The sequence below is a fragment of the Genypterus blacodes genome, unplaced genomic scaffold (assembly GCF_046128005.1).
Source record: "Genypterus blacodes isolate CSIRO-AG114 ecotype Tasmania unplaced genomic scaffold, CSIRO-AGI_Gbla_v1 ptg000057l_1, whole genome shotgun sequence".
In the NCBI taxonomy this organism is placed as follows: Eukaryota; Metazoa; Chordata; class Actinopteri; order Ophidiiformes; family Ophidiidae; genus Genypterus; species Genypterus blacodes.
The window spans coordinates 2,804,824-3,061,040 of NW_027466869.1; the positions used below are offsets into that span (position 1 = coordinate 2,804,824).

The 256,217-nt window shown below is 45.0% G+C and overlaps 26 protein-coding genes and 1 pseudogene across 43 annotated transcripts in view; 14 read left to right on the forward strand and 13 right to left on the reverse strand.

Moving 5' to 3' along the window:
* The window catches only part of LOC143002479 (uncharacterized), a 6,162-nt gene extending 4,204 nt beyond the window's left edge, over positions 1-1,958 (reverse strand). Inside the window, exons 1-3 of the mRNA XM_076152597.1 lie at positions 1,907-1,958; positions 1,639-1,789; positions 930-1,503 (exon numbers count right to left, since the gene is read on the reverse strand). Coding sequence (XP_076008712.1) covers positions 930-1,503; positions 1,639-1,789; positions 1,907-1,946 — 765 coding nt within the window. The 5' untranslated portion in view covers positions 1,947-1,958. The remainder of the gene's footprint in view (positions 1-929; positions 1,504-1,638; positions 1,790-1,906) is intronic.
* A 1,836-nt stretch (positions 1,959-3,794) lies between these two features.
* Positions 3,795-5,541, forward strand: LOC143002591 (uncharacterized). Of its 2 annotated transcripts, none has more exons than XM_076152760.1 (4): positions 3,795-3,899; positions 4,002-4,053; positions 4,172-4,325; positions 4,685-5,541. In XM_076152760.1, the coding sequence occupies exons 2-4, from the start codon at positions 4,014-4,016 to the stop codon at positions 5,259-5,261; spliced, it is 771 nt and encodes a 256-aa protein (XP_076008875.1). In that variant the 5' UTR covers positions 3,795-3,899; positions 4,002-4,013; the 3' UTR covers positions 5,262-5,541. The 2 variants fall into 2 exon arrangements, with proteins under 2 accessions (XP_076008875.1, XP_076008877.1); XM_076152762.1 differs by having other exon boundaries at positions 4,175-4,325.
* Positions 5,542-12,090: 6,549 nt separating this feature from the next.
* On the forward strand, positions 12,091-17,901 carry LOC143002543 (meprin A subunit beta-like). Its single transcript, XM_076152697.1, has 16 exons — positions 12,091-12,271; positions 12,358-12,421; positions 12,532-12,553; positions 13,115-13,153; positions 13,353-13,384; positions 13,469-13,565; positions 13,655-13,772; positions 13,877-14,055; positions 14,189-14,404; positions 14,500-14,655; positions 14,776-14,994; positions 15,504-15,944; positions 16,093-16,257; positions 16,411-16,516; positions 16,633-16,695; positions 16,791-17,901. The coding sequence occupies exons 2-15, from the start codon at positions 12,374-12,376 to the stop codon at positions 16,658-16,660; spliced, it is 1,866 nt and encodes a 621-aa protein (XP_076008812.1). The 5' UTR covers positions 12,091-12,271; positions 12,358-12,373; the 3' UTR covers positions 16,661-16,695; positions 16,791-17,901.
* Positions 17,902-18,006: 105 nt separating this feature from the next.
* tomm40 (translocase of outer mitochondrial membrane 40 homolog (yeast)) lies at positions 18,007-21,466 on the reverse strand. 2 transcript variants are annotated; one of them, XM_076152536.1, is made up of 10 exons: positions 21,357-21,466; positions 20,590-20,809; positions 20,424-20,491; positions 20,240-20,332; positions 19,659-19,760; positions 19,468-19,573; positions 19,176-19,298; positions 18,901-18,977; positions 18,622-18,724; positions 18,007-18,515 (listed from the first exon to the last, which is right to left on the reverse strand). In XM_076152536.1, the coding sequence occupies exons 2-10, from the start codon at positions 20,804-20,806 to the stop codon at positions 18,376-18,378; spliced, it is 1,029 nt and encodes a 342-aa protein (XP_076008651.1). In that variant the 5' UTR covers positions 20,807-20,809; positions 21,357-21,466; the 3' UTR covers positions 18,007-18,375. The 2 variants fall into 2 exon arrangements, with proteins under 2 accessions (XP_076008651.1, XP_076008652.1); XM_076152537.1 differs by lacking the exon at positions 21,357-21,466 and adding an exon at positions 21,180-21,310.
* Positions 21,467-21,952: 486 nt separating this feature from the next.
* On the reverse strand, positions 21,953-28,009 carry ddx61 (DEAD (Asp-Glu-Ala-Asp) box helicase 61). The gene is made up of 12 exons (XM_076152758.1): positions 27,841-28,009; positions 27,324-27,387; positions 27,136-27,240; positions 26,751-26,880; positions 25,952-26,098; positions 25,373-25,467; positions 25,154-25,276; positions 24,749-24,877; positions 24,444-24,624; positions 24,245-24,346; positions 23,896-24,114; positions 21,953-23,571 (listed from the first exon to the last, which is right to left on the reverse strand). Exons 1-11 carry the CDS (start codon positions 28,005-28,007, stop codon positions 23,924-23,926), a joined length of 1,434 nt encoding a protein of 477 aa, XP_076008873.1. The 5' UTR covers positions 28,008-28,009; the 3' UTR covers positions 21,953-23,571; positions 23,896-23,923.
* An 80-nt stretch (positions 28,010-28,089) lies between these two features.
* On the reverse strand, positions 28,090-44,423 carry bcl3 (BCL3 transcription coactivator). The gene is made up of 10 exons (XM_076152757.1): positions 43,490-44,423; positions 42,767-42,887; positions 37,684-37,792; positions 33,061-33,262; positions 32,616-32,704; positions 32,412-32,489; positions 31,883-32,050; positions 31,357-31,456; positions 30,250-31,271; positions 28,090-28,609 (listed from the first exon to the last, which is right to left on the reverse strand). The coding sequence occupies exons 1-9, from the start codon at positions 44,016-44,018 to the stop codon at positions 31,153-31,155; spliced, it is 1,515 nt and encodes a 504-aa protein (XP_076008872.1). The 5' UTR covers positions 44,019-44,423; the 3' UTR covers positions 28,090-28,609; positions 30,250-31,152.
* A 3,126-nt stretch (positions 44,424-47,549) lies between these two features.
* cblc (Cbl proto-oncogene C, E3 ubiquitin protein ligase) lies at positions 47,550-58,625 on the forward strand. Of its 3 annotated transcripts, none has more exons than XM_076152543.1 (13): positions 47,550-47,784; positions 48,051-48,843; positions 52,033-52,179; positions 52,297-52,453; positions 52,552-52,673; positions 53,556-53,693; positions 53,919-54,006; positions 54,133-54,264; positions 56,865-57,041; positions 57,135-57,287; positions 57,418-57,473; positions 57,859-57,911; positions 58,040-58,625. In XM_076152543.1, exons 2-13 carry the CDS (start codon positions 48,470-48,472, stop codon positions 58,165-58,167), a joined length of 1,725 nt encoding a protein of 574 aa, XP_076008658.1. In that variant the 5' UTR covers positions 47,550-47,784; positions 48,051-48,469; the 3' UTR covers positions 58,168-58,625. The 3 variants fall into 3 exon arrangements, with proteins under 3 accessions (XP_076008658.1, XP_076008660.1, XP_076008659.1); XM_076152545.1 differs by having other exon boundaries at positions 47,551-47,784; positions 56,868-57,041; XM_076152544.1 differs by lacking the exon at positions 47,550-47,784 and having other exon boundaries at positions 47,829-48,843.
* An 88-nt stretch (positions 58,626-58,713) lies between these two features.
* On the reverse strand, positions 58,714-60,072 carry LOC143002519 (trypsin-like). Its single transcript, XM_076152660.1, has 6 exons — positions 60,030-60,072; positions 59,709-59,865; positions 59,529-59,627; positions 59,272-59,435; positions 58,981-59,117; positions 58,714-58,866 (listed from the first exon to the last, which is right to left on the reverse strand). Exons 1-6 carry the CDS (start codon positions 60,070-60,072, stop codon positions 58,714-58,716), a joined length of 753 nt encoding a protein of 250 aa, XP_076008775.1.
* A 1,325-nt stretch (positions 60,073-61,397) lies between these two features.
* LOC143002518 (trypsin-2-like) lies at positions 61,398-63,039 on the forward strand. 2 transcript variants are annotated; one of them, XM_076152659.1, is made up of 5 exons: positions 61,398-61,437; positions 61,533-61,690; positions 61,784-62,027; positions 62,427-62,563; positions 62,702-63,039. In XM_076152659.1, the coding sequence occupies exons 1-5, from the start codon at positions 61,398-61,400 to the stop codon at positions 62,852-62,854; spliced, it is 732 nt and encodes a 243-aa protein (XP_076008774.1). In that variant the 3' UTR covers positions 62,855-63,039. The 2 variants fall into 2 exon arrangements, with proteins under 2 accessions (XP_076008774.1, XP_076008773.1); XM_076152658.1 differs by having other exon boundaries at positions 61,533-61,686; positions 61,771-62,030.
* Positions 63,040-63,839: 800 nt separating this feature from the next.
* On the reverse strand, positions 63,840-65,668 carry LOC143002516 (interferon-gamma-inducible GTPase 10-like). Its single transcript, XM_076152656.1, has 2 exons — positions 65,580-65,668; positions 63,840-65,458 (listed from the first exon to the last, which is right to left on the reverse strand). Exon 2 carries the CDS (start codon positions 65,449-65,451, stop codon positions 64,177-64,179), a length of 1,275 nt encoding a protein of 424 aa, XP_076008771.1. The 5' UTR covers positions 65,452-65,458; positions 65,580-65,668; the 3' UTR covers positions 63,840-64,176.
* Positions 65,669-66,691: 1,023 nt separating this feature from the next.
* On the reverse strand, positions 66,692-67,485 carry LOC143002480 (interferon-gamma-inducible GTPase 10-like; annotated as a pseudogene).
* A 1,559-nt stretch (positions 67,486-69,044) lies between these two features.
* LOC143002517 (interferon-gamma-inducible GTPase 10-like) lies at positions 69,045-70,902 on the forward strand. Its single transcript, XM_076152657.1, has 2 exons — positions 69,045-69,189; positions 69,355-70,902. The coding sequence occupies exon 2, from the start codon at positions 69,362-69,364 to the stop codon at positions 70,544-70,546; it is 1,185 nt and encodes a 394-aa protein (XP_076008772.1). The 5' UTR covers positions 69,045-69,189; positions 69,355-69,361; the 3' UTR covers positions 70,547-70,902.
* A 154-nt stretch (positions 70,903-71,056) lies between these two features.
* Positions 71,057-72,078, reverse strand: LOC143002522 (trypsin-1-like). Its single transcript, XM_076152662.1, has 4 exons — positions 71,886-72,078; positions 71,660-71,796; positions 71,459-71,560; positions 71,057-71,197 (listed from the first exon to the last, which is right to left on the reverse strand). Exons 1-4 carry the CDS (start codon positions 72,010-72,012, stop codon positions 71,150-71,152), a joined length of 414 nt encoding a protein of 137 aa, XP_076008777.1. The 5' UTR covers positions 72,013-72,078; the 3' UTR covers positions 71,057-71,149.
* A 1,755-nt stretch (positions 72,079-73,833) lies between these two features.
* LOC143002481 (trypsin-2-like) lies at positions 73,834-75,064 on the forward strand. The gene is made up of 6 exons (XM_076152599.1): positions 73,834-73,873; positions 73,927-74,077; positions 74,158-74,408; positions 74,498-74,634; positions 74,829-74,930; positions 75,017-75,064. The coding sequence occupies exons 1-6, from the start codon at positions 73,834-73,836 to the stop codon at positions 75,062-75,064; spliced, it is 729 nt and encodes a 242-aa protein (XP_076008714.1).
* Positions 75,065-77,363: 2,299 nt separating this feature from the next.
* Positions 77,364-78,915, forward strand: LOC143002482 (trypsin-1-like). The gene is made up of 6 exons (XM_076152600.1): positions 77,364-77,403; positions 77,651-77,801; positions 77,929-78,179; positions 78,269-78,405; positions 78,505-78,606; positions 78,868-78,915. The coding sequence occupies exons 1-6, from the start codon at positions 77,364-77,366 to the stop codon at positions 78,913-78,915; spliced, it is 729 nt and encodes a 242-aa protein (XP_076008715.1).
* Positions 78,916-80,773: 1,858 nt separating this feature from the next.
* On the forward strand, positions 80,774-82,046 carry LOC143002521 (trypsin-1-like). The gene is made up of 6 exons (XM_076152661.1): positions 80,774-80,813; positions 80,910-81,060; positions 81,159-81,409; positions 81,496-81,632; positions 81,786-81,887; positions 81,999-82,046. Exons 1-6 carry the CDS (start codon positions 80,774-80,776, stop codon positions 82,044-82,046), a joined length of 729 nt encoding a protein of 242 aa, XP_076008776.1.
* Positions 82,047-84,321: 2,275 nt separating this feature from the next.
* On the forward strand, positions 84,322-85,582 carry LOC143002590 (trypsin-1-like). Its single transcript, XM_076152759.1, has 6 exons — positions 84,322-84,361; positions 84,458-84,608; positions 84,707-84,957; positions 85,044-85,180; positions 85,322-85,423; positions 85,535-85,582. The coding sequence occupies exons 1-6, from the start codon at positions 84,322-84,324 to the stop codon at positions 85,580-85,582; spliced, it is 729 nt and encodes a 242-aa protein (XP_076008874.1).
* Positions 85,583-87,856: 2,274 nt separating this feature from the next.
* On the forward strand, positions 87,857-89,117 carry LOC143002531 (trypsin-1). The gene is made up of 6 exons (XM_076152681.1): positions 87,857-87,896; positions 87,993-88,143; positions 88,242-88,492; positions 88,579-88,715; positions 88,857-88,958; positions 89,070-89,117. Exons 1-6 carry the CDS (start codon positions 87,857-87,859, stop codon positions 89,115-89,117), a joined length of 729 nt encoding a protein of 242 aa, XP_076008796.1.
* Positions 89,118-92,125: 3,008 nt separating this feature from the next.
* Positions 92,126-93,394, forward strand: LOC143002530 (trypsin-2-like). Its single transcript, XM_076152680.1, has 6 exons — positions 92,126-92,165; positions 92,269-92,419; positions 92,509-92,759; positions 92,847-92,983; positions 93,133-93,234; positions 93,347-93,394. The coding sequence occupies exons 1-6, from the start codon at positions 92,126-92,128 to the stop codon at positions 93,392-93,394; spliced, it is 729 nt and encodes a 242-aa protein (XP_076008795.1).
* A 5,286-nt stretch (positions 93,395-98,680) lies between these two features.
* Positions 98,681-99,937, forward strand: LOC143002529 (trypsin-1-like). Its single transcript, XM_076152679.1, has 6 exons — positions 98,681-98,720; positions 98,818-98,968; positions 99,056-99,306; positions 99,412-99,548; positions 99,683-99,784; positions 99,890-99,937. Exons 1-6 carry the CDS (start codon positions 98,681-98,683, stop codon positions 99,935-99,937), a joined length of 729 nt encoding a protein of 242 aa, XP_076008794.1.
* A 1,610-nt stretch (positions 99,938-101,547) lies between these two features.
* On the forward strand, positions 101,548-102,842 carry LOC143002528 (trypsin-1-like). The gene is made up of 6 exons (XM_076152678.1): positions 101,548-101,587; positions 101,811-101,961; positions 102,046-102,296; positions 102,376-102,512; positions 102,602-102,703; positions 102,792-102,842. The coding sequence occupies exons 1-6, from the start codon at positions 101,548-101,550 to the stop codon at positions 102,840-102,842; spliced, it is 732 nt and encodes a 243-aa protein (XP_076008793.1).
* Positions 102,843-103,602: 760 nt separating this feature from the next.
* mrpl17 (mitochondrial ribosomal protein L17) lies at positions 103,603-105,076 on the forward strand. Its single transcript, XM_076152683.1, has 3 exons — positions 103,603-103,932; positions 104,414-104,482; positions 104,674-105,076. The coding sequence occupies exons 1-3, from the start codon at positions 103,759-103,761 to the stop codon at positions 104,926-104,928; spliced, it is 498 nt and encodes a 165-aa protein (XP_076008798.1). The 5' UTR covers positions 103,603-103,758; the 3' UTR covers positions 104,929-105,076.
* Positions 105,077-107,707: 2,631 nt separating this feature from the next.
* tmem145 (transmembrane protein 145) lies at positions 107,708-132,579 on the reverse strand. Its single transcript, XM_076152694.1, has 15 exons — positions 132,443-132,579; positions 127,062-127,136; positions 126,373-126,450; positions 124,974-125,060; positions 124,068-124,169; positions 118,134-118,218; positions 117,498-117,569; positions 116,021-116,089; positions 115,236-115,316; positions 114,850-114,928; positions 112,952-113,045; positions 111,011-111,183; positions 110,258-110,378; positions 109,974-110,162; positions 107,708-108,658 (listed from the first exon to the last, which is right to left on the reverse strand). The coding sequence occupies exons 1-15, from the start codon at positions 132,551-132,553 to the stop codon at positions 108,398-108,400; spliced, it is 1,677 nt and encodes a 558-aa protein (XP_076008809.1). The 5' UTR covers positions 132,554-132,579; the 3' UTR covers positions 107,708-108,397.
* Positions 132,580-134,564: 1,985 nt separating this feature from the next.
* On the reverse strand, positions 134,565-158,261 carry lipeb (lipase, hormone-sensitive b). Of its 3 annotated transcripts, XM_076152542.1 has the most exons (15): positions 158,128-158,261; positions 157,685-157,724; positions 155,067-155,107; positions 151,648-151,889; positions 150,440-150,724; positions 149,437-149,527; positions 148,498-148,643; positions 147,835-148,020; positions 146,316-146,468; positions 142,569-142,713; positions 141,620-141,847; positions 140,694-140,879; positions 139,583-139,761; positions 138,776-139,021; positions 134,565-138,184 (listed from the first exon to the last, which is right to left on the reverse strand). In XM_076152542.1, exons 1-15 carry the CDS (start codon positions 158,213-158,215, stop codon positions 137,780-137,782), a joined length of 2,661 nt encoding a protein of 886 aa, XP_076008657.1. In that variant the 5' UTR covers positions 158,216-158,261; the 3' UTR covers positions 134,565-137,779. The 3 variants fall into 3 exon arrangements, with proteins under 3 accessions (XP_076008657.1, XP_076008655.1, XP_076008656.1); XM_076152540.1 differs by lacking the exons at positions 155,067-155,107; positions 157,685-157,724 and having other exon boundaries at positions 158,125-158,261; XM_076152541.1 differs by lacking the exons at positions 157,685-157,724; positions 158,128-158,261 and having other exon boundaries at positions 155,067-155,348.
* A 273-nt stretch (positions 158,262-158,534) lies between these two features.
* cd79a (CD79a molecule, immunoglobulin-associated alpha) lies at positions 158,535-160,902 on the reverse strand. 2 transcript variants are annotated; one of them, XM_076152546.1, is made up of 5 exons: positions 160,740-160,902; positions 159,958-160,308; positions 159,444-159,559; positions 159,113-159,175; positions 158,535-158,918 (listed from the first exon to the last, which is right to left on the reverse strand). In XM_076152546.1, exons 1-5 carry the CDS (start codon positions 160,780-160,782, stop codon positions 158,796-158,798), a joined length of 696 nt encoding a protein of 231 aa, XP_076008661.1. In that variant the 5' UTR covers positions 160,783-160,902; the 3' UTR covers positions 158,535-158,795. The 2 variants fall into 2 exon arrangements, with proteins under 2 accessions (XP_076008661.1, XP_076008662.1); XM_076152547.1 differs by having other exon boundaries at positions 159,970-160,308; positions 160,740-160,899.
* A 2,444-nt stretch (positions 160,903-163,346) lies between these two features.
* arhgef1 (Rho guanine nucleotide exchange factor (GEF) 1) lies at positions 163,347-193,091 on the reverse strand. 10 transcript variants are annotated; one of them, XM_076152553.1, is made up of 34 exons: positions 192,816-193,091; positions 184,008-184,072; positions 181,967-181,978; positions 181,021-181,107; positions 180,675-180,788; positions 179,760-179,858; positions 178,301-178,343; positions 177,981-178,086; positions 176,944-177,084; positions 175,277-175,306; positions 174,425-174,533; positions 174,039-174,114; positions 173,827-173,856; positions 173,179-173,385; positions 172,897-173,038; positions 171,917-171,928; positions 170,852-171,016; positions 169,620-169,801; positions 169,393-169,539; positions 169,127-169,209; positions 168,906-169,031; positions 168,592-168,706; positions 167,395-167,495; positions 167,186-167,260; positions 166,925-167,000; positions 166,447-166,614; positions 166,264-166,351; positions 166,070-166,174; positions 165,915-165,967; positions 165,660-165,803; positions 165,432-165,551; positions 165,154-165,335; positions 164,540-164,644; positions 163,347-164,421 (listed from the first exon to the last, which is right to left on the reverse strand). In XM_076152553.1, the coding sequence occupies exons 2-33, from the start codon at positions 184,032-184,034 to the stop codon at positions 164,570-164,572; spliced, it is 3,240 nt and encodes a 1,079-aa protein (XP_076008668.1). In that variant the 5' UTR covers positions 184,035-184,072; positions 192,816-193,091; the 3' UTR covers positions 163,347-164,421; positions 164,540-164,569. The 10 variants fall into 10 exon arrangements, with proteins under 10 accessions (XP_076008668.1, XP_076008665.1, XP_076008666.1 ...); XM_076152550.1 differs by having other exon boundaries at positions 165,154-165,350; positions 192,816-193,089; XM_076152551.1 differs by lacking the exon at positions 181,967-181,978 and having other exon boundaries at positions 165,154-165,350; positions 192,816-193,089.
* Positions 193,092-196,589: 3,498 nt separating this feature from the next.
* Positions 196,590-203,464, reverse strand: erfl1 (Ets2 repressor factor like 1). The gene is made up of 5 exons (XM_076152768.1): positions 203,404-203,464; positions 202,673-202,907; positions 200,448-200,625; positions 199,000-199,129; positions 196,590-197,386 (listed from the first exon to the last, which is right to left on the reverse strand). The coding sequence occupies exons 1-5, from the start codon at positions 203,462-203,464 to the stop codon at positions 196,590-196,592; spliced, it is 1,401 nt and encodes a 466-aa protein (XP_076008883.1).
* Positions 203,465-256,217: the final 52,753 nt, after the last annotated feature.

Sequence of the window (256,217 nt, forward strand, 5' to 3'; positions counted from 1 at the left end):
TCTTTTTTTCTGTCTGATTCAGAAAATCAAATCCATTCTCTGTCTATACTCCTGATGTAAGTGTTTGAACGGTTTAGCGTGTGTGTCTGTGACAGTTGGGGGGCAGAGCTGAGGAATGTTGTTTGCCACTGGGAAAGAAAGCGTGGGAGCGATCCACCGGGAGGGACAGAAGGTGCCAGAGCACAAATAAAAACGCTGGAAGAAGGAGGTGTGTGTGTGAACTCCCAGACTTGCACAGACAAACCCGAACATGCCCCCCCAACCCCCGTCCATGCTCACAACTGAATCTTGAAGGGGAGCGGCAAGGGATGAGGTTTTGCAACCAAGCGGCAAATAAACAAGGCCATCTGTGTTCAGCTGTTGTTTTTGTGTTTTTGAGTTCTTATGGAATATGCTGGTGATTTTTGTGAAAGTTGCAGAAAAAGCTGTTTTGAAGTCATGCAGGGAAAAGGGTTGCCATGGCGCCCATATCTGTACTGCAGTTTATGCAGGGCCAGTATAGGGTCACTAGATGGCACTCATTCTTTGCTTGGCCTCGGAGATAAATGTATGGGTTCATTTAAGGCTGAGTTTGGAAATGTTGTGAAACTGGACTGTATCCATATTGTTATGGGTTGAGAATTGGAAGTCACAGCTTTTAAGGGAGATCACAGACATGATAGCTGCTCATTTTGAAACGATTTTTGCGAATAAAAGCAGACTCACAAGTTTTGATTTTGTGTTTACTTTATTCGATATAAAATATAGGGAGACAGCCCAGTAAATTACAAGGTCAACACTGAAAAAAGCAGGTGTACTCTGTATATGAATATATAAATACTCTATGGACAAAAGCTTTAAAGCTGGTGAACTTCATTCAGTTAAAACAATCACATGTTCTTGTTTTCATGTTATACTGTTTCCTTCTGTATTAACATGAGTTCGACTTAGTTGGCATTGACAAAAGACTGGTAGAGGGTGGTGAGACGGGTCTGGAGGTCCTGGGCATATGGGTCCAGCTTTCCCCTCAGGTCCTCAGCATAGGGGGCCACCAGGTCTCTCACCTGCTGGGCTCTCTGGGTTAGCTCAGCCTGGAGCTTCTCAGTCATGGGGGTGATGTTCTGCTTGAAGTCCTGCAGGTGCTGGTCCATTTTCGTCTTCAGGTCGTCTGTGTAGGGAACCAGCTGGGATTGCAGGTCCTTGATGCTCTGATCCAGGTTGACCTTCAGCTCGTCGCTCTTCTGGATCAGGGTGGTTTTCAGGGCCTCAGGTTCCATGGAGTCTGTATACTGGCTCAGCTCCTGTTTCATTTGCTCCACACTCTGCTGGATCTTGGCCTTCATATCCTCAGTGTAGGGCTCCAGCTGGCCTCTGACAGTGGTCAATTCCAGACTCAGACGCTCTCTCAGCATCTCAGCCTCTGAAGTGACCTTGGTTATGATGTCCTGGGCACCAGTGGGAAGCTGCTCCTGCAGGGTGACTGCATACGTGCTGGCCAGATCAGCGCTGTCAGTCAGGCGGGCACTGGGCGAGCATGAAGAGACAGAAATTAAAGGAAGACATAACGTAAGGGTTTAAGTTAGGAGGATTCATGTGTTTGATAGCACATTACAGTGTGTGTGGAATGTCACCAGTGGCCTCAGATCACCTATGACCTACCTGACATCCTGCCCAAACTGAGATTTCCTGATCATCTGGAGAGTGTCATCAGCTGTCTGGGTTGCTTTGGCAACATAGTCCCAGAAAGCGTCAGTCAGCACTTCCAGCTGTGGCTTTGGTGCATCAGCGTAGAAGAAGTTGGCATGACAGCCTGTTGGAAAATGTGTTGAGATTAGAAGACGTTTGCACTTGTATAAAAAATGATCCGTCTGCGAGGCTTGCAGCTCTCAGTTTTAATATTCTTTGATGTTATAAATGTCAAACTCACCAGTGAACACGGCTAAAACGAGCACAGCGAGGACCTTCATGGCTCTCTGAACCTATTAGATGATCACAAGAGAGGAGGTTAGTTAGCACAGCAGCCCCACTGAGCACACAGCCCAGGATTTCTCAAGGGATAGTTTGGCATTTCCTCTTATTTCCTCATCTTACCTGAGTTTGCAAGTGTATCAGCAGGAGCACTCAGCAGTGTGAGGCCCGGAGCGCTGGACTGTCCTATATAGTGACCCGCCATGTAATGATGTCAAAGTCCAGTCGCGAGTGCCTTGCTGTCACCCTGCCTCACCCTGCCACCGTCACAGAAACAATCATCAGAGAATCATCACATCCACACACCCACAGCCCTCAACTCTTATACTCACACACTCTCAAACTATCATAAATCATTTTTTGGACAGCATTAAAGCTCAATAGTGGACTGTTTAATAAGGCAATGTCGTGTTTTCCTTCATAGTTTGTGTGTATTCCCCCCTAATGATCCTGACTAAATCAAGATAAAAGAGTGTGAGAGCTGCTTGTGATAACAGAGCTGTGAGGACAAGGGTTCATTCCAGGTTAGGTTTATGATTTTGTGTGTATGACCTCAAGCAGCCGCTGGCTTCTGATCCTAACATGTAACGCTGACTGAACCTTCTTCTCCATGTCTACAATATCAAGCTGATGTACAGCGATGCTTTATCTCTGTCGGCTTGACATTCTGCCCGCTGACATCACAGTCACTGTCATTAATGGTGAAGTTCCTGTTTCTGTGTCAAGTCCATCAGTACTTGATGTGTCAGTCTGGTGGTACGTCAGCAGCTCCATGCAGCCCTAAAGGACAAAGAGAGAGAAATCTGAGATGCTGATGGTGATGAAGAGTCCACAGGGAGGAAACTGATTAGCCTGATACAAAGAGTTATGGAATGAGTGAATGAGTGGAAACTGTGATAATATTCATCAAAGCTTTGTGTGATTCAAGAGGGACGATGAGGATGAGAAGCCTAATTTTAAGGGATTAACTATTAATTATTTTTGTTAAGAAACTTTCAGAAAACATCCATCACAAAGAAATGTAATAATTTAAATGAAATAGTTTTTTTTATAGTTTTATAATTCAAGCAAACCTGAACAGCATTACTATTTGATTTTAACTTATTGGACATAAAAAGGCTTCATACTTTTCCTGATCGACATAATATTACCACAGCTGCCACAGAGACTCACAAAATAAATATTAATGTCAAATCTTCCATTAAAGGTCTGAAATCTGCATGCCATGTTCTTGTCAGTGAAATATTTCCACGTTGGGCACATTCTTCTTCTTTGTGCGTCTTTTGGCAGATCAACAATCAAAGAGAATCAGAGGATTATATGGGACAAGTGTCGTTATTATGACATATTTTGTGGTGAAATGACACATAAATATAAACAGTATATTAGAAATGACTCTGTTACTTTGACAGGCAGTCAAAAGCTTTGTACTTTATCCCTTTATTTTATTCTCCTTCATTAATTTTATTATCCTTTAGTGCTCTTTTATTCATTCTGTCTGACCCCAATACTCCAAAGTCCAGAGTGTGTCAGCATACCAAGGTTATCTGGAATTATCTACAGGCGGAACTACGTGGATGTAGTTCATAACTTACACTTACTAAAATGCAGAGTACTCAGAAGTAGCAGTAGAACATATATGGAGTAGGGTTGATTTAATTGTCATATATTCCTAAAAGCAACGTAACAGTTCACTTATATATTCTCTTTCTCCCTCTCTCTGTTTGTAAATGTGTTTGTGGCCTCAAGTAGCCTCTGCCGTCATGTGATCGCAGTGAGGAGAAGCAATAGAAACAAGAGGAAAGCGGTTGTGACAACATGGCAGGGACTCCTGGACTTTGGGCTTTATATTACACCTGTCATCTGGCTAAGCTATATATGCACACAGGCCAGCGCTCTCCTGACACACTCACAACACACTCTACGCCGAGACACACACAAGCAACAATCAGGTGAGAGTCATGAAATATTTTAAGACACACTGTGGGGAAGTCGAATCCTGTTTGGGCATTTCCACTTCAGCTTGATGTTAACTATACATTGTTGTTTTTCAGTAAGACGCAGATATGAAGGTGTTTCTGGTTCTCGCCATCGCAGTGCTGTCTGGTAAGACCCTTTGTCATCTTCCATATAGCTTAACACAACCAAGAGAAGTTAAAGACAAAAAGAAGCTTGAATGGCTGAAAATCAACTCAGCTCAGGTAACACTTTTGTCTCCATCCAGCAGGCTGTAATGCCAACCTCTTCTATGGTGACGCTCCCAAGCCACAGCTGGAAGTGTTGACTGATGCTTTCTGGGACTACATCGCCAAGGCAACGCAGACCGCTGATGACACCCTCCAGATGATCAGGAAGTCTGAACTTGGGCAGGAAGTCAAGTAAGTTATGATATAGTAAGATATAAGCACACATTTGGTACATGTCAATATACTGAGTGTTAGCAGAGAGACTGACTGTCAAAGGAGACCAATACCAAACTGAGATTCTCAGCTATTAATTCTATGTAATGGTTTCAAACTGGCCAACCAGAATGCCCAATCCTGAGCTCAAACGTTCAAATGCTCAAATGTTATATTGGTGAAAACAAACATGGCAACCATGGCAGGTGGGAGATTTGAGGAGCCCCTTTGGAGCTGTGCTTGCTGGGGAAGCTGCTGTCTTGTTAGCCAGGGGGGTCAGTTTTTCTCAGTATAGGTCTGACCTAACGTTCTTTTATTGTACTTGGTATGTCACCCAGCACCCGTCTGGCTGAGAGCACAGATCTGGCCAGCAAGTATGCAGTCACCCTGCAGGAGCAGCTTCCCCCTGCAGCCCAGGACATCATAATCCAGATGACCACAGAGGCTGAGATACTGAGAGAGCGCCTGACCCAAGAAATGACCTCTGTCAGAGGCAAGCTGGAGCCCTACACTGAGGATATGAAGGCCAAGATCCAGCAGAGTGTGGAGCAGCTCAAACAGGAGCTGGCACCCTATGCAGAGTCCCTGGACTCTGAGGCCCTGAGGACCAGCCTGATGCAGAAGAGCGAGGAGCTGAAAAGGAACCTGGAGCAGAGCGTCAAGGACCTGCAGTCCCAGCTGGGCCCATACACAGACGACCTGAAGACAAAAGTGGACCAGCATCTGCAGGACTTCCAGCTGAGCCTGGCCCCTATGAGTGAGAAGGTCCAGATCGAGCTGGCGCACAGAGCCAAGCTGGTGAGACAGATGGTAGCCCCCTATGCCGAGGACCTGAGGGAAAAACTGGACCCCTACGCTCAGGACCTGCAGGCCCAGCTCAGCGCCCTCTACCAGTCCTTTGTCAACAGCAACTAAGTCAAGCTTCAGCTGCTCCATCATTCACAGAGACACAGGCCTTTGTTGGTCCACCTCTGTCTGTTCTCCAGTCCAACATGCACAGCAGTAACTGTTCTTTGTGAATTGTACTGTTATTAACCCGGGTACACACCCACAGTATTTATTGCCACACTTGCTCAGCAAACCTCTGCACTTACTAATTGTGTAAATACTTTGTTTTTATCTTGTGAACTGCGGTTGAAAACAACATTTTGGTCAAATGTTTAAGTTATACAAAATAAATGAAAATAATAATAAATGTCTTTTCTCTAGTTTTTACAATTTCAAACCTTGTAGACAAGAGATAAGCTGACATTATCTCAGGGTCTCGACCCTAATGAAGCCGGAATTCCACTGAAATGACACAAATGTCCTGAAGTCATGAATCCAGCATAAAGACATGGAATGACTTTCATGTCCACCAGTCACAGTGTGAGTCAGAGGACACGTGCTGCCGTTTTCCCAGAAGGCGCTTCACTTCTCAAGTCCCTACATGTCCCGTCAATGCTCCTGTCTCTGCTTTCTCAAAAAGCAGACTGTTGTTTTCCTCTCCTGCTTGTCAATGCTTGTCATAAAGTTCAGCTTTTGTAGAGGCGCCAACAGTTAAACTGACAGAGTGCCTCAAGAATTGTTGACCACTGTAATGCGAGAAACACCGACACACATCACTCGTTCTATCCTCGTAAAGTGCAGAGAATTCACACAGCACAAAAATGTACTGTTAAAAAACGCCAAATGCACTCTTGGCTTTTTTTTTTGGGGAAAATTTGATTTAACACCATAAATATTTTCACCAACTTCCTTAATAATACTGCAAAGTGATGCCGCCTGGAATATACAACATATACACATGTCAGACCTCCACTGCCCCTGTTTACAACGCCAGCATCCAACGTGGAGGGTCAGAGTCCAATGACGACAACACACACACACACACCCACACCCGCACACGCACACACATACACACACACACACACACACACACACACACACACACACACACACACACACACACACACACACACACACACACACACACACACACACACACACATACACACACGCACACACACACACACACACACACACACACACTTCTGCACTGCATTTCTAAGCATTTCTAAACACTCTTAAACCTTGAAAGCTAACAGGACAATGTCTCCTATTGATTGGTTTGGTATCATAGAAATGCATTGTTTTAATAAATGCTTGATTATAGCATTTGGTGCCTGATATGCAGTTTGGATGCGTTAGAATGGATTTTGGTAGGGAGTTCCTGTTGTTCTGGCTGATTTAGGAGGCTGCCACAAAGGGAATCATTTTTGAATATCTGCAGTAGTTTCATTGAGGGGTTTGTAAGGATATGTGTGAAGGTTCTTGAGAACTTAACAAATGCTAAATCTGTTCACACATCCTCCAGCCTATTTTATGTCTGTTTAACACTTATGTGGCACCCAGGAGGAGCATTCACACGACATTATCAGGCAAAAAAGTCTAAAAGCCTCATCACACCTTGATCCAAAGTCAGCGTGATGCCCATACAGAGAGCCCAAACAAAATACTTGAACACAAGGGCTTCTTTGAACAAGACGTCTCTTGCCTTTTTCACTGCAGCCGCAGTCTTGTTTAGGTGCAGATAAGAGGTTGTTGCCAGATGATTGCTTCCTGGTTTGATATGCAGATCAGTCTGTGGAGAGAGAGAAGATTGTTGTCTCATGTTAATGCACGACTGAAAGTCCTCTTTTGTTTGATCCACCCTGTTCTGCCCTGTGGACGTGGCTGGAGCAATAAGAGCTTAAACACAGGGTGAGCTCAGTAGAGGTGATACCTCCACCAAAGCCAAACGACCCCAGTCACAATTTGTCTTCTTCTAATAAATCACTTTCCTGTCTTGCCCTCAGTCAGACCAAACTGCACATTTTATTACATGACAAACATGCCTAAGAAATATAGTGTTGCAAATCCCAGGATCCAACCACAATGTTATAGGTTCACTCACAGAGATGGTGTACAAGCATAGGCTTCACAAAGGTAATATCTATGGCATCTATACGACTGTTGTTGTTGTATTGTATTGTTGTGAAGTCTTCCTATGACTATTTTACTTCATTTTTAAGTAAAGTACACAGTAGAGGCCAGTATGACAATACATTGTTTAGGCACCAGTAGCAAGATGATATTAGTGATTAAAGAAGAGCTACACTGCCATCCAGTGGTCAAACTGTATCACAGCAGCATGAGGGACTGTGTAAATGTAAGTATTTTATGGCGGTGTTGCATCACATAATACACACTTGGCATTATCTGATTGTTGTACTCTTACCTTGTATTAGTGTTTATAATTTGTTCTTTATACTGGGTGTGAACTGTGTTACCATTTTGACTCTCCTTTATCCTTAATTCTTCTTAGGTGAAATAAAAAAGTAGTGCTCAACGGTCATTGTAACAAGTGGAGGATTACATGAAAAAAAGAAATCAAACTGCTACTGAACTGTTCACAGTTTGATCTGTCGCTTATAAAAGCCACTCGACTTAACTCACACACCACATCACGTACACACACATGCAGCAGCCAACCCTCTCATCTCTATAAATCCAGTGTAAGTAGGTCAGGTCTATCTATTAATATGTAACTTAAAATCAGACTTGTGTTAGAATCCCACTGTTGCACCTATGAAAACCTGCTCCACTCTCCTTTTGTACACTGATAAGAAAAAGATAATACAATGGAAGGCCGATTTTGTAGCCCTAAAATGTGTATAGATTAATTTATAAATTCTGTTTAGATTGTAAAAAATGAATGAGTTGATCATCTTCCCAGATTTTATACTGGATAATGAAGCATGTACGGATTTCCCAGAATCAGAGGTAATCTACTTGATCAGCTATGATACAAATAATCAGAGAAAGGCACACAATCACACACTTACTGCTACTGTGTTTAGGATGTAATGAGAACCATGTGCGTACAGATTGTCTCCTTTTTTAATGGACAATGCAGCTGATTACACAACTGAAAATTTTGATTTTCAGGGCCATTAAATGTACGTGGAGCACAAAGGAAGGGAAAGCGCAGTGCAGGGTGAGACACATTCAGCCTCATTGGCATTCAAAGCAAGTCTGACATTGATGAGAGATGCCTGTCACCATGGCGCCTGTGCACAAGAGAATGAAAATGTCAAGTGCTGATGGTATTATATTGATGGATGGAGGACATAAGAGTGGAGAGCACATGCACGGAATTGTGTATATGTTACAGGATCCTATTCACTTGAATCAGGCTAAGGTTTATAAATGAATTTAGAACAGTAGCAGTAGAGTGATCTGGACAACCAGAGGTACACATGATGAAATTTACAATATCTGGGCAGTTAAAAAGTTGAATTTGTCATTTGATTTTTAATAAATGTGACTGTACTGTCAATCAGAGAGGTTGGATGTTGTGAAAACTATTTTCGGTCTCTGCCGATCAATATAGTCTGTTGGAAGTCCAATGTCCACTAGAGCATCTTCCAGGTCATCCATGTTTTCACTCAGGACAACCATGAGGTTTTAACTGTATCTGCACAGATGTGCATGTATCTGTCCATGTGTCTGTCCATGTGTATGTCTCTGTTCATGCGTCTGTCCATGCGTCTATCCATGTGTCTGTCCATGTGTATGTCCATGTGTCTGTCCATGTGCCGGTCCATGTGTATGTCTCTGTCCATGCGTCTGTCCACGTGTCTATCCATGTGTCTGTCCATGTGTATGTCCATGTGTCTGTCCATGTGTCTGTCTCTGTCCATGCGTCTGTCCATGTGTCTATCCATGTGCATGTCTCCGTCCATGTGTTTCCGTTTCCCTGATGCCTTTATGTTTCATCGTTGAAATGACAGATCACAAAGATTCGCCCTTTGCAAAATTGTCATGCTCTTTTTTAAAGACTGCTCGGCCCTTTGTCAGATACCCTGGTGTGCCCGTCGACAGTTGAAATTCTATGGCTGCATAACCTTTTGTGGAGAAATTGCTGAAGTGTAATGGCCACTTAAAAAGAAGAAGAACCTGATCCCAGCTGTGACAGGTCGATACACACCACAGGTTTGTTGGGTTTATTGTGGTGTGATAAGTGTTTCTGCTGGAGCAAAGGAACAGATGTACAAGGGGCAAGTCTGGGTGCCCCCCGCCCACAAGAAACCTTGCACATACACACTCACACACGTACACACACGCACGTGCACACACGCACACGCACACACACACGCACGTGCACGCACACACACACGCACACGCACACGCACTCGCACTCGCACACGCACACCACCTTCAGACATTTGAACAGTTGTAGTTGTGTTGTACAAACTGTAGAGATGCAGCTTTGATTGTACAATGTAAGATTCAGTAGTTACTGAACTTAGAGATGCCAACCTTTCCTCTCCTATTTCACAGATCTACAGGCTATGCCAGACCAGTGACTGAATACCAGAACACAGATCAGTTCCTTTTTATTTTATTTTATCATTTTATTTTGCATTTCAGGCAGTCCAGGACGGGGTTGTGTGAATGCGGGGTTGGGTGGGGTTTCGGGGTGGGATGTCCTCTCTCTGGTTCTTTTCTTTCCTTTTTTTTCTCTCTCTCTGTTTCTCCCCTATCTGTCTCTCTCTCTCTCTCTATCACAACCTATGATGCGATTTGTACTAGCCTACATTGCTGTTTGACATAATCCTGTAAGTTCTGTATGTACCCTATGACATCATTGCAATTCCAGTCCACTTGTACTCTACCTCAGGGTCTATGTATAGTTCAACAACAATAGTAGGGATAACACAATCTTCCTCCCTTCTCTCTTTCTCTCTTTATCTCTCTCTCCTCTTTCCCCTCTTTCTATATAGAAAAATGATCTCCAAGATTCAGTAGTTACAGACCAAACAATCACTTTTTTGCTTGAATGCCAAAAAAGTTTTTTTTGCATAAGAAGTGGGTGCAAATGTGCACAAAATGTATTATGATTTATTGATGGATTTTGGCACATAGCATGATAGATTTTGGCAACAAAGCAGCAAATTAAGTAAAAAACAACAATGTAACTTTTAGGCAGCTATAGCTGAGATATACTAGATGTAGAATTGTGACTTATGTTCTCTAATATTATAAGGGTTAAACATCAAAGTGTTATTACAACGAAGGTCCTGACGCTCAGAGTTGTCAGACACACATTATGATGTGTATCCTTTCTAAATAATATAATATATTATTATTACATTATATAAGACACAGCATTTGCCTTGAAAGAGCGGGGACAGGACGATAAGTTCATGTGTGTTCATTCAGATGTGAAGGAAAGCATGGAGGACACAATGTGCTGAAGTGTTTGTTTACTTATTAACATAGTGTCTTTGCATGTTTGCTCTTTGTTGAACTGAGATGCTGAAGGCATTTTCCCACAGGCTTTCAAACAAATACTACTGCAAACCTGCACTGACTACAATCCCTGAATCTACATTGTAGTCCTCAAGGAAAAAGACAGGCTGGTTCAGTGTTCCTATGGTAATACAAGCTATAATTACTTGACATTTCCTCGATCATAATCTCATTCACAATCTGAAGAAGGCCAAAGGACGTGAAAAGACCAGAAGTTTCAAAAAAAGGCCAAGTGCTCTGACAGGATGAACAGCATCTACAACAGCCACATTCTCTTCAGTCAGGTGATGTTTATTTTTTATGCACTGCGGGCTACATGAACTTTTGCAGCCTTATCGACAAACATTCTCACAGGTGAGACAACATTTTGCACAGTGGCTGTGAGTGACAGCGTGGAGCGATGCTTTGCTCTTTAGCACCACAGGCAACATAGTGTTCCGTTCAAATCCTGCCCAAAAATATCATCTTACCTAGAATATTGGCACTGACACTGATTCTTCACAAGTTTATATTTCAAAGGAATATTTTCCTCAGTTTGAAGTGAATCACTCTCCCCATCTTACTCTTATAGTTTTTAAGCCATTCTGTTCCTTGAAAGCACCATTACTAATGATCAGCCACCACAGTAATCTCTACTATTACCACCATTATAATAACTACCAGTTGATGTGCAGGAGCCATTTGCTCAGGATGAGTGACAGCTTCGCCAATACTTCATACTCAATGCATTTGAATAATCCCATCAATAAATCTTGCGCCCAGAGGATTTACTACTTAAGCACTTGGCGAAGTTAGTGATTAGTCGCATATTAACCATGATTTTCACACATACAGTAATGGATAAAAGTGTGTGTTAGTGTGTACTGCTTAGTAAGTACAGGTCATCCAAAAAGCTGTGTTATTGCAATGATCTCCTTAAAATGACTAGTCTTACATGTTTCTCACAAGTGGGCTATTGCAAATATTATCTTGTCAAACAAATTACTTCCCAGCTGATTTCTCAAGTCAGAGTGTTTAAAGGTCCTGAATTCTTGATAAATGATTTCAGACAATGGGAAAGCTCCTAACATCCAAACGGCTCCCACAGGATTCTCTGAAAGTTGCAAACAGCACTATGAAACATTGCTTATTGTGTATTTTGTTATGCCAGGAGTTGGTCTAAGCTTAAAGATGGGCAGCGTGTTGTTGTGTTTAATGCAGTATTTAAATGAATGAATCCACACGACAGAGCACTTATAGCACTATCAAATCCATTCTTTTGTGACATCACCGTATTTGCAAATAGCTCTAAAATTGTCTCAAGGCAGTAAAGTGTAATGTTTGTTCAGTCAATGGCTTGGCAGGCCCACAGGAGGGGGTGTGATTGAAATGTTTAATTTTAGAGTTTTCCTTTTCTTTGTTTGTGGAGCAACCTGTTTCCTTTTTCCTGACATATGCTGGATTAACTCTTCTTAAAGACGCGAGATTAGTTTGCAGTAGTTTCAGACGCATAGTTCGTAATTTGGACTTTTTTTTTATGCTGATGATTCTGGGCTGTTAAGCGACGCAAAGATCGAAGACTGTATTCAAGAGTAGAAGATATTTAAACAGTAGGAATTGTAGATGTCAGAATGTGAACAATGTATTTTTAGTACCTTGTTGTATTTCTATTTATTCCATGTCTTTTTTTTTGTAGATATTGAATCTCCATCATGTATATGGGTGTTGTTGTGTTGGTGAGCATACTGCACTTCACCAAGGTAAGTGTTTTTGTAAAGTTGTTTTTATGTGACACATGTTTCAGTTCTCATCTTTAAAATGACTCAAATTCAGTTTGTTCTCATGAGCTCTTTCATATATTCCTTTCCAGTCTTTCACGCCAATACTACGAGGTGAGACTTTTTTAGCTTTTTTCCAACTAGAAGACAAACATTGTCATTATAAATGATGTTAGCCGATGATGATGTGTCCAGTTATAGCAGAAGCATAGATGGAACCGGCGGTTTGTCACATAGTGGTATGGAGGACAAGAACCTTTTCTACGAAAGGTCAAATGACTCACTAAATGACTTGGAGTGTCAGAGCAGCACCAGTGTGAAGCTTTGTATAATACTGTGCTAAACGCTAATGCTAAATTGTGTTTTCACTGAGCACACACACAAACAGTGACAGCGAGAGAAAGAGAGAGAGCGAGAGAGACGAGGGAGAGTTCATCCATTGCAACTACTGCTTCTAAATATACAACAGAAACGATAAAAGATCAATTTGTAATTTCTAATCACTTTTCCACTAAACATACAAACACAAGCTGCTATCGTTGTTTGCGAGAACAATTTGTTGTGTTTGTGTTCAACAATGCTGACGTTTCTTTTGCGTTACACACAGTGTTTACAGTAGATTCCTGTTTCTGTAAAGGCATCATGTAATGTCACAATCTGCTTTTATTTCTTAAGAGATTGAAGAAGAGAACGACATACATGATATAAACAAAGGTAAGTTTAAACAGAGATTTTACTTTTTTATTATCATTATCTAAATGAGCTGTTATTCACTGCCTCCTCTATAATAGCAGTGTATAGATCTATACATTCAACAGGCTGCTTCTGAATGGAAGCTAAATATCCTGCAATATCCTTATTTTATGTTTAGCTTACAATGACAATAGTAAATATATTTCTCTTCACCTTCCAGACCTGCATTTATTTGAGGGTGACATTATGCAAGTAAGCAATGTGTATTACCTGGTGTAATATTATTACAGCTATCAGATTGTCTTTGTATCCATTAACACCTTTCCTTCACACAAGGACATTCATACACGGAGAAGGTTTGCCAGGAGTGCCACGTTGGGCCGAAAGCACTTATGGGACATCCCTGTTCCTTATAAATTAGAGGAGAACCTGGGTAAGTGTTGGTCAATTCCCGGCATCATTAATGAGGCTTCAATCAAACAGGCAGGAAAACTAATGATGGCTGTGTGCCTGCATGTGCAGGTTTAAGAGCTAAAGGAGTCATGATGCAGGCCTTTGAACAATTCCGTCTGAAATCATGCATTGATTTCAAACCCAGAAAGTCTGAGGAATATTACATTTCAGCCAGAAAGAACAGAGGGTAATTCTCATCTATTTACTTCTTCAAACAGAAATGAGCCTTATTCCCCTCGTGGCCACACATTGTGATTTATTTTGTCTCTCCCTGCTCTCTCCTCTTTACAGGTGTTACTCTTTCGTTTCAAAGATGGTGAAAGGTGGTCAAGTTCTTTCCATCGGTAGAGGATGTGATCATCTTGGCACAATAGAGCACGAGCTACTTCATCTTTTGGGCTTCCATCATGAACAATCAAGATATGACAGAGATAAATATATAGCCATCATCTGGGACAGCATTTCACAAAGTAACGTCCTTTTCTTTTCTCACCTCATCACTTTCCGTTACCATTGTAAAAGTGTTTCTACCCTAGATTCAATGTATCAGTATATCAACGCAACAAATTAAATGTCATATGTGTGTGTTTATCTGATCCACAGAACACAAGGGAAATTTTGAGAAAATACCCCCAGATTCAATATCATCTAATTCTCCGTATGACTATACATCAATAATGCACTACAGCAAATTTGCCTTCTCTAAACATTCATCTTTAACCATTTACACCAAACAGCAACAATACCAGAACAAAATCGGCCAACGCATGGGCATGAGCCCCATTAATGTCCACAGGCTGAATTACCTTTATAATTGTGGTATGTTGTAAATGACATTAATTAATTCCATATCCTAAACTTTGTCAACAAACACTTGGTTTAATTGTACTTCTTTTTTAATTGTGTGACCACAGGTGCATCGATATCTTTTCTGGAGCATTGTGATTTCGCTCAAGACTCCATGTGTGGAATGAGCTACTGTGCCAAAGGTTTCCTCGGTGGTTGGAAGAGAGTGACTGCTGTTGCTGGAGGGCCTTCGACTGACCACACCAGCCTGGGAAAAGCGGGAGGTAGAGCCTGATCATGTGTTTCCATATTTAAACCACTTTGGTCACTTTCACCTCTGTTCTCTGCAAACAATGAGCTCTTGTTGTTATTGAGCAACATGGTCAAAGTGAAATGTTCCCTAGGTTACTTCATGCACGCCAGTACAGCGTCGGGTGAGAAAGGACACTCAGCCTGGCTGGAGACTAAGAGGATGACCCCCAGTAGAAAGTGCCACGTCCAGTGTATGCAGTTCTACTACTACCACAGCGGGAGCAAGACAGACCGGCTCAACATCTGGATTCGAGAGTATCAGGATGAGAAGGACACTAAAGGAAAGCTCCGCCTCATGGGACAGATCACAGGTGAGGAAAACAAAGATAAACAAATACGACAAAGTGGAGAAAACATTTCTTTTCATTTTCATTTCCCAAGCAGCAAGTAGCAAATTACATCTGAATCCAGATCAGCATCACTGTATTGAGCCACTATAATGCCACCTTCAGGCCAAATGACATCACATTTGTCAGAAAACTCTCTCTGAGTTGATGCATCTTTAAAATTGAATTTTGAACAGTTGTGGCAGATTTAGCACAAGGTCATTCCTAGAGGAATGTATTCAGAAGGTATGGCAAAACGGTATTTAAAAAGAAAGAGTTATATTCATTTATTATATGATCTACCAAATGTCAAGCTAGAATTGAATTTGAAGGATGGAAAATATGTTTCAGCAAGTGAGAATTGCCATAGCCAATGCAAACAGATAAAATGTGAATGTCTCGCTGTCACGCTTCAATAGAGTTATCAGAGTTGGAACAAGCTGTACCAAAAGCTAATCAACTCTTACAAATCTTAAATATCAATCTCCTTTTAGGTTCCCCAACATCTCACTGGCAGTTCCACCAGGTGTCCCTCAATGCTGCCAAGCCCTTCCAGGTTGTGTTTGAGGTACGGAAAGGAAGTGATAAATCTTCAGGAGGCTTTTCCATTGATGACATCAACCTGTCCCAGACGGAATGTCCACATCACGTCTGGCAAATTAAGGACTTTGAGAAGCTTTTGACTACTACAGACTTCGAAACCTATATGTTCGGCCCCGTGATGTATTCTCACAAGGGTTATGCTTTTCAGTTGGTGATTGCTCTTCGAGAAACTTTCTTTGGAGTTTATGTGCATTTAATATCAGGTGATCATGATTCAACCCTGGAATGGCCTTGCCCATGGAGGCTTGTGACCATCAGCATTCTTGACCAGAATCCTCATGGTCAGAAACAGATGTCCAAGCAAACCACTATACTGACAGATCCAACACGCGGTAAGCCCTTTTTATATATAGACATATTCAGTGTCCCGTTTTTGAGAAAGTAGTCACCGAGACATACAATCCTTATGTAATAATACTTAAGTTGAGCAGAAGTAGTAACACCACAGTCAATGGAATCTTGTTTTCTGTTTTGCTGAAGATGACTTTGACAACCCTCGTGTCGTGGGAAGACGCAAGACTATAAATGGAAAATCTGTACATGTTAATTCTTCCATTGGAATGAAATCTTTACTCACCCTCGCACAAATTAAGGATCGAGATTTTCTGAAGGGGGGAACTGCCATCTTCCTTGTTTCAATAAAAGGTGAGCTGTTATGTCTCCTAATCAGATTTGTTACCAGCACAAACATTGCAGTACATTGGTGAATATTATCTACAAGTACTAATATTAGTTTTTTATTGTATTCCTGTGTCTTTTGTAAACTCTTGTCTTTAAATGCATACATATTATCTCTAGACATCTCCAGTTTACAGACTGAAAGCACTCTACCTTGCCCAAAAAGTCCTTCAGCAATCTCAGACACACACTCAACCGGCTATGACCAGGGTCCGTGTCAAAAGGGGTAAGTATTTAAACTGGTAAGAAATAATTCTTCCATTTCCATAATGATGGTGATTTCATCATGAAAATACTTTAAATACACTTAAATCCCTATTCACTAAGTCTATGATTATTTAGGTTGAAGACAAAAGCTGCATCCAGTTAAATCAACTCTTAATAACCCTGACTAAACCTGTAATGGTAAGTTTATATTATCTTATCCTTAACCTCCCTCTTGTTGTGAAACTGATCTGAATGTAATTTGTCCATACAATGTCTGTGTTACTTTGTCGTAGGGAATCCAGATCACATTTTGGACATTTACTTCCTTTCATCGTGCCTCAGGATTTCAGTTCTGACCATGCTGCTAGTGAATCAACCAAATTTCAAACTATAATTGGATCTTGCTTCTTTGTGTGTTTGTGTAAAGTATGTCTTCAGTATGTAAAATTATCATAAAAGTACACTCTGTTATTTCGTCACATAATCACAAGTCTGTAAAGATCCAATTATTGCTATTAATAAATGCAACCTGCCCCAGCATTAGTTGAGTAACATCCTCATTGCTTCTGTTGCTTGAATACTATTAATCCAGTCCTTAAGTGTGTGTAACTTGGGTAGACGGATCACAACGAAAATAGAAGATTAAAGAGAATTATATTATAATAAAAAACAATTATTTCATATTTTGTGTTTGACTTTACTTCTACACATATCTCTGCCCATGGTCCATCAGATGACCAAATATGGTCAGCCCCTCAAGAGTGTGGGTTAGTGTGCTTGGCGTTAGAACAGCTATGCATGATGTTTGTATCCTGCTTCTCTGAGAAATCTCATTAAATTTGAGTGAATCATCACATTTCAACCTGGACAAATGTTATTCCTTCTCTCCCAAAGAAAACCCACACTCCTCCTCTCTCACTCTTACAGGGGTCCCTCTTGTCTCTTACCGCCTATTATTAAGAATTACTTTACTATACCTCTATACAAGGGCGGCACAGTGCCTTGTGCCTCACAGCAAGAAGGTTGTGAGTACAAGACCAGGGCCTTTCTGTGTGGAGTTTGCATGTTCGCCCCGTGTCCCTGGTTCTCTCCGGGTACTCAGGCTTCCTACCACAGTCCAAAGACATGCAGGTTAATTTGGTGACTCTTAACTGTCCGTTGGTGTGAATGTGAGAGTGAGGGATTGTTTGTGTCTATGTGTGCCCTGTGATGGACTGGCGACCTGTCCAGGGTTTATCCTGCCCTCGCCCGTTCACAGCAGGGATTGGCTCCAGTAGCAAGAGGAAACCTGGAGCATAAAGTTTGCTGCAGGCTTTACATAGGTTGAGGCCAAGATTCCAACCCATAACTCCAGTTTAGACAGTTGTGCTCCAGCTGAGCCACAAATGTTATTTGTGCACATATGTTACAACTAAACAGGGATGTTGATCATTGTAGTAAAGCCTTTGTTCTGTCCACTGGCTGTAAAATTAAATATTAATAATGATAACAGTGGTGACAACATCAATCTTCCAGTGTTACAAAAAGAAGTCACATTTATTTCAATCCATCATATGTAATCAACATATATTATGTCTAATCATTTACTTTGATTTTAACATGTGTACTCATGCATCATCTGATGCCCGGTCATATCTCTAGCGTCCTGTATATCCAATGCACCATGAAGGAAAGACATTAGTGTTACAGTATATAGGCATGGCTTGGCCAGTCCTGGCTCCTTGGTATTTATCTCTCTCTGTTCCAGAAATCACAGTTGTAAGAGAGTCTCTGAATCCCATGTCTAAAAGTTAGTCCAGGTCCCTGTGTGTCTCCATGCTTTGGACCCTTTGGGTCCATGCAGAGGCCTGCGAGTGGGCTCGGTAAGCAAGTGGCTGTCTAGCCAATGGTGACGCCAAAGCCACACTGAAACTTGTGCTTGCGGTGATTGAGGAAGGCCCCCAAGGCCAGCGTGAGAGGAAGGGGCAACAGCTTCTTCTCCAGGGTCGCCCCAACCATCCAGTTACTGTCAACTGTTCCTGTAACCCAGGAGGAAAAAGGGGGGCATCGTTTAAAAAAAATGTTATTTCTGCTCAAATCAAATCAATTCCCTGGTGTTGTCATTGTGAGGTCACATTCATTTACCTTTAAAGAGTAAGTTAGCTTTGGGAAGATCCAACTGGTAACCAAAAGATGTTGTGGTGTCTTGCATCCTTGTGCTGGCTTCAAACTCAACTCCTACCTGCAACTACAATACCAGACAGACAACGATGTCATCAAAGGACTTGAGTTTAACAACTAAAATATTGGTTGAGCCATTTCAAAGACATCTAGTCCATTAAACAAAACACTATAAACATCCATGCTAACCATATCATTTCAAAGAATGATGAGAAGAATGTGCACTTATGTTTAGTTACGTACCTGATCGTTGGCTTTATGATAGTAGGTAGCGTGAGCTCCTGCCCCTCCCACAGTCAGAGTAGCTACATAGTTGTCACCTGATGGGAAGTGACAACAAACATGTATGAACTGATAAACGCTGAAACCAAGTATCACTATACTGAACTCAATCCTGGACATGCTGACAGAAATGGAAAGTGACTGAAATCAACTTTCATGTTAATAACTAAATTCAATGGAAAATGAAACGTGATGCACTTAAGAGTGCAGTTCAACACAGACCCAGTGTAGTTTACCTGTGTACCTGCCCAGGAAGGAGGAGACCATTCCTTCCTCCCCTGGTCTCTGGTGGTACACAAGTTCACCACCCAGAGCCAGAGCAGGCGTGATGGACTGGAGATAGTGGGTCACCAGAATGCCTGAAAGAAAAGAGTAGAACTGAATCAATGATCATCTTCAGCCTTGCAGTGTGAAATCTTTTGATATTTCAGCTCATAGAAATGCACTTTGGTTCTCAGATTGGTTCTTGTTTAATGAACAATCACCAACACATGCTTCCACTGTCACGTTTAAACATAATACTCGTACCAGATCCAACGACGACGTCTGGGTTTCCGAGTGTCACAGCGGAAGTGAAGTCTTGCCCGCGGTACTCCAAGTCACACTGCCAGTTCACAAACTTATGCTGTTGAGTCTGCAATATCAAAATAACAAGGATGAAAATGTTGTGACGGAACAGAGGAGTGAACATCGGACTCTAAACCTCAACATCTGCGTACCTGGATGGCTATTTTGGAGCGCACAGCACTTGTGAGCTGGTGGATGACCTGCGCATTCAGACTGCCCGTGTTGTCCATGTCTCCCACCATGACCGGGAAGGACTAAAGAAATCAAAACACACATTTGTTTAAGAAAAAAGACCTGCAAACTCACGAGCAGTGGGAAAAGGCCGCGAGAAAGGAAGACAAACTGTAGGAGGCTATAATACAACGGAAGGCTTTAATATGAAAATGCTGTGTTCTGGTGCAATCACAGAGGAAATACAAGGAAAACACATTTTGAACTATTTAACTAACACCTACATATTCTTTAAACCCATGGAAATACATGGGGTTATAGACAACAGACTACAAAATCACAGGAACAAACATGCTGCAAACAAGATGGGTGGCTGTGCTCGATGATAAGATGTTAATCTTCGATAAGATTCAATTTACTTCACCCTAACACATATAACAGGACTCCGTCATGATGATGAGACAACAGATAACATTTTGACCTCAAACAAGACAAGACATAGATACACATCAAGGTTCTACCAAATGTTAGACTAATTGAGAGAATAGAAAACAGTGGTTACCTCTGCTGGTCCCGTCTGTTTACTCCCAACATAAGTGGAACCAAAGCGATAGCCAGAGTCCCCCAGTGTGCTCAGTGTGACAGTGTGGCTGACCTGTAAACACACAGGAACGTTTGGTCACACTACCAAAGCACTTTATCGTCAGCTGTGTGAAGTAAAGGTAAGAGGAGTGTGCATTAATAACCTGGAAGTGGTTACTCAGACCCTTGTTGACCACTAACCGCACTCCTTCCATTTGTAGAGGGAACATCTCTGCAACAGAAACAACAGACAGAGCGATGTAATGCAACACATCTAACTCAAGTCACGATGCATGTCTCTCACAAGCGGAGCACAAGTGACTTATGGACCTTTACACTTGCGGTGGCACTCTTCGTACGCGCCAGGGTTGGGGAGGGCAGAGTCGGCATCTGCAGGTGTATCTGTTGGAGGGATGGTAGACACCGGGGGCATGGTGAAGCCTGGAGGGACGGACACCAAGCCTGGGACCCCTGGACTGCCTCCAGCTGCTGGGGCTGGGGCTGCTGGGGCCGGACTGGGGGAGGAGGCAGCCAACACACTGCCCATACTCTGATACAACACACAGACACAAGGGGACTCTTGAAAATGAATTGAATGAATGAATGAAGAAATGCCTTAAGAGGAAACGTAAAAATTAAAGGTCAACGCGTTTGAGGATACTGTTGCATTCTTCTTAGCAACAAAAAGAAATGTATTCCGTGTGTATATTGCTGTTTGTTGCCTTTCCTTCCCTCCCACCTTTAGCTTCGTCTTTCCCCCTGCCCGGGTTAACGATGGCTAAGGCCCAACTTTGTCAAACTGTCAACACACAGCTCACACCACACACACACACAGTAAGCTGATGCCGTGTAGCTGCAGTGATATCAGAGGTCACACTGGCCGACACAACCGGCAACGCGAACCGCTAGCAGTAATTAACCTGTGATTAGCACGGCTGGTTAGCCAGCTAGCTAGCTAGCCATGTGGAGACGAGCACGAGTTATGTCCGTCAGCAGGTCATAAGCACAGTTATTACGCAATGCAGATGCGGAAACGGTGCATTTATCGGTTTCGCCTTATTTACGTGAAGTAGTGTAGGTTTAGGTTAATTACTCACGTCGCTGGTTTGGCTGAAGGGATACTTCAACACCGGCAAAGTTCACGACAACGTCCGTGACCGTAGTTGACGTCTACCCGCCCATTTCCAATGACGGATCCTCTGATTGGCTAGTGTGTAATTTCACTCCCTCGCCATTGGTTAACGATATCTGATCACGTGTCTCCGGCTTCATTCGCCTACAACTTCGTTCACTCCATCGGTTTGAATGACATTCCAAGGGTACACGCCTTGATGGGCAACTTTGATTTATTGAATTTGTTTTCAGATCCACGTTGTTTGCTAAATAATGACAGACAGACATAAGGGTATGAATGTCAAGATGTTGAGTAATACTTTCTTCAATTACATCAGGCTGTGGTGATTTCTTCACACATTAGTAATATTGAGTTGACTGCCTAAGTAAATGGAGCCGTCGCTGGTTCAGTTCCAGGTTGCATTACGGTCATTTGTTGCATTGGTTGCACTGTAGTTGGCTGGTTTACGCATTTTTCCAACCGAATAACTGCTGCAAACAGACCCCTCACTGCAATATTCAGATTCAACCACAGCAACATTTACAGTAGGCAAAGGAATAAACAGCTTGGACAAAAAGAGAAGACTCCATTGGACTTTATTTTGTTTGGAGGTGCTGGCATTGACACACTTTAACAGAAAATAATCTCACCATCTATCATACAAAATATCTGGTGCCTTGACAAAAGGTCACATTTAATTCTCCACAAATGAGATGTCTTCAGGTTGAAACCCCGCTCTCAACATGTCATGGCTATGGAATACTGCTGATGGTGGTGGTCCACAATTCTTAAACAAACACATCACATTCAAGTGACAAGTCCTATTCAAAACAACTTTCACTGATGCCAGCTGGGGAACAAAAAATCCATCATCAACAGGATCACTCCAGAGCCAGAACACAAAGTTATAGACAATCTGCTCAGAAGAAGAAGAGGGGACAGATTTATGGACAGACACAAATGTGGCCTCTCTGCTGGTGTTTGACACTAAAGCTAATGCAATCAAAACAGAAAATCATTCAGCCTGCAAGAAAAAGTATCACTGGTAACAGTAATGCTTTCAATTTGAAATGCATCTTGTAATTGTTGTGTTGTGTCTCCGTCCAGATCAAAGCAGTGGTTGATTCTGGTAACATTTAGCCTTCGGTACAAAGCCGGAAGTTAAATCAGACCGTAACTGCAGTTTAAATTTTATAGACGCACTGCAAATGTGCCGTTTCCACCCACAAAACACGCAATGAGTGTTGAGGCAAAAAAAAGGTAACGTAGATGGATGTTAGATTAAGGCACTTTTGGAGTGTAGTAAGGACAGACCCCATAAGGTAATATTGGACAAATTGATCACTTTTGTTTTGGGAGCAAAAAGTTTACACTTGCGTCATTTAAGGCCCTTCAATCCGTCAGGTTCACATAAAAAATATCAATACCTGAGTGCATGCTTACTAGTGGTGAAAGGGATGGGTGGAACTGAACAATAAAATAGTCCCTCAAACAAAATCAACTGGAGTCAGACACGTCACTGCCATCTTTAAGTCCAAGCATGTCTGCGGTCAACACTTCCAAATTACTTAATTTAGATAACTGGTTTAAACTAAGGAGCTGTTCCTAAACATCTGACAGCTTTTGTTGCTTGCAATGTCGCCAGATCTATGCAAAGAAGTTGCTAAAATGTTATCAATGATAGGAATGATGAACAGGAGAAAATCATATATAGGTTGGACAAAGTTGGAAATACTTCCTTTTTTAAACCATCCACTCAAGCATATCAGCAGGATGGGAACTGACCCATGTACAGGGCTTTGTCTGCACAGCAGTGGACATGACGATCAGTGATTGGCTCAATGACTGAAGTCTGCTCTGGTTTCACATTTTCTTCCCTTCCCATCCAACCATAATAAAAAGTTAAGAAGGACTTCCCACTTTACCCGTGTATCAGGGATCACTGGCTGTGTCAAAAAGTAAGAAAATGAAAATGTACAGCACATGCAGGTCAACGGGCAATTGCTACAACTTCTCGACTGCGTTTCAACTATGCAGTGATAGATTTGACCAACGCTACAAATTTGAAAAAAATGGAAAGGAAATTAATTTGAAACCAGAATATTTTGACGATAAAGTGGAGAGCAGATATCTTCACTTGCATTCAGGCGTGATGTGAAGCCAACAAAGTGTGATGAATGCCAGGCACCTCGTTTCTCCTGGAAAATAAAACAAGACCCAAGTTAGGACTATTGATTTGAACCATGTGAAATGAACTGCTTGAGCAATCGTGCAGAATAAACAGCCGGCAGTGTGCGCTGACCAACTTCTTCCAAATCTGAGGATTAACCATCCCAAAAAACCTCTACTAATCTTACAGCATCTACAAGCAAGTGGAAGGAAAAACACGCTGAACCATTTAAAATTAGCTGCATTTCTGTACTGGAGGGAAGGAAGCGCCCGTAAATGGTACGCCCCTGCAAAGCCAGCAACAGATAAGAGTGACATTGTCTTAAACGCAGTTATCCAAGAAGACCCCTCACCATTCGTTTAAGCTGCTCCCCGTTCCTTTCATTTGGCTTCGATCTCGTTGCCATCATCATCTGGGTCAACGCAGTGAAACTCTGCCACATACAGGCTCTTGTCGATGCTGCCGGGGATGGGCTTAATGTCGGTAACTAGCTGATCTTCGATGCCTTTCAGGTTGTAGCGGTCCTCTGAAGTGATCAGGTTGATGGCCAGACCGAGATGCCCAAAACGCCCTTTGGACAACAAAATCGGTATTGTAGGACGTGGTGATAAGTGGAAAGGAATACATGTGAAACAGGGACAGTTGTGATGCAAACAGAAGGTGCTGCGGTGGTGAAAATGTTACACAGGTTCCATATTCACCTGATCTGCCAATGCGATGCAGGTACGTTTCTGCACTTTTGGGGAAGTCAAAATTGATGACCACATTCACTGCCTGGATGTCAATTCCCCGAGTGAACAGGTCTAAAAGAGGGGAAAACACCAGTCAACAAAGTTCCCACAAAATACAACAGTCATCATATCCATATCATAGCTTGAAGCATTTAGCTTCTCCACCCACCTGTGCACACCAGGTTTCTGCACAGACCGTTTCTGAAGTCATGGAACACACGATTCCTGTACTCCTGCATCATCTTTGCATGGATATAGAAACAGGAATATCCCAACTGGGTGATCTTCTTCGCTAAAAGCTCAACCCTCTGGGTGGAGTTACAAAAGATGATGGACTGATTGATCTGAAGCTGCAAGAAAAGAAATGAACACATTTACAATCACTGAAGGACTTGACCCATCACATGCTTTATGCCGACTTTGGTATCCTGCAAGAATCTTGTTATTGCTGTAGCATCCGTGCATTGAACTCACCCTTGAGAAGAGTGTGTTGAGACAGTGGACCTTCTGTCTTTCAGTCACATAGGCATAATACTGAGTGATGCCCTTCAGCGTCAGCTCCTCCATCAAGTTGATCTCATAAGGCTTCTTCAGATGCTTGTTCTGGATGGACATTAGGTATAATTTAAGGGTTGGGATAGATTTGGATTTAGGCCTATTCAAGTCTCATGAACTCAAACATCTCTGAACAATGAGTCAGAACCACATTCATTAGTTTTCACTTTGTACAACACAAATGTTGTACTTTCAGGTTCCATGCTAAGGTGGTTACACTGAATAAAGTCACCTATCAAATTGCCATTATTTCAAACTGGAAGTATGAAGCACACAGAGGCTCACCGCTAAATGAGTGTTAGTATAGTTGCTGTATGTTCTCACCATGAATTTCTGCACACTGATTGGGAAAGTGGCAGAGTAAAGCAGGATCTGACGCTCCTTTGGCAAGAAGCTGATAATATCTTCAATCAGGATCACAAAGTCCTGGGACAGCAGCTTATCTGCCTGAATACAGGAATAAGTAGACATATGGGTGTCAAGATTGGCAGACTAAAGGTCAACGTAAATGTTTGGGTAGGTGGTGACCAGAATGCATCTCACCTCATCCATCACCATGATTTGAGTTCTATCCACTTTGGCCACACCTTTCTTGATCAGGTCGAGTATTCTGCCTGGGGTGGCTATTATCACATGCACTAGAGAGAGGAACACAGAGGACATCTCAAGATTGACACATTTATGGGCAAAACTAAAGCATCACCTGCTGGATGATCCATCCTCAGAGGGGTTTCTCATAAAGTGGGATTATTAAATAAGCAGCGCAACTGCTCTCAGTTAAGTCCTCTTACACCTCTTTATATTTCAGTCCATGTTCAAGATCGGATTCTAGTTCAATTCTGCTTCTATCATGAAAAGATAGCAGATAAGTATTCCTGCTTTGTGAGAGAGAGTACCCTGTACATACAAACCTGCTTTATACTGAGAAAAAACAGTACCATAACAGTTACAACTCTCAACTATTCAAAATTGCCAGATGTATGATTATGTACAATAGATACGTAAATTGTTTTCAACCAATTGTGACAAGTTCAAGAAAAAAAACACAACATGAAAAACCTGGCTGTAGTTTGTCCATCTTGCAAATGGAAACACCACTTTATTTATCTGCATGATAAGTACCTGTCTCATCCAGGCGCATGATGTCGTCCCTCAAATTGGTGCCACCAGTGGTAGCCATGACCTTGACTCCTCCCAGGTGCTTGCTGAGCTGAATGCTGATCTGGCTCATCTGCAAGGCCAACTCTCTTGTTGGCACCATTACTATAGCTGGATTTGAGAGACAGAAATGGGAAGGACTGATGAAATGCAAGGGTTGATGGAATGCATGGTGGCGGTTGAAAAAATGATCATTTCAATCCCTGTAGGAACTGAAAAATGTCTTTTAAAGATCATTTAAAAACATAATCTCATAGTAATCTATATTTCACACTCGCCAACTGAAATTATGCCCAGTGCTTAAACATTATAGTGAATGAACATATTATCTACCATTATTGTATTTTCCTCATGTGATATAAGTGTATTAATGGAGTGACTGGTGTGTATGGTTGTCAGTGTTCCTGGCTTTAATGCATTTTATATTGATAACAGTCTGTACACTAAATTAAGAGGTTCTTTGAATAAAGGGATATATTTTGACCCACTGTCACAGTAGCGAGTACTGCCTCAGTCAAACTTAGCCACCATCGTTGCAACGTCCATCACACACCCTCATTCAGAACACCACCTGCTTTTTCATTAACGTTGTCTTTAATGCACACTTTGTCACTTTATCCTACACCGTCTAGGTCTTGTAACACACCAAGTATCACTAGTGATGTCTAAAAATCAGTACGCGAATTTCTGTTAACAATACCACCACTGAAATCATGAGATCACATGTAAATCACAGTGAAAGAGTTCCCAAATGATTCCTCACCCTGAATGTAATCCTTCTTCAGGTCTATCCTCTCCAGGAGAGGGATGAGGTAGGCTCCACTTTTCCCTGTGCCATTTTTGGCCCGAGCCAATATGTCTCTTCCAGACAAGGCAATGGGGATGCTTTCCTCCTTTTGGCATAAAGAAAAAAACTCAATCAACACAATGTGCAGGTTTCACTGGAAAAGACTAGAACATCCAAAAACCAGCATTCATTCCAAGTGCCATGTGTATAACACATTTCATGCACCTGATGTGTAAAGCAACTACTGCACAATCATAACATAGTATTAAAAGACCAACTTGTCCAATTTTTTATTTTCTTATACCCCCATTGATGGTATTCGGGTAGCTTAAGTCTGAGGCCATGAACTCTGATGGCATACCTGGATTGGTGAGGGTTTCTCCCATCCCATTTCAAAAATTCCCATCAGCAGTTCCCGCTTCAGGCAGTAGTCCTCAAATTCATTCCCCTTGGTCGATGTTACATCCTGGGAAAAACAAGACTTATTTAATCTCACTCCAGTAAATATGTAGACTATAGCATGTTTGTTTTTCCTTTGAGTTAACTTACCGAAGTTCTAACTCTGTGGTCTTTTGGAGGAAGCTCCAGGCACTTCTTCCAGTCTTCACCAAATCTGATTATACAAGAGATGGAACTAAATTAACAAAATGCTTCTACCAAAAACAAAATCTTAATTCCTTAATCAATTGCTCAAAGTCAAAAGACTACAATGACATGGCCTTTAAAAATGCCAAGGTTGTCCCACAGCCACTTCTTGAGCATTTCTTGAGTTGACTGATGATAAATCAACAACACCAAAACACATATGGCTAAACTGACTCTGGTTAGTTATGATTATGTAGTGCTTAAGTATAAAAGGCTGAAACATTAACAAATGTGGCATGGTTAGTTATCTAGGATTTTTGTTGATCTGGAGCTTCATTACTGTGAACTCTATAGAGTCAAACGAGGCCTTAGATGTAATAGTTCCTATAGGAAGCTCTCTAAGGGATTTTCAGATCATTTCAGATAACACGAAATCCAAAAAAGTCAAATGATTGGAGTACATTTTGTAACATTATCTTACTTGATGCCCCCACTGCTCAGGGGAATGCTGCTCCTTTTCTGGGGGATACCTGGCGGTTGCGAAAATGACTGCTGGGCCGCTGTCTTGGGCGGTCCTTTGAGCTGCCCATTTGCTGCTTTGTTCAATCCGATCATGGATGCTGGGTTTGCGGTCCGTGCAGTAGCCATGGCTTCAATAGCTTAACTGAGCGTTCAAAGCAAACGTATCCAACTCTGTGTACAGGTGTTTGTTTCCTTTTTGACAATCTGCTTTGTGCTTAATGCCTTGTGTAAAAAAATGTCTAAAACCTGAAAACTAAAAACTTTTGGCTCATGTTTTTCCCTCTTAATGGATGTATTGTGTACACAACACTGTCATACCTCTTGAAAAGAAGAGGCCAAGTTATTAATTCTGTTTGTGTCTATATACAAGACTCTCTCCTAAAAGGGAGAAATTAACATTCATATGAATAAATAATCTGTCCAACACAAACTTCTCTAGTTTTCTTTCAAAATATGTCTCCAAGTAGACTTATCATTGCTCTAAGTATCAAACATCTTGGCTTTCCAGTCCAAGTGCCATTTCTTCACATTCAATCCCACTAGTATCAAAATATTTGCTGGCTCAGATCACAAACGACTCTTCTTATTCGTTCAGACATCAAGCATCAAAGTGTTCCTAATTGGTTTTGTTGTGCTCAAAAAGTCTGTTTCAAATGTCTTTAGTTGTATTGTTCCAGGTCCTGGGCAACAAAGGTTGAGAGGGCGGCCTCCAAGTGCTTTGAGAGAATCTGCATTCAAAGGAAAATCCAGTTACCTGTCAAACAATACATAAACATGGATGTTTAATCACTTTAGACTTTAATATAGACCAGGTAAAACGATATAACACAACACAGCTAGTAACCCGAGATCAACGCCATTTATAAGGACGGGCACTTTACCTAGTTTTCTTTGCTATTCTGGCAGGGTTTACACACACCCACTGTATGTTGCATACCGGTGTGCTGTACATGTACTTTTCCACAGTCACGTCACCCAGCTGCATTGGCAAAACCACACTTACACTGAATCCATTACACTATGTGATAACAAGGAATTGTACAATATTGCATTAAATACTAAAAAAAACAGTAACTTTAACAACACATTTCCTTGTGATAAATGATGGTTTAAATGTGACAGCCATCTTGTGAGCACTTCACCTTCCTGCTCTTGTTGTGACTGTTGTAAAACCGTTTGACAGAATGTTGGGCCACTATAACCAGATCGAGCACCACACATGTCGGATGACCACGAAACTGCCAGGACAGGCACTGATCTCAGATGACAACCTTCCTGTAAAAGGGGCGTGTCTTTAAAGGGTGACGTGCACACCACGACTTCTATGACGTCAGATATCTTTAATACGACGGCGCTATTGTCTTATGAGCGCGGGGTCGTAAATTGACAGAATATATATACATGGTTACACACACACACACACATATATATATATATATATATATATATATATATGTGTGTAACCGAACAAATCGAATAAAGTTAAAGGCGTAAAAACGGGAACCTGACGCCAGATCCTGACGCCACGGAAGAGGCACTCTAGTTTTGCGGGGATGCCTGCAGCTGGTGCGCCGGTTCTTCTCCCGCACAGTGGGCTCCGAGAACACCTAACAGAGTGCTTAAAACTTTTCATTTCCCGCTGCGCTTTTTGTTGTTGTTTTGTCTTATAAATGGCAGCGAAAACCCGGTCTGGGGATGCAAAGGAACTGGGACGCCACGTTGAGAAAGTTGTCCTGACATTCGCCACAAACACTTAAGACGGCGGACGCTTACCACTTCCTAGAGCCGAAAAACGTTTCTAATCAAGTGTCGTTCGCCGCACTTTAACAGGAAATACAACGGAATAGATTGAGGGTTTACTGTAATCAGCAACCAACTGTGGCTGTGACGCTTTGTGGTAAACACGCCGCTCGCTCGGTTTGGGGTTTTGACTGCTAATGTTGTAACAGCGACGCAAATCAAAGACGCTGCCAGCTCAACTTGGTGTTTTTTTTAAATCTGGGAACTTGTTTCCCTGAACGCTGCTCCGACCGCCGACGTGCTCTCGTCTTGTCTCGCCATTCTTCAGAAGGGTTAGCGCGACACGTTAGCATGCCCCAGAAGTACCGTGGATAAATTCATTTCCAGAAACGTGCGCGTCAACCGTCCGGTTTAGTTAACCAACGTATCTAAATACGCGGCGTTAACACATTTGGCGCAAAAACAAGTGCGTGGCTTCTCTTTAAATCGTGTCCGACGTATCGTTTGTGTTGTCGACTAAACAACGACTGGTGTAGCATGCTAAGCGTTAGCCTAGCTCGTGTGTATTAAGTGATATGCTTCAGATGCGGATTAACCGTGTTATGATTCAAGAGAGAAAAAGCGCTACCTTCACTTTGTTACATCCATCCGCAGTCTTCCACTTTTGACGTTACTTGTATATTATCGCCGCTGTCTAATTAAGTTAAGTTGAAACTCGCTCTTGGGAGAAATCCGCCGAGTTGTCGGGTCTTTGTCTCTTCTTTCGGAATATTGACAATTCAACATGGCCGCGCACTCTTTTTTGGGCCGGAGGAGTGTGAATTGACCAATGACAGCGCTGCTTTCAAATTTACGACAGTTGTTGCTGGATACGTTTGACAAATGTACAGCTTTCGTAGCAAACATTTAATACTTTAAAACACACACACACACAATGAACTGCTCGTAACTTTTACAGTCTTGAAAATGTTTGATAGTGCAAAGACGTCAGTTTCCCCAAAAGTCTTTATAACTAAATTATTAGTTTGAGGATTATAAAAGTGTCCAAGATCACTTAGTTTAAGTCGATGTCCACTATCCAGGGTTGATTCCACACAACTCAGCACAAATTCAGCTCTCATTGTTCTGTCCTGATCACATGCCGTAACATTTAATCGTTGCTTCTTACCCAGACAGTGAGTTAGTCTGGGACATATTTGGACAACAGATTCTGGTGTCTTCTGATCTCAGTCCCCAGCCTGAGTCTGGTGTATGCTCCTTCCAAATCTGGGCCACACACACACACACACACACACATATATATAATTAGCTGCCACTTGTGTGTAGACTCCAGGCCACAACTGAGAAACATCTGTGTAGATCTGATCACACAGCTGATCACTGCAGCGGCTGGCAGGCTATCGGTCCGTCAGTACATCCAACAGCAGCTGGGCGTGGGCTCTCTGTAAAAGGAGTCTGACACAGCCCAAGTTGAGCCTTCGTGTGGCCGTGTGGAGTGTACTTGTATCTCACACTGGGCATTACGTCTGATCTAATAAAGTGGAGAGGCAAGCGTAGATGGGGTCTTTGGACTCTGGGAGGCGCTATGGTGAGGGGTATGTGGCGTGGTTGAAGGCGAATATCCAAGACTGTGATTAGATGACGGGGATCCTAAAAGAAAGGCCGAGAGAACAAATGAAATGCCTGCAGTTTACTACCTTTAAGTGTGAAGATGGATGTGACTGTGCATATTTACCATTTACCGCTAAGACGCTCCCACGTGGGGACACTGAAGCGTAGGGTTGATCTTGAACTTTTATCTGCTTGGAGCCCCTCCCTCGTAGCACATCAGCTATCTGAAAAAGATTGCAAAATGTTACAATCTCTTGTTTACATGAGCTAAAACACATGACACTGTTTTGCAATCATCCATCATTCAATCATTTGTGGAAAATACACTGCACCATTCCAGTCTGGCCTCTAGATGGAAGGAGAAACTGCTTTATTTTCCATTCTTAACAAGCCAGCATTTCTTCCATGTATCTTTACTGGAGCTGCATCTGATTTTTTTTCTGATTAAATGGGTGAGATTTGCCATCAGAGCAATACAAGTTGAAACAGTTGAGAGACAATGACAAGGAAGAAGCTTTGAGATTCACAGCTTTCCTATCACTAAACCGCAACTCCCAACTATAAATAAACGACACACTAAGCATGGAATTTGGGCATGTTTTGTATGCAAATTATTTGCGTCATCATTCCATTCTATTTCTGTCACTCACTTTTTTATTTTTGGCCACCATCACGGGCGTGTCATTGTGGTAGTTCTTAAGGCTGCAATCGGCTCCACTCTTAAGGAGCAGACGCACAGTGTCCACCTGTCCTCTGCCACAAGCACTGTGCAGGGCCGTGTTCCCACTGTACGACTGGCTGTTGACATCACAGCTATTCTGTGACAAAAGGACATAAAACGTCATCATGAAAGCCAGGAAGCAAAACAAAAGACAGGTGGAAATTGATTAATTTAATTGTAAATTTGATCACATAGGAGAGAAGAGAAGAAAAGTCTGGGCAAAGTAACATTGTGATTTGTGAGATCTGATAATAAATCACAAAGTATAAAAGTGCTGGTTCATTCCTTTGTAAAGGTTATCTGTAATCTAAAAAGGAAAGGGAAACTGTGGGAGATCAGCGTGATTGTAAAGTAGAGTCATGCAACTGATGAGCTGGAAAGACCAAAACAGACCTAACAAAACGACCTGAGTCATAACCCCTCAACCTCCTTCCTCCCTTGCTACACACCCTCATTACCTCAATGAGGAAGTGGACCATGTCTGAGTTATTGCTCTCCACCGCGTGCATGAGAGGACTCTGGCCACTCTTGATGTCCTGATCAGAAAATAGCACCATGAGAAAAAAAAGTCAATGCAGACAGTTTGGTGCAATACATCTCTTAATGTGACCTCGTGAAACGTAATCACTGAGGAGTACAGTTAACACAGTGCAAGAACTTACCAGAGCATTGATGTCCGCTCCCGCATCCAGGAGTATTCTGGCCAAATCCTTACAGCCACGTTGCACTGTCAGATGTAGAGGGGTCAACCCTAAGAATGGGATGTATTATTATGAGTTGAATAATAATGATAAAATGAATGTCTTACAATAAAAAATACATAATGCCCCTCGGTACCACTAACATAATACCGTTTAGGGTTGCTGTTGGGTCATTTCAAGTATTCCCCAACAAACACACATGCACAAATTCAACTGACGTCATTATCAATCTTATTGTGTTGTTAGACTACAGATTTGAGCAACATTGTTATTTGATCATTGGTATGCCAAGAACACGGGCCCAAAATACCTAATTTATGCCATAATATTTGAGTTGATTGATGCTTATTAGTCGTTGTATGTCTTTTCTTCTTTTAGGAAGAGAATCTTCTGGACCGTAATGTACCTTCATAGTTTCTGAGCTCCAGGCATGTGGCAGGCGAGGACAGAGAAAGCACTACAGCGAGACAGTCACGCTGGTCATATTCACAGCAGAGGTGGAGCGCTGATTGGCCGTTACGGTCCAAGGCCGTAGGGTCGGCCCCTGCTCCCAACAAAGCCTCCACCATGCCTGCCTGCTGGGTTATCACAGCCAGATGAAGAGGAGTCTGCGGAGAGGAGGGGACCAGAGACAGTTTAGACCAGTCAATGTATTCAACTTCTTAGTCACAAAACACTGTTTCTCAAAAGGGGTTCACTGGTCACACTGCAGTACACACTAGGCAGCAATCTGAGAGCATATAGTTCCATATTCATATCCATGGTTGCAAATAGTTGACACTGTGCAGGCTATTTTTATGAACTTAGTTTCATTGTTGTGACTAATAAATGCTGATCTAATGGTGGAAATCACAGATCTGGATAACCATCAGGAAGTTGATCAAGTCTACCAAAAATCATGGAAAGACGAGAATATGTGTTGTGATATTCTCGTAACAAAGACAAGCAACTCCAAAAACACAAATTGTTAAGATACGTGATGAACAGACAATTATGGATTAAACACAATAAAATCAATGGTACCCATATTCTTTGGCATGTGAGGTTAAAGGAAGATATGGTACTGTTTCCGGTAAAGCTATCGTTTCATCAACAGATATCAACAGGAAAATAGAGTCAGGCCAGCATCTACAAAATGCTGGGACACTGTGTCTGATTTCATTATCGTTACCACACATCATGAAGATCACAAGATAGAGCAGCCACGTGCAATACCCAGCACCAAAGCACGTACACCACAAACAACTGCCCTAACACACAATATGAATGATTTAAATGAGGATGAGCCGGTTCTGAGAGACAAACAGTCTGCAGCAACAGGAAATACTTAGCTGTTCTCAAGGTGGTTCAAATGATTTGGTGCTAAGTGAAATCCATTGAGCAATCCAGGATATTCCTATGAATGAGCTTTGTACATTATCAAATTGCGCTATTCTGTCATCTAGGTCAACCCTGTTCACTGACAGCTTGTTTAGATTAAGAAACATAATCGTTTTGTTCAGAAACTATTAAGTCATAAAGGGAACTCCTTTAACCTGGGATTTTTTTTAGCAGCTATTAATGTTACACAATCAGCACACCAATCAGGAACACACAGTGTGCCAAGTTTCACATTTACAGCAAATGGTAATAAATCAACCATTAAAATGTTTTTGTGTGTGTGTGTGTGTGTGTGTGTGTGTGTGTGTGTGTGTGTGTGTGTGTGTGTGTGTGTGTGTGTGTGCTTGTGTGTGTGTACGTGTGTCTGCGCACGTGTGATGGTGAAGGTTTGTTTAAGCAAAGAGTATTTAAAAAAACAGAAAGAGCATTAGAGGGATTCCAATGATCCTCCTTTCCACTCCCGTTTCCCTGAAATCTGTGAGTCACACACACACACACACACACACACACACACACACACACACACACACACACACACACACACACTCATATGTCCATGTAAAATGTATGTTCAATGAACCTGCTATATTCAACAGTCACTGATGTAAAATGCAGTCGAACTGCTACTTTAACTCACACACTGCTCATGAAGCACGCCACAGACCTCCTCTGGCCTTCTAAAAGGACTTCACAGAGTTGACAAAGCAGAGTGACTAACACAAAAATCATGCAAAGATAAGAGGGGAGATGGGAAGGGAGCGAGGGGGAGCTGAGAGAGGGAGGAATGAGGAACAGACGGAAGTAGTGGAGGGGAGCCCAGGGGAAAGACAGGATAAGAGAGGGAAAACCCCTTGCTTCTCCCATGAGTCTGTCCTCACATACTCACATTCCTGTAAAACAAGCAGATCAACATGAAGGAGGAGAAAAGATGAGAAGAAAGAGGAGGTTTCTGGGCATGAGGAAAAGCCCCGGGCTGTAGGCTGTGCCAAACACAGATAAGTGCACATAGATGGGTGGAGGGCAACATGCAGGGAGAGACCCAGCTTTTGCAATGAACACTTGAGAATAAAGCAGGAATAACAACAACACTGCCTCTCATGTCAGCTGTTTGACAGTTACACTGATAGCATCAGTCAGTTCAGTTAAGGTTAGAAATTCAAAATAATTTTAAAGCTACAGGTACAAAACATAAATATGGTGAAGCACAAGCACAAAAGGGAGAGAGACAGAGACAAGAGTGACTAGCACGCGAGTGTGAGCGAGCGAGCGAGAGAGAGAGAGAGAGAAAAGGGAAAGTCCCTGTGAAACTACCCTCTGAACCTCGCAGCACAGAGCAAGGGGGGTCATGTGACTTCTCGGAACACGGATACTAAAGAACACACACACACACACACACTCACACACACACACACACACACACACACACACAGAAAAAACAGCATGCACAAATCAAACCCAAGTGCATTAACATGTCTGAATATATTTGTTTAGCAATTTAAACAAAGGCTACAACAGCATAATGGCTGTGATCATTTGAGGAAGTATCTTCCGAATCATCTGGTTTGAAATAATGCAAAGTTACTACATAACTACAGTGATATATAAATTCATCTTATCAGCAGCTTAGCAAAATGTCAAAGGCTACAAATCAAAGTGTGTCTGATCATTTACATCCTTCATTGTGGCAAGAACATATCACATGCACTTATGCTGGTGCAAAGCACATGACCATCAGCCCTGTTCTTCTCGTGGGTGGCCCCTGGGGAGGATCAGTCCCCAAACGTGCAGTCGCCAGGGCCGCATGCTGCACGACCTGAGCACAGGGCCATCAGCTGTGGTGAGGGCCGCCAAAGCTGGGCTAGAATCATCTGTTTGTTTAGCCACAGTGACAGCATGGACAGTGTGGGTGTATCAAACAGCTGTCTCCAGCATAGTACTGGGAGAGCACGTCAAGTCAAACACTGACATTTACAGTACTGTTGACATGCCTTACTGATAGTAACACTCCATGAGCAAAACCACCGAAACAGGATTTGTCATCAATATGAGGAAAAGCAATGTTTTCTTTCTTTGTCTTTGTGGGAGTTGGTCTGCGCAAGTGTTCAGTGCTGCTGTGAGAAAAAAATTCCTGAACTTGAGTTTGACATGATTTGCGCAATCCAGCTAAGCCACACAATCTGGTAGGCAAATGACTGTGGCGGGTCCTGTGCTTAAAAATCTCCCCTCTTGGTTAGAACTACGTATGCAAGTGTGATGGTGCGACAAAGAGAGAGAGAGAGTATGTGTGCATGCGCGTAGTTATCGCGTGCTTGCATTTTCATACAGAGGACAGCCACAGGATATCACAGAACACATGCAGTCAAGCCTCAGCAATAAGGAAAGACAACAAGCAATGATCGGCGTTATTTCTGGTAAGCGAGCCTGTGGTGTCCCGCCTGGTGTGAAACCCCGGCCCTGAGAACTGTAAAGCTCTGCACAGCTCAGGTGCTTTCTCTGGTGAAGGATGAGAGATAGAATCGTTGGCAGGCCACAATGCAGGCGAGGAGGGAGGAGGAGGAAGAGAGAAGAGGGGGACAGAATGTGGAAGTGTTGGCTTGAGGCCAGTGGTTAGGACGGCCCTGGATTGGGAAACACCCAGAGTCGATATCATCAACACGTTCCAGTAAAACACGTAGGAACTAATCCCCTGGAAAGTTATGTTGAGGTAATTAGGTAACAGCTGAAAGTCTCAGTGGCCTTATTGTTTTCGAGACTGCTACCTATTTTAAACTTCACTGGATCCACCTGTCCGAATGCCAGAATCCATGCAAGCCAAAGTCCTTTTGCCCAAACCCCGAATCGCTCATTTCTATGCTTTCCCTTAGATGTGTTGCCAGTTTCAGGGCCCAGGCAGAACACAAACTTCCAGCGAGAACAGGGAGTGAAAATACAGCACAAACCAACCACAGAAGATAAAACAAACAAACAACAACATTGAGCTTCAAAGCATTCAATGAAAAATTGAATTGAGAAATTGAATTCTGCAAAACCGGGAAAGTGTGCGATTGTGAGTGGCTTTGCTTTTGTCTACAGGTGAAGCAAGCAGGAAGGTGAATTCCAGTGCCAAACAATCAGCTGTAAGACTGACTGTAAGAGAACGTGTGGCAAGGCACAGAGGAAACCGAGGAACTTCCTCTTTCATTCTTTTCCTTGTAACTCTGAACTGCAGGCTGAGGCCAGGAAATATGTAGCTTACGGGACAGGAGTCTCCCCATCACACACCTACGCTGTATGGATCGTTCATCGTGTTGCACTGATTTCTTTCAAACATATTACACATGAGTTGTAAAAGTTGAGGAAATGAGCAAGGGCACTAATGTTTTTTCTGGAATTCATATAATTCTTTTGGGCTTCTTGAATAACCTTTCAACCAAGTCAAGCTCCAGAGGTGCTCGAGTGTCACATGATCCTCATATCCATTGGGAATCTTTGGGCAGTCAAAAATCAAATCAAAAAGTGTGTTGTACTGCACAAGGAAACATTTGATTAGATCAGTAATGTCTGTATTTGCGCGGGCGATGAGAGCAGGTGTGTGTGCACTCGTGCAGCCCTTCATGTGTGTATTCATGCGGTGGCAGCAGTGTGGTGTCAATCGTGCGAATGTGTTCACCTGACGGAGGTTGTTGTAGATATCGAGACCTCTTCGGGCTTGTTGCAGGAGGTAGATCAGCCTGTGGACAATAGCCACTTCCCCCTTCACCACCGCTATGTGCAGAGCTCTGGAATGGACACAAACATTGACACGAGGATTGTTACTACACGAGCAGAAAGAGCAGCCGTGTGCAGAAAACTTTCATTGTGACATGGTGACCCACTAACATGCTACATCCTGGAAATACCTTTTTGGTCAAAGTAGAGACACAAAGATCTGAGAAATCATCTTTATGTGTAATGTGCGTTCTGGGACTGATCAGCAGTTGTAAGTTGTGTAACTAAATGATCCTACTGACAGTTATGCTGATCTGCTCCAAAGACGTACATGCATGACTCACTCCACTTATCGCACCCTTATCAAGAGTAAAGGGGAAACCACTATTTGAGGTCTATACACGAAGCGAAAGAACAAACGCAGGCCAAAGTTTAGGACAGGGAAGAGGACTAGACACGCTGAGGAGGGAGGGGGGAGGGAGGGATGGGTTGATGCAAAACAGATTATTATACCCTTTTTTTTTTGCATTTTTCTGTCTTTTGCTGTCAGAAGAAGCAACTTCCAGTAAGAGGCAGACGGGTTTTATGTCACTTCCTGTTGTCAGTGACAATAGTAGCAGTTTTATCTATCCATCTATCCATCTATCTATCTATCTATCTATCTATCTATCTATCTATCTATCTACCTATCTATCTATCTATCTATCTATCTATCTATCTGAATAATCTAATAGCTCACATAATGTCATTTTTTGGCAGTAGTTACCTGCATAATGCTTGCATATGCATTGACGGATTTTCTCTTGACATCACTGTGAAAAACAGAAGTTCTTTATGCGTAAATGAGACTGCAGCGGTTCTTTCCTTGGTTGGTCCCTGTTCCTCTAACTGAGCTCAACAAAGTGAACAAATAAGTGTAAACAAAGATCTTCTCTGTCTTAGTAACTAATGCCATCAGTTACCCTCCAGTTACCTTAATGAGCCACACAGCCTCAAAAGCCCTACAGTGATTAAAATCCACAGTCAACAAAAGTTACAGGATTTTCAGGTATGACATGAAATGGGGTTGCCATTGTTTCCCAATTGGCACCATCATGCTTTGATCACTCTCTCCCCTTCTCTCTCTCTCTCTCCCTCTCTGTCTCTGCTGCTCTCTCTCATTATACTCTACATTATATTCTATCTCTATCTATGCTATCTCTATCCATCTCTTTCTTTTTCACTTGAGATGAAACTGTGCTGTCTCTAGTTCCTGGAAGTGGGGCAGACCACAGGCCCAGATAACCCCAGGCACTGCAACACTGACGCAAACGGAGTCCCATGCTACCCACATTAATGCTGATAGTCCCAGTGTGTGTGTGTGTGTGTGTGTGTGTGTGTGTGTGTGTGTGTGTGTGTGTGTGTGTGTGTGTGTGTGTTTGTGTGAAAGAGAGAGAAAGCAAGGCCGTGAGAGATTGAGAAGGTTCAGAAGAACGAATAAGATGTCACAAACTCGAGCCGTAAGTTGCATGTGGTATCCTGTTTGGTATAGAGCATGAGGGCACAGCCAAAGCTCAAAATACAAGTCAAGTCAAACATATCCTGTTGTGTGTGAACCAGCTGGGCTATGAGGTGATGTCTGAGTGTGTGTGTGTGTCAACACGGCACCGAGCAGTGGACTGGAACTTACACCTAGGCCCTGTATGCCTTGAGTCGAGAGGTGCTACTTCCTAGCTTTGGGAAGGCTTGCAAGGGTTAAGTATTTGTGAGTGAAACCTATGCATCACTGCTTGCTTCAATGCCTCAAGTACCTCAGTCGCATCCATGAAAGAGTGAGTGGGTTAGTGGGATGTTGCCCCTTTCACAGATGGTTTCAGTCCACGAACAGGGTGGCCTCCATCAAACACACACACACACACACACACACACACACACACACACACACCACCCTGAACCTGTGTTCACCCCGTACCACCCTTTCATTGCAAAGCCCTTCCATGGAGCCTGGCCATATAACCACAGACACTCCTTCACACCAACAGCAGGACATGTAAGAGAGAGAGTCAGTGAGTAAGTATTCTCTGTACTGTGTAAACTGCAGAAAGCTGTTTAAATGGATGGAATTAACAGGATTTCATTGTTTGTTTTCGTTTGCTCAACATGCTTACACAAGGTGATTACATGCTTTAGTAAGAGTATATTGTTCATCTAATCTAGTTCTGTCTATAAATTTGATTACGATGTCGATTAATTGACATCGGATTAGAATCAAAGATCTAACATGCACATATAAATGTACTGACTCCTGACTCCGAGTAATAACTTGGTTACATGTAAGGTCAGGTTTCTTGCCACTGAAGTCAAACTAATGTCTACATACATTAAAGTCTTTTGATTGTGTTATGATTACTATGATTACAACGAGTTAAAAGCAAAATAGGCCAAGTTGAAGTGGTTTCAATGACTGAGAGAATGCATGAATGCAGAAAGCAGTAAGAAAATGTGTGTGTGTGTGTGTGTGTGTGTGTGTGTGTGTGTGTGTGTGTGTGTGTGTGTGTGTGTGTGTGAGAGAGAGAGAGAGAGAGACAGAGGCAATAGAGAGAAAGCGGTAAATGAGGAAGTCACAAGTGAGGAGCGGATGTTTGGGTTTTTGAGCCCATTCATTTAAAAACACTGAGAAAGAAAAGAAGAAAAGAGAGACAGAGAGAGAGAGAAACACCTGAGAAAACCACAAGCATGTTTGAGCTGAGTACTCACAGGTTTTCCCGAAACTAAGAGGCTCAGAGGTGCTGAGAATAAAAGACGAACAGCCAGTTTGACGTAAGAGCAGACACACACACGCACACGCACAGATAGATAAGGATGGGGGGCTGAGAAAATGTATTTCTGCGGAATTCACACCAGTTTCATACAGCTTCAAAGCAGACAGGAGGTAAAAGATCAAGCACCATATCCACCACCTGTCATTTCATTTCTGATAACATAACAATGTACGGGGGGATATTCAGTTTACTTTTGGGTGCAAAAATTGCAAATATTGATAAAGCAATGACATTCTAGCGAGATCCATTTGATAGGAACGCCAATTAATTACATGATGTGGTGTAAACATTCATAATGATATTGCAAGTGGAGACAGATGCATGTGACAAATGTGTATGAAGAGATGGAGATGTAACTTAATGGAGCTTTACCAGAAAGAGTTGAGCATTTCAATGTTCAAAAATGAAAAAGCTCTGCACACACATTGAGCTGAAATTGTCGTCCAGGATCATAATAAAGTACATGCATATGAATACTTTGTCTCGTGTATTAGTTTTGCGTGTAGTCCTGGCATGTCACATGACTTATGGCTCTGCTAAATGTTGGCCATGACAAATTTGTTTTGATGGATGCAAATGATACTGATACGTTTTTGAAACCACAGCATGAAAGTGTCTCAACTTTTGGCCATTCTATGATTTCAGTCACATGACTGTGTGTGTGTGGGTTTGTGTATCAGCCTGTCAAGTCAGTTGATTTGTGGGTGGGTGTTAAACTTTGAAACAGATTACCCATGTGTTAAAGTTTAATATTTGCATTCATGTGCTCTTGCGACTTCCTCCAGTGATCTTTATGCAGTATTGTAAAGATACACGTCGACTCAAAATTATAACTTTGTGGAGACTGTTTCTGTGACACACAAACGCATGCACGCACACACACACACACACACACACACACACACACACACACACACACACAACACACACACAACACACCCTACAAGGAGTTCAGGGAAATGTGTTAGACCAAAGTCCCAGGAACCACAGAGTGAATCATTCCTGGTCAAAACTGCTCTCCTTTACACAGGAAGTGAATACACTGTGATAACTCTGGCGTGGATAAGGAGGAGTACACACACGCACACACACATACAATTTGCACACATACCTTTCGCCCCTAACATCAACAGCTACCTGTACTTTAGATTCTTTGCTAACATGCCCGATTGGTGACTCACAGAAATCACAACAAATACACTGAGGTGATGCTGCAGCCACTAACATCCAGCTCACATCCAGATCACGGTTGTGTAACGTCAAAGGTTTTACTTATGAAGTCAGTCAGTCTGTCACTTGCTAAGACTTGTGTAGTCAGGATTCAGCCCAATGAATCACTCGTTCTTACTTTTACTTATTATACTGTTACACCATTCTCACTAGAATCATATACAAGCCCTGGAAGAATCATGTAAGTACAAGTGAGATGAGTAAAAGCAGGAAGGATCTCAAATACGAAGAAGTGAAATATGGTATTGCGCAAAAAATAAATGAAACATGTGATTTTTGAAGTATGCAAATTAGTACACATACAAGGTAAACTATGACCCAACAGTATGGACCCTACATACTGACACACACTTAGAACAAACAATGGGCACAACAGGGTGTGTGGTGCCAGGTTAGAGTTGCAAGTTATTGCAAGTATAGGATATTTCAGATATTAACATGTATTATAGAAAGTATTAATGTTGTTCATACTTTCATCCTCCTATGTATGATGGCTTGAGGAAGGGAGGACAAAGGATCTCCTGTGTCTGCTGATTTGAAGCATTAAATCTCTTTGGTGCTCTATGTGCTATGTAGGCTGTGGTAGGTCAGAGGTCATGTTCTGTAGATCTTCTGCAAAATGACAATCAATTCTCCAAAGTCTTGTGGTAATCTCATAAATATTTGTGTGTGATGCGATTTTAGCTCTGTGTCCTCCAAGACATATTCACTGGAACATGAGGATTATGTAAATGCATGATGTGGATGAATCATGTTTCAATTTATGGTCATAGGCTTGTATATGGAATGACTTTCATTCAAGGCAGTGAAATTCAGATTTATGGCAATAAATAGTTAAGATCTCTACCATCAACTATCTCTCACCCGCTGCTCTTACTGATTATAAGAACATTTGCAGGATGTATGCACGGTATATTGTGTGGTCTAGGTGACCGAGGATTTGCCTGAACGAACTGCACACCACAGAGAACAATCCTAACTCACAATTTCAACCATTTAAAAACCTCAACATACGTGTCTCCGTCTTCATCTTGACGTGTTGCCAGGGCGACACCACCCAGCAGGTTGTCACTTTGGTAGGTCAGATAGTGGTTTGGCTCAGGGATCGGGGTCAAACAGTAGGCTGGGAACTGACCTGAGGGGGGGAGGGGGAGGGAGGGGGGTGCACACACAGAGAAGTGGGAAATAAAGCATTAGAGGATTAACAGGATTACCTGCCAAACAAACAAGGAATAAGGAAGTATGGAGGTATGCAATTGTTTGCTTGTGTGTGTGTGTGCAAGAGAAAGAGAGAGAGAGAGAGAGAGAGAGAGAGAGAGAGAGGGAGAGAGAGAGAGAGAGAGAGAGAGAGAGAGAGAGAGAGAGAGAGAGTACAGTAGTTGTGGTAGTTGTGAGGTGACCCAGTTCATCCTTTCAGAAGTAGCAGAATAGCTGACTGGACAGTTTCTCAATGATACACAAGCTTCTGCATCAACAGTGACTCTGCACTTCACTCTGCAACCTGCTAACACACTCATGAGCCAGAATGATGGAAGAGCTGCTGCCTGCTCCTTTCACTTGTACAATCAAACAGAACTTCTTATTGGACCGTGACCCACACTGATATTCAGGGTAAACGCAGATGTCCAATACATCCCCATAGACCGCCTGGCTCAGGATACTGAACACATAAAGACTGAAACCGCTGACACATAATATGAGTGAGATCTGGGCTGATGAGTTTTCTGAAACACTTACTGTAGAAGTGAGACGAATGAATGAAGCGTAAGACATCCAGACTCTGTCCTGACACTTCAGGGCGCCTCGGTGTCATTGCTGGCACCCAAACATTGTTTTCGCGTGTGGGTCTTCCGAAGTACTTGACCGGCCTCCCACGTAGTGTCGAGTCCGCGTCTTCCGCCGGAGATAAGCGGTCTCCTCTCTCTGAACGAGTCGGCGACGGTCTCTGGGGCTCCGGCTCGGCAGGAATCGGGCGTTTCCGAAAAGGAAGCCTGGAGGAAGAATTGTCCGCTGTCCTGTTGAGCACAGTGCCGGTGTCCGAGCCCGGTGCGCCTCTCGCCGTAGGACAGTTTAGTCCAGCAGCGTTCGTCCCTGTGCGCCCCGGGGCTGCAGGTGAGCCGCCTGCCGCACGACAGTCCCGGGCGCGACCTTTACAGTCCGGAGAGCGACACCCGGTGCTCCCACGCTCCCGGTCAGTGGTGCGCAGGTCCAGCGGCGCCGAGGCAGCCGACTGGTTGTCACCGTTCATGGTCATGATCCTCGGCATCAACCGGCGTCAAGTCGTAGATGTCCGAAGATAAAGCGCGATATTACGTGACAGTTTAAGTTAGGAAGAGTTTAGCCAAAGTGGCGAAACTGTCTTTGCGCAACTCCCATCTCCACGAAATCAGATGGACATCGATCAAAGCGTCACCTTTTATCCTCTTGGCGTGTCTGTCTATGCCATCTGATCAATTGGCTCTTGTAGTATTGGATCAGGCAGAGCCAATAGCTTCGGTATTGATTATAGGAAGCTCGGTGTACCTATGACACCAGCTGCAGGTACAGTGCACTGCACCAGCGCTCATCTGCTTTTAATGAAAGTAATGAGAGCGACAGCCCTGATACGCTCACAACAACGCTGCGCCTGCATGTGTTTTCCCTCCGCTGCTTATTATATGAAAGGAAGAAAGAGTCCGTGAAACTGGCAACCCCTTATGGTTCACTGTAGAAAACATTCATTCATCAGCATTACTTATTACTTCCCCCCCCCCCCCCCCCCCCTTTTTTTTTGATGTATTGATTGATTGGTCGACTTGTGCAGAGTAAAGTGGGACAGTGGGTCCACAATTTGGGACTGGTTGAAGGAAATACTTGGATAATGGGAAAGGTTACAGGTTGAATGCAGTCTTTTTAGATAAAAACAATTGATTTATCACGTTTTTTGTTTTTGTTTTTTACCAGTGACTGCACAGATCTCACCTCAATCTCAACTCATATTTCAACTTTTTTTGGACGTGCAACTAATAATGATACCTAATAATAAAGTCTTGTGTTGATGCATCCTGTTGTGTCAGTTATATTAGATACGTTTATACAGGATGGACTACATAATTAAATCTATCCTTATGTTGTAACTTGCACGTCAGAGGAGAATAAAAACAGAAACAGAAAAAGGAAATAGATTAAAGCATGAATCTCTTTTCCATATTTCTTTCACTTGTATTTATGTCACACAGTGGGTTTCTGATGTTGATATCAGGCTACAAACGTACAGTATGTATCAATCTCTATTAATCTGTATGTTCAAAGTTGGCTGATCTCATTAAAGCAAAACGTGCTATTGTCTTTTATCCCATGTGTTTAACAATTGAGAGAGTTCTGTCAATAATTCAAAGTCAAACATTATTTTTTTTATATCTGCAATATGTAAACTCCTTTTGTTGTTCTTGTGCCTTTGACTGATGATGTGTCTGCAAAAAGCTGAACCAGCCGATATCCCTGTTAAGATCGTTTATTTGGGGAACTTACCCTGTTCAACCTGCCTGACTGATTGATACCATGCACGGGACCCTTTTAAAGTTTTAATATCTGTGCTATGTTCCAAACACTTACAGCAGGGGTATAAATGTGAATATGTAGAAGATTGCTCACACTGAGAGACACTGTATATTGTATTTCCTTGCCTTCATGCTTACGCAACTCCGCCCTCAGTCTAGGCTCTTGTTACCAAGGTCAATTTGGGACTTTCCTATTTCACATGAAGTGTAGAATTGGCAACGGAAAGTAAAGATTGGTGCTTAAAGTCCCTAAAACACCCTGACACTGCACAAACATGACCTGCAGCTGTCAGGGCGCTCAACCATTATCTTTGGTCTCCTCTGGTAATATGTACCTGCATTTTCAAAAAGGAGGGGGGGGGGGGGGGGGTTTAGTTGTGATACTTTGAGGCAATGCTACATAATGAATACAGAGTGAACACTTAACTGACTAATACTCCAAGTTGAGACAATGAAATGAGGCCCTCGTGTGCCAGGACAGCAGAAGTACAACCAGGGAACCATAAGCGCAGTCAAGGAAAATTATTCAAACTCTTCAATTGTTTCATTTGACACATCGTAATTATTGTTTGTCAGTTGACCATGTGGCTTTAACTTCAGTCCTCTGTAGGTAGACACAGTAATGGGTTCACAGACATATAAACTGGAATTTCAATGCGAAACAATAATGAAGATTGATCCGATATTGTATAAGTGTTGCTAACCTTTAAATGAACACAAATCCAACATAGGTTTCTTTGAAATAAGTTGAAACTGACTAAAGTAATTGGAATCCACTACTTTTGTATCCCATATTTAATAGAACATACACTTGCTTTTGATTTCAGGTGTAACAGATCATTTAAATGATAAAACAAACAAAAATGGCCTGGACAAAATTATTCATACCCCTCACAAGTGATAATTAATTGGATTGTAGTTATATTTCAAGCAGAAAATTTCTTTAAATGGTGTCACAGATTCATACTGCTGTTGTCTACCTCCCTCATGGCCCTTACACAAAATTGTTAAATGAGTTCTCCAACTTAATTGCAGACAAGCACCATAATCTTAAGAGACTAACATTGACTTGAAGATTTGAAACAGTACAGTTTGCTAAAGCGTCTTCTACCCTTATCCACGCAAGTTATTCAGTATAAGTCCATAACACTTTTGACCATGTGCTCAATCCTGGCACATGGTCTAGGTGTAACCAGTCTGAAAATATTCCTGTATTTTGCCCACATTATCCTTGTCTTTCAAATCAATGTAATCACTTCTGCCATAAGACAGAGATTTTCCTCAGCTGTACTATAAGTTCTGACACAGTTGGTCAAACTACCTCAAGCTTTATTAGGCTCTCTTAACTCTATGCCGTACTGAGTCCAGAGGATGAGGCACAGCCACACTGTGAGTGTTGAGGCCCTTGGATCGGCTGCTTTTCAGTTCTCCTGTCTGCTTTGCTGTTTTCACCCCAGATGGTCGTTGGGAATTTGATCCACATGGTCCCAGGATTCCCCTGCCCGCCATCCCTGACTACCTGGACTCACTCTCAACCCTGGCAAGTGTCCCTTGACATCGACTACTTCTGCAGAGGTTCCCTCATAAACGACCAGTGGATTATCTCTGCTGCCCACTGCTGGCGGCAGTCTGTACTTACATGCGAAGTGTGGCAAAATGATCTTTACTTTGCGGCCCCTTTTTAAATGTGTCCTTCACCAAATGCACACACGGCTGTTCGAGGAGAGGGAATCTCTCTTCGAACTGCCTCTCCTAAGATTTCTCCTTTGAAAATATGACCGAACAAGTTATGTCGCTACAAAACCAAAAATGTAGATTGCCTTACTAACTAGCTTCACTGTGAACACTTTAATAACACATATTCAATAAATACAATTATATCAGAAAAATGGATCACAACAGCCACATTCAAATAAGGTAATAAATAGAGAGACAACAACAGAGGGACAACAAAAGGATATACAGGAAATGCATTCAAAATTCAGGTTACTCCAAAAGTAGACACTACAACTAGGTTGATCCCTAAAACTGTATGCAACACCCAGTTCATTTCCAAGGAAACAGCAGATCTGATGTGTTTAACATAGGATCCACCATTACTTCACTTTCACTTCAATTATAAATTGTTTGTTATATACTGTGGATGTGGTTCAACCTTATGGTGCTGCAGCACTGTGATGTCACAGGCCTTGGAGTGAGAGGGTTGGAACCTCTCTTTCTCTCTCTCTCTCTCTCTCTCTCTCTCTCTCTCTCTCTCTCTCGCGCTCTCTCTCTCTGAGCTTTTGAACAAAGAAAACAAACCTGTTTGTCAGGCTGCAACCAGGAAACAATCAAAGGTTGCACAAAGGAAGGAGTGTGACTTCAAGAAAGAGAGACAAAGATTAGAAAAAAAACATGTCAGGCATGTTTCCGCTGTGGCGTGAGTCGTTGTCTCCCCTCTCTTGACACTGAACCTGAAAGTCTGGTATGCTGCTGAGACAAACATGAATGCTGGTAAGTAGAAAATGGGTCTACATCGCAGACAAGACTTTCCCAAAGATGGTAACAAAAGACTGAATGTGTATGGGTGGAGAAGAAGGGAGTTGGGTGTTAGGAGTTGAAACTGTTTAGAGAGGGTTGAGCTACACTGTGGGGCCCTCCCCTCCTCTCTTTTCACTTCACTCTCCTGCTTTGACTGTCATACCGTACTGCTTCTGTTCTGGGAAATCTTAAAAACAGCTTTCATCTAATTGTTTTTGTGTCTGTGGATTCTTCTGAAGACGCGATTGAAGAGTGAGAAAACACAAACGGACAGCTGTGACCATTTTGGCTGGATTTCATCAACGTGAGGATGCTGAGGTTTGCCAGGATGCTGTAATTTGACGTGACACGATCCCCCATTCCTGGATTATGTAATCGTATTGGATTTTTACATGGATGAAGCACGGATGCCTTTAGAGGAGAATAGGATGTGTCATTTCCAAAAACAGCTGGTAACTCACAAACACATTTGCAAAGACAACACATGTCATCTTGAACACTCAAAAACTTCAGCTGTGGCCACTGCAGAGCCGCTTCATTTCTGCTCGTAAACATTTACCCACACATACACCACTAAAGACTGAGCGATTGCTATCGCGGACACAGTGGGATCGTTGTTTTTTACTGTCACTGGACTTTGAACTGAACAATTTGACCAATGGCAACAGCAGGCCCAGGGGCCACCAAGAGCCTGAAACCCAGCTGCCAACCTCCAACTAATGGGGATCGGAGGCTGGTGGACAAGGCTTTCAAACGTCTGGACAAGCTCCATCAGCTGTGTTCCAGCCCCAGGCTGGCTCTGAGGAACAGCCCACCATATCTGCCCGAGCTGTTATCTGAGACAGCCACGCTCCTCACTCAGATTTGGGAGCCGTATCATGGCCCCGGGGATTCAGGCCACCAGGTTCCCCGGGAAGACGAGGCTGAATACCTGAGAGTTCATATCCGTAACCTGGTGGATAAGGCGGACAGGGCAATGCTGCTCTTTAAAGAGGGACGGGACAAGATATTTGAGGAGATGTCCAGCTGCAGGTAGGAAATTCCTATGGGTCAGTCTGGCCTCACACAGTTTCATAGAGAAAATCCTTTCATTTTATATTGTCCATTCATCAATAATCCATAAGGTGTACTTTCACAGAATCAACGTTAGTCTTCTAGACAAATTCCTCTCCCTAGCCTGACCTTTCCTTAAACAAATAAACCAGCAGTGGGGTCAGTGAGAGGTCACACATCCCTCATATGTGGGAATGAGGCTTAGCTTGAGGCTACGAAAAGAGCATGAGAACCCCAAAATAGCCTTTTCATATGAGCAGCCATGAGTAAAAACAATCATCACTTGATTTAAGCTCTGACCTGTCAGTGAGCACTAAAGTGTATTAAGTGAAATAAAAATAACCTCCCCTGTTCCCACAAGTCAAGTATAGATTTTACTGTACGTACTGTTTGGCTGATGTGTATATTTTTGGACAGCGGCATGGAGTGATTTTTATATACTGTAAGCAGTTTGAGCCCACTCCCCTGCTCCTGTTTAGACTGCTAATGATGAAGATGGGGAAAATAGCCAAACCTGCATCTTTGTGATGCTAATTTGGTCAAAGTAAGCAAACGCAATGACAAACTCAGTATGTGACCAGCCTTGGGATAGAGAACGTGTGAGGAAAACACACACACATTGCCTTATTCTTATGTCTTTACAGTGGCAAGTCAGCAGGTCTCAGCTTCAGGAGGCATTGGGCATGATGTGTGTGCGTGTGTGCAGGGGAGATATTAAAACTATTACTATAACAGAATGATACTTTACCACATATTTTACAATTTTGTATCTGCAGCAGGATGATTATCAAGAAAGATAATTCATTAGCAACATTGCAGGAATGGTGAAGTATAACGACGACAAAGTATAAACTAAGACGTTCAAGTTCCTAAAAATCTCATGCCGGCTTGAAATATATTTGAACATTTATGGTATTTCACAAAATCGATCTTACAATGTACAACACACAAAGAATGGAGACCACAGAATGAAGACACACAAGGACTCTTATTGTATGTAATATATAATACGTGACTATTTTGTTGCATAATCTTCAAGTGTCTATTTTGAATACAGAGGAAAACAGATGGCCGACTCACCTCAACCGAGCTTGCATGGGCAGTCATGTAATACATTTACAGGCATAATAGGTAATGAAGCGTAAACGCGGACGTGAGCTCAGCAAGATGGTTCGTGTTTTACAATGTTAGGACACAACGACCAGACGTTGCCGTAAGATATTCCACAGACACACATCCCTTTAAAGTGTTTAATGTTCAGTCCCTGTCTGTGTGGTCAGGAGACGGGGCTCTCTGTAAATGTTTCCACGTATAGCCTGGTGTTTGATTATGATGGAAACAAGTGGTTGACAGTAAAATAAAACAGTTGTGCCATGCAGCCATATTTCAGCCTGAAGCTTAAATAGAACTGAGCGCACACAGATCAAATAGACAATGGAAGGTTTACTGGCTGGTGAAACAGTTATGATGTTGTAACACTCACACACACACATACACCGCTGTGGTAGCACAGAAAAACATTTAATTATATTTTCTTACTTGTATGTTAAAATATATGAAATCAAGCAATACATTACATCACACCGGGTAATAAGATGTGGAGATAATATTTCTTTACTTATGTGCTGTTTGGAAATGTTTCAAAAAGTAACAAGTAGTCTTAATTCAATCTGTTACAATCCACCTCTAATAACGCAATTTTTCATAAATATTGTAATGGGGAATTTGACCATTGGTGTGTTGAATGTAAATCTCATTGCATCAAGGATCGTTGTATTGCAGCCAGAGAGAAAGAGAGAGAGATGTAGCTCACACCTACTGGCACGTCACTTAGTTTTCCAACCCTTCATAGGAATGTTTTTATAGGTGAAGGTGGGAACTTGATGATCATTGTCCACGGGATCTGATTCATTTGTCTGGATGTATTTAAGGCTGCACGTCTTTGCACAGCACGTTCTTCTGCGCGTAGTTCAGGATTACTCAGACTATCAGGGATGGACCTCAGAATCAAAGTGACTCTTTACAAAAAATACTCCAGCCGACTATAAACAGTGTCAGAATTACCCAGAGCCATCCAAGAGCAGAATATTCCACATTGTTTAATCTAAAACCTCAAATAAAGGGAGCAGAAAATGCCCCCTGTGTATAATAAACAGTTATGAGTTAAGTTCATTTCATTTTAATGATTCAATGTGGATCACAGCTGAAATGTTGCTCGCTGAAGCATTTTCTGGCCCCAAATACGACCACGAATTTGCTGATTCCAGAGAAAAAAATGGTCCAGTGCATTGTTAGGCAGACAGGCAATATGATCAACTAATCATATTGATCCATATGCCTTCCACTGGAGCTATTTTCTTCTGATACAATTTGTCTTTTTTCAGCTGTTTAGATCGATTAGTTATTATTCTGATCAGTTAAGATATTAATTTGGTTTTTAGTTGCCCATGAAAAATTGCGCCATAAAATAGGTTGTTTTCGACTGTGAGTGTTTTATTGCAGAGGAACGATAATTGCCTTTGTTGCATTACAGGATTTACTATGATCTCAATTTTCTGTTTTGCAATTCCTCCACAGCAAAACGTGCAGTATGTTGAAGCAGAATTAAAAAAATTGCTCAACTCCTGTAACAAAGTAAAATAAAACATTATAATCTGAACACTGGCATTGTCTTTAAAAGTGTTCGGGCAGTTTAACCACATCTTGCAGGTAATGTAGAACAGGCTCACATGAAAAGCTGAGTAAGAGCCTTGAGACTGGCAAAGGCCTCGACTGACTTACTGGCCAATGGAACATTTTGTGGTTTTGAGAGCCAAGCAAAGAGAAGTGAGCATCCTGTGAGTGCATGAATGAGTGGAAAGTACTTTTCAGTTGAAACAATGCCGCACAGTATCAGTGTCTTGTGTTGTCATTGAACAGGGGGGTGATTCAATGTAATATCATTCTATTTCACGCAATTTGTCTCATATCTTCCCATTTAGTTTGTAGATGTATTTGTTTAACATTTCATTTACAGCAATAAGGCCAAAATACTGAGGGTGATAAGTTTTTATTTGGCAAGTTGTTGTTCTTTCTATCCTGGTTTTCAGATGACAAACGTCAACAGGCTTTGTGTATTTGTGTGCAGTTTGTGCAGCTGAGCATCTGCTTCTGTCTTTTTGTCCCCAGGAGGAACTTGACTAAACTGTCTCTGCTGTTCAGTCACATGCTCTGGGAGCTGAAGGCCATGTTTCCCGGGGGACATTTTCAAGGCGACGCTTACAGAGTGACCAAGATGGAGGCTGAAGAGTTTTGGAGGAGGTCGTTTGGCACCAAGTGAGAAGTTCGTGGGGGGGCGGAGGACAGCGACAGGGAACTGAAACAAAAAGTGGTGGTTGTGCTGTATTTGCATGATGACAAATTCTAATGTGATGTTTCTCTGTTGTGTGACAGGTGTATAGTGCAGTGGTCGAGTTTTAAACAGCAGTTATGTGATGTCCATGGGTTTGAGGAAGGGATGGAGTCCATGGCTCTAAAGTCAACCATTGACCTCACCTGTAACGACTACATCTCTGTGTTTGAGTTTGACATATTCACACGACTGTTTCAGGTGCACCAACAACGATGAATCAGCATTACTCAGACTTGGCATCTTATGGACTCAGATGTGTTTAATCAATATATGAACATTCTCCTCTGGCCTCACAGCCCTGGAAGTCCCTGATAAGGAACTGGAACCACCTAGCAGTGACACATCCAGGCTACATGGCCTTCCTCACATACGATCAGGTTAAAAGTCGACTGGAACACTACTTACACAAACCTGGGAGGTGAGAACACAAAAAAAACACACACTCTGCAAATAACTGAACTTTAAAGAAAAACATGACCAATCTTTTTCATACACACACCTCAAAACTATAAACAGAGCTGTTTGTATGTGTTGAGTTTCACTCACATTGCAAGTGATCTAAACTAATCTGGCACAGTACTTCTGCCCTCTTTTAGTCAGACCTGTGAATGTGACTCAGATGTGCATTAGACAGTTTGGGGATGTGCAAAATGGTTTGTGGTCAACAGATCAACAGGAGCCAGACAGACAAATACAAATAAATAAACAAACAAATACAGGCTAACAGGCCATAATCTAGTCAGAGATCAAGGGTGAGGAGTCCAACAGAACAAGACAGCTCAGGAATCAGACAGAGTTACAAAAGAACACGACTGTGTTTTGGTCACCATGACCCACAGGAACAGCTTCACTTCACCCTGACCTCCATTACACAAGTCTCTGGAGCTCTAATGGGGGGACGGAAAAACATTCTTCAACATCAAATCCCTTAATTTGATGTTTTCTCTGTGTTTGGATGAGATCTAGTCGTTACCTTGAAGGCCGCAGCAGATAAATGACATCAGTTTGAAGCTGATCAAAGCATTCAGTGACCCATAATTGCACAAGTGTATCACCTTAACATCCATAACTCTGTAACGCCAAGCTGCTCACTCCACACTGACCTGATACTGTGTGTAAGAGGAACATCATGTTGCCTACCTGAGTTGAGGTTCTATCTTCTTCATGCTGGTGCTTTGATCCTTAGTGGGCTGATTGCTGCCTCTTGTGTCCATGGGGGGAATAACACCCTGTTAAATGTGCTGTAGAGAGAGAATGGATGAAGGGAAAAAGTAAATAACGAGCTTCTTTTCTTTTCCAGCTATATCTTCCGTCTGAGCTGTACACGAATGGGCCAGTGGGCTATCGGTCACGTCACAACTGAGGGTCAAATCGTCCAGACCATCCCCCAGAATACACCTCTCTACCAGGCACTCATCCAGGGCCTCAGGGAGGGCTGGTGAGGACAAACACACCAAGTTTCTGATTCATGTCATCTTTGTGTGTGTGTGTGTGTGTGTGTGTGTGTGTGTGTGTGTGTGTGTGTGTGTGTGTGTGTGTGTTTGTGTGTGTGTGTGTGTGTGTGTGTGTGTGTGTGTATGTGTGTGTGTGTGTGTGTGTGTGAGTGTGAGTGTGTGGGTGTGTGTGTGTGTTCTCTGAGTATTGTGTGTTTCTGCACCTGCAGCTACCTGTTCCCAGACGGTCGTGATGTGAACCCTGATCTCATGAGTCTGTGTGAACCAGTCCAGAGGGGTAAAGTCAAAGTCACAGAGGTAAGCGCTCTCACATTCCTCATCTTGTTTTTTTGAGACACTAACAGCAGACAAAATCACATCCTGACACGTTCTCCTCTCCTCTTCTCTTCTTTCTCTCTCTCTCTGTCTCGACCCCCCTGACAGGAGCAGTACGAGCTGTACTGTGAGATCGGCAGCACCTTCCAGCTGTGTAAGATCTGTGCAGAGAGGGATAAGGATACTCGTATTCAGCCCTGCGGACATCTGCTGTGCCAACCCTGCCTCATAGGCTGGCAGGTATGAAGCTCACATCCACATCCACAGATATGACTTCATTAGAAATCACACCAGCAGCTGTCTGACAATTCAATACCCGTCATTGACACAATAAACCACAAGAGCCGACTGTAACTGGAATGAACGCTGTGTTCAGTGGAGTGAAGCAGTCATGCAAAGTTGGTTTTCAGGTTGATTAGACATGTGAACATTCTGTAGGTCAGCTCAGCATCCGGTTTGCTGCAAAGTCGCTTCAGTTGGCCTATACTGTATGTTTACCACAGAAAACACATTGACAAGCAACTACCAACAACCTTTTTCATCTCTTCTGTCTGGATGTCTGTGATGTCGCAGGAAGTAGGCCTTAGCAACATACTCATTTTGTTAACCCTCATAATGTCCTCGCGGTCAAATTGACCCCAAGGACCATACAATACTAAAAAGTTTGAAAAAATGTGTTTTCTTTCATCAAATGGTCTAATTTAGACAATAATTTATGGGGGTTGTTTGATACTATGCTCTTCATGATTAGAAGAAATTTGAAGTCATTTGATTGAATTTTGGGTGTTTTATTGAATTTTTAACTCCATTGCTCCTGGGGTCAAAATGGTGCCGAAGCACAAAGTGATGTAATGGGGCAAAAAGTCAAAACCCTGCTGCTCTCCAACACATTTTTTATCTTGTATGTAGCAATGGTTATTTAATAATGGCACAACAACAGGAGGCATGGACAGCATGCAATGCCAGGTCCAAAAACGTACATTTTTTGGGTGCGGCAGAAGCCCAAATCCCTGCCTTAATTTACCTACTTTTATGTAAACAAGCGCTATTGGCCCTAAATTCTAAAATTAAGGGACATTTTTGTGGTAATGGGTTGGACTGGAGTTAGACTAAAGGTGTAACACAAAATTTATTGAAAATTTATACTTAATGCTTCAAATAACAGTCAAACCATTTTGGGGTCAATTTGACCCCAGAGGACAATAGGTGTTTGTATTTGCTCTCATTCAAAAAATTCAAAAAATTCAAAAACGGCACCCTCACTAAACTTTGACAAATTCCACTCCAGTTCATGTCAAATAGTCAAGATCATATCAAATATTAAAAAAAAAATGTTCCCATTTTTTAAACTCAAAAATGGGGTATATCTAATGTAAACAAGGCCTTTTGGCCCTAAATTCCAAAATAAATGGAAAAATTTGTGGTGATGCGTTGGACTGGAGTCAGACTAAAGCTGTGACACAAAAATAATTTAAAATTTACACTTTATGGTTTAGATAACAGTCAAACAATTTGGGGTCAATTTGACCCCAGAGGGCCTTAGGTGTATGTAACACGGGAGGACATTACGAGGGTTAAATAGTGTCACAGACAGGGTACAAATATGCTACTGCAGTGGGACTTCCCCTATTTCCTCTTATTATCTCAATTGTCGTTAGGGTATCAAATCAGAACTACAACTTCTCTCTGGTCAAGTTTTCTTTCTGCTTGTGACTCATTTGAGTGCCAGTCCATCAAATCAGGAGATGTTTGCATGTGCAGCGATGCAGAGGTACTGAAAACACCTCCTGACACTTGGCTTGGGACTTCCTGTGTGAACTCGTGCTCACATCCTCAACTCTAACTCGTCACAATGGATTACGGAGAGAGAGGGGGGATGGCATGATGTGGTTATGCTTTGTAGATCTAACAAACCACGTGGAAAAGCTGGTAGTTGTGAGTTAAGTATGCGGTCAAGTAAACTTCCTCGTCACACTACAGTGACCTGCATGCGAGTAAAGGAAATTCAGACACTTTGAAGTAACTACTCTGCAATTTCACTAAACACTTATGCACATATTATAGCAGCATGTGTCCGCTTACATAACATTCTGTTTCTGTTCTGTTTCCAAAGGTACATAGGAACAAAAGCAAATCAGGTGGGAGGGAATCCATGGTGACAAACTGAAGCTTGGGCGTTTGAGTGCTGCAAGCTTCATTAAAGTGATATTTATAGCAGCAGTGCCGCCCGTCAGAAAATGTATATATCTAAAGACATTACCTGGTCCAAGAAACACAAATCCCAGACACGAAAGCAATGGAAGAAAAATGGCACGATGAGTCACCTTCCTCCAGGTTTATATCTGCGGAGAACCTCAACTCTGCCATCTGTTAAACACAGGAGTGGACCAGTGATGTACAGGAGGACATGCTGGGTGCATTGATTGTTCTTTAGCCAAGAAACGTCAGGCTCAGTTTACGGTTTGGGACACATCTCCTTCGTGATGCTGCTTTATTCTAATAAATATCACACACTGCTGAAGCAACTGGTTTATTTAACACCAGAATGTAGTGTAATGCTTGTCATGGTCATAGTCATTAGAGCCAAACATCAGCGAAGGTTTATGGAAAGTTCTGCTGTGCCAAATACAAAGTGAATTCTGAGGATGATGGCGCTACTGTGTGAAATCCAGGATATATTCACATTTGTTTTGTCCTCTTAATAGGAATGAAGAAAAGTGAGGAAGCTTTATCTTTTGGTTTTGCATACTGATGGTTTCTAAGTTGTCAAAAGAAGTGCAACCTTGACTCCTTAAAAGATCCTCCACACTCATCCACACTTATCCACACTCCCTATCCAGCAGAAGTCAGCTGGCCATTCCTGCCCATACTGCCGCTGTGACATCCGAGGAACGGAGTCCGTCCTCATCGAGCCCTACATGCCAGGCAGCAGTCACGATGAGGGTGAAGAGGAGTTTGAAGATGAGGACCATGAGGATATTCAGCTGGTGATACAGAAAATGGCTGCTGTGAAGAAGGTGCATGGATGAGTCTGTCAGCATTTCACTCACTCACTCCTTACTTACTCCCACTGGCCTCTTACTGACATTTTCTCTCCATCACTTCAACAGTTGTCAAGTTTGGAAGAACAGTTTCCCAGCTCCCAGCTCAGCGCTCCTCCCCTGCCCCCTAAATGCCCCATGGCCCCAAACTCTCCGTCTCCACCGAGGCAATCCATGGCATCAGCATCCAAAATGCTGGCCAAACACTCCTACACCCATTCGGTGAATTCCTGCACACTCCTCGTTGTTGCATTACTTCCTGCTGTCACTTTAACTCTTACATGGTATTAAGAGCTGCATCCGTTTTATGATGTCTGATGTCTGTTAATCTGTTAAACTCTATTTTCTGCAGGATCACGGTGACAACCAAGATCATAGGCAACATGACCAGGAAAAAAATTATAAAAGGTGAGACGGACTGTACAGAGATCTTGACCTGGTCAGGTTCATGCATGCAGCTGATAAGAGCTCACCAAGCTGCTTGAAGAAAGCCCGACAGCATTGGATCTCAAACTTTGTGACCCATGTCTGAGGAAACCAAACTTAATAGTTAATAATAATTTACCATGTTAACATAATTTTCAGTGTTTTGATTCTTTGTGAGAATTACTTACTTATTATATTAATCATTTTGTTATTTTGATCAGATTTTGAAAGGTGCTAAACAAATGAAATTATCATTATTTTGACATCACACCTATGGCTGTTATCATCTATCCCATCCTCTCTGAATGTAAGACATAAGGTGATTGCTCCTGACTATTGATTATCTAATTTATATTCTTTGATAAAGGCACCAGGGGGAGGCGTCAGACAGCAGCGAGCTGGAGACCTCTGTTGTAGAAGGTATAATGTCAGGCATTACAGCACGTCCACATGACAGAAACACACACATGCTCACTCCCCATTTTCTCTCTCTTTCTCTCTCTCTCTCTCTCTCTCTCTCTCTCTCTCTCTCTCTCTCTCTCTCTCAGCTCTCTCTCTCAGCTCCTCCAACCCAATTAAACAGAGAAGGAGACAAAGGCAGAGGGAGGAGAGGAGAGCCGCTCACAGACAAGACAAGCACGGCCAGATGGAGATGGCGAAGACAACGTTATCCTGACAGCAAACAAGCTGAAGAATCTAAAGATGGCAGGAGTGATGATGATCCAAGGACACAAAGTGAATGTAGAAGCAGAGCCTGCATGTGTAATTTTTAAGTGTAATAGTTAAAAATGAGCCGCCCCTCTCAGCTCCTCTCACACTGCCTTTATCTCCACAGAAGGTGCAGTAATATAACAAGCTACACATAGTCTCACACACTGTGCCAATGTGAAAGAATAGACAATAGGGAGGAGCTTGATGTTTGTTAGCCAGAAGGAATAAATGAAAAAGTAGAAAGATGCTACCTCATCATTTAACCCATGTCTCACACGACAAATAACAAAATAACAAATAAAATATTGCTTATACGCTACTAAAATGAAATAAGACAAGTGCTGGTTCTGTTTCCCCATTAAATACAGATTTGAACATGAAAGTATGAAGACGAAATAGATAAATATATGATTACTGGCTTTATTTTTGTTGTCTGCTTTCCGGTGCTTACTCTCTTTTTTGCGTAAAAGAGAGAAAGGAAAAAGAGAGAAAAGAGAACACTTGTCTTTCCTCAAGGATTGGCCTCCATAACATCATTGATCCAGTAGAGGAATTCACACACTTTGACATAGACGCCAGGGTAGGTGGGTTGGGCACAGCCTTGACCCCATGACACCAGGCCGTGGACCTCCCCGGCACACACCAGAGGGCTGCCAGAGTCACCCTGACACACACAGAGCGGGTGTAAGAGGGAGTGCGGTGGCAGTGGTGTTATACTATAAGTGTGCAATTAATGTGAGCAAATTGAGTTTAGTTTGAATGAGGGTTGAAAACTCACATTGCATACATCTTTGCCTCCCTCCATGTAGCCAGCACACATCATCCTGCTGGTGATCATGCCAGGGTAGGCGGTCTCACACACGCTGTCGTCCAATACGGGCACATCCAGACACTGGAGCAGGGTGGGCATTACCGCTGTAACGGGCAGGACAGAACACAGACATCTCAACACAGAAAGCTCCAGCAGACAAAGACAACCGTGCACAAACATCCACCCAGGCACGTGTTCATTCCTTTTGAGTTCCGTGTGCTCCACTGGCAGAATCACACATTGACGTTGTCAACCCACCGTCGCCTTCCAAAGCGGTGTTGCCCCAGCCAGACACAAAGCAGGGCATGCCAGCGTACGGGCACCCTGTAGGCAAGGAGACGGGCGCCACTGCGTCAGTCACCTCCACGGGGTGAAAAAGTTTGATGAGCATCATGTCATAATCCAGAGTCTGATAGTCATAACTGCACACAGAGAAACATGTCATCATGGATTAAACAATTGTAACATCACACAGACACTGTAAATTCAAATTCTAAATAATTTTCCTCACTCACCTGGGGTGCCAGATGATGTTTTCTGTTTTCAAGATCTGCTCAGTGCCCTCGAACACTCGCAGGTTATGCTCTCCCAGCACGATCTGCATGGCAAAGGGACTGAGAATATGATACGTTGAATATATGTGATATAAAACAGAATCATTTGAGGTAAGAGAGTAAATCTCCCTCCATACGTACTTGTACCAACAGTGGGCGACAGACAGCACCCACTGGTTGTTGATGAGCACCCCGCCACAGAAATGGTAGCCATAGTTGAGGGAGGCCATGTATGGGCGAGCGTGAGGGGAACACTCGTAGCCACCAATGACCCGTCCATCCTCACGGGGAACTGCCACTGAGACATAGAGAGACAGACAGAGGGAGGGAGAGAGAGAGAGAGAGAGAGAGAGAGAGAGAGAGAGAGAGAGAGAGAGAGAGAGAGAGAGAGAGAGTTGTGTCTGTGTGTGTCTCTCACGTGTGTCGATGCATTCAGGTATATGTGTTTATTTGTCTATTTACCAGCAGCTCCGACCATCAGCAGCAGGGTCACCAGCAGTATCATGGTGTCGGGTAAAAGGCGAATGATCAGAAGACACCTGAACACACCTCAGATCATATTTATACCCTACCAGCATGCTGTGCTTGGACCGTTCCAGCCTCCACCCCCGCACACCCCCACCCCCCTACACCGCCCATCTCTGATGTCACCCCTGGGTGCCAAATGCAATCGCGTATCTGCCCGCTTATCGTGTCCCAATTTTCACATTTGCTTCTCGCCCATTAATTTCCCCATGTGGATCAAGGTCTCCACACATTCAACACCTGTCCAGAGTTCACACATTGTTGGCAACAAAGTTTCCTGGAATATATAACTTATTTTTCTGATTAACGTCACTAAGATGCAGAGAGGTGAGAAAAAAGACACCTGTATGAAGCACTGTGATGAAGAAACAACCATGACTGTGTTTTCCAATTTCAGTCAAACAACAATCAGTAATCAGGCGCTGAACACATCTCTAATACTTTCCTTTCAAGATATACACATATAAAGAGTGTCAATTCTTGGCTTTTGGCCAAGCTTGGTGTCGAGCCTGGAGGGAACTATGGTACTGAATGCAGAACTACATTCTACAAAACAGCATTCTCACGTAAGAATTCCTCTTCTCCAGGTATGTGATGGCAGTAAGAGGTGTTGTGGTCATGGCTTTGTCCTTGGATCTGATTTGTCTGTATGTGAATTGGTGAGGGTCCAGCATGGGCCGAAACATGCTACAGTTGACATATTTCTATGCTTATATTAAAGCATTTGCTCATTATGAGATTGAGGAGTACAGGGCGCTGGTCATTTATGCATGTTACCTACTTTTTCTCAGTATGGGAACAGTGCTGGGTGAGTTGAGGGGACAGGAGAGGACCTTTCATTTGGAGAGGAAGAGGATGCAAATGTCCATAAACACACCAGCCAGCTGTTCTGAACATCCGGCCCAGGACCATTCTGAAACAATAGAGACTAATATGCCTGATCAAGGCTGCATAGCTCTGAGCTACGGCCCTGATCCTTGTTGTGTCAATTCATCGCGAAACATCAGTCAACAGATCCAAAGTGTTTATTCAGGTGACAGGTGGAGAAAAGTGCAGAAGCTCTCGCTCTCACAGATTTGGCTCACTTACCAACTGATGTGAGAGGAGCATAAGGCTCGCAAACAACAAACAGATAAGGGCAGAATGTTTTACAGGGTGGGAATTTGGGCAGGAGGAGCAGGCAGAGACTTCAGGGTGGGTGGAGGGGGGGGTGCATGGAAAAGAGAGAGCTGGAGGTATAAATGTGGTCAATGACAACTTGTTCACATCCAGTCTGATCACAATTGGGCTCAAGTGGACCGCAGGATGATTTGCCTAATCGTGTTGACACTCCTGGGCGTTGCAGGTAAAGGACACATGTTGTCCACTCTTTGACCTGAGATTTGATTTTGTCACTGATGTAAAAGTTTGATCACCTCGTCTCTACCTTTCACACCTCAGCTGCAGCCCCTACGGATGACAGGATCGTGGGAGGCTACCAGTGTGAGGCTCACTCCAAACCCTGGCAAGTGTCCCTCAACATCGGCTACCACTTCTGCGGAGGCTCCCTCATTAATGACCAGTGGATCGTCTCTGCTGCCCACTGTTGGCAAAAGTATGTATTACACACGGCTTTTGATTATATACAAACTGTGGCACAAATGACGTTCACTTTCTCGTCCCTCCTTTCTCTCTGCAGCCCCTATTCACAGATTGCCGTGTTGGGCAACTACCACATCTGGGAGAACGAGGGCACAGAGCAGTACATGTCAGTGGACGCCATCTACTGGCACCCCAGCTATGACTACAAAACCCTGGACTATGACATCATGTTGATGAAGATGGCACACCCTGTCACCGTCAACCAGTACGTCAAGCCTATTGCACTGCCCAAGGCCTGTCCCACAGCTGGGGACATGTGCGTGGTGTCAGGATGGGGCAACATCATCACTGACGGTGGTAAGGAAGAAGACTACTTAGCTGGTGTTCTATGCATAGACCCAGTCTGAGGTCAAAAGGTCATCACTCATGTCATAACTATCTAACCTAGACAACACATTGGATTTGGAATTTCCCCACCATGACGTTGATCTGGTCTTCTTAAGTTCGTAAAATGACATAATGTAATATACATACGTATGATATTAAAATTAAAACCAGTTTGTCTTTTTGGTTTTTAGATATTTTTAAGATTTATGGATTCATTGGTGAAGATAACAAGTCATCAAAACAATATTCTGAGGAAATGGCTAAAAAAAAAATTCAGTTTATTCTATCCTGTGCTGATGTTGCTCAGCACCGTTTAAGATAATGATTACCTCTTTGTTCTCTCTCACACTCTGTCTCTCTCCGCAGTGTTTAACCCCTTTTACCTGCAGTGTGTAGATGTCCCCATCCTGTCTGATAAGGACTGTGAAAGCTCCTACCCGGGCCAGATCACAGAACGCATGGTGTGCGCTGGATTCCTAGAGGGAGGCAAGGACGCGTGTCAGGTACTTCCACACAAAGCAAATGGAATAAAGCTACAGCAACTACAAATGTGTTTAGAATAACGAACATAAACTATGATAGACAGCAGTTACCCAAACAATGTGTAAAAATGTACCTCTCCAACCTCTTTCCCCACTCAGGGAGACTCCGGTGGTCCTCTGGCATGTAATGGGGAGCTGCAGGGTATTGTGTCTTGGGGCTATGGATGTGCTCAGCCTAACTACCCAGGAGTTTACACCAAAGTTTGCTCCCTGATGCCCTGGATCAACGAGATTCTCACCCAATACAGCTAGACTGTGATCTTCCAACACACATCAACATGAGAGGAGGAACCAGAGGCCAGAGAGACCAAAAGACCAGCAGAGAGAGAGAGAGAGAGAGAGAGAGAGAGAGAGAGAGAGAGAGAGAGAGAGAGAGAGAGAGAGAGAGAAACACAGAGATGGATTCAAATCAGGGCAAAAATTAATAAAATGATGGCACTAACCCCAGATGATTGTTTGTGATTTATGGTTTGTTTGTGTTTTAGTAAAAATGACTTATGAATGTGGAATGCCTTGACATTTATCTACCGAACACGACTTAATTTACTGACTGCAGATGTAGCATTATTGCCTGGCAAATAATCACAAAGCACGTTGTTGATACATCACAAATGGCTGATGTTACTGAAAAAATGCATAAAAGACATCAAAGTAAATTCAACATTAAATGTGTAAAATGACAAATTCCATTTGCCTTTAACCTCTAATACTGCACAATCACTCCAAAGGATTCCAATCAATCACAAGATAGAGTGCAAAATAATACGACTGGTACTCCTATTCAACAAGGAAATTCCTAAACGTTTTCACCAAAAGATAAAAATCTCATTATTCATCATCAATCATTACTTCCATTGTTGACTTTGTATTTTATAGAACAAATATGACTGATATCAAAAAATACAAAGGAAGTCAGTAACTGCTTTGCTGCTAAAGGACTTTTGCTGTGAACTTTTAGGAGAGGCTGAAGTAAAAACAACAGTGTGGGAAGGAGAGTGTGTGTGTGGGGATGAAGCCTTCGGCAGCCAGGTCCAGGTGACAGATATGAGCTTGATTGGACGCAGGCGACTGATTGGGCGGCAGCTTCCTGAAAGGAAGGAGCACATGACAAACAAACAAAGCTCACAACGCAACATGCCAACAATGAAAAAGTAGAATTTTATTTTATTCAAGTTTATTTTCATTGATAAATAAGTGTAAGCACAACCACAATAAACAATCCAAAAAAGCCAGTTACTGTATTGTTTATTTTGAATGCTGATACACACATTTTTACTTCATACCATGAGCAGAGTGTAAAACAAACAAATATAGACACATTTGGTAAAACCACCACCCAAATAAAGGATTCTTCAACCAAATAAAATGAAGAAAAAAAATTGGAAAATGTTGAGTTGCATCTTGTTGATTTTAAGGCATTAATTTGGTCAATATGTGTCATAGTTCTTATACTTCTTATATACAGTGTACATTGGAAACTGAGAGGCTGCAGTTTTCACTACAGCTGGTGATGGGTGTGGTTAGACTTATAACCTGCAGCCTCTCAGTCATTGTAGAACTGGTTTACTACAGTTTCATGTCAATCCTGTCACATCCATCAAGGCTTTGGCATCCTTGGCCATTTCATCCACTCCAAAGTGAAGAAGTTTTAAGTTAGAGACAAATGCCAACCCGACTGCGCCAGGAGGTAATGTGAGTGATAATACAGCCTGAACAATCTTGTTAGTGCGAGCTTTTGAGTAAATCATACTTCCCACTGTTGACTTATTGACTCCATCCATAAAGCAAGATGTCATCATTGATTTGAGCTCTTCCTCTGTTTTGTTGACCCTCTTTGCCAGCCTTTCAATGGATTTGTCATCCAGTCCAAAGGACACGGAGACAGACTGGAGAAACCTTTTCATGATAAGGTTCTCACAGGTCAGTAGTATCGGTAAGCCTGCTGTGCTAGCTGCACCTGCAGCGACAGCAATAGCCTTTTTTTTTAGCTGTTTTGCTTTCTCATTAAGCATACTCACAGAGCTCACAGGCACAGACTGGACCAAGGCTGCCCACTTGTGGTCGGAAAGGTTATCTTTCAACGTGTCGAGCAGCTTCTGGAAATCATACTTCCCCAAGTCAAACGTGGAGAGGATGAAAACTTCAGGATTTCCAATTTCAATCAGATTTTCTCGGCAGCTGAGCCTTATTTCTGACAGCATAGCTTCTTCATTAAAGTTCTTTTTCCGGCATTCAGCATGGACGTCTTGGTCAATCTTGGATCGAATAAAGTAAAAGTTTTTTCCCATTTTCTTGATTTCTTTGGCCAACAGGATATCGTTCTCTTTAAACCTGTTGGAGCCCATGATGATGAAGAAGTCAAAGTTGGCAAACTGGAACTGTTTGAGATATTTCTTGGCTTTGAATTTTGGTGTCCCGATTCCTGGCAGGTCCCAGAAATAAACACCGGGCAGGGTGGGGTGGCTGTACTGAATGGCCGACATGGTGGTCTCAGTTACCCCAGTCTCAGCTGCTCCTTCGTCTCCTTCTGCAAGTCCCCTTACGGCATTAATAAAGGAGGACTTTCCCACTCCACTCTCCCCGGTAATAGCGATGTTCAGTACCACATTTTCCATGTCAGCCAGTCGTTTCCTTGCGGCGTTGATTGACTCCTCAGGCTTAATTTTGACATATTGCTCAATTTCACTGAGAATTTCAGGATCGTGGTCAATCATTATTTCATATTTCTCATCAATGGTGGATTCGGATTCAGGCTCTGATTCAGATCCAGGGTTTGATATGGATTCAGGGTTTGCTTCGGATTCAGGGTTTGAGTCGGATTGAGGGTTGTCATGGAGCGCCTCAGCCATCCTGATTCTGACAGGACACACAGAAAAAAGTGCTGAATTGCTGATGTCATTTGGAAAGTCAAAAAATATATATAATAAAGTTAAAGCTCAAAAGCTGCAAAGAGAGAGAGAGACAGAAAGTGTCTTACCGTCAGCGATTCCCCTTTGTGCATCAACGTCTTTATTGGTTCCTCGTTCTCTACAGGTGCTCTGCATGTAGCACACTGATACAAAGCAGCATTACTGGAATAACATTCCAGTAATCAAGTTCTGTCACTCTTCTGGAATGCAGTTGCGGTTGCTAAACCCTTTTTGCTCCAAGTACATGTGATGTGTCCTATGTGATATTTCTGCTCTAAAATAAAACTACTTATATTAGTCTTGTATTAGTCTAAGAGGATGTGATATTAAATTGCACTTACTTTCTTGGGATGTTCCATGTCAGGTTTTTGTTTGTTTTATTTAAGTCAGCATGTGATATTGATGCAGAGTGTGGATCATTCGTGCACAGAGCTATTGTGTTTGTCACTGTAATGGCAATTTTATATTCTCACTGTGTATTAGTATGTATTAGTATGCGTATATACTGTAATGTGGATCTTATGCTCGCTTTTGTTCAGGGTTTCTCCTGTCTAGCAGAAAACTGGTTGTATCTGGTTTTGGTGTCTGGTCTTGGCCTTAAGGTCATAAAGTCACAATTTGCCCAGTAACAGGGTTCTTCTCACCTTATATGGACATATAGGTTGCGAGCCTAACTGATAGGTTCTGATATACGACAGTGTTTTTCCCTTTGTGGGCCAGAGAGAGCTAGGTGAGCATCCTGTGCACACGTATCTCTCCTCCATTTGCAAATGTAAATAAACTTTGTTAACTCCGACAAACTCTGACTGGTCTCTGCTGAACACCGTGCTACTCCAGAAATTGCCACAACAGTCACCTTCTCTGTTATTTGACTGAGTGCTGCAGAACATTCTGTATAATGGGACAACTCCCATCACTTGTGCATATCTAAGTGCCAAAGGCAACAAACAGTTTAAACCCACTTTTTACAATCAAATAAAGGAGGCGTTGTTTAGAAAGACTTTGTGTTAAGAGGTTAAAGTGATCACGTTGGACTGAAACCAGCCTGGCAGCATTTCTGACAGCTCATTTCCAGAGGATCTGAGACGTACTGCCAATTGTGTGCCGGTTTCCCGCAACCTTAAAAATTCAAGTATTTCCTTGAAGAATTCAAAAAAGAAATTAATGATGGGTGTGGTTAGACTTATAACCTGCAGCCTTTCAGTCATTGTAGAACTGGTTTACTACAGTTTCATCTCAATCCTGTCACATCCATCAACGCTTTGGCATCCTTGGCCATTTCATCCACTCCAAAGTGAAGAAGTTTTAAGTTAGAGATAAATGCCAACCCGACTGCGCCAGGAGGTAATGTGAGCGATAATACAGCCTGAACAATCTTGTTAGTGCGAGCTTTTGAGTAAATCATACTTCCCACTGTTGACTTATTGACTCCATCCATAAAGCAAGATGTCATCATTGATTTGAGCTCTTCCTCTGTTTTGTTGACCCTCTTTGCCAGCCTTTCAATGGATTTGTCATCCAGTCCAAAGGACACGGAGACAGACTGGAGAAACCTTTTCATGATAAGGTTCTCACAGGTCAGTAGTATCGGTAAGCCTGCTGTGCTAGCTGCACCTGCAGCGACAGCAATAGCCTTTTTTTTTTAGCTGTTTTGCTTTCTCATTAAGCATACTCACAGAGCTCACAGGCACAGACTGGACCAAGGCTGCCCACTTGTGGTCGGAAAGGTTATCTTTCAACGTGTCGAGCAGCTTCTGGAAATCATACTTCCCCAAGTCAAACGTGGAGAGGATGAAAACTTCAGGATTTCCAATTTCAATCAGATTTTCTCGGCAGCCGAGCCTGATTTCAGATTTCAGGTCTCTGCTGAACACCGTGGGACTCCAGAAATTGCCACAACAGTCACCTTCTCTGTTATTTGACTGAGAAGGTGACGGAACATTCTGTATAATGGGACTCCCATCACTTGTGCATATCTAAGTGCCAAAGGCAACAAACAGTTTAAACCCACTTTTTACAATCAAATAAAGGAGGCGTTGTTTAGAAAGACTTTGTGTTAAGAGGTTAAAGTGATCACGTTGGACTGAAACCAGCCTGGCAGCATTTCTGACAGCTCATTTCCAGAGGATCTGAGACGTACTGCCAATTGTGTGCCGGTTTCCCGCAACCTTAAAAATTCAAGTATTTCCTTGAAGAAATCAAAAAACAAATTAAACATTGACACACAACCGTCTAACATCATAATCTGTGTTCAGAGTATTCCTCTGTTTGTCTGTTTGTGTCTGTAACTGAAGTTCCTACTGTGTTAGAGGAGATGATGAATGAGCTATTCATAATCCCACATTTGATTGTTTTGTGAATATGTTGTTAATCTCCAGATGATGATGACAGTAATTGTGATAAAGAACATATCTTGTACAAAGCTACAAACAACATTTCTGACAAAACTCTGGTGGCACAAATGTTCATTGTTACTGTCATTATCATCTGGAGGTTAACTAAATATGTTACCCTACAACTTACACATAACTTTAACTGTGGCTTATATGTAACCTGTACAACCCACTGTGCAGGTAACTGGCTGTGCTATGTCACCATGGCTATGTTTCCCTTTCCACCCAATTCACACATGTATGACATATCCTGGCTCTCATTGTTAATTTTCTCTTTTTTCTTTCCCTCTCCTCTCTGTCTACAAAAACAATCTCCAAAATGTTTAATAGCTGCATGCTCATTGTCATATAAAATGCTTTCTTCAACAAAAACAACAAACCAACAAAGAAAAGTGAACTGCATGACTAAATTATGATGTTAGAGGAGTTCACTGAGTGTCTTGTTTAATGTGATTTAATGATAGTAAGGAAGAAAATCAATTTTCATCAAGGAAATAAGTGTCAAGGTTACGGGAAACAAGTGCCGGTAACTCTCTTTAGTCATCAGTTGTCAGAAAAGACCTCCAGAAATGCAGTCAGGCTGGTATCAGTCCAACGTGATGTTCGCAACATTCAAACACACGTTAGTTTAACCTTCTCAAGTCTTTCCCCCAAACAACGACTTATTTTCTTGTTTGTGAAAAGTGGGTCAGCACTCAGATATGCCCAAGTGATGTAAGTTGTCTCATTTACATTACGATCATTTGGCAGACGCTTTTATCCAAAGCGACTTACATTACAGTTACCACCCTTCGCAGGTTCGGTGCCTTGCTCAGGGCTCGAACCTCAGCAGGGGCTCGAACCGGCAACCCTCCGGTTCCCAAGCGGAAGCTCTACCCACTGAGCCACTGCCTCCCTGCCTCCCTCTCATTATATGTTGTAAATGAAATTGACCAGTGGACAGCTGCACAGTAACATCTCCCATTAGTCCTGCACAGACAGAGAAGGTGACAAGCACAATAGCTCTGTGCACGAATGAGGATTCACCATTTAACCAGATTTATCAATATTTCATGCATGTGTGATTTGATCCAATTTAGTTTCTAACTACCTATCTACACGCGATACATCACATGTGCTTGGGGCAAAAAGAATTTAGCCCCACCAACTGCATTCCAGAAGAGTGACAACTTGACTGACAAAAGTTATTCCAGTAATGCTGCTTCGTATCAGTGTGCTACATGCAGAGCACCTGGAGAGAACGAGGAACCTAAAGAAGTTAATACACAAAGGAGAATCACTGACGGTAAGACACGTTTCCTTCTCTCTCTTTGCAGCTTTTGTGCTTGAAGTTTTATTTAGTGAATTGTAAAATCTGCTGCTAGATGGATGTATCCTCATTATAAGCAATATAATAGATAGGTACCAACTTGTCAATTCATTTACCACAGTTTTGTTTGTGTCTTGTCAGAATCAGGATGGCTGAAGATATCTATGAAAACCCTAGATCCATCAGTGAAGAACGCATTGAGGATGATCCTGAAATTGTTAGTGAAATTGAACGACATGTCAGAATGAATCCTGAGGAGTCAGGCACCGATGCAACAAAACAACTAGATGCCCTGGACCATGTGGTACTGAACATCGCTATTACTGGGGAGAGTGGAGTGGGAAAGTCCACCTTTATTAATGCCATAAGGGGACTTATAGATGGAGACAGTGGATCAGCCAAGACTGGAGTAACTGAGACCACCATGTCGGCCGTTCAGTACATCCACCCCAGCCTGCCCGGTGTTTATTTCTGGGACCTACCAGGAATCGGGACACCAAGATTCAAAGCCAAGAAGTATCTGAAAGATGTGCAGCTGGCCAACTTTGACTTCTTCATCATCATGGGCTCCAACAGGTTCAAAGAGAACGATATCCTGTTGGCCAAAGAAATCAAGAAAATGAGAAAAAACTTTTACTTTGTACGATCCAAGATTGACCAAGACATCCATGCTGAATGCCGGAAAAAGAACTTTAATGAAGACAAGATGCTGTCAAAAATCAGGGTCAACTGCAGAGAAAATCTGAGAGACATTGGAAATCCTGAAGTTTTCCTCATCTCCACACACGATTTGGGGAAGTATGATTTCCAGAAGCTGCTCGACACGTTGAAAGATAACCTTTCCGACCACAAGTGGGCAGCCTTGATCCAGTCTGTGCCTGTGAGCTCTGTGAGTATGCTTAATGAGAAAGCAATACAGCTGAAAAAAAGGGCTATTGCTGTCGCTGCAGGTGCAGCTAGCACAGCGGTAACCCCTATATTGCTGACTTGTGAGACCCCAATAATGCAAAGCTTCCTCAAGTCTGTCTCTGTGTCCTTTGGACTGGATCAGCCATCCATTGAAAGGCTGGCAAAGAGGCTCAACAAAACAGAGGGAGAGCTCAAATCATTGATGACGTCTTGCTTTTCAACTGGAGTCAGTAGGGCATCGGTAGATACTATGATTTACTCAAAAGCACGTGTCACAAAGATTATTCAGAGTATCTTAACAGCTACTATCCCTGTTGGCGCAGTTGGTGTGGCATTTGTCTCCAACATACAACTTCTCCGACACGGAGTGGATGAAATGGCCAAGGATGCCAGAGCACTGATGGAGGTGACGGGATTGGCATAAAAATGTAGTTACATGGATTTCAAACCAGTTTTACAAGGACTGAGAGACTGCAGGTTGTCAGTCCAACCACACCCTTCACCAGCTGTATATATCGTCTCATGTCTCTGACTGACTGTGTACTGATCGTTGAACATATGTGGTGTGATGATTTAGCCTGAAAACTGCAGCCTCTCAATGCCCACTTGCTGTAAGGAAAGGTAACATTAATGAAATAAATGAGGGATTTGTGTGAAAGTATTTTGTGTGTAGGTGATGGTTATTACCCCATTTGTCTGTAATTGTCTCTTTTATACTCTACTGTCATGGAAGGAGTCAAACTGCATGTATCACCATTCAAAATAAACTATACAGAAACTGATTGACTGGTTTTTGTATAAATTGATCAATAAATCTGTCCAAGAGGTGACAACAAAGGTCAGAGGTCAGCAGGAGTTGATGTGCTTTGACCAATCCATTGTGATTGATGGATTTCATTTCACAAAACATAGACAAAAATAATATGCTTTATATGATTTATTCCTCACATTTTCCCAGTACAAAAGATGGAACATGAGCAGCAAATAATGTGGAGCTGCTTCACTGCACTGGGTGTGTTGGGATCACTTAGTTGTTAGCCATGGCGCTCTTCAGCCAATCAACAAGCACGCAGACCTGAAAATCAAAATGGACAGAGTTAGGATTAAGATCAGATCAGAGAGGGTTTAAGCCCCAGTTGGTAATATTTTTACTTGCACATTTCACCTAATTCCAGAAACACAACTGGAAACTTTTTTGTCTGCTCCATTTGGTTTATATGAAAAGATATGTCAATCCAGTGGGGTGATCCAATGCTTTTGTTCGCATTCGGATAACAGATTGTGCCTTTAAATTAAGCAAGCCACAGTGTTTGAAATATCCTCATCTGGAAGTTACCTTGGCGTAGACACCAGGGTGGTCCCTCTCAGCACATCCATAGCCCCAAGAGACGACACCCTGCAGCACACCATTGCACACGACGGGGCCACCGGAGTCACCCTGAGAGTAGAGAGTGTGAAATTAATTTTCAATTTCAATAAAACATCACACACAGCATGACCCTTGCTGTATCCCTGCATTGACATTGGTATCACATACCTGGCAGGAGTCCTTGCCGCCCGCCAGGTATCCAGCACAGAACATGGAGTTGGTGATCATGCCAGGGTAGGAGCTCTTGCAGTCGGAGTCAGAAAGGATGGGGATGTTCAGGCACTGCAGCTTGTTACCGTTAGCAGCTGGAGAACGAAAATAGAATGTGACAAATCTACCAAACTACAGTGTATTATGTGTGTGCACACGGTCCAATGTGACTGTTGGAACTCACTGGAGCTCTGGGTGTTTCCCCAGCCGGAGACTTTGCACATGGTGCCAGCAGGGGCACAGCTGGTGGGCAGAGCCACGGGCTTCACGAAGTTATTGATGGTGGCGGGTTTGCTCAGCTTGATCAACATGACGTCATTGTTGATGTTGTAGGAGCTGTAGTTGGGGTGGCGGATGACGCGGGAAGAGCTGATGAACTGCTCGTTACCCTCAGTGACCTTGATGTGGTGCTCGCCGAGACGCACCTCCACACGGCTGCAAAAAGACAATGCAGAGGCGGTGATGTTTTCTATCTGCTGCAGTTGCTGATTGGTGGATTTTGTGTCATTCATGATTTCATTCATTATTTTCTGATTCTGAGAAACATGACAAACGTGCTTACGACTTGTAGCAGTGAGCAGCAGACACAACCCAGTTCGCACTGACCAAGGAGCCACCACAGAAGTGGTAGCCAGAGTTCAGAGAGACAATATGGGGCTGAGAGTGGGGCGTGCACTCATACCCTCCGACAATCTTGTCCTCCTCCAAGGCAACTGAAACACACATACAATATATGAACAAGAAGTTTCACACCAAAGGCACAACCCAAAGCTCTGCTGGGTACATTTCTCCTAGGATGGTCAGTGATCAAACAGATGGTTAAATTCAAAGCCTTCCTTTTAACACATTATGATGGATAAAACAGTCAAGGGACCAAAGAAACCAAACAATTTTCAAATGAATGTTGTTTTAGTTCAGTGATTTGGAATGATGGATATATTAAGAAGAATTTGTTCTTACAAGCAGCTCCAATGAGCAGAACGAAGACCAGAGACATCATGGTTGCTGTGGGATCTTGATGATGAGAAAACAAAGACTGGCTCCTTCTTTTATGTGGAAATGAGCCCTTCTGAACACACCTCCTAAGGCTCTGCAACCAATCAGGAGCTTGGGAATTTATATTTTGCCAAACGTAAAACTTGTTTTTATTCTATGTTCTACATTCTATTAACTCCAGTTTCTCTTGTAATCTTTTTGAGCTGCATTATATGAAGCTCTGATAATATCACAAACTAAAGCCACTATGTAGCATTTTAGTTCACATCTCTGCTTGGTACACTATTATGTAGATTTCATCTGTATTAAGCACAGTGTTTATTTTGTAATGATTAACCATGCCATAGATGGATGGGGACACCTCTGCAGCTCTGCAGATGGTTTGATTCACAGCTTAACAAGCCCACATGTCCTAATACTACACAGTGATGTGGAAAAAATACAAACAACACTACATGCATGTATTTGAAATCATAGTTCAGCTAACAAGGTTGATGTTTCATCCTTGGTTCCATAACTTTGACTCATCCAGTGTGCATGTTGTGCAGATGTTTATTTGATGTCTCCACAGTTGTCCATTTGTCTCTTCAAAATATCACAAATGGAGGTAATGACATTTTCACATGAGTTAGTCTGATCAAAATGAACAGGGCAAATAAAGAGATTTGATAAATGAATACACAAAAGGTAGTGACAGATGTTTGACCAATGTTTTCCATGTATCCTCAAGAATCACAAACTGTTGATTCTCCACCTCAGCATTTTTAATTAACTAAACTGGATGTCTTTATTTTTAATTTTGTGGAAAGTACATGAATTGTATTCCTTTTTGATATACCTCTAAAGTAGGCCTTTTATGCTGCCACCTCTTTTGGCTCACATCCGACTCGCCTTCAGTAAAGGTGTGAATAATCCAGCTGTTCCAGCCTTATTGGGTTATATTGGGATATCTTTTCTTCACAAACCAATGACCTTTGGGTTGATCACCTTACATGAACCACTTCACTATGACTCACTCTCAAGTTCTCTTTCTTGTATTTTACATTATGATTGGCAGTTATTGGGCCAATCAGACAGCAAGGATTTGTAGCAAACGTAAATGGATCCCGCCTCTTCAATAGGATCACACTGCAATCATGAGGGCTGTGGTTTTCATTCTGCTCATTGGAGCTGCTTGTGAGTATTTGTAGAGCAGCTTGACTTTCATGCCCTGTGCCTCCTGATTTCAGTTGCAATTGAGGAGGACAAGATCGTCGGAGGGTATGAGTGCACGCCCCACTCTCAGCCCCATGCTGTCTCTCTGAATGTGGGTTACCATTTCTGTGGTGGCTCCCTGGTTAGTGAGGAATGGGTTGTGTCTGCTGCTCACTGCTACAAGTCGTAAGGAGGTTTCTGATGAATTCTAAGATGCAAACACAAAAAAGCGCAGTTTTTAACCATCCATATTTTATCTCCTTCAGTCGTATTGAAGTGCGTATGGGTGAGCACAACATCCAAGTCACTGAGGGTACTGAGCAGTACGTCCACTCCTCACACGTCATCCGCCACAGCGGCTACAACCCCAACACGCTTGAGAATGATGTGATGTTGATCAAGCTCAGCGAGCCCGCCATCCTTAACTCGTACCTGCAGCCCGTGGCTCTGCCCACCAGCTGTGCTCCCGCTGGCACCATGTGCAAAGTCTCCGGCTGGGGAAACACCATGAGCGCCAGTGAGTGACGGCTGTTTTCAAACGAACCTAAGATTTCAGAAAACATGTCCAAGTCCACTTTGAGAGTTGAGGTTGTTCTTTTGCTGTAGCTGCTGACGAGAACAAGCTGCAGTGCCTGAACATCCCTATCCGGTCTGATGAGGACGGTCACAACTCCTACCCCGGCATGATCGACAACACTATGTTCTGTGCTGGATACCTGGAGGGAGGCAAGGACTCCTATCAGGTTCGTAGGCCATACATTTTTGATGTACTAAATACGTTACTCTCTATTCACTTGTTTTCTCATGCTCATCCATCCATCCATCCATCCATCCATCCATCTCTCTCTCTCTCTCTCTCTCTCTCTCTCTCTCTCTCTCTCTCTCTCTCTCTCTCTCTCTCTCTCTCTCTCTCTCTCTCTCTCTCTCTCTCTCTCAGGGTGACTCTGGTGGTCCAGTTGTGTGTGATGGTCAGCTGCAGGGTGTTGTGTCCTGGGGTTATGGATGTGCTGAGAAGGACCACCCTGGTGTCTACGCCAAGGTAATACGAGTACTGAAAATATAACTGTATAACACACTACTGACTGTAACACTGTGACTAACTGACTAAAATCACTCCCTTTTCAGGTGTGTGCTGTCGTTGACTGGCTGCACAGTACCATGACCAGCATCTAACTCTGAAGAATAAGAAAAATGCAGTACCATGACCAGCATCTAACTCTGAAGAATAAGAAAAATGCAGTACCATGACCAGCATCTAACTCTGAAGAATAAGAAAAATGCAGTACCATGACCAGCATCTAACTCTGAAGAATAAGAAAAATGCAGTACCATGACCAGCATCTAACTCTGAAGAATAAGAAAAATGCAGTACCATGACCAGCATCTAACTCTGAAGAATAAGAAAAATGCTAAATAAAGTGTTTGAAATGAATCTGCTGTGTATCTATTCTATCTCTCACAGAATTGTGAGAATCAATCAACCAATCAAGACACACAAGTTTATCAATGACATATAATATTTCATCATAATACACAAAATAAAAGCCATTTCTGTATGAACCATCTAAATTACCAAACCACTCTCCCCCCCCCCCCCCCCCCACACTCATTCTTCTCTATCTTCTGGCCTTTTTGAACCGAAATACATTCCCATGCTTCTCCGGCGTCTCACAGTTCAATTTTAGTTAGGACTTATGGTTTTTGCGTGAGAGCCTGTTAGTCAACATGTGGTTTTCAGGCATTCTCTGCCTTCAGACTGACTCGCCTCTGTGTCTTTGCTCAATTGGCTGCACCTGTTGATTATAAACACTCGGTAGCTTCAAAGGATTTGAGCTTCAGCTGGTACTCAAACTTCTTGGCACAGACCATTCAGACATTTTCAGGCCTTCAGGCTTCAATCTTTCAGGTACTTGTTGCCAAACTTTTCAGCATTTGCAATCACAGCGCATTTTCTTCAGGAAATCCATCTCTAGTTTACATTTAGGATTTTATTCTAAAAATAAGTGCCTCACTGCCTCCACTCTGAAAATTAATAAAAGTGTAAAAGATTAAAGATAAAAGCAGAAACATTTCAAACATGGCGTTCTCATTACTGTCTTACTGTTTGAGACTTCCATTACATTATTACCCTGGCCCAATTAATTATACTATTATTGTCCTCTCTCTGCTGAGTCAGTATAACTCTAAATTATGTGTGTTTTGGTCAAAAGCATTCCCTGTGTATTCAACACAATCGATAGGATTTTTAAATTTCCTTCTTGATTCCCACTTCTATTGTTATGGTTTTCTGTAATCTTTATAAAACAAAATCTTTTCTCATTTTGTCCTTGTAGCCTTGTCTGTTTGTCACAAAATGTATTAATTTTGTTGAACGTGGCACATAACTGCTTAACTGCTTCTAGTTCTCTTTTAGTTTTTCTATTATTTCTTATTTGTCTAGTGTCCATATTCTCTCTGCTTGTGAAGTTCTTTTTTAACCCTGTGAAAAAAATGCAGTTTCTCAAGGCAACGCCGACCTTCACCTAATTGTGTTTTTTTATGCAGCAGGTGCTGAGAAGTGCACAGCTGTCAGATACTGTGTTCACACGTGTCTAAATATAGAGGTGACTTGAGTACCTGTGTAACCAGACGAGAGGAAAGTGGCTCAACTTTGACAAAATGTTTTTGTGCTTTAAAAAGTAATAAACTCCTTTGAAGTATGAGGAGCAGGAATGCATATAACACTTAAGGATTTCACTCCTTTGAGTTGTCACTTGTAAAAAAGGTCATCAGTATGAGGTCAAACTCTTTATATGCTGATGAAGCACAATGCATCCATTTTAGGATCTTATTTGTTATTTAATATGTAAAAAATCACAATGGAGCGTGTATTTGTAAAATATGACCCTTAACCACAAAACTCTTAAACACATGCGATACCTGAGTAAATGTATTCAATTGCTTTTCACCTCTGGGTGTACTGAACCAGGAGTTTGTGCATCTTGAAAAGGTCAATGTGTTTGTCATATTTCTTGTCCTGATTCACCATGAACAAGAGAAGAATAATGAATTTAGCTGAGTGTCAGCTGAGAAGAAACGTGAGAGAACAATAAAATCATTTAGACAGGACACTTTTCAGAGACAATAAATACATATGTAACGTTACCATGGAAATGCAATGTGACAATCAGCACAAGTCCAGTTTCATCCTATTATATTGTTTATGTTAAACATCATACTCAGATTCTTCCACACTCACTTTCTTTTACGATATCACAAAATTGATGATGAAAAGCCAGCTGTTGGTTTTTAGTTTTTTCCACGACATGTTTTATTTTTTCGATAATTCTTGTAATGAATCACCTAATCTTAATATCCACTGGAACAGATTGGCTCTTCATTGACCAATGAGCATGGCTGAATAGCAGGGCAGCTCTCAGAGGTTTGCATATAAAAAAAGCTTTTGGATGATCAACGGTATCACACAACAACCATGAGGTCTCTGCTCTTCGTTTTGCTCATCGGAGCTGCTTGTAAGTGTGAAGCTCTCTCTCTCTCTCTCTCTCTCTCTCGCTCTCTCTCTCTCTCTCTCTCTCTCTCTGCTGTATCAGTGTCTTGACTGTTATAGAGGTTTTATCCATCATAATGTGTTAAAAGGAAGGCTTTGAATTTAACCATCTGTTTGATCACTGACCATCCTAGGAGAAATGTACCCAGCAGAGCTTTGGGTTGTGCCTTTGGTGTGAAACTTCTTGTTCATATATTGTATGTGTGTTTCAGTTGCCTTGGAGGAGGACAAGATTGTCGGAGGGTATGAGTGCACGCCCCACTCTCAGCCCCATATTGTCTCTCTGAACTCTGGCTACCACTTCTGTGGTGGCTCCTTGGTCAGTGCGAACTGGGTTGTGTCTGCTGCTCACTGCTACAAGTCGTAAGCACGTTTGTCATGTTTCTCAGAATCAGAAAATAATGAATGAAATCATGAATGACACAAAATCCACCAATCAGCAACTGCAGCAGATAGAAAACATCACCGCCTCTGCATTGTCTTTTTGCAGCCGTGTGGAGGTGCGTCTCGGCGAGCACCACATCAGGGTCACTGAGGGTAACGAGCAGTTCATCAGCTCTTCCCGCGTCATCCGCCACCCCAACTACAGCTCCTACAACATCAACAATGACGTCATGTTGATCAAGCTGAGCAAACCCGCCACCATCAATAACTTTGTGAAGCCCGTGGCTCTGCCCACCAGCTGTGCCCCTGCTGGCACCATGTGCAAAGTCTCTGGCTGGGGAACCACCATGAGCTCCTGTGAGTTCCAACAGTCACATTGGACCGTGTACACACACATAATACACTGTAGTTTGGTAGATTTGTCACATTCTATTTTCGTTCTCCAGCTGCTAACGGTAACAAGCTGCAGTGCCTGAACATCCCCATCCTTTCTGACTCCGACTGCAAGAGCTCCTACCCTGGCATGATCACCAACTCCATGTTCTGTGCTGGGTATCTTGCGGGCGGCAAGGACTCCTGCCAGGTATGTGATACCAATGTCAATGCAGGGATACAGCAAGGGTCATGCTGAGTGTGATGTTTTGTTGAAATTGAAAATTGATTTGACACTCTCTACTCTCAGGGTGACTCCGGTGGCCCCGTCGTGTGCAATGGTGTGCTGCAGGGCGTAGTCTCTTGGGGCTATGGATGTGCTGAGAGGGACCACCCTGGTGTCTATGCCAAGGTAACTTCCAGATGAGGATATTTCAAACACTGTGGCTTGCTTAATTTAAAGGCACAATCTGTTATCCGAATGCGAACAAAAGCATTGGATCACCCCACTGGATTGACATATCTTTTCATATAAACCAAATGGAGCAGACAAAAAAGTTTCCAGTTGTGTTTCTGGAATTAGGTGAAATGTGCAAGTAAAAATATTACCAACTGGGGCTTAAACCCTCTCTGATCTGATCTTAATCCTAACTCTGTCCATTTTGATTTTCAGGTCTGCGTGCTTGTTGATTGGCTGAAGAGCGCCATGGCTAACAACTAAGTGATCCCAACACACCCAGTGCAGTGAAGCAGCTCCACATTATTTGCTGCTCATGTTCCATCTTTTGTACTGGAAAAATGTGAGGAATAAATCATATAAAGCATATTATTTTTGTCTATTTTTTGTGAAATGAAATCCATCAATCACAATGGATTGGTCAAAGCAAATCAACCCCTACTGACCTCGGACCTTTGTTGTCACCTCTTGGACATAGGTAAATCAATTTACTAAACAATTTACACAAAAACCAGCCAACCAGTTTTTGTTTCTTCAGTTGCCTTGGAGGAGGACAAGATCGTCGGAGGGTATGAGTGCACGCCCCACTCTTAGCCCAATATTGTTTCTCTAAACTCTGGCTACCACTTCTGTGGTGGCTCCTTGGTCAATGCAAATTGGGTTGTGTCTGCTGCTCACTGCTACAAGTCGTACGTGATTCTTTAATATTATCGAGAAAACCTTGTGCATTCTGGTCTCAGGCAGTGAAGCCATGAGGTGTAAGTATTAACGTCTCGTCCCTGTGCAGCCGTGTGGAGGTGCGTTTGGATTGGAGTATAACAGTAACAACAGTGTTTGTATGAGAGCTATTGTAGCCTAAATGCGACAAAATAGTTCAGTGGCCGACCTTTTCCCTGGAGGATAATAAACACCTGACATCCGGCGGACTTCAAGGAACAGTGTTATCCAATCAGTGACCAGTATTTACACCTGACATAACGCTCACAAATCTAAGTTGAAATATTATTTTTTTTCCTGTTGAAGTAACAGGCGACGAGGAAAATAACACAAGATGCTTATTACTCAAGCAGACCAGTAAGGAGAGTTATGAATAACATTGAAGATACTTACTTTCCTCTGGTTGAGGATGTAGAGCTGCTTGCACTTTCCAAAGCAGCATCGCCTGATTTCATTTTCAATTTATGGTATTCCAGGTATTCGAGATGGTGTCCATTAGTTAACGAACTACACGGGCAGTGGATCCTTGTGATTGTATTTCAGAGATGAATCAGCCGAAATGTCAACTTGATCCGCTCATGTGCATTGTGCCAGATTATTCTAGATTTCCATGCCAAGATACAGGTTTGTTCAACGATTTAGACAAAAGTTCAATAAGTCAAACACATCTTTGCACTGTTCAATTCTATCAGACTAAAGCATGTAAAAATGTTTTTCCTCCATTTGTGATATTTTAAAGGGTCAAATGGACAATTGTGGAGAAATTGGGGGGACATCTGGACAACATGCACACTGGTCTTGCTAAGTGATGTTTGTATTTTTCCCAGATCAATGTATTGTATGAGGACACGTGGGCTTGTTTAGCTGTGAATCAAACCATCTGCAGAGCTGCAGAGGTGTTCCCATACATCCATGCAAAAGTTAATCATTACAAAATATACACTGTGCTAAATACAGCCTGAATCTATATGATAGGGTACCAAGCAGAAATGTTAACTAAAATGTTATAGTGGCTTTAGTTTGTAATATATGCAATGCAGCTCATTCCAAAAAGATTACAAGAGAAACTATAGTTAATGGGAGAATATAAAGGCAGTTTGGCCTGATATGAATAATCAATTATACTCAAAAAATTGAAATTGTTCATTGAATTTTGAAAGCATTATCTCCCTGTATGTTTATGTTTTATGTTTTACTCTAATCTGTGAAAAGTGTTTTTGGGTCATATGTCAACGCAGACCACCCCCCAAGTTTGCACAATATTTACTTTTCTAAAACACAAAATCATTTCTCCTAAGCTCCTGATTGGTCACAGAGCCTTAGGAGGTGTGTTCAGAGGGGCTCATTTCCACATAAAAGAAGGAGCCAGTCTTTGTTTTCTCATCATCAAGATCCCACAGCAACCATGAGGTCTCTGGTATTCGTTCTGCTCATCGGAGCTGCTTGTAAGGACAAATTCTTCTTCATATATTCATCATTCCAAATCTCTGAACTATAACAACATTCATTTGAAAATTGTTTGATCTCTTGTTCCCTTTCAGTTGCTACGGAGGACGACAAGATCGTCGGAGGGTATGAGTGCACACCCCACTCTCAGCCCCATCAGGTCTCTCTGAACTCTGGCTACCACTTCTGTGGTGGTTCCTTGGTCAATGAGAATTGGGTTGTGTCTGCTGCTCACTGCTACAAGTCGTACGTAATTCCTTGATATTATCAAGAGAACCTTCTGCATTTTGCTCTCAGGCAGTGAAGCCATGAGGTGTAACCATTAACGTCTTGCCCCTGTGCAGCCGTGTGGAGGTGCGTCTTGGCGAGCACAACATCAGGGTCACTGAGGGTAAGGAGCAGTTCATCCGTTCCTCTCGCGTCATCCGTCACCCCAACTACAACTCCTACAACATCAACAATGACATCATGTTGATCAAGCTGAGCGAGCCCGCCACCCTCAATGACTACGTGAAGCCCGTGGCTCTGCCCACCAGCTGTGCCCCTGCTGGCACCATGTGCAAAGTCTCTGGCTGGGGAAGTACCCAGAGCTCCAGTAAGTAACTTTGGTGTCTTATGGCTTGAAAAATGTTTGAGGCAACATTTGTCCTCACAACTCCTCTAACACTTTCATTCATTCAGTGGTTGATGGAAACAAGCTGCAGTGCCTGGACATCCCCATCCTGTCTGAGAAGGACTGTGACAACTCCTACCCTGGCATGATCACCAATGCCATGTTCTGTGCTGGATACCTGGAGGGAGGCAAAGACTCCTGCCAGGTAGTCAGAAAAACCAACTGGAAACACTGCAGATGCAGAATATCCAGAATTCCTCCTTGAAGATCATATTCATTGGTCTATGTACCACTTCTTCTCATTACCTTGTCTCTCCGTCTTTCTCTCTCCCTCTCTCTCTCCCTCTCTCTCTGTCAGGGTGACTCTGGTGGTCCCGTTGTGTGCAATGGTGAGCTGCAGGGTGTTGTGTCCTGGGGCTTTGGATGTGCTGAGAAGAACCGCCCTGGTGTCTACGCCAAGGTAGATGTTCAAGTTTAAATGTCCCTCTGCATATAAAGACATGTGTGTCCAGGTCCTACACACTGTATGTCCTGCAGGTTGTCCATGCTAACCTCCCGTCTACATTTGCAGGTGTGTCTTTTCAACAACTGGCTGGAGAGCACCATGGCCAACTATTAAGTCTGATGCTACCTCCACCATCTCAACTACTGACAGTTCTTCTACTACTCTACCTCCAGTACTACCAAGGAACCTCAACCAGAATGCAGCCATGTTTCACCATGACTTAATAAAGTCTTATGCATTGATAAACGTGTGTGGATTTTATTTTATTTTATCAAATAAATATACTGTGGTACTTTTGTGCCGTAATGAAAATGATCATTCGATTTTCAAATTTCAGTCAAATATAGAATACATACACAGCAAAATCATTTTAAACATAAATAATGTAGTTGCAATTCATCATGTATTCTAAAATATTATAGTCATTAAGGGTCCAAGCACCAACCAGGACTTTAACGCCCAAAATGGCATTTTCACCTGTAGCATACTGGGGATCTACTACTGTACTTTGCTTACCACGTCCACTACAAAGGAGGAAATGTGTGTGTCTGGCACCGATGAATAACAATGAGCCAGTGATGTACACGTTTGGTGAATGCATGAAGGGCTCGTGGACCAGGACCCTGTGTACCTGCAGCAGTAGTCTGACTTAATGTCCACTCTACTTTCTCAGGATATTTATTGTACCCCATGTAAAAAATCCAGCCACACCCACAGACAGGACCCGAATAGAAAGTAGAGATGCAGGCAGGGGGAAACCCAGTTCATACCCTCTGACATCAAAGCACTTAACAAAATCAACATAGGCTTTATTAAAAGAATCAAACCTAAAACGTAAAAAAGAACTTCTGTTACTTACAGTTTTAGAAACACTCCCAGGTGATAAATGCAAATCACTGACTGAAAGAATAAGATCAACATATACATCAGCTCGTACAGTATATATGATTCACAAAACAGCAACTACAGGAGATCAATCAATAAATTGTTTATAATGAGGACAGGCTGAGGTTAGAGCCTGAAATAACATTTTTTACAACAAATAACAAATCATTTTGCAGTTACTTTTACAGTATAACAGTAACAACAGTTTCTTTATAAGAGCTTTTGTAGCTTCAACACAACAGAAAAGTTCAGTGGCTGAATTTTTCCCTGGAGGATAATAGGAAAATAAACACCTGACATCCGGCTTACTTCAAGGAACAGTATTATCCAATCAGTGACCAGTATTTACACCTGACAAAACGCTCACAAATCAAAGTTGAAATATTTCTTTATTTCCTGTTGAAGTAACAGGCGATGAGGAAAATAACACAAGATGCTTATTTATCAAGCAGACCAGTAAGGAGAGTTATGATTACATTAAATATACTTACTTTCCTCTGGTTGAGGATGTAGAGCTGCTTGCCCTTTCCAAAGCAGCAACGCCTGATTTCATTTTCAATTTATGGTATTCCAGGTATTTCAGATGGTGTCCATTAGTTAACGAACTACACGGGCAGTGGATCCTTGTGATTGTATTTCAGAAATGAATCAGCCGAAATGTCAACTTGATCCGCTCATGTGCATTGTGCCAGATTATTCTAGATTTCCATGCCAAGATACAGGTTTGTTCAACGATTTAAACAAAAGTTCAATATGTCAAACATATCTTTGCACTGTTCAATTCTATCAGACTAATTCATGTGAAAATGTTTTTCCTCCATTTGTGATATTTTAAAGGGACAAATGGACAACTTTGGAGCAATTGGGGGGACATCTGGACAACATGCACACTGGTCTTGTTAAGTGATGTTTGTATTTTTCCCAGATCAATGTGTTGTATGAGGACACGTGGGCTTGTTTAGCTGTGAATCAAACCATCTGCAGAGCTGCAGAGGTGTTCCCATACATCCATGCAAAGGTTAATCATTACAAAATATACACTGTGCTAAATACAGCCTGAATCTACAGTATATGAAAGTGTACTAAGCAGAAATGTTAACTAAAATGTTATAGTGGCTTTAGTTTGTGATATATGTGATGCAGCTCATCCCATAAAGATTACAAGAGAAACTATAGTTAATGGGAGAATATAAAGGCAGTTTAGCCTGATATGAATAATCAATCATACTCAAAAAATTGAAACAATTGTTATTAAATTTTGAAAGCATTATCTCCTTGTATGTTTTATGTTTTACTCTAATCTGTGAAAAGTGTTTTTGGGTCATATGTCAACGCAGACCACCCCCCAAGTTTGCACAATATTTACTTTTCTTAAACACAAAATCATTTTTCCAAAGCTCCTGATTGGTTACAGAGCCTTAGGAGGTGTGTTCAGAGGGGCTCCTTTCCACATAAAAGAAGGAGCCAGTCTTTGTTTTCTCATCATCAAGATCCCACAGCAACCATGAGGTCTCTGGTATTCGTTCTGCTCATCGGAGCTGCTTGTAAGGACAAATTCTTCTTCATATATTCATCATTCCAAATCTCTGAACTATAACAACATTCATTTGAAAATTGTTTGATCTCTTGTTCCCTTTTAGTTGCTACGGAGGACGACAAGATCGTCGGAGGGTATGAGTGCACACCCCACTCTCAGCCCCATCAGGTCTCTCTGAACTCTGGCTACCACTTCTGTGGTGGTTCCTTGGTCAATGAGAATTGGGTTGTGTCTGCTGCTCACTGCTACAAGTCGTACGTAATTCCTTGATATTATCAAGAGAACCTTCTGCATTTTGCTCTCAGGCAGTGAAGCCATGAGGTGTAACCATTAACGTCTTGCCCCTGTGCAGCCGCGTGGAGGTGCGTCTTGGCGAGCACAACATCAGGGTCACTGAGGGTAAGGAGCAGTTCATCCGTTCCTCTCGCGTCATCCGTCACCCCAACTACAACTCCTACAACATCAACAATGACATCATGTTGATCAAGCTGAGCGAGCCCGCCACCCTCAATGACTACGTGAAGCCCGTGGCTCTGCCCACCAGCTGTGCCCCTGCTGGCACCATGTGCAAAGTCTCTGGCTGGGGAAGCACCCAGAGCTCCAGTAAGTAACTTTGGTGTCTTATGGCTTGAAAAATGTTTGAGGCAACATTTGTCCTCACAACTCCTCTAACACTTTCATTCATTCAGTGGTTGATGGAAACAAGCTGCAGTGCCTGGACATTCCCATCCTGTCTGAGAAGGACTGTGACAACTCCTACCCTGGCATGATCACCAATGCCATGTTCTGTGCTGGATACCTGGAGGGAGGCAAAGACTCCTGCCAGGTAGTCAGAAAAACCAACTGGAAACACTGCAGATGCAGAATATCCAGAATTCCTCCTTGAAGATCATATTCATTGGTCTATGTACCACTTCTTCTCATTACCTTGTCTCTCCGTCTTTCTCTCTCCCTCTCTCTCTGTCAGGGTGACTCTGGTGGTCCCGTTGTGTGCAATGGTGAGCTGCAGGGTGTTGTGTCCTGGGGCTTTGGATGTGCTGAGAAGAACCGCCCTGGTGTCTACGCCAAGGTAGATGTTCAAGTTTAAATGTCACTCTGCATATAAAGACATGTGTGTCCAGGTCCTACACACTGTATGTCCTGCAGGTTGTCCATGCTAACCTCCCGTCTACATTTGCAGGTGTGTCTTTTCAACAACTGGCTGGAGAGCACCATGGCCAACTATTAAGTCTGATGCTACCTCCACCATCTCAACTACTGACAGTTCTTCTACTACTCTACCTCCAGTACTACCAAGGAACCTCAACCAGAATGCAGCCATGTTTCACCATGACTTAATAAAGTCTTATGCATTGATAAACGTGTGTGGATTTTATTTTATTTTATCAAATAAATATACTGTGGTACTTTTGTGCCGTAATGAAAATGATCATTCGATTTTCAAATTTCAGTCAAATATGGAATACATACACAGCAAAATAATTTTAAACATAAATAATGTAGTTGCAATTCATCATGTATTCTAAAATATTATAGTCATTAAGGGTCCAAGCACCAACCAGGACTTTAACGCCCAAAATGGCATTTTCACCTGTAGCATACTGGGGATCTACTACTGTACTTTGCTTACCACGTCCACTACAAAGGAGGAAATGTGTGTGTCTGGCACCGATGAATAACAATGAGCCAGTGATGTACACGTTTGGTGAATGCATGAAGGGCTCGTGGACCAGGACCCTGTGTACCTGCAGCAGTAGTCTGACTTAATGTCCACTCTACTTTCTCAGGATATTTATTGTACCCCATGTAAAAAATCCAGCCACACCCACAGACAGGACCCGAATAGAAAGTAGAGATGCAGGCAGGGGGAAACCCAGTTCATACCCTCTGACATCAAAGCACTTAACAAAATCAACATAGGCTTTATTAAAAGAATCAAACCTAAAACGTAAAAAAGAACTTCTGTTACTTACAGTTTTAGAAACACTCCCAGGTGATAAATGCAAATCACTGACTGAAAGAATAAGATCAACATATACATCAGCTCGTACAGTATATATGATTCACAAAACAGCAACTACAGGAGATCAATCAATAAATTGTTTATAATGAGGACAGGCTGAGGTTAGAGCCTGAAATAACATTTTTTACAACAAATAACAAATCATTTTGCAGTTACTTTAACAGTATAACAGTAACAACAGTTTCTTTATAAGAGCTTTTGTAGCTTCAACACAACAGAAAAGTTCAGTGGCTGAATTTTTCCCTGGAGGATAATAGGAAAATAAACACCTGACATCCGGCTTACTTCAAGGAACAGTATTATCCAATCAGTGACCAGTATTTACACCTGACAAACGCTCACAAATCAAAGTTGAAATATTTCTTTATTTCCTGTTGAAGTAACAGGCGATGAGGAACATAACACAAGATGCTTATTTATCAAGCAGACCAGTAAGGAGAGTTATGATTACATTAAATATACTTACTTTCCTCTGGTTGAGGATGTAGAGCTGCTTGCCCTTTCCAAAGCAGCAACGCCTGATTTCATTTTCAATTTATGGTATTCCAGGTATTTCAGATGGTGTCCATTAGTTAACGAACTACACGGGCAGTGGATCCTTGTGATTGTATTTCAGAAATGAATCAGCCGAAATGTCTACTTGATCCGCTCATGTGCATTGTGCCAGATTATTCTAGATTTCCATGCCAAGATACAGGTTTGTTCAACGATTTAAACAAAAGTTCAATATGTCAAACATATCTTTGCACTGTTCAATTCTATCAGACTAATTCATGTGAAAATGTTTTTCCTCCATTTGTGATATTTTAAAGGGACAAATGGACAACTTTGGAGCAATTGGGGGGACATCTGGACAACATGCACACTGGTCTTGTTAAGTGATGTTTGTATTTTTCCCAGATCAATGTGTTGTATGAGGACACGTGGGCTTGTTTAGCTGTGAATCAAACCATCTGCAGAGCTGCAGAGGTGTTCCCATACATCCATGCAAAGGTTAATCATTACAAAATATACACTGTGCTAAATACAGCCTGAATCTACAGTATATGAAAGTGTACTAAGCAGAAATGTTAACTAAAATGTTGTAGTGGCTTTAGTTTGTGATATATGTGATGCAGCTCATTCCATAAAGATTACAAGAGAAACTATAGTTAATGGGAGAATATAAAGGCAGTTTAGCCTGATATGAATAATCAATCATACTCAAAAAATTGAAACAATTGTTATTAAATTTTGAAAGCATTATCTCCTTGTATGTTTTATGTTTTACTCTAATCTGTGAAAAGTGTTTTTGGGTCATATGTCAACACAGACCACCCCCCAAGTTTGCACAATATTTACTTTTCTTAAACACAAAATCATTTTTCCTAAGCTCCTGATTGGTTACAGAGCCTTAGGAGGTGTGTTCAGAGGGGCTCCTTTCCACATAAAAGAAGGAGCCAGTCTTTGTTTTCTCATCATCAAGATCCCACAGCAACCATGAGGTCTCTGGTATTCGTTCTGCTCATCGGAGCTGCTTGTAAGGACAAATTCTTCTTCATATATTCATCATTCCAAATCTCTGAACTATAACAACATTCATTTGAAAATTGTTTGATCTCTTGTTCCCTTTTAGTTGCTACGGAGGACGACAAGATCGTCGGAGGGTATGAGTGCACACCCCACTCTCAGCCCCATCAGGTCTCTCTGAACTCTGGCTACCACTTCTGTGGTGGTTCCTTGGTCAACGAGAACTGGGTTGTGTCTGCTGCTCACTGCTACAAGTCGTACGTAATTCCTTGATATTATCAAGAGAACCTTCTGCATTTTGCTCTCAGGCAGTGAAGCCATGAGGTGTAACCATTAACGTCTTGCCCCTGTGCAGCCGCGTGGAGGTGCGTCTTGGCGAGCACAACATCAGGGTCACTGAGGGTAAGGAGCAGTTCATCCGTTCCTCTCGCGTCATCCGTCACCCCAACTACAACTCCTACAACATCAACAATGACATCATGTTGATCAAGCTGAGCGAGCCCGCCACCCTCAATGACTACGTGAAGCCCGTGGCTCTGCCCACCAGCTGTGCCCCTGCTGGCACCATGTGCAAAGTCTCTGGCTGGGGAAGCACCCAGAGCTCCAGTAAGTAACGTTGGTGTCTCATGGCTTGAAAAATGTTTGAGGTAACATTTGTCCTCACAACTCCTCTAACACTTTCATTCATTCAGTGGTTGATGGAAACAAGCTGCAGTGCCTGGACATCCCCATCCTGTCTGAGAAGGACTGTGACAACTCCTACCCTGGCATGATCACCGATGCCATGTTCTGTGCTGGATACCTGGAGGGAGGCAAGGACTCCTGCCAGGTAGTCAGAAAAACCAACTGGAAACACTGCAGATGCAGAATATCCAGAATTCCTCCTTGAAGATCATATTCATTGGTCTATGTACCACTTCTTCTCATTACCTTGTCTCTCCGTCTTTCTCTCTCCCTCTCTCTCTGTCAGGGTGACTCTGGTGGTCCCGTTGTGTGCAATGGTGAGCTGCAGGGTGTTGTGTCCTGGGGCTTTGGATGTGCTGAGAAGAACCGCCCTGGTGTCTACGCCAAGGTAGATGTTCAAGTTTAAATGTCAGTCATATAAAGACGTGTGTGTCCAGGACTCACACACTGTATTTCCGGAAGGTTGTCCATGCTAACCTCCTTCTGTCTACATTTGCAGGTGTGTCTTTTCAACGACTGGCTGGAGAGCACCATGGCCAGCTACTAAGTCTGATGCTACCTCCACCATCTCACCTACTAACAGTTCTTCTACTACTCTACATTTCATTGCTACCAAAGAACCTCAACCAGAATGCAGCCATGTTTCACCATGACTTAATAAAGTCTTGTGCATTGATAAACGTGTGTGGATTTTATGTGACACAGGGGAACACAGCACATACCCTCTGACTTCAAACTACTTAACAAAATCAACATAGGCTTCATTAAACAGCAAACCTAAATGTAAGCAAAACTAATATTACTTAGTTTTAGAAACACTTTCAGGTAGTACATGCAAAGCACATCCAGAAATCTGATGTTTAAATTTTTAACACAGCACACAACAATACTTAAAGAACTGTGTGAAAGAATGAGACTTAGCACACCACATATATGATTCACAAGACAGACACTACAGTATATCAATCAATCAACTGTATATAACGAGGACAGCTTGAGGTTAGAGCCAGCAGCAGCGGGTGGTATCATGATACAAGCTGTTCAAAATTCCAAAGATGTCTTTGGTCAGTGGTTACACCACCGGTAACAACAGAATTGGACCAAAATATACATTTAGTCAAAACAAGGATCATCACCAGCACCACACGGGTGTTGCTCTGGAAATTCTACCTTTCCAGTCTAATAACGATGACGATTAATAAAGTATCTTAAATCTTAAAGGAAACGTTTTGGTCCTCTGCATTATAAAACCTCACAAACACCAAAAGCGGTTCGTAATCATTTCTATCTGTTGATTCATCCACTGCTAAGCCTTATGCATGATGAACTCTAAATGGCGGAAAACTGTTTCTGCCAGTGGTCAACCAAGAGGCAAGTTGAAAGGTGCACCAACACAGAATTGACTGGTACGGCAACGACTTATGAGCAAAGGATCCTCAGCAGATGTGGCTGAAGATGGGCCAAAGTGACGACTCATCGGGGTCTCCGAATCCACCAATGCAGACTGATTAGGTCCACATATGACACCCTCTCAAGTCCAACAAATGTGCATCTGTGATTTGGCACGAAACAAATTTGATGCCCAGAACCCCAGCTTGCAGCAGGATGCCGGCCAACTTTGACCCAGGGACAGTATCGATGGTACTATGACTGGTCCTGCGGAAACTGGTTGAGGTTTTGGAGACACTCAGAGTGGAAGTGAACAGAACCAGCCCCTCAACATCCAAAAAGCAGAGACACTTCATCAGGCAAGGAGCTGGAGTTCAGAACCTCAGCCAAACAAAGTGGTCTATCCTAAGACATGGATGTGAATGGAGCACAAGAGTTGACCTGAACCAACAGCTGAAGATGCCCTATGAGATCACCATAACCTCTCTATGGCCAGACATTGCCTTGTGGTTCAACTCCACTGGGAAGGTGGTCATGGTTGAGCGCACTGTCCTGTGGGAGCAAGGCGTGGAGGCAGCCTTTGAGAGGAATGCAGCATGATCTGAAGCAGAATGGAAGTAATCCATCTAGTCAGCAGTAGTGGGCTGCAGAGGCTCCCTTAGAAAATCCACACATCGATACCTGAAAGCCTTCTGAATTACCATGTCCAGACAGAGGAAGACAGTTAAGGAACTGGCTGAGGAGGAAGAGCAAGAGGGTTTCTGGCTCTGTCTCAGAAGGAATGAGACAGTGGGGAAAAGGAGGTTAGGGCCAGCTACAGGGAGAAGTAGGGAGACATCCCCACCACTGCCCTGCACCTTAAGGTGTTCTGAGATTAAAGAGCCAAATCATCTGCCAAGAGTGGCCCCCAGCTGACAACCCTGCAGCTGAACCAGCAACACTGGCCAATGTGCAACAGGCAGCAATACCCAGCGCAGTGCAGTGCTTTATCGATACTTAAGATCTTCTACAAGCTGTTGTAGCTGACAGAAGTCTCAGGATACTGTAAGGCCATACATCATGCTAATCATTGACAAGGCAAGGCTCGGCGGGTGTTTTACCTCATTCTAGTGTTTCATTTTGACCGTTTGTTTTATGTCATATTGCCTACTTGCGTTATTTTGTTTATGAATTGTTTTTCTCAATGATAGTAAAGATATATTCTGTCCTATACTCTATTCTGTTCTTATTAATTCGTCATTATATTTGTGTAATTAATAGTTTTATTTATCAAGTAAAACAAAGTGTGCCTCAGACTAACTAAAATGAATAAATAACAGATCTTTGCACTGCTGATATGAAGTTTATTTTAATGGACAACTGAGGACGCATGGAAGGGACATCTGCAGCACATTTGATGAGTCAAAGTTATGGAGGCAAAATAATATGCGTGTGACATTTAGTCAAATTGTGAGCCCCCCCCCAAGAGCTTGGTGTGTATCTCCATGCCTTGATCTGTCCTGAGAGTCTTAACAATATAAATGAATTGAGTCGAAGTGTCGTTAGTATTTACCCTAAATCAGCATGGTTTTCCTGTGAATTACATCATCTGCAGAGTTGTAGATCTGTCCACACAGCATAACTCCATACATGTAAAGGTTAATCATTACAATATAGGCCCTGTGTTGTATACAGATGATTTACTGTACATAATGTGCACAAAGCAGAAATGTGAAATAAAACGGCATGTAGTGGCTTTAGTTTAGAAATTGAGAGAGCTTCATATAATGCTGCTAATGCCAAAAAGATTACAAGAGTAAGTGGAGTTAATGAGCGAATATAAAGGCAGCTTTACACTGTCTGAATAGTTGTATTGATATTTACTTATTAATACTTATTTATACGTAAAAATACTTATCTATTTTTAAAGGCAAGGGCTAAAATTATTTCATTTGTTCTACAGCACCTTTTTAAGTTTTGAACATAATAATTTTTCATTTTTTGTCATATGTCGATGCAGACCACCCCCCAAGTTTGCACAATATTTGCTTTTCCAAAACACAAAATCATTTTTCCTAAGCTCCTGATTGGTCACAGAGCCTTAGGAGGTGTGTCCAGAGGAGCTCATTTCCACATAAAAGAAGGATCCACTCTTTGTTTTCCCATCATCAAGATCCCACAGCAACCATGAGGTCTCTGGTCTTCGTTCTGCTCATCGGAGCTGCTTGTAAGGATTATTTCAAAAAAATTATTCTTCATATATTCATCATTCCAAATCACTGAACTATAACATTCATTTGAAAATTATTTGATCTCTTGTTCCCTTTCAGTTGCTACGGAGGACGACAAGATCGTCGGAGGGTATGAGTGCACGCCCCACTCTCAGCCCCATCAGGTCTCTCTGAACTCTGGCTACCATTTCTGTGGTGGCTCCTTGGTCAATGAGAACTGGGTTGTGTCTGCTGCTCACTGCTACAAGTCGTACGTAATTCCTTCCTAAAACCTTCCGCATTCTGGTCTCAGGCAGTGAAGCCATGAGGTGTAACCATTAACGTCTTGTCCTTGTGCAGCCGTGTGGAGGTGCGTCTTGGCGAGCACAACATAAGGGTCACTGAGGGTAAGGAGCAGTTCATCAGCTCTTCCCGCGTCATCCGTCACCCCAACTACAGCTCCTACAACATCAACAATGACATCATGTTGATCAAGCTGAGCAAGCCCGCCACCCTCAATGACTACGTGAAGCCAGTGGCTCTGCCCACCAGCTGTGCCTCCGCTGGCACCGTGTGCAAAGTCTCCGGTTGGGGAAGCACCCAGAGCTCCAGTGAGTAACTTTGGTGTCTCAATAACAGACAAGGGAGTTTGAGGTAACATTTGTCCTCACTTGTGTTATTAAACTACATTCATTCAGTGGCCGACAAGAACAAGCTGCAGTGCCTGAACATCCCCATCCTGTCTGAGAGGGATTGTGACAGAGCCTACCCTGGCCAGATCACTGATGCCATGTTCTGTGCTGGATACATGGCCGGAGGCAAGGACTCCTGCCAGGTAGTTAGAACAACCAACTGGAAACACTGCAGATGCAGAATATCCACAATTCCTCCTTGTAGATATTTATTAGTTTAAGTACCACTTCTTCTTCTCATTATCTTGTCTCTCTCTCTCGCTCTCCCTCTCTCTATCCCTCTCTCTCTCAGGGTGACTCTGGTGGTCCCGTTGTGTGCAATGGTGAGCTGCAGGGTGTTGTGTCCTGGGGCTACGGATGTGCTGAGAGGAACCGTCCTGGTGTCTACGCCAAGGTAGATATTCAAGCTCAAATGTCACTCTGCATATAAAAACGTGTGTGTGTCCAGGTCTGACACACTGCACATCCTGCAGGTTGTCCATGCTAACCTCTTTCAACATTTGCAGGTGTGTATTTTCAACGACTGGCTGGAGAGCACCATGGCCTTTTTCTAAGTCTGATGCTGCCTCCACCATCTCACCTGTTGACAGTTCTTCTACTACTCTACCTTTAGTACTACCAAAGAACCTGCAACATGCAGCCATGTTTCACCATGACTTAATAAAGTCTTGTACTTTGATAAACTTGTGTGGATTTCATGTGACACAGGGGAACACAGCACATACCCTCTGACTTCAAACAGCTTTACAAAATCAACATAGGCTTCATTAAAAATCAAACCAAACATTTTCAAATGGTACACGCAAAACACATCCAGAAATCCAATGTTTAAACGTTTAATACAACACACAACAATACTTAGCACTGTGTGAAAGAATGAGACCAACATAGCGCAGCACGTAAATGATTCACAAGATAGACGCTACAGTATATCAATCAATCAATCAAATGTGTATCATGAGAACAGGCTGAGGTTAGAGCTGGCAACAGCAGGTAATATGACGATACAGGCTGTGCAAAAACATTTTTAAAATGCTGATGTTTTATCAAATATTTAAACAAAATTTCAATGTTGTCAGAAAAAAATGTATTTGTTCCATGGTTAGAATACTGATAACAGAATTAGACTAACAATTACATTTTGTCAAAATGTAAACCAATCATTACCAGCACCACATGGGTATTGCCCTGGAAATTTTACCTTTCCAGTCCAATCAAGGAACATTTTTGGTCCTCTGCATTGAAAAACCTCAAACAACAAAAGCGGTTCATTACTACATTACATTACATTACGTCATTTAGCAGACGCTTTTATCCAAAGCAACTTCCAATAAGTAAGTTCAACAAAGGTAGATAAAAGAACTTCAGGTCACAAGAAATCGTAAGCACATTTCCTTCCTAAAACCAACAGCTAAGAGCATAACTAGAGCTAGAGTAGAAGTGCAATAAGTAAGGTACTATGATGAATGAGAAAAAAGGACATATTAGAAAGGACAGATTAGAAAACAAGTGCATCAGAAGAGCTAGGACAGAGTAGGTGATGTCCTAAGAGGGCGGATCCAGGTAGTCTTTCTTGAAGAGGTGGGTTTTCAGCCTGCGGCGAAAGATGGGCAGCGACTCCACTGTTCTGACATCAGTCGGGAGATCATTCCACCACTGAGGTGCCAGAACAGTGAAAAGCCGTGACCGCGTCGATCGCAAGCAAGGGCCGCTGAGCGCCGGGGCGGCCAGCCGCCTGGAGGCAGCAGAGCGAAGTGGTCGGCCGGGGGTGTAGGACTTGACCATAGCCTGGAGGTATGAAGGAGCTGTTCCTTTCACTGCCCTGTAGGCTAGCACCGGAGTCTTAAACTGGATGCGAGCAGCTACAGGGAGCCAGTGTAGAGAACGGAGAAGGCAAGTTGTGTGGGAGAACTTGGGGAGGTTGAACACCAGACGAGCAGCAGCTTTCTGGACAAGCTCCAGAGGTCTGATGGCGGAAGCCGGGGCGCCAGCAAGGAGGGAGTTGCAGTAGTCCAGGCGGGAGATGACAAAAGCCTGGATCAGCACCTGCGCTGCCTTGTCGGTGATGAAGGGACGAATACTCTGGATATTGTAGAGGAGGAATCTGCAGGAACGCGTAACCGAAGCGATGTTTGTCGAGAATGACAGTTGGTCGTCCAGGGTCACACCCAGATTCCTCGCAGTCCGAGTAGACGTCACCACGGAGTCATCTATGGTGATGGCCAGGTCTCGGTGCGGGCAGCCCTTCCCCGGGAGAAACACCATCTCAGTCTTGTCCAGGTTGAGCTTCAGGTTGAGCTCCAGGTTGAGCTTTATCATTTCTATCTGTTGATTCATCCACTGCTAAGTCTCATGCATGATGCATTACATTACATTACATTACATTACGGTCATTTAGCAGACGCTTTTATCCAAAGCGACTTACAATAAGTGTGTTCAACAAAGGTAGATAAAAGAACTTCAGGTCACAAGAAATCGTAAGCGCATTTCCTTCCTAAACCAACAGCTAAGAGCATAACTAGAGCTAGAGTAGAAGTGCAATAAGTTAGGTACTATGATGAATGAGAAAACAAAAGGACAGATTAGAAATGAAAGATTAGAAAACAAGAGCATCAAAAGAGCTAGGACAGAGTAGGTGATGTCCTAAGAGGGAGGATCCGGGTAGTGTTTCTTGAAGAGATGGGTCTTCAGCCTGCGGCGAAAGATGGGCAGCGACTCCGCTGTCCTGACATCAGTCGGGAGAGCATTCCACCACTGAGGTGCCAGAACAGAGAAAAGCCGTGACCGCATCGATCGCAAGCAGGGGCCGCTGAGCGCCGGGGCAGCCAGTCGCCTGGAGGCAGCAGAGCGAAGTGGTCGGCCGGGGGTGTAGGGCTTGACCATAGCCTGGAGGTATGAAGGAGCTGTTCCTTTCACTGCCCTGTAGGCTAGCACCAGAGTTTTAAACTGGATGCGAGCAGCTACGGGGAGCCAGTGTAGAGAACGGAGAAGGCAAGTTGTGTGGGAGAACTTGGGAAGGTTGAACACCAGATGAGCAGCAGCTTTCTGGACGAGCTCCAGAGGTCTGATGGCGGAAGCCGGGGCGCCAGCAAGGAGGGAGTTGCAGTAGTCCAGGCGGGAGATGACAAGAGCCTGGATCAGCACCTGCGCTGCCTTGTCGGTGAGGAAGGGACGAATCCTCCGGATGTTGTAGAGGAGGAATCTGCAGGAACGCGCCACCGAAGCGATGTTTGCCGAGAACGACAGTTGGTCGTCCAGGGTCACACCCAGATTCCTCGTGGTCCGAGTAGACGTCACCACGGAGTCATCTATGGTGATGGCCAGGTCTCGGTGCGGGCAGCCCTTCCCCGGGAGAAACACCATCTCAGTCTTGTCCAGGTTGAGCTTCAGGTGGTGCTTCGACATCCACCCCGAGATGTCTGCCAGGCAATGCGATGCGCGTCTCCACTTGGGCGTCAGAAGGAGGAAACGACAGAATCAGCTGGGTGTCATCAGCATAGCAGTGGTAGGAGAAGTTATGGGAGTGGATAACCGAACCAAGAGATGTTGTGTAGAGGGAGAAAAGAAGAGGGCCCAAGACCGAACCTTGCGGAACCCCAGTGGTGAGCCTACGTGGCTTCGAAACAGAACCTCTCAGTGTTACCTGGTAGGAGCGACCTGTCAGGTAGGACGCGAACATGGAGAGCGCAGAGCCAGAGACACCCATTCCCTCAAGGGAATGCACTCTAAATGGCAGCACCAAGCTGTTTCAGTACATCCTCTGCCAGTGGTCAACCAAGAGGCAATATGAAAGATGCACCAACACAGAATTGACTGGTACGGCAACAACATGAGCAAAGGATCCTGAGGAAATGTGGCTGCTGATGGGCCAAAGTGACGACTCATCAGGGTCTGTGAATCCACCATGACAGACCAAGCTTCCTTATTATAGTCCACATATGACACCCTCTCAAGTCCCATAAATGTGCATCTGTGGTTTGGCACAGAACTAAATGTGATGCCCAGAACCCCAGCTTTGACCCAAGGACGGTATCGATGGTACTATGACCGATCCTACAGAAACTGGCTGAGGTTTTGAAGACACTCAGAGTGGAAGTGAACAGAATCATCCCCTCAACATCCAAAAAGCAGACACACTTCATCAGGCTAGAAGCTGGAGTCCAGAACCTCAGCCAGACAAAGTGGTCTATCCTTAGACATGGATGTGAATGGAGCACGAGAGTTGACCTGAACCAACAGCTGAAGTTGCCCTGTGATATCACCACAACATCTTTATGGCCGGAAATTGTGTTATGGACCACCTCTACTAGGAAGGTGGTCATGGTTGAGCGCACTGTCCTGTGGGAGCAAGGCGTGGAGGCAGCCTTTGAGAGGAATGCAGCATGCACTGAAGCAGGATAGAAGGAATCCATCTAGTCGGCAGAAGTTGGCTGCAGAGGCTCCCTTAGAAAATCCACACGCCGATACCTGAAAGCCTTTTGAATTACCAGGTCCAGACAGAGGAAGACACTTAAGGAACTGGCTGACAAGGAAGAGCAAGAGGGTTTCTGGCTCTGTCTCAGAAGGAATGAGACAGTGGGGATAAGGATCTTAGGGCCAGCTACAGGGAGCGGTAGGGAGACATCCCCACCACTGCCCTGCACCTTGAGGTGTTCTGAGATGAAAGGTCCATACATCATGCTTATCATTGACAAGACACGGCTGAGGTGTTCTACCTATTTCTAGTGTTTCATTTAAACCATTTGTTTTATGTTATATTGCCTACTTGCTTTATTTTGTTTATGATGTAATGTTTTTCTCACCGTTGCTTTTTTATGGATGCTGTCACACAGAATGTTGTTGTATGACCTACAATGATAATAAAGATATATTCTGTCCTATACTCTATTCTGTTCTTAATAATTTGCATCATATTTGTGGAATTAATGGTTTTATTTATCAAGTTAAACAAAGTGTGCCTCACACTAACTAAAATGAATAAATAACAGATCTTTGCACTGCTGATGTGAAGTTTGTATTTCCCTATTCCTGATATTTTAATGGACAAATGGACTACTCAGGACGCATGGAAGGGACATCTGCAGCACATTTGATGAGTCAGAGTTAATATGTGTGTGAAATATCAACTTTCTTTAGTAAAATTTAGTTTCAAACTGTGAGTCCCCCCCGCCCCCCAACAGCTAGTGTGTATCTCCATGCCTTGATCTGTCCTGAGAGTCATACCGATATAAAAGAATTGAGTGTCATTAGTATTTTCCCCAAATCAGCATGGTTTTCTTGTGAATTAGACCATCTGCAGAGCTGTAGATCTGTCCACACAGCATAAATCCATACATGAAAAGGTTAATCATTACAATATAGGCCCTGTGCTGTATACAGATGATTTACTGTACATAATGTGCATAAAGCAGAGATGTGAAATAAAACGTCATATAGTGGCTTTAGTTAAGAAATGAACAGAGCTTCATATAAAGCTGCTAATGCCAAAAAGATTACAAGAGTAAGTGGAGTTAATGAGAGAATATAAAAGCAGCTTTACACCGTCTGAATAGCTGTATTGATATTTACTTATTAATACTTATTATACTTTGTGTCTATAGATATAGTTCTACAACACCTCTAAAAGTGTTGAACATAATCGTTTTTGGGTCATATGTCGATGCAGACCACCCCCCAAGTTTGCACAATATTTACTTTTCTAAAACACAAAATCATTTTTCCTAAGCTCCTGATTGGTCACTTTGGATTGGAGACTTAGGAGGTGTGTTCAGAGGGGCTCATTTCCACATAAAAGATGGATCCAGTCTTCTTTTTCTCATCATCAAGATCCCACAGCAACCATGAGGTCTCTGGTCTTCGTTCTGCTCATCGGAGCTGCTTGTAAGGGAATTTTTTTTTTTCATATATTCATCATTCCAAATCACTTAACTATAACAACATTCATTCGAAAATTGTTTGATCTCTTGTTCCCTTTCAGTTGCTACGGAGGACGACAAGATCGTCGGAGGGTATGAGTGCAGGCCCCACTCTCAGCCCCATCAGGTCTCTCTGAACATTGGCTACCACTTCTGTGGTGGTTCCTTGGTCAACGAGAACTGGATTGTGTCTGCTGCTCACTGCTACAAGTCGTACGTAATTCCTTCCTAAAACCTTCCGCATTCTGGTCTCAAGCAATGAAGCCATGAGGTGTAACATAACATCTTGTCCCTGTCCAGCCGTGTGGAGGTGCGTCTTGGCGAGCACAACATCAAGATCACTGAGGGTAAGGAGCAGTTCATCAGCTCTTCCCGCGTCATCCGTCACCCCAACTACAGCTCCTACGACATCAACAATGACATCATGCTGATCAAGCTCAGCAAGCCCGCCACCCTCAATGACTATGTGAAGCCCGTGGCTCTGCCCTCCAGCTGTGCATCTGCTGGCACCATGTGCAAAGTCTCTGGCTGGGGAAGCACCCAGAGCTCCAGTGAGTAACTTTGGTGTCTCAATAACAGACAAGGGAGTTTGAGGTAACATTTGTCCTCACTTGTGTTATTAAACTCTCGTTCCTCTCACATTCTCATTGATTCAGTGGCTGACAAGAACAAGCTGCAGTGCCTGGACCTCCCCATCCTGTCTCAGAAGGATTGTAACAGATCCTACCCTGGCCAGATCACCGATGCCATGTTCTGTGCTGGATACCTGGCGGGAGGCAAGGACTCTTGCCAGGTAGTTAGAACAACCAACTGGAAACACTTACAGATGCAGAATATCCAGAATTTCTCCTTGAAGATCATATGTATTTGTTTAAGTACCACTTCTTCTCATTACCCCCCCCCCCCCCCCCCTCCTCTCTCTCTCAGGGTGACTCTGGTGGTCCCTTTGTGTGCAATGGTGAGCTGCAGGGTGTTGTGTCCTGGGGCTACGGATGTGCTGAGAAGAACCGTCCTGGTGTCTACGCCAAGGTAGATGTTCAAGCTCAAATAATATAAAGACGTGTGTGTCCAGGTCTCACACACTGTATTTCCTGCAGGTTGTCCATACTAACCTCCTTCTGTCTACATTTGCAGGTTTGTCTTTTCAACAGCTGGCTGGAGAGCACCATGGCCAGCAACTAAGTCTGATGCTACCTCCACCATCTCACCTGCTTACAGTTCTTCTACTACTCTACCTCCAGTACTACCAAAGAACCTCAACCAACAAGCAGCCATGTTTCACCATGACTTAATAAAGTCTTAAGCAATGACTCTGTTGTGCTTCCATGTTTTTTTAACCTCAACTGTTGTATCTGCATTCAACATATTATGGTAGATTCATCAACGTTGATACGTGTCATCATTTCAGCTAAAACAGAGTTCTTTGTCGAATGAGCAGCAATCTTTTTGCAAAAAAGTATTATAAATATAACAATCTTTAAAGGCTGTAAATCAAGACAAGTCGATATAAACTCATTTTAGATGACATAATTTCTAATATTTGGTCCATACATGTGGGTGGCAGAATATTGGCAGAATATAATACAAAACCGTTTTATGCAACAACTCACAAAAACCGAAAGAATCAATGTCAACTAAATAATATAATTCACATCATCTACTTCATAAAGGTAGAACTGTGTGTTCTACCTTACATATGTGTCATATTGTACATTAGATTGTATGTATGTCATCAATTGACAGCTGAGTGTGTGCTCTTGCTCTATTTCCACTATACTGTAGGCCACACTGACATCATGTAAATAACTGTGACTTAAGTACATTTAATATCATTGAAAACGTGACATTTTCCATGGTGAAGAAAATTCCAATTTAATTAAACAGTTGTTACATTCATGCTGCAGGAGGTTTTGGCTCACAGTGAGCGTGATCCAAATAATTTTAGGGTTTCTGCTCCCCTTCCATAGACCATGAAATTCAGCACATGAGGAATCAGTTGCCATGCCGATGCAATATGCAAAGTTGCCTAAATGATGGCCATTACCAGTCAAGATAGTGGAAAGCCAATTTAGTTCAGAGTTTGGCTTTGTTTCTGATCAGTTTCTCATCTGATGAAACCTACCTCAAGCTTCATTCAAGCACCAAATCACAGGCCTCATCTGTCCCTTCGTCTAAAGCCATTTTAATCTCTTAGTGTCTTTTATTACAGTATGCCTTATGCATCTGAAATGACAAGATCAGCTCTTAGGAAGTCACTTTCTATCAATTTTGGCAACAGTAAGCGAGAGAGAAAGAGAGAGCATGAAATTAGTTTCATCAAAGCTCTGCTGGAGTGACAACAAGCCCTGATTTAATTGATTTACTTTACTACTGCAAATACAGCACGTACATATGTGATGCGACGGTGAGGAAGAGTTCACTATTCTGTAATAGTTTTTATCTGTCAAGGTCAGACGAGTCTGTGAGAGAGGCTCCACCTGGCACAGCGGTTGGGTACCGAGTCAAGGTCAGGATGCAGATTACACCCTGTACCTCACATGCTGTACTGTACTGAACCCATGCCAGAAAAATATGGCATGTAGTACATTCTGTCAAGTGTCTGCTTTTAAGACAATGAAAGTCCCATTTATGGACAACACGCGATAAGCATGACAAATTTTCCGACTCTCTAAGCAAATTTTGATTGGCACCTAGAATCGGGGGTGTGTCCTGATGATTGGATGGTGTTAAAGGAGTCGATAAAAAGCCCGAAACGCTCCAGGAAAAACCAGCACCTGCATCAATCACCAAACATGAGGTCTCTGGTCTTCATTCTGCTCCTGGGAGCTGCATGTAAGTATGAACCACAACTCTGAAGCATCAAGGCTGGCATTTGATGATGATAATGTGGGATAAATTACGCCTTTCATAGGAATCTAACATGTCTGACTCAGAATGACACCAAGAAAGCAACTAAGACGATGTTGAATAATGAGTTACTAGTCTGCAGCTCAAACTGTGGCTGTGCCAGCTGGCATCTGGGTTATTGATTTGTAAAGAATATCTACTGTTTTAGTTGCCACGGAGGATGACAAGATTGTTGGAGGTAAGGAGTGCGTCCCTCACTCTCAGCCCCATCAGGTCTCTCTGAACTCCGGCTACCACTTCTGCGGCGGCACCCTGGTCAGCGAGAGCTGGGTGGTTTCTGCTGCTCACTGCTACAAATCGTGAGTGTCGCTCAAATGTCACCGACAAAACACCTGAAGAGCAACTGAGCCTCGCTCTCCTCTCATCTTGTGCCTGTCTTTCAGCTACATGGACGTTGTTCTCGGTGACCACAACCGTTGGTTTACGGATGGCAAAGAGCAGATCATTTCAGCCATTCATGTGATCCCTCACCCCAACTACGAGTCCTGGCTCGTGAACAATGACATCATGCTCATCAAGCTAAGCAAACCCGCAACTATAAACGACTACGTGAAGCCCGCGTCCCTGCCCACTAGCTGCGCCCCTGCTGGAACCATGTGCACCGTCTCTGGATGGGGTGTGACGATGAGCTCGGGTGAGTATTGAATACCGTCTCAGGTCTGTTCTTCACTCTTACTCCTCTTATTTCTTCTCATGCTCCTCTTCATTCATAGCTTCCGATAGTAACAGGCTGCAGTGTCTGAACCTCCCCATCCTGTCCGAGGAGGTCTGTGACAACTCCTACCCTGGTATGATCACCGAGGCCATGTTCTGTGCTGGATACGTGGAGGGAGGGAAGGACTCCTGCCAGGTATGTGTGTTTGTTTGGTTAGCAGTAAGTTAAGAGTGACGCTGATATATTCAGCTGTTTCTCTCTCTCTCTCCCTCTCTGTCTGTCAGGGTGACTCTGGCGGTCCTCTTGTGTGTAATGGTGAGCTGCAGGGTGTTGTGTCCTGGGGCTTTGGGTGTGCTGAGAGGAACCACCCTGGTGTTTACGCAAAGGTAAAATAAAAATACATTTCTAACTGAATGCGCAAAAAAACTTGCTGTTCTTGTGATCTGATCTGTGTTTCCCTTTGTCCTGCATCAGACCTGCATTTTCAGTGACTGGATCCAGAGCACCATGGACTATTATCACTGAGTGGGCTGCAATCCTGCCTCCACTACAGCTGTTTGTTGACCAAAGACCACAATGCAATGAACCTCAGTCTGTTGTGATGAACATTAAAATAAAAGCATAAAATATATTTGTGTTTTTGATTTGCATTGTGTTTCACTCTTTCTCTCCGTCTGATCTGGCTGACAAGCACACATTTCTTGTAAGTAAAGGAATAGACTTAGATCTACTAAGAACACACTGTAAAAGCAGACATGATGGAATTCCTTCAAATAAGATAAGATAGATAGGATGGTAATCATTTACATATGGTTAAAACACCACAGTGAGTTTGATATGTGACATGTTGTTTCTCAATATCAATTTCATTTTGGATTTAACTCCATCTACATCTGTGTTAGTCCACAGGGATAAGAAGAGGCCCAAGTATCCAGGTGGTAGAGTTGTTAACAACATATAACATGTATTTCCGACTTTGAAGATGAATTAAACTGAAATAAATCAACATTTTGAGCGTCTTTTAAATGTATCTTAAGCAGCTATTTGTGACTTTTGTCGGATTTAATACGTCTGCACTTATATTTTTATTGGAAATTTTAGATCTTTCTGATTAAATTGATGAAATGTTGAATAGTGGGAGGACTGAATCATTAAATTTCAAGTAATAGACTTAAGGTGAATAATGTTATAATTATTATTATCACTGTTGTTTCTATTTTAATGCTTTATGGCCGCTGTTACTAAGCGGAACCTTTTCTCCACACTTCCGCGATCAGGTCGGACAGAATTGACGACGCACCACCAATGTCAAAGTAGACTCCGTGTTGACAGACTGACCCGAGATTTGATTTTACTCCGATCTCAGTTCTCCGCTGCAGACAGACTTCATATTTGGAAACATTACTGTCGGGACTCTTTCTGGAGAATCTAACTGGTCAAGATGCGCGTCACGCTGCAGCTGTTGATCTCTCACGGCCGGATGGCCCGGAAGATGGGACTGGGCCCGGAGTCCAGGATCAACATGCTTCGGAACCTGCTGACGGGTCTGGTCCGACACGAGAGGATCGAGACCACGTATGGCCGGGCGGATGAAGTCCGCTTCTACGCTGAGAAGGTGACACACACGCCGCGTTTCTGGCTGCTAACGCTAAGCTAACGTGACTGAATAACTCTACTGTGACTTATGACACAAACAGAAACAACATGGACTTAAGAAGGTGTTTATCTGTAAAGTATCGCTCTGTGTATATTGGCTGATGTGTTTAGTACCTCTGGGCTTTCGGGCTCTCGCAGCTTGTCGATCCTCTGGGCCGCTAATATCCAATATAGTTCAGTTTAACAACTTCTATGGAGTTATTGAACTTGTAGTGGGTTAATAAGCAACGTTGCACATCTAAACCCAGAGCTGATGTGTTCACCAGCATGTGCTCACACACGTGTTAGCAGGTGATGATCACACTCACACACCTGCACTGAGGAGGATTGAAGCTCTCTTCCCTTCTGAGGATCACGTAGTGACGTCACTGCTGTAGTTTGGTCTTTGTTAACTGTTGAGTTTCCACCTAAATGTTTGTAATTGTGTTTTTGTTTCTCAGCTGATCGATTATGCCAAGAAGGGCGACACCAATGAGAAGGCGATGAAGATGGCGAGCTTCTGGCTGACGGTACGTGTCTGAGACAGGAAGTGGACCCAAACAAGAACATGATTCTTTAACTTTATATAAATAAATTGAAGTCCTTGTCGCATTCCTCAGCGATGTGATTGACATATTTGTGAGCCATGTAGGTAAGTTCTTCTTATTCTTCTTCTTCTTCTTCATGTTGACTGGTTTGTGGTTCTGCTTGGTCTCTCCAGGAGAAGGATCTGGTCCCAAAGCTCTTCAAGGTCCTGGCCCCTCGCTTTGAGACTCACACAGACGGCTTCACACGGATGGCGCGCATCCCCAACACAGACAACCTGGACAAGGCTAAGATGGCCGTCCTGGAGTACAAAGGCAACCCGTTCCCTCCTCTGTATCCTGTGAGGCCGCGCAACGAACTGACGCTCATCAACCAGCTGCTCAAAGGCTACAGGGAAGAACAAGCGCAGCAGGCAGCGGCCAAAGCTTAAGAGCAAGACGAGGCATCGACATTTCAATCAGCAAAGCAGCAGTTTAGAAGAGGAAGACGAGAACATTTCTGCTGAGGACACTTCTTATGTATGCGCGTGTGTGCGTGCGTGTGTATGTGAGAATAAATGGCATTGTTTTGGACAAATACATGTTTTTCACCTTATTTCTGTAAATTCAAATCTATGAGGTTCAACCGAGGAGGCAGACTTGATGAATTCTGATCCCAACATGTGTTTGGAAGTGTTTGTAAAATGATTTCCTGACCTTTGGGATGTTAGTTGCCGTCTTATTCCACGGCTCTTCCTTCTACCTTCACATGGACTTGGCAGGGAAAACCTCAGCAGCATTCACACTAATCTGCCCCCTGACTTTAACCTCTTCCCAGCTGGAACCTATTTGGCAGCAGAATAATTTTAAACTCCTCAAGCACTAAATGACTGCACGGAGTGGCGCTGGCAAGAGAGTTGATTCTTTTCTCTGCCACACACACACACACGCACACAAACACACACACATAGGAGTCAACTGTACACCATCCAGCTGATTGTGACAGATTAGGAAGATTTATGAGATTTTCGATAGGAGAGGAAACTGTCGCAGCTTTCAGATAGTGGGAGAAAATCTAAGGAAGGAAAACACATAAAGTCTCACACTCAGAAAGGTCAATCTGCAGTGTTGTGGTAGTTAAGAACCAGGATGAAGAACTGCTGATCTGAAATGTGAGAATCATATTGGTTGAATTATAAATCTGTGTCTCTCAATCGTGATCATTTTGCATCACAACACTTCAAAATAATAAAAACTGTCTTAAAGTCAACTGTTGGTGAATGATATACTCCTCTCTTCTTACAATCAAATGCAAATTCAGGCTGATTTCCTCCAGCAGATGGCAGCGTTACACACAGGCAGAGATGGAAAGAACTATGGAGAGAGATGAAGGAATATTCACTGGAGCCCAGAAAGCTTCAATCTAAAATGAGACCAACCAATTGAGTTATGCTGTAAACACCTGGGTGAGGCAGAGACAGAAGACAAGATGGAAGAAATCAAACAACAACAGTGAAGGAGTCTGGATGCAGAAAGACTTTAAGGCAATCAGATCAGCCATTTCTGAGTAATGACACACTGACACACTCTGACACACACACACACACACACACACAGTGTCTCGGAGGCCATCACAGTACCCCGGGCCCCGCAGGAGGAGAGGGCACAAAGTGTTTTCCCGAAAAGAAAATTCCTCCTTCCTTCCTGATGAATGAGACTGGCAGCGGTTCAGCTTATTTGCCGAGCGAGACTCTCACTGGACAGGAACAGCTTGCTGGGACTCAGCAGTCACTTAGGCTGGGATACTGGCAGGCAGCGACCGTGGAATAATTACGGCCGGCTACATCAGACGGTGCCTGGCCTGGACTCTGTCCCTGTGCTGTTTCACTTTAATGGAGCCTTGTAATAAGAAGAGATTCCAAATATGATTCAGAGACGTTAGATTTACTGCTTTGGAGAGGAAAACTCCCTCAGCCTGAAGATCTCTAAACTCTTCTACATTAACACAGCGGCACAATAAATCAATCCAGACTCGGGCCTGTAATAAAACAAATTTTTTTATTATTTCGGCAAAAAGTGTGTATATATATATACAGCATATTTAGAATTGTCATTTGACAACATTAAAATGTATCTGAACAGTGCTTCAGTGATGTGCTCTTAACCAGATCGCCTAAAAGCTGTGCTGTTTTCTGTCATGCATAATCTCTCTTTTGCCCCTCAGTGTGTGTGTGTAAGTGTGTGTGTGTGTACAGTCCAGTCTTTTATGTTTCTGTCACAATATCAATAAGCCCCGTCTGTCAGTCTACTCAGTCGAGTCGTGGCAACCGTTACAATAGGCAACAGCAGACAAATGGCAGTCACGCCAAATACAAACCACACACATAACCAGAAATTACAACTAGTACTCTTATTCAAGTCTCATTCCGTTTCACAGACTAAGTTATACCTCCGACTACTCTTACAAATGACACACCACAGTGCTAACATCCGAAAAGGACTCCGTTACGATACTGCCACTGATGAGTGTGTGACTATTTAGTCGATGAGCACGTTTTCTATGAGTCAGAGAAATGCACCATGAATGAGCCAACTTCCTGTCAACAACCATGACAATCTGAACGACAAAGAGGCTGGTGCTCAACTGGTTTATACACACGTTTACATCGCTGTTGTCATTTGTAATTAAATATAAAATTACCTTGACGAAGCATATTGCGTTCTCTAAAACATCTGGATGATTAAAGATGTTTTCAGAGTGTATCTACAAGTACTGTGTGTGCGTGTGTGCGGGTGCGTGTGTGTGCGAATTCAGATTCAAAGCAGCCTTATAAGATGACATCATCACAAATAAACAGACTAAGACCAGGAACATTAAAGTGCTCCATGCAGGACAGACAGAAATGTACAATTGTGTTGCTATCTTCACAGCCGTTTTGTTTTTTCATCATTGCTCAATGTCGAATGAATACAAAACTACTGGTCGTATTTGTTCGACCCTTTTCACGCACGGAAAGCCAACGCATACGGTTGACATGTTTCAGGTACGGGACAGGGGTGAGGGGAAGTTACTCGTCCTGTTTGTGTTGTGGGTGGAAACTGAGAAAGGAACAGAAGAAACAAAGTACTGCAGTAACTCTCAGTCCACCCTCTTCTTTGTGCTGTATTGCATCAGTACACTCTCCAACGTCTACACACACGCGGAAATGGTGACGTATTTGAGCGGGTGAGACTCCGACTGAAACTGAGGTATCATAAATACGACGTTCATCGTGTTTCAGATGCCGATTGGACTTAATTGGTCTTATGCGGTCAAAAATATACTGAAGGCTATCGTACGTATTTACAAAAGTACACTTCTCAAGACGCACAGTAAGCAAATATTGTATGGACAGGAAATACAATACGAACATGCGTGTTTCACGTGTACTTCAAAGTGCCCCACTGTAACCGTGACGCTGTACATTTACATCAGAGCAACCCAGGATGAAGCGGCTGCAACCGAGGAGTGAGCAGGGAATCAAGCGATGACGTGAGGTGACGTGTTGAAAACGTTCATCTTATAAAAAAGAAAATAAAAGGCTTCAAAGTGAGATGAGGGGAGAGGTTCGTGGTCACGGCACCATGTGAAATGACGTCATCAAAAAAATTAACAAAAAACATATTTTTCAGCCATAAAAACCTAAAACCCTTTAAATGGAGGCTCCCACCCGGTTTAACTATTTACAAACTCTTCCGGGCCACCATGAATGCCTCATGAATGTTTCAATGGGAGTCTTTCGGTATTTTGTTCATTCCCTCTCCGTCCTCTTCTTGCGTCCTCTTCCTCCCCCGTGTTGCCTCTTACCGGTTCAACATCAAATATTTATTGCTTCTTCATTCTTCTTAGACGCGCCCGGTGCCGCCATCACCCGGGGCCGTTCACGCCTTGGTTCCCATCCCTCCGCCGCCGCCCTGCATGCTGAAGTACTCGGTGAAGGACGGGAGCCGGGGCGGCACCGCGGACGAGCGGCTGGCCGGGCGAGGGGGGATCGGCGGCGGCAGAGGTGGCGGCGGCGGAGGGGGAGGGAATATGGACGTGGTCAGGTCAGCGGCGGCGGTGGTGATGATCTTCTGCTCGTTGTTCCTCGCCACCTCGGGGCCTTTCTGGGGCACCGTCCCGTCCACAGTCTTGATCGGGTCCTGGGAGGAGGAAGAGGATGAGGAGGGAGGGAGGGAGGGAGGGGGGGTTATACTGTTGACCTTTGTGACCTTTTCAGAGCCTCAGACACTCACAGGTAGGCGTGTGTTTACCACCTGTGAGGACTAAAACTATTATTATTCATATTATTCTTTAAATATTATATTATTATAAAGTAATTTTTTAAGATAATTTCTTTTTAGCCGAGGAAATTAAGAGCAACAATTTGAGAAGAGGCAGGAAATTAAACATTATTTTTGATCATACAATGGCTTTTTGTCCCGTTTTAATAAAAACAGCTATGGCTCAATATTGTGCAGATCATCACTGAAAAATATTAAAATATCATTAGGAGGAACACTCGGATCTTTATCTGCACCACTCATTAGCAGATACTAAGGAAGATTACCAGTGACTGTGTGTGTGTGTGTGTGTGTAGGTGTGTGTGTGTGTGTGTGTGTGTGTGTGTGTGCAGCTGACCACCGGTTGACCTAACACACACCAGAGCAGCGACGTCACACAAGCTCCGTTTCAAGCCCACGGATGCTGCGGTGTGAAAGGGATCGGGCTCGGGTTCACGTCGCCCTGCTATGGTTCAGTTACTGAGCTCCAGATACTAAAACAAGCGGACCGTGATGTGTTGAAATACTTACTAAGGGATTAGATTGCAGACAATAAACGCTTTATTGTGCGTTTTTTGGCAGCTGCTGGTTTTACAATTCCTGCTGGTGTCTGTGATTAAAATCGGGGCTCGTTTCATTTACGTGAAGGGAAAATTCCAGAGCGAGATCGTTCATCACGGGAAACATGACGACTTAATTTTCTCCCGTCAAACTTCCCTGTTTAAGCGTTTGTCTCACTGTCCGGGGTGTCGGTAGCAGCAGCAGCAGCGTGTGTGTGTCTGTGCCGTACTGTGCCGACTGTCACTCTGCAGACGGCCGCAGGAACAGATCAGAGTCTCCGCCAAGAAATACACCCTGGAGGCGTGTAAGTGTCAGAGCTACGTCGGCACCTCTTTGTTATAAGAGACCGCCGTTTTGATTTCTTTGGAGGTTTGCAACAAAAAAGCGACAAAAATGAGCACCGCGCGGAAAATGGGGGAAGGTTTTTACCTCCATGTAGGTGAGGGGATTCTAAACCATGCTGATCTTCTCCTCTAACCTGGCTATGAAGGTTGATTTGATACACAGAATCAATAAGCAATCTGTTTTCACGCTGGGTGGTCAATGATGTAATATCTGGACTCTAATATTTCGCACACTTGTTCCTCCCAACACTGTGAACACACACACACACGCCCGTTAACGCCGCGCTCACCGACTGGATGGAGAAGAGTTCGGTGAAGTTGGGCTGCGAGTCTCCCAGGAAGGAGCTGTTCCCGTAGGCGTGATGGGGGAAGCTCTCCGCCCCCTCGCCCCCTTTAGGACTGGACAGCAGGATTCCGATCTGGGATGTCCGAACGTGATACGGGAAGTTCTTATTGGCTGCTGAAGGTCGTGTGATGACCTGAGAAACAGAAGGCTTAGTGAGTATGCGACTACTTATACAATATATGCCAGGCGTGTGTGTGTGTGTGTGTGTGTGAAGTGAGTGGTACACACGAGGAACACGATGTGAGCGTAGAGGTAAATGCCGAGCTGTATGCCGTTGACGATCTTCTCCCGAGCCCAACGGGGAATCCCAAAGTTGGCGATCAGAGCCATGACCGGCACCGCAAAGAACCTTGAAGAGAACAGAGAAGAAGAAGAAGAAGAAGAAGAAGAAGAAGGAGCAAGTGAGTGGGGGGGGGGAAATGAGATGAAAACTTTGATAGTGAGAAAAGATAAATGAACGATGGAAGGAGAGGAGCCGGAGACAGAGCTGGTAATGAGGGGAAGGTCACACTCGCCCTTGTCGTGTCGCTTTCATTCCCGGCCTGTGCGCTCACATGTAAACACAGTGGAGGCGGGGTGCGTGCGTGCGTGCGTGCGTGCGTGCGTGCGTGCGTGCGTGCGTGCGTGCGTGCGTGCGTGCGTGCGTGCGTGCGTGCGTGCGTGCGTGCGTGGACAGATTCCTCTTCGCCTCGTGAACTATTTACAAGTACAGAGCTAGCGAGCGTCAGTTATCTCGCCCGGGTAAATGGGGGCATAAATTATTCCAGAAGTATAGACCTCAAACAGCTGAATAAAAGGCGGCCTGATAGCCCCCGTAAAAATAAACAACTTTTCAATTCACAACCCTTAAAGTATCAGCTGCTATCCTCTGCACCTTCCTACAGGCCGCCATCAATTATTCAGACGCGCAGGAACCTCGAGCAACGGAGTTCTCCACGTTGCGATGTGGGGCTGCGTAGGGGCGGCGTCACGTGCGCTCACCACAGTGTGTAGGTGGTGAAGAAGGGGATGTAGAAGGGCTGCTTCTCCGGGTAGTGTTTCAGCGAGATCAGCACGGCGTAGCAGAACCACACGTAGGCCAGCAGCTGCAGGCCCATCAGGCCGTAACCCGCCGGGCTGTCGTAGGCGTACAGCACTTCACCTGGGTCGAAGAACTGAAACACAAACACACACACACACACACACACACACACACACACAATGTCAGGATCACATCTGTTTTGAGTCAATAGTTTTTGTTTTTAAAAGCACTAACCCATTTTCTAATCCCTTTTCAATAAGGCTTTATGGAGCGTAATCGTGCCGCGGCCATTTGGGTCGAGACTAAAGTGAGTGTTCAATCTCAAGAGCCCATTCTGGATAAAATAAGCCTCAAATAAAACAACGAAAACACACACAAATGTCACAATAACTACACATATGTGCTAGAATTAAACAAGTTGAGTTCTTAGTCCAGTGAGGATGCATCGATTGTCTTTGTCTTGTCGTCTCCGCTCCAATTACGAAGACGGATTGCGGCCGGGTTCAGCCGATACACCGCCGTGACCCAGTGACGGCTCGGCTCCTGACATCCTGCGCGGGCCTTTGACATTGACACGTCTCTTAGAGTGGGATGTGTGTGTGTGTGTGTGTGTGTGTGTGTGTGTGTGTGTGTGTGTGTGTGTGTGTGTGTGTTTGCAGCCGTGCGTGTGGGCTCACATCTGCGGTGGCTGGATTGCATTTCACAGTCCGGTGGCTGGATAGTGGCGGTCCTACAGGGTTACCCCCCCTGCTACATAATGCATGGATCTAACTGCTCCGAGCGGAACCTTTTTCTTTTTTCCGGGGGATCCTGCAGGGCCGGAGAGCCAGGAACACTCCAGTCATAATCCAGCCGCTCCACTTGGTTGCCAAATGTAACCTAGTTTGACGTATTTTTAGCAGGAGCTCCCCTGGGTCCGGAGCTCTTTAATAGTGAGGAGCATGTAAGAGGGCAGCTGGCAGATAAATTACACACTTTCTGTTCCACATATCGCAGTAAGAGAGAGATGGCTATAGGCTCCACTGTTAAATATAGCATAGATAGATCCCCTGCACCGTCCCACTGGGTCATTATCACCATGCGGTATTCAAAGAGTGTAATTCAGGGCCTCTGAATGCAGCATCATTACATCTCAGTGCTGAAGCTACTGTGATAAATAGGCAGAAACATATGCATGCATCACACTCCCGCCTGGGTTATTAATTCATGCGGCTCACATGCTGAATATCATCACATTTACATTTATTCATTTGGCTTTAATCCAAAAGCAATCTACACCGCCGCTGAAACCCATGTTCACACACATGGAACGCTGTATTTTTAATGAGCAGAGGCCCCACGGGAAGCAGAGCAGGAGCGTCCCTCTTTAACTTTGATTGTCGCAGGTGGAATAAGGGAATAAGGGACAAACTTCCCGGTGGCGCTCCCAGTCAGGATGGACCCCGTTCTTGTCCTGGCACATTTTTTTTACGATCAACTTGATGAATATTCATGATTAAAAATGTATCGGGGTGATGAGTGATGGAAGAAGCCGTTACAGCCAAACATGATCTGTGAGCTCCACATGCTCATGAATATGCATGGGGAGACTTTCCAAACGCTGTAGAAGCCAATAATTTGGGTGTGGACGCCATGTCAGACAGTGTCAAGTCAGAAATCAGACATCTGGGACGTTAATCTCATGTGGCGTTCAAGTCACGAGTGAAGACGGAGTGTGTGTCGGGGAAAGAGGTCTCACTTTGTCTCTGCGACGCATGTGCGGCTGGAAACTACCCAGAGAGCCACAATCTGAGGAGCAGAGTGTGTGTGTGCGGACAAGGGAGGGGATGATGAGTGTTGAAGGTGATGGGGGTGGTGATGCATTGTGGGTACTTTGTGGTGTACGTGCACTGCTACAGTACCTCCGCCTCGTAGATGAAGAGGATGACGTAGGTGATGGTGTAGACCGTCATGTAGATGCTCAGCTTGATCGACCCGCTGTGGCTGATCCTGGCCCTGACACACACACACACACACACACACACACACATAGTTTAGAGGAAGAAACGAGGAGCCAACACACAGATGGAGGGACACACACAAATAAGCTGGGTGTCTCGGTATAAAGGCGGTTTCCTCTAAAAGCAGCGAAAATAACTTAATGATATAAAATGGACATGAAACTCTGTGGGTTTTGCAAATGTGTGTGCGCAACAAAGCAAATGAATGTGCCGTCATTTGCCCAAGCGGATGCATTTTAGCGTTAAGCCTTTATCAGCGTTTCAAACTGCCTTTAGCGCAGACTAATTTAACGCCACATGCCAGCAAACGAACATCATCAGTGGGAAACCTCTCCAAACTAACATCGGTTCATTATCCAATACAACCAGCGTCGTTTTTTTAGCCATCTTAGCACTTTAATTTCTCAAAGCAGTACTATATCCACTTTTGAAAGCCAATAAGAAAGAGACAGATGTAACACCGGCCCTGCAAAGCCAGCCTGAGTACGCATCTGGTGGTCCCGTCGTCAAACTCGGAGGAGAAGTTTTGATTATACGACTCCACGCCTCGCTAACTCCCAAACTTTTGCGGGGGGAACGACAACAATCACGGATCTAAAGCGGCGCGTGCCTCTGAGACTGGCCTACTTCTGACATCGCATTTTTATTCCCGACTCCACGTCTCAGGATAGTTTAGGCGAAATGAACGGAGGGCTGAAAACAGCTGTCACCGTGCTTCCGGTTTGAAAATCAGAGCCAAAGACAAACGACAGCCCGGCGAGGAGCGGATCTGTCTAATTAGACGACAGTGGGGTTCGTGTTGATGTCTCAGTGAAAGGCGCCATTGTCAATCATCCGTATTTAGGGCTCATTATCTTTTTGGGGGGAGAGAGGGGCGGGGGAGAACAGAAATGGTAATATTCAACCGATATTCTGGTTTCTAATACAGCATTTACAGCAGTTGTTTATCTACAGTTTTCTCTTCAGTTCAGATTAATGGAAGCTTTTCTGTGTGTGTGTCTGTGTGTGTGTGTGTGTGTGTGTGTGTGTGTGTGTGTGTGTGTGTGTGTGTGTGTGTGTGTCTGGTTGTCTGTGTGTCTTCTCCAAGCAGGAAACACGACTTTTGTACATGATTTGGGATTTGGAACAAAGCCCTGGTGGAGCTTGGTTATTAGAGCTTGGAATGGGCCTGACATTTTGAAGAACCTGTAACCCGAGAGCCCTGTCACGACACATTCCAGAATAGTTTGAGTCCAAACCTGATGTCAGTGCCGAGTTGCAGAGGCCCGGCCAGGCACAGAGCGGAGAGGTTTGATGCTGAGCTACACTGTAAACCCACAGAATTCCAATGTTTCAATGTTGACGTTGTTGGTAAACGTTAGGACAGAGTAAGTTTATCACGGAACCTGTGTGTGACATTTTGGACCCTACCTGCGTGTATCTGACTGATGTGTGTATCTGACTGATGTGAAAATGCAGAAGGTCAAATTTGTTGCCATCAGGCTTTGCAGGACCAATATTTCTCTGGACTGTGGTGAAAGCAGAACCTTCACCCAACAAAGTAAGCTTCAATGATGCAGCATTTCTGTCAAGAGCAACCAAAGTCACTGACTGGCTTATTCTTTCATTTCGGGTGGCAGTATTACGACATTGACACCTGATGTAAATATACTGAAGTGGCACAAACGCGCCCACACACACACACACACACACACACACACACACACACACACGGCAACAGGCCCGTGTAAAACAAAAGACACGCAGGCTTGTAGCAACAAATTCACACACACAAACACAAAAAACTGCAAAGCCCCCACCTGGTGACAGTGAAACCTTTCCCCAACAATATGAGCATCAGAAGGAACACCAAGAAACTGACGGAGAACAGTAATTTCCCTGGAGAGGGACAGAGAGGAGACAGAAAGCGAGAGAGGGAGACAGAAGGGGTAATTAGGTTGCAGTTTCCGAATCTGTTATATCAGAAGGGAAACTAAAATCAGGTCACACACACACGCGCGCGCGAGCACAATCAAGCGTGATGCCGCCCGTGTCTGTCAAAGCAGCTGTTACACTTCTGCCGCCCACACACATCCATCATCGTCCACTCATTCATTGTGCCGTGGCAGTGAGTGATTTTCCAGTGCAGGCACACTGTCAGTCTGTCAGTCTGTCAGTATGCAGCTGATGCAGAAGAGAAACTCACCCAGTATTTTCAGACTGCCGTTGCCAACTCCGTCTTGTGCATACAGGCCCCAGTAGACACAATGGAACAAGAGGCTGAGCACTGCCAAACGGAGAGGATGTGGGGAGGAGAGAAACAGAGGGGGGAAAGGGAGAGATAGAAGACAAAGGTGAGAGGAGGAGAAAGCAAAACAGGGAGGTGGTGGCAAAATGAGAGAGAGGAGGAGGAGAAGGAGATGAACAGAGGTTTTGGAGAAGGGGCACGAGAATAGAGGCGATAAGAGGGAAAGGGGGAAGCGAGAGGGAACAGAGAGAGAGAGAGAGAGAGAGAAAAGGAACGGAGAGGACAAGAGGAGAGAGTGAGATAAGGAGGGAGGAGAGGAAGAAAGAGAATCCAGAGGGGATTTGGAGAGGGGACAAGCAAGCGAGAAGAGATCGAGATAAAGGGGAGAGAAGAGAGTTGTGGGTAGGTTGCAATGAGAGTGTGTGTGTGTGTGTGTGTGTGTGTGTGGGTGTCATCGTTAACAGCACGCTCCACTATACGCTGTACTGCAGCGTGGCTGGCTGCGATAGTTTCTATTCAGAGGCTAATAAGGCTGATAATATCTGTGCTCCTGAAGAAGACATTAAGGTGAGAGATGCTCCAGCCTGCCAACGGCTCCTGGTCCTCATCCACCGGGAGGGAGTGTGTGTGTGTGTGTGTGTGTGTGTGTGTGTGTGTGTGTGTGTGTGTGTGTGTGTGTGTGTGTGTGTGTGTGTGTGTTTGTGTTTGTGTGTGTGAAGAACAGAAGCAGCCTTGGCTCTCACCCTCCACACCTGCCGCCGTCATAAACATTTTGTAGGTTGTGTGAAGAAGCTGTCGTCCCTTCAGATTGTCTGCAGGGGGAGAAAAACACAAATGAGATGAAGAGGTGATAGAGTGTGTCTGTGTGTTGATGGGGTTAGAGATAAAAAGGATGGAGATATGCCAACAGATGGTGAGAGCAAGAGAGCTACACAGGAAAAGCCAGAAGAGATAAAAGAAAAGGAAAAATGGAGCAGCCCAGATGAAGGGATGAGCGGCCATTAGTGTGTGTTCATCTGGAGATGCACGACCCTATTGTACATACGAGCACACCGACTGCTCCAAAACACCTCTGCAATCCCTGAGTAAAGAACATTAATGCATATTTCAGCAGAGGGGGTTATTAAGAAAACAATGTGATGTGACCTGAGGGAATGTTCAGCAGGCGTGGCGGGGTCATAAACCTGGACTCACTGCTGCCCCCTGTGGACACTCACACTCCCCATCCTCCAGTTATAATCATGTGCGGCTGCAGTAACTTCACATACATAAACAAATCGGTTTATCACAATCAGCATAACGTAAGACGCTCTGCCTGTTTCCCCGCTGTGTTTACAAGTAAACAGCCTGACCATGTGAGACGGTGTTGTTGACCTGACTTCCTGTTTCCCCCGACGGCTCCCTTCTGCAACTCCTTGAAAAGACTCTCAAAGGATCATTTCACAGCAAAATGGCAATTCTGTCATACTCGGCTCGCCCTTGTTTTGGAGGAAAATACCCGCTTAAGTTAACACGAGCGACGTCTCGACTCCCGCAGCGAAATCTGTCTTACAGAGCCGAACGGCTGCCGCGTCCAGTAGATGATGATGTGCCTCATTACACAGCGTTGTGATTCTGCAGGGCGACAACCGCAACAGGGCCTGCACTGCCTCTAATCTCTCTACTCTCACCAGTGTACAGAAGCTGTGCAGACGATGTTTGGTTTACACTGTAGGAGGCCGTTTGAGAACATTTGTCTTAACACCCCCAAACCTTTAAAACTTTTATAGTTTAGGGGGAAATAAGAATTAAGCTGCAGGGGATCCTTGATTTAGGTGCAAATTAAGATGTTTCAGTTCGTAATGTTCGTTCTCCCTTATGTTCTTCTTCTCTGCTCCTTGGCTATGAAGAGACGTGACCTTCCAGCAGCGAACTCACTAACACCGAGTGCCACCTTCTCCACTCAAGCGTTCACCTACTCAGGAAACTAAGCCTCGCTCTCCCCGTCCTCTCATCTCCGCGCTTGTGTCGCTCACGCTGTGTTCTCTCGGTCCCAGGCAAAGAAAAAATAGGCGCATGTTCCACCTTTACTTATCTGAGGGAGAACATGAGATCTCACTCCTCTTCCATCAAGGATGCATGTCGATTTTATAATTCATCTAACAAAAGAGGCCCATAATGCCTGCCTGAGGATAAATTGGTCCGCTTATAGAAAAGTCAGGAGGAAGACGGAATACTTACAGGCAAAGTAGCACGAGAGGACGAACACCATGGAGAAGATAATCAGGAATGTGATGTCCGTCTCCAAGATTCCTGGGGGGAACGGATAGAGAAAGAGAGATGAATGGGTAGAGGAATTGGAAGGAGCAGGACAGACGAGGAAAAAGCAGAGGAAGATGGGAAAAGGAGCGGCGCGGGAATAGAGGGGGTGGAATTAAATAAGTCGAGGAGTCAATGCGGTAAAGAGAATATTGGGGTGAAGAGGAGAGAGCAAGGGATAGCAATATAGTGAAAAATGGGTGAGAGAGGAATGAAGAACGGAGAGGGGGAGGTAAGTGATGAGGATATTGGATGAGTTAAGTAGGGGGGAAGAGAGAGCGCAAGAGAGAGAGAGAGGGAGCAAGGGAGAGAGGGAGAGAGGACATTGTTGGAGATGCAGGAATAATTCATTTTGAAGCACAGGCTCCTCTGGTCTCTTCTTCTTCTTCTCATCCCTCTCAATCAGATCATCCATCATCATTAATTCGCACAGCTGTCCCGACATTATTGTAATTTGTCCAGTTCAGTGTGCTTTATTGGCCACGCTAAGTGGTGTCTGCCTGTGCCATCAGCAATCCTTCCTATAATACCTCTCGTTTTCCGGCCAATCGTTCTTACCAAACTCATCCGCGGACAAGTGCTGCGTCCAGAATGACTGGCCGTTGGTCAGCTTCATCTCGTACTCCAGCTGCAAGCCATCGCCCTGTGAGAGAGGGAGAGAGAGAGAGAGAGAGGGAGGGAGAGAGAGAGAGAGAGAGACCTCAGGAGGGTGAGATGGAACCTGTGACAGACTTTGTGATCCGTGCAAAATGTACCTTTTACATTATTATTATTATTTACTGCTTTGGATTTTTTAACCACAAAATGAATTTCTCATAACAAAACAGTCATTTATCAATACGCTATCATACAAACACACACACTACAAACCAGGACAGCATCTAAAGAGAGGTTTGATGCTCGCCTAATCGTCTCTAATTAAAAACACGTCAGTTATTATTTCAGAAGGGGAGGAGGAGGGAGTCTGAGTTTATCAGCACCCTTTGTCTCGTCCACACAATGACAAAAGCTTTGTTTTGAACAGATTTGGTGCACGTTCCTCCAATATCCATTATGGCTTCATAAATCTACAACCACATCAGCCCGTATGTGTGCATAAGGCTTGCAGAGGAGAGCCGCTTTTCCCCTCATATCGCAGGTCTAGGTAATGTAGCCTTAGGGACGATGAACGACTCTGCATTGCGTAGGAAAAAAAAAAAAGGGCCTTGACAAATAGAAAAATTGTGCTGCAGCGGTAAAATATCCATCCACCGCTCACGTGGCGTCACCTCGCCCAAACCCTCCTCCCCCGGGGCCTTGATGGAGGCGAAAGGTTGTGGATGTAGAAGGTGATTTTTATTACAGAGATGTGACATTAAGCCTTTCACACAACGCGCTGGTACATTATTGCCAAAACCATAATGGGCAATTCCGCCTCCTGACAGGCTGTTTTTGTAACATTTTCATTCTTTATTACGCAGCTGACAGTGGAGTTATGCAGTAACTACGGGGAAGAGAGAGAGGGGGAGAGAGGAGAAGGCACAACGAAAAGAGGAGTCAAAAACGAGAATGGCAGAAATCACACGCCAGCTGAGAAGCGGCGGGTCACCAGGACGTAAACAGGAGTAAACACTTCTTTATTTAGTGACTTTAACTGCAGCGGGGGCAATACTAACAACAATAAAAACTCCATTACTTTTTTTCCGTGACCCCCTACCGATTTTTGACGATGTTACTTGCCATTACGAATGCGATCAATCAAGGAAATATATTCTGTTAAGTGCATTTCACACTCCTCTACAGCTCCAAACTACAGGCCCACTCCATTCTCCTGCTTCTGACTGCTTGACTTGCGGCTGGTGTGCTCGCATGTACCATAACAGGTGTGTAGATCACGCTCACTGCCTGACTGAACTTCTATTATTTCTATTTCTGTCCTGTGACATAGATTGCATTTCCATATTTATATCCACTGCTCAGGGTGAAGTCACCAGCAACCTACAATCCCTAATTAAACACCCAGTAAAGTGATTCTGATGGTTTGATGGATTCATGATACATTAGCATCTAGAATGTTTGTGCCTTACACCTGAATTTCATGATGTTGGTTAATAAAATGAATTCTTTGGATGAATTCTCTGTTGCACACATGCCTTTATGATTCAGTTTGACTGGCAGCTACTGTAACTTTAAATAACACAACTCAAATCACTTCTCATCATTTTAAAACAGGAGGAAAACATTCAAAACACTCTCTGGGGAGGAATACACTGATGGTAGAGTTGCACTGTGTTGCCAGCTGGTGTGGAAGCGTCCCTGAACACACACACACACCTCTCTCTGCCGTGTGTGTGTGTGTGTGTGTGTGTGTGTGTGTGTGTGTGTGTGTGTGTGTGTGTGTGTGTGTGTGTGTGTGTGTGTGTGTGTGTGTGTGTGTGTGTGAAACCAGTGCAGAAAAATCTAAATCTAGGCTTATTTGCTGCTGCATTATCAATGTGAAGATGAGTCAGATAGAAGCAGAACAAATGGATGGATGGTTCAGGGTTGGAAATAATCCACTCTTTATGGGGCTCTTGTTGCTCTCACGGACCGAAACTTTGGGGGCATAATTGAAGCACTTGAGGGCTCTTTGTGAAATACAGAAACTAACATGTGAACATCTCAACCAGTGGAGGAGCTGCTGCAGGTCTTGATGTGTGGTTTGCTCTTCCTTACAGCTGAATCCACACTTTACTGCTGCATCTTTCCTCATTGGTCCAGGAATTCTATTTAAAACCAGTAGACTACTCCAGTTTTCTGATTGTTTGAATAACTCACTGGTTTAAACACTTAGAGCAGCTTGAATGTTTCTGCCACCACTTGTGTGTTGTGAAGGACTTTTTTCTCATTTCACCGCCCCACTCTCACACCTATTATTCCATTTTTCTCATGTTCCCAGGTCATGGTCACCATAACTAGTGAACGAGTGAACCAAGCTGTTTAATGGCCGCCTGTTTTTGAGTTAATTCATAAATGTATTCTGTTATACAGGAGGTATTTCTTTAGTTTTTATGGGCAACAATGTAGAATCTAGGGTTGATTTTACTCTTTGTACACTGGGATGGATAGATTTATTGCCAAAGTAAGTTTTGTCTAATTCAATGCAGTAAAGTTTAGTTATCAGTTATGCGTTCGGGTCATTATAGAAGTATTTTTCACATTGTTCCAACAAGAGACAACTTAAGCGGGTAATGTAGCGTGAAAGGACAACCACCGCGGAGAAAGTGAGCAGTGCTTATAGAGGAAAGTGCTTCTGCAATGTTGCAAACTTTTTGGCAAACATGTAAATTTATGTTGCTGAACTGAATCGCTTGAAGAGCATAAGAGAGAGGAGACGGAGACGGGCAGACAATCAGAGCACAAAGAGCTCATTTCACAGACACAAGTTCAAAGCCGATGGAGTTTTCAGGGTTGGTTGCGGCGTAGCTGGGGAAAAGAGAGAGCGAGAGAGAGAGAGAGAGAGAGAGAAAAAAAGGACTTTGATTTCATTTGGCAGCCCGAGACTCCATCTCACTCCCTCTATCACAAAGGGGCGAGAAGCGTAGAGCGTGCACTGCCACAAAATCAATACAGACACAAAGAGCACAGAGACAGAGATAAAGAGAGTGATAGCTGTACGGCGGGAGAACTTTCAGACAACCGGTAGAGAGAGCCGGCCCCAGTGAAGGAAGAGTAGTAAATGCAAAGAGGGAGAAAGGATGGATGAGGGTTGGAGTCACACGGCGCAGCAGGACGCTCCATCTCTTTGACAGACAGGGGGGTCATGATACGGTTTTGGGTTTTTGCTTGCTGGTTTAAGAAGAAGTGTGAAAACCACCCACTCCTGATATAGCTGTCTGAAGCAACACACACACACACACACACACACACACACACACACACACACACACACACACACACACACACACACACACACACACACACACACACACACACACACACACACACACACACACACACACACACACACACACACACACACACACACACACACACACACACACACACACACACACACACACACACACGCCGGGGTCAAAGGCAGGCGATGAAGGAATGTTACGGAGTTGTTTTTTCGGAGGATTTTCAATAAACGTTATGCAATTACTGCTTCCTCTCAAGCTATGTTTACTCATTAAAAACAATTTTGCGGAAAGCAATACTGCGGGTGTGTATTATTTACCACTTTGTAAATAAGCTCAATCAGAAACCCATCAACCACAGGCAAACACGTTGAATAATTAAGCAAATACGTAGTTACTATAAGACTATTTATGCATAGAGATACCCAGCAGAAGCATTCAATCCTGCTAATTTAGCTCCTCTGCTATGTTATTTCTAATGACCTGAGTTTAATTTAAAATGACTGGTTTTCTCCTGATGAAATAATGTTTCTAACCTTGAGGTTTCCTGCTGTATCCAATCAAATTAAATACCCTGGTAGAGTTAAAATAACAATAATTTGCACAGTTTACTGCATGAAAGTCGACATGCTGTGACTGAAAGTGGATCTCTTTTGGTGGTAAGGGCTTAGGAGCTGATAAGGACCCAGAGATTCACTTCTGCTCAGTTGAAGACTCAGATAGAGAGCAACATGAAAGGGGCTGAATAATTGAGGAGGAGGCTCAAAGAGGGGAAATGTAGCAGCAGATAAAACTGAGGAAGACAGGAGCAAAGCGTGAAATGTGCAGGGAGACAAAGGCGAAATGAGCCCGGCGGGATGGCGAGACGGAGCGACAGGATGCCAAGAGGGAGGAAATAGACAATTAAGAGACGGACGGACACAGAGGAGCAGGAGGAGGAAGAACAGCCGAGATATGAAATAGCGCTGACAGACAGTGCAACAGCTTGGCGGCGGAGCTAAAAGAGAACGGGATGCGGCAGACCATTGTGAACGACAGAGGTTTGGAGCGAGGGAGGCAGAGGTGTGAAAGAGGAAGGGAAGTGAGAAGGCGAGCGGCAAGAGACGAAGGGTGGAAATTGGCTGCGGGCTGCGCAATGCATATGTCCCTGAGAATAGAGACAGGCTTTTATACTCCGCTCCAACAGCATTAGGCAGAGTGTCTATCACTGGACACTGGCATGACATTAAACCACAGTCTGCAGGAAGCGTCCACTCTAATCACATCCCTCTTCAGTCAGGGGTTTACACCAGCAGCTCCAAAACAAACCCAGAAAAACAAATCCACACACAAGAGAACGCCACTGAAAGGCAGGCAGGAGCACAGTGACACACTCAGCTCAGACACAGTTCATTAGGACACACACACACACGCACACAGGGGGGGGCAACATCACAGAGCAGAGGCGTCATTACACAGCACTCCACTGTCCAGACCGTCATCAGCCGACAACAGAGCCCTGCAGGCACTTTGCTCTTCATCTATCCGTCACGCCTCCCATCAAACCATGGACGATTAAAGCCTACAACGTCCTGAAGCTGACCGATCGGTGGACAGCAGCCGAGCCACTGACGAGCTGTGTGACGACTCGTATTAACACATGGTGCACTTTAAAGTTCAATTCTAACTTAACAGCAACGCATACCAATCTTACAAGTCTAAATCTCCAAATAAAGTTTATCTCCTCTCTTCTCCAGGTAGAGTTTGTTAGGTCCAAGTAAGTCCAGACAATACCATGCCTGAGAGACGCTAACCAGTCTCCATCATCACGGTCTGCTACTCCATCCCAGATGGCTGACTGATCGCCTCTGTTCTCGCCGTATACAACTTCACCACCATCAAACATTTCATAAGGAGTGGTTGTGGAGCTGTCTCTGCCACTGAGCCGCGCATCAATCAGTAACATAAATGCTGCTGAATAAAAAGATGCAATCATTCAGAGTTCTGTTTTTGCGTTCGTTTGAAGGGCCGGTAAAACGCTTGCAAAGTGAGCCACATTACCCAGCTGTCTGTCTTTTGCATATTTAGATTAAACATTTAAAATATAGTCGAGGGCAACGGCGTCTAGATGAGAAAGCACATACAAGGGACAAACCTTATGCTCAAGTTGATTTAAAAATTTATAGAGCCGGCACAAAAGGCAGCCACAAAACAGCCAGGATTTCACAGAGCTTTCTTCAGTGTGTGTGTGTGTGTGTGTGTGTGTGTGTGTGTTTTCAGCTGTGCTTTTCAGTTCCAGTGTTATTCCGCTGATTGAACTCGAAACTTGCTCAATCCAGACTTGAACTATAAAGTAGAACGATGGCAATAGTAATTTAGTTCTTCTTCTTCATGCAAAGGAGAAGGTTCATCTGTTTATGATGTACAATGTCTCACACAGAGCCAACACATAATATGATACATGATATGATAATATATAATATATATAACAAAACATAGTCATCATGCCCAACAAAAGGAATTGGCAAATGATTTTAGTTTGTGTTGCTGAGTCTTTCTTGTGGCAGTGGGCAGTGCACTCTTAGAGAGAGAAAGGAGAGTGAGGTCAGGGGTCAAGTGACCGGTGCCTTACCCCACACTTGCTGAGGGCGATGTACCACCACCTCTCCCTCACTGAGCGGAAACTGCGACCGCCCACACAGCTCAGGACCTCCTCGTCGCCATCGCCCTCCACCTGAGAGCGCAAGAGAGAGAGTGAAAGAGAGAAAGCGATTAAAAGGAAAGCGCGCGCGCGCACACACACACACACACACACACACACACACACACACACACACACACACACACACACACACACACACACACACACACACACACACACACACACACACACACACACACACACACACACACACACACACACACACACACACACACACACACACACACACACACACACACAGCTATCACAATAGGCTGGGAGCTCAAGATATCAAGGAATAAACATATTTCACAGCCTGTAGCCTCTATGTGACAACACAGTTGTGAAGGCAATCCCACTTCAACTGTGATAAACAAACACATTTCGTTCGCTTATTGAAAAGAGCCACTGGGAATTTTTGTGTCACAGGGAGAAAACAAACAGCAAGGTTTAAATCCAGATGTGCACCTTCAAAAGTGAACGTGTCTGAATCTGCAAGATGTTAGAATAACAGCTCACAGGCCATTCATCCCCCCCACCCCCTCCCTCTCTCTATACGTGTCTTTGCATAACAAAGCATATGCAGCAGGTAAGGTGAAACTCTGCTTTAATGTCCAAAATAACTTTGAATAATGTGATATTCTGTGAACCCAACACGCACGCACGCACGCACACGCGCGACAGGGAGGCCAGAGTTTACCTTCAATTACAGGAAAGCGTCCCTGATAATGATGCAGTGTTTTGCTTGAGGACAGGCATAATGGATGCTTGCTGCAGCATATGCTGTGTGTCTGTGTCAGTGTGTGTCTGCGCGTGTGTTTGTGTGTGCATTCTTACCTCACAGCCTGACCAGGTGTAGCGCGTGGTGAGGTTGATGACCTGGTTGTTGGGAGGCCTCAGCACTGCCTCCTTCTGGTAGCAGTTCTGAGTGGGAGCAAATGACAAAGACAATGAATAATGGCACAGGTTTAACTCCGTCCCACTTTGTTGTACCGCCTGCATGGTTGATATCCGCTTATCACCGCTTTGCCTCCTTTGCTATTTCACATCTTTTTCCATAGGCGTACCCAAACTTTGCTGCATTCAGCTGTAGCTCGCATGTGCAGGTGTGCAGCCTTACGTTGCGCAATAACAAAAGCAACAGTGAGGGCGAGCTTTCCAGTGCAGAAAAGGCAAAGTGTGCATAATCAAAACGTAATTGAAAATGTGATGGCATTGCATTCTGCTTTATTGAGGGTAGCGTCACCAGAAATTGATATCTGGGCCTCCTCTCTGATGGATTTCGCCCTGAGAGATTGCTGAACATGAATGAAAAATAGCAACCCCAGAATTTGATTCTGATGAGAGCTGAGAAACGCTGCACTGCAAATATTGACATGTTGTCACACCTACATCCAGGCAGTTGTCAGCAAAAAGAAGAATAATACCACTCCGAATGAGTAAACGGGCGGGGAAATGCAGGTTGTGTGACCAAGGGTTGTTTTTATTTGCAGCACTGAGGCGTTTCAAGCTGAATTTAGCTTTTCAGCAGCATTTTACACTACATAACACTTGATAACGCCAATTACTGCTTTAACACGCCTCCTCTTTCCTCGTACATCTGAAAATGTTTTCTTGGAAGGCGCTAAAGATAGTTTAACACAGATTCTGAGTGTTGATAAAATAACAGGGGGTATGTTATGAGCTGACTGCAAGGGTCTGTTTACTGGGAAGGGTCACATTATACATTATTTATTGTTTGTGAAAGCACTTTAATGTTGATTTACTCGCCGGATCACACTTTATAGTTGGGCTGTACGGGGCCAATTGTGTCACGGTTTAATAATTCATGTTCCTCCTATAGTGGTATTCAGCCATTAAATGTTTATACAAGTCTCTCTCAAAGTCAAAACCAGCACACCTAAAATTGTGGAATCAGCTGGACGGGGTTGAGATTCTAAATTGGTTTTGCAGTGATTGACTTTTCCTCTCCTTTGCTTTTGCTGAAATGTATTGATTGTACCTTAAGTTATGCATGCATCATCGATAACACATAATCCTGTCTCCAAAATGTCAACTTTTCAGACTTTGTGGAACGCAGCTCTGTGTTATCCTCCAGTATTTTGGAATTCTGTATGGGATTTGCGATGCGTGACCAATAACAAGAAGATAAGGACCTTGGCATAACAGTGCCGCTTCTTAATCGGAGTGTCATTCCCCCTTAAATTGTGACATGATGCGGGTGTCACTATCTCACCTTTTCAGGCCTCTTGTACACAGCTGGCCACTGAGAGCTGTCATCAAAGTACAGCAAAATGTTTTGACAGCACCGAGACTACGAAAGAAAGAGAGAGGGGTGGGGGAGAGAGAGAGAGGGAGTGAGAGTTTTTAATGCTCCTTACGTCAAAAACTGCTTCCAAAATCCTAAATCAGGCAAAGAGATTAAAAGGGAAACGTGGGCACAACACGACGAGGGGGGAATAACGACACGCAGGTTAAGAAGAATGGCATAGAAAATGTGGTGGATACAGCAAGGGAGGGAGGAAGGGAGGGAGGGAGGGGGGAGAGGGAATGAGAGGGAAGGAGACACAATTGATGAGTAAGAGAGGAAGAAAGGGGAATGACAGAAATACATCAATGGTGCCAGCAATAGACACAAGTGTATTAGAGTGTTTAATATGAGCGGAACAATGTGGAGATATCAGGCCACAAAAAAGGCAACAAGAGCAGCAACAAGAAAGACTGATTGAGGAAATACACACATAAATGCACCCTGCACCTGCACACACACACACACACACACACACACACACACACACACACACACACACACACACACACACACACACACACACACACACACACACACACACACACACACACACACACACACACACACACACACACACACACACACACACACACACACACACACACTAAATGTACCTTTGGATATCGGAACCGGAAGTCCAGTCTCCCGAAATCGGTGAGAAAGCAGAATCGAGTGAGAAAAACCCAGTCCTGCAATAAAGAGGGGGAGAGGTCATTAAATGGAAGAGAAGAAGAGGATGTGGATAAAGAGAGGCATTAAGGAGAGAGCAACACGAGGGAGAGAAGGGGGGTGAGACCACAAGTACAAAAGGAGCATAAATAGGGGCAATAAAGACGGCAGAGGGAGAAAGGGCAGGCGCTCTGGAAAATGGAGAGAGGGTGATAAAACAAGAGGGGAGAAAAAGGAGGGTGGGGATTGTTTTCAAAATTTCGGTTTGGCTTTCCAAATCAAGATACACTCATTTGGCCGCCGGGGGCACACACACACACACACACACACTGCAGTAACACAGTAAAACTACATAATACAATATATGTAGAGGGTAGACATAAAAACATGCAGAGGGTAAAATCAGATACAAGATGAAAGGCAGAGACACGAGCATGATTAATCCATTACATCAACTACTAAATCATGATTATAATGATGTGATTAATAAGCCCTGGATTAAAAGTGACCTGTCTTAATAAAAACACTGAATGACGAGAGGAATAAAGTACATTTTTCAGTCTCCATTTGCCACACACACTCACACACACACATAGAGTCCTTATTCACATTCATACATAAGAAGTTGTTGCTGGTTAGGGTTTGTTCAGCTCTGGTTCCCTGAACAAAGCGGGCCGGAGGGCTGAACTCCTGATCCTCCACCAACCAACAAAACTCCCCACGCTCCATTATACTGTAATTACCACTGCCTTGTGTTCTGTCTACATAAACAAGCACCGTAATTTCTGTGCTGAGGAATAAAGTGCAACCGGAGCACTGTAGCGTGCCCGCCACTGCCACCGCCGCCACCGCCGCCGCCATATATCACAGCAAACAAAACCGCAGCCATATTTCAGCCGCTGCCAGCCAGCTTCAGCCCTGAAGCCTCTGGGCTATAATTCATGAAAAACTCCAAAAGTCACCGAAGCCCAGCCTGCTTCCCTGTGCTGCAACGTTGTCCTGGGTGATGCTTAAGGCTGTAACCATGACAACCAGGACATCAGAGGAAAGCAGTGACCGAGAGCCGGGTCGCGGGGGAGCAGAGAGACGGGTGGTCTGGTTGGCGTGGAGGGATGAGGGCTGAGTGTATATCATTTAACTGACCAGAGGCTGGGGCAGTGAAAGAGCCCCCCACCCACACACACACACACACACACACACACACACACGCCCATGAACATGGCTGCCTCACACACTCATTGCTGGTCTGAAACAAAAGTCACACTCCACTACACATCCACATATCACACCAATAGTCAGTCCCCCATTATTGTCATAGCAACAACAGCATGCCTTACTTTGCAGCTGCCATAGAAACATGAAAAGGCCAAGGCATTCATTCACAATGCACACACACACAGAGTTTTAGTCTGTCTCGATCCCTGTCTGTCCTTCAAATTACCTCCTCAATAATCCAGCAGTGATGCAGCTCAGGCTAAACAATTGTATTCAGAAATGACAAGGAGTTAGACTTCCTTGGTACGAGCTCCTCTGTACTTCAAACTACCTTACATCCCTCTCATCGTAAATACAAGCCAAAAACCCAAATACGGGGTCAAATTTCTGACCACATGTACACACACACCACAAATTCATGGGCCTGACACCACACACACACACAGGTTCCTGGTGTAGTTTAAACCAACAGAGACAACTGAGACCAGCGAGGTCAAGACGGCGCCGACAGGTCACTCACGCTTTGATAGCTGCCAGTACCATTCATCAGCGGGCTCGAGCTATACCACCAACAACAACAACAAAGCCAGGGGGGCGCTACTTAGTTTGTGCACCTCAGCGTGTGTGTGTGTGTGTGTGTGTGTGTGTAAGGGTAGACAGACAGAGCCCTTGAGAACAGGAGCAGTGGACGAGGTGTCTACCTTAATCCCCCTTTAGTCTCCTTATTTCCCCATGGCCACTGCATTGTGATGCAGAGTCACTCAGCCACCGCTCATGAAAGTGTGTGTATGTGTGCGCGTGTGTGCGCACGAGTGCGTGTGTGCGCGCGAGTGCGTACACCCCATTAATCAAGTGCTGTGCCTTGATGCAGTATCCGGTCACTTCAGCCTCTCTCTCTCCCCCTCCCCTCTTCTCTCTCCCCCCCTCATTGTTTTGTTCCTCTTTGTAGTTTTCTGTCTTTTTCTCTCACTCTCCAGATCCCTGTTTGCTTGCTAAGCCTCATTAACAATTAATTACCAATCAGCTAGTCAAGTCACCCCTGGACCGCTGGGCTTCTCAATGATTCATTAGTCAGGGTTACACAACGCTGCAACACGTACACACTCGCACACTAACACTCATCAAGCTCTGCACCCCCCCCCCCCTCCCGTCTGTCCTGGCAGGTGCGCACACATGTAGATATCCCGTAAAAATTTACAGACACACTACACTCATCTCAATGTTCTCATTAATAAGAGATGCAGGAAAAGTGATTGAGTTGTGTGAAAGGGTAATTCTGCATTCGCACACATCTGAAAGTTCAATTCAAGGACTTGTTGCGGTGACGTATTTGTCGACATTGGAGAACACAATATTGCCGCTGTAAATCACGACATGGATTCAAATAGGCTATGACAGAGATCTTTATACCTCATGAACCCTTCCAACGATGAAATCCTGATGAAATCCCTCATTTCAAAACTGCTGCTATCCAAACAGACGGGCTGTTTCAGGATGGGAAATGTTGATCTTAGGATGGAGCACGTTCTCAAGGCCGTCCATTACACAGACACAGATCTTTTTTGGTTAAATTTGAAGTCTTGTAATATTCCAGCTCCGGACAAAGACATTGTATCCCATGTAGGAATGCAGCCAAATGTTGAAGGCAACATAAAGGCAGGCGCACACACACACACACCAATGTAAACAGGCCGAACTCCTTAGTGACACCCTGAACCCTAATCTAAGGTCAGACAAGAATGCTCCCCGTTTCAAACATTGTACGGCTGAAGTGCCTCGCCCATGGGAGAAGACTTCCATGGCTGAGCTCAGAACTGTGACCTTCCCCTGACCTCGTAGCGGGGGCGGCCCAGCGAATGAACAGTTTATCAGTCCTCCGCCATGAGCCAACTGTATGCCATCTCCCAGCCAAATAAAAGTCCACCACACCAGGGCTTTGCTCCGTCCCGCCATTCAACCAGTAATCCCGCTCTTTCAAGATTGTGCTTATCCCTTTGAGTGTAGATAACACAACAAAATGTACTGCTCTGTCCACCGATACATATCAGAGGGGGAGAGAGAGGGAGAAGGGGAGAGAGAGAGAGAGAGAGAGAGAGATTGTTGACCTTGTGGCAGGAACGAACAAGCAAAACTGATGATGTGTTTCACTGTGCACACAAACAAACACACAAACACACGCACACACACACACACACATATATATACTGTATATATCAGCCTGGTGCTGCCTTGTGCCATTCAAAGAGCTCTGCTGTTTCTGTTGTTTTCTTCGCCTTAGGTGGGCCAATAATCCCTGACTTGTTCATTACACAAGAGAAAGAAAAACCGGCCAAAAGAATATCCTGAAGCACCACAGGGAAATTAGTGAAAAGCATTAAAGAGCAATGCCAAATTTATCCACATTCACTTACTCCCAATTAATTTCTTTACTCTTTATTTCCCTAATTATAACCCAAAAATGGCACAGTGTGTCCTTACTTTGAAGTCTTACAAAGAAAACAGGCAGACTGAAACCGTTTTGCCAATTCCTGCCTAAGGATGGAGACCACACACACACACACACACGTTGTGTTTGGCCTGTGCTGCCAACGATGTTTAGCCTATTGCTGGCCACTGAGCAGCTCCAGTGGAGCAGGTGGGGATTCGGTGCTGTGTTCAAGGGCATTTCACCCTCCTGCTCACTTTATTCATCAGCCTGAGGATTCCAGCTGGTGATTTCAATATCTCAGTTCATGACACATTGTCCCAGTCACTGCAGACAGAGTTCAGGGCGGCACAAACACCAGAGGGTTGTTTCTTCCCCCATATACAGGACGTAGTGGAGTTACAAGGAAACTTTGCAGGCTCAAACGAGGAGATTTTATGCTCCGGGTTATTGGAAGAGTCTGGTAAGGCGATCTACAAGTAAGGCGATATGTTAGAACACAGTAGGAAACCATTTCAGCTGTTTTGGTGCCAAATTGGATTTTGACAAGATCTGAGAATCCATCACACGAAACAACCAAGTGCACATCACTGAATTGTTAAGGAATTCAACTGGGTTTCATCTACTGTCTGAACTGTCATCTATGATGGGTCTTCCTCTGATAAACACTGATTTTGTTCACGCTTGAGCAAATACTCCTGGCTCACCTGAGCTCTTTCTGCAGCCCAGCAGGGTGCAGTGGACAGGGTCAAATGTCTCTTATGCTGTGACACAGAAATAAACAGTAGCAGATATCCCTCTTGGATCACAACATGCTGTTTTAAACTATAAAATGACTTCTAAGAGTCATTTCTGTTGATTTTCCTTTTATCTGACATTGTTACCCTGCAGGCTAGTTTAGCTACACGGCGTGCCGTTGAAACAAAATGGTAGACCAGCCCATCCAACGTGTTTGCACTGTGAAGCATTGTGCTCCCTCTGTTAAACTTAATCCATAAAGTGTTGAAAATACAAAGCACAGCGGGGGGCCACCAGGTGGTGGAGGATTAAACAGCTCATATCTGCCGTCTACACGCTCATATTTTAACTCTCTCCAGCAGCTTGTCAGAGCAGCAATGTTTGTCGACGCTGATGTGACTGAAAACTGTAAAAATCCTGAGCAGACCGGATGAGCGAAGCACCGCTGAGCGTTACAATCCATCTGACGCACACCTGTAACGGGTCCCCTCATCATAAACAGGAATAAATTCCGCCAATTCACATTCTGGAAAACAAAACCAGACACAACAGGCTGCCCGGATCTGCATTATTGATTACCGGAGGCTCGATCGGTGACCACAGACTAGCCCAATAATGTCAAACAGAGTCTAAACACTCTCCAGGATAATGAGGGTGAAATATACGCCGCATATGACACAAACGCAGCCAGCGCGCAACTGCGAGGCACAACGGAGGTGAGTGTGTTTCAATAAATAACCAAAGAATGAATGTGCCGTGCAACTTAACAACGCCGAACCGAGGAAACATCGTGGAACGGCAGCGGAACAGTCCAGCACAGAGACACCTGCGTGCGGATACGCAGTCCGGGGCTCTTTCGCAGTCTGTCCCGGTCTGTGGCGGAGTCGTTTTCACAGGTGATACATTCAAAATAGAAGGAATGAAGGAAATAAGAAAACAAGCGCCCACCTCTTTGGTGTTAACGACGCCTTTGACGTATTTTCCCAGGACGGAGCAGACGCAGAGGACGCTGGACAGCACGGCCAGGCACAGAAGTCTCTCTCCGAGCCTCACCTCCATCTTTCTCCCGCCGCCGCTGAGGCTCGTCTGTTCCTCCTCGGGCTCCCTTCAGCCTGGAACCGAGCGGGAGCGCGCGCGGATCAAGCGACACGGCTCGGGTACAGCGCGCGCCACAGAGAGAAAGAGAGAGAGAGCGAGAGAGGGAGAGGAAGGGGAGAGGAGTGGGAACTGTGCGCGTTCACGTTGGTCCCTCTGATGCTTGTGTGGCCCCCTCCAGCAGAAGCGTGTGCGTGTGTGTGTGTGAGAAAGGGGGGAGACGGGTGCGCGCTCCATCCTCGCATGGCGCGTGCTTGTTTTGATATTGCGACATGTCCACATAAAATATGCCAGTCCTCTGATCGCAATGAGGATTTCACAACACACACACACACACACACACACACACACACACACACACCTGTAATAAAGCCCATACACATACACTACTATCACTAACAAATGGTGACAAATGAACAGATAACCAGCTAAGTGTGTGAGGTGAGTGAGGTTCACCAGAACAGCTTGAAGAATCCAGGTAGAGGGAAGAGAAGCTCTCTCCTCAGGGAGGGACAAGGCCATCGGGATCAATATGGGAATGATTCATCATGTAGATTGACTGGATGGATTCCCAGTGACCCAAACCCTGCAACAAAATGTCCCCCACAGTGCCGGACCCCCCTCCTCCCCGCTCCATAGTATTCAAGCTCAGCTGCCACACACACACACACTCTCTTGATGAGACTCTGGTGAAGGATGACTCATCGGACAGATCACTTCTTCCCACTTCTCTGGTGACCACTGCCAGAGTTCAGTTGTGCCATGAGCTCAGTTGTTGTTGCTGTTGGAGCGTAGTAGGGATAATTGATTTTATGTACTGTAAATGTATCCGAGTAGGGACAATGCAACAAAACTAAGATAGAAACATTACTCATCTATACCAGGATATACAGTACACAGCTGCCTACCTACGCATCAGAATTCACCTTACATGTAGAACATTTCTGCGTTTGTGTCCATGCAGAGAAGAAACCACAAACTAAGTTGCAAAGTCCTCTCCGGATTGACGATTTCCAAATTTGACCGACACTTAATACATTTAACCAAAGGGAAACATTTCTATTGACCTTTCCTTGAGACCTAACTGAATCAAGATATTGCTGAAATCCAATTACGTGTTGTGCTGTTCACTCATGCCACGATAAGTCATAGCAGAATCAAATCCAAACACAATACGTGGTTTGGCAAGACTGAATAATAATCTATTTTCAGTACATTTTTAATTAACCTTTAGTCTAATCCAGGCAAAGAAAGACTAAATCACAGAGTCATGGGAACATATAGAATATTTATTAAATGAAAATCAACTGGGAAAAGAAACCAGCTGCCTTGGTAAAACACTCATTCTATAAAACCTCCAAAACGCAGTTCAAACAATCTACAATCAATCTGATAAACAAATTTGAAAGTAAATCTATCGACACAAATCATGCTTTATTGTACAATCATTCTTATTTTTTTTAAAAGTCACAGGCTTGCACTTGTGGTGTTGTCCATTCAAATAAAAATTCAAAAAAATTCCAAAATAAAAAGAGTAAACTCAAAAAACAGCTTTGCTTCCAGTCTATGGCTCACATGTTCGTTTGTTCACCATCATTGGGTTTTAGAGAGCTGTGCGATCTGCATGTAGAGTCGGCAGAGGCTATCACAAAATCTAGCACCTGATTTGTCAGTGGCAACATCAAACACTAGAATGGCAAAGACAGCACATCCATTGTGACGACTCGAGCTTGCAAGTCTTTGGTTCTGATTGATCTGATAAACGTACACGCAGAAAATCTCACAGAACAATAAAGCAAGTGTGGTTCTCTGCACCTGATGTCACTCTGATGACAACGTGGTGAAACATTGTGAAAGGATCAAGCTGACAGACCTTGTGTGTTTTAAACACTTGCTGTGAACTATAAGTTGTCAACGTTAAACCAACCTGACTGCTGGTGTGTGATGAATAATGTGAGAATTTTTCCTGGAAAAAGAGGCAAAATCCTGTCACGTGAAATGGGAATAAAGTGATGCTGGTGTGTAACTGCATAGCTGGACTGTATATCAGTGAAGCAGCTTGCTTCTGCTTGCAGCAGGATTGCACTTCGCTTTGCATTGCAGCCCGGGACAAAGAGAGAAAAGCCTCAAAGTGAGAAAGGGAAGAGGTATACTGTACAGCCTGATTCACACACACACACACAAAATATTATACTGAACTACTACGTAAGTGTTGTACTTATAAGGATGATCTGGGATGATCCAATGGCTCTGTGCATCATCAATGCAGACATACTGCGAAACAATACTAATTAAAACACTGAATAAAACATTGCAGCTAGAGGAAACAGGCAGCGGAAGCACGAACACACCTCCACAAAATGAAAACACTGATTAACTCTGGGAAACAATGACAAAAGAGATGCACGTAGGGCAACTCAAGACACCAGATGGGGCTCCCTGCTGCATCTCCTGCACTTGAATTAGCCTAATGCATGAGTGGTCATCACGGGCAAGAGGAGTATGAAGGTCAATAATCAGCAAGGGGAATGTATTTGACACATATTTTCCTCGCAGCATCCACCATCGGTGACGTATGAAACAACGGGGAAGTTGGCTACAGACAAGACAATACACAAACGAGAGAGAAAAAGGGAAAAGTGCAAAAGAGAAAAAGAACACGCACATTTTGTTGATCAGCTCCATCAGCTTGTTCTATATCAGATTCCTCCTTCAACATGTGTGCGTTTCCTTGAGGTTTGTTTTGTTCGGCATCCTCACCTCCTCATTACAGTGCGTGGACAACCCTTCTAAAACACAAGAGTTGTTTTATTCTATACAAGCCATGACCCCACGAATGTGCCAATGATCTATAAACCCTGCAAGGCTTTCCAAGGGGGGGCCTCTGGGTGCTTGTGCAAAAGTTGGCGTATGAAGCGCAACAACACACGACTGCCACTTACAGGCTTTGAAGAGTGAGACTTAATGAGACTGCGCCTTATGTTCAAAGACGGGCACGACGTATGAGGTCATGTTTCGCACCTGCGCCGGTGGTTTCACACATACACTGCAGACACTAGAGCGCCGTCATGTGAGTGTGTGTGAGATTCTAATTGAGCCACATATTCAGGCACGGAGCTAAGAAAGAGAAAGTGCACGCCTGAGATATACTTGCACAAATCAACAAACCGCCTACCGCAAAAGTGCAGTGTGAGCATAAACACCAGCCGGTAATGCAAAACTTCATCCCGTCATCGGCGAGAGGATGAGTGCAATACTTCTTACTCCACCCTGGCTAGAGTGCAGTAAGTACTTCGGACTGACAGAAGTGAGCATGGTCTAATCCTGTAGCATGCTGAAAATCCTGCTCTTCTACAAGGGGAGGGGGGTGAAGTTGAGATTTTGCACTTCAGCTAAATCCTATTCATCACGCAGCATCCTTTCCCTACAAACCTGGCAACCCAGCCCTGCTTCCGGCCAAGGGCAGGGCAGTGCCAGCATTGTTGGCTTCTATATTTAGTTGGACTTGATAGAGAGCCTGGACCTCCCAAGGACATTTTTGTGTTACTTCAAAGGGATTCTGTGGCAAACAAGCTCAGAGGAGAGTCCTCGGGCCATCGAAGACAAAGTCAAGGCAAAAGCACCACCAGCTGCTTTTAGGTGACCAAATCAGCTTCAGCGGCTTTTACACAGTGCTTACAATTTCCTTCTCTTCTTTCAGACCTCTAGGTTTGCCTAAAAGCCCCTGATTTGTAAAAGCAGGTAGAGACGGACAGGAGATCCCTAGGCTCCGGTGAAGTGGTACTTTGACACACTGGATGCCGAGTAGGGAGGGAGTGAGCGATAATGCTTGGTGAGGAAGAAGGGGGAGGAGGAGGGGCAACTGATGGATATCAGCCCAGTGAAGTTTCAAAGCATATTGATAGTTGTGAGCTGTACCTCGTGTCGCATCTCTCTCTCTCCCTCTCTCTCATTCCAAGCAAACACCCATTTCCCCTCAGTTGGGTCCGACTATTTAAGTTCCCACACAGCTCCTCAAGCCGGCACATCAGGAAGCGGTGCCTCTACAACCAAGTTTCACTGTGGCAATCATAAAACGCATTTAGCATTTCTATAATAACACTACAAAAAGCACTAGACAGCATCTAGATAGGGCTCTATGTCACTGGGTAATACTCTGCATCAGTGTGTGTTACTGATATCTGTGCTGAACTGTGAGAGCAAGGGACCTCAGAGCAGCAGCAGCTGTAAATATGAAGCACATTCAGACACACAACATTTAACACACATCATGTACAAATCATCAAACGCACTTCAAATGATTCAGAGAGTATAATACAGCAATAGAAAAGGATATAAATTACAAAAGTAATACTACTGAGTAGGATTAATAATGTGATTAAAAACTGCAACAGAATCGCAATAAACAAGTTCATCAATTCATCCAGTTTAGACCCTTTCAGACTGGTGTGTGTGTGTGTGTGTTTAGCTTTGTAAATCTATTTAGGACAGAGTCAACAGTCACTATTCACAAAGTGAGCTGTATAGACTGCCAAACTAGTGTAATAGAGCGCACAATGTGGAGTTATTAAGTGTGATTTAGAGTGGCTCCCTAAAGGACAAGTGGTCATTTAGAAGGGGATGGCTCTATAGAGAAGCATATAGTGTGCCTACCACTATCTGATTAGGGCCTCCAATGGATGCCGGAGCCTGGATGAATCACCTATTCAGCCCTCGTCTTAAGACTCGTCTGTGCTGCATTATATCCGAAGCTCCGCCGCCCAAAGGCGAAAGTTCTTAAGTATGTTTGCTGCGTGTGTGTGTGTGTGTGTGTGTGGGGGGGGAGTTCTGGTTTGTTTGATCGGAATAGCTGCTAAACTACCATTCTTATTTCTCAACATCGCCATCTTTTGTGGGTGCGTTTGTTTTGTCTGCCAGGCAGTATTGCGTCTGTGCACGGTCGTGCAATGTCAAGTAGCAAGAGGATTGTAAAGCGGAGGAAGTTGTACTTCACAGCTCCTCTTCTGTTTTGTTCTGTTGGTTAAAAGCCGCTCAGTCTCCTACACGGCTCCCTCCCTTCTCCTGCTTGTATCAAAGCTCCTTCTCTCTCTCTCTCCCTCTCTTCAATTTAGGCAGTGCATTGCCTAAGTCTGTCTGACTTTCATTTACTTTTCCCCCGTTCAGTCCTTGGAACAGCAACCCTAACCTTATTTAAGCCCCAATACCCCCAGCATCAGAGTTATTCTGGGCAGCGACAGCAGCTAAGCCCTCCCCATCAGCAGTTTTAGCTCCCATCCCAGCAGTTAGCTCCTCTCCCTCAATAGATCCAGCAAAGAGAGAACCCATTTCCCCAGCAGAGACTGTGACGCCCCTATCGGTGCGTTCCAGCTTGCGGTGTTTGCGTGGCTCTGGTGGGGTGTCGTTCTGGGTAAACACAGCACGAATCCGCTGCACACACACATCGGCGGCCTCCTTGGTCTCCCTGGAGAGCTGCGATAGGCTGAGGAAGCCGTGGGGGAGGTCGTCCACCACACACAGAGTGACAGGTTGCTCTACGTTCCTCAAACGCTTGGCAAACATCACAGAGTCATCCAGCATGGGGTCTAACGCACAAGCCTGAGGAAGGAGGGAGAAGAGGAGAGAGGGGAGAGAAGGGGTGCACATTTAAATTCCCTCCACACATGTTGAGAATCTTAATTAAGTTGGAGAAAGAGGAAGCCGAGCCTCCAGGTCTCCTTTGTGGCGGCTTTCTATACGTTCTCACTGACTCACCGTAGCCAATTTAAAACCGGCACCAATTTCTTCCTTTTCTTATTCGCACCTTTCTCACTAGAGAGAGCGGGCTTGGACCTCAGCCCACCTCTCACGCTCCTGTTTTGATGCTAGACTAGGTTCAGACCACGGAGCTCTCTGTCTCTCTCATTAAGACGCTGCTTTGTTCTCCATCACCAGCATCCTTCTGCTCCTGCTTTCTCTCAACATTAAACAATCTCAATCCTGATCTCCTCCCTCTGTCAGCACGGAGTCTTTATAACTGCAAATTATTCTTGTTTGTTTGGAACTTATTTACCCTAATTCTTCTCAGGAGGGCAGGAAGTTCTAACTAGTATAAAGTGATTGACAGGTTACTTGACACCAACTTTTCCTCAATGCCTCTTTCCTCAATCTCTACTCCCCTCACTCATTCCATCTGTTGCCTGATCTTACCACTATATGTATAGGTGGCAGCCCCTTCAGCATGTTGTCAGGAGCCAGCAGGGGGGAGCAGAAGGGATCCCTGACCACGGCAGAAGTCTGCACTCTCATATCAGCCAGCTGCTCCGAGCGCAGAGGTTCAAATCCCAGAGGAAACTCGCTGGGGAGCTCCAGCTCCGACACCTCCTCATCACTAGGCGGTGGCGACGGCGGCGTGGCGTCCGCTTCGTTTGAGAGGAAGACGTTGATATCTTCGGGCTGCGTAATGCAAGAAAGGATTCAGGTGAGGTTGGATGAAACATGGACTGGTCAAGGGAAAAGGCAATGTCAGAGAAAATTAGAATCCAGTCATAAAATATCTGTCAGGTGACCTTGATTATATACACACACACACACACACACACACACACACACACACACACACACACACACGCGCGCGCGCGCACGCACGCAAGACACTTTGTCCTTGTGAAAATCTCAGGGAATCTTGGCGCGGGGCCTGAGAATCTTAGCTGAACAATCCTCATTTCATGGAAGCATATTTTCAATCTGACGTCATCCTGATTGCTACATTTCCCCCTCGTCAGCCTCTAATCCAGTCTGGCTGTGTGAAGAAACACACAGGGATAATCTCCATCCCCTCGCCCAGACTGCCACAAATTCAATTTTATCCAAATCTGGTTCTCAGGCATGGGCAGTGTCATCTCAAGCACAAAATCACATCTTAAGTCGCTCATTAAGCTCCTACCTGTTCACATCATACTATAAACTCCTGTGAACGACAGCATCAAATCTAAATATAGACGCGTTTTGACGTACGGTGCGATCGGAGAGCTGCGGCGCAATGTGGGAGTTGCCGTGGTTGTGGGCTACCAAATCCAGGCAAGTCTGGCTCTTCACCGACAGCCTCTTGTTTAACTCAAGGGGCTCCAAGGGTACAGGGGGGTCGGCGTGAGGAGAGGAGATGGACGCCTCGGACACACTCTTCCTCATTGTATCTGAGAAAGAGGAGAGAAAGAGAGAGAGAAAGAAAGAAAGAAAGAGAGAGAGACAGAGGATTTGGGTTTAAACGGACAGAAAAGAGGTGAATTAAAAACAACGCAAATGTTATGAACATGAAGTGTGTGAAGGTTGATGACGTCGTTCAAATCCACCTGCAGCTGAAGGACAAAACCTCCAACACAATCACTTTCACTTGTTCCACTGTTCCCATTCATCATTTGTCCTCTGGTTGACAGCCAACCGTTAAAAGCCCAGAAATGCAAGTTGGGATAAAACAGGAAGGGGAGACGGAGAAGGGGGGGTGGCAGAATATTAAATGCTGTTGTCATGGTGATATCATTCGTCCCACCCCCGGCTGTCACACAGCTGTAAGAGTGGTCACGGCTGGTTTCTTTACCGAGCACTGCCGTTCTCCCATGTCTTTAATAATGAACCATCCCGGCACCGCGATGGCCTTTTAATAATGTACACCCACCGACGACGTTCTCATCAGTTTGTGCTTTCAGCTGTGGGGGTGTCACCTAGCTAAGGGGACGCCGGGGAAATTACGATTCGCCGCCAGATTTATGGTGGCTACAGTTAACAATTACTGTCAAAGCTGCGCTGCACCAAAGAGATGAATGGACGGGGATGAGCCTACCGGAGTTACGCAACAGGGTGGGACGCAGTCGGCCAGTTAAATGAATAAAGGGGATCCATGGCAATAAGCTGCTCCATATGGGGTGGAAATTAAGTTTTAGGAAATTGGTGTTCTGGCATTTGAAATTCAAATGGACTGGCTTAACACACACTCCATCAGGGGGAAGGAAGGATCTGAACAGCTTGTGGCATGTAGACACGACCAAAGGTACAAGCTGAACGCAATTACTGCCAGACAAGGTTCCCACCTGACTACATGCGGACATACGCTCGTGCAGTTGTAACATACCGGAAGCTTCCGGGGGCGCCTCCACGGCCGTGCTGGCGGGGGCTGCGGATCTGTTGGAGTCCAGCAGCGAGTGGATCCAGTTGGTGGCTCCCTGTCGGAAATCCCGTAGCATCAGCGCCGTGTCCCTCTTCACCATGCTGAGCGTGCTCACTTTCTCTACCTGCTTCTCCGTCTGTGGCCCGTTGCCTGGAGAAGGAGACACCGGGGAATAGGAAGATAGATGGAGTAGCGGTGAGGAGACAGTAGAGAAGGCGCTGCAGTACATTGCAATGACTATCAGTGCAACTATTTCATTTCGGTGGCAAGAATAAGTAACATTTGATTTCAAATGACAAACATCCCCAAACCACACTATGTCACACTCCTGCCCACCTCTGTAGCACTCCTGCTGTTTTATAAAGCAGTTTGTTCTGTGTTTCCCTTGAAAGAAGCCATGTAGTGACACAATGATTTGGCGTTTGTGAAATGATAATACAGACTTGAAGTGAAACATCAAAGATCACTTTGGGCTAAATAAAGCTTCAACAGTTAATTGCTCATCCAAGGAATGTTAGTTAATGATGCACTAACTGATAATGACATAAGTTGGAGCTCTAAGAAGATAAGCTACAGCATGTTATCATCTTCGCAATCAAATATGCTACAACGAGCTATCACCATCATCAACCTACACTTATAAATGATCATGCTTATGCTTTATGTATAAATGACGCGTAAGCAACAGAACTGGAAGAAGCAAACTGAGATAATCCATTTAAAAGCAAACACTGGAGAGAAAAAGGTACCGTGCAACAAGGAGAGAGATGAAAGGCTAAAAACTCCATCAGCTCTCTCCTCACTCTTATTATAGTGCCCATCTCAGCGACCTCCACAAACTTAACCAGATAAAAAAAGCCCCCTGCATGCACACAGAGACACATTCCTACCCGCGTAGGCGCTGAGGCACCTGGAGAGCACGCTGAGCGGCAGCAGGGGATCCATAAGCGTAAGCAGACGGGAGGGCGAGGCGTAGGCGGTGAGCAGGGTGGCCGGGTAGACCGCCACGATGCCATCTGGCATTCGCACACCATAAGCAGCGGCGCGCATCGATGTCGTCACACATAAGTTGCCTCCTGCACTGTCGCCAACCAGACACACTTTCTCCCCTGTCCAACCTGGAGAGACAGAGAGAGAAATGGGTCGGTGAGCCAACAGGTGACATGACGACAGAGGAGAAAGAGGGCAGAGACAAAACGGGGAGACTTGAACCGGTAAAAATAACAGAACCTGGATAACAATGAAGTGAAATGGGAGGAGAGGAGTGGTTTATTTCTCTGCATCTAAAAATACTTAAGTGTTATGAAGCAGCCTGACACTGATATCATCCAACACTTGGTGCTGTATTCTGCTCAGTGTGAGGCTGCACTGAGGGGGCGTGGTGTCACAGGCCACCTCAGAGCCATGATATCATCTTCTCATAAGCATATTGAAACTGCTAAGGTGACAAAATGTTCTTCAGCAGTCAGGTGTATCCAAAGTGAGCAGATGCTGTTTGTTTATAGCTTGAATATTAAACACCATATATATAATGATGCAGAAAATACAGTGCTTTAAAATAATGCTGCTGTGGGATTACTTTGAAATTAATGAGTGAGTCCTCTTGAGAGGTAGGGCTTTAACGAAACCCACAGGAGACAGCTTAGCACTGAGTTTGAGGGAGTTTTACCAATTCTGTTATGATACTCAGTGAGTCTAATAAATCACTTTCTCTTCTCTTACCTACCAAATGAAAATACATTCTCTACAGCTCGTACTGTTCCCATGACCCTGGGAAGTGAAAGGGAAGTTGGTGCCTAGATGCAGACAGCATTGTGTGGTGTGTGTGTGTGTGTGTACCTAGCAGGTGGTGGTTCCTCAGAGCCCAACAGTAGGCATAGAAACATTCTTCCAGGGCCCTGGGAAAAGGGGCTTCAGGGGCCAAGGAGTAATCCACTGATAGAATGGGGACATCAAGGTCCTGGGACCAACTCTTCAGATATGGCTGCAACGAGACAGAAAGAAAAGAAAACAGAGACGGAGTGAGTTTACCAGGGAAGGAATGACCAGCTCACATAGGAATTAACTGTAAATGCCACACACACACACACACACACACACACACACACACACACACACACACACACACACACACACACACACACACACACACACACACACACACACACACACACACACACACACACACACACACACACACACACACACACACACACACACACACACACACACACACACACACACACACACACAGCAAGACAGCTTTGCTAAGATAAGAAGTGGGTGAGAGACAGAGAGATGTGTTTGCTGTTAGAATACATTAAGAAGAAAGGAACAAAGTTAGATAGATGATGTGTTCCTCTGATGTCATCTGTCTGGTTTCTGACTTACTGTCTAGACTAAATGAGAGCTGCTCTCAGAGTCACCTCAATTTGCTTTCTTATAATAACCGAAGGTGGCCACATATCCTAGTTTACATACACATACTGTATATGTTAATTTGCAGCTAATGAAGGAAGAAGACGAATGCAAGGAGAGGATTGTGTGGATTTACAGAGATGGTCCAAAAACAAGGTCTCGCCAGCTATGAGGTCACAGAGGTCCAGACCTAGTGACAAATAAGAATCGGCTATGTAGAGTAACTGTGTAAATAGTCAGGGGTCGTCTCCTTTGAGTGTGTGTCTGGCAGCTGTGTGTGTGTGTTTGTCTGTGTGTGTGTGAGAGCGGTGATTGATATGACAATATGGCCTTCGCCAGCCGAGAAGCGGCACCGGCACAGAGTCCCAGCAGCAGCAGCTGACGTGCTCTGCAGAGCAAACAAGTTTCATTAAAATAGCAGTTATACGGGGACATTCCACCTCTACTGACACACCGCAGTAAAGAAAGAGTCGCCACACACCTGCAGTGTGTGGCTAATCTGAGATCACCAACCTCCTGGCATAACTCCAGGTTCATCTGCCCGCTGTGACCAGCACAGATAATGAAGCAACCATGATCCTGGTGATCACAACTTATTTGTGTCTTTCTCTTGGGAATGTTCAATCAATACAGGTTCAAGTGTACACGCATACACACACATGCAGAGTAATGGGTTGTAATAGTTAATGGGTGTATGTGTAGTGTCATTTCCGCTCATTTTTGTCTTCAAATGGTTCTTCATAGACATTAAATCATCCAGACATGCAGTGAATAACCTGCGTTAATTCCATAATTTCAAAGCCCTGGGTACGCCTCTGTTCACAGACACAAAAACACCTCAAGAACAAAAGGTTTTTGCCCTTTTGTTGTTACTCTCCTGTCAGGGTAAGTGCTTCCTATTCTTATGCCAACCTCAGGCAGGTACTTTACTTCACACGCTGCAAAGCGTTGCCCTTGACATTTGAGGGAGACTTGACTAAATATTCTCTCTACAAAGAATTCCTCTTTAGTACCTCCGTCTCTATCTTCTGCTAACAGATTGTTGACCAGGTATGACAGGGCTGGCAGAGAAAGAGAAGAACTCTTTCCCTTCAATACCGGCTAAAGCACATTGTGTGTGTGTGTGTGTGTGTGTGTGTGTGTGTGTGTGTGTGTGTGTGTGTGTGTGTGTGTGTGTGTGTGTGTGTGTGTGTGTGTGTGTGTGTGTGTGTGCGCGAACATCACCTCAGCGACCAGTGCTTCAGTATGGAAAACACATCAACAAAGGCACGGCTCAAAGGGTGCTCACTTAAAACCCACCCTGTGACTACATATCTTGGAGTGAGACGGCAGACAAGCGAGGGTGTTTGAGGTTCAAGTACTGGTCAGGTCAGGCCGAGTGGGTTTGTGCAAATCAAATTCAGCAGAGGCGCTCCCATAGGTATACGTGTGTATGCATGTGTCCAACTGTGCAGCCATTTCTGACAGCCAACAATGATTGTAAACATGTGCCAGTGTCTGCCAAGGTCAACCGGTCAGACACTTCATCAGCTGCCAGCATAGAAATGAAGCAGCAGGCGTAGAGGAGGTCTAATATGCTCTATACACAGAGACACACACACATAAAGAACATCAAAAAGGTACCCAGATCGCTTCCATCAGAGGAAATTCATGCGTTTCAGACAGTCACAGTAGGAAATGTATCTTTACAAGCTTCTATCTCTGCTGCCTGAACACTTGCTTACTTGTGTGCATGTGTGTCTGTGCATGAACCTCAAAGTGTTCGGATCCCAGTAAATGAATGTCTGTGATCACAAGCCAGCAGATCCAAAAAAAACACACAGAGCCCTGGAAACCTCGACAGGCGGATAGACCGGAGCCTAACACACTTTAAGAGCGTTCAGACAGTCACAGGGAGGGATAGAGCAGTGAAGCAGAGATGCACGATGTGTTCAGGGCCACGGGTCTTCACCTCAGAGAAACTCGCTCTCTACTCGCTCTCTACACTCTGCTTAGGCTTAATGCAATGATTCACGGATTAAGAGGGCAAAAAGACATCCAGCCAAATTAAGAGGGAAAAGAGTAAGTGTGTGTGTGAGGCCAAAATAAGACAGGAAGGAGATGGTGGAAAGGACACAAAGTGAACAAAAAGATCTGGTGAGATTTTAGAGAGATTTAGGGGGAGGATGTAATAAAAAGAGGAGAGCAGAGAAAAAGGGAGAGAGAGGGATAGTCAAGTGACAAGTCCTCCATTAGTGCCTGGGGTAATCTCTCTCTGCAGGACGACACAGTTCACTGTTAATTCCACATGACAGCACCGTTCGCCCGCTTCTCTGATCCCTCCCTCACATCCTCTGGTTGCCACGCCAGCTGCAGATCAAGGCGGCCCGTGTCCTTGACGGTTTCACACAAACTTGTCTAACAATGGCTCCAAGTCGCCCTTTGGCACTTAAAGGCTGCACACTGGCGCACAGATGACAGCGGGGGAGAGCAAAGAGGAAATCCAAACAAATCACAAGAGGTCTAACATCACAGATTTTATGACATGAAGTGTTGTTCTATTACAATTACTCAAAGTGAATTACATACTTTGATGGAAATTGCTTTGACTCTATAAGAAGAGATGTGGGTATGGATGAAGTGTGTGACAAGTGATTTACAGATCTACACTGGCTTTGCCTCTTAATCCCAGGAGATGCAGAAGGTAAGGAGGCAGAGCAAAGTCTCTCAATCAGGTTTTCACAGATTAATTAGACTATAATTAGCTTAACGCCTCATTATGAGCCACACTATTGACTGAGGAAGAGAGTCAGACTTTGAGGCGACTGGTGACCTCTCTGCTCCTCTGCTGTCAACCGGTGTCCGTCTCTGCAACACTTTAATTAGCTGGGGTTCATTTACAATTATGTTGAGAAAATATAGCCAGATGTTGACGTAGTGAGGAGAAAGAGAGCGTCGCCGGGTTATCAGTGTGAGATACGACTCTTTGGAATGGAGCTGGGGATCTCAGGATGGTCAAGCAGCGAGGTTCTATCAATCTATCTTTGAACATTTGGATGGCGTCCTGCATTTAACAAGCTCTGCTGTTATGTGTTGAACCAATGGCAAATCCTCACCTATTTTGCTTTCCCAGGAGGATTAGGGAGAAACGCTAAGAGAAACTGAACGAGGCTGGGCGGAGAGTCTCACCTCATGGGACTTGGAAGTCTGGGCCACAAAGCCTCCCCCGTGGAAGTGGATCAGCAGGCAGGGAGACGAGGGGCAGCGTTTAGTCTTCAGGCCCAGTGAGAGAGAGATAGGTCCGCCCTCAGAGCGGGAGATCGATAAGAGAGTCTCACTGTCCTGTAGGGAGCGAGACAAAGGGATGCATGAAAAGAAGGTGATAAACACAAAGTTTCAAGAGAGGACTTGACACAAAAATAAGGCAAACAAATTGTTTTGTACTTCAAAACATCACATATTAGATTGTGATGTTTGCATCCCGCCGCTTGTCTGTCCACAGTCTGTGTACAACGCAAACAAAGCCCTGTTTTCATTGCTAATATATTTTTCCAACTATTCACAGGCCCCAGGATGTTTTTATGTGATTTTTGCAATCACAATCATAAACACGAACACATTTTCTTCCCCCATTAATCACAACCTTTACACTTTTTTATCTATATTCACAAAGTTAAAATAGCTTTACATTTCTTCACTTCTGTTTTAAGTTGCAATCAACTTTTAAGAAACACGTCATCACTTCCATGTTACTTTGATTTGGATGCCAACAGTGTGTGTAGGTGACTTGAATGCGCTACAGGAGAAGCTGTGAACATGCAAGCCTTCTGTGACGAATGAGTTTCTCCACTTCTTCACACATGATTTTGTTAATCTTTGTATGATTTGTGAAATTTGGATGATAAATGGAAAATCGTGCAGTAATTAAGCAGTAAAATGGAAAATTATGCAGCATTGTGGGAGAAAACGCAGAGTTCTGTTGAATTTGCAGATCGCAGAATTGTAAAAAGCTGGAGGGACTGACTGGTGTGAACAACAGACCTCCATTCAAAGGGATTAACTTGCTATTCTGCAGCAGCTTGCCGGCAGCTCCTCCTGCACCTCCACGAACACACTAATTCCCATTCATTAGCACAGACAAGTTGGGAGGGAAGCGGCGGGTAAAAGAATCCGTTTACGGGGACTTATGTTTTTCAACATTAAATAGGAGACTCTTGTTTTGTGGCTGCATGATCAATGGCAGAAGAAGCTGGCTGATGGCATGTCTTGTCAGGCTACAAAGAAAGGAACAGAGCGAGAGATAGTCTAGTACAGAGAGGGAGTCTGTCCTGATAATTAGGGAAGGAGGAGAAAAAATGAGTGAAACCTACTGAAAAAGCGAGACCAAGAATTGGAGAGCGAGAGAGCAAGAGCGAGACAGAGAGAGTGAGAGAGACTGAAGAGGATTCAACACCACTGATGTGCAGTATTGATAGATTAAGTTTGCATGTTAAAGCTGACCCGCCATTTCCTCTGAGTTAGGAACAAAACTGCATTTACAGACAGAACGACAGCTATACTGTATGTATGATGGACTAAAGGGAACCAACAGAGGAAAATCTTCCAGTAGGTCACACGCAAATACTTACAAAGGGGACTGGAGACATTTTGCAAGTTGTTTTTTTTTCCTCCAATAAGAAAGAAGTGAATGATGACTTTGCCCATGTACCTGTCCTTCACGTAGGTCATAAGAGATGAGCCTCATCTGGATGGGAGCGGTACCAATGTGCGCTGATGGTGGAGCTATGGTTACAGATGCTTGATGGTTGGCCACCAGGGGGAGGTCAAAGGGCACAGGGGGCACGGAGAGAGCACGGTTCACCTTGACCGGAGTGGACGTCATACTGGCCAGGCTCTGAGAAAAGAGAGAGAGAGAGAGAGAGAGAGAGAGAGAGAGAGAGAGAGAGAGAGAGAGAGAGAGAGAGAGAGAGAGAGAGAGAGAGAGAGAGAGAGAGAGAGACACACAAGTTGGAGAGTGAGTCAGGTCATCGTAGAGAAAGGGAAGCTGGATGAATAAATCATGAAGCCCATTGAATAAATTCAATTTCACTCTATTATTACTAACTGCCTGTAGGCTAAAATACATAATGACAGAACGGCACTTTTACCAGAAGAATGTAAAATGTCTCTGATACCATTTCATAATTTAAAAACTCTGCAGTGCACTTTTCTGTATGCTTGGGTCACACATGTCAGTGTGGATGTGGATATATATGTGTGTGTGTGTGTGTGTGTGTGTGTGTGTGTGTGTGTGTGTGTGTGTGTGTGTGTGTGTGTGTGTGTGTGTGTGTGTGTGTGTGTGTGTGAGTAAGTAAAGAAGCACTCCACTCACCGAGAGGACCTCAGTCTCGGTGATGTTCCAGAAGGCCTTCCAGAAATGCACATCCAGGTTCTGGGTGATGCGTTCAAATTCTGCCCCTCTCAACTCTGGGTCGATGGCGTATTTCCCCGAAGTAAAGAAAGAGCTGGCTGCTACGCCTGGGAGAGAGAGAGAGAGAGAGGAGGGGGGGAAGACGGGGTGAGGTGGACGAATTAATGATGGGAAAAGAGCAAGAAAAGCAGCGAGGTAAGAAAGGGTTGAAAGTGCAGACGAAAAGAATAATATGTGCGAAAGACACGGCCAGAGAGGGGAGCAAAGAATGATGGAGTTAAGAGCAATTACATTAAAAGGATGGGAAGAATATGAATGAAGGGAATGAAAGAGTGGACATTAGGCAAGCAGAACATCAGAACACATCAACTCCTAAGCTCACAGTGCTGCGTGCAGATCTATTTAGCACTACCAGAGAGAAGCAACTAGTCCATTCAGTCACAGTGTCTCTCAGTTCACTGAAGAGGACACAGGTTTGGGTGGGGGAGGGTCACAGTAGACTCACCATAGTGTGCAATACCTCCTGCCTCCACTGTGACGCAGCAGAGAGCACAGAAACAATAAGTCCAACGATTCTTTGGTTTTGAATGTTAGATGATTCGGCACGTGTGTGTTTGTGTGTGTGTGTGTGTTTATATACACGTGTGCATAAAATAGTGTAACATCTACGTCGACCTCTGCACTCATGACTCAAAACATTCTGGAATACCCAAAAGGCACACCAGCAGATTCTAAATGAAGAAAGAGCATCTACAATCCAGGCACATAACATCAAAAGGTATGTGGTCAAAGGTCAAGGAGCGATGTAGCAGCGGCATGGGGGGGAAAACCATCTATGAATGTGAATGAAGTGGTCGAATGATGGTAGCTGGAGTGCTGGAGGGAGAGGCTCACGCTGACCTATTCCTGACTGATGGCGTCTGTAGTTCTCTCCAAAGGCCACAAGGCCGATAGCAATGGTCTGGAGACAGGGCCGGATCGCTGGAGTGAACTGGAGGGGAGAGAGAGAGAGAGAGAGAGGGATGGAGGGAGGGAGGAAGAGAGGAAGAGAGAGAGACTGGCTTCAGATTCTAATCCAGTTTGTTTTGTAAATATCAGATGCATACGCCAACATCGGAAGTTGTCGCTTCAGCCTTTTCCCCTTTACTCCTCTAACGGAGTCTTACAAAAGACTTCTTGACATTTATAAACTATTCTTTTATGTCCTAGTCAGCACAGAGTGAGTTGTTCGAGTTCGGCTTTTTTTCTTCCCACTATCTCGGCTGCGTACCCTTTTTAATAACATCCGCTCCATTTTTCTAGCCCAGAAAAGACAGACAGACCTCTCCTAACTCCAGGCTCCCATGAATCACCTACTGTGGGTCACGTTTGACTGGGAAAGTTGGGCCGCTTAACAGTGCCTTCACATTTCTGATGTCACTCTTCCTCTGCATTTGTGAACCTCTGACCCTGCCTAACAGTTTGATCAACGCAAGACAAGTTTCTAATCTCAACGTGTCACTAAGGCAATTTTGTGCTGAAATCCTGCATAGATCTTAGAATCTTCCCCGGACGCCCTGGGTCCAGAGTGAGTTACCGCTGGATAACAGCTGTACCTGTTCCAGCCTTCCAGCACCTTCCATATGACTACATTCATTTACTTGTGTGATACATGTTTGTTATTACTTTCACTCAATAATTGTCCTGTATTGTTGTGAGAGTTTCCTACAAGAAATCAATGTCCCTACAGTCCTCGTCGCCCTCAGCAGCTGCCCTTTATGAAGTTTATTACTTCCTGCTCTCCGAGTTCGCTCTCACCTCAAATCCCAGAACTGGGCGATCGAACAAGACGGAGTGCTACTCTGGAACCTCATCTACCTCCACTGCTTTGCTCCGCGACTGATCCGTGCGCTCCCGGGCTCACCTGAAAGCCCAGACAGCGGCCGTAGAAGCACCCCTTGTGCATGGAGGAGTATTCGCGGACGAAGATCTCGCTGAGGCCGCTTTCGTCTTGGAAGAACAGGTTGCCGTCCTTGTTGTCCTGTAGCATGCGCTGGGCCAGGTAGAGGAGGGCGCGGAGCTGGCACAGGGCGCTGCAGTAGGCCTCCATCTCGCTGGCGTTGTGTGCCGCGCGGAAGAAAATGCTGCGGCGGTTGGCGGTGATGTATCGCCCCTTGTGGATGATGTGGAGGAGGCAGCAGCGCAGTACCTGAAACAGTGAGGGGTCATATTTTAGGGAGATTGGTGGCATGATCAGAAATGTTACTGTTTCTTTAAAAGTACTCATGGACTCATACGCTCCTCAGCACATTAAAATGATGTAGTACTTTATTTTTGTAATTAAATTCACAGCAAAGTAGACATTAATTAATTGGTTTACATAATGATGACTGTTACTAAATGGATCCTCTGTATAGGAGAGATAACCAGGTCTATTTAGTCCCAAATGGATTGAAAAAAAAGAAGCTATTTGTACAACAGATTCACATCTCATGACAAAATTAGCCATAGGTCCTTAATTGCGTAATTATTAAGAGAGAACCTTCACAGACGTAATTATTAAAGAAACGTATCTTCAGATTGGTTAATTAGGATTAGTCGGGTAAGCCTGGAGGGAAAACATGGATGTGTGATAGCATGGCTGAATACAAACATGTGAGAAGCTTGCTGCCTCACCAGAGTGTTACAGATTAGTACCACTGTGGGAACGAGGGGGGATTAAAAACCAGGAAATGGAGAGGCTGGAACACAGAGATGCATTCATCTGCCGGTCCGCGAGATCAATTCAATAATGGTGGGCTGCAGCCACTGAAGGTCATGATGGTTCATCAATAACGGCAAAAGAGACAGAGTACAGTGGGGTACAGTGGGGGTGAGAGATTCTACAGAGGGAGGAATTTATCTGTCCTGATTTGCAACATAAAATCAATCCGTGAAACAAATGGGCTAACCTTGAAACAAAGAGACGTTAAGGCAAAGAGCTGCTGCACGGGTTTCTAACTGTGTGTGTGGAGAATAATGATAAGACTGTGTGGAAAACCTGTGTAGGATTGAGCTGAACATACCCACACAGGTTGGAGAAGTAAGTCTAACAAAAGAGAGCGACCCTCCTGTGACCCTCCAGCCACCTACCTTCACAAGGGAGCGATAGCCGTTGGCGGGTATGTGCGGGTCAAAGTCAAAGAGGTGGTAGACAGAGGCGAAGCTGGAGATAACGGGCTCCAGGCTGCGAGCGTGCTCCTGGATCAGCTTCATGGCGTCCACCAGCCGCCGCGCCGCCTCGCCCTGTGACCCCTTGGCTCCTCCTGAGAAGAATGCGGCGTTCTCCTCGCACACGCCGTACAGGGCATCAAACACCGCTTTGGAGTCCATCACTGGGAGGGGAGAGAAAGAGAAGCCAGGCAAAGCGTTTAATGGCACGCTTTAATTCAATTTGTTCATTCAGATTACCTATTAACGTTGATCCAACAGCAGAGAGGAAACCTGCTCTCTATTCAGCGCCATGCTCCGAGTTACGTAGATTGAATTAGCATGCAGACACTGTACCAAGTGGGCCATCACTGAATATATCCAATATAATGTTCTCATACTGCGATTAAGTAACCCCCCCCTCCTCCTCCATAGCCGGGCTCTTGGAGGCACATTGTGTGAAACGTGTTCACCAAGCCCTGAAATTAAACGATGGAAATCCAACCTAAGCAGCCAGAATCCACTGAGATCAAGACAGACAAGTACGGAGCAGGCGGAGAAAAGTACAGGGCCTTCACTGATACCACGCTGCTGGAAACACACAGATTAACCAGGCACACACACACACACACACACACACACACACACACACACACACACACACACACACACACACACACACACACACACACACACACTTGAGAGTCCCAAAGGGAGAAACGCAACTGACAACACACAGAGTTTGTGTGTCAACTTCACCCTCGCCTGTGCCCCCGTAAAGCAAAACAAACAAGCGCTACCACGTCCCTCTTGGCTTCACCGCTGCATCTGCTGCGTCACCTGAGACCCGAGTTTCCATGACGCTGAGCCCCCGAGCGCTACCTGTTATGACATGAGCAACTGGCACACTGAGAGAGATAGAGGATAGGGGACGAGGAACCGAGGGAACTGGGACAGCGGCGTCCCATTCATAGAGGACGCTGAATAAAGGGAAGGCAGAAGGAAAATAAGGTCTTTGTAACAGATCAGTGTTCCACTAATTAGCCCGTCGTCCTGTATAACTGCCTTTAATTTAAAAGCTAAACCCGCTGCGGTAGTCGCCCCAAAGTCACAAGCACGGCGCAGAGGGAACCTATACATTGATTATTAAAACTTTATAAAATATTCTAAGTGAAATACTGCAATGTGGGTCAAAAACTAATGAAGCCCTACATGCACATTATTCTGCTAGTCTGAGTGCCGCAGCCTGAGTAATGGGGAGAGGCCCCTTCAGTTCGCTGGAAGGGAGTCGCCACCTCCCGACACCTGGGAAAAGACATTCATCAGCCCGACGACAGACCACCTGAAGCGCACACAAGCCGCGTGAAAAATGATCCATTCAGCCGCCGCTCGTCTCTTCACCTCCGACTGATTCCTTTTACAAATGGAATATTCTAACGTGCCCTGCAGGTGAGACACCATTCTGCCAGCGTGTTGTCTTTTACCGCGTTTGTAACAGTCGAGACATTTGCAAAGAATTACCAAACGCCAAGTAGATGATGTCTCCTCTGCTTAAGCGTTTAGCTCTTCTGGGTTACAAAAATGGATGTCAACAGCAAATAAACGTGTCAAGCGTTGTGTGTTCCATAACGGCCCTACTGTTGTGTAAACGGCCTGACAAATAAAGGGGTTTCCGTGTGTGTTAACATGTTGTGATGCTCCCGTCGAGCCCAGGGCAAATGTCTAAATTTGGGAGACGTTTATTAGCCGTGACGTTCAAAACAGCCAAATAAGTCGCTGACGTAAACAGTGCTGCACTTTGGATGTTTTTCATATTAAAGTGTGAAGCCCGGGGCACGGCTTCTCATTGATTCACCAATGTAAAACGGAGAGACGATTAGACAAAAGCTAATCCCATGACTATGAGGGGGAAATCCATTCAAAAACAGAATAGGCATTGTGCTTTGCCAATGGTTTGAGGCAGAGCAACAAATATTGTCTCCCTAACAAAGAGCTCAGAGCAGCAATCATGTGTGCAGAGATATGCGTTTTGAAATTGATCCATTGACAAAGAATACTCCCAAACACTCTGCACTTCGTCGAAATACCCGTTTGAACTACGACAGCGAATTTACTCTTATTTGAAAGCCGGGTTTACCGCTGTGAATCAGCAAACGTTCCCATAACCCGGTTGAACCTCCAGAGACTCTGTATTCAAGCTGCTGCTCTATTATTCACCGTCTATGAAGTCGCTATGGGTTTATCTCCTGATGACAGTTTAATAGCCAATATCTCTGCAGTTCATATCAAGAGAGGAATACGTGCAAAAAGTTCCTTTCCTTTGCCGTGTCACCTTGACAACACCTCAAAGAGTGACGACGCTCGGCCCTGGTGAAGGATCACGGGACAGAGTCGGGAGGATGAATAATGGAGTCGGACGATGTCTCACTGAAACACACACTCCCATATGTTGAGTCCAAAGTTCGTCACAGGAATGATGACAGTGACAGTAATGGGTGTATGTTTTGTGTGAGCGCTCACACACACACACAACCACACACACACACGTGTTTTGTGTTCTCGTTCCAGCCCGTTCTTGCTTCATCTCAGCTCTTGGCCATGTGCCAGTGGATTACACAGAGATGGTGAATGTGCTCAACATGGGAACACTTGCTGAATGTTCAGTGAGTCAACTCATTATTTCAAACTGGAAATGAACCAATCAACCTGTGTAAGCACACACACACACACACACACATTCATCTGCATACACAAACACAATCACAGTTAGTTAATGCTTTCAACAAGTAGTTACACAAATTGTATGTTGCTCTACCTGCCGCATTAAAAGTGTCTTGAGGCAGAGCAGCCCACAAACAGCTCACCGAGCGCTCCAGCCTGCCAGAGGCCAGAGAGCGACCTCACCTCTGTGTGACACGGCTGTGACTCAACAAAGCTTTACAACACCAGAAGCAGGATACGTCCCGACAGGCAAGTCTGTGGGAACCAAGGGAAGAGGAACATCACTCACCTGCTGGCCTTATCACCAATCTACCTGAGTGTGTTTCTTTTGGCCCCGCCCTGATAGCGCAGCCTTGTAGGTGTATCAGTAAGGAACAACGTGTCTCAGCCTCATCCCTTACCACAGTTCAGTTATGACACCAGTGAGCCCAGCGTAACGGTTGAAGATGAACTTTCTGTACACATTATCGATGAATGATAGCGACGGGCAGCAATAAGTCATGAACGACCCAGAGCAGCAGTGCTACAGACACAGGTATGATGACTCCTACAGGACCCCACAGTGTGCAGGGAGCGCATAAAGGGTGCAGAGGGTATGAAGTCAATATTGTAAGACTAAGATTAAAGAGTAAAGTGTTTACCAGCGTCTGAATTCAAGGCTCTGTCCTTGTCTGTATTCTCTCTTCAACGACAGCAGCGAGAGCATGGAGGAAAACGGAGAGACAGAGAGAGAGAAGGAGAGAGAGAGTGTTGCCGCTACAAGGTTTTAGTGCCCTCGTTTATTCCGTGTCTCTTCCTCTGTCTTGTGCGCGTCTCAAGGGATCCCGCCTCAGACCAAAACGTGCTGCTCTTTACTTTCCTCTCCGCTCGTCCCTCTTTTGATTCCTCCGAGTGGGTGTGGAAGCTCTGGGCAACCTCCACCCAGAGAGACAGTGACCTGTTTCGTCATTGGCTGTTCAACTTCCAACTCCCCACAACCTTCAGTCTAACTGGCAGACCGCACGTGCAACACGGACAGAGGCAGAGGCTCCACCGGCAAAAGACTTATTGTGATTACATCAAACATAGAACTCAGCAAAGTATGAGAGCTGCTCTGGTTTCAGTAACTGCAGCTGTTGTGAATACCATACATCACTGCAACGGTTTGCATCTGCTTTGCATGTCAGTTACACGCCAACATTTCCTTTGCAAAACAGATCTTTCTCCGGGAACAAATTTTGTATAAATCATGTAAAAAATGGAAACCAATGAGCCCCTGCCATGCAACCCTCGGTACAGAGTGTGTGTGTGTGTGTGTTTGTGTGTGTGTGTGTGTGTGTGTGTGTGTGTGTGTGTGTGTGTGTGTGTGTGTGTGTGGCTGCTGGCAACTTGCACAGGCACTACTTCTGTTCAGTGGAGATCTTTCCCTTTAAAAGCAGCCAGATTTGGAATGCTGAAAACATAATTTACAAGTATAGACTCTAAGTACTAATTAGACTTCTGTCTTGTATAATATTAATGTCGAGCGTTGTTCAGATGAACTATGGTGGACGTGCCAAGTGCTGACAAAAAGCTGTTTGTAGAACAGAGGGATCTGTACAAAGTGGGTGGAAATGTATCTTTGGCAGAGAGAAAGTGTGACCTTAACTTTGACTCACTGGTGAATAACACAGATCACACTCGGAGTCCTGCAGCTAAAGGAGACGTGACCCCTCACCCATTTAAATAAACACACAGAGACACACAGTATCGCACCGTTACACACTAGCAGACACCCGCTCGGGAGCTGATGAATATGTTGCGTTTCCAACTGTTGTTTTGGTTGTTGGAGGCCCGTACCTGCAGCACGGGGACTTTATCAGCTGCCACTTTCCACTGGATTTGTTTTTGGAGTGCAGTGCTTTATTGCTTAGTGCCCCAAAGACTTTTAGCAACTCCTGAATATCAACATGATTAGATTGTACTGATCTTGTCTGATCTTGTTAGACACTGATGTCTCTTGTCGTGTTCCTGTCCCGAGCCTAAACACATCCATTCTTGGGACATGTTAAAGTCCAAGGACAAGAAAACAGTGTCTGTTCAATTCAAGTGGCGCTCGCTGTCAGACACAACGCAGCCTTTGTCTGAGCTGGAGTTCAATCTGAACATCCACTTTATGCTGACACTACACACACTATTCAAGAAAGCTTCTGTTAGGACTTCTTAGCCATGAATGTAAGGCTGTACAAATGTCACATGTTTTGGGAAGTGTGTGTGGCAAACTATGAGCAGGGGGAAGTGGAAGTGTGAGCAGCGGGAGTTCTGTGTGCTGTGACCCCTACCTCAGAGAACTCACGCAAGACCGACCTGAACAACAGGAAACGAGCAACAATGAGCTTCCACGCCCCGTACAGACGACACGGAATGGTTTCCCTTCAGGTTTACTTTACACGCGTCCTGTAAATCAAATCTGTAAATGTCAAATCGGATTAAAACACATTTATTAGGTTAGGGTTAGAATGGGAAATCAAGGGAATGAGAAATCAAATAACTCAATTTTGATAATGATCTCATTCAGCGATGATTTCAGCAGAGGTCTACTATAAAAAGGATCAATTCACAAATGGGCAGCAATCACAATTGTAATGTAATAGAGGGACAATGGATGGCACAGTGCCAGGCTCACGATGAGTCGCAGAGACTTTGGAAACTAATGGCTCCTTGGCTATTATTTTCCAATTTCATTTTCCATAAACATATTAACTCAATGGCTCAGTCCTGTTTCCATCAGCTCAGACACATTTTGGGGGATTTCAATCAGGCCAAAACCCGGAAACTTAATTTTTAATCATTATTACTCACAGGTCCGAGTGGCTGTAATGTTTTGTTTTTGACTCTGCATCTTGTTCAAAATCTAGCTGAGTGAATTTTAATTGTAACTAAAAAACGCGGTGACTTCTCTTTTTAGAGACTTTGCTATTTGAACACACGAGTTTGAAATAAGAAACAAGAGGAGATCAGGGGAGAAAAGGTACGCGTTTCTAAGCTAAATGTTTTACCGATTATATTACACTTGTTCAAGTGATTTCTGACAGTGTGTTGACTGAAGAGGATGAAGCAGCAGCAGCTTATCCTCCACAGATCTGTGTGAGTCACATGTATCAGTTTGCTCTCACGTCCTTAACACTGACATCATGACGCTATGACTTTGCCTTCAATGCTCGTAAATGATGTAAGCTTAACACCGCCGCATTCGTCATCAATGAAATCACAGCTGACCCTCTGCTCCCTGCTGTAGTACCTGTTCAGGTGGCTCCTTTCAGCGTCAGCGGCTGAGAGTAAGGAACACAGAGCGTAACAGGTGAATAATGAAGCAGGGAGTAGTAACCGTGCACTCACACACACCTACACTTCACTACAGGGAACTCCACTTCAATAGCAAACACGTTACAATCACGACTACTATACTGATCTGGTGCTGCTGGGTGGAAAGCAGAGGGACATGAACGTGACAGCAGAGCTTTGAAACGGTGAAGGCGCAGATTCGGTCAATGTCCCTTTGCTTTGACTGTCATGTAAGGAAAATAAAGACCGAAGCAGCCGAGAGACACCCAGCGGCTTAAATCTGAGTTCGTCCACTGAGGCCAGCTAGCTACAAGCTAACGGGAGGTGACCGCTCAGGGGCATCAACAAGGGGAAGTTAACAGCCGTGACGCGGTTCGCGGGACACGAAGGACTCACCCTCTGGGCCCTCCTTGTGTTTCGTCGACCGTCTTCCATTAACACTTTTGTCGGCTCTACTACTCCCACCGCTCTTCTTACTCGACGCCATCTTCGCCGCTCTGTTTACGCACGGCCTTTCACGTCTCCGCTACATACCTGCCTGAAGAGCTACGAGGCCCCGCCCACAAAGGGATGCAACCAATACATGACGCCGCCGGAGACACGTAGCCAATTACGAATCTCTATGATCAATAAATACCCGCCCCGTTGCTATTGGTTTCACGTCGACGCGTCCTTATATTTAGGTGTCACAGAAATATGTAACCGACTAAATACAGGCGACACATTAAGTTGACGTTTGTTTTGGCAAATATTGAATATTGTACAGGGGTTTTTGTTACAAAGAGAATTGTCACATATTAAGAAGATTTCTTGTATGTGTCTTTTCACATTTTGCCTTTATTGCACACAGGATAGAAAGCATTAATTCACTAAATTGCAAGAAATATCTGCAGTGGTGTCTTGAACAATAAAAATCTGAATTAATTGATGTCACCCTAAGCTAAAGCCAGTCACTCATATATCAGGTTTAGACACACAGCCATAGTTTCTCTCAAACTTCAGCTCAAAACATGCAAAACATTCTCTGCACTTTTTCCATCCTTTCTCTCAGCCTCTTCCCTTTTCCTTCAAGGTTTCTCCAGCTCAATATCCTCTTCTTCCCCCATCTTTTCCACATCTTCATAAGGGCTCTGACCCTGCGTGCGCTCAATCTGATCATATGTGTTGCAACACTCATCCAGATTTAGCCCCTGAGAAAAGGGAGAAGGAAATCAATCAAACACGCTTAAACAAATTAACAATACAGATATAAGCAGAGGTGGAAGATCACATTCCCATTCATTTCTCTCTTCCTGTTTTAAGATTAATGACACAATGCTCAATATTCCCACTGTTCAAATGGTAGTTCAACGTCCTCTGCTTCAGTGACTCATTTCATGCTCACCTGATATATATTTTCCTCTTCCCGCTTCATCTTTGTCTTCTTCAGTTCATGCAGTTTCTTTGTCTGGAAGAGGAAGAACAGAAGTCAGTTGAGCTGCGAAATGATACAACTTCCAGAGCGGGAAAGGCGAGAACATTGTGTGAAAATAAATCTGATTGTGAAATTCTGTATAATAAGACTATAGAGATTTCTGATGTGTTGACAGGATTGACAAGATGTTACCACTATTGTGAAATTGTGGAAACCAGCTATCGCTTGTTTAACAAAGATATGAGTCAGGGTATCGGTGTTAAAAAAACAAATAAACGTGGTAATAATGGGACCCCCTGACCTTGAACAGAAGGGAAGTAGATGGTAAGAGCACAACCAGCAACAGTAAGACTCCCTCAGCTGTCAGGATCTTGTTTTTGGTGCCTTCTGCCAGATTTATTGACTTCTTGATGGGTGCTAGAATTACAGAAAGGGCGCAGTCAGAATGTGTACATAAGAAAGGGGAAGCTGGAGACTAATTCACTTACAACAGCAGGCTTAGCAGGTGATTGTTCTCCATGTTACGTAACTGTAGTATTTAGTGCAAAGACGAGTCCAAAGGGTTTAACATGTGAAATAAGTGAGTTAACAACTAATTCTATTGTTGAGTAAGTTAATGGAGCTATTGCAAATGAATGCAGGTTATCCGACACACACACACACACACACACACACACACACACACACACACACACACACACACACACACACACACACACACACACACACACACACACACACACACACACACACACACACACACACACACACACACACACACACACACACACACACACACACACACACACACACACACACAAACTCACTGTAGACCTGCAGGTATGTGCCAGCGGTGAAGTGCATAGTGGAACCATGATTGAAGGTGCACAGGTACAGCGCGGAGTCGTTCATTTGAACTGATGTGAAGGTTAGGATCCCACATAGAAAAGGCGCCTTTTCGACTTCTTCCATAGTCACAATTTCTGAAGCATTCACCAACTGCAGACTAGAGGAATCATTTTTGTTGGGGGTGGCTTTCTTCCACTTCAAGGCTGCTGTGTCCCTGTCGACGGAGATGCAGCACTCCAGGACCGCATAGTGAGAGACTGCGACCCTGCTAGAGGGCCGGGCTGGTTTAAAGGTCACATCGTCCGCGGCGACGACCACTGCGGGATAAGCACCATGTGTTGTAGCTCAACAAGTTTTGGTCAAATTATTAGGGCTTTCTTAATGACTGCAGATTGTACAAAAACACAAAAGACATTGTATTAGTGTGCACAGTATGGTGTCTTAAAAGCTGAGCAATGAGTATGAGGAACCACAGTTAATAGAGCAAAACGTGTAGCATGATAGCACAGCCATCTGACAGGATACATGCTTCAGTGGAGCTCAACTCAAGAGCAAAAACCCCATAGTTACAGTAAATATGTATTTTTTTGGGTAGGTGTTATGAACAGACATGCGCCATTGCTTCAAATACATAAAACCCAGAATACAGCTGCGACTACACAAATCTTGTATAAGAAACAGATGAATTTAAATGATCTGAACTATAATTGTTCCGTAAAAGATTATAAAAGATATTAGACCAACTCACCAAGGACACAGAAGACAAGGAAAGCAATCCATCCTCTCCCCATCCTCTTCACAAATGTGGAAAGCAGAAATAATAATACAAACCAAATTTCCCAGACTGGCAGCGCTCCTCACACAGCACTGAGGCGTCTTCACTGCTGCTGTAGAGACACACTGCCGTCTTGTTTTTGTCTCTCAGGATATATGCTTGAATGAATTTCATCAGTCTCACATTTGCTTAAAAGGAAATTTGCTAGTGTATCTACTGCATTTAGAAAAATGCAAAATGTATGTATAATGTAGAATTTTAGACATATTAAGTCTTTTCATTTAATTGCAATAGTCAATGTCCATTTCTTATAATTCAAAATTTATGACAGTGAAACCTTGAGTGTATTAAAAGACACAACGGGAATTTATTCACCCCATTTATTAAAAAACGGAATTAAAAAAAGAACGTACCACATTTTTTTTCTGAAGTATACATCATTAAAAAGCCTCTTACACATTAAAATCAAAACCCAAATACACAGTATAGTTCTTGCATATTCATCGTTTATAGATAGACACGGTGACAGATGCCTGCATAACAAGGATCGGCGCCTTTTCTATACAGGGCTTTGACCAGCAGAGCAAAACATGACCGAGGGTGTGCAGGTTACGCCTGAGAGCGGGTCAGCGAGGGCCGAGTCAAATCACCAGAGAAAATGCATCCCTACCCTGAAACCGACTGAAAACAAACCTGGGGTGACCTTGCAATGCTCACCGGTCAATTGGTCATTGTCTCTCTCTCTCTCTCTCCAGCATCAATGTCATGGTCCTCTGTGAAAGTGGAGCCCGACACAACTGATTGAATTTGTAGACTTGAGCCCTCTATGCAGAAAACAGCTTGATCATCAGAACAAGACATCACTCTATAAATACATTTTCTATACATCTAAGTATTTGAATATATGATACTTGAGGAAATGCGTCTGGGGGAGAGAGTGAGACATGCCTGTAGACATATAGGTGTACTGTATGTGGCACAGGAAGTGCTGACTGAGTGAAAAATACTTTTTTGTTCTTTAAATACAGCAAGTGAGATTTTGTTTCAACTTTAAAGAATGTGCCATTGTTACAATATTTCCAATTCATTCATGCATAGACGAGTTACAGACAAGTCTCATCTCTCTCTCTCTATCTCTCTCCCCCCGTTACTGCATAGTCAATAATTACAAAAGCAATAAAGAATAACAACAAAAACCTCCCAGCCCATTGAAGTAAATCAAATGAAATACACAACATATAGTAAACGAGTGCCAAAGGAAATGTGATCATGCTAACATAAGAAGTGAGGTTTATGTGGCCTATTAAAGAAGGTAAGAGAAGGTGAGAGGGGTCGACCTCATCAGCCACTAGATACTAACCTGTTCGCAACAGCTCCCTAAATGGTAACATTTATATACACACAAGGTAGATACAACGAAAGCTGCAAACGAGTGAGAGACAAGAATAAATAAGAGGAGAGGTGAGCGATGGCATTTGACACAAACTTGTATCATGGGTAATTTGTGGCACTCAGGTGAAGAATAATAAGCTGTAGGATCTGCAGGGTCAAAGAGGACTTGAGTTTGTGAACGCAGACAAGGAAGCGATCGCCACTACGGTCTAGTGGGAGTGATGTGTGAATGCGTCTGTCCTCTAAACCTTCAGTGTGTTCTACGTGTCCTCATTAGGCCCATCATGTTCAGTTCAGTCCAGTATCAGGTGTGTCTATGTCTCCGGTCCTCAGTCCAGGTCAATTACACGCCGTCTCACACGGACCCAAACAACTTTTGCTTTCCTGTAATAATTAACCTTTGCACTTAATAAAGACTCTTCCTCTTTCTATGCCAGGGAACACAGGGTCTACAGCTTCTGTTTGGCTTAGAAGGTTCAGGCTTTTGCAATACCTAAAGTTCTTCATCTTCATTTCTATATACATATTACCTTTTGCTTTGAGTATTAAAAGTACTGAAATGTGCCATGTTACAGAGAAAATAGGAGCTGGTTGAGGTTGTTGACTGCTGACTGTGCTACTGAGCCAGGCACTGTTGCCTCCACATGAGGTGATGTGCTGCGTGTCATTCAGGATATACAGTAACGGCTCACGTGTGTGTGTGTGCTCGTCTTTGGTTTTGTGTGCACGGCTACAGTTCAACAGCCTCACTCAGAAACTACTGGATATTACCTCCAGTCAACAGCGCAATGAAGTACAATGTCGATTTCCAATACAAATACTGCTGCCAGCGAAGAATATAATCTTTGACTAACAAAGCATGTAAAATCTTTTATACTATTTATAACCCCGCGTTTATCTCCATGTATTAGATGAAAAGCTGTGAGCACTATGAGGGGAAGTTGACACTGCAGAGATCACAATAAAACCTGCTGGCAGAAAAGCCTGGGTCCTGTCTGTGTGTGTGTGTGTGTGTGTGTGTGTTTGTGTGTGTGAGTGAGTGAATGAATAATGAGTGCACATCCTGTTGTCATTTCCAAACCGTTTTCAAACGGCTGTCTAGTTCTACACCTTTAAAGCTGGCTTCAGAAAAACAAAACACATTACTCCAACACTTACTCCTTGCACCACTCAGTGTGTCACTGTTAACCTCACCAGCACTTACACATCCTAAGTTTACCTTCTTTCCCCCCACCTCTCTCTCTCTCTCTCTCTTTCTCTCACTCACTAATGATCTTTCCCGGCCCAGCGCTCTTATACTTTCTCTCAGCCGAGGCAGCTCCATGGACCAAACCAGACTAGGAGGAATAAATAAAAGCAGTACATACAAACAAGTCTCCGTTAGCAACTACATGTTATAAGCTATAGTGCCACTATTTGTCAATGTGACCTAATGACAGTAAGATTCCTCCACGACCTCCTTAGTTAAAAATTTTGTAACACACGTACACACACACACTCTGGCGCGAGTGTCTTTTCACTTCTTTTGTGAAGTAAAGCTGTGCTAAATGGAGAGAAGTAACACACGTCGCAACAACAGCACTGAGAATCTCTGAGTTCAATTGGCTTTGACAAGGAAAAAGTGCATTTCTGTTGTACTTTGGCATCGAGGACAAGTAACACTACACTATATATCAGCAGTAGTATTCCAATCTGAAAACGCTACATTGGCCTTTAAAGGTTCACAACTGCTCTAGCCTTGTGGGCATCTAAGTATAGGATTCTTTCTTTATTGTACACCTGTGCTTGGCAGTGAAGTAAAAAGTGTTCATGTCGTGCACGTCTCCGGTGTGCGTATGTGTGTTACAGTAGATCACAATCACTACATTTTCTTAGGCAGCATCTCTGTTACAGCAAAGTATTGCTCGGTTTGTTTTTTTGGCACATCTCAGCATAAACACCCCCAACCCCCAACTCTAAAGTAGGACGTCTACTTTTTTTTTTGCGTATGTTTTTTATCTCTCTACTAAGCATGCACGCAAACAGACACACGTACACATGCACACGACTCCCACGCTCCATCACTCAACCACTGCACCGTGCACGAAGCACCCCCTCCTCCACCCAACCACCCACCCCGTGTGACAGAAATCACTCCGCCTGGCTGGATCCAGCTGTGACGCGTGTGTGCAGCGAAGGGTCCAGGCATGACTTATGAGGGTTAAAGGAATTTCCAGCAAAGCCTTGGAAAGTCACTCCTGCACTCCAATCAAGCAACTAAAATCTGAAAAAGAAGAAAAGGAAAGGAGGAGCAATGAAAACACTTGACTGGAAATACTTAAAATATGGCAGATTGTTCCCAGCGTGCCGGTGCTTTCAACGGCTGGTTTCCGTCATCTCACCTCATGGCCAGCAGGTGGCAGGGTGGCGTCTTACTGGAAGTTCCTCCCCTCCAGTGAGTACTTGGAGAGGGCCTCCTGCAGCTTGTGGTGCTCCTCCTCCACAGCCTGTGACAAAATCAATATCTCTTTAGGAACCAGAGAAGACAGACACATGCACCCAAACACCACCTGCCTTAACCTCCCCGCCTCACCCCGACACACACACACATACACACACACACACACACAGACGTCAACCTCCTCTAAACATCCTCTCGTCGTCTCCCTCACTGCCTCTCTGACACGTCCCATCGCAAGTGCTGGACATAATAGCCATTTTCAGAGAAGTCCAATTTCACGAGGCAATTTTCAGCCAGGCAATAACAGTGGTGGATAAATTGTTTTCTATTCTCTAGATTCTGTTTTGTGCCATTTTGGCCCCATCTGCCCAAAGTATACCGCAGCTCTCGCCTTACTTAAGTTATCCTGGGCGAAATCCCGGGCGCTCAGCTCTGCAGTCAGCTCTGGTTTTTCTCGTCTTTCATCTTTATCTGCTGCAGTCGTGGCTGCTACCTCGCCGTTTCTTGTCGATACTCTCATCAACCACCCTCTCCCTCTCTGTTCCCCCCTCTCACCTGTAGTCTCTTTATGTGCTCCTCCAGACTGTGGAGCCTCCTGCACACTTCCTCCCTCCTCTCCCGGGACAACACCAGGGGAGCGCTGATGTTTCTCTCCTCCTCTCCCGCTTTCCCAGCGTCCTCTCCCCCACCTCTGCTCTCGTCATCCTCGTCCACTCCGTCTGTGCTCTGGCTTTCCTCTGTGAGTGGAAAGCCTTTTGGGGTGTCAGCTGCATTTTCAATTACAGTAATGTCTAAACAGCTACAGTGATTTTCTCACACACACACGAGCCTACCTGTTGACCGACAGTTATTCGTTTCATGCTTCTCCGATTGCTCGCCTCCATTTTCTTCATCCAGCTGTGAGTCCTCTGACAGACTAATGCTGCCCACCAGGAGCCTTTTCAGGGACATGACTACAAAAAGAGACACATTTAGCACATTCATCGGAAAAACTGGTAATTCAAAGGATGGGGAGAAATAAAGGAGGACAGACAAAAACAAACAAAAGTGTCCCTGTTCACCTTCATCCAGTGCATCGTTGGCCACCTTCTGCTGATCGCTGTTTGAGTGGCCTATCAAGTCAAAGCCATTGTCTGACAGATAATCAATCAGCGAGTGTCGGGGGTCCGAAGACTTCTCATCTGTCAAGCTGTCCTTATCTCGATCTACAGAGAGACAAAGCCCTTAACTTTCACTCAAGCTTTTATAAATGCATTAACAGAGCAAGTTCGTCGCTATTTATACTCTGATAGTCCGATAAAGCGCTGAGGTCTCACCGCTGCCACTTTTCAAACCCCCGTTCTCAGTCGGGCTCAAAGGGACGACCAGTCTAACAGAGGGAAAATGGGAAAAGCTTTCAGATATTTAACAAGCGGATCTCGAAAAGCAAATAGTGTCTCACGCTCTTTCCGCAGACGCCACACACACTTACGTTGGACTGAGGGGCCCACCTCCCCCTCCAGGTGGCAGCGTCAGCCTCATGGGTGTCCCACTCTTCTTCAGATCATCTACTGCTGTCTTAATGACCTTTGTCCAGCTGTAAACACAAACGTGGAGGTCTCATTACAATTTTTCCAATTAAAACAAAAACACGATTGCGTCTTTTTCCCCTTCTCACACACTCACGTTGTTCTCTCTCCAACAGACTGGGCCACCAACTCGTAGATCTGAGCGCCGCTGTCCCACGTAAAGATCACATAAAAGGCTTTGCGATCTGCCAAATGTGGGAGAACAGAAGGATGGTTGAGCCACACCGGTTCACAAAATCAGTGTATTACCATTGGTCATCAGCAGCTGCGTGCGGCTCACCTGTGGCCACTTCACGGAGGAAGACCGAGTCCAGCTTGATGATGGGGCTCAGCATCTGCTTCCCTTCCTGCACTGCAATGGTGCTCTTGCTCTGACACTTGAGAACCATCTTGTCATCCTGCTTCTGTAGGAGCACCAGCAGGTCTCCCAGCAGCACACACTGCACCTCTGCAATGGGCAAAAGAGAACAGAGGTCAGTAACGGAGAGAAAAGAGAGAAACGGTTATAAGAAGTTATGTTCTGGATATTCAAACTGAGAGATAAATACATCTGTGGGATTAGAGAGGTTTTACAAACATGTACACTCGCTGTGTGTAATCAAATCAGTGTAATCAAAAGTTAATTTAGAATATATAAAAAAATATATGCTGATTAACTAAATTTGCCTCATGAGTTGTTGAGTTTCATTTCATTTTCTTGGCTCATCCAAAGTGCCATTTTTTTTCAGTGTGTTTTAGATGGACAAGTGTGTAATTACCAATCGTCTTCTCCTTGGTGACTCTCCAAATCAGAGGGCCTTCATAAATCATCTTCTTCTGCGTCAGGTCAATGTTCTGAGAAACAGAGGCAGACTGATGAAATGGCTCCAACAAGAAAAATGAGAAAATGAAAATATGGGTAGAATCTGTACGGTGCAGTGTGTGTGTGTGTGTGTGTGTGTGTGTGTGTGTGTGTGTGTGTGTGTGTGTGTGTGTGTGTGTGTGTGTGTGTGTGTGATGGATAAACAACAGAACCTCACCCTGTATTCAGTGTACAGCTCATTACTGGGTTTCAGCCCTGATGTGTCCAGTTTGCGCTGGTAGTCCTTCACAGTCTGTGGACAGACAGGGGGACGCTGGTCAGCTCCACAACCACAAACCCTCACAAAACGAATGGACCAAACTCCACTTGGCACTCAATCACCACATCGGCACAGTGTGTTGGAGTGATGGATTGTGTGTTTCTCACCAATAGGTTCTCCATCCCTTTGACCTCCTCGTTGACATGGTGGAGGATTTTCCTGCAGCAGTCTGCGCTCTGCTGGATGCTCTCCTTCTCTGCCAGGTCCTCTGCAGTGAGAAAGAAAGAAAACAACTGAGCCCAGCAAAACAAAAAGAAAAAAAAAGACATAAATCATGATTGTAAACAAGAATCTGGGAGGGACACTTGTTCATTGTTCAAATGTTTGGCTTGTGTGATACAATTCGTTGTGGAAATACTGGCCAAATTTTCTTTTTGGACGGATCTGAACATTTCCTAATTTCATCAGCATTGTAGATTTAATTATCTGTGTTTTGACCCCAAACTGTGTAATGAAATATGACAAATGTTCCTATTCTGGTTTACAGGACCCAAGTCTAAACTTCTTTTGCTGTCTCTTTGCTCTCCCTTCCTGTGCAGTTTCCCAGGATGTGCTCTCTGGCCTGTTCTTTAGGTTCCTCTTATGTCTTTTGAAGTCTGCTGGGGCCTCAACAGGCACTTGATAGAACTTGAGGTTGCTTCTCCTGTTACCCCCATTTCTCTGATGACATGAGAGAGGCGTGACACACTCCCCCAGTGTATCCTCAGAAGCCTCTGTATCATTACTCCAGGCAGAATTGGCTGGCAGCTGCAACACTTGCATCAAGGTGGAGCCACTCCATTTGCCCTTAAAAGGCAATGACTCATCAACATCACTCAAGATACGCATCTCTTCCTGGTAAAGAGGTCGATCTGGTTAAACACTTAAACACTTTAACACAGGGATGTGTGTGTGTGTGTGTGTGTGTGTGTGTGTGTGTGTGTGTGGAGAGTAAACTAACATAAACCAGCATCTCAGTGTAGCTGTTTGGGTTTGTTGTTTGTCATGGACTCTAGACTCTTAGACTGCAGACAGTCTAGCCAGGAAAGAGCGAATGTTATGTTGTTGAGTAATGTGAGCAGAGGAAGTTGACAGAGAGGTGATGCTGCATCTTCTTCTTCCATTTGAAGTGCAGCAAGTGGCCTCGCCTTGAAGCAAGGTTAAGAACAGCAGGCAATTTTGGCTGGAGTCATAATATAGAGGCGTCCGACCATAACCCTGAGAGAAGCAGGCGTTCCCCACAGTGAGATGCTGCTTTATGTTAGACACACACACACACGCACACGCACACGCACACGCACACGCACACACACACACACACACACCTGTGCTCTTGGCAATATTCTCCAGAAGCAATGGGTACTTGGTCAGCCTCTGCATCTCTGTAGGAATGATGTCTTTCAGCTGCAGTCTGCGGCACTGGGGCTTACTCTCTGCCTCCTACACACAGACACACAGACACACACACAGGCAGAATGAATGTGTAAATATGGGATCAGTTTGCTGCTAAGCATTAATGTGTCATTCATTTGACTGCATAGCATCTGTGAGTGCATCCATGTGCATCTTTCTGTTCAACCATTTTTTCCCCAAGCATTTTTGTGCGTGTATCTGTACGTGTGTGTGTGTGTGTGTGTACCTGTATAAATGAGTTAAATCTTGGGTCTTTCCGCTGTCTACTTTTGATCTGGTCCAAAGCCCAAGACTGGTGACTGCAAAACCGTGCTGTCAATTTCTGGAACCACTCCCCCTCCGGACCACCAAACTGGAACACAGCACGGACACACAACGTCAAACATAAAGGATGGAAAGCAGGAGGATGAAATTAAGGAAGAGATGAAGAGAAAGATCAGGACTCACCCTGTTGAGCAGTGTTTTGCTGATTGATTTGACGATGAAGTTGTCTTCCAAACGCAGTTTCTTTAGGTTCTCATAGAAGCAATCTGCATTCAGACGACACAGCTCAGTTTTAACATCACTGTGACACACTCCTCTCTTAACACAGTGCAGATACATAGTGTTCATACACAATATATTGCCATCACAGTGATATCTGGATACTGAGCTTAGGTGGGAGCAGAGCACAAGCTTCCCATTTCAGATGTCTTAGTACAAGCAATGCTTACAGTGCATTTCAATGATCTCATCCAGGTTGGGGAAGATGGTGGCCAGCTCAGTGGTGGTCAGCAGCTCCTCCCTCTCCAAAGGTTTGGAGAAGACTGTCTGAAGAACACTTAGCATTCGCACATGGGCATGCTCTGTCGCAAACAACTCTGAGAGAGGAGAAGGAGCAGAAAGGGTGTAAGTGTGAGCGTCCATCTCTGTCTCATTGTGTGGCCTCTCCTCTGCTTACCGTTGATGACCTCCTGCCTCTTGGTCTCCTTCTTGTTGAGGCCGTCAGCGGAGGCCAGCTCCCTCCAGTTGGGCGGGTCCTGCTCCAACTCCAGGAGGCGTGGCTCCATCTCCTCCAGCTGTGGGGAGGGGCTAGTGGGGGAGGAGCCAGGGCCCTCAATAACTAACAGTGGTCCTTCAGCACTGAGGAAAGGGGGACGTGTGAGAAGAATTAGTTTACATTGACAATGGGTACAACTTAATCCAAGAGCATGTATGAACCAGGGGGTTTAACAGCGATCAATGTCCCGTCCTAGCATACCACGACCAATAACTATTGACAGCTCATTCGTTCTGAGCTGCATCACAACAGATGTAGTAACTTAGACACTAGAACACAACAAGTTTAGATCTAAAACACTGGCATTTGAAGTGCACAGCTGTTTTTCTACCTCTCACCTGATTATTATACCACACATGGCACATTATTTTCACAGTTGCAGCTCTGCCTGACTGAAGCTCACTGATGACAGTAGCAGCTGTTGTAACGCACACAGCCTTTATACAGCCACACAATCAAATGTGCCCTCGGGATGCTGCAGTTTGTCTTGGCAGGAAATGTTGTGAGCGTTTCTGACCTCTGCTAGCTTACCCAGGTTCATATGTTGTTCCCACATTCCCTCCGAGTCCTGAGACGACACATCCTACAGGTCTGACTGTATTCACACTCCTCTAGACTAACAGTAAGTAACCTATAATGGGCTGTAATGATTACCTAATGGTAAATATTGACCCGCCTTAGTAATCGCTCCCCTGTAGACCCTAGTGTCTGACCTCTCGCTGCAATGAGTGTGTTACTGGACCGTTACTCACTCCCATCTGTCACAACATGTCAACTATTAGACACAAATCCATCTTAAAGTCAATAACGAGTCAGTTAAACTGTCAGCCGCACTGTGGAGTGATCAAACAGCCAGGCGTCTTCCAAAGGAGACATTGGACGTTTCCTTTAACACATAATGTTAAGAACAAATGAATATCTAGACTTTCCAACATAATCTTCACTCTTCCACAAAAAGACTAATTTCTAAATGATTTCAATGTAACATGGACATATCAAGCAGTTTTGATTTATGGATATTCTTCCTAAACCTTTGCAGGCTAATCCTGTCTTATTGTTTCAGTGTTGGCGTGTCTGTCTGTCCCTGCTGTGCTCCTCTCCAGGCAGAGAGGGGGGGCTTTTGTCCATCTTACGGATGGGGGTGCAGGGGGGTGAGTGGGGCAGGGGTGGTTGTCATGGTGCACGGTGGCTGGAGGTCCACATCGCTACGGGAACGAGACTGTTTGGTCCGGGAAGAAGTGCGGCGCCGAGAGGGGTGCCGGTCCACACGGGCACTCTCGCTACGCGCCACTTTCCTACTGTAGGGAGGGAGGGAGGGAGGGAGGGAGGAAGGAAGGGAGGGAGGGAGAGGATTGGGGGAGGAGGGTGACATGACGGCAAGATAGAGACATGATGGAGGAACAGAAAGTAACAGTTTGGAAGAGGAGGGAGGGAAAAGACAGAAGAAGGGGCAGGTGGTTCAGGAAAAATGAACAAAATGGACAAAGTAGAGAGAAGAAAGAAACGTGGAAGGAGAAAAAGAGAGGTGAAGTAAAGAAAAGGAAGAGGCCAAGAGGCAGTGACAAAACACGTCATGGTGTCAGGATAATAATAATAATTAAAAAAAAAGGAAACGTCAGATCATTGACAAAGAAAAGGGTTGAAGAAAGAGACAGACAATTGAAAAAAGTGTCAAGAAAATACGCATGACATATGACATGCATAATACTGATTAGGTCATGGAACACACACACACACACACGTTCCACACAGCTTCTCTTTTTACGAGAAACCAGTATATAACATTATGTTCATAAAGTAGCCATCGCATTGCCTCTATTTAAAACAAATGATTCAATGAATTAAGCAGCTTTAACCTTACGCTTTAAAGGCCATCGTCTCTCATTTCACACACTGAACAAACAGATGCAGATTAATAAACCTACTGATCAATAAAATCAAGCTGAAGCTAAATCCTTTACAACCAAACAAATAATACTTAGCCATGCAGTGTATTGGTGTATTGGTGTCGTGTATTTGAGAGGTATGAGTCAATGTGTGTGTGTGTGTGTGTATGTCTCTGAGTGTGTGTGTGTGTGTGTGTGTGTGTGTGTGTGTGTGTGTGTGTGTGTGTGTGTGTGTGTGTGTGTGTGTGTGTGTGAAATCAGTATGTAAGGCCTGAAGCATGTCCATGCCTCTGTCAAGGCGCGGAGACCCACCTTGTCTTCCGTCTGTAAAAACACGGGACATCACAATGATTACACACCCGATCACTGGTCTCACCCCGTCTTCACACAAGTAACAACCGCACCATGCAGGCACCACACCTCAGTACAACGCACTGAACACATGTTGAGTCTACAGTCAGAACCGCATGCCAAATGCACTGCTAAAGCCCCTGGCGGAACACAGAACCGCAGACACACACTCTGGAGGAAAGCAAGACAAAGGACTGGCTCTGGCCGCGAGACGGACACACACCTTTGTTTAGACAAAGAAAAGCACAACAGCAAACAGCAAACACACAATGAATAAATATGATATATGACAACACAATCTGGTCACTCTGTATTCAACTTGGACTTTCCATTTCTGTATCTCGTTGCTTCTATATGTAGAGTTTTTTAAATGTAGCCACTGACCTATAATCACAACAAATACTAAATGCAAATGCGAAAGGCTGCAAGACGACGCCAGCACGTTGACCAATGTTTCCACAGCAACGACAACACCAAGACGGTCGGAACAGCACAAACTATATGCAACAGAAACAACGCAACAAAGCTTTGTTGTCAGCGTTAGGAGATGAGCAGAGTTGGACACACGTGAAGGAACACAAATGTTATGTAGGAAAGTGGACAGACATGCTGTTATGGAGAGAGAATGGAGAAAAGGAACGGGGGAGTGGGAAGGCAAAGGGCGGGAAGGGAAGACTGGATCCACGGTCACCTGACGACGGTCGTTGTCAAAACTCCAGGCTGTTAGCTAGCGGGCGACATGACAGAAGCTGGCACACAGCAGGGACACACTGCTGGGGGAGATTTACCAAGGCTCCCTCAGCCAAAAGCTGGTCGAAGGATGCGGCCTTTATACAGAACACACTTTAATTCATTCATCCTATTACAATCCTTCATTACAATCCTATTACAATCTCTGTTTCTAATGGTCTGAGTCTGGATTCTAGCTCCGTCCTCCTCACCTGTCTTTCTCCAGAGTCTCTTCTGTGGGAGTGTCGATGGGCGAGGCGGGCTCGCCAATGGTCAGCCCGACGCCCAGCCCAGAGGGGGACATGTCGCCCGCTTCTGACACGGATGGAGGGTCTGAACGACAGCTTGGGAGGCCTGGAAGGTGGAGGGGAAAAAAAGGGCCGAGAGCAAACGAGAGGTTACATGTTGCACAAAGTTGATGGTGTTTGAAGTGACCTGCCACTGAAATCCACTACTGATTCTTTCTTTAAGTTTATTTTTGCTGGAAGCCGTACCATCATTGTGTGAAGGCTCTGGGCTGTTGACTATGCTGATGGTGACTACTGCACCATCGCTGCAGTCTGAAACCGGCTGAGAAGTAGATCCTCCACTAGAACCGGACTTCCTGCTGGGGAAGGAAGGGGCTGTGGCTTCAATCAAGGAGCTTCTGGAGGGAGCCAGGGCACTGCCTTTACGCTCCTGGCTCGCTTTCTCCTTATCCGCTAAAGAGGAGGGGGACAGTGTGTTGAGAAGAAGTTCAACAAAGCACAACTTTGGAGGAAAGAGCTTCTGTAGAATGAATGAATGACTCAGGTAGTAGTAGAGTGTGAGCGAGACAAACAGGTAGTGTGGAGAGAGTGCAATCAGGGCAAAGTGCTGTGATGGCCTCTGTGGTGAATGCCAGGGTTAGTATGGTACGAGGTGACATCCACAGCACTGCACGTCAGACAATAGTGCAGACTAAAGATGCTTGGTGATTACAAACAATGCAGTGCACCTGAACCTAGAAACCACATCTGTGAAACACAGAATCAACTACATACTGACTCTCCCGCATCCCCTCCCAGTTTGATTTTGATCATGCAGACATGCTTATGGGTTGATTAGTAAGGGTAGTGAACCATTCTACAGATAGAGGGGTGCGAGCTGTGGACGACTGGTACCTTCAACTTCCGTTTTAGGTTTGACCTCAGCTGCAGGAGGGGAAAAAAGGGCAGGACAACAGGTTCTCATATGCTGATGTTTCATAGGTGTACACTACAGATGGAAAACAGTACTACACTACACTACGACAGCAAACATGTCAAATATTACACTGGTATCTTATACAATGAAAACTAAAAACAGGATTCATGTGTGACGCTGAGATACATACTGTTGCCTGCAATCCAGCTGGGGATGCCAGGAAAACCTCCTCTGGGTTTGGTCTTTGATGAGTCCTCCTTTTTTGGCTGGGAATGTGACAAAGAGAGAGTTTTCAAGAAAGGCTTTGGTGCGCTGCGGGGTGTGGGTGTGTGTGTGTGTGTGTGTGTGTGTGTGTGTGTGTGTGTGTGTGTGTGTGAGAGAGACACGCAGAGAGGCAAAGGCCCCATGAATGACATCAGATACACATAAAGTGATTAATCAACTGAATGGCTTGGATGTCATTTTTAATAGTGTGTCGTTTAATATATCATTTAAAATATCATTGGTCATTTTAATTAGTTATCCCTTCTTAACAGGCTGAGGAAGTGAACCTGCAACCTCATGAATGTGATTTACCTTCAGTGGTCTCCTGAAGAAGCCTCCTCTGGACTTCTTGCTGTCGACTGCCCTGGTCTTCACTCCCATGTGCTTCATGTAGAAGGCCACAGCTGAAAAGATAGATTGACTACAGCGGACGGGAGAGAGAGAAAGAGAGAGAGAGAGAGGGAGAGAGAGAGATAGAAAAGCATTTTAGAAACCTAATAATCCTGCTTTGTTGAGGTGTTGATTTAATTGCTTCAGGATGATTTTTTATTCAAACTCCTGTTAAGAAAACCTGCTGGCAGTAGTTCAAGGAGGAGGCAATCAGAAATGATGGATGGAGACGTACACAGAAGGAGGAGTTAAGAAAAGTGGGGCGGAGTGGTAAAGACTACAGTCAAAAGGAGGAGTGGAGGAGGAGGAGGAGGAGAGAGGAGAGATTGAGGGAGGAGGAGGAAGTCCCTGGGGAACTGCACAGACGGCACAGGTTCAGGTTACAGACAATGGAGTCCAACTACACAGACTGCAACACTGAGAGCACCAATCACACTGGACAAAGTACTGACAGCAGAGCAGAACACAACACAACACACTGTAAATATCAAGGACAACAATGCTCAGGTGCATCTCAGTCACTTCATAATATCATAATACAGATGACTGAATAATACTACAGATTGTATATTTTGATGAGCAGCATTACAAATTACAAATGTTTAAAAGTTTGTCACATTTTGCCATTTTGACTTGGAGCCCGTATGCAGACACTCTTGGTTTGACCACACCCAGATTTCAAAAACACACAAAGAAAACATCACAATCTGTTCCATCTGTACACACCCTCACTTACACAGAACCCTCATGCATATCAGCTCAAACCTGACTCACCATTTTTCCTCGTCCGAGACGATGCTTGGTCTGAAAGAAAAGGAAGGGAGAGTCAAACGTCAGGCATGTCGCCGCGAGGAGAAGAAAACAGGTTCATGCGACAAACTCACCTCTTCTTCCTAAGTAGCATTCTTCCTCTCTCTTGCTCGACTGATTATTAACTGTGTTTTAGGTCTGTGGAATCTGAAGCAGCTAATCTTTGCCTGATCCAACTCAATGCTGACTGCAGTGTTGTGATATTCAGAGCAGAAGCTACTGAGCATATTCTAATATTTGCAAAGAAAGAAAAAGAAACGAAAAATCAAAAAACCGAGAGATGCATGAAAAGATGCAGCCCGGTCGGCACTAAAACGTCAAAACTCAACTTTCTCTGTTCAAGATCTGAAAATCCCACTTCTCTTCCGAGCGCAGTCTAAAGGAACCCTCTCAAACTTTAATCGGCTCTGGTTTATCTCTCCAGAAGCTGCATGCGAGTTGAATCCAAAGTCAAACAACGGTCCAGCAGAGCGGAAATGTCTATTTAACCATGTTTTTGTCTGATGCAACAGGCAGGCAAGACTGTGGAAAAAAAGGATCCTGGTGTTTTGCTGTGAACATAAAGGGTGGGAGGGGTTTCCCCAGGATTCCCCTGCATAATCCAATCACATGGTCTGGATTCCCATTCTCCCTTCACTGAGACCAATTAGAACACGATGGGCAGGTCACTGTGTTGAGCAGACAACGCGGGAGGAGTGTGTGTGGGTGACCGGGTGCACGAGTGTGAGAGAGAGAGAATGAAAAAAAGAACGATGGGAAGAGGGAGATGATTGTTCTGCGTTGTGAATGGAGTCAAAGTGAATGCTCCATTGTACACTGAAGACTGAGATCCGGCTGTGTGATAGTGAGCGAGCCCAGTCAGAAGCTGAATTTGCATGTGTTTGATGAAGACGACTCTGCGGGGAACTCCAGTCTTCCGGTCTGTTGGCATCCCTATCCAAGAAACTAGAGCGGCTGAGCACAGTGGATCTCCTTTCATTTCTGTTGTTACGGGTTTTTCTCTCTCTACTGACAAGATGAAGACAGACACTCCTCTGCCCTCTCTCTGGCCTCCTCTCCCTCTCTGTCTGACTCACTCGATGCAGAGGATAACACACGTTTGGCCTCAGGGTCAAGGATAGATTAACACTTTTCCTAGATCTCCTGTTCTCTTTCTTTAACACTGTGTATGGCAGCAGGGAGCTGGCATGGACCACACCGGCCCTTCCTCCCCTCTTCTTCACCCTCCACTGTCAAAACCCCAACACCAACACACCCTCTCGCTGGCAAGGTGCCAGGGGAGAGCCTTCCTGCCAACGTGGCATTGCTGACTCCATCTTTTTCTCCCCGCTGCCTCACTTCCTACTCGCTCTCGTGTGCTCTCTTCCAATCACAGTTGCCTCTCTTACTCGCAACTCCGGACAGTTGCTATTTCTCCATTTCTCCTTAATGGCTTTATGCTCTCCGCTATACTGGTTATGGCAGTGGCAGAAGAAGCTGTAGTCCAAACTTTAGAAGGGACGGAATCCTTTTTTTTCGGACAGAAGCACATTTCCTCTGACAAAACAATAATACCGCTCAACACCTGGTCCTGTTGTACACACACATTTAGGCTTGTATCAGTGTAAGAAGAAGCAGAGTAATGTCCTCACTGTGTCTCGGACATCTTATCAAGCAGATTCTCAGCCACGGACTTCTCCTTCATCTCTATTGGGATGCGGTCGGTGGGGTAGTGGTTCTCCACGTCGATCAGCTCCGCCTCGTTGGGCGTCATACCCATCATCCTCTTCTGCCTGAGAGAGAAAAAGCCCAGGGGTGGAGGGAATTGGCAAGATTAATACAAAAGTAAATCTCTAGCTTTTGGTTTTTAAGTCAAAGTTGTCTTGACAGTTTGCAGCTGAACAGAAGCCTTTTGTTGTTCTTGATTAGCCAATCTGAAAACCCACACACACACAACACAAGTCACCGTTTTGTGGTAACTACCTGTGCTTCTGCAGCATCACTTCATCTAAAGTAGCGTGTCTGACTGTTTTTGTCGACCTTAAAAGCAACAGCTGGACATTTCAACAAGTGTGCTGGAGTGTGAGAGAGCGAGGTTGTGTCTGCGGTGGCGGTGTACTGCAGCAGTCTGGTGCACTGGGGGAAAACCCTGCAGATGTCCTTGAGCACACCACAGGGAACGGTTTTCAAAACAGTCCGTGCTCCAGAGCGTATTGGAACATGACGATAAGAGCATTCTGGCTAAATAAATAACCAAGCTAAATGTTAACGTTGATTCTCAGTGCAATGGCGTGAGGTGAACCTTTATAACTACTGTAAAAAGAATGTAGAATGCTCAAAAATTGTCAGCATGCCTTCCTATTAGCAGGCTAAGCATACAAAAACCAATGTGATGTCTAAGCTGTTAATCCTGTGTGTCCAGCACAGTGATTTCTCTTTTGCTCCAAGTGAAAAAGCTCAACTCGACATCTTTCCACTGCTTAAACTCAAACTTCATTCTAAGTGGTGCTGAGCAGCAGTATAGATATATACGCTCCAGCCTTATTATCCTGTGCCATGAACCAAGCTGACAGCATAATGGTATATCTCTGGGTCCAATCTGATAGCATTGTGATCATGACAGGTAAGACACAACATGGCTTCATAAATGATCAGTGAAGCGTCAGACGTCACACAGGAGGATTATCACCTGAAGTCTTCCAGCTGCTTGGCCACTTCGGCAGCCTGCAGGCTCTGGACCTCATGAGCGTATCGCTTTTGGGTGTCCTCAGGGAGCAGATCTGGACGGGTCCGGTCTATCAGAGGGAGGGGTGAGGGTGAGAGAGCAGGGAGTGAGAGAGCAGTAACAGAAAAGGGGAGAGGCAACACACAGAGCAGCAGATGTACGTGATGTAGATGACGGATGTAGTTGTTGGAGGAAGTTAAGCAAGAGTTTAGAGGAAGTAAACTAATGGATCTTGCCTACACCTGTCAAACAATATCACAATTTACCACAGTACATTAACTTACCACACTCAATGGATATATGCATTGGCACTGCCACTCGGAGAACCTATTGTGGAACAAAAGATAAACATGTTTAAAAGAGGAACTAGGAATATTACACACACTCAGAATTGAGGGCATCCTATCTAAAGTGATCTAACAGTTTCCTGTTTTGTCTAAGCTCAAAAGAAGAAGAAGAAGGTAATGATGGCAAAGCTGTATTAAACCAATATCAGCCAATGCAATGGCGATCTGTGACCACAGGAGGGCACTAGAACACTAGGAACCAAAGACTTGCAAGTGGAAAAAAATGCATATTTTAAACCAGAGATACATAATTCAGTCACTGACATGAAAATAATGGCCACAGGGATCAAATTTCACAAGGGTGACAAAACAGAACTGGTTAAAAAAAAAAAAAAAAGTGTCTGAGAGAGGAAGATTCCTCCTCAAGGACTTTCCCACGATCCTGACAGGAAGCTGTGGGGTTGGACAGACTGGGAGATGAGAAAACAGCACGAGCCAGCTGAGCAGACAGACGTGCAGCTCATGAGCTTTAAGAAGGAAATATAGCAGAGGAATGACAGAGGCCAGGTGTGCAGGGCAGAGGGATGGAGAAACACAGACAGACAGACATGCAGACAGACAGTAAAGTGGACTGCACACAGAGAAAACAGAGGCAACACAGTCCGGTCCAAGCATTGGTAAACAAACATCCAAACACAATGTTCCCCTCTCTCCCAGGTCCAACTTATGAGCAATATATGAGCAATATATCAAATTCCTATTGATAAAACACTATGAGAAAAAATATCTCTATCTATATTGCAAAAGCTGCTCTGTGGGTATTTTCTAAATTGATTTCATAATACACACCACCAATGACGGAAATAGCAACAAAAACAAGAGACTCGCTGACAAAATCCTCTAAAGCCAAGAATCCCAGAAATATAATAGTGAGAATGATGGAGCAGCAGCGGTAGGAAGATTTCTTTAAGTGGATTATCACAGAGCTATTGGAAGCAGGACAGACCACAGTAAGAGCTCATGCAAATATGGATTTATTGGAAGTCATATAATCATAACCACACAGAGGAACATTTCAGGAGCATTGATTCCTATTGTATTGAATCTCCTAGGGTCGACTTTGTTTAGGTTAAGGTTAGGTTAAGATTGCTCTCATCACAGCCACAGCGTTAAGAGAAGTTATGCTTGATAATATCCAATTACCCGACTGCTCTCAGGTGCTGTTGTGTCCACTCAAAAAGTTAGAGACTCGTGGCGGTAAAATCAATGCAGACTCACAACTGAAGCGGCCTAGAGAGTCCGGTGGGGGCAGCTCCGGTGAGGGGTCGAGCGCTATGAGGTCAGCCTGGGAACTCCTGCCATACAGAGCCCTACTCTAAATTCATCCTAAGTCTGAGGAAAGGTTGCATACACGCGCTACCTGCAAATGAAGTGCTCTCTGTAGCGTGCTACTTACTGCGCCCTTCTCCAGGAAGTTGTTGTAGAACTCCACAAAGTGCTTCTTGGTTTCTTTGGCACTGAGGTTCCTGAAGAGGTCGGCGTGGAGGTAACACAGCTGAGGGAGAGATGCAAAGAGAGAAACGAGTGACGGTGATGATCTGCACTGACAATCTTCAAGGTGAGATAATGGGAAAACCCTGCAGACTGGCAGAAAGATCAACCGCCGATCCAGAAGCTGATACACCTTACGGATAAGATCTTACGGATATATCTATTTTGTAAACACTGTGTGGTAGAATCAAGGCTCTACAAGAATAAACATGAGGAAACTAGAGTAACGCGGGGGGGGGGCAGAACTAAAATGGAAAGCGTGCGCCACATTCAACCCTAATTCACATGTACACACACGCACAAAAGCGCAAGTCTCAAAATGTGTACACTTATCTTATCAACCCTAATTCACACGTACGCACACACACACCCCCACACAACAGTGCAAGTCTCCAAATGTGTGCACACAAACGTTCAGACCAGCAAAGGCTGTCCAATAAATCATACGATACTAATCTGGCTTCTATGATTAATTAACTCGATCAGGTGCAACACCAGCCCTTTATGTTCACTCTGCCTGGTCTACGGCATTAAATCAACTGCTCTCTACTCCGCAGGTCAGCTGGCTGCCCAACATCCACACACTGGTCTGGGTAAACTTTGATTAAAGCCCTGTGTGTCTGCTCTCCAAACTCGGCTGTGGTTCTACGCTCTACATTCTTCTGATCTCTTCCAAATAAAGGGCTTTAGCCAGGAAAGAGGAAAAGGCAGGAGAGGGGTAAACATACACAGTGACTTGTGTTTGCCTGTGGAAAGTGGAAACATGCTCACACACACACACACACAGCAGCTCTGGCATTGCAGTCTTTCCAGTTCTCACCAGGGGAGCACAGTCAAACTGTAGAATGACATGTTGCATAAAGACCAGCAGGTGGGTGGGCCGGTCCTTCAGCAGCTCTATGTTGTTGAAGTGGGAGCATTGGTCCTCCACCACCTGAGAGAGAGAGAGAGAGAGAGAGAGAGAGAGAGAGAGAGAGAGAGAGAGAGAGAGAGAGAGAGAGAGAGAGAGAGAGAGAGAGCGAGAGCGAGAGCGAGAGCGAGAGCGAGAGCGAGAGCGAGAGAGAGAGAGAGAGAGAGAGAGAGAGAGAGACGAGGAGGAGATGAGAGGCGACAAAATCACATTCCGCAGCCATTTCTGTGATCAAAAAACTCTTTGCTTCACTTACATCTTGTAGATCGTTCTCGAAATCCTCATCCTCAGCCCCGATGATGCTCATGGCTGGGTTAGAGCACGGAGCACCAGACACACCCCGCTAGGAGGAGAGACGGAGAGAGAAAACAGCACAATTAGGAATCATTACGCGAGTGCGCTTTGAGCCGATACGCCGGCTCTCCTCGGTCCTGAAACCCCACTGTGCAGAACAAGAGATAAAGCCAGATTAAGGGTTTGGACATGCTGAACTTTCCCAGTGCAAAATAACATCAAGCGGAAAGAGGGGAAGCTTCCCATCACCCCATTCCTGCCACCGAGGGGAAGACAGAACAGGCCCGATGTGGCACGCGGCTAACACAGGCCCTTGAGTTAGAGCCACCTACCTGCAGCCCAAAGAGACGGTGACGTGCGATCCGTCTGAGGAGAGAATCAGCCCGGCGTCACGGCTCTTTCTCTGACCGCTACGACCTTCACATGTATCAGTAAGACGGGGCTGTTCTGTGAAACCGTGGCTTTCACCTTCCTCCGGACTGGGCTGGAACATTTCACAGATGAATTCTGCCAAAGCTTTTTTAGAAATTGGCAGTATTCACCCGCTTGGATAGTTTTCCAGAGCCTACATTTGCGCTCAGTAATAATAATGACATTCAGACTCTTCTCTAAAATGCCATATTGTAAACCTTCCAAACCTACTATGTAGCGGGACTGTTCGAAACCAAAGGGCCCCGTGCAAAATCTTGCCCTTTTGAAAGCCGTGAACAGGAAGCGGTGTGTAGGAAAAGCAGAGGTTGGGTGCCTGCTGGAAGAAGCTTACCTCCACCCTTCAAACACCACACCACCTCCCCCGGACTCACACACACACAAATAACACACAGCCCCTGAATTCTGCCTTCTAGATGCTGCAGACCGGGCAACACCCAAACACACAAAAACCCTCCAACACAACACTGTAGAGTTACCGTTGTCCGGAGCTAGATTAAGACACGGGGAGCACAGAGCTGTGTGAGTCAAAAGTAATGAGAGGAAAAAGTGTGTCCCTGAAATACAACAGAGTTAGTAAAGGCCTGAGACTTCAACAGAACCAGTGTGATGTTAAAGCTTTCATTTAAATTTAATAAATATACTTCCTTTTACTTCTAATGTCAACGTAAATAACGGATTTGAAAGAATTGGATCAGATGGGATATCCAGTCATCCATTCCGATTGGATAAGATACTAAACCACAGGCTGGTGGCGATATGTGTGCGTTTTTACTTTTTGTGTACACAGCATGTCGAATGCAGGTTTAACATAAGCAAGGAAGTGAGAATTCACTTTGTGGTTAGAGGTTATAGGGAAGTGTAAATATGTGCATGACAACAAATCACAGCCTGACTACAGAGGAAGAAGTACAGCAGTGAGCGAGGGAACTACATGTTTATGGGAAAGTTGCTTGGGTGGGAGAGAGGGAGAGGGAAAGGGAGAGAGCGAGAGTGTGTAATACAGTAGAGCGACAGAGACAGAAGGAGTATGTGTTCATTCATGGCCGTATTCAGTGGGATGCGGTTTAAGAAAACAGCAACATGTGTAGGAGGGGTTAGCAAAACAGAGCCACAGGCCGGACAGAACCATGAAGGCACATCTGCATGGACACACACACACACACACACACACACCAATAACCACACACAAACACACACACACACACACTTTTCCATCTTCTCACCCTGCCACTCGGCGCGTTACCGAGCTGAAACCGCCAAAGCCACCTTACAAGGGCAAACAGCCACCCGCTCGCCAACGTGTTATCAATGTTAGTTTCTGTCCCCTTGACGACCACAGCGGTGACAGACATTGGCTGCAAATACCTCTTGGCATTTCCTGGTGGAAAGATAAAATGCTTTCACTGTTCACCACTGACCAGATCCATCAGAACGCTCAGCAGTAGAGGACGCTGGTGAACTCGTCGTCGTAGAAGCATTTTGGCCTCTTCGTTACAGGAGAGTCAATCCCTCATTATCGTTATGTCTGGTTAAGGCAAATAGAGTATTGAAAGGGGGGGGGGGGGGGGGGGGCTAATGGTTACAGAGAGTGGAGAAAAGACGGCCAGCTGAGTTTTGAATTCAGAGGGCACGGGCCTGGAGCAGGGAGGGCCTGGGAGCCTCCTATACACTGAGGGAGGGAGCATTCCAGCATATGGCACGGTTCAGACCAGAGACGCAGACACTCAGCACAGAGTGCTTCAACGGCAACCGGGCGCTTCCCTCTGCGATCGCTGACAGCTGGGCGTAATGTGTGTGTGTGTGGGGGGGGGGGGGGGGGGGGGGGGGGGGGGGGGCTGAGTGGTGAGAGAGAGAGAGAGGAGGACGCCTGCTTTGCAGTGAGTCGCAGGAGTGCGGCGAGGAGCAGCAGCCCCGGAACTCCTGAGAGTCAGCAGCTGCATCTGCCCCCCCCCCCTCATACCTCCCTCTCTTCCCCCCTCCCCTCCCATCACATTCCAGCACTAACTAAGTGTCAGGTGGCATCAATCTAATGATAGCTATCAAGCGTACGAGCCATTGTGTGTATGTGTGTGTGTGTGTGTGTGTGTGTTGAGAATGAGCGCGGATGTGGGAGGGGGGCCGTGCCTACACAGTATGCGACTGTGGGGAGCTACCGGGCGTGTGTGTGTGTGTGTGTGTGTGTGTGTGTGTTCCTATGACAGCTGGTCTTTACAACAGCATTCCTCTCCATCCTGACTAAGCTGGGCTCCAGTACTGTACATGGCCGTCACGCATTGCAGCACCTGTTGGGTCGGGCCTCTTCAGCTGAGGCCTTCAGACAAAGTGGAGGAGCAGTGGAACATTTCATACCATCCACCAGGTCAGTAAGAGGTGACAGTGCAGCGCTAATGATAACAGGGTCAGCGTTACATCAGCTCTGATGTGAACCCCAACTCTGCTGAGAAACCATGAGAGTAAGAGAGAGAGAGAGAGAAACCCCTCCGGCGGCCAAGAGGAGCAGTGGAGCTGTGACCTCACCCCGTAGTGGGCATCGTCAGGGTCCATACCGCCACAGGAGAGGCCCGCACCTGTCAATCAAGCTCCTGCAATGACATCACGGCGACTGTCAGAGGAGAGGGGGTTCATTCCAGAGGACCAGGACCAGGACTATGTTCATTTTATTGATTCAACTCTTGATTACTTCTTCTTATTCTCTTTAGTTTTTTAGTTGTGCTTTCATTTAAATTCCACCAACACTTGGTGGCCACTTTATTAGATCCGCAGCAACAACTGAGTCTACTACACACCTCACATGGAGAGTATCTACACCTGGTATATACATCTGTCCTCACTATGCAGATACATCATTTAGATAATGAGCTGACATCTTAATGCACGGTGAAATTGTGAGATCAGAAGTCTGGCAGCAGTCTGTGCTCAGGCTCGCATTGTGATCCCATCTCTGTCACTGTCTCTGCCAGGTGTGTGTGTGTGTGTGTGTGTGTGTGTGTGTGTGTGTGTGTGTGTGTGTGTGTGAACGTAATGTGTGCAGCAGCGACACGCTCATTCATGAAATGCGCTCGCGAGTTGTAAACATGAGCCCGGCCTCGGCCCCACTGGGAGCAACAGTGGCAGCAGAAGCATGAAGGCTGATTAGTTATGTTATGTTATGTTATGAATGATGAGGAATCCACAGAGCAGGAAGGAAGGAGGGACTTAAAGAGCATGACCATATCATAATGCGTACGGCGTAGATAACCAGGATGCAACGTCCCCTGATTGCCTCTCAGTAACTTGATAATGTATCTGGATAATGAGAATGGATGTAAACATGACCAGTGTCACCAGAGAGGGAACATTACCAGCTTCAGACAGGCGGGGTGTATGTAGAGCAACGGAGGGACAGCAGTTGACGCAAGCGTATCTAATAAAGTGGCCACTGAGGGGACATTCACATTTTCCTCCTCAGCATATGTCAAAGTGCTGATACACAGGTTTACATGCACACTGTATCAGATGTCTATACTGTGTAGGATGCAGGGCAAAGCGTTGACCTAGTCCATCATGAGGACGAGGTGTGTGAGGATATGCATGCACAGAATGCTTTCACCAATTCGCCAACGGCTTATTTACATGTTTAAGTGACTCACTTAGGACTGAATAGTTTCGGCACGTCACAGGGAGTATGCCGACTTCAAATGATGCTGATTTCAATCTTATTCTGGTGCTTACATGAAGTTTGGAACAAAATGGCAAATCGGGACAAACAATCAGCGCAGGTATGAAGAGATGAAGGAGCGCCCGGCACGCACTTCCTCTACTGGAAAACAAAATAAGACCTTCCCTTCTCCCCAATGTGTCGGCGCACCTGGCCTCAAACTTCACTGTGTGTGTGAATAGGTCAGTGTTCTCTCATTACACACACTCACAATAGGCTGCGTCCTGTTCTCTATATGCTCTGAGCACATTGGTCCAAAATAGCTCGGGCAGCTAATGGCTGTAGCTGGCCGTGTTTGTGCTGAGGTTTTATCTGGCGCTCTCATCAGGCCAGAGCCTCATTAGCAGCCACTGAGGGATCCTCTGGGGTCCTACAAGCACTACTGCTGCTGCTGCTGCTGCTGCTGCTCCTACAAAAGCTGCCCCCGAAGGCGCCTGAGCACAAGAACAACAACAACAGCAAAGACCAAAAAAAAAAAAAACACTTGGGGAGAGGGAGGCGGGCAAAATGGAGAGGCACACAGACAGGAAGTGGGTGTAATTTCCTCAGGAAGCTATCAGAGCCATTTCCTGTTTGACCTATCCGCAAGAGTCAGATCGAGAGAGAGAGAGAGAGAGAGAGAGAGAGAGAGAGAGAGAGAGAGAGAGAGAGAGAGAGGTTGCAAAAGAGAGGTTGCTTCTAGGAAACAAATCTACATCAAACACACTCTACATGCCACTGTTGCCTGAACTCACATCAACCTAGAGGAGGAAGTGAACACCACAGAGTGAGAGGGAGTGTGTGTGCATGCGTGTGAACAGCACAGGGTTGTCTGTTTCAAACTGCAGGTTCCCCCTCACATTTTCCATCTGATGTCATCTGGTTTCATAGGTTTCTCAGCTGTTATAGTGTTTGCAGGCTGGGATGTAAAGGCAGCGTGCATGAAGACGTCCCCACACATGAAGGATGGTGGCTTTCTCAACTTCATCTAATACAGGGGTTTATACACACACACACACACACACCTAAATCATTTTTCTATCTATCTATCTATTTCTATCTGAAAAAAACTCCCAAATGTTTGATGACCTGTAAAATTTCTCATTTCTTTTCTCTGCTCTTACAGGCTTCACAGGCCCGCGCCGCCACAATCATAAACCTCTGTTACTTGGACTGTAAACACGAGCGGGGCTGCAAACGCTAGACTATATGAGCCTCGCAGACTAAACAAAAAGAGAAAAGCAAGGAGCCGAGGAGGAGGAGGAGCAGGAGAAGAGGGGGGACACCCAGCAGCAGCAAACGGTGGAAAGAAATGAAAAAGAGGCGATGGAAACACAACTGTGAGGAGAAGAAGAAGTGTGAGAAACTGTGGAAAGGCTAACAAGCGCACAAGAGCGTCCAGAAAGTTATTGTGTACACATCTACATCTGAAGGCTTGTAACCTCTGCGTCTGGATCCGCAACACAAAACACATAAGGACCCTCCCCTAACACAAACACACACAAACAAACACACACACACACAGCCTGCAATCTTAAACTAGTTGTTCTCTCAGTCTTGACCAAATGGGTTTGGCAGCAGCTAGCAAGGTTGACAGCGTGCTAGCACCTTTGTGAAAACAGAGCCAGAGGCAGCTCTGTATACACAATGTGTGTGTGTGTGTGTGTGTGTGAGAGAGCTTTTATGTTCAACATGTAGCATGCCATCCCATAGAAATGGCTTATATAACTGCAAGGCGTGGGGTGAGCGGTGGTGGTGGTGTGTGTGTGGGGGGGTTGGGGGGGGTCTGTGTGTGTGTGTGTGTGTGTGTGTGTGTGTGTGTGTGTGTGTGTGTGTGTGTGTCAGCGGGGTTAGAGCAGAGCCTGAGGTGTAAAATGCCACAATGAACCCAGTTTAATAAAGAGGAGCTGTGGGCCGGAGCCACGTGTTTGCACAGCAGAGGGGACGAGCCCAGCACACACACACACACACACACACACACACACACACACACACACACACACACACACACACACACACACACACACACACACACACACACACACACACACACACACACACACACACACACACACACACACACAACAAGGAGCAGCCTCATGCTAGAGCAGCCTCATCCTAGAGCAGGAGGGATTGGTGTTTGATGATATTGATGCAATACTTCTTAATAAAATGGTTCCATTAGTAATTAAGAAAAGGATGAAATGCTTAAAAATGATTACCATGGGAACAAAGAAGTTTATGTTAAATACTGTAACATAAAACATCAATCTGTTCTTTCACACACACACACACAATTACTACAAGCTTCCAAAGTCAGGGATCAAAGAATAGAGTCATGCGAGAAAAGGTCAAGTGCAATAACAACACACACACACACACACACACACACACACACACACACACACACACACACACACACACACACACACACACACACACACACACACACACACACACACACACACACACACACACACACACACACACACACACACACACACACACACACACACACACACACACACACACACACACACACACACACACACACGTCAAGGTGAGTGCAGATAAGACCAGTCACTGTGTGGAGACGTGAGTAGATAAGGAGGCCCGGTGTGTGTGACTGCATGTGAGCCGAGTGAGGCAGAAGGTCAGCAGGACGCCGGCGTGACTGAGACCATCACAGAAACCACGCCACTGCACTGACAGCAAGCAACTAGCGACGCAGATGGAGACTGAGACAGTGAAGACAGTGAAGACAGTGAAGACAGTGAAGACAGTGAAGACAGTGAAGACAGTGAAGACAGTGAAGACAGTGAAGACAGTGAAGACAGTGAGATCCGGCAGAGTGATTGGGGGTGCCAGGGCAGTGAGGGAGAGCGAGGGGCGCGGCCGCTGTGAAGGTGTGAGAATGAGCCTTCAAACATTTCCTTCCTCTTCTCTTCAACAACCACTTCCTCCACCGTCTCTTCTGACGTACCCGCTGTCTGTCTGCTCTCCTTTTCTCTCTCCTCTCTCTCTCTCTCCATTCTCTCACTCCTTGGGCCTAAACTGAGCTGCCTCTTGTAAGATCGCTCCAACAGCTTGCGCATTCATGGCGGGCAGACAAGGGCCAATTATGTAATTTAATGACCATTACGTAGTGGCTAAAATAAGATTATAGCCAATAGTGCAGAGGAAACAGGCAGGGCTTTTCATCGCTCCAGTGGATCCAAGCTTCCATGTTGTTCCAGCTTCAGCTCAAGTCTAAATGAATCATATTGTTCTGAATCTGAATCTTTTCCAAAATACTCCCCTGGACTCTTTCTTGTCTCCTGAGCAGCAGTGGGCATCTCTGGCTAGGATCCATCCAACTTGTTCTTGTTCCTTGGAGCCTCCACACACTCCACCCGCCCCACCCCCACTCCCCTCCCCCCCGTCTGTTCTCCCTGTCCCCATATAGAGGTCACCGGCTCTGTGGAAACATTCGATAGGCCAATCGACTGGCACAGATTGGCAGTTCACAGTGAGCCTCCAGCTCGGCCTAACCACTTCCATATGTGTCTGTGCGAGTGTGTGTCGGCGCGTAGTGCTCTGGTACGGGGGTAATTGCTGAGGCTAAACACAGAGGCCTCTGATTAGTGTTTGGGATGGAGGGGACCTGCTTCTCATTCGCTCACGTCAACATGCGTTCAGCACTGCAGATGATTTCAAATATACATCAAACACAGCAGAGTAGACTCAGATGATGCTGAGTGTTTGTGTGGAGGAGTTGAACCTGCACAGACCTGAAGCATCTGTCCGGTTTGCCAAAAGGCCCTGGTGATTGCACACAAGCCCACCTTGTTCACGTTGCCAACCTCAGGTAAACTAGTGTGTAATTGTGATACGTGATATTCTTCTCTCTCAGATTACAGTCAGATTACATGAGTTCTGTCTGCAGCCATTAAAGCAGAAATGCAGAGTTAGACGTTAAGAAACGCTTATATAGAAGTGAAGAAGACTGTAGTGCAAACAAATGCTACTAAACTAATCCAACCTAAGACCTGCGGTTGTAAATAAGTGTGCAGAGCTGAGGAGCAAGTATGTGTCCACACAATCTGCAAGGATACTTCAAAGGATCAACCTGAGGGAGGAACAAATGTGAGCGGAGAGATCGTTTAGAATGTAATGCAGAGGTAAATGTTAGATGTTGTCTTCATTTCAGCTGAAGTCATTTATGTTCACCATCTTTACTACAGACATTTGGAAACTCGGTCACCATGAATCAGTACACACACACTCCACTGCAGCCGTCTGTTTAGGATCTCTGTAAGGGTCATTATTAATCGGCAAAGTCCGCTGGTGGAAACTACAAACACACACACACACACACACACACACACACACACACACACACTGTTGCAATGAATCAAAACAAACTGCTATCATTTGAAAATAAGTGGGAATTCTCTGTTTGTGTATCCAAGCAGAAGCGGCAGCGCGGTAATTCTGTGCAGTTAATGCTTTTATAACAAAAACACTCTGTAAAGCTCTGAGTGTGAACATACTGTCAGCACACTGTCTGCACAAAGATCTGTGGCTCCTGAAACTGCACACACACACACACTCACACACACACACACACACTCACACACACACACACACACACACACTCAGTCAAACTGGAGGGCCTTTCACCCCGTCTTACCCCCCATCTTTTACTGCTCAAGAGTAAACATCATCTGTGAAGCCCAGGCTCCCTTTTTCCACCCTAACCCCTCGAATCAAAGACCTCATTCTCCCTTCCCTCTCTCTCTCACACACACACACACACACACACATCAGCTTTCCAGTTATCCGTCTGACTCACACTTGTACAGACACATGCAGCCATTTCCATTTCCTACCTATTTCAGAGCGTGGAGGCACAAGCTGGTGCAGTCTGACACTTTGCACAAAATCTGCTCAACAATAAGTCCACAAGCGCACACACACACAGGCGCACACACAGAGGTCGACTGCATTTCTCTTGCGACTGAGGGGATCCAGTGGGGGAGGTCACTGCACACATGACTGACACTGCTGCTCATCAAATCCCAACCGCTGTTTCATTCCAGAATTGTATCTTAATCACCGAATGGAAAACTGCTGCTCAATACGGGGTGTGATTCATTTCCGTTATGAAAATGAAATAAAACCTAATTTAAATCATAAACGTATCAATTGAGGAATTGAAAAAGTAGTTTTGGTGGTTGCAGCATGTCTGATCTCTTTATTGCGTGTCACACAGCTGTAATAAACACACGCTTCACACTGCACACACAATGTGAGCTGGAACGGTCCTGACAGACAGCAGAGGTGAAAGAGATTGGCAGGTGAACACACACACACACGCAAGCTCCCTGTGTTAAAGTGGAATACCTGTGAGCTAGCTTAAGATTAAAAAGAAAACATTTGCCAAGTAATGGGGCTGATAAAAGCTTTCCATTTACCACATGACTGCACACAGACTCACAACTGTGTGTGTGTGTGTGTGTGTGTGATCTGACAGCAGCTCCTCATGAAGACACAATGATTTTCCTGCTCTTTGAAATCACAAATCACTACAGAGCCTTGTGAGAAATGACAAACATGTCCATACCATTAGGTCACATCACTACCTTTCATCTGAGTGAGAAAAACAAAAGTAGGGCAACTCACACTGACACGCCTTTCCAGCTGTCACCCTCCTCAACGCTGGGATCAGCTGCCGTTTCAGGTACGGTTGTGTCACAGATACGGCACAGCGTGAACACCTTCCTATACACACACCCTCACACACGCGCTCGCGTCTTTACGCAAACCTCACCCCGATGACCTCATCCTGTAAAAAACAGCAGATTTCACCGCTGACCCGCTGGAAAAAAGGAGCAGCATGAATCCAGTCCACTCTGTCTCTCATTATCTGCTGCCCGTGCGTCAGTCTCTCTGCAGCCAGAGAAGAATACCTGTGTTCCCTTTGAAGTCCAAGTCTGGCTACAGTAAATTGTTAGCGTGCCTGGAACCCGGCTTCAGACCCTCAGGACAGCCCTCGGCTCTTACAACGCAGCCATTACCCGTCAGGTGCCTCTCGTACGAGCTAACAAGGACTGTTACGCCCGGCCGTAGCACCATCGATGTTTGTTTTCCGAGCCGGTGCGAGATGGGCGGACGTGTGAGTGTATGGGTTGACGTGGGCCTGTAACAATGGTGTGCCAGAGACAGGGAAAGAGCGGCAGAGCACCTCAGACTAAATAGCCAACATTCCTTTAAAAGGAAGAGAAGGTAGCCTTTGGGCTGCAGTCAAGTCTGCACTTGTAAAATGGGTAGATAGAGAGAGAGAGAGAGGGAGGGAGAGAGAGAGAGAGAGAGAGAGAGAGAGAGAGATGACAAGAGTGGTGTTCCTCTAGTCTAGCACAGTGAAACAGGAAGTGGCAGGGCCTGCTTCATATGGGGCCTCTGGGGTGCAGCGGGCGGCCGCCTGGGAACACGTCACAATCACTCAAACCGTCATCTGAAACTGCAGCACGGACGCCGTGGAGACGTCTGCAGCCACGCTCACACTTTGTTAGTCGGCTGATTACTTAGGCAGGAGTGAAACTTCAAAAATAAGACAAACAGGCCCGGCAACTGGCAGAGCAGTTGTTGTTCTTTCAGACTGCAGAGTGACTAATGAAAACATGACAGAATATTGGCAAACACAGCGCGCACACACACGATCTGGGTATTCCAGCTTTAGTTCTGGTTGACGACTACAAGTCAGTTAACGAACGTGCAAGAGATGCAATCGCGTGTGTTCCTGCTCTGCCCTCCGCTTCATAAAGGCAAAAGGCATCATGGGTAAATCAATGACATGCAGACACTAATTATTGAACATTGTTTGCACTGAACTCCTCCGTCCCTCTATATTTAGGGCTGTGTGATGAGTGGGAAGAGGGGGGGGGGGGGGGGAGAGAGAGAGAGAGAGAGAGAGAGAGAGAGAGAGAGAGAGAGAGAGAGAGAGAGAGAGAGAGAGAGAGAGAGATCAGCCTTCATGTAGCCTCCTTTCATGTAGGATAGAAACAATGTCGGCCATAAATAAGGAGATCGACAGTAAACAAAAGCATTCAGACGTCATTATTGCTTCACCTGCGTCTGAGAACAACAAACAAAACAACTGCAGGAGAGAAATACAAGCAGCTTTCTGTTCAATAAATGTCATTTTGGGAGGAAGAAAGGGAGATAAAATGCAAATGCTCGTCACTAAACTAAGTGAAGTGCCACAGACGCTGAGGGAGTCTGCTGCTTTGGCACAGAGGTGAAGAATGTCGGGAACATGTGAGGAAAACACGCGGTGAAACTCTGCTGACTCTCCGTTTAAGTTCATACACGAGTAAAACTCTTTGTTGTTGTTGTTGTTGTTTTGGTGTGATGAGCGGAATATGGCTCAGTTTTAGAGAAGAAGCTCGTATCGCCTGTATTCTGTCTCCGTGTGAGGAGGCTCGGCTGCAGCGGGACCAAAATCCGTTCTCTCTCTACCTCTCTCTCTCTCGCTCTCTCTCTCGACAAAACTCTAAACAACTCTGACGACCTTTTCCACCCGCAAAAAAGACACAAACGTCGCCGTGTGTGAGACCCCCGCGACGGCAGCTTCCGTGGCTATTAAGGCGTTAAACGGTGACACTTACCCGCAGATAGAGTCAGAACGACGGGCGAAGCGTCTAACACGGTTTCCTGCTCCAAAGTTGCCGTGTGTCAGAGGAGAAAAAACACATTGTACGCGGAAGTAGCATACACGTCCCAAAGAAACCAGAGGCAGACTAACAGACAGCGAATAAATACCAAATATTCTCTAAATACTCAAACTAATAATATAAAAATACTTAAAAACTAGTTATAGCGTAGTTTTTTGTTTAATTGGGTCTTCCTGTCAAATAATATGAGGCCAAAAACGTCTAAACTGATTGTTTCCGCACTGTGTTACACAGTAACTGGTCCCCCCAGCTAACACCGCTGAATACAAGCGGCGTAATATTTACTTTATGCATTTGATATGTTTTGTTTAAATTCTAACATCACATATACGTTATAAAATATGCATACTTGCCTTATATGCATATATAGACAAGAGGGTCAATCCACAGATAGTTTTTCATACACTTAAAAAAGTTCACAGTCTCGGTACACTTGATCCATCACTGTTTATTTATTGCATGATTATTTTATCTTCTATATCTTTTATTTTTAATAGAATCTCATTAATGCAGCGCTAAGATACAAAGATCATGACCCTTCTTCAGACCCGATGTTGAGTTTATATTTATGCTTTAAACTCTTCGTCATATGCTACGGTCCAATACTAAAAAATATTCAGTTAAATCTTAATGGCAGTTGAAGTGTTTGTTAAATCTGCATTCATATACAAATTTCGCCAAAATACGTTCACCTTTTGTTATAATTGAGTCACGACCTGCTACAATCTCACTGTGTAATACATCTTATCTTAATTGTACTTTGTTATCGTTTCTTTGAGTCTATTTGATTTAATACATAAATTGCACCTACAGCTATAAAGCCTGTCTGTAGATCATATTTACCAACCCAATATCAGAATGGTGTGTTTGCCCTGAAACCAAAGCAAATGTTTGCGAAGTTCTTCGCTCAAATGAAACTTGGACCCTGGCTGGGTGACTTGTTGCTTCACTGCGCTACCCTGTGGACAGATGGTGACATAACACCTGCCTCATTCGACTATGGGCCTTGAAATTTCAAGCTGGACTCCTTATTAACCAAAATAGCCAATAACTGTTCTACATAATCACTATCAATTAAGAAACCATAAACCTTACTCAACCCATACTCAAGCCAGCTATACATCTGATAAAATTAAAGCGTTATTTACACGATGCATTACTGTTTGAGTATTAACCTCAAAATTTACTGTCATCTGCATTAACACTATCATTATTACTATTATTATTAGTAGTACTAGTGGCAGTAATAGTATTGATATAATATGTTATATAAGCCTATCTTAATTAATGGCGCTCGTATGTAGTTATTCTTTCACTTATCATCTCTATGTTATATATATTTTTACAATAATCAAAAGAAATCTATATATATACAAGTTTTATTTAGGTTATGTATTTTAATTATTCTTAATATGTTAACACTTCATTGTGACACTGTTTCTGTCAGGTATACTAATGATAACATGAGTTTTAGAACCATAATCAGTCATGTTGTGATTATTCAGTTATTGTGAGGGCAGGTTGTTTCAACTGGAGTCAATTTCTCCTTAATAAGATAATATGAGACTTTGCAGGTCATTCATTTCCAGGAATCACCAGGATTTACTCGCACAAATGTAAAAATCATTGCAGTGTGAATCCACAAATCTAAGCCTCTGAATATCATCATGACTGGGTTTGTTCAATATCAAAAAGGAAGTCTTTGTGTTTTGGTCTAAACTTAACAGGATCAATACAAAGCAACCAAGAATCAAATTCAGCAATTATAAGCAGTTATGTAATTGTGTAATTTTTTTTGTGTCCTACTATTTTTTTAATGGATTGTCCAATAATTAAGTTTATCTTTGGCAGGTGTTATAATAATTTTTCAGTCTTAATGGTTTGAACATTTGAGTAAATATGGAATGGAAAAGTTGCCATTGATTTCAGACATTATGACAGAAATGCTCACTGCTCACTCACACAATGAATTGATTGAACACACTCACCATCAACAACAGTCCACTATTCAGAATAATGTTTATTGCTTTTGAAGATAGTTATCTTTTTCTTCTTTTTTGCACTTTCCATTTTCCTCTTTACAGTAAAACAAAGAGAAGTGACAGGTAAAACCACTGCATTGTCATTTTGGATGTGTACACACACATACACACACAAAGGAAATCGTATTTACAGCTGTTAGTGTGCTCCACGCGGAGATGACTGGAGGCCTTTCCTGTAGCAACTCAACAAACATAGAGCTTTACATTAACTTTACAATAGAGCTTTCACAACAAATCGTACACCGCCACTGTTCGACAAACCATAAAAGGCTATAAAGGCTATGAAGCTGTACAAGATGGGCGAGTGTTCACTCTGTGCTGATAAACAGGACTGCAGGGAGGAGGCTCGCTGGTCATTAGTTGGAGATAGAGCAATGTCCAAGCAAACCAATAGCGCTGCTGCAGGACAAAAATCATTGATTGCAAAATAATTAAAACAGGTTTTAGAAGGAGGGTTTAAAAAGAAAATGCAAAAACCAATATTATTCACATTTGACTAATTACAGTACAGTTAGTGAAAGCTAACTATAAAATTAAGTCTACCGGCATGTTTTACACCCAAAGGGTTTGTACAGAGGGCAGAAATGACCAAAGGGCACAATTAACTGGAGCGGAGAGAAAAACGGACACAATTCCCAGCGTGGAACTCTGTTATAGAAAAACATTTTCAGAGTGCAGATCTGCTTTTCATCATTTAAACTTTGATACACCGAGGCTTACAATTTTTCCAACATGTTTACATATTGAATTAAATCACGACAATACAGCAAAATCTTATTACAGGGACTAATAATTAAATGTAATATACACCATAATAAAATATATACACAGAAATATTCATACAAATTGAGGATGGCTCCGGCTCCCACTGCTCTCTTTCTCTGTCCCTTATGGAAAATATGCAGGAAATACTTGAACCACAAGACAAAATGAATATTTACAGACTAGCACAGGTAACATCAGAGATATGGGTTCACCATTCTAATTAAACTGCAAGAAACAAGATCATATGGAAGTATAACTGTGTAGAATTCCCTTAGGAGCTTAAGTGTCACCAACAGAATAAAAAAAGATGCGATTCCATTCAAAGTCAAGCAAAGAGTGAAAGCACCACTAGGTGGCAATACCTGACTATATCTCAAAAGTACTGATTATATCTTGTCTAAATCACAAGAATTACAGGACAAACCTGTGAAATTGGATCGATTTGACCATTATTTGTTGTGTTAGTATTCTGTTGTGTTAGTACAGGGATGTTGTTTCTAAATGTTTGTCAAAGCGTTGTAATTTACCACGTCACTGCCTTCTATCACAGCTCGGCCGCAGACCCCAAAGTACTGCTGGCAACGCGGAGAACAAGTCTGCAAACCATAAAGCCGTAGTTTTGGTGTGAAACATCAAAGCAGGAAAGACAAGTTGGTGGTGCGAAAACACTAAAGACTGTACGGTAGGTACGTAAATATATGCTGAGATGGACGAGTCAGTGTCGCAGTGGACTAAAGTCAGAAACACAAGAAAAGGAAAGAAAGAGTGCAGCACGTTACTGTCGGGAGAGATCTCAAAGTTGATAATAAAAAGCAGAATATTGCCTCCGAGAGATGGAAGGAGAGAAAAAGAGGGGATTCCAGAGAGCAGAACGACAAGATGGTGGACACACGAGAAGTTATTAGCTGTGTATCATTTTAAGAGTCTCTGTCTCTCTGTGTCTTTCGTGCAGACTGATGGAAGGAGAGAGCGACGGAGGGAGGGATGGAGGTGGAGGGGTGGGGGGCATCAGGCTCTTCAGGGGATGAGGGGACACGGGGGGAGGCGCGGAGGAGACGGGAGGGAGCGCACTTCCTTTCTTTCCTTCCAGCAGGATCTGTGAGCGGTTTGCCAGGCCGGAATCCTTCCTGACACCAAACTCCTGCTCGTCCGAACTGCAGTCGCTCAAATCTGTGATCTCCAGGTCCGAGTCCGACTCCGGGTCTTGTTTCACGCCTCCTCTCCGCTCTGAGGGGCTCTGCTGGCCTGTACCCGTCCCGACTCCCAGTCCCAGTCCCACTCCCGCCAGTCCCAGACTCAGGCCCATGCTGGGAGGATTGGCCTCCGCCCTCTCCCCGTTGCCTAAGTCTGTCCGGCCGATGGTCAGGCCCCCCGGGTAGGGCGGCAGGCACAGTCTGATGGGCTGACCACCCGCCGTGCTGTTTGTCCCGCCGGTTTGCCCCGCCGCTCCCCTCTCGCCCCCGCCCGGCTCCCCCGGGGGAAGCAGGGAGGAGAAAGGATGAGGCAGCTGAGAGAGGCTGCTCTGTAAAGGGTTGGGGTAAAACTGGGAGGGGTAGAGGGAGCCAGGGGGCAGTTTGGGGCAGTTATTGAGAGAGAAGGCCCCTGGGAGGTAGGGGTTGAAGCCCCAGGGGTAGTCAAAGGGTGGGTTACGAGGGTACGGGCCCAGCAGGGACGGGGGTTTGGTGTAGCACGGAGCACCTATAGGACACAGAAGAAGAACCAGAGATGGAGGTTAGCTCTCAGAAGAGGCCAAAGGTTTCTTGACATACAACATCCAAGAATGTTTACTAATTATGCTGAGCGGTATTAGCAAGTCTAATCAGAGCCACGGGGGCCAAACTCTGGCACCAAAACCTGATGGTTCATTTATGCATGCCAGGACTGCTTATGTGTGTGTGTGTGTGTGTGTGTGTGTGTGTGTGCTCACACTCCAGCCTGGTGCAAACCAGATGTGAAGACAGAGATCCACGTTTGTACGCAGAAACAGATGGTGTTTATTCTTGTATTTTGGATAAGGGAAAGTTTGAGACTTTCAGCGACTGTTCTGAATACATCAAGGAGCGTCGACTGAAATGTTGCATATGATTCCAACGCTGACGTGACTGAGAGAAGGGAGATTTATAAAACGTCCATGTCTTGTTCCTCGCAAATGAAATCCCAGGCGGTGTTTGAGTTTCTGGTGAGCCTCGAATCATCACAGAAAAACGGGATCAACTTGAGGAGACGCTGGAATCCAATTTTAATGAACTAACAAAAGCTTTGCCTCTCCACCTGCTGTTCTTCCTTCCAACTGACAACCAACTCAAACATCCTCTCCTCTCTCCCTCTGTCTCCCCCTCCACGCTTCTCGGTCTCACTCGCCCCCCCCCCCCCCTCTCTCTTTTCCACTCTGTTATTTACTATGCAGGGCTAATTTGACAGTGGTGAAGTCTCTGCGTGCTGGGCCAGGAGTAGCTGGCAGACACATGAATATTGAATCAGTCAGGCAGGCCTCACTTGCTTATGAAAACACAGTAATGGGTGCCCACAGGCCACAAACTGAAGCCTGCACCCTCAATTAGGGCCTTCCTGCCTGGGAAGGGATTAGGACAGCGGGGACACATGGGAGGCAGAGGAGGGTGAGAAGGGAAGAAGGGGGGAAAAGGACCTGAGGACAAACAAAACGGGAGGGGGGCAGGTTGTGTGATCTGACGCGAGTGTGTGAGTACGTGCACATCTGTTTACACACTACCTCTGTGGCTGTTGGGAGCGAGCAGACACACACTTGCACACTGCTCATGTGCGTAAAGGGGGCGCGCAAAACACAAACAAAGGCAGATCCGCACACACACGCTAACGTACGGGAATTTGGTTGATGAAATATAATTATAAGCTGAATTAGAGGAAGACTAATAACACTCGGCTCGGGCTTGACTTCTTCTTCTTCTTCTTCTTCTTTCTCAGCCTCCAGTGTCCGACTCAGTGTAGCGGCTGCTGATATGCATAATTCACAGGCTAACCTGGCCTCTCTCACCTCCAGCACCGCCTGACTGCAGGCTGTAATGGGACAAACATCTCTCGTATTTCCTTTAACAATAAATGCTCACACCTCCTATATCCTTATTCTTCTCCCTGCTCTCCTCCTCTTCCCCGTCTTCTCATCCTTTTGTTTAAGCTTCTTTCTCTCCAGGTGCAAACCTATACATGCTGCGTTCTCCTTCTATACGCGCTCCCCGTTTCCCTCACAACTACTTCCACCCCGATTCTAATTTGTCTCCTCCTGCTTCTCCGCTCGTCCTCCTCGTAAACCTGCCGTCTGTCCGTCATCTCACCTGAGCTGAGGAAGGGGAAGGAGTCCAGTCTCAGCTTGTCTCCCTCCGGCCCCGGTGCTGCGGTTCCTCGATCAAACAGGGAAGTTCCTCTGCCTGAGTCTGGCAAACGAGGAAACAGGGACTGTATGGCCTGAGAGAGACGGGACGGCGGAGAAAAGAGAATAAAAAGATGAGTTCATGTCATATATAAAGAAAATACTTTCCAAATACAAGCACGTGCGAGTTTGCCTGCCAAACTCTGCCTGCTGGTGCGATGGAAGTGTGTGAAGCGGCGGCAGTAGCACCCTGTAGAGAGTGATGCAAACAGTGACACAAACGCAGCAAGGATGGGGACGCGGGAGGACGCAGAGGCTCAGAGACTTTAAGGGAGGAAGAGTTAAGAGTCAAACGGAGGCGGGCGATTAAGAATGTGGCTACAAAGGATAAATGATGAGGGAAGAGAGGGATTGTGGGACACTTTGTGGCTGCAGGGGCTGAGGAGGAGGGGGGGGGGAACACGGGGGCAAACAGGACGTCAAGTGTCTTTGTATCGCCGCCGTGTGTGTGAGGAGATGTTTTAAAGTAAGGACAAAGGTGAGGTGAAGTAAATGGAACAGCTGAACCTGAGGAATCAGGAGGACAATGGGGGAGGGAGGGGGGGGATTTATTTTGTACCCCCCCCTCCCCTCCCCCCTTGTAGGACTTTGGATCAATAGTATCTGTCACCTCACCGGGGCCCCAAGTTTTGAAAGGCGAGACTGTAGTCCCGAGCTGCGAGATCTGCGTCGCTGCTTAACAAACCGCATTAATGACCCCGCCATTGATCTGATCTGACGCGACCCCTTTGCTTTCCATTTCTTTCATTTTTCAATCGATGACACATGGATACGCCAGCGGAGACGGGGATGAGAGGAGGCGAGGATAACGTCTCCTTTGTTTTAAGGACAAGTTAAAACCGTCCCTCCCCCCCCTCCCCTCCTCTCCTCCGTCTCCTTCAGTCTCTCTCCTTATCCCCATCGTCAGGGTGACACAAGCCAAGGCGGGTGATTTACTTGTGCTGTGCTCGTGTGTTGACTTTGTGCAACACTACGATATGAAAAGTAACACTTCGAGATCCTATCCTAGCTGCCAGGGGAAGTCGTAAGATTATTTCCAAACTGAATTAGGACAGTTTTTTTCACGCTTATCTCTGTAAAAAAATTCCACAATCTCCCAGGGCAAATAATAAGTGAAATCTATTCTATGACAATAACTATTAGAGACGGTGAATAAAAGATTGTTCATTATGTGACACTGGATTGCGGGAAAGTGTCGGTTCAACCAATAAAGAAATGGAATCCCAGGGTTTAATTTAAGATTCAGTATGCAGATAATTGAACTGTGTGCGACTCTACATCATTCATTTCTATGTTTTTATTCTACATTGTGTGTTAATCCCTACGTTAATCCCTCCATCCTCGCCTTCTTACCTCTGGGGTGCATTCCGGCGCGGCGGAGCCTCCGTGTAAGTGATTCTGGGCCAGGAAGAAGGGGGAGTTGGCCATGTCCAGGATGGGATAGTTCACCAGCACCACCTTACTGAAGTTAAACTTGTAGGTGAAACGCTTCCCTTTGGTTTTGTGCAATATGCGCTTGTTGTAGTAATATCTGCCAAGGAGAAGACATCAAGGAGAGGAGCAGGAGGTGAGGGGATAAAGGGAAAAGGGAAATGAAAAGGAAAAGGAAAAGAGGAGGGAAGGATTATTGTAATGCTTACATCAAGGTTTTGTGTTTTATCACCAACACAAAAGTAAACAACACCAGACCTGCAGGGCCGGAGTTATGCTGATTTCCCACTGTTTTTATTCCTCTCCTCCACAAATCAATTCATGTCTGCTACCTTAATTCAATATAATATGGTTCTATAAAGCAAATGATATTCCTCTGTTAACAAGTCAAGAAGCTGGATCTCTACAGATCAGCCTGTGAGAGTCAGACGCTGTGTAGCTGCGACAAAAAGGAACATTTAATTCATGACACGACAACAGATCACACACACACAGGAGCAGAAGCACACACGCTGCTGCTTTGATCAGGTCAGCACAAATGACAATAACAAATCATTCTTAAATAAATTGAAACTTATCATAAAATATGAAAACATTGCATTTGTACAATGACGAATCTTATTTAATTGCAATCTATGGGAAGTTCTAGTAAATAAATTGAATGCAATCTGTCAATAACTCATGAATGTGAATGTTGAAGGGAAAATGATTTACTGAACAATGTTGTTTGCTTTCATGCTGATTCTAAATTTGAAGCATCAGTTCCAGCACAGACACATGAAATCCAGCCTGCGAGCAGTGTGTATACAAGTGTGTACACAAGCGTGTATAAGTGTGTGTATACGTGTGCGTATACGTGTGTTTATACGAGTGTGTATACGGCAACGACAAGCTGCTGCCGTTTCCGGCAGCGGAGCGCATTTAAGAAGAGGTGGGAAAATAACGGGAGTCTCCATGGTAACGACCTCAGGTGTCTCCTGCTGGGCATGTCAAACCGTCAACATGCCAGTTTCCTGTGCCACCCACTGAGGTGCCACAATCTGCAGCCTGATGGGATGCCAGGTTGTTCAACAGAAAAGCCATCTGGATCAGGTAAGGAGCTACAGAACGTGTGTGTGTGTGTGTGTGTATGTGTGTGTGTGTGTGTGTGTGTGTGTGTGTGTGTGTGTGTGTGTGTGTGTGTGTGTGTGTGTGTGTGTGTGTGTGTGTGTGTGTGTATAAAGGTGGGGAGCCACCAATGAGAAGCTGCAAATTGAAATCTGTTCGGATTTGTTATTTATTATCACCAGATAGAACTTTTAATGTTGGATATCATTACCCTCTGTGCTCAAAATTCTTAGTTTCAAATCCCAGTGTGTGAGAATTACACCCCCCTCCTCAGCATTAAATATCGGTAACCACGCGCTTCATTATGCAAACATACCATATCAACAAACGCAGCAGCATGTATCAGCATGTATCCACAGTGGCTGGGCCCCAGTGCAATGATGTGTACGTGTTTTGCTTTGCGTGGCAATTGTGCCGTGGCTCTTAATTGAGCAATTAAGTGAGGCTAATTAAGAAGGCTAATTGTGGCCCCAGCCAATTCATAACAATTAGACCCTGACGACAGCCCCCATTAACAAGAGGCCAAAAGAAAACGGCGGGAGGAAGGAGGGGGGGGGCGAGTCTGAGTAGAGTCATTTGCATAAAAAACAGGAGCATGGTTGGGTGGGTAGGTGGGGGGTCTGGAGTCTAAAATCTATTCTTTTAATCACTTTCTGCAAGTTTGGTGCCGAGGAGTTCTTCTACGCTGCATTCCGAGCAATTTTCACATGGAGGCTTTAATTTTGAAATCTGTATTGAATTTCTTATTCGGCGGGCTCAACGGTGAACTTTCCATGAGGATGTCCACAGATAAGGAGGAATTGAGAATATCGACATTCCAGAGGAAAACCCTCATCTTTATCGCTCCATTTTTTACAAACACAGAGAAGTGAGACGTAAGAGCAGAGCCGCTTCAGCCGCAGTCAATTTATGTAAAAGCGGCGGAGGGATAAACGTCCAGATTTTGGCGATACCGCCCAAATTATTGCCCGGCCTTCACGTCGCAGGTGTTGTCTGATAACAAAGAGTCACACACACGCAGTACATATTTCCTGTCATACCTCAGCGCCCTGCTCAGCTTGTCATAGTTCATGTGCGGTTTGCATTTCCTGATCCCCCACAGCTTGGCAACCTCGTCTGGGTCCTTGATGACGAACTCCCCGTAGTCTCCCTGCCAGGCGATCACACCCTGGTACTCCTCTTTCTGCAGCAGCTCCAGGATGAAGTGCCACAGCTGGATCTGCCTGGAGCCCGGGCTGGACTCGGGCTTGTAGGCCCAGTCTGGGAAGGCGAACCCTGCAAAGAGGGAGCAGTGGGAGGGGGGGTGCAGGAAGAGGACGGGGTTAAGGTGCGATGTTTGTCCCGCTGCTTGCCGGGGGGAGGGGGGGGGGGGGGGGGGTTGACTGTCTGGATGACTGATGAGTGATGGAGGTGAGGGATGATGTGTTTAATATCACAGCACACGCCTGGAGCAATGTTAGTCTCCACTAATGCCCTCTAACCTCAACAGATTGGTCAGTGGGATGATGACAGCTGGATGGATGGTGCTCAGGCTCCCACTCTTTAGGCTGACTACATGTACATCACACGTATAGAATTAAGCAGCTTTTCTCACCGTCGATTGCCGCACTTACTACACTCACACAGAAACGCTGAACGCGTAACGCCAATCAAGAAGCCAGACATTCCGTTCAGCAACATGTGTGTCTGAATGATTGTGATTTAGATGAAGTTCCTTTTCTTTTGATTAATGAATAAATGGGTTTGGATGTGTCACGGCGTGGAGACTGACCTGGGGTCCACAGGGCGGGCACCGGGGGGAGCAGCAGGTCACTGACGCAGTTACAGTCCATGCCGCCACAGCACCTGAAACAAAGCACACGAGTGGAAGAGAAGGTGAGGTGAGCCGCGATTGCTTCACCCTTTGCAGTGAGTTCAGGATGAAGAAGAGGTTTCAGAGAGGTTTCACTATCAAACCAATAGGCCGGGCCGAGTGAGAGGCAAAGTTCAAGAGCGCAAACTTTGTACCGAACTGCGGTTTGTTTGGGGGGGAAAAATGAGTGAAAGTGAAAGTGGAGGCGTTGCATAAGGGTCTGAGGCTGCAGCGCGAGTTGAAAAACGTACCTTAAATCAATGTGAAATACGGCAGGGTTATGTTTTATATGTCTTTGGTGGAGATAAGGTGTTTGATGGATATAACACTGTGTGTCCACTGGAGGACGGGGGATGATGCAACACGGTGGACATCCCCACAGTACATTTACCAGCAGATCACATTAAACAGACTCCAGAAAAACAAGTTGAAGAGGTAAAATTGGCCTTTTCGCTGTTCAATAAAGTTTATGTGAGGAGAACTTTAAAATGAAGAACACTCAAATTTAAATATTTCTTAAACAATGTGAAAGGAATGAATGGAAATTTGAATACTAAATGGTCAGTGAATATGTGTCAATTAAGATGATGAAGATACTGAAAAACATAAATCAATTATTAAGTATCTCATTTAACGATTTCAAGTGGCAGTTAATGTTTTTATTATCATTATCTGGTAGCGATAAGCTGATAATGGGGAAATATTTTGTTAAAACTCTAATTATTACCCATTATTACCTGCTACACCTGCTAAGTGCAACACCCGCTGAAGGGGAGATCTGGGCGTTTCCGTGGCGAGCGGGAGGACGAGGACAAGACAGACTCTAGTTTGGCTGTTACAGTTTCATCAGGGCTGTTTGACAAAGCTCAAATGGAAAAGCTGCTACACCGCTGGACTCTCTCTCTCTCTCTCTCGCCCTCTCTCTGTCTCTCTCTCTCTCTCCTTCACTCTCTGCCTCTCTATTTAATTATGCTCTGTGAATTTTGGATTTTCCCCTCCAGCATTGAAATGGAACGTGAATTATTAAGGTGTGTTTGTATAAATTATTATTACTAACTCCAGGCATTTCTCTTTCTCTCTCTCTCTCACACACACTCTCTCTCTCTGACTAACTCTGTCTCGGTCTCAGCCCCTCGCTCGCCCTCACCCTCCTCTCAGCCTTTGGGTTGAGGACTCTCTCTCACTCTCTCCAAATGCAGAGTTGGCGCTCATCAGCTCTCACTCAATAGCTCTTTTTTTCCATCATTCATGTTATCACTCCTTTCACTCGGCTGCCTTTCTCTGCTCTCACTCACTTACTGCTCATCTTCCAAACGCTTCAACACAGTCATTAGATCTCCACGCAAACATTGTCAGGTGGGACTCTTCACCTTTAACAGAGGTCATCGTGTATTCATATGACCACGATCCCAAAATGGAGGTTGGCCTTGGCACATTTACACACTCTCTTCCTTCAAGAGGTGTGTGTGTTCCCATTAAGATGCTGATAACTAACTTGTATATCTGACTGGAGGCCTCTGCAGACACTGGATAGTGTTTAAAAAAATGAGATATTCTTTGTGTTCTGGGTAGTAATCTATAAGTTTCCTCTTCCCTGTGGGCAACAGGTCATCAATACTGCATCATCTCTTTCATTTACCATATTCTGGTGGTCCGCAGCATCTATAAGCTCGTCTCCTCTGAGGACCATATATATGTGCGCTCATATCCGTCAGGGGCCTTTTCCCGCTCCCTCTCGTCCCACCTACGCACTGCCTTAAATCCATACCCATCCTCCCTTTCCCTGCTCGGCCGCGTCCCTATCTGTGCAGGTGAGTCCTCCTTTCCTCTTTCCCACTTCTTTTTTCTCTGTTCACACACACACACACACACACACACACACACCTATCCATTCTCTTCCTGCCTCCCTCCCTCCCTCCCTCCCGCCCCACCCATCTGCTTGTCTTTTCCCTCTCCCTCTCTCTCTCTCTCCAGTTCGCCGTGTTTTGCTTCGGCGCAGTAATTTTCCGTTTGATTTCGGAGGTAATGCATTTTTTACAAATCAAAGAGGAAGCCCGGGTGCCCTCCCCCTCCTCTCCTCGTCCTCCCCTCCTCTCCGCGCTCCCCCGTCTCCCTCCCCAGTCTCCCACTCTCGCACCTCCCCGTCTTCCCCCCTCCCTCCCTCGGCCCCCCAGGCAAGAAAGGAGATAAAGGAGCCCCCATCATTTCCTTGTTAGTTTTGATTTGGGCAGCACAGGGCTTTCAAGTTCCCCCCATCACCCCCAGAAACATTATAACTAGCAGCCCAGGGAATACTGCTCCTCATAGCACGCACACACTCTTACACACGCATGCACAGAATGTCAGATACAGACACACACTCGGATTGTAATGGATTGCACTTGCGCGGCAAACACACAGACCGCAGATATGGCAAAACACACAAGTGCTCAGGTAGGGAGACGCACAACCACGGGAAGCGCGTGAAAGTAAGACGTGGAGCCCATAGATAGTGACTGAATCAATACAGACACGCTAACACACACTTCACAGAGCTGAGCCAGAGAGTGCACTTTGTTTACTAAAGACAAAGATGTCGGCACACTGATAACGCAAAAGAGAAAGAAGACAATAACACAAATGCATTTAACTATGCACCAAGCAATTTAGGATCCAATAGTCCAAACAAAAAGCTCTTGATTGCTCATGAAACCCCGGCATGGATGATGGATCACAGTTAGCCGTGATAGCAGTGAACGCGCACGGACAATAGCACGTTGCAACACAAAGAACACCGCCGCATCCTGCGAACGAGTGTAGGTGGGCCTTCATCACATCGACGTTACCTCAACAAGACGCACAGTGTGTTCATGTGGTCAGAAGTTAGAGGCCTTTGGTGGCTCAACTACAAAAAACGTCTGTAGCGATTCAAGGTTTTAGGATTCAGACGCATGTGAAGCATTTGCGTTAAGAGAAACTGGAAGGTCAGAGTTCAGGGGAATTCTATAAAAACACAAATCATGTAGAATTAGATTTTATTAGATTAGATTGAAATCTAAAGTGCAAATTGAGTGCAAAGTGATTTAGTGCAAATACAGTATAAAGCGTGAATGAGTGTGAATTGGAGGTCAATACACAGAGTTACTTCTCCAAACTGAATGAAATCTGGTTTATCTGCTTTCAGCTTTGGAAAGTTTATGTTTAAAGATTTTTATTCAGGAGTGTTAAAAGTGTGTCTGGATGGAGCTGAGTGTTGTCACATCAGTCGAGCTCCCTGCACGTCTGTTTGGAACGAGACGTGTTCTAGGTGATTCACACTGATGCGAGGCTGCAACAGGCCCCGTGGTCTCTGTGGATCCAAGGTTAGCAGGTCACTTAAGGGATCGGAAAGGAAGCAATGTGAGGAGCGTAGCAGCGACTGTGCTGAAAGTCTACACGGCGACCGGGTGGAGGAGGAAGAGGAGAAGCCCGACATTCAGGCAACATTATGTCTCCACCGCTGTCTAAAGATGGAAGGAGTGATAGAGCGGAGCGAGGAGAAGAACATATGAGAGGCACGGACAGAGACTCCGGCCTCTCTGCTTTCTTTTTCCACGAGATGAAACGGACTCTGCACATCTGTCTCATCTTCCTTTTTTTGGTTGCCCCTGAAAAAGGCCCAACTGAAGCCTCTCTCTCTACTTCCCTCTATCCTCACATCTCTCTCTCTCTCTCTCTCCCTCTCTCTCTGTTCCTCTCCCTGGTTAGCTCTGACACACTGGTCAGCCTCAGGGTGGAAGAACAGAGGGACTGTGCGATGGGTTTGTTAGAGGAGACGGAGAGGAGAGAGAAGAAATGAGGAGGATGGAATGAGAGAGGGGGAGAGGGGGAGAGAGAGAGAGAGGGAGAGAGAGAGAGAGAGAGAGAGAGAGAGAGAGAGAGAGGGGGGGGGGGGGGGGGGGGTGGGTTGACCAAGAAACAGGAAGAAGAACCTGTCTATCCAAATCCAGGAAGAGCCAACACTTAATGAAATTAGATCACAATACTAACCTACAGTTATTATTTAGACACATTTGTTATCTTAATAATTATGGAGTATTTTTTAATAAATTGTTCTTTATGTATATTGAATACTTGAGTCATTTGTCTGTGACATTAATCCACGACCAAAGCTTTTCACCTCTTTACTCACCCAAAATAATGGACCCTAAACTAAGAACTTCACAGCCCAAACCAAGTGACCATCAGATTTCAAATGAGATGATAAATTAATGTAATTTCCTGAGCCAAATGTACATGATGTTATCAGGGTATTGTTCAAAATCTACAGACAGAAGAAATGCATTCAGAACTGAATCACGCGTGTAAAGTGTATTTACCATTACACTGATTATCACGCCACAGATCTCTGGATGTCATTGATTGTTCATTGAAAGTCAGCGTGAAACATATGAGCCTGTTTACCCTGTAGGACAGAGGATCATGTGTCACACAAGGAACGAGCAGAAACCGCTTGTGCTATTAGAACAATGAAGAACTCAATAGAGCTCAGAGTCAAACACCTGAATCTCTAAATAACTATTCCTGCACTAAAGACTAAATGACAGTAATAGCAGAACCTGTCACTTACTCTGGTTTGTGATTTCACTTTCTATTGAGTTTTGGTTTTCATTTACCAGACGGCAGTAATTTAGGTTTGTGAAAATATTAAAATTTCTGGCAAGCATGACAAAGAACAAAATTAAGCTGCGAAAAAGGGGTTCAGACAATTACAGAGCTGAGTGAGGGACGCAAATTACAATCCTAAATTGTGTGGCATTCAAATAAGAATGCTCTTGTCTTGATGCTGAAGTGCAGCAGTGAGCCTCATTGTGTCTGACAAGTTTCTGACAATAATTTAGAGAAAATTCTTGTAGCAGGTTGATGTGGAAACTGGGTGAAACAATCTCAGTGCAACAGAACATCACTTTTTTTTTTTTTTAACAAAAAACTATTTCTTTCAGCATAAACTCACGCTTGAAACAACACCTGGTAACAATGGTAACTTGGCTCTTTATTACCATTATTATTGTTATTAAATTTCTAGAGGTATGACTCAAATCAGTTTTAAATTTTAGCTGTCACGTTAACTTTAATGCACCAAAATCCCCAACATGCTTCCTGTCATAGTGTGGACTTGATTTAATGACGTCATTAAGGTTAAGTGGGCAGTTCCAGGTTCATGTTCATGTACTGAGAGAAGTTTAAGAGTTGTAATGATTTGTGTGTAAAGGGTGAGGGCGGGGCTGACCTCGCTGACCCCGTCGCTCGGGTCGAAACCTATAATATGAGCAGCGCGAGCAGAAGGAGGAGAACTTCAACAAGTTCACCGGGAGGAGCTCAGGTGAGGATGCGCGCGCGTAAAAACTCGATTAGTATGGTATGGAACAGCGGCCTTAAGAAAATAAGGAAAAGAAGGGAAAGGATGAAGAAAAAAGTATCAATCGATAGGGTTAAATTATTCATCGTCATTAATTATCGATCGCTCTCCGCTGCCGGCTCGTCCGCCTCGCGCCAGAGTTGAAAGGAGGGAAAGCGCGCTTTATTAAAACCGGCTCGAGCCTCATTGTTTCATGTCCCGCGGCAAAGAAAAAGCTCGAGCTCGACTCTGCCCGCGCCAGTGGAAAAACACACATCCACGCGCGCACGCACGCACAAACACACACATCGCGCCGTCTCCTTCCTTCGCGCTCACCCTCTCTCCTCCTCGCTCCCTTTTTCTCCCCTTCTCTCCCTGCCGCTCTCCCGACGCGCGGGAGGAGCTTTGGGGAGTCTCGCGCGGTGTTCACGGGGCGGCTGTGTCTCGCGTGGATCGATGAGGGATCAATGGCTCGCGCTGACTAATAGCCAGAGAGCGCCTTTGATCTCGCGGCTGAGAGATCAAAACCCGCGCGAGAGGGAAGAGAAATAGGAAAAGAAACCGCGCCGGCGAGCTGACCTTCACTCACACACAGACACACATACATACACGCACACACTTTTTAGGAATTAGACTGCAGGATATCCTACCAGCAAACAAACAATGAGACTTGCATTGATAACTAAACTGCAGGCTAATATACACAGAATTCTCCACCCACTTCCTTGCGCGCGCACGCACGCACGCACACACGCACACACACACACACACACACACACACACAGAGGTCCAGGTTGTTACGCCCGATTTTAGCTTCCTCAGACAAGGTGATACAGCGAGAACAAGAGAACCATCTGTTGTTTCCAGGGAACAGCTGAGTGTCCTATGGGCTCAACTTCACGCCTATATGAAGGGTGTGTGTGTGTGTGTGTGTGTGTGTGTGCGTGTGTGCGTGTGCACGTGTGAATGTGCATTCATGTTTGTGTGATTGAGAGATGGCAAAGTTGAAAGAGCATTAGGAAGTTTTAAACCTGAGGCTGTGTGTGTGACGAGCAGGTGATCTCTGTGTGACAGCTACACTCTTGATACACTTTGGGGAAGATTATTGTATTAAATTCTGTATGTCATCACGTCACTATGGCAATACAAGTGAACTGCAGTACAGTTTCTTGCAAAATAGTATTTTATTCCACAGTTTTATACCCGATGAGGAACTCTGCTCATCCTCACCCCCCTTCTCTCTCTCTCTTTAACCCCCCCCCCCCCCCCCCCCCTCGGTCAGTGAGTTACTCTCTCTATCGCTCTCACTTCCCGAATTAACCACTCAAGAAGTCACCACCGACTCAATCAATAGCTCATACATAAACCCTGCTATAATCGCTCCCCCTGCCTGCCCGTCTGTCTGTCTGCCTCCCCTCCTCCCCCCCTTCTCTCCCCCTCCTCTCCAGATTCTGACTTTCATCACTTTCTTATTTTAAGCACTTATGTTTCTCCATCTCTCTCTCTCCCTCTCCGCCTATACCCGAGTCGTCTCTTTGCAGTATAGATCTTTCCTCAGCAGACATTTTGACTCGTCATAACGGGAGAGGATGCGACGGATTTTACACACTTGGGTTCCATTTATGTGCCAGCTCTTACAAGGGAGGAAGGCACAATATAATGGGATGCAGCTATTGTTCATGTCGTTACAGCCGCATCTGTGTCTGACAAGTGTGTCTTGTTGTTGTTTTTGTGATCTGAATCACTTACAAACAGGAAGTGCGGCCTGTGAGATTCCAACTGCACTGCTTTTAGTCTCACCTGTGGAGAACATTAACTTCAATTACTAAACAAAGTCCTGACTTATAAAGGGATAACCAAAAAAAAAGACATCAACCAGCATCCTATGTGAGAGAAGGCCTCATGCTACTTTTGGATGTGGTTTGATTGTTTATGTTCCTGTGTGGTTTCTCTGAATCCTTTGTCTGCTCCTTTAGGGATTTGATATTTGTGCAGCAGCATTCTGAAGTCCATCAGAGGATCACAGTGACTCTTTTATGTGCATGGGTACTATTGGCCTGTGTATGTTGTACGTGTGTGTGTGTCCAGCCAGAATGGACACAGTATTGCGTTATAGCAAAGATCAGAGACATCAATATTGCATTATCTCATGTTTAACTGAGACAAAAATAGTTGTTTTGGGGGGTTTAAATATATTGAATTACCAAAGGAGATGCAGGCAGACACACACACGCACAAGAAAAAAGAGAATAACGCACAGAGAATTTTAAAATTATAGCGCCTCTACACACCCTCTGCTCACACACACACACACACACTCTCTCTCTCTCTCTCTTTCTCCCTTCCCCTCGCTCCTCCTCTGCCTCTCTCTCTCCGAAAGTCTTTGATTCGTCCGTGCGGTTTGATCTGTGAGAGAGCGAGTTTTGTAAACACATTTTTCACGATCATATAGCCACGGGCAAGGGGAGCGTGAGGCGCGGAGGAAGAAGGAGAGAGAAAGTGAGAATGAGAGAGTGAGAGAGGGAGGGGGAGGGGGGAGAGAGAGAGAGAGGGACGTTTAATGAGCCTGTAAGATGGAGAGACAGGCTGACAGAAAATGCAAGGATAGAGCCTCAAATATGGCTTTACTGCAACAACAAAGATGTGCACACACACACACACATTCACACACACACACAACAACTCGGACATAATCACCCATCCATGTATACACACAAGAAGTTGTATATGCAAAGAACACACTACAAATTCTTGACACACACAGACACACAGACACACACACACACAGCTGACAGTTTGGGTCCAAGTAAAGCATCACAGGGGTTGATGAAATGTGAAGCAATGAGGGGAAAAAAAGCAAGTTATTCAGTTTTCCTCATCACGCAGAGGGGAGTGACAGGACACACACTCCCCAATATGACACTTCCAGGCAGGGGAGGGGGGGGGGCAGGGAGGAAGAGAGACAGGGCGAGAGACAGAGGGAGACAGAGAGAGAGAAGAGAGAGAGGGCAAGGGAGGGAGAGAGATAGAGGGGGGGAGAGAGAGCCAGAGGGAGAGAGAGAAAGAGAGAGAAAGAGAGAGAGACAGAGAGGGGGTGAGAGAGACAGAAGGAGAGAGAGAGGGCGAGGGAGAGGGGGGAGAGAGAGAGAGGAGGAGACAGAGGGGGGGAACGACGCATCTCGTTTGGGGTGATGAACACAGAAAACAGAGCAGATCAGCGCGTGAAAAACAGATTACAGACGAACCAATAAAGTGCGGAGCAGCCGGTAAACACGCGAAGGTGCAAAGCTGAAGTAATAACAGAGCGACGCTCATCCCTCACCTCCCTCTCTCTCTCCCTCTCTCTCTATTCTACCTGGTACATTTCTTCTCACCTGGCAGCTTCTAATCCACTTAGGTTCGATTGGCTCCGGTAATGGCGCTAAACCGTCAACTCTACACCGGCTCGTCTGTCTCCCTCCACGGGGACGCGGCGAGAGGGGAGACGCGGCGGATCGGTACCGGGAGGAGCGCGCCGGCTCGGCCGTATATAGACGCCGCAAACTCCCCCAAACTTACAAACTTTATTATATCGACCAAATGTTAGAGGAGATAATATGATTTAGGGTCAAAGGCGCACAAGGTTTACGAGGGAATCCGGTTCCCATATGCTGCTTATAGGATCAATCGAAAATAATCTCGTAAAATAAAATCTCGTCTGTTATCTGTTAAATCTATTTAAAAAAAGGAAAAAAATCCAGATTCTACATGGATGCACGAGATGACGTAACGCGCACAACATCATCTTAATCAATAATAATCATGATAATAACAGGACTAATTGTGTGGTTTGGTCTGAGGTTACATGCAGGCCGTCACGTTGTTTCCCATAAGAGATCTGTTTGTTTTCTTTAAAAGTCTGGAAACGAAATGCTGCCCAACAATTCTGCAGAAATCCCTCGCGCCAGTCGTTAAAAAAATTATTTTCTATTCACTTCTCCTCTTTTCCTTGCTGTCTCTTCTTCCCCTCTTCTTACTGCCTGTTTAGAGAGAATAGCTGCAAGCAGTGAAGCCGGTTGTCAGTATACCGGTTGTATCGTTATTGTGTGAGTCTGTGTGTGTGTGTGTGAGAGAAGCAGTGTAGTGTAGCGTTTCCTCTTCCTCTTCTCTCTCCCTCTCTCCCTTTCTTCTCTCTCTCTCACTCTGTCCGGGGAATTGTTCTCAACGTCCACAAACACATTGCAAATACCCGCCGGCCCCAGCGGCATCGATTTCTAATTAGACGCAGGGATAATCGTTGGAGAGAGATGAGAAAAAAAGAGAGAGTGATAGCGAGAGCGGCTGAATAAATATATAAACGAATTAGGGCCCAGATTAATTGAATGAATATGAGCATTAAAAAAAGAAAACAAAGGTGATCTTGGCGGATAAACCTGCGCCAGGAAAACAGGCTGAAACATACATGTACACACACTCTCACACACACACACACACATATGGACACACTTCTTCACTCCAGCCACATTGTGATTTCACAGAGCCCTTATATATATATATACCTGTTTTGTCCAGATTTGTTTTCCTGTGACTAATAGTAGATTATATTATATATTATAAGTATTCCCTCAAAGATAAATGGCTTCTTAAACCTTGTTTGGTGTTCCCATAAGTCCACCGTGTCCCTGTAACAGAGCTTAATGTGCATTTATCCTGCACCCACCTGAGGACGACATAAAGCCCAGTGATACTCATACCAATGGCTTCCAAACTTCTGGAAGCAAGTATGTGTGTGTAAATTGTGCCAAATAGCGAGGAAAGAGGAAAACAGTGTAATATGCTCAAGTCTAAAGTGTCCAACAGATTTTCATGCAGAGGGGAGTTGATCCACGCTGTGCAGATGCAGAAATGTGTGACAGCAATCAAACTTAACTAAACCCACAGCTGGATAACTGCCTAACTCCCTTTCTCTCTCTTCCTCTCTCTCTCCACAGACTGTGACAGGGGGTTAGTCTGGGCACTCAGGTAGCTCGTTTACTTTAATTAGTTTCATCATCCTCAGAGCAGGGACCCGCACTCTTTCATGCTGCTCCGTCTCTCATCCCTGTTCTCCATCCATTCATCATCGGGCCTCCCACCCTCCTCTGTTTCTATCTCTCTCTCTCTCCTCCCAACCTTCAGGCTCCGCTCTCATCTTTCTCTCTGACGACTCACCGATTCAGCCCCCTTTCGCTCTGTCTTCACAAGATGATTATTCAAATTCAAATCTTTCCTTCCTTCCTTATGTCCTCACATTCCTTCCTTCTCCCGCCTCAACTTTGTCCTGTTTAGCTCTCTTGTTTGTGTTACCAAAGGGACTTAAGAGCCTGGTGCCACCAAATTCTGCATCTGGACAGAGCTACAAATGGAAGGAAAACTCAATGTGAATCCCTCCTGCTTTGCCCAGTAGGCTACAGGTTACATGAAGGCTAATCATTTGTATTATGAAGACTGAAACTTCAATGCAGGTTTTCCTCCCAAACTCCACTCCCCACACACAGATGAGTGGACCTGCATGTTCTAATCAATGATCATTATAGAAGCCCACAGTATAATGTAAAGCCCAGGACTGTATATCTACACCAGTTTGTATGGATTATCATCAATACGTTTTATATATTACCACTTGCATTCATTTGTTTCCGTGTGGTCCTGTACGGGACTCAGCACGGAGCGTTCTGATAGTTTAAACAGTTTGAAACTCTTACAGTGGTAACTGGATTTGTAGCCTTGCGGGGTTAAGAACTTGCTGAAATCCAGCGCGCCCACAGGGACGCCTGACGCCTGCGCTTCCATACAAATTCCATTGACAAAGAGAGAAGGGGAAGCTTCCCCCTCACAAACCTTAAACCCAGAGCCTCGCACGCCGCTCACACTCAACTACCCAGAGTGCAGTGCTGCTGGCTCCATCTGGGGCACAGGGACAAAACAACACTGATTTCTGGGAAGTGTAGGTTCAGCGACGTCTTCCAGAAAGCTTTTTAAGATGCTGTATCTCATTTGTGCATCTTGATGACATGTTTCTATAAGTGTTTCTCCAACATGTTCCATCTCCTCAAGAAGCTAATTAATTTTTTGAATGCATTTCTGCTTCTTTTTCAGATATGAGAGAAGAAACTAAAGACGGACAGAGTGGAATGACTTGCAACAAAGATCCTGAGTCGGATTCAGACCGTGGACTTTGAAATCAATTCCACAAGGAGCATGTCCGAGCCACTGGACACACACTGAATTGGACTTTTCCATTTTTGACTGAATCCGCGAAAGAAACTCAGATGACCATATAGACATACACACACACCCTCAAACACACACAGAAAAACACAAAAATTCAATCTCTCCACCGCACACATCCGCCGGCCCCCGTCGGCCCTCTTGCCTGTGTGTGCGTGTCAAATCGAATCTCCACCTCAGTGCGTAGTACACCTGCTGTGCCGGCGTATAATGCGCTGCATACAGTGAGCGCACGATGACGGATTACTGAATTAGGCCAATAATGACAAGTGACACTTCTGTTACCGCTCCCTGAGCCACAGCAGAGAGCGGGAGAGGTGTAAATAAAGAATAGACAAGGAGAGAGAGAGAGCAGAGAGCGAGGGAGGGAGGGAGAGACGGCAGGAGAGAAGGGAGGTTAAAAAGAAGAAGAAGAAGAAAATGAAACAGAGACAGAGGAAGTCATGGAGATGGATGGAGAATTTTTCAGCTTGTTGTGTAAAAAGTAAATACGTTGTGTTTCATGAGAGTGGAACCCCTCTGTGCTGCAGTGACACACACACACACACACATACACACACACGATGAGACCACAACTCGGGTGTGTTGCTCAGAAGTGGCGTCGGAAACCAAATGTGGGCAGAAGAAGATGTTTGGCATGAGAGAAGTTTTGATTTTGTGTCTTAATGAATATACATGAAATGTGGAGCAGCAGTAATAAGTGTGTGTGCCAGTGCAGGCTGAGGCAGTGTAACTGCAGGATGTCTGCCCCCTGTGGACCCAGGTCTCCGCAGGCCTGTGCGCAGGATACTAAACCGTGCCAAATGAGGAAGAGGAGGTGCAATCCTCCCCGGACCGCATAAATAAATCAGCCCACCACCCGGTGCTTCTGTACCAGGCAAACACTGGGAGAGGAAAACAAACACATGCATTCATTCATGCATCCAAACATGCATAAATGTAGAATCAAATACCTGCGTGACTCAACACCAAAGCTGAGAGAAACTTCAGGAACCAGGGGTTGTCTGTGGGTTTTGGGGGGTCGGAGACAACATGAGTGAGAATGTGTGTGTGTGTGTGTGTGTTGGCGTGCAGTTTCTATTTAAGATGCTGGGTTTGACTGGGAGGCTCATCGTCCTCCTTGCATGTGCGCTCTGGCAGAGGGGAATCATCGGGGGATAGAAGCCTGCCAAGCTCAGCGCGCTCCATGTCTGCGCCGCCACAGCGGTCTTTAACTGGCGAGCCGAGGCTGGGAGGCCCCACACAACTTCCACAACATCCCACACACCTCCATGAATGCGTACAAATGGAGACAGAGAGACAGTGGGGCAGAGGGAGCAGTAGGGGGAGCAGCGAGGAAGGAAGACAGAAAGAAATATTGACAAAGCCTAGATATACACATAAGTCACCCGCCGCGACCTGCCTGCTCCCTGTGTTTTATAGAGCCGCTCTGCGCCGGCGGAACAGCGTGACAGGCCAGTTCCTTCAACGGAAAATATGGCCCCTCTCTCTCCCTCCCTCCCTTTCTCTGTCCCCCCCCCTCTCTCTCCCTTCCCGCCTCTGCCAGCCCCATCACTCCCGCTCCCCGTCTATCCCGCCCGATATCATTCTGTCACCTGTGTGCCGGGCTCTCTTTTCCATCATCCCCCTATTCCCCCCACTCTCTCTCTCTCTCTCCCTCCCTCTCTCTCACATTTTATTGGGCGCTCTATACGACCCGGCCCTGTCATGTTTCACTCCTCCGTTTCTATCCATCTTCACGTCGTTCTCTTAATCCCTCTCATTTGCTCTCCTCGCTCCTCATCCCGCCATTTCTCTTCCTCTGCTCCCCCCTCCCTCCCTCCGTTTCCGTGCGCCGTCCCATTTCCACCAGCTCCTCTCCGCTTCCCCTCATTCTTCCTGATTCATTTCCTCCCCTCCATCCGTTCCATTCATCCCTCTCCCCTCCATTTCTGCGTCTCTCTCTCTCTCTCTATCCTCAGCATCCGATATCTCTCCAACCATATTTCCTCTGACCCCGCTTATCTTCCTTCCATCCTTTCCAGCACATCTGTCACTATATCTGCACCCATAAACTTTATCCATCCACTTCATTAAACTGAGGACTCTGACTTGGCCTTTTCACTTTTGCCCTTTGACTCATTTTCCTCCCTCCCTCCATCCTTCCCTACAGATCCCAATGAAACTTCCCACCATATCTGCATCCTTCACATCTTCCTCAATACACATCCTTGTCTCCCCTCTCTTTCTTCCTTTCCTTCTCTCCTTCTTTTCTCCCTTCTTCTCTCCATCTCTCTCTCTCTTTCTCTGCATTCCAGCCGGCCCACCATCTCTCATCCGCAGCCCGAGCACAGAGCCCCATGTGTCGGAATCAATTAGGGCTGAGAGCCGTCGCGGCCGCTCTTTCACGGAGGTAAATATTAAACTGCAGCGAGCACCGGGGAGGAAGAGGAGGAGGAGGAGGGGAGAGAGAGAGAGAGAGAGAGAGAGAGAGAGAGAGAGAGAGAGAGAGAGAGAGAGAGAGAGAGAGAGAGAGAGGGAGGGAGGGAGGGAGAGATGGAGAGAGAGAGAGAGGGAGAGATGGAAAGAGAGAGGGAGGGAGGGAGGGAGAGAGGGAGGGAGGAAAGGAGGGAGGGAGGGAGGGAGGGAGAAGGAGCCCTCCGTCCCTAATCCACCGCATCGATCAGGCGGGGATGAGGGTAATATATTATTTTGACAAGATACGATCCTCCGACGCGCACCGCTATCCCCGCCGATCGATTTCTTTTTTCTCTCCTTTTTTCTTTCCTTTTTCTCCCCCTCAGCGAGTGGGACAGAGTTTGTGTGTGCGTGTGTGTGTGTGTGTGTGAGAGAGACAGACGGAGATAGGGTGCTGTGGAGCTCCTTGTGTGTGTGTGTGTGTGTGTGTGTGTGTGTGTGTGTGTGTGTGTGTGTGTGTGTGTGCACTGGAGTGTGGATGGGTGACAATAGGAACAGCATTAGGAAATGTGGGAAGAGAGGAGAGGACGGAGCCGCTCGTAGGTCTGCGCTTCTACAAACAAGCTCCTGTCTAAACAGCTAAATCACCACATATATGGACAGAGCGTGGAGAGAGAGAGAGAGTCTGTGTGTGTGTGTGTTTTCAGGGGTGCATGGGGGTGTTACAGTTAGTCAAATGAGGCAGCACCGACCCTATTGTAAAGTTAAGTGTCCTCCTCCTCCTAACCCCCCCCCCCCCTGTCGCTTTGTAAACTGTGTCTAAATGCTAAATTCCCCGGATCAATTTTTTTCATTCAACCTCTCCCCTTCGTCCCCTGCTCTCCCTCTGCCCCCTGCCTCCGTCCTCCTCCGGCAGCTTGAAGTCTCGCTGTCCTCCAATGATGGAGGGTGTCCTGTCAGCACTGCATATGTCTCTCTCTCTCTCTCTCTCTCTCTCTCTGTCTGTGTGTGTGAGAGTGAGAGTGTGAGTGTGTGTGTGTGTGTGTGTGTGTGTGTGTGTGTGTGTGTGTGTATTAAGTTCAAATAATATCTCAAAACAACACATTTTCACGATATCTCTTCCGTTCCTCAAAAATCTGAATAGTTTCAACAATGCGGCCCTCACATGGGTTGTTATGGTAACAGACAAAACAGTTTAGAGGCAAACACACACACAAAGGCAGCAGAAGGTTAAAGTGCAGGTGTGTGTGTGTGTGTGTAAGTCAGTATAGCTCTAACTTACAAACTCACTAAGAAAGCTTCATTGGGACCAGTGTGACTACAGACTCATGTCCTCTGTCTGTCTGTCCTTCTGTCTGTCTGTCTGTCTGTCCCCGCACCGTCGCCGTGTCTCGACTCGACTTACTCTTCCTCCTTCTCCGCTCTCGCTCTTTCTTTTTTTATTGTGCCATTTTCTGCCACTTTGGTGTGAGAAAGAGGAGGCCATAATGCAATCTCTCCCCCTCTCCGCCCCCTGCTGTGAGGGAGAGTAGCTGGGCCTGTGTGCTGGGCCGGGGAGAAGGGGGAGAGACGGGGTCAAGGTGAGCTCTAATACACTATTGATCCGCCCCAATTGAAAACCTGATGGAAATTTTACCCCCCACCCCCCCAGTCCCCTCCCTTCCTCCTCGTCCTCATCCTTCCCCTGCACCCCCCCTTCTCTCTCTCTCTGCACCCCCCTCTCTCTCTTCCTATCTCCTGCTCCTCTCTTCCCTTATGTCTTTTTTCCTCTTTTCTGTGTGTATCCTCCCTGGTGTCGAGGCTCTTCCTCTTCCCCAAGTGTCTCTCCCGTCTCCCTCCAATCTGTTTTCTCTCCCAGCTGAATGTCTCTTTCAACCGCTGACCACTTTCTCTCCCTTACAATCTGTCTCTTCGCGGGGTAACACTCTGCCTCCATGTCTTTTAAACAGCGTCTCCGATAATTTCCTCCCTCCTCTTCCCTTCCTTCGGCTCCTCGCCGTCTCCTCTCTTCAAGCTCCTTCCTCTCCTCTTCCTTTCAAATCCCTCGCCGCCTCACCCCTCCCTCCCTCCCTGCCGCTTGGCGTCTTTCGTCTCACTCTTTTCTCCCCTCCCTCATCCCCCTCTCTGAGTGTGCATCAGATGGTCCATTTCTCTCTAACCCAGTGCATATTGATCTCTATGGCAGTAGCATGCAGGGTGAGGGCTGCGAGGACCGCAGCTACAGTGTATTAAACGCCACAAATGCTTTGGACGCGGGGCCTGAGACACGCCTCCTCGGCAGGGCCCTGTCAATAGCTGCTCCCTCCTGTCAACAGCAGCCAAATGGCCTCTCAATCTGGGACTCGTGATGGGCTACAGATTGGTACCCAGAAACTGCACCGGATGAGCCGCGGAAAAATAGAGAGTCTGGATGGGATAAAGGAAAGCAAAGGCGACGCACGTACGCCGTCATTTTTTATATAACGTCGACATCTTGAGTCGCTCTTAAAACACACATATATCGATGCGAGTCAATGAAATCATGTAAAAACCGTTTCCATTCAGGCGCCCGAGACGTTGCACAACACTGCCAGTGACCTCAGTTTTCAATTTGCTCCATTCTTTGCCTTAACGGGCCACATAATAACACACTGCTGTCCCGCCGTTATGTGGAACGGCAATTATGGACGCGGTGGAGTGTGTGTGCCGTACACTGTTTGAGTGTATCAAACAAAAGGGGCACAAACAGTGGAGAGGCCTGGACAATGGAGATGGCAGCGGCACAAGTAAACCTTTCACGGCTACCCATTACTTTCCCACTTAACAAGACAGAGCACAACCTCCCTCCCTCCCTCCCTCTCTCTCTCTCCCTCTCTCTCTCTCTCCCCGAGTCTATGCAGAGTTGGCTCCTATCGCCGCACTGCTTGAGTGGGAGATAAATAGAGCGAGTACGTGTGTGAGTGTTGTGTGTGTGTGTGTGTGTGTGCTCGCGAGCGTTTGATTTATGTACTGTTGTGTACGTGTCAGACGGGCCGAGTTATCAGGACCACCATCTCCCAGTAGACACAGAGACGCTACAGCGCAGGAGGGACCCCTGTGTCGACCCCGAGACCTCTGATATACATCTGGAACAAGCCAGGCGCACCGAGCGGGGATTGGAGGGGTGTGTTGGGAGAGGAGGAGGAGGAGGAGGAGGAGGAGGAGGAGGAGGAGGAGTGCGTGCATTGCTTCTTTCATTTCATTCTCATTCAAAGGAGATACATCCACTTTGTCACCCCCACCCGTCTCTCTCTCTCTCTCTCTCTCTCTCTGTGTCTCGGTTTTTCTCCTCCTTGCCCTTCACTGTCCTGTGTCGGCGAGACTTTATACTTTCGCCCTTTTGCATTCAAATTCCAGGTACGGCTGCCGGCGTCTCCCGGCGGGAATAATCTCACAGGTAGCCGAGCCGGAGCGCCGAGCCGGAATTCATGAGGCTCTGTGTCCGTTTGTTGCCCGGTCTAATGGGAAACTCAACGTGTGTCACACTGAATCAGCTCAGACATTTTTCTTTGGCATCAAAATGGAGCAAAATTCACCCAAATCTCAGGCTCAGCATAAATGAATCTCTTGATTTAACCAGCTGAACAGCAAACACAGAGCCAGAGCTTAACAATCATATCAGTCAAACCCTGCAGGTCCAGAGTTCCCGCTCTCCTCTCTTCCTCCTCTGGCTCGCTGTCTCTTTCTTTCTCTCTCCCTTCTCTTCACTCCCTCCATCTATTTCTTCCTCTCTCTAGGAAGGAATCAGTCTCACCTTAATTGCTCTTAAATCGGATTAATGACTGACCCGGGACAACTTGACTTAATCTCTCTTGTAGTAAATCTCTTCCTCCTCCTCTCCTATATGTTTTACCCTCTCCTGTTCTGGCTCCCTCGCTCGTTCATCCCTCTTTCGTCACGTTCTCCCCGCTCGCTCCCTCTCGTCCCGTGGCTCTCTCCCTTCCCTCTCATCTCCTTCCTTCTCTCTCTCTCTCCCTCCGAGTCACTCGTTCTTTCATCTTTTTGGACACACTTCAGCTCTGCTTATCGTCTGGCCCCTTCATCATCTCTCCCCTCTCCTTCTCACACTCATGACAACTTTGTATCACCCCTTAACTTCATCATCCTGAGATTTTTGTCAAAACCTCTTTTGACTTTGCTGTCAGCCTCTCTCACTCTCTCCCTTCTCCACTTCAGGCCTGTGTGTGTGTGTCTACAAGGTTGGCCAGTTGCTGGGTGTTGTGTGTGTGTGTGTGTGTGTGTGTGTGTGTGTACATGTCGATGTGGGCCTGTCATTGCCTCCTAAGTGCTTTGGCAATACTAGGGATGTGCTGTCATGCCAGTACAACTAATCTCAATCGAATTACATTGAACTTGTATTGAGATGGAGATAAAGGACACGAGCGTCCGCCTGTGTGATTGCCCAAGCAGCTCAAACACACATACACATGTGAACACACACACACACGCACACACACACACGCACACACACACACCGCACACATAGACCTCCCACACATCCATCTAGGTGACAATGATGTCATTATGCTCATTGCATTTGATGAGATTAATGCCAATGAAACCGCCACAAAAAAGAAAGAAGGAAAGTGCATCATGATTCAATATGAAACAACTGGTGCCACGGCGGATCGATCCTTGTTAAGGCTGTAAGGGCACAGAGATTGTGCCCTCTCCTAAACCCCTGCAGTTCAAAAGCTGAAGGAAAAAAGCGTCTAGCCTTGTGGACAAAAGCTCATTTTCCTCTTGGTTGCACTCTGCTGCAGGCTGGCTAACATGCCACGGGAGAATTCAACCACTCATACACCTTTGTTTTTCCTCTGGTTTTTCTCAACTTTACACACTGCAGCAGAGGCTTTATAACCCCAGTGCGTATCCGTCTTTCTGCCTCCGCCCGGAAGGCAGCCACAGAGTCTGTCCGGCCGGGAGCAGAACGCAGGCCGGGCCTAATGCAACAAGGATGCTTGATGATCTCGACGGCACAATGTCGCCGTTTTTTTTCAGGTTGTGAGAGAGAAAGAAGAGAATTTGTGGCGACACTTTTTCACCCTCTGGTTCAGTTTTGCTCTGAACAACGTCTGCTTCTCTCCCATTTCTCTCTCATTTCTCTCTCTTCCTGCACTCGCCCGAGCCCCCACCATGTGTCCGCTCGCCGCGTCCTGCCTCGCTCTCGCCCCTTCCTCCTCTCACGCTGCAGTCAGGATTAAGCGTTTATCTCGGTGGTCCCCCGTTCGGCCCTAAACGCCTGCGAGGATGATAAGAGTCGCTGGGATTTGTCAAATTGTGCGCCATCGATTAACTGACCTTTCACGCCTGCGAGTCTCTCAGCCACTCCACTAACTGCCGACAGGCTAGATAGAGAGATAGATGGATACATCTGGCTGTTATTATTGTGTACAAGTTTGTAGTTACCAGGTGTGGCAGCGAGAGACAACAGGAGTGTGAGATGAAGGAGAGGGAGGAGGTAAAGGAGGACGGGGCAGCGGAGACACAGAGGAGTCCTTCAATTGCCCTTTGAGCTGTGAGTGTAACAGGTAGGAGTGTGGCTACTACCAAACAGCATAATGACTCTCCAATAATGAATAAAAAAAGACTAATCTTTAAGTGAGCCAAGGGGCTAATATCAGATAGGAAGAATTAGCAGAGAGATGAAGAGCTGGAGGAGATGTTAAGGCGTTGGCCGCATGGAAGGAGTGTGTGTGTGTGTGTGTGTGATGGGTAATAGCCGAGGGCGAGTGCACGGCGTGTTTAGACACCTCTGATTATTCACTGACGTGCCTTTGCTGCTTCACAATAAACACGTTTGCTTTTGGAGCCTGAACGTGTCTGATGAAGCAGCGTTCAAAATGTAAGATCCACACAAAGCAAGATGTCTCCAATTTACACTTTCACAATCTGTGCTACTTTTTTTTGGGAGGGGGTTGGGGCGGAAATTGTGAACCACTTTATCAGGTACAACTGCAATTTGGTATAATGAAATACAAAGCTACGATCTATAATTGCAGGATAATTTTGTGAAAGTGATCATGTCCACTGTGTTAACTTCAGTGTGACAGAATATTAGAAATACACCACAAAACACTCAGATTGCGTCATATGTACCTTATAAACTAACCACTGAGTGATGGAACTATCTAGAATAATACTTCAATATTAAATCAACACTACAAGAAATCTGCTCAGATAGATAGAACCTCTGAAATAAACATATATATTTTAATTGCCCCAGTGAATGACATCCTCAACAAAATAAACCCGTGGGTGATGAGTAGGACAGAAAAAGGGAAGAAGAGGAGGAAGAGGCGGGTCACCCACCTGGACTTTCCGCGTCGCCCCGCCTCAGAGATGCACCTGAGGCCGCAGCCCGATCACCGAGTCTTGGACTGACTGGACTCCGTTCGCCGCTGCGCTGTTCCGAGACCGGGTTTGGAGGAAGAGGAAGAGGAAGAGGAAGAGGTGGTGGCAGGGTGGGGAGCGCCGCTTCTGGAAGGCTTCACTAAAAAAGAACAAAAAAAACAAAACATATTTAATAAAAATGCGGTGACACACACACACACTCATTCACACCCACGCTAATTATTGACACCATTTTCACGCGAGGTAAAGATGAAGGGAGGGCGAATAAAGCGGGACAGGTGCGCTCCAGTCCCGGGGCTTGCTCCCCGTGGACCACCGATCAATCACCTTAGTTACACTCTGCCGCCAGACAGAGACAGAGACAGAGACAAAATGAAGACGTGAAGACAAAATCACGACAAATAGCCTTTAAAGTCCTTTAAATTGGGCGTTTGACAGGCGAGTTTGTGACGAGTAAACTTATTTAACTGGCTCCAATCATCCTTACAGACTATATGAGAGTGAGTTAGCATTTTGCAATATTAAATAATATCTATTAAAATGTATTTGGGGGGGGGGGGGGGGGGGGGGGGGGGGGTTGCGTGTAGTTTGAGTGTCTGCGTTTCCCGGCACGGCACGCAGCGCATATGAGGCCATGAACGCACCTTGGCTCGGCTGCTCGCTTGTTATCGATACGTGCGGAGCTTAGCGGGGGCGGGTATTGACCGAGCTAACGAGCCGGGCTTTGATCACACGGGAGCGGCTTCCACATGGCATCACATTAAGGAGCAGAGCGTCTTTACACAATCAAACCCTGTGAAGTTTCTGTTCCGAGATGAGGAGGAAGAGGGACGGAAACCTACAGGTCCGCTGCCTTCATGGATGAAGGAAGAAAGAAAGGAAAGGTGGCGAGTTTATTTCCTAAAACTGTTCAAAAATAAAAGGAAGAATAAAGGAGTAAGGAGATTACATCGCTGCCCCAAATATTAATTCAACACCATCATCTTCATTATCTCAAATTGAAGTTTAATTTCAGCTCGCGCGGGCAAAATCTGGCCCAGAACAAAAACTCAAGTCACTTCTGAAAAAATGCGTTTGATTTCATTTATAACCAGCGGGATGATGACTATAAAAACAGAAGCTCCATCAAATAAATGAAATCATGTTTGAAGCGTTGCTGGAACATAACGGGCCAGCTGCAACTGAAGGCAAACGCAGCAGCCTTTAATACAGAGTTATAGGGATCATGTTTCTGTTGGAAATGATTAAATATGGATCAGTTAATTGATAATAATTTGAATTGAAATCTGAACTAAAACGTCCAACTTGAAACAAAATTAATTGGGTAGTATTTGAAGTTCAGATCAAAATACTTTGACCAATATTCGACAACGTTAGCTCGTAATTCATATATCAACAATAATAATAATAATAATAATAATAATAATTGTAGAAAACGAAAAAAATGTTCGCGCTGCTTCTCTGCGAAACAGAAAGCAGCCAAAGGTGGAATCTATGATAACGATGATAATTATTATTATGACTTCCTTTATGACTTAATTGATATCATCCTGATGCTGTCATCGACTGCAGTGTTTTATTATAATTATATATTTAGAATAATGGTACGTAAACGACAGCTTTAAAGCTGTAATATTTTTAATATTTTTAACAAATATGATTGGGCGGATTAACGGCCGTGCGTGGGGGGGGGGGGGGGGGGTGTGGTGAAGTGGGGAGAAATTTCCCCAAATGCCATTTAATGTCGGAAATATATTGGCAGCGGAGAGACGGAGGAGGCAGCAGCAGCACAGCGCCGAAACAAACCTTTTAGAGCTCAGAGAGAAGTTACCGTTCAAACATGTAGACTGGAAACTTCACACACAGCCAGAGAAGAAGAACCAGACAGGGAGGAAGAAACAGACAGAGAAGAAACAGACAGAGAAGAAGAACCAGATAGAAAAGAAGAACCAGATAGAGAGGATGAATAAAGTTATGAAAAGACTAAATGAGCTCATGTAACTCAGATACAGATTTATGACATACACTCACAAAACCAACAAATACTAAATAAGTAATATTATTATTAATATTTGTAATAATAATAAGATTTAAAATAATTAATAACAATAACTATACTTGTAATTATTATAACAATAACAATAATAATAAACCAGATGCTTCCTCAATCAAACTTGTCTTTCTCCTTTCCTGTCACACACACACACGCAGCAAACTTTGGTGAGGCTGGTAGATGTGAATAATTGACGACAGAAAAACAACATTCGGTGGGTTATGGTGGTGGATCCATTGATCGATCTCTTAATCTGCAATAGTTACATGCATGTATTGATTTACAAACACTGTTTATCTGGAAATATACTGGCACTAATAATTGATGTGAGCACACACACACACGGTGCACATAAACAAGCATCAAAGTTTTGACGGCGTAAACAGCGAAAAATAAAAACAAATCTGTGGAGAAACCAGTGAATCCTGCTAAAGATTATTCCCCAAAAAAATTTCAGGTCTGAACTGTATCGATGCGCCCAGAGAAAACAAACTCCCAGAAGAGCTGAACACACACACACACACACACACACACACACACACAGATCACTGAGAAGAACCCAGACGGCTGAACACTGATCACATCAATACATTACTGCTTGTATTTCTGTCGCATTTGGGCAGTAAAATATTTTAAAATAAATTGAATTATCCGCGCGGGAAATATAAACCAAATCGAATCCAACTTCCAACCAATGAAAGAAAACAAACAATTTCTTGAAAAAAAAAATTATACACCAAAACAAAATCTATAAAGAAAATATTACGGTTCATAAACTGAATTTACACCCTGACACACACACTCGAGGCCAAACACACACTTTGTAGAGGTAAATTACACACGTGCGCGCGCATACACGCATGTGCACACGTGCCCGCGCGCTCTCTCCGGCTGTTTAATTGACTGATTGATGCGCGCGGTGGAGGTGAGGGCTGCACGCGCTAACAAATAGAGACACTGAGGCTAATCCGGGCCAACGCGGACTGCTCCGCGCGCCAAAGTGCTCTAGCACCTCCGCGCGTAGCAATCACGCCACTTTACACCCTAATATGTGTATGTGTGTGTGTGTGTGTGCGTGTGTGTGTGTGTGTGTGTGTGTGTGTGCGCGCGCGCTCGCTCGCTCGCGTGTGTTTGCAAAAGATACAGGTGCATGTCTGAACTGAACTTTCACAACGTCTCCTGGAATAACACACTTCAGCTACAAAAACACAGGGAAGGAATTACAACTTCATAAAAATCATAGTTATTATTGTAATCATAACAACAAATATATTATACACACAACTTTTACACACATCTTCCTGTAATCTCCAATCTTAACCCAACTCAAAATCGATAATAATATTTCCAATAGTGCAATAATTATAGCTTCGTAACAACAACACATATATTACATTTTACGCACTCTCACACACAGACACGCGCGCACACACACACAGAGGAGAGAAACACAACTTTTCCTCGCACCAGAGAAAGACATTTTTTCTTTTAAATCTCCGCATTCACACAGAAATTATACACGCATATAATCCACGCGCACTAAGAAGACGTCATACCTGCGTTGTGTGTGTGTGTGTGTGTGTGTCGCTGCTGCGCGTTATCGCTCTCGCCGGCTCATGTGCGACCTCTCGTATCCACACGCGATCACTCTGACGGCGCACCGAGCAGCGATACGACCAACCTGGACCCGAGGAGGAGGGAGACAGAGAGGAGGAGGAGGAGGAGGCGGGGGAGGAGGAGGAGGGGTGCATCTTTCTCTCTCTCTCTCCCTACCTCTCTCCACCACTCTGTGTGCGTGTGTGTGTGTGTGTAAGTAGTTAATTAGTAAATCCCCACTCGCTGTGCCTCGGGTCGGTTTGTTTTCCCCGGTCGACAAGCCGAGAGGAAAGAGAATTTGAAGTAGGATTCGACCCGTTTCCGCTCCTGTGTCTCATATATGGGGTTTACGTGAGTGAGTGTGTGCGGGTGTGTGTGTGAGAGAGAGGGAGAGTGTGTGTGTGCGTGCGTGCTCTCTCTCAAAACTCTTTGCCACCACCAGAGGAACCACCTCGACCCCTCTCGTCCCCTTTCCTCCTTGCCGGGCACCGGGCACCATTGACCGCATGGGTTCATCACCATGTTGATGCCAAAAAGTTACCCAACTTGTATCACTCAGCAACCGTCGTGATTTACTCACTCATTTACTCACAGCAACACAACAGCCTCTGGGTCCACCAGGGACTCAAACCCTTTCCTGTGCAGTGATATGAACCTAAAAGCGAATCACACGTCAAACTCAACTCGCTGCGGTCGAGACCCACACAGGTGTTACACTGTTATCACTGCAGCAAAATGCTCTTTATGATGGTTCAGCTCAACAGCACCACTACAGGCACCTTAATGACATCATGACATCACACACACACACACAAACACACACACACACACACACACACAGAAAGAGAGTGTGTGCGTGTGTGAGAGCAGATCATGCCCCAGCTCTCATGCCACAATCGACTCTGCCCTTAACAAACTTTAATTACTTAATTGATCCCCAATCAGCAACTTAATAATCAATTAGGTAAACCTGTGGAACTCACTTGAGCGCAGAGGAGCGGAGTCTATGACAAGGGAATCAGAGAGGAGAAGGAGAGGAGAGGAGAGGAGAGGAGAGAGGAGAGAGGAAGATGAGAAGGAGGGCGAAGAGGACAGTATGGAGGGAGGAAAGCAGGATTCACGCATACACGAGGATTCTAATGCCTCACATAAAGTTCTGTACAGTCATCAGAGGTAAGGGCGTGAGATGGTGACTGGTGATGAAGGGCTTGTGTGACAGTCTTCATCACCCGCATGTCTCCTCTTAAAGCGGCTCTAAATGGGTCCCACAGGCGTTTGAATGAGACGGTGTTAAATTTATGGAATATGAAACAGTCCACTATGGCAAAACATGCCCATAGTGACAATCAGACATTTATAGGCATAGCATAAACACACACACTCTCTCACACACACATTCACACATGACCTATGCACCTCTTTATCGCCCTCTAGTGTTCACTGCTGATCCAGGCCTTCTCTCACTGCTTGTTAGGCTCTTTATAGTTTTACACTCCTGCCTCCACGTCTGCCCACTGCTTTGTGTTCACACCTTTAAATACACTCAGAATATACTGCACATTCCACTGCAAGCTCTGTCTGTGTGTGTGTGTGTGTGTGTGTGTGTGTGTGTGTGTGTGTGTGTGTGCGTCCTGTGCTCTTGTATGTCAAGCTTAAGTGTGTGTATGGGAATATCAGACACTCTCTCACACACTCAGCAGATGAAAGCTTTGCCAATACTCGGAGTCCCCTGAGGGTCACGGCTGTATTGATGTGACCACTGGCGTGTGCACAAGCCTGTGTGTGTGTGTGTGTGTGTGTGTATACACGCTGCCGGCACATACGCCTATATGTATACACCACATATGCGTATGTCACCTCTAAAATCCATTAGGGCAGGAGGCAGCAGAAGCACTGAAACATGCCAGTAACCTCTGAGCACCGATCTCAGACCAGCTGGGGTTATTCTAACCCTGGCCGCAGTGTGTTCCCGGGCCAGACCATGCAGCCTCTGACACCTGGTGGGCTCGTGTGACAAAGTAGGGACGCGCTGGAAGAGGATGAATAACTGACCTATCACATCCCCATTGACTGAGTTAATTAATATAAGTAGAGCAGGGGATCCTTAGCTCACTTTTCACCGTATGGATTTGCTGTCTCCTCACATTTGGTATGTTTTATGTCTATTCAATGCAAATCCAATGTGTTCCGTCCCGCGGCTCCGATCATGACAGCTAATTTTGGTATGCGAGCCGTTTTGATATAGGCAGGTTTTAATTGTGGCACAACAAAGGCCCGGGCGTGATTGATTGATATCAAATCTGGTGTGAGCGATGGTCAAATGGCGGCAGAAGGAGCTGATAAAAGGCTCACATTTGATGCATTGTGTTGCCACTCTGGGGGCTTTTGTTTTTTAGGCAAAGGCAAAGGCACGCTAGGATGTTTCTGCATTGTTCACAAATAAGAGGAAGGGACTGCAGCGAGGAAGAGGAATTAGGAGAGAGGGAAGAGAGGAGGGACAAGGAAATCCACATAGTCTCTCAGACAGATTTAACACATGCAAACGCTCTCCCTCCTTCTCCCCTGTGTGGGAGAGAAAGAGGAGAGGGGGTGTGGGGAGGGGGGGGGGATTGTGGAAGGAGATGACACAAGCAGGACGGACAGGAAGACAGGCAGAAGAAGGTGGGAAATGGAGAGAAAAGGAAGGGAAAGAGAGCAAGAAAGAGCTCCACTGCCTAGTCTTAATCTGAGCTGTTCTGATCAATAGCCCATTTCCCATTGTTGCCAGAGCTGTTCGATCGCTACACCACGGAATTAACACACCCACTTTAATCTAGGGGGAGAGGAGAGAGAGAGGGGTGGGGTGGGGAGAGGAGATGTGGGGTGGTGGGGGGGGGGGAGAGTGGGGGTTAAGGGGGGCGAGTGGGGAGCAGCTGTGGAGGCATTCTCAAATGAAATCAAATCTAATTGTTATCACTGTAGCCGCTGCACTTATTACGACCACTGTTACAATTATCCACCCGGCGTATAGCTCTTTCTTCTCTCTCCACCAACATCACCCCCCCACCCCCCACCTAACACCCCCACCACTTTTATATATATATATTGCGTCACGCGGGCGTAAACTGGACGTAAATAATCCAAATTAGTGTTTATTTGTTTCATTTTGCCGGGTTCAGATTGGATTGGGGTTGGAAGGTTGTGGTGGCGGCGGCGGCAGGAGCACAGGGTGGGGTGGGGGATGTGTGGGGGGTGGATGTGGCAGGTGTATTGTGCCGTATACACACAAACACAAAACACATCTTGCTTTGGTGTGTGTTTTTGCTTTGACTGATGAAAGATGTTAGAGACTCGTTAGAGTTTTGTGATTAAAAGGTGAATTCGAGGTGTGAGACGTCTCTGGAGGGAATATCTGTTACGTCTATATACTTCAAAAACTGTGGTAGCGATTACGAACCAATACACAAAACGTCATAAGGATAATTTTACAGAATAACCATCATTTCGTATCGTGGAATGCAGAACATGAAACACAAAGGCCTGCATGTGTTTATGCCACACTGCTAAAGCGACAAAGCTGCAAACCAAATCTTTTTGTAGCTCCGATCTCACACGTCGACTCCTGAATACTCCTAAAGTGCTTCCTGCGCACCAATGTTTGCCTGTGGAATATTCTAGTCTGGAGCTTTGGGTGTTGCCGGTGGAGTCTTTGCTTACTGCCTCTTCCACTGAGACAGCTGGAGGGGTAGAAACGCAGCAGAGAATCTCCTCCCTGCCACCCCAGGCTACCACCCAACTTTCCCCCCAATCCATTCTACTTCACTCCAGTCCTTTTGAAGTCATTTCATAACAGAGCAATTTTCTCGTTAGCGTTGGGCTTTAATTGTGGGTAATTAAGCGTGCTCCTGCAGTATAGAGAGCGCTGTTCGGAGGACTGGGGGGAAATTAGCCGTAGTTCAGCTGTGAAATATGGGGTTAAGTGGGAGACGGGGTAGGGAGAGGGGAGAGCCGAGGGGGGTCAGCGACTCCAAAACAGGGGGCCGGGCGGTCGAGAAAAGGAAAGTTGCTGTTCGGCGGGAGGAAGATGGAGTGATGGAGGTGTAGCAGTAAAGCAGGGAGCACAAATAGGTGGTTTCAGCGGTAGACACAATCCAAACAGAAGCTCGGCTGGGCTGAAGGAGATCGTTTGGGGAGTGCAAGAGAAATACGGATGATTTGGAATGAGAAGGAGACAGAAATGAGCAGCCAGCGTGTGCCAACAAACTGAAAGAGAAAAAAGGTGGACGGCAAGATGAATACAGAAAGGAGAAGGAGTCGGTTTGAACGGTTGGTGTAAGTTGGGTATTTTACTGTGATAAGTGAACGTCACGCTCACTGATGTGGGGCAGGAGGAATAATGAACCACTTAGAATCAAGGAAAGACCACAAACGCGTCAGTTAAACTTCGATCTTTACGGGTGCGTCGTTACTTAAGAGGTTCCGCGTTGCTTGTTTGAGTTGAGTTGCATTCAAGCCGTCACCTCGCTCAGTGCAACAGTGTGTGTGTGTCTGTACCGCCGATACCCCCCGGGGTGGCACTAACTGACACCGAGCGGATTATGGACTTTACAGAGTGTGACCCTTGATTAAATGCTGCACCCGGTTGAATGGAGCCTCTGCCCCTCGTGTCCGTTAATGCTTTTATTTTAGCCCCCTAACAGCTATAAACGTCTGTGCGGCCATAAAGCAGATGAGGAATGATTGGAGCCATTGACTGTACTGTCAAATGCTCAGCGGATGGCGACTAACTCCACTGGGTCCTATATGACTGCTTCATACCACCCCCCCACCCGTGGAACCATCCCCGCTGACGATAATGAAACTGTTAAAGCCTCTATAAATATCGGCTGGTGGCCATGGCGATCGCTTTGAATACCTCCGAAATGGAGCATCGTTGACAAACAAGTGGCTGGGCGTAGGAAGGTGGCGATGCTAATACCTAATCAATGAGGGGACGCTCCCTCCCTCGCTTACGGGCCCTCGCTGAGCCTTGATTCACTACTGAGGCTGTGCGGACGGCGTGATTTAGAATATGGCACAAAACCAGCGTATTGATTAAGACATTATCGGCGTCAATTGTGGAAAATTCCTTCAGCCAGATTTGAAAATGGCAACGGTAGTGGGGCGGCCATTAGGAGCGCAGTGGGAACGGACCCTGACGTTGTAAGAGTGAGATATTCAGACTACAGAGGTCACAGGTAGGGCCACTCTCCCGATGTTGGGCGCCAGTGCTACAGATTAGGCGTGATCCATGGGTTCTTTGAGACAGGAAATCCAAACATTCCCCAGTTGACAGGAGGAAAACTCTCCCTGTCGAAGGAGACACGAAGGCTTCAAGGTCTTAAGTGAGGCTACTCTGCTACATTTTAAGCTCTTAATAAAGGAGAATAACGTTTAACTCTGGAAGTGAAGATTTATTAAGGTACATTTACTAAGGTCAAGGTCTAAATTAGTCATGATTTAAGATAATAACAATATCATGAGAAATTGAAACTATCAGCCAATGACGATTTCTTTTGGCATCAAGTCAACTAAAGTAGAGATGTTTAGTATTGTTGTATCGTGAGTGTGGAAATGTTTGAAGCAAGCGGCTCATCAGTTGGAGGCGACTGAGTGATAATAGTGATGCAGAGTGTCATTAATCAACTGGTGATGAATAAAGAAGCTTCTGTCATCACATTTTTGATGTGTTTTGCTGGAACACGGCGCCTTTTGAACAGACGTTTCAGTTCATCCGTACCTCAGAATATATGACTTAAAAATCTAATCTCTCTCTCTTTATAAATAAACTGTATATATATATATATATATATATATATATATATACTCTAACTGAATTATTACAGGTGTGTCATCAAGCCCAAATTTTAATTAAAGCAAAACCGCCTGACCCACGTTTATCTGTATGTCTAGAGAATTACATTAGTCGCTTTATCAAGAATCTAACACAGCTTTTGCATCTGTCGCATGATGTAATTGTGCATAAATACAGCAAACACAAAATAATTTTCTAGGATAATTTTTAATGATCATCTATATTTTGAAACTGTCCTAAGCATGATTTATAATTAATGACAGCTGCAGTCATGCACAGTTAGCGGCGGGTGTTTTTCCTCTGTGAATGCATCGCTAACAGACATCACACACACATACGCATACACACATGACCTTATACATCCTTATATATCCTGGCACATCAACATGTATGCCTGCTTTTGCTATTCTCGGTTTGCAAACTCTTGGCGCATGTAAGATAAGAAGCTGTGATCTACTGCAACAAAAATGACATTTAATTCTCGCTGAACAACTACTGCAGCATCTCATGAGGCAGAATCCCTCCTGGATCAAATGTGTAAATGTATATTACAGCCATGCAGACATCAGAACTGCAAACACAAAGCAAACAATCGTGACCTATGACCTCTGGAGAACATTTCCTTGTATTCAGACTAAAGTTACACCGGACGTAGAGGTTTGAGTTCAGAAAGTTGCTCTATCAAAGCAACAACTCTGGACTGTGTACGAGTGTGACATCAAAGGTTAGTTGCTCCTCTGCTCTGTGTGTGTTTGGGAAGGAGTTATTCATATCCTCAAATAACAGTGTGGACTACCCCGGGGCCACGAGAAGCTGATGTTAAATCTCACAAAGAGTGAAATTCTCTTTTAACACAGCAGCCTTAAGACACATTCACGGCCAGATTTCTTGCAGCAAAAAGCAAAAGTGTGATAAAACCTGTTGGAGTGCAATAATAAAGACTGAATGAAGAACAGCACACAGATGTTTGAAGGTTTGTGTGTGTAACACCTTCTTTCTTTCTTTCTTATAAGTCATTCAACAATGATATGAGACCCTACACACACACGACCTTAGTTGGACAACTTTTGAACTGCATCTTCATCAAGTCCCTCCACCTGCTCTCATCATCCATGCAAACAACAACCGAGCGTTTTCACTTTAAAAACATCAGAAAAACCTTTGAGGAATCAGTTCGATCTCTATACGGAGACGGTGTTTGAGCAACTCTCACGGCGAACAGTCCGAGTCGATCAATTCCTGGACGAGCCGAATCGCGCACAAATCGCGTTATACGCCTCTCACGAGATGATCAATTCTGCCTCGTTTCTTAATTATTAATGGCGCTTGATCGTAACAGAATATGGAAGTATAGTGTGCTTACCTTCACCGATGCGCCTTCATTGACTTCGCCGGTAGGTCCCACTCGGGTTGTTGGGGAATCCTGCCGACGTGCACAGAGGGCTGATGGTGATCTGGGTGATTTAACAGGTCGAACCGCGCATCCTCCCACATACACGTTAAAGTAACGAAGAGTTGCACCGATCTACGCCAATGATCTATGCAATGCGGTACCGAGTTGTAAACCGCCTGGAGCGGGGATAGAACGATGTGTGTGTGTGTGTGTGTGTGTGTGTGTGTGTGTGTGTGTGTGTGCGAGTGTGTGAGTGATGTGGAGGGAAAAGTTGTCCTTAGCGCAGCAAAAAAGTTGTCAAGGAAAAAACAAAACAAAACTCCACTGCAGCCCGCTGCTGTCCTACGGTGGCGACGTGAGCGAGGGAAGCAAACGCGACGGGGACGCATGAAAGCGGGGGAGGATACAGGCAGGTGAGTGAGGGGCAGGAGCCGGGGAGAGAGATCCGGACGCGGAGAAGAGAGAGAGAGAGGATGAGAGAGAGAGAGAGAGAGAGAGGGGGGAGGAAGAGGAAGAGGAGAGAGGGGGAGGAAGGAGAAGCTGATGCGCCTCTCCTCCGCCTCGCACCGGCCACACTGCGCTCAAGTTCCGCACGTGTTCCTCCCCGCGGCCGTCAGACAGAAAATTGACCCGCACGGTGAAGACAGAGAGCGGCGCGGGAAATATATGTAGACGGGCGGCGGCGGCGCGGCCAGAGAGCGGATCGATCGGGTTATAATTTTTGTCCAAAAGTCGAGGGAAAATAAAAGTTCATGGAGGAATGAAATTTGAAAACAGATGGCGAACCCCGTCGCCCCTAAATAAGATTCGATCTTTGGGGGATGGAGGGGAGATAATATTTGGTTGGACGCTTGATGAAAATGACGGATTTTTCATTTTGGGGCAGGTGGGGGTATAGATGGAGGAGGGTGGGGGCAGAGGGTGGCTATGATGCGTCTGGGGACAGAAACTAAACTTGGAGGAGCGGAGGACGTGGCGTCCCCCCCCCCCCCCCCCCCCCACAGTTCAGGATTCATCCCCATCCACCTTCTCTCCACTCGGCCCCCAGTGTGAGTGCGGATCCCTCCTTGCTCCCTCCTTCCCTCCCTCCTCCTCCTCCTTCTCCGACCCCCTTTTTCCTCCTCCTGCGGGGCGGCGGGCGGGCGGGCTTGAGGGGAGGAAAAGGAGAGAAAACAAGAATACCAAATAAATGAGAAATTTTCGTACAGGCCCCGCTTCCGTGCGTTCCATGCTAGCAATAACAATTAAATATCGACCGCTTTCCCGGCCGGAGAGAACCTGAGATACCCAGAGACTGCCAAGTACCGACGCCCCCCCCTTCTCTACCTCCCCTCCCATTTCTCCCCCATCTTTCCACATATGCACTCACTCCCTCACTCACTGACTCTCTCTCTCTCTCTCCTCCTTTTCTCGTCATCCCCTCTCCCTATATACCTCTTTTCCTTCTAATCCAAGTCCATCAGGCCAATCTCTTCTAATTTGGTGTATCTCATTTCTCTTGATTCCATCCCACAACCCATTTCAGCTCCACTTTTATCATTGATGATTTTGGGTGGGGGGTGAGTAAGGGGGGGGGGGGGGGCTCTCTGACACACTCTCAATGCAGGAGGACTTCCTCTCACCATGCATGTTAGTTTATATCGAAATCAATTATTGAGGGATTGGGATTCAGGTTAGATGGTAGATGGTTGCAGCTTCACTCATCAGCTTCATTCTCTCAAACGCTCCAACACTGCTGACAGCATTGTGTTATTCAAATATGAAAGGGAGTATAAATCTTCACGCAGACGCCTTGGGAATTGTCTAAAGTTGTAAGATACCACAGAGCAAAGTAAAGACCCGGCTGCATGTGGAACAACCCGGGACTGAGTTTGAGTATACTTCCAAATACTGCACCAGTTACTGGGTGTGTTACTGTGTGTGAATGCAGTTTGCCATTTACAAGTGAACCCTGTGGATCATTGTAGAATACAGAGAGCTATAATTTGGTGACGTGTCAGACAGAGGAGTGGACAATACAGGCGTAGCAGCAGATGAGCCAGGAGATAAAGGTGCACAGGTACAAGACTATATACAGTTAACTCACTTCTGTTGAGCCAACATGTCTTTTTTGGGGGGGCTTTTATTTCAAACCCACCCGAATCCTCTTGCAATATGATGACCTATAATCTAGTGGTCCATATCTATCAGGCAGCGACGGAGTGTGGGCCTGCAGACTTTAGACCATAGGAGACAAACAGGTAGACTCCATTCCCTGCCAACAACCTCCTTTTGTTGATTGGCGTGGCCCCTGGATTTGTGCGGCTCGTGACCAGACTGCCTGAGCGTGTGGCATTATGTTGGACTTATAAGTCCTGAGCAACTTTCCAAACGAATTGCACAACTATCAAAAGTTTCTCCATCATTGTCGTTGTGTCTTCTCTCGCTCCTCTTTATATATATATTTATATATATATTTTTTCGCCTCAGAACTTCTCTCTCTGCTTGCACCCGAGCCATTCAATTTCTATTTATTTCACCCACCCAACCCTCTCTCTCCCCACCATGCAACACCTCCTCTCGCTCACCCTCCCTCTCATCTCTCTTCCTTTTCACACCTCTCCGCACCCCCCCCCCCCCCCCTCGCTATTAAAACCCGTTCTTCCCCGTTGTCGTCCTAACTCCCCCCCCACCCATCCCGTGACTTTTTTCACTTCCATCCACCTCGTTATCTCCCCCGTTTGACTTTAATTAGTTAATGCATTAATTATCTACGCCCCAATACCTGCACCATTAACATGGCCTCTCCTCCCCGCGCAACTCTGCGCGGCGCGTCTCAAACCCGGAGGCCTCTGCACGGACAGCGCGCGCACACGCGGATAGGGCGGCGCGCACACGTACACGCACAAATTGCCCCCCCCCCCTTTTTTTTTTTTTACCCCATACCTCTTTTCACTCTATTTCTAGCTCTTCCACTCTTTGCCCCCTACCTATTTCCCCCAAAGCCATCTCTTTCTCTCTCACTCTCTCTCCCCCTGTCTGCCTCTCTCCCTCTCTTCTCTCTCACTCTCTCTCTCTTTCTCTCTCTCTCTCTCCCTGCCTTGCAGTCGCCTCTGCCGGCTGGTCTCTCTCCCCGGCGACGGAATTATGAAAAATGCGCCCATCGACAGAGCGCCTCAGCTTCGATTAGCCGAGATGGGACATGACAGGCCGCGATCAATACTTATACCGTCCTATAACGTGTCAACTAATGAATCAATCTCGGCTAAATTTTCCATTTTTCAAAAGCCGACGCGAGAGACTGGAATATCCTCTTTTGTAAAGATATTATTATCGATTTCGTCGGCAATTTGACATCGGGGGTAGTTAATTCCACTCTAGAATAAAATTGAAAACACTTGAGATTGAAGTGAGAGAGGGAGAGAGAGAGAGTGAGGGAGGGAGAGGGGAGGAGGGAGCGCAAGGGCGGGCGGGCAGGCAGGAGGGGGGGGAGAGATGGCTGTTGACTTGATAAAAGAGAATGGGAAGATGGAAGGAAGGGGAAAAGGGTTAGGAAGAAGAGCTACTACTGCTGCTATTGCAGAGACAGCAGTGAGTATCTATCTATCTATCTATCTATCTATCTATCTATCAATCCATCCATCTATCCATCCATGTATCGCTTTGGGGGGTGGGCAGAAAAATCATAAACACCTGCACAGTGCAATCCAATCCAACAGCCCTGCAATAAATCCCACCTTTGAAAAGCTTATAATGTTCCATTTTTGTTGGGAGCCGCTAATTCAACTACAGGCCAACGCTTGAAGCTGTACACCTTATGGTTTTGTTCTATTGGACTTCATTGTAGTGTGAGGTGTTCCTGTTATTTTGTCCATCCCATTTATATTTAGGTATACATGCAGCTATATGCTGCATGGGAGCTTTACTGTTGTGGACATTAACATCGTCTCCCAGTCCATTTTTGAATGGACTTAGTAAACTCATGGGTTTACATTATGACCCTGTCCGTATGTGTCATAATGCCACCGTTTGTGTTCTTTTAAGGTTTTTTTTTTAACATATGTGTGTGTGTGTGGTAGAGATATGAGAGAGAGAGAGAGAGAGAGAGAGAGAGAGAGAGAGAGAGAGAGAGAGAGAGAGAGAGAGAGAGAGAGAGAGAGAGGGGAGTCAGCATGTGTGTCAGAGTGAAATATAGATGGAGGAGGCCGGTGTGTGTGAGGGTCAGCAAGGTGCAGTGTAACTGTCGACAATCACAGCCTTATTTACCTGTCAAAAACACTATCATCCCACACAGCCCCAGCCAAGCAATTTCTCCTGTCTCTTCCTCCCTCCTCTCCCTCTCTCCCTCTCTCCGTCTCTCCCTCTCTCTCCCCCTCTACCTCCAATTACAACCTAGAGGGCTATTTCTCTCCAGGACAAAAACACTCCCCACCAGCCCCCCCTCTCCCTTCCGATATCCCCTTCTCTCTCCCCTCGTTCTCCCCCTATACTCTTTCTCTCTATCTTTCACACTCTCCCCCTGCTCTTTTCCTCTGCCGAGAGTTGGAGAGTGGAAATGAACAAGCTGTAAACACACACCACTTATCACAGTGTATGCTGTTGTGTATTTGTCGTGGGGTGGGGGTGCGAGGCTGGAGAGGTGAAGGCTGCGGTATACGAGGGCCAGAGGTGTGGGGCCGCCTTCGCCAGATGGACAGACGCGGAATAAAGATGGACCACAGGTTGAGAGGCAGCTTGATCAATGCACAGCTGGTCACTTGTCTCCCTGCTAACGCTGCGGACAACGACGCGGAAGGAAACGCACTCGGCGACAGAGCAGGTTGAATCTTATATTGGGCTAATAACTCATGTGCTTACACGCCACACGAGGCCCCTGCTTTGTTCCGGCGACCACACGTGTCCGTAAGTAGCACAACGGGCAGCAACACAACACACACTGAGACAAAAACAGCACAATCACTCTGCCGCGTATTTAAAAGGGGAGGACAATTGTGTTCGTCATCCTTAGATGCAGAAAAGCAAAGAAAGGGAGAGAAAGAGAGTCATGTTTGTCTGTTGGTGCTCTTGAACCTGTTCATGGGCACGGTAGGCGTCAATAACAATGGACCATGGTGCTGAAAATGTCCTTCCATGTTTCTATTCCTCTACTACTAACATATTGAAGTGTTCCAAGTTCAAGTTTAATGTGATTTGGGGTTTGTGAAGAGGAGTTTTTTCGGGATTGTACTAGCAATTATCATCCTATAAAGAATTTACCAGGACGATCACTCGGTGTGACGGTGGGACAAATGATCGCTCTGCTGCCCGGACTGGAAACCCGGCGAGAATCATTTCGCCGATACAAGACTCTGGCAGATACTTTGGTGGCCTTTTATTTCCTATGCTGAGATTTGACACCTGTGACTGAAACACATGTACACACAGAGAGAGAGAGAGAGAGAGAGAGAGAGAGAGAGAGAGAGAGAGAGAGAGAGAGAGAGATTCCCCTGCCTGCCTGTCTGTCTTTGTGAGTGGATCTGTGAAGAGGCCATCTGACAAAGCCATTAACAGGGCAGTGTAATACCTGTGTCTGTAGTGAGCGGAGAGTGACACAAAAAGACATTTATAGGCACTGCCATGACAGGAGAAGCACGGTGACATCTGACTGACTGACTGGCTGGCTGGCTGACTGGCTGACGAGCGAGCTGGTTGACAGATAAAGGCAGACGGAGACACTGATACCATTAAGACACGGAGAAAAGAGATGGGAGATGAATGGTAGGTACGGATAGGTAACACCGCACTGACACGCAACTACAGGAGCTTTTCCAATCTATAAAAACAAGAGAAAATTTCAAATTGGTAGCATCAAAACTGTATTTTCGTCGTGTTGTTGCAGTAAATGACAGGGAATTGAAATGTCATTTGAGAGAGAATTACAGACAGTGAGGCACAATGGAATCAGAAACAAAATGTAAAGTGGGAGACAGAGACAAAGCACGAAACCAAAAGAGAGAGAAGAATGATGTTGAATTGAGTGTGTATTTAGGTGTGTGTGTGTGTGTGTGTGTGTGTGTGTGGCCAGGGCAGCAGGCAGAGGCAGCTAAGCAGAACCAGCCAGCCCTCACAAACCAATCAGGCCTTCATTAGGCTGGGCGGGAGGGATCGATGGCCAGCCTGCATCAATTAAACAGCACCCGCACCACACACACACACACACACACACACACACACACACACACACACACACACCTATCCTATACACTACCATCACACATATACACACACCTATTGCGTTACGACAACAGTATACACATACATGCACAAAAATCTAGAACACATACACAACAAAAAGATGCAAAACAAACTGAGGTACCCACAATGCACCACACTGTATCTTTCAACCCCATCACACACACACACTAAACCCCGACCTGCAACTACAATGTGTGTATGCGCAAAAACCAAACAAGGTCTTATGTGAGTGAGCAGATAAACATGTAAAGGAATATTTATGCTTTTTCTCTGGTAAACTGATCAGAATTGGTCTAAACGTGAATCCTGTTGTTCACTGAGAAACTCACCTTAAAGGCATCAAAAGCATCTCTGACTTAGAAGTATATAGTTCTATAAACACACCTAACCACCCACACACACACACACACACATATATACTTTTAAAAGCATTTCCCAACTGCAATCAAACTGTAACCTATCCATTCGCTCTTTCACCCCAACATACACTCACAACATCGATAACACCCAATTACACACAAGCTCACACATGGTGGGTCCTGAACACACAATTACACGCGCTCCGGACACACTTTTTATTAACACTCAATTACACACACGCATAAATCACTGACGAGGCGTACACCCACAAGAGCGTAACTGGAAGACTGCTGTGTGAGCGACGGATCATTTTCTGTCGCCAGTCCTTCAATCTAAAGGCTGAAAATATTTTGGACGGTGGCCTGCAGACAGACAGACAGACAGACCGGGCGTGTTACGGATCTTTGTAAGGACACAGAAGCCAGATGGCACAAGCCCGAATGAAAGTTAAGATGTAAGGAAAACAGGAGGCAAACTGAAGCCAAGGTCTGCTCAAACAACAAACAACAGTACACACATGCAGGAAGTCTGACTAAGATTTGCTAAAAAAATTGGATTACGGGAATTAATCACTTCCACTGCATTGTGTGCATTCGAATACAGTATAGGTGGAGGTGTGGTGCATGCTGGGATATGCTGGAGGGAGTAGCGGCGCGGATCGCAGTGTGTTTGGGAGTTCAGTGTGTGAGATTTAAATAAAGGAACAGTTATAACAGTGCAGGTCATTGGCATCTTTTAGCTGTTGCTAGGCTACACCAACACAGCAAGTCTGGCCTGTTTAGTTCAGTTTCTCCTCATATTTACATGGGATTTCAAAGACAATGCAGGTCAGATGAGAACAGACTGACCCAGAGTCTGATTCTACAGTTACAATCATTCGGTGCCAAATTGTAAATTTTTTCGCTTCTCTTTTAGGCCTAATCAATCCATAAACATGAACGTTTCAGAGTAATGGAGAGTACAGTTGATGTTATACTCTTCTGGATAACAGCCACAGTGGATTTGTAACATTTCAAAGCAGCGATTTAGTTGTAGTGCCACATCCTCGCCACTGCCGTGAGTTTGAACCTAAACACTCGCTGCATTGTGGCAAACGCAGCCTGGTGAAAATACTCAACTCTCAAATACACGCGTCTGCATCGGCCGATTACCGGGCCAAGCTATCCAAGTCAACCCCCCCTGCACCCCCCCTCCAATACGAGTCACCTGCTCACTGTGGCATTGACACGTCAGTCTCCCGCAAGCTAACGCAATGTGACAGTGTTGAGATTATAATATCTGGCCCGCATTACCGGGCATTAACGCCATTACCGCGCCCCCGCCCGCTCAGGTGGGTCCACTCCAGGGCTGAGGGAGAGACGGAGGGGGGAGAATTGAGAGAAAGCGGTGAACAGAGAGAGGAAAATGGGAGAGGCAGTTTAGCTTCAGTAATAAGCCGTTGAGAGAAAGTATAAACATGCGGCAATCAGATGGGAAAGATGAGGGCGTTTCTGTCTGATTTTATGGCTTTTCATAAGGATGCGTTCAAGGAGCATTTTGTAGCGTATTGTGCCGCTGAGAGTGGCAAGTAAACCATTTACTGAGTAATGATGATGATGAAATCTGCCATCCACATCATCAGAGTACATTGAAGTGTGTGTGTGTGTGTGTGTGCTGTATGATATAGTAACAAGAGGGAAAAGGGGGCGAGAGAGGGCGGCCCGACTGGATGAAGCTATTCTAATAATGAACAGCTGAACAAGCACCATCACTTCACATGATTTAACGTTTACACTGCGCCACGCCTGGTTTCATATCGCTTTTCCCGGGCCTTCATTTGTTTCACCCAAAGAAAACACTTCTATTCCACAGCCTTGTTGTTTTAATTAGGGAAATTAATAAATAAGAATAAATTAATGTGGCCTCCTCGCCTCCTCCTCCGCCCCCCTCCTGAGCGGCGGCAGGCACCGACGCCTTGCCTAGCTGCTCGCTTGCCTGCATGGGATGTATTTGTGTGCCATAATTAACGCTTAATAAGTAAGTGATTCATTATGATTAGCGTGCGGATTTGGCGTAATGGCCCCTCTCTGTGCTAGCAATCAACCTCACTCTGTTTATCCACACATGAGCCCCCTGATCCATCTCTGTCTCACCTCCCCAATCTACATATCTGCCACTGTACCCCATTCCTCCGGCCCTGCTGCGGGGGCCATTTGTCGGCGCCGTTGGCGGAGGCTTCCATCCGTCTGAGTGCCATTAGGCGAGCAGAAGAGGAGGAAGGAGCCTCGCAGTCATCAAAAGAGCGATTGTCATATGAGGAGAGGATCACTCATTTTGGTGTCGCAGTGTGTAAGACAAAAGTGAGAGATGTGTCTACGTTTGAGCGGATTAATGGGTTTGCTGAGGGTGGGAGAAGTTGGAGCAGCATGGGTTTGGCGCAAAGATTTAATGTGTCAAGGAATCATCACTCACCCAAAGGAGGATGTTGATGGGAGTTTAGCACAAACCCCAAGAGTGCAGGAGATTAATTCATTATTGTAGCGATGTTAGGGGATGGGGGGGCTAAAGTACTCTGACTCTTGTAATGTGATGGAGACTCATTTAGCTAAAGTCTCTGGGGGACAGTTTGTTTATTGTTTTGCATTCACTTATGCCCCCATGAGGGTGGTGTTTAATGCACGAGCGGTGGCAAGATTGGAAGAGCAAACATTAAGACCCGAGGCATTTATGAGCCGCAGAAGACAGAATGGAGAGATCGGACGTTGAGAATAAAGCGCTGAGATTGATCGCGAAGTTTGAGTTTTGAATATTCAGAACTGAACCCGGATAACCCGCAGAGAGGATTTAGAGCGGCAAAATTTGCGCGTGTTGATGTGCGGGAATGTGCCAGCAAGATGGACAAACATTCCCTCAGCCGGCATGGCGGTGATCTACCTCGGCATCCACTCAGTGAGCTTTCTCACCAACAACTCCACTTGACAGCAGTTTGCTCGAGCCATTTTGCACGCTTTGAGAAAGGTTTGCACTTTCCCTCTGCTCACCCTCTCCCTCTCCCTCTCTCCTTCCCCCACAGCTGCTAGAATGTTCATTGCCCAGAAAATAATTTCTCTAGTCATTTCAGCGCCTTTGTGAGCGGCAATCAATTTCTCTTCTCTTCATGATGGTCCCGCGTGTGGGCACAGAAGTTTGACCTTCTCTAAAAGATCTATCAATTTATCCGTCCATCCTGCAACCTATCCATTAATGTTTTCATCTTCCAGTGTTGTTTTTTTTCTCTCTCCTCGCTGGCCGGCGACTGTTGAGCGATAAAGTGGCTTTAAGCTCATGTGTTCATCAAGACTTAGCGGGTGTCTGTTTGTGCAATTATGTCCCAGCGATCACGCGGGAGCAAAATCAGTCAGGGGAGAAAATGACGGTGCTTTTGACTGAGGAGAATATGCACTTGAGACAGAAGGAAGGGAAGCCCATTTGGAGCATTGTGACGGCGGCGGAGCTGGGGAGGGGACGGGGTCGGCCTAAGGCTAAATGACATATCACATTACCACTGAGGGGTCACCCAATTTCTCCCAATCTGCTGCGGCCGCATTTCAGTGGTAACAGCTCTGTTAAAAGCTAGCCTATCATTTATCTGTCCGTCTGTGCCTTGCTCTCCTTCCGCCGTGTATTCATCTGATGCTCTGTCAAAATTAACATCAGCAGACCGAGCACGTTGATGCACGAGCTAAGCATCGCCGAGACCGAAAAACACTGCACAGTTGTGAACAAAACAGGGTTTGAAAATCTCAGTGCACTTAAGGATAAAAAGAATATCTAATTTACTTGTCTCTATTTTGAAGAATGATCTCAGAATCTATCAGTAGATGCTCATCCGGGGCCAGCAATGATGTCGCCTGAAAGGATGAGCTGTGCTTTGGCTCGCTTCCTGTGTCAGGCCCGCTAGGAGAGAGCTGACAGCATGAGGAGGTTCCAGGCTCGGTGAGAGGGGTCGCGACCCCAGGAAGTGAAACCAGGTTAGGAAACAGTGACAACTGCATCCTTTCTTCCTGTCTGAAACACTGAGCCTGCCAGTGAGTGTTTGGGGCAGACAAAAGGGTCGTAAATGCTTTAGGCCTGAGTAAAGAAGTTTGTTTTAGGTGTAAGAAATAAGTGGCTGCGGCTCAAATCACATCAGAGGAAATGTGATTTACTGGCACCGTTTCTTATGTAGGGTTTAAACTGATGATCTATTACATACAATGCCAGCCAGAGACACCAATACTTCCACATCCATACATGATCTGGCTGTTTTCCTCTGTATAATACACATCTAATATTTTTTAAATGTTAAATCTTTGATTGGTCTCTCCTGGGCTCTCTCTGTGGGCCTATTCAGCTGCATCCTCTACGGCTCACTGTTCCCTTTCTCTTCCCCTCTTCTAACCCCTTTCTCCTCTCATCCCCACCACCTACCCAGAGCCTTTCCATTCTCATCCCTCTCCCTCACTCATTTTCTCTTTCCCTCATTCACACTCCTCTCTCTGTCCCTTCCAATCTCCGTCCTGCCCTCGCTCCCCCTCTCTGCCTCACAGGACAGTATTATATATTCCAGTCTCATGCTTTGCATGATTTGGGCAATAGATGAAGCCATATCCCTCTCTCCTCTTCGGGCTCTCCCCTCCTTCTTTCTCTCGCCTTGTTGTTTAATGTTTCAATTTGGAGGAAGCAAACATTCAATCAGACAGATTAACTGTTTAATGCATGTCATCAGTCAAACTGTCTACGAGAGGGGGGCCCCTCGGCCTGCCGCTGCTCCCCCCCACTCCCACTACGTCCTTCTCACTCCCCTGCTCTCCATGCGCACACTGTCTACTCTCATATAGGCAGGCCCATCCAGGCTCACACCCAGACACAGACGCATCTGCACACACACACACACACACACACACACACACACACACACACACACACACACACACACACACACACACACACACACACACACACACACACACACACACACACACACACACACACACACACACACACACACACACACACAAAACCATGTATTTACTCATGCACACCACACATATGCACACATACACAAATATACATGTCACATACACAGTCATGCATGAACACACACTCACTGAAGTACACATTCATATACTTCGACAGCCATATAAGTATGCATGAGCATGCATGAAACCTTCATAGTGATATACATACAAATATAGTTCTAACAAAGCTGAAACGCATTGAGAAACATGCAAGAGAAAATCAGAAATGTGTGTGTGTGTGTGTGTTTAAGGTAAATGATAACAAAAGACATGCTACAGACTCCCCCTGCCCATAGCATACTGACATGCTAAAGGACACATCCACTGATTCACTTACAGTGAGTATGAAGCTGCTTTACACAATTAAGTCATGCTCTGAGACAATGTACACACATACTCGCTCTCTCTCTCCCTCTCTCTCTCACACGCACACACACAACACAGGCCAGTGGATAGGGAAATCAAAGTGACACGGAGGTAGAGCAAGGGGGAGTGAGAGATTAGAGGAAATGAAAAGAGTAAAGAGGAAAGAGGGAGAGAGGGAATGGGAGGCCGAGCATGCAGGAGATGGAGTGGACTGTAAAATAGGGACTGATGCTCAGACACATATACATAATCTTTATCTGTAAGTAACTATGAATACATTAAAGCATCTCGCTGAGCAGTTATGTGTCATCACTCCCCGGCTGGTTTGATTTGAAATTCTTAACCGCACCAAATCCACCTGCTCTAAGCAATGAATGTTTCGGGGAAAGGGTTAGGGTTAGTGAAATTGTGCATCTATAACATTTGTATTTCCATTATTAGTATATTAAATTACATTATGATGTAATCATGTCGTGTAACTAATTGAATGATGATTTGTTTGCGTGTGGTGCTCATAAGGAGTGAGTTTGATCATTGACAAAATAAAAGAATTTAAACACTGGGTCATAATTGAAAAAGTAAAGGGAATTGATCTGTTTTGTCCATATACATGCAACCCTTTATATAATGTACATAACATATTTCAACTTAGTAACTCTACTTGTGTTTCTTTAAGGCAATAAAAGGAGAAATTGATTCAAACTAATTAGATAGAAATGAAGACCATTGTGTGTGACAAGAGACGAATCATAGTATTTGCTTATGTATTTGTTTGTTTGCCTGGATCCCCATCAGCTTCCACAAATACAAACCTAGAGAAGTTGCATCTAAGTGCAACATCAACAACGACGCGGAGCAGTTATTTGGCACACAACCTCCCTCCATCATATTCTCCTCCATCCCTCTATGGTTTACTCTCTTACCCTCTCGCTCATTTCTGAGTTATCTCCCGGCGCTGTGAAGCATCTCTTCTCTCCCGCTCTCTCTCTGTCTCTCTCCTCCACTCTCTGACCACAATGCAGAGGGTGGCCAAACCTGGTAAGTATTGACAGGGAGCTCCAGTGACATGGAGAGAGCCAGTCAATGCCCAGACACCCAGGGCAGGGGTCAATGACAAAAGGTAGGCCGCCTGGAGAGAGGGGGAGCCAGGCAGCGAGAGAGAGAGAGAGAGAGAGAAGGTAGAAGGAGATGGATAGATGTGGAAAGCACCAGAGATACTGCGGTGCGATAATGTAACTTTGAGGCAGGATGAGTACAAGGTGAAACAAAAAGGAATGAAGAGGACAAGCGAGGCTGGAGAACAAAGGGAGGACCGGAGAGAAAGCTTTTTTTTCAAAGATGAGGGAACCAAAACACACACAAACAGACGATGGAGGAGACAATCAGCTGCAGGATGCAAAAGCGATCTAGAGAGTTTAGGTGGAGATATGTGACCACAGACGGGCCAAGAGAGATCGGACGCCAGACTAGGATTACCAACACACACACACACACACACACACACACACAGTGTTTGTGTATTGACTCGGAGAAAGAGTGTCAGTATGTATTGAACGGCGGGTGGTAAGAGAGCGCTCCTTGCTCGCCCACCCACCCACCCTCTCCCCCACCCCCTCCATCGGATATCAGTCCCTTCTCCTCTAATCATTTCCTTCCTTTTGGCCCTCTCTCCTTTCTACTTACTCCCAGTTCATTCTTTCATCCCTCGTTCCATCCCTCCATTTCCTGTTCTCTCCATCCCTCTCTGCTCTTCCTGGTGGCGCTTTTCTAAGATGTTTTTCTTTTTTGTCGTCCCCTTTTTCCTCCCTCTTCCTCCCCTCTTCCTCCCCTCTCCGGTCAGGCAATACAGCGACGCTCTGTTTGCCATTGTCGGTCGCGCTTATTGTTCCTGGTTGTTTGTTCCTACCTGGCTCTCTCTCCTTTGTTTTGATCTTTAGTGATCAGTCTCCCGTATCCTCTGTGTGTGACAAAAAGGTTCTCATTAATCAATATCAGCCTCCAAATGTGATAACATTCTTCTCCGAGCCTCTGCAGTGTGGCAAATGGAAACATGTGTAATAGAGAGTTTAGAAGAATATCAACTACTTAATGATTAACGACTTAGGAATATAAATATTGAATTACCACGTTAATGTTCTTTACGTGTCCATCATATTGGCTCATTCAACCTGAGAGTGCCGTTTATGGATTGGTGTTGTTTTGGTATATTTAAAATTTTCAATCGTTTGCCTCATAATTAAGATTTCTTTCACAGATATTTTTGGAGCAGCATTTGCTATTGGGATGTGAAGTTCTTGAGCGTGTGATACCACTTGTGATGCTTTCATGTTTCTAATCCCTTTCCTCTTCTCCCTCTCTTTCTCTTACCAGCCTTAGTCTGTGTTTGCTGTTGTCAGTTGAGATTGTCACCAGAGTGAAGTAAAAAACAGGTCCAGTAGAAGTTTACACAATGCTTATATACCACGTGTGAAAGCTTTTCTTGACACCTTTTATGAATGGAGCAACAATTCTGCTGTCAGATATTGATATTATATGATACTCTGAAGAAACTGACAGAAAAGTCAAGGAGAAGCTATTGCATACATGTTTATAAGCCACCTCACAAAGTTGCACATAATGAAACAGTATTTGCTGTGTACCTTGATATATCCTAATCTTGATCATTCATTACACACGTGGCAATGATCATGAAATTGATCCAAAAGGCTTAACCTTTTTTGGTCTCAGGTGATCTGTGTGTTCTCACCTTTGCAGGGGTTGTAGAAAGCATGGCCCCCGGAGATGGGAACAAGAGCAGATTTCATTCTTCTGGATCGTTTCCAGCAGCATCGGCAGCAACCTGCCGGTGATAACAAGCTTACTTTAAACCACAAATGATGTACTTATTAACAAGCTGGGTTGATTAGATTAATACAAAGAGTGACAAAATGTGTCCCATAGAGTCGAGAGAGCGAGAGCAAAATCATATCCTCTCTCCTGCCTGGCATGGCTGGAGATCTAGAGCAGTGGCCCAGGGCTCCATACTCAGAGAGGTGGAGATTGGTTTGTCTCCTTGCCAGTTTACCTTAACACCACCTTTCTTGCATTGCTCTCTCTCTTCCTCTCCTTCACTGCACAGGACACAAATAACCATATTAAAACTGTACAAAAACCACTTCCCCAATCTCTTCAAAGGGCTCGAGTGTGAAAACTACACCCATTTAACACTATTTCATTGAGTGTTGTGCTTTTGAACTTGGTGTTCTGTTTTTTGCAACACTTCTGTTTAGGTGTCGGGGAAATGGCAACGGTGGGGGGAGGGGGAGGCAGGCCACCTTTTCCGCGCGATTTTGTGAGCGCGGCTTCCTGCGATGCCCCCGCGCGCCCGGAAACAGATGGTACCCGGAATGTCCTCGAGCGGAGATCCGAGGAGCCGCGAGGAGCGCGAGAGAGGCGGGGACGCTGCCTGCCTGCCTCCCTCCACTCAGTCTCTCTCTCTCTCCCCCGCGCCTCCCTGCGCACTTAAAGACACTTGTATTCGGCTTTATTGTTCCATAAAGCAGAGCGTCACCTCCTGTACTACACTCCCTTTCCCTTATACTACTGATAAATCGTGATAGTCCGCCTAAATCGGCGCTCAACTGTGGACGGGACGAACTTTTGTCGATGCCGTCTCAAAGCTCGAGTTTTCCTTTACTTCACTTGTGGTTGGAAGCGTCGAATATTTACATTGCTTTGAGTTCAAGCCTTCAGCACCGCGGACAGCGACCACATTATACGTTCGCTGCCCACGGTGCTGAGCTGTTTCAACGAGAGGGGATGAATTGGCCTCACTGGGTTGCAAAATCAAAGTTGTAGAAGTTGCAGTTGTCCTCAAAGGAGAAAATACATATCAAGCTGTATATATTACTGACAGAAGCAGCTCATTATTGTATGACATCACTGCGCACATTCTGGTGTTGTTGGATTCACCGCTTTTAAAGCACTCCCACTGATTTCAATGTGTGGCAAGTTTAATGAAGTGTTACAGCCACCTTGAACAGATCTTGTAATGCAAAACACCATACACACACACACACTATATATATATACTATATAGCGGTTCACATCCGTGCAGTTTATGACTGAATTGACTGCGAGGTTTTGCCAAAAGCCAGCAAATAAGCATCAAGTGCACTCGGCCTATCTGAATGCCATTAATGGACTGAAAGCTTCCTTTCCAATTAGCCCGCTGTAATCCGCAGCTCATCCCTGTTTTACGCCCCGCTTGTCCTACACCCGATACTTTGATCCGGACTTGGCAGCACCTGACGATCCGGCCCTTTGTTAAAGAGCAAGCCGGGGCTAATCTTACTGACCCGGCGCAACCTTGACCACCCACTCCCCCGGCCTTGGGCTTGGCTCATCGCCGCCCCGGACACATCACGCTTCCCGGGAGAGAGAGGGCGAGAGAGAGGGGGTAGAGAGAGAGAGAGCCCTCTTGATCGTTTCATCAAAAGCGTCCCCGCCGCGAGTGCGTGTGCGCGCCGCCTACCTCCCACTTGTCCCAGCAGCAGCGGGGATAAAGGGGAAGTCGATGCAACAGCGCCAACACAGTCAATGATCCATAAACAGGAGCCAATAGGCGAGCGGGTAATGAGGGACTTCATGTGAACTTTATGTAAACCATGAGGAGCTGCACTTCCGGAGAACGCATGCATGATGGAGAACGGGACAAGTGTAGAGGATGGATAGCTTCAGACAGAGAGGGGCATTAGTGGTATATTGCTGTTATATCATTCGATGCAATATGAATGCAAACATATTGCAATAATCGAAAATAAAAATCCAAAGCAAAGCAAAATATCAAGAGTGATGCGTTTAGATGCTCTGAGTCTGAAGCAATGCACAACGGACACACACACACACACACACACACACACACACACACACACACAAACACTTAAACTCAAACAGAGAGAAAAAGAGAGAGGGGGGGAGAGAGAGAAGCACCTTTCACTGCCCCCCTCCCCCCTCTATCTCTCATCCCTCCCCCTCTCTCTTTCTCTCTGGAAAAAACGGCGAGGAGCCGCGACTCGCAGGGCCGCACATACCTGATCAATATTCGATTTAGTTGCTAATTTAGGGCCTTTCTATAGCTGTCATCCAGTGATGTATGAGTCCTAACCCGAGGTCGCCGTGGAAAAGAAGAAGAAGGAAAAAAAATAAGAAAAAAAATCAAACACCAGTCAACTTTTCACTTAACAATAGAGCGACTTGAATATTATTTATGGGCGAAAGACCCACTTTATGGGTGAATTGCTCCTTTGGCTGGTGGGATGATGAAGCACCGTGTAAGTACATGCCACACAGGCTGTGACACGGGCGTAAACAGACATGCAGGCAGGGGAGAAACATGTAAACACGCGGGGAAGCACGGCGCGCTTTAAAAAATAGGCGCAAAGCCACACAAAGAGGGGAAATATTCATATCAGCGCAGTCAATACCGCGCTCTCTGGGAGCTCACAATGCAATTTAAACGCACACAATTGATTAATGCCGTTTGTGTGATAAAGAGATCCTGCACGCGCCCTCCTCCCAATCACGCCCACGCGCAAATCACGCACACGCGCACTGACAAGTTTGGAATGAGACAGAAGATCTCCTATTTGTCTTATGGACTAATATTATGTATTATGGACCTAATTGTTTTTGCACATTGCTTTACACACACACGCTCGCACGCACACAAACACACATCAAATCACAACGCTGCTCCTTTATTTTGCCACTTAATGTCTTCCCGATCGATCACTGTTCTGAGGATGTTATCAATAATTTGAAAGCTTGATTAACTCCAACGTTTCCATAACAATCCGCCTCGTTTATCCTCTCCTCGAATTTTTAATTAACGCTTGCTTAATTAGTTCGAGATCGTTTGGGAGTGAGATACTTTATTTTGGAGGGGGAGGGGAAGGAAATTAACATAAAAATCTCTGCTGATAAATTGATATATTATCAGGAAAGAAATGTTGTAGGGATTTCTGGGCGGAACGAGTCATAAACAGACATCCATCAAAATAAGACAGCTTGTGACAACGTATAATTCTTGAGGAATATTATTTCATTATTTAATGGCGAAACTATTCTAATTCCTTAAACGCAAATGATGAGGGCGAATGCTCTCTGTGTCAGCCGGAATCATTCATAGACAAATAGACAATTCATAAAAAACAACATGAACAGGAAACTAATTTCCTCAGGTGACAAATTATTTCAAGACACACACACGCGCGCGCGCGCGCGCACACACACACACACACACACACACACACACACACACACACACACACACACACACACACACACACACACACACCTGGTGTCAGTTAAATGCAGCTCCACTGGTCAAATCCACCATCTGTCACAACAGTAACTGATCCAAGGTGGTGCTGACAGAAATTTCAGTATATTTGTGTGGCAACAGATCTTTAAATAGCTAGCAGTGAGCTCCCTTGTAAACCATTGAATGCATAAAAGGCATTTTAATTAGAGTGATTAGGTTAAGAAATCAATGAGCTGGCACTGGCTGAGCTCACAGGAAGAAGGCCCCACGATCGCTAATGGAGCGGTTGCACACTAAATCCAGCTTTTACACCATGCAGGAAGAAAAAGTCAAAATCCTCTGCTTCTACTTTTCTCTCTTATTGGCTGTAGTTCCTGCATGGCTAACCTCCAAATTCACTCAGTTAAGGCTGTTGTACAAAATGAATGAACTGCACAAAGTACCAGTAAACATGACCCACATGAAATTCTGAATTCTGCGATTCCTTAACCGTCAACATTTGAGAAAAAATTGTTGTCTATGCTACGTGTGCCATGCTCACTAAATCTGAGGTTTTACGTGGGCCATACCTCAAAACCTGTGTGTTTAGGAGTCTCTTTGCATATAAACTAGCATATGGAGAGTGAGTGTGTGTGTGTGTGTGTGTGTGTGTGTGTGTGTGTGTGTGTGTGTGTGTGTGTGTGTGTGTGTGTGTGTGTGTGTGTGTAGTGGCTGCTGCCAGCTGCCATGCAGCCTCCAGGTTGTTTGGTGAAAGTGAGAGTGTGATTTCCCCAGGCCCTGCTCTCAAGGGACGCTCCACTCCCCCTGCCATCTCCCTTGAACCCCGCCGGTTAAACGGACAGGTCATTGATACACACAACACACAACACACGTGCACGTGCGTGCACGCACACACACACACACACACACACACACACACACACACACACACACACACACACACACACACACACACACACACACACACACACACTCCCTGCCTTTCAATCTCCTCTCTGTAGATGGGCCCCCGCTGCTATATAAAGGCCACATTTCCCTGGTCATTACCAGCAAGTCACAGAGAATCTCTCACCTCACTGTATACACAATAATCAGATCAAACCTGGAATTACCACTATTAGAGATATTGCAGGAGGCCAATCATAAGGAAACAACCTTGTGAATAATAGCCCACGCCGCCAATGAGAGTTGTAATTGTAAATCTGATTCTACCCCTCAACCACACGCTGTAATGAGCACCCAGCATTGTTTAAATGACTCAAATGAAATTGATGCCGATTCACCAAGCATGAATGACAGCATGAATGAAGATGTGTGCTGGGAATGAGATATGATGGGGGTCTGAGGAGATGCGTGTGTGTGTGTGCCCGTATGTGCGGATGGTGGCGGCCCTTGAATGGGGTGTTTAACAGTGGTATTAATAATCTCCATGATCTATGAGCTCGTCTGGTGTCACTCAGCCATTAGAGGGAGAGACGGTGCCTCTGTGTTCTCCACACCTCGTTTCCTCCCCCGCGCCTGTGTCAGGCCCCCAAAATAATTGTGTGTTAATGGGTGAGGAGGGGGGTTGGGTGGGTGTAGAAGGGGATTAGAGCCGGGGGAGGGAGGGTGGAGGGATTCTCGGGGAGACGGGTCACTGTTAACAGCGGGGATGATTAGGTGCGATGAGTGACCCTCTTTGGTTAGTCGTCGGACGGAGACAGAGGAGGAGATGGGTGGGGATAATAGTGAGACAAATACAAGAAAAGGAAGGGGAAAGAAAAGGAGCTATTGTGGAGCGAGGATGCAAAATAAAACGATACAGGCAGCGGGAGAGAATGGTCGGCTTAGATAGATGTGTGTGTGTGATAATGAGAGAGTAAAAGGTAATAGTTTGACTGCGTTCCTGTGAGACACGGAGATCCAAAGACAGGTGTGGTAGCCTAAAGCCATTTACGGGTCCTAATCTGGGTGGAATGAGCCATGAGAGGAAGGAGGAACTAAAGTACACTGACTAACAGGTCTCCCCTGACCCCTCTCCAACTCCCACTCTCCCACCTCTACTTTGGCTCTCACTCGTTTCCTCCTTTCCTTCCACCGTTACAACACCAACCCCACTTTCTTTGCGATTTCCATCTACAAAACAAAGTTGCCTGGCATTGACTGGACCCTAGAGGCTGTCAGCAAGGAAAGGTGGGAGTCACCGCCAGCCTGGAGAAAGAGGTAGAAAGTGAATAAGAGAGAGGGGTGGGGGGCTGGGGGGGTGAGGAGATTGAAGCGTTTCTAATTTAAATAAACCCTTCGGCAGACTGAAACTGGCAGCGAGCTTCCCCTCTGCTCGCCGGGAAAAGATAGAGAAGAAAGGAAAAGGCGATAAGGGGGGAAGGAAGAAAGGAAAGATGGGAAAGATACTGTAGATGGACATAGAGATGTCTCCATGCTGGTTTGGTGATCCACACGGGAGAGTTGGGGGCCAGAGGACGGTGAATGGGGGAATATAGAGGCTGAAGTGGAATAAGATGGGGAGTTAGATGGAGGAGAAGGGGAGAGGACACAATAACGACGAAAAACAATGACAAGATCCAGGAGTTAGGGGAGGAGGAGAATAGGAAAGAGTGGTGAAAGTTGGGTAATAGAGAATCAAGTGTGCATGTGTGTGTGTGAAAGGGAGAAAGAGAGAGAGTAAACAGGTTCTCTCAGCAGTGGGTCTGATCAGTCCTATCTCATCAAAACTTGGCCAAAGTTTGTTGGCCGAATCCCAGCTCCAATCTCCCGGAGCCGCCACGGTCGTCTTCTCCGTCACACTGTCTCCCCCTGTCTGTCCCTTTGGCTCGTCACAGCAGTGGCCCGCTCGCCGGGATGCGCGCTCCCTAATGGGCTGCCGTGGAGAGGGGAGCAGTGGCCGTACGGGGCTGCAATCTCAAGTGAACGCCAGAGGACAGCCGCTCAGTTTGTCCACTGCTGATATCAGGGACGAGGAGGAGGCGACGGCAGCCGAGCCTTACAGCAGGAGACTTACATGGAAGAAAAGCACTCATAAAGCCCTGAAACACTGAAAATACAAAACAACTAATCAAAGCACCTCACTACCACACAGCTAAAACTTAAGACTTCTAAATGTTTGTATTTGATTGTTCTGTATTAGAAAAACAACATAAAATGTCGTAAATTAGCACAAATCTTTAAAGAGAGGAAAAATGTAATGCAAATGAATTTTTATTTTGTGATTTGATGATCCAGTGCA

What these genes read in the sequence shown, in the direction of transcription:
- tmem145 (XM_076152694.1), bottom strand. Translation starts at nt 132,553, where the DNA reads ATGGAGGTGAGGCTCGGAGAGAGACTTCTGTGCCTGGCCGTGCTGTCC. An exon ending in TCCGGTTCCGATATCCAAAG is followed by an intron (nt 126,451 to 127,061) that starts GTACATTTAGTG and finishes TTTCTTTCGTAG; the next exon opens with TCTCGGTGCTGTCAAAACAT. An exon ending in AAAGGTTTCACTGTCACCAG is followed by an intron (nt 113,046 to 114,849) that starts GTGGGGGCTTTG and finishes TGTGTGTGTCAG; the next exon opens with GGCCAGGATCAGCCACAGCG.
- bcl3 (XM_076152757.1), bottom strand. Translation starts at nt 44,018, where the DNA reads ATGCCGAGGATCATGACCATGAACGGTGACAACCAGTCGGCTGCCTCG. An exon ending in GGAGCTCAGAAACTATGAAG is followed by an intron (nt 32,705 to 33,060) that starts GTACATTACGGT and finishes TCCCATTCTTAG; the next exon opens with GGTTGACCCCTCTACATCTG. An exon ending in GAGCGTCTTAGCGGTAAATG is followed by an intron (nt 31,272 to 31,356) that starts GTAAATATGCAC and finishes CCTTTCTTTTAG; the next exon opens with GATCCCCGTCATCTAATCAC.
- ddx61 (XM_076152758.1), bottom strand. Translation starts at nt 28,007, where the DNA reads ATGGCTACTGCACGGACCGCAAACCCAGCATCCATGATCGGATTGAAC. An exon ending in CAGAAACCTGGTGTGCACAG is followed by an intron (nt 24,347 to 24,443) that starts GTGGGTGGAGAA and finishes CCCCTCTTTTAG; the next exon opens with ACCTGTTCACTCGGGGAATT. An exon ending in GCATCGCATTGGCAGATCAG is followed by an intron (nt 24,115 to 24,244) that starts GTGAATATGGAA and finishes TGTTGTCCAAAG; the next exon opens with GGCGTTTTGGGCATCTCGGT.
- LOC143002518 (XM_076152658.1), top strand. Translation starts at nt 61,398, where the DNA reads ATGATTTGCCTAATCGTGTTGACACTCCTGGGCGTTGCAG. An exon ending in GCTGCCCACTGTTGGCAAAA is followed by an intron (nt 61,687 to 61,770) that starts GTATGTATTACA and finishes TTCTCTCTGCAG; the next exon opens with CCCCTATTCACAGATTGCCG. An exon ending in CAACATCATCACTGACGGTG is followed by an intron (nt 62,031 to 62,426) that starts GTAAGGAAGAAG and finishes CTCTCTCCGCAG; the next exon opens with TGTTTAACCCCTTTTACCTG.
- LOC143002531 (XM_076152681.1), top strand. Translation starts at nt 87,857, where the DNA reads ATGAGGTCTCTGGTATTCGTTCTGCTCATCGGAGCTGCTT. An exon ending in TCTGCTCATCGGAGCTGCTT is followed by an intron (nt 87,897 to 87,992) that starts GTAAGGACAAAT and finishes GTTCCCTTTTAG; the next exon opens with TTGCTACGGAGGACGACAAG. An exon ending in GCCCTGGTGTCTACGCCAAG is followed by an intron (nt 88,959 to 89,069) that starts GTAGATGTTCAA and finishes CTACATTTGCAG; the next exon opens with GTGTGTCTTTTCAACGACTG.
- LOC143002521 (XM_076152661.1), top strand. Translation starts at nt 80,774, where the DNA reads ATGAGGTCTCTGGTATTCGTTCTGCTCATCGGAGCTGCTT. An exon ending in TCTGCTCATCGGAGCTGCTT is followed by an intron (nt 80,814 to 80,909) that starts GTAAGGACAAAT and finishes GTTCCCTTTCAG; the next exon opens with TTGCTACGGAGGACGACAAG. An exon ending in GGGAAGTACCCAGAGCTCCA is followed by an intron (nt 81,410 to 81,495) that starts GTAAGTAACTTT and finishes TCATTCATTCAG; the next exon opens with TGGTTGATGGAAACAAGCTG.
- LOC143002529 (XM_076152679.1), top strand. Translation starts at nt 98,681, where the DNA reads ATGAGGTCTCTGGTCTTCGTTCTGCTCATCGGAGCTGCTT. An exon ending in TCTGCTCATCGGAGCTGCTT is followed by an intron (nt 98,721 to 98,817) that starts GTAAGGGAATTT and finishes GTTCCCTTTCAG; the next exon opens with TTGCTACGGAGGACGACAAG. An exon ending in GTCCTGGTGTCTACGCCAAG is followed by an intron (nt 99,785 to 99,889) that starts GTAGATGTTCAA and finishes CTACATTTGCAG; the next exon opens with GTTTGTCTTTTCAACAGCTG.
- lipeb (XM_076152542.1), bottom strand. Translation starts at nt 158,215, where the DNA reads ATGGCGTCGAGTAAGAAGAGCGGTGGGAGTAGTAGAGCCGACAAAAGT. An exon ending in AGCCTTGAATTCAGACGCTG is followed by an intron (nt 151,890 to 155,066) that starts GTAAACACTTTA and finishes CTCCCCTCCCAG; the next exon opens with TGATGGACTCCAAAGCGGTG. An exon ending in ATGACCTACGTGAAGGACAG is followed by an intron (nt 146,469 to 147,834) that starts GTACATGGGCAA and finishes CGCTCCCTACAG; the next exon opens with GACAGTGAGACTCTCTTATC.
- arhgef1 (XM_076152550.1), bottom strand. Translation starts at nt 184,034, where the DNA reads ATGGACCCTGACGATGCCCACTACGGG. An exon ending in CACCAAGGAGAAGACGATTG is followed by an intron (nt 166,615 to 166,924) that starts GTAATTACACAC and finishes TGCCCATTGCAG; the next exon opens with AGGTGCAGTGTGTGCTGCTG. An exon ending in CAACGATGCACTGGATGAAG is followed by an intron (nt 165,552 to 165,659) that starts GTGAACAGGGAC and finishes CTCTTTTTGTAG; the next exon opens with TCATGTCCCTGAAAAGGCTC.
- LOC143002530 (XM_076152680.1), top strand. Translation starts at nt 92,126, where the DNA reads ATGAGGTCTCTGGTCTTCGTTCTGCTCATCGGAGCTGCTT. An exon ending in TCTGCTCATCGGAGCTGCTT is followed by an intron (nt 92,166 to 92,268) that starts GTAAGGATTATT and finishes GTTCCCTTTCAG; the next exon opens with TTGCTACGGAGGACGACAAG. An exon ending in GTCCTGGTGTCTACGCCAAG is followed by an intron (nt 93,235 to 93,346) that starts GTAGATATTCAA and finishes CAACATTTGCAG; the next exon opens with GTGTGTATTTTCAACGACTG.
- cd79a (XM_076152546.1), bottom strand. Translation starts at nt 160,782, where the DNA reads ATGGGGAGAGGATGGATTGCTTTCCTTGTCTTCTGTGTCCTTG. An exon ending in CTACTTCCCTTCTGTTCAAG is followed by an intron (nt 159,176 to 159,443) that starts GTCAGGGGGTCC and finishes TTCCTCTTCCAG; the next exon opens with ACAAAGAAACTGCATGAACT. An exon ending in AAGAGGAAAATATATATCAG is followed by an intron (nt 158,919 to 159,112) that starts GTGAGCATGAAA and finishes CCCTTTTCTCAG; the next exon opens with GGGCTAAATCTGGATGAGTG.
- LOC143002516 (XM_076152656.1), bottom strand. Translation starts at nt 65,451, where the DNA reads ATGGCTGAGGCGCTCCATGACAACCCTCAATCCGACTCAAACCCTGAA.
- erfl1 (XM_076152768.1), bottom strand. Translation starts at nt 203,464, where the DNA reads ATGGACTGTAACTGCGTCAGTGACCTGCTGCTCCCCCCGGTGCCCGCC. An exon ending in AAGCTGAGCAGGGCGCTGAG is followed by an intron (nt 200,626 to 202,672) that starts GTATGACAGGAA and finishes TCTCCTTGGCAG; the next exon opens with ATATTACTACAACAAGCGCA. An exon ending in CGCCGGAATGCACCCCAGAG is followed by an intron (nt 199,130 to 200,447) that starts GTAAGAAGGCGA and finishes CGTCTCTCTCAG; the next exon opens with GCCATACAGTCCCTGTTTCC.
- LOC143002528 (XM_076152678.1), top strand. Translation starts at nt 101,548, where the DNA reads ATGAGGTCTCTGGTCTTCATTCTGCTCCTGGGAGCTGCAT. An exon ending in GCTGCTCACTGCTACAAATC is followed by an intron (nt 101,962 to 102,045) that starts GTGAGTGTCGCT and finishes CCTGTCTTTCAG; the next exon opens with CTACATGGACGTTGTTCTCG. An exon ending in GGGTGTGACGATGAGCTCGG is followed by an intron (nt 102,297 to 102,375) that starts GTGAGTATTGAA and finishes CTTCATTCATAG; the next exon opens with CTTCCGATAGTAACAGGCTG.
- LOC143002543 (XM_076152697.1), top strand. Translation starts at nt 12,374, where the DNA reads ATGTATATGGGTGTTGTTGTGTTGGTGAGCATACTGCACTTCACCAAG. An exon ending in CATACATGATATAAACAAAG is followed by an intron (nt 13,154 to 13,352) that starts GTAAGTTTAAAC and finishes TTCACCTTCCAG; the next exon opens with ACCTGCATTTATTTGAGGGT. An exon ending in TTGAGGGTGACATTATGCAA is followed by an intron (nt 13,385 to 13,468) that starts GTAAGCAATGTG and finishes CCTTCACACAAG; the next exon opens with GACATTCATACACGGAGAAG.
- LOC143002482 (XM_076152600.1), top strand. Translation starts at nt 77,364, where the DNA reads ATGAGGTCTCTGCTCTTCGTTTTGCTCATCGGAGCTGCTT. An exon ending in TTTGCTCATCGGAGCTGCTT is followed by an intron (nt 77,404 to 77,650) that starts GTAAGTGTGAAG and finishes TGTGTGTTTCAG; the next exon opens with TTGCCTTGGAGGAGGACAAG. An exon ending in ACCCTGGTGTCTATGCCAAG is followed by an intron (nt 78,607 to 78,867) that starts GTAACTTCCAGA and finishes TTTGATTTTCAG; the next exon opens with GTCTGCGTGCTTGTTGATTG.
- cblc (XM_076152543.1), top strand. Translation starts at nt 48,470, where the DNA reads ATGGCAACAGCAGGCCCAGGGGCCACCAAGAGCCTGAAACCCAGCTGC. An exon ending in TACTTACACAAACCTGGGAG is followed by an intron (nt 52,674 to 53,555) that starts GTGAGAACACAA and finishes TTTCTTTTCCAG; the next exon opens with CTATATCTTCCGTCTGAGCT. An exon ending in GGAGACCTCTGTTGTAGAAG is followed by an intron (nt 57,912 to 58,039) that starts GTATAATGTCAG and finishes TCTCTCTCTCAG; the next exon opens with CTCTCTCTCTCAGCTCCTCC.
- LOC143002519 (XM_076152660.1), bottom strand. Translation starts at nt 60,072, where the DNA reads ATGATACTGCTGGTGACCCTGCTGCTGATGGTCGGAGCTGCTG. An exon ending in GCTGATGGTCGGAGCTGCTG is followed by an intron (nt 59,866 to 60,029) that starts GTAAATAGACAA and finishes TCTATGTCTCAG; the next exon opens with TGGCAGTTCCCCGTGAGGAT. An exon ending in GTCGCCCACTGTTGGTACAA is followed by an intron (nt 59,628 to 59,708) that starts GTACGTATGGAG and finishes TCATATTCTCAG; the next exon opens with TCCCTTTGCCATGCAGATCG.
- mrpl17 (XM_076152683.1), top strand. Translation starts at nt 103,759, where the DNA reads ATGCGCGTCACGCTGCAGCTGTTGATCTCTCACGGCCGGATGGCCCGG. An exon ending in TCCGCTTCTACGCTGAGAAG is followed by an intron (nt 103,933 to 104,413) that starts GTGACACACACG and finishes TTTGTTTCTCAG; the next exon opens with CTGATCGATTATGCCAAGAA. An exon ending in TGGCGAGCTTCTGGCTGACG is followed by an intron (nt 104,483 to 104,673) that starts GTACGTGTCTGA and finishes TGGTCTCTCCAG; the next exon opens with GAGAAGGATCTGGTCCCAAA.
- LOC143002481 (XM_076152599.1), top strand. Translation starts at nt 73,834, where the DNA reads ATGAGGGCTGTGGTTTTCATTCTGCTCATTGGAGCTGCTT. An exon ending in GCTGCTCACTGCTACAAGTC is followed by an intron (nt 74,078 to 74,157) that starts GTAAGGAGGTTT and finishes TATCTCCTTCAG; the next exon opens with TCGTATTGAAGTGCGTATGG. An exon ending in GAGGCAAGGACTCCTATCAG is followed by an intron (nt 74,635 to 74,828) that starts GTTCGTAGGCCA and finishes TCTCTCTCTCAG; the next exon opens with GGTGACTCTGGTGGTCCAGT.
- LOC143002517 (XM_076152657.1), top strand. Translation starts at nt 69,362, where the DNA reads ATGGCTGAAGATATCTATGAAAACCCTAGATCCATCAGTGAAGAACGC.
- tomm40 (XM_076152536.1), bottom strand. Translation starts at nt 20,806, where the DNA reads ATGGGCAGTGTGTTGGCTGCCTCCTCCCCCAGTCCGGCCCCAGCAGCC. An exon ending in AACAGACGGGACCAGCAGAG is followed by an intron (nt 19,761 to 20,239) that starts GTAACCACTGTT and finishes TGATTTCTTTAG; the next exon opens with TCCTTCCCGGTCATGGTGGG. An exon ending in CTTCCTGGGCAGGTACACAG is followed by an intron (nt 18,978 to 19,175) that starts GTAAACTACACT and finishes ACTTCCCATCAG; the next exon opens with GTGACAACTATGTAGCTACT.
- LOC143002591 (XM_076152760.1), top strand. Translation starts at nt 4,014, where the DNA reads ATGAAGGTGTTTCTGGTTCTCGCCATCGCAGTGCTGTCTG. An exon ending in CGCCATCGCAGTGCTGTCTG is followed by an intron (nt 4,054 to 4,171) that starts GTAAGACCCTTT and finishes GTCTCCATCCAG; the next exon opens with CAGGCTGTAATGCCAACCTC. An exon ending in GAACTTGGGCAGGAAGTCAA is followed by an intron (nt 4,326 to 4,684) that starts GTAAGTTATGAT and finishes TATGTCACCCAG; the next exon opens with CACCCGTCTGGCTGAGAGCA.
- LOC143002590 (XM_076152759.1), top strand. Translation starts at nt 84,322, where the DNA reads ATGAGGTCTCTGGTATTCGTTCTGCTCATCGGAGCTGCTT. An exon ending in GGGAAGCACCCAGAGCTCCA is followed by an intron (nt 84,958 to 85,043) that starts GTAAGTAACTTT and finishes TCATTCATTCAG; the next exon opens with TGGTTGATGGAAACAAGCTG. An exon ending in GAGGCAAAGACTCCTGCCAG is followed by an intron (nt 85,181 to 85,321) that starts GTAGTCAGAAAA and finishes TCTCTCTGTCAG; the next exon opens with GGTGACTCTGGTGGTCCCGT.
- LOC143002522 (XM_076152662.1), bottom strand. Translation starts at nt 72,012, where the DNA reads ATGTTGATCAAGCTGAGCAAACCCGCCACCATCAATAACTTCGTGAAG. An exon ending in GGGAAACACCCAGAGCTCCA is followed by an intron (nt 71,797 to 71,885) that starts GTGAGTTCCAAC and finishes TTCGTTCTCCAG; the next exon opens with CTGCTAACGGTAACAAGCTG. An exon ending in ACCCTGGTGTCTACGCCAAG is followed by an intron (nt 71,198 to 71,458) that starts GTAACTTCCAGA and finishes TTTGATTTTCAG; the next exon opens with GTCTGCGTGCTTGTTGATTG.